Source organism: Leopardus geoffroyi, chromosome A1, assembly GCF_018350155.1.
Source record: "Leopardus geoffroyi isolate Oge1 chromosome A1, O.geoffroyi_Oge1_pat1.0, whole genome shotgun sequence".
NCBI classification, from domain to species: domain Eukaryota; kingdom Metazoa; phylum Chordata; class Mammalia; order Carnivora; family Felidae; genus Leopardus; species Leopardus geoffroyi.
Genome location: NC_059326.1, coordinates 21538379 through 21782171, shown reverse-complemented (window position 1 = coordinate 21782171; position 243793 = coordinate 21538379). Strand labels below are relative to the sequence as shown.

The 243793-nt window shown below is 39.6% G+C and overlaps 2 protein-coding genes, 1 long non-coding RNA gene and 1 pseudogene across 3 annotated transcripts; all 4 read right to left on the bottom strand.

The window, feature by feature from the left end:
* Window positions 1-4128: 4128 nt before the first annotated feature.
* On the bottom strand, window positions 4129-106762 carry KPNA3 (karyopherin subunit alpha 3). Its single transcript, XM_045475428.1, has 17 exons — window positions 106168-106762; window positions 55473-55517; window positions 38515-38604; window positions 38296-38325; window positions 38157-38209; window positions 37929-38024; window positions 34936-35021; window positions 31582-31668; window positions 31049-31218; window positions 29671-29715; window positions 15343-15474; window positions 14256-14384; window positions 11568-11672; window positions 11400-11471; window positions 11086-11248; window positions 9144-9238; window positions 4129-7400 (listed from the first exon to the last, which is right to left on the bottom strand). The coding sequence occupies exons 1-17, from the start codon at window positions 106234-106236 to the stop codon at window positions 7302-7304; spliced, it is 1566 nt and encodes a 521-aa protein (XP_045331384.1). The 5' UTR covers window positions 106237-106762; the 3' UTR covers window positions 4129-7301.
* Window positions 106763-122018: 15256 nt separating this feature from the next.
* On the bottom strand, window positions 122019-126457 carry LOC123597088. Its single transcript, XR_006711954.1, has 3 exons — window positions 124608-126457; window positions 123021-123099; window positions 122019-122328 (listed from the first exon to the last, which is right to left on the bottom strand). It is a non-coding gene; the product is annotated as an uncharacterized LOC123597088 (long non-coding RNA).
* A 65401-nt stretch (window positions 126458-191858) lies between these two features.
* On the bottom strand, window positions 191859-209315 carry SPRYD7 (SPRY domain containing 7). Its single transcript, XM_045475414.1, has 5 exons — window positions 209034-209315; window positions 208329-208445; window positions 206086-206252; window positions 198495-198597; window positions 191859-193737 (listed from the first exon to the last, which is right to left on the bottom strand). Exons 1-5 carry the CDS (start codon window positions 209137-209139, stop codon window positions 193640-193642), a joined length of 591 nt encoding a protein of 196 aa, XP_045331370.1. The 5' UTR covers window positions 209140-209315; the 3' UTR covers window positions 191859-193639.
* Window positions 202603-202713, bottom strand: LOC123582303 (annotated as a pseudogene).
* Window positions 209316-243793: the final 34478 nt, after the last annotated feature.

Here is a 243793-nt window from a genome sequence, read left to right as displayed (position 1 = left end):
TAAATTTTATGTTGTGTGTATTTTACCACAATTTAAAAATATGATTTCTGGCACTGAGCACCTTTCTCCCCTAGTCATTCCTTGTATAATATTTCATATAGCAGCTAACACCAGATAAATTATCTAATTTATTTACACACTTATTGCTAGTCTCTTACCACTCAAGTATAAGCTCCACACGGCCAGGGACTGTGTCTGGCTTGTTGACTGCAGGTATCCCTGGCACCTCTCAAGAGCCTGGGATATAATAGCTGCTCAATTAAGTAAGTGCTGACTGAAGAAGAGAGTATGGTCCATCCTGTCACCTATGCTTTGGATTCTCTCTTGTAACTTAGAAAACTGACGATCACTCTTCTCATGTATATTCAGCAACTTTCTCAATTGGATTTCCCCTACCAATTTCCCCACTCATCCTTCAGTGACCCTGACCTCCCCTTCAGAGCAAAATAAAAACCTGATCAATGTCTCCATACTGTGTCTCCACTCCTCAGTCCTTCCCAGTTTCCACCCTCATTGCCTCAGTGATCCAGCTCTAAGGTGACTGGTGACCTCCCTTATCACTAACCCAAAGGACATTTTCTGTCCTTGCTTTACTTGACTTCTCAACAGCATCAGTGGGCACCAGAATCTTTTCCCTCCGTTTTCTGAGGAAACACACAGCATTTTCTTTTTACCTCCCTATCCATACCTTCTGTTCCTTTTGCAAGCTTATCCTCCACTACATGCCCATTAACTTCACAGCACTGCCCTGAGCCCTGTTTTCCCTCCAAATGCTGGACCCAGACAGTCTCATCCTCACCCCCTGCACGAATAACCACCCAAACAGGCAGAGGGTTCTAATCTCTAGCTTAGCTCTCTCCTCTAAGCTCCAGACCAGTATTTCCAATTGCCCTACTTGACAGTCATTTAGATGTCTCAACATAACCCATAACTCATCACCCTCTGCTTGCTATGTCTGAGTGTTCCCTATCTTGTGTTAATTTCCACTCATCAGCTACTGCAACTCAGAAACCTAGAAATCATCCTTGACACTTCCTGCTCCCCAAACTCCAGACCTAAGGCATCACCAACTCCTGTCTATTTTAGCTGCTGAGTATCTCTTGATCCCATCCACTTCATGGACCAAGTTGTTGAGCCTCTCTTGCCTCAGTGCTTCACACTCACTAATGTGACCTCTACACATCACTAACCCCGAGTACGTTTCCTGTCCTTACATTACTAGGCAATGATTAGTACACACGATTCTTCTGTCATCACTCTGTAATGATAATGTGTAATAATAACAATAATGAGTAGTGATTTCCCATTTCTCTTATAATGACTTACCAGCTGTGGGGACTGGCCCCTACCTATCTCTTTAGCCTCTCCCATGCCCCTAGTAATCCTGCTCCCCATCCTTATTTTTGTTCTAGTTATACCTGCTTTCTTTCGCTCCCTTTAACTCGCCATGGTGCTTCCTATATGCCTGAAGACATTGAAAGGACACATATAAATACAGTCTGATGAGGAAAAACTGGGCTGAAATTGGAAATATGGCACTTACACATTTTTTTAAAGTTTACTTATTTTGAGAGAGAAAGAGCATGAGCAGGTGGGGGTGCATAGGGGGAGAGAGAAACCTAAGCAGGCTCTGTGCTGTCAGTGCAGAGCCCAACGTGGGGCTCGATCTCACGACTGTGAGATCATGACCTGAGTTGAAATCAAGAGTTGGACACTTAACCAAATGAGCCACCCAGGTGCCCCAGCACTTACAAATTCTTATATTTAGGTTTGGAAGTATAAATGCCAACCTACTGAGTCAAAGAGAGCTGATGACAAGGGGGAGCTGAGGCTGTTACTTGATGATGTCTAATTATGATGAAGCTGGCAAAATAGAGAATATCTCCACAATAATAGAATTAAGTATCCAGGGGCACCTGGGTGTCTCTGTCAGTTGAGCGTCGGACTCTTGAGTTCAGCTCAGATCGTGATCTTGCGGTTTGTGAGTTCAAGCCCCGCCTCAGCTCTGTGCTAATGGTGCAGACCCTGCTTGGGATTTTGTCTCTCCTTCTCTCTGCTCTTCTGCTTGTGCTCTCTCTCAAAATAAATAAACTCAAAAAAATTTAGAATAAAGTGTCCAGATAATGGAATGTTCCTATTCCACTGTACCCACAAACTAGTCACATCACACTGTATTATTGGGGTCTTTGGGATGCACCATGTGACAGGAACCAGTTCCCAGAGTGGCTCTGTAAGCTGTTGCTTGAAATGCATGGGGTGTTCAGGTTGAGGAAGGCAACTGTTGAGAGCAGAGCTGCCTCTTCTGCTAACTAGGAATAACAGAAAGTTTATTTATAAAGATGGTCATTTACGAGAGGCGCCTTTGGTTCAGTATTAAGAAAAGAGTTGGTAACAAGTAATGCTACTCGACAGAGTAGAACAGGCTCACTTAGTGTTTCATCGTTGCTTCTCCAACTCTCTGATTCCTGCTCTTGACGGAATGTTTCCATAAAATGGCCTGCCTCAAAAATCTGATTGTATCTTTAAAACGTTATGCAAAATGTGTCCTTTACTCTGTAACGCTTAGGCTTGTATTACCATAAAACTGCTCTACTTATCATCAAGTGAAACTGCTGACCCGTGAAGATATGCCTTGTTTGTCTTGTGCAATCACACATTACCTGGCAGAAGGCCACATTTATTTGGGCACCAGAGTTTGAAAAAAGAGATTTAGTCGAGAAGGTAGATAGCAGTTTTGTTAGGGATGGAAGAGGGATGTTGTAGAAGTTCCCCGCAGGGAATACATCCTTTGTAGCATGACTCAACGATAGTTCCACTGCTTTGATCATTTTTAATAAACTTGTAAGCTTCCTGATGGGGCCAGTCTCTCACAATGCTTCAAAGAAATGCTTTTCAGAATTATGTACGCTGTGATTTTCTGGTCCAACCTCAGCTTTCCTAGAGGACTTAACTATCTCAACTAAAAATGTCTGAAAAACACTGCTACAGAGCAGTGTTGAGAAAACTGTGGGCAATCAACACATTTGCTTATTTCACACACCTTGTTTTTTTAGCCACAGGATAAATTCAAGGTTAGTAGTTCCTCCATCTTCCCATTTCTCTCCTAAGTCCTTTGCAACAGATGGGGCTTAGTATTACCAGGAGTTCCTACAGATGGGTGACAGTGCTGACTCTGATCTCTCCTAAAATGGAGAATGAAGAAAAGGCATGTATTTGTCTCCCCATCTGACACACCTGAGCAAAGTCTAGGACTGTTTATACAACAAAAAGGCATGCTTTAGGCTGTCTCCCTTGAGTGGGGAAGTTTTCTACACAAATTAATTTAGAGCAGTGGTTTGCACCTAGGCAAATTTGGCCCCCAGGGAACATGCGGCCATTCCTGGAGGCACTTTTGCTTGTCATGATTGGGTAGTATAGAGGTACTTAGTGGGTAGAGCCTAAAGATGCTGGTCAACATCCTGTAACGCACAGGACAGCCCCCAATAGAGCATTAGCCAACCTACGATGTCAATACTGCAGGGTTTGAGAAACCCTAATTTAGGTCAAAGTGAGTGAGTGAGGGGTTTCATGGGCAAATAAGGAGGCTAAGGAGGTGAACAGGCTACATTCTCACGTCCCTTTTCCCAGACACTTCCTTTCAGTATAGTACTGAGAGCCATCTATACATCTAGATAGATAAACACATACACCCCTATTGCGATATAGACGTTTTTGAGAATCATTCTACCACTGATTTTTAGCTATGTAACGAAGTACAAAATTTATACAAAGAGTTCCTCTAGACATACGAGTGGTGGGTTACACAGAGCACTCGCTGGGTTATAGACCTTAAGACTTACAGCCTAATGTACAGAAATTATATTTCCTTTCTCTGAATAGATTAAGATCCCCCAGTACAACTAGAGTCAACAAAAATTCATAACCATCACTGTAAGACAACTGACATTCATGAATTTTCACTTGCAATAATTAAATAATGAATCCCCGAAAAAGGACAACTGTTCTGAACGAAATCTTGGCACGGTTACATAGAAGTACTATCACATTTATTTACTTGTACACTGACTTCTTTCAAAAATAATTTGAAGTGGCATTATACTAAAGTAAAAATATTTGTATACTCAAAAGTTCGGTTGCTCTTTTGTTCTTTTAATTAATCCAAGATTTCACTTAGAGCCACCACCTTGATCTCACAGGTTAAAATTTTCCAGTTTACTTCAATTACTATCTTCCACAGTTACTTGTTTTCAAGGATTAGACAGGCCATAAAGTGTGATTTTGTCGTTGTGGTTTCATGAGAGTCACAAGCACACCATTTTCTCACCAGGCCTTTCTAAGTCATGGTATTTGAACCTGAGGTATGCGCAGAGAATGCCACAGGACGATGATGAAAGCAGAGGCTTGAGGGACGCCAAGCACTGCCGGGGACACCAGAAGCCGGGAAGAGACAAAGAGGGGCCTCCCACGAGCCCACAGACACAGCGCGTTGCACCCGGCAGCTTGATTTCCGACTTCCGGCCTCCGAAACCGTGCAACCATAGGTTTCTGTTGTTTTAAGCCACCTGTTCTGCTGTACCGTGTGGAAGCTCTGGAAATTAATAAAGATTTAGGTATTTCTTATTTGTCATAAAATACTCTTAAATCGAGCACTGCTATTGTCCTAGTTTGTTATAGTGGAAGAGAGATATTAAAATACAACGAAAGAGTAATTCATGATTTGCCTCCACTGTGGTTGATGTTTGAAAAATAGTTCCAAATTTAAATTTAACCACACAGAAAACGAAACTAGGAAATTAAGAAACTTTTAGAAATAAGTTCTTCAATGTTTTATCGGATTTGATAGCAGCTTTTTTTTATTGGTTACAAAACCTAAGCCCATATACAAAATTAGGAACACATTTAGATGCCTCTTTTGAAAGAACGTTTTAGTCTTTTTTAACTGAGTTTAAAAAAAATAAAAACAATGCAATTTTCAACACTGTTCTGAAAACTTAAAAGTGCAGCAATATACTTAGTTTCCTTTGTCTAAGAAATGGTGCAATTCCAATTCCAAACTGATAAGGTCACAACAAATTGAATCAAGCAAATGCATACATATGTCTGCACCACTTGATGCTAATGTTCACTTATGTTAGTTTGCACTTAAAACACAAGAGGAAATCGGAATCGGCACAGTAGAGGCCTGATTTAATCTCAATGTGTGCAAAATTTAAAAGGTAACTGTCAGTAAGTAGGATGGAGAGTCCAGAAGAAACTAAACCAGGAGGGGTACAATTCACAATATCAAGAAGATTTGGACTTTAAGGGTTTCACCGAAGTTTGTGACCTTAATCGGCTTTGACTTTGTTATTCCTACTTTTAGTGAACACCACACAGTTTCAAAAATTTAGACTACAGTGTCTGAACAGGATGCAGTTACCATATGAAGCTTTAACTCAAAATTTGGATAAAGAAAAAAAGGCACAATGAACTTCAACTCAATTTTATGTGCACAAGAGTTGAAAAATCTGAGCCACCTTAAAGAGAAATTGATTCTAAAATTTATAAAACCTATAAATAATCAGAGGCCAAACCACTATATTAAAACAGATTCTCTAGCAAGTAAAAATCTTGCAGTTTAAACATACGCTTGTATCCATTTTGGATACAAGACAAAACTCACTCTTTAAAGTGGCTCCACCTTGGCAGATACATGTATTTGTAATGAATGCACACCTGCTATGTGTTGTTTATCAGTGAAAACACCCCAGCTGATTCACAAAGCTCTGATGGCATCGGTCTCATCTTCATCACAGTAAATACACCCCCATCGGATAACTACGTTAGTTTAGATTTTCTATCCCTTCACATCAACGCATTGGGAAATTATACCCAGTAAACAATAGCAACAAAACCATTTCTGTGACAGCACAAATCATTCAGTTTAAACATTTTCAAATCCATATTCTTTCATTAATAACTGGGTCAGATGACAATTTACCAAAAGCAATGACTTTACATAGTAATACCAGATTTTGCTTCAAGATCACTGCAAATCAGGTTTATGTCAAATAACTGCAGATTATTCCTCTACACAGATCCTTGACTGAATCTTTTAATATGTGAATACGCTTTTAGAGTAGGATCTGAATTAACTTTCCCAATACTCAAAGAATGAAGTTGTATAACACTTCTAAATAGTTGCTGGTTTGTTGCCAACCACATTATCAAAAGCACTGGTTACTAAGTAAAAAATATTTTAAGACTAAATTACAGTAAACATGAAGGCTCCACAGTTTAAACCCAATATAAATCAACCATATCCAATTATCAATTTAAAACAAAAAATATTAACTCCTGAAAGCTGAAAGCAAGATTTTTTTTTTTTTTTTTTTTTTAAACATCACCAATCGGTACATTAGACCTTTGCTTTTTGTTGTTGTTTTTTATTTATTTTTTCTTTGTAGTCAGGGACTCTTGCTTTCAACTTAAACAGAAGTTCAAGTCCGTAACAGGTTGCAGCTCAGGTAAAATACCATGCACAGCATTTGATTACTTCAAAACAGCAGGAACACACAGGCTGAAGTGAGTGGTCAAATAGGGCTTGCTGTTCTCAAAAATTAGGTATAATGGCGAAAGCATTACCATCCATAGCTAAAGTTCTTCCTCCAACCCTGGCTTCTGAGGCAGATAATAAACACATCAATTACTGGTAGATGAAGCACAGTTTTTTAAAACTTAACTGTTTAATCAATAACCAAGTTTCTTTTTTTAAGTTCCTTTTTTTGTGTGTCAGTTCCACCAATGAAAATCATTTGGCTTGTACTTTAAAATCTATTCTTCCACATAAAGAATATGAAAATATGTTTGTGGAGGACAATGATGGAGGCTCAGATCAGACTGCACCTCTTTAAAGTCTTCCAATGTGTATATGCATCATACCGAAGTGTCTTGATCCACAGCGCACCATTTTCCAAAGGAGTATCAAGTGGGCAGCTGACATGCCACCACTATGGAATATTCTAAACTGGAACTGCAGTTGTCAGCGTGTGGCACCAGGGAACAGGGAAAAATAGGGTAGTCGAGATTGTTAAGGAGAATTCTAAAACAGTTTAGGAAATCATGCATATGCATTTACAGTCCATGTGATAGTAACTTTTGGCAACTGCAAAGTGACTGAGACATGGCTTGCTTTTAGAAGCATCAAAACGAAGAGGCATGTGTGTTTTGGAGCCTTTTGTTGTTGTTCTTCTTCTTGTCATTTGGTAGCCATCTGGTGGTGCTTCGTATTGAATTGGGGAAGATGCTGCACTCAACTGAACTTAAAAATTAAATTCTTTTGTTTGAAGGTTGGCTGTTGGGTCAAAATTGTAAGTACCTCCTTGTGTTGCTTCAGGAATCAGGCTAGGATCTTCATCAATCTATAAAAAGCAAAACAAAAAAAAGGCCTTTGTTAAGATACTACATGTTATGGTATAAGCAGAACTTATTTCTTACGAGAGAATTCTGTACGGATGTTGTAATCGTTCTATATGATGTTTTAATCGGTAAATTAAAATATTTAAGTAAATAAGTAACATTAAGAAACTTAACAATTTAATTAAACTGAACACACATTTCAAAATTGTTTTAAGTTCTTTTCTTTTTTTTTTTTTTTTAACCCCCTCCCCTGTCCCTGCCCCATTCTTAAGTTTCTGTATCTGTAGATTTATTTTACCTATTTGAACACACGTACTTTCTTTCGTTTTGTGATGTTTATTTTGAGAGAGAGATCACGTGTGTGGATGAGCTGGGGAGGGGCAGAGAGGGAAGAGAAAGAATCCCAAGCAGGCTCTGCACTGTCAGCACAGAGCTTGATGCGGGGCTTGAACTCACGAACCATGAGATCATGACCTGAGCCAAACTCAAGAGTTGGCCGCCCAACTGACTGAGCTACCCAGGTGCCCCTGAACACACATCATTTCTGTAACTGCAGTTGACCCTTGAACAACACGAGCTAGGGGCACCAATCCCCCACCCCCTGCAGAGTCAAAAATCTGAGTACAACTTCTGACTCCCAAAAACTTTACTAATAACTTACCATTGACTGGAAGCCTTACCAATTACATAAACAGTTGATTAGCACATATTTTGTATGTCATACGTATTATATACCGTATTATTACAATGAAGTAGGCTAGAGAAATGAAAATGTTACTAAGAAAATCATAAGGAAGAGAAAATACATTTATAGTACTATACTGTATTGAAAAAAATCTGCATATAAGTGGACCCATGTGGTTCAAACCCTTGTTCAAGAGTCAACTGTACTATTTTTTCCCATTTAACAGATTACAAATATAACAAAAAGTGGGTTTTTGTTTGTTTGTTTGTTTGTTTATTTATTTTTAAGTAATCTCTATGCCCAATGTGGGGCTCAAACTCCTAAGCCCAAGATCAAGAGTCACATGCTTTAACCGACTAAGCCAGCCAGGTGCCCCTCAGAGAACTGTTTATACATTTTTTACCTTATAATGAAGTTTCAAACATAGTATTTAAAAAAACTGATTGAGGGGTGCCTGGGTGGCTCAGTAGGTTAAGCATCCAACTCTCGATTTTGGTTCAGGTCATGGTCCCACAAATTTGCGAGACTAAGGTCCGTTGGGATTCTCTCTCTCTCCCCCTCCCCTGCTCTCTCAAAATAAAAAAACTAAAAAAAAAAAAAGAAAAGAAAAAAATAAAAGAAACTGATTGATGGAAAACAATCATTAATTTTTTAAAATTTAGATTATTAAAAATAAGTGGAAAATGCCACCTCAAAAGTATCTGATAGAAATAGAGGGGTGTCTGGGTGGCTTGGTCAGTTGAGCAACCAACTCTTTATTTCAGCTCAGGTCATGATCTCACGGTTCATCAGTTCAAGCCCCGCACTGGGCTCTGCGCATCGGATGGTGCAGAGCCTGCTTGGGATTCTCTGTGTCCCACTCTCTCTCTGTCTCTCTCTGCCCCTCCTCAGCTTGTGCATGTGCTCACATTCTCTCTCTCTCAAAAATAAACAACAAAAAAAACCAACCAAATACAGTATATACTTGTCATATTAATGATAAAAAAATTCTTAGTGAACTTAACAGTATGTGTAGGTTTTAATGTACATGTAGGCATACCATACTTTAATGGATACTTACATCATCACCAGAGAAATACTGATCTATGATTTCAAATGCTAATTTATATATGTCTTCATTTTCATGTTGCTGTAAAACTTCGATTTTCTCCAAACCTGATAAAAACAAAAAATCAAATAATCAAGTGGACATGAATAAAAACTGTGTTCATTCTAGTCATGGAAAATCCTAAAGAACTCAAAACACCCTCCCACCACACCCCGAAAATGACAGTTTGTCTAAAACACAGATAAAACTCTGAGCTGCTCTGATTGGAGGACCAGCATCCCACTAATTTCTTGCTCTCTAGAAACCCTTGACCCCAAGGGTTATCTGGTATCTGAGGCAGACAGTTTAAAAAACACCTAAATACTCCATCTGACAGATGAGGAAGCTATCGTATAGAGATGTAAAGGGGTTTATTTTAGGTTGAGTGGCAAGTTAGTGACAGAACTTAAACTGAGATCTCCCCAGGCTGCTTTAGTGGAATCATACTATCTCATATAGTAATTTTTATCTTTCCTTTTGTTTTCAAAATGCTATTACTTTTATATAACAACAAAAACATGTTTTCAGAAACTTCATGATTAACTGATATAAATAGAAGACAAAGCTTTAAATTTTGAAATAATTTCTTTGAAGAAAAAAACAAAGAGGGTGCTTATATCCTATAGCCACAATGAAATTGAAAAATAAGTTTTCAGAACTGTAGAATGTCTTAATTTACATTCCCAATATATTTACTCCATGCATCAGATGCACAAGTCTATAAACTTAAATCCTTAACAATATTCTTCCTTAAAATATCTTTTTAGCTAGGTTATTCTGAAATAGTTGCATTTTTTTTTTAACAGCAATATAAAAAACCAGAAAAATGGGAATATAAGTGTCACAGATAATGGATGTAAAGTTCTTTACAAAATTATAAAATACTAAGTAAACGTGTATCCTAATTGTGAGTATACTTCCCAGAGACCGAAGCAACTATATTGATTAAAGCTGAAGAGTAACAATTGTGCAGCTCAAACTTTCTGGGCTAAGTTCTGAATTAGACTACAATGCTAATTTCAAATTATGTCAAAATATCTTAAAACCAGAATGAGCAGTGAATTAAGAGTATGAGGATCTACTTCCATGGCCATAGACAAAACTTAACATCTCTAAGATAATTTCTTCTTATTAAGAAGATACTTCCAGTCTGAATATTTTATGATGTGACTACATTTACTTTCTCTTAAAAAAAAAAAAAATGAAAGGGGTAATATAACTGTACATAATAGTCAATAAAATATACAAAATAAAACATGACAATAGAATAAATTAAGGTTTGGGCAACTTAGTACATATTGAACAGGTATCCTTAAAATATGCTTCATATATCATTATCAGAGAAATATTTAATATTTCAAATAAGTTTTTTCATTAAAATTTCAAAGTAACTTCTGTGGTAATAACTTCAGCAGACAGCTCTAGCAATCACAAGACTGAAATAAAATACCTAGATGACTCCAAAATCATTAACCTTTCCAACAACATGGAATAGTATTTCACAAAGTAAGGTCTATAGAATCACGTATCAGGTATAATGTGAAGAAAGTGTTTCACTGTCAAGGATTCTAAGAAATTCTGGATTAAATAAAGCTTATAACTTTCTCTATCACAGCAGTTCCCAAGCTTTTGCTCTCGCGCACTGTGACTTCGAGAGGAGTGCTCATGTTACCTAAAAAGCAATGTGACCCTCTGGGAAGGTCACAGAATGACCTTCACAACCAGTTTTCCCCAAGTACGGACTGATGCCTGCTGGAAAACCCCCCTGTAATGCTAACTGGTGAATACAGGACAGCAGCATACTTTGATGATGGAGCAGTGTTTCCTGACAGTTTTCTTTCTACTTAGTTGCCTTGAAAGGAACTGATCTTTCAGCATTCCACTGCTCAACTATTTTTCTTCAATGCACTCTTACCTCCACATTCTTCTATTATTTCAGCTATTGTGCTTGCTTCATCACCAGCCATGATCAGAATGTTTTTCAGACCATCTAGAACCACCTGAACAACTTGAGAATCTTTTACAGACAGTAAATTACAGAATGGTGGTATTACATTCTGCTGTACAAGGTACTCAACCTAGGCAACAAGAGAAAAATGTTTATTTATATAATTATCTCTTACCCAAAAAGAACACACTACAGGGCTTATGAACAACCAGCAGCTCCTAAACATAAAAGAGTAGTGTACTTTCCGATATTAACAATCCTAACAGTTTTTCCAAACTTACCTGATCTTTTCTGCCACTTATCGTTAAGTTGCTAATTGCCCAGGCAGCTTCTTTTTGTGTTCCAAAGTCTCCCTGAAGGTTAAAAAAGAAATGATTGTATGAACTCTTTATTAAAACATCTTGGTTATAATATGTTAATGTACACGATAAACTCACAATATGACTGACCTTAGCAAGCTGATGAATAATCATAGGAATTAACCCGGCGTCTATTACAGCTTGAACTTGTTGCTGGTTGCCTGCTGTTATGTTGGAAAGGAACCACACTGCTTCCTATAATTGAACAAAATACAGGGTACCTTTGTTTGAAAGATTAGTTTTAATGCATTTATATTTTTATTTTTATGTAGTTTACATAAACTATAACAAAATCACTTGAGTTGCATTAGGGAAATGCATCTAAAAAGCAATGAGATGACACAGAATGTCTCATTTTAAACACGTTATAAGGAAACTTCCATCCATAACATGTGGGCCCACTAACCTTGCACTGATCCACCCAATAAAATATATGCCTACATCACCCAGGAACTACTTTATTTTATTTATTTTTTAATGTTTATTTATTTATTTTGAGAGACAGTGAGAATCCCAAGCAGGCTCCGTGCTGTCAGCACACAGCCCAACACGGGGCTTGATCATACAAACTGTGAGATCATAACTTGAGCCAAAATCAAGAGTCAGATCCTTAATCAAGCCACCCGGATGTCCCTAGGCACTATTGTAGACAATGGTAATATGGCAGTGAACAAAAGAGACAAAAAAATCTTTACTCATGCAGCTTAAATTTTTTGGTGCTTAAGCTCCCTCTAAAAGATAATGATATAAATAAATAAGAGACTCAATTTCCGGGGCGCCTGGGTGGCGCAGTCGGTTAAGCGTCCGACTTCAGCCAGGTCATGATCTCGCGGTCCGTGAGTTCGAGCCCCGCGTCGGGCTCTGGGCTGATGGCTCAGAGCCTGGAGCCTTGTTTCCGATTCTGTGTCTCCCTCTCTCTCTGCCCCTCCCCTGTTCATGCTCTGTCTCTCTCTGTCCCAAAAATAAATAAACGTTGAAAAAAAAAAAAATTAAAAAAAAATAAAAATAATAAAAAAAAAAAAAAAGAGACTCAATTTCCTAAAAGTTTGTTAAAACTACTTCTAAGAAAGGAGAATTGCTTTCCTGTAAAAATATTTACTTGCAAGATATATTTAGAAATTAGATGTCCAATTAGTCTGGGATGGGTCTATATAACAAACTTTGCTGTAACCTTTAAGGATTTACAAGTCACAAACACGCAGGTCTGCTGTAATTTTAGTGTCAAGTGCTGTCTCTTCTTCCTCTTCTATAGTGAAAAAAGTTAACTGTAAATTTATTTTGCCCAATTGTGGGAAGAGGTTAACAACTGGTAAGTCAGTGTTCACTCTACCATTCTTACAAATTTCTTGTAGGTTTGAAACATTTTAAACTAATATGCTGAGGGAATAAACCCAAGTTTGATTCTACCTTGAGGGTCCCATGATGATCCCAAGTCCAAGTAACACAAATGCTCAAGGTGAAAAACTTCTAAGGAGACTAAATGGCTGCTGAGGCTGAGTAAACATCTATGTGAACCCTTTGTCCCCCATGATACCTTCACTCAGAGCATACTGATCACATGCCAGAACTTCTCTACACCCATTTCTGTCCGGCTTCCTTACTTCTCAGCTCTGTTTCCAATTATGGAATACATTTAGCTATAAAAATCCCAAATTATTGAAATTTCTACAGTAAAAATAACTGGCCCAGAGGCTAAAAGACTCTGGCTTCTTTCCCTTCATTGGAGCAAATGCATTCATAAAATGCACTTTTTCGACAACATACTTTTCTGTAACAATCCAACTGTCAAATTATAGTTGAGCAACTATATAAATACAGCTATGACACAGAAGAAATGATCAGTTCTGCTGGTTTGGGGGATGGTGGCATTTCAGGCAGATAAAACTACATTAAACTAAATGCGAATCAAATCCATGAGACATCATTTCACACCTACTAGAGTGGCTATAATAATTTTAAAAAAGGAACTGGAACCCTCATACAGTGCTTGTGGGAACGTAAAGTGGTACAGCCACAATGGAAAACAATTTGGCAGCTCCTCAAACAGCTAAACACAGAATTACCATATGACTGGGCAGTTCGACTCCTAGATATATGCCCAAAGGAACTGAAAGCTGGGACTCAAATAGACATCTGCATGCTGATGTTCACTGCAACATTATTCACAACAGCCACCAGTAGAAAAACTCCAAGTGTCCACCAACAAATGATTGGATAAACAAAATGTGGTATATATGTACTATGGAATATTTATTCAGCTATAAAAAGAAATGAAGTTCTGACACATGCTCCAACATGGATGAACCTTAAAAATTGTATGCAATGTGAAATAAGGCAGATACAAAGAGACTGAAGTACTTAAGTATATTTAACAATTAATAATAAGTTTGTATCTAAAGTTGAAATTTTAAAAAAGACTTTTTTGATCCTTCAATTTAGGCACTGCATCTTTTGGTCCAATCTAATTTCATAGGGAGATTAAATTATGATCTGTTTATAAAAGATACCAGCCATCCAGCGAGAGATTTTGTATGGATTCTCACTTCATGGCTACTAATTTACCGATCCTTGCTACTGCCCAATTTATTTAAATAAAAACACTGGTTATAACAAAATAACACTTGTAACAAAATAACTGCAGAGGTGATCTGAAATAATTCTCATCATAACTACAGTGCTTGTGAAGAAAATTATGATCAAACAAACAGCAACAGAAAACAAGGGGACAGTTTATACAGACAGAAAGAAATGCACCAATGAGGCTATTATGTGCCTTACCTTATTTATCTTCTCTTTGGGGTGTGATAAGAGATTGGGGAAGTGTGACAGGACATCACAGTTGAGAACAACCTGGGTCTGCTCATCGGTGCCAGTCACTATGTTGCCAACTGCTCTGAGTGCTGCTGTCTGGGGTGGGGATAAAATACTTTCTATACATTTATTTGTTTATGAGGAAACTGACTCTATAGTTTTCATAATCCTGAGAAAACGTAAAAATGCAAAGGGTGAGTGATTAGCACTTACTGTATTCTTAGGCAAAGTACTATGTAGAACTGAGAGGCAATTTTGAATTGTAAACAATAGTCATAAAAAATGGAGCTACACAGAAAAATGTGTGAAAAACTATCGAAAAAATTTTTCAAAAAATTAAAAAAAAAATTAACAGGTAAAGGTTCATTTTAACAGCAGCTATTTCTAATCTATTACTAAATGAGTAGCACAGAAATATTTTAATAAAGGCCTGGAATGGGCACACATTTCCATCTAGAAAGTCACTTTGGTAGAAGTGGAATAAACATCTATCAGCCACCCACACCTAACTAAAGTGAGGAGAAATGAGAGAGGAAAAAAATGCAGTTAGGATGCTGTTCTAATTATTTGGACAGAAAAAAAAATGAGTCTTGAACTAAATCAGTGGCTCTAGATACTTAAGGAGTAGACAGATTCGTAAGCTATATAATAAGAATTAACAGAACTTTGTAAATGGAGGGGAAAAGAAAGGAGGAATCAAGGTCCAATGAAGCTTGGACCATGTGGTCTACTGAAAGGAGATATATAAAGAGGAGCAGGTTTGTGGAAGAAGATGATACACTTTTTGTCTGATTAAAATGGCAATAGAATGCTTTAAAGGAGTTCTCAGAGGAGACGTCTAAGGGCTCAAGGACAACTGGGTACTAGGAGTCTGAAACTGTAAAGAATCTGGGTGAGATAAAGATTTGGAAACCAACAAAATCAGGTTCAGTAAAACAGAGGAGAAATATGGAAGATATGTACATATGGACCGAACTGAACCCTGGTGGTTCAAGTTAACAGGTTATAGCAAACACAATTTTAAACAAGTTAGAAAAAATTTTTAAATACTTACTTGGACTTTCACTTCCTGGTGGCTCAAAAGGGGCACAAGAAATGGCACAACCCCTGAATCAATAACCATCTGTATCTGCTCATTACCTCCATCTGTCAGGTATGACAGAGCCCAAACAGTATCTACGAGAATCTACAGGAAGTAAAAAAGAATTACAATTCAGTTATTTTTTTGAATGCTTAAAATACATAACTCAGAGGTGGTAACGTAAAAAATAATTAAACTATGTTTTAGCTTGGTGGCAAAAGTATCTGCTTACTTGATAAATCTACTAAGCAGCAGAGTACTCTCTCAATGCCTACCTCAGATCAATCACTCTTTACAAAAATGAGACATGGAAGTGTGAGACAACTTCTACCCCAACTTATGCATTTATAATCAGATAAATGAATTTAAAAACAAGCAGAAAAGTTGTTCTCTCTGCCCCGCAAACTAAGTACCTAATAATCACAAGGAAACACTTTATATACAGAACAAGACCATATACCAAGCTGCTTCAAGTCTAGAAGAGCCCAAAAAGATCACCTGTCTATACCAGTGGTTTTCATACATGTTTAGCAATATAATTACTTGTTTAGGCTATTAAAATAAACAGATAAAAGAATTAAGTTGGCATTTTAACCTTAGGAAATTATTTGCAAAGCCCTTGAAAAAGGTCCCCAAATGAAGAGCACAGAACATAAACCATGACCCATAGCCATCTGATTTTGCAAATAACAAAAAAAACAAAAGAAAGACTCAGGTTTATTGACTCTTTCAAAGTCAAAGAGGTTATATGTAAGCATAGATCTTATCTCATGTGAAATCCAGAGATGTTTCTTACTAAGGTATGCAAATTAAAGACATTCTGTTGCTTTTAAAATAATGCCACCAGGGGCACCTGGATGGCTCAGGTGGTTAAGCATCCAGCTCGATTTCTGATCCCCAGGGTTGTGAGATCAAGCCCTGAGTAGGGCTCTGCACTGAGCATGGAGCCTGCTTAAGATTCTCTCTCCCCTCCCCTGTCCTCCCCCACCCCCCACCCTCCACCACTCACACTCATACTCTAAAATAAAAACTAAAAATAAAATAATGCCATCTGAATTAAGTCCATCTACATATCTTTCAAGAAGTACAGAGATCAATAAAAAGAGCAAATAAAACCACATTTAACCCACACCTTCAGCATTACTAGAAGTCAGAGACTACAAATTTCAAATTACCTGTAAGAAGAGAAAAAATTAAAGTCTAGCTTTTGTCTGGACCTCCTGCCCCAGGCCTGTGTAAGATTTCAAAGAAGAGGAGTGGTAAGGAGAGTTAAGTGTTTAAAATGACCTCATATTAGTGGGACAGAGACCATGTGGCCCCAAAAGCCTACAATATATACTATCTGTCCTTTTCAGAAAAAGCTGCTGACACCTTCTTCATTAGATGATGAGCTTCATTCAACTAAGAGATGCTTGAGGAAATAGATCATTACAGATCACAAACAAAAGTGGAAGTAAGAGTAGAAGAAAAACTTATAAATGGTATTTATTCTGAAAAAACAGAAATATTGCAACTTCAAGAATGGGACAGAAGGAAGTTGTGCATGAGAGCTGAGCCCACCTACCATCCCACCCCAGCACTAAGGCCTCCCTACTAAAGGGTATCTGCAGATGTGGTGTGTGTGAACAAAGCCTGTCTACTACCCAGTGTGGCAGTAGCAGGTAACAAGACTTAAATAGAAATTGTAGTCACATAACAGAACACCCAAAATGTGCAGGCTTACAAGTGAAAACAACTTGTCATACCAGGAACATCTCAAACTCAAAAGGGAAAAGACAGTCAACAGATGTCAATGCTGAGATGACAGAGACATTGAAATTCTCTGACAAAGATCTTAAAGTAACTATCATAAAAATACTTCAGCAAACAATTGTGAACATATTTAAAACAACTAAATATAGGAAATCTCAGCAAAGAAACACGACATAAAGAAGAACCAAACAAATTTTTAAAAAAAGTTTTTGTTTATTTTGAGAGAAAAGAGAGAAAGTACGAGCAGGGGAGGACAGAAAAAGAGGAGAGAGTGAGAATCCCAAGCAAGGCTCTGCCTTTCTAGTGCAGAGCCCAACATGAGGTTCGAACTCCCAAGATCATGACTTGAGCCACAGTCAGAGACTTAACCAACTGATCCACCCTCGTGTGCTCCAAACAGAACATTTTAAACTAAAAAATTCAGTAATCCAAATTTAAAACTCACTGGAAATACTCCCTAGTGAAATGGAGAAAGAAAAAAAACAATCAACAAACTCAAAGATCAATACAAATCATCCAAACTGGATAACAGGAAAACAAACATCAAAAAAGATTGCAAAGAGGGGGCTCCTGGGTGGCTCAGTCAGCTAAGGCTAAGTGTCTGAGTCTTTGTTTCAGCTCAGGTCATGATCTCAGGGGTGGTCGGGTGGTCACTGTGGAATCGAGTCCAGCGTCAGCCTCTCTGTCTCTGCCCTTCCCCCACTAGTGCTCTGTCTTTCTCAAAATAAATAAATATTTAAAAAAGATTGCACAAAACCAATTGAGATACCACCTCACACCAGTCACAGTGGCTAAAATTTACAACTCAGGAAACAACAGACGTTGGCGAGGATGTGGAGAAAGGGGAACCCCCTTGCACTGTTGGTGGGAATGCAAACTGGTGCAGCCGCTCTGGAAAACAGTATAGAGGTTCCTCAAAAAATTAAAAATAGAACTACCCTACGACCCAGCAATAGTACTACTAGGAATTTATCCAAAGGATACAGGAGTGCTGATTCACAGGGGCCCATGGACCCCAATGTTTATAGCAGTACTTTCAACAACAAATCATGGAAAGAGCCCATATGTCCATCAACTGATGAATGGATAAAGAAGATGTGGTTTATATAGACAATGGAATACTACTTGGCAATGAGAAAGAATGAAATCTTGCCATTTGCAACAGTGTGAATGGAAATGGAGGGTATTATGCTAAGTGAAATATGTCAGTCAAAGAAAGACAAGTATCGTATGTTTTCACTCATACGTGGAACTTGAGAAACTTAACAGAAGACCATGGGGGAAGGGAGGGAGAAAAAACAGTTTCAAACAGAGAGGGAGGCAAACCATAAGAGACTCTTTAATACAGAAAACAAACCATAAAGGTCGATGGTGGGGGAGAGGGGAAAACGGGTGATGGGCATTGAGGAGGGCACCTGTTGGGATGAGCACTAGGTGTTGTATGTAATCAGTGAATCACGGGAATTGATTCCTGAAACCAAGAGCATAATGTATACACTCTATGTTAGTTAACTTGACAATAATGTAAATTAAAAAAAAAAAAATCACAGGGGCGCCTGGGTGGCTCAGTTGGTTAAGAATCCGACTTCAGCTCAAGTCATGATCTCGCAGTCTGTGAGTTTGAGCCCCGCGTTGGGCTCTGTGCTGACAGCTCAGAGCCTGGAGCCTGTTTCGGATTCTGTGTCTCCCTCTCTCTGACCCTCCCCCATTCATGCTCTGTCTCTCTCTGTCTCAAAAATAAATGTTAAAAAAAATTTTTTTAAATCACAAAGAAATACAGAGAGTTTCAGAGATCTGTAGAACAATAACAGAAGATCTAACATTTCTGTCATCAGAGTCGCAGAAGGAGAGTGAAGCTGAAAAAATATTTTAAGAAATAATGGCAGAAAATATCCTAAATTTGTCAAAAGACATGAGCCTAAAGATTCAAAAATGGGAGGATGAGGCAAGACAAAAGAGAAAACAGAATAAGCTCATCAATTATTGTATAGGTATTAGATACTAGTCAAAAAATACTATCTGCCAAACCAGATAGTAAAAGAAAAGGGCATTATAAAAGGTATAAATAAAAAGGTAATATTAGAACAAAATGAACCTTCCTAAATAACAAAATAAATGGAAAAAAAAAGCACACCAAATAAAAAATAAAACACACACAAAATATCATACAAAATGTGACTAAGCTAAAACCAAACATATCAAAAAATGTGAACAAGCTTAACTCACCTATAAACCAGAAAAAGGTTCTTAAATTGGCTCCCAAAACAGAACCGAACTCTCTGCTGTATACAAGAGACACAACTAAAATTAAGTAATTCAAAAAGGCTAAAAATTAAAAGAATGAACTAAGGTACACCAAGTAAACATTCAGAAAACAGAGACTATAATCCTGTTAGTAGACCAGAACTTAGGCTAAAAAGCATTACAAAGAACAAATAATGCTGCTTTATAAAGCTAAATCCTACAATTTACAGTAAAGACATAACAGTTATAAAATCTACCCACCAAATAACCCTGCAAACACAATTACAAAGCAGAAACTAAAAGGATGCGAGACAAAAATATAAAAATAAACGAGTAATGTATTTTCACACACGACAGATTTTCAGTATGAGAAGTAGATAAAAAATGAGGACACAGATCTTATGAATATATATTGAAATTTATACCTTGCTAATAGATAATATAACATACATATGGAGCATAAAAATCATGTTAGTTCCAAAGAAAACATCAATAAATTACATAAAGCAGAAACACTATAAAACTATTCCAATACAAAAAGTTAGATAGACATTAATAAAATAAAAACCAAAAAGACTTCTGTTATGGAAATTTAAGAGCCATATAACAAACAACTCTTGGATGAAAGAGAAAATACCAAAAAAACTAAATTTTGAAAAAATTACAAGGAAAACACCACATACTAGAAAATAACGGATGTATGTAAAGCAGTGATCAAAGGAAAGTTCATATTCCTACAAATTTACACAACACAACTAAAAGGATGCAAATAAATAAATCCCAAATCAAGAGCTAGAAAAAGAACAGTAAATAGAACATGGAAGTAGAGTTGAAATCTAGATGAAATGAGTAACTTCTTAGGGCAATAGTTAATAAAAACTGATCTCGGAAGACACAGAGAGTTTAAGCAAGTCAATTTCCATAGCAAAGACAGAGAAAATTATCAAGGAACTAACCCCACAAAGTACCAAGACTCAAAAATTTCAAGGGCAAAACTACCAAGTCTTCAAAGATGGGAGAGCCCCAATGCTATATATATTGTTTCAGAGCATAAAAAATAAAGGAAGCACAATGTTAATACCTAAACTTTAAAAAAGCAATAAAAATATAATATTAATACCTAATAAAGATAGCATAAAGTAAAACCACAGACCCAGTATCACTTATGTGAATACTGGTGCAAAAATTCTCAATAAAACATTAGCGAATACGATCCAATACTACACTAAGAAAACAATATATGATAATCAAGTGGAATTATTTAAGAAATACAAAGAAGGTTCAATTTTAGAAATATCATTTAGATATTAGATTAATAGATTTAAGAAAAATAGATTTAAGAAAAATCCTGATTATCTCCACAGTCACTGAAAAATTAAACACCCATTCTTAAATTTTTTTTTTAATGTTTATTTTTGAGAGAGAGAGAAGAGAGACTGCACACGTACATGTGAGTGGGGGAGGGGTAGAGACAGAGCTGGAGACACAGAATCCGAAGCAGGCTCCAGGTTCTGAGCTCAAAGTGGGGCTCGAACTCACAAAGTGTGAGATCATGACCTGAGCCGAAGGCAGTCGCCCAACCGACTGAGCCACGCAGGTGCCCCTAAACACTCATTCTTGATGTCAACACTCAAAATAGGATTTTATGGATATTTCCTTAACATAATAAAAAATTTATTAACTCAGGAAAAGGATTTAGATTCAACAAAAGATTGATAAATCTGATTACATAAAAAATAAGTCTGCATGGCAAAATGTATCAAAGACAAAAGACAAATTAGGAGAATATGTGAAATAATGTATCACAAAGAGCTAATATCCTTAATATATAGAACTTTTAAAACCTAAGAGAAAAAGACCAAAAATCTGATAGAAAAGCAGGCAATAAATACAAACAGGCTACTTACAAAGATATAAAAATGGCCCTTATATATACAACATAATGTCCAACTTCACTAATTAAAAAAAAAGAAAGAAAGAAACAAGTGCAAATTCGGGGCACCTGGGTGGCTCAGCTGGTTAAGCACCCAACTTCAGCTCAGGTCATGATCTCACATTTTGTGAGTTTGGGCCCCACATCAAGCTCTGTGCTGATAGCTCAGAACCTGGAGCCTGCTTCAGATTCCCTGTCTCCCTCTCTCTCTGCACCTCCCCTGCACCCATTCTGTCTGTCTCTCAAAAATAAGCATTAAAATTTTTTTTTTTAAAAAAGAAATGCAAATTAAAACTGACATACATGGGAATGCAAGCTGGTGCAGCCACTCTGGAAAACAGTATGGAGGTTCCTCAAAAAACTAAAAATAGAACTACCCTACGACCCAGCAATTGCTCTACTAGGCATTTATCCAAGGGATACAGGTGTGATGTTTCGAAGGGACACATGCACCCCCATGTTTATAGCAGCACTATCAACAGTAGCCAAACTATGGAAAGAGCCTAAGTGTCCATCAACTGATGAATGGATAAAGAAATTGTGGTTTATATACACAATGGAGTACTACGTGGCAATGAGAAAGAATGAAATATGGCCCTTTGTAGCAACGTGGATGGAACTGGAGAGTGTGATGCTAAGTGAAATAAGCCATACAGAGAAAGACAGATACCATATGGTTTCACTCTTACGTGGATCCTGAGAAACTTAACAGAAACCCATGAGGGAGGGGAAGGGAAAAAAAAAAAAGGGTTAGAGCAGGAGAGAGCCAAAGCATAAGAGACTCTTAAAAACTGAGAACAAACTGAGGGTTGATGGGGGGTGGGAGGGAGAGGAGGGTGGGTGACGGGTATTGAAGAGGGCACCTTTTGGGATGAGCACTGGGTGTTGTATGGAAACCAATTCGACAATAAATTTCATCTATTAAAAGAAAAAAAATAGCCAAAGTATGGAAAGAGCCCAAATGTCCATCGAGGGATGAATGGATAAAAAAGATGTGGTATATATATATATATATATATATGTATATATATATATATATATGTATGTGTGTATATATATATATATATATATATGTGTGTGTGTATGTGTGTACATATATATATATATATACACACATACATATATATATATACACACACACACATACATATACATACACACATACATATACACACACACATGGAGTATTACTCGGCAATCAAAAAGAACGAAATCTTGCCATCTGCAACTACGTGGATGGAACTGGAGGGTATTATGCTAAGTGAAATTAGAGAAAGACAAAAATCATATGACTTCACTCACGAGGACTTTAAGAGACAAAACAGATGAATGTAAGGGAAGGGAAACAAAAATAATATAAAAACAGGGAGGGGGACAAAACATATTTTTCTTAAATATGGAGAACAAACTGAAGGTTACTGGAGGGGTTGTGGAAGGGGGGATGGGCTAAATGGGTAAGGGGCACTAAGATATCTACTCCTGAAATCATTGTTGCACTATATGCTAACTAATCTGGATATAAATTTTAAAAAATAAAAAATAATTAAAAAAAAACCTGACATACAGTTTTTTTACCCATCAGATAGGCAAAATTTTTAAATGTGATAACATATGCTATTGTCAAGGCTATGGAGAAAGTCACTTTCATATGGTGCTGCTGGAAATACAAAATGGCACAGTCTCTAAGACAAGGAGTTTGGGCAGTATATAAGAAAATTACAACGCATTCATTCTTTGGCCTAGCAATCCCGCTTCTAGGGATTTACTCAAGGGTATTCCAATAATATGAAAACACACGAGAATATTTACCGCTACATTATTTATATTTGCAAATTCAGGAAACAGCCTAAATACCTATCCATAATAGTGTGTCTGAATAAACCATGTTCACAAAACAATACTAGTTGAGTTGGTCTGTGTTTTAGGAGGCTGCTAAATAAAATGTAACCTTCCCCCCCTCATGTGGCACCCACTACTAGCAGAAAACCACCTTTTTCTACTATACAGAGGTTTAGAAAAATGAAATATTTAAGGCTTCTAAGCTGAGGTCAGTGAATAATTTTCAGTGGATCTCCATGACAGTATCTTAAAAACTGGTGGGTTCAGCTAAGTTTTAGGCCTCCTAAAACTGCAGGCTCTACTCTCTTTAATTTTGTTTAGTAATATACTGGGTCTTCACTGAAAATTTCATTTGAAAAAAGCTCTAAAAACTTTTAAATTCATAGCACACGATTATCAGGCCACTCTAGCTTCTTCTGTTTTCATCAAAATTTCTTTTCTCATCTCCATTATCAGGCTAACAGCTGCTCTATGTCTCTGATGTTTATAATTTTACCTTTTGTTAACTCTTCCCATTTGAACTGCTTCTGCTCTTTTATACCTTCTCCTTCTGCTATTCTTTTATTCTTTTTTCTTGGATTTCCCCTTTTCTTGATTTCTATGCCAGGCTACCTGGCTCTTACAGCTATTAATAGTCTATGAGTGTACTCTTTTCCTTCTAGCTAATAATCTGATTAATGATGCTCCAACAAAGTCTTCAGCAACCCTGGTCTACTTTAATTATTTTCCACTATTCATTTCTGTTTTTCTCTGCTACAAAGCTTTAAAAGTTTTTTACTTCAGCTAATATTTCAGGTACTTAAAGACTTCCAGGAAAGCTCATCTCTAGACACACAACAGAAAGCACAAATGCACCCATGCAAAAGACTGACAACTCTACATGGTTAGTGTTCTGAAGAAACAATCTTCTTGAAAACCAGTATATGAGTCAAAGGGCAATCTCTTGCAACACAAAGTCTTCCAACAAGAATATGTTCAGCTCAAAGACCTTCAATGGTCTCCACTCCAATAAATGTGCTAACAAATCATGTCCTGCTAGGTACTGTTACTAAAAATGCTATTAACATGTATAGCATTTCCTAGAAGATTAGACGTCTGTGGAATATCTATGAAATGTCAACTTGACACATGCTTCAGAGACAACTAGAGCTGAGTCGAGTTACAAGAGTATACTTACATTTAATCCTTATATGCAATAAAGGGTAACTTAGGAGGCCCGAGGTACTCACATTCTATACATTCCAAAGAAAGGACTGGCCCTTGATCAGTAACTTTTAGATAACCTCTGAGTTCTTGGATTATACTGCCTAATGATGTTGTGTACCTCAGATCTTGGGCAAATAAATAGCTATGTAACAATGTGATTTTATGTGAGTACCTCTTTTAGTTTGCTTGAGGTTGTGGGACACACTTGTATCAGTTTGACCTCCGGAAGAGGGTGAAGCCTGAGGTAAGGGCCATCATGCGGGATGTCCATGCCTTTGGGACTGACTCCCAATAAATACCTGCACACCAAAGTTCAGGAGGTTCCTGGTTAGCAGTATTTCATGTGTTCATATGTGTCACACATGACTGCTGGGAAAATAAAGCACTGTCCTTATAACTCTACTGGGAGAGAATAACTGGAAGCTTGCATCTGGTTTCTCCTAAACTCTGCCCTCTGTGCCTTTTGCCTTTGTTGATTTTAATCTTGTGAAATAATAGGAAATATATATTTATATATACGTATATATATATATATACATATACATACATACACACACACACATATATATACGATATGAGTAGCGTATTTATATATAGGTGTCTGTCTGTGATTCCTGGCACAGAAGTCCTAAAACCCGGTAGTTTTTAAAGTGATAAGAGTACTAGGAGCTTCTCTTGTTCTAGTATTTGCCTTTGACCCTGTCCCTAACACAGACCTCCTAAACTCTTATAAGCTCCTAAGTGGTAAGAGCACTAGAAACATCTTTTGTTCTACTGAGGCGACTCTGGGTGGGTGCTGGTTGCCAGAAAGACCAAGCCCTAATCAGAAGTTTTGGAGTTTTCAACTCAATGCCTCATCCTCCGGAGAGGGGAGAAGGGCTGGAAATAGAGTTAATAATTGATCATGCCTACATGAGGAAACCTCCACAAAAATTCCAATAGGACAGAGTTCAGTGAGCTTCCAGGTAGGTAAACATGTCCCCACCAGAAGGGTGGTGGACCCTACCTCCACGAGGACAGAGCTCCTGCCCTCAGGGCCCTCCTAGACCTTGCCCTATGTATCTCTTTATCTGGCTGTTCGTCTGTATCCTTTATCATCTCCTTTAATAAACTGGCAATTAAAGTGTTACCCTGGCTTCTGTGAGCCACATTGACAAATTAATCTAATTGAACCCAAGGAGGGGACTTGTTGGAACTTCCAATCTATAGCCAGCCGTCATAAGCACAGGTGATAACCTGGGCTTGCAACTGGCATCTGAAGGGTGCGTGTGTTGGCGTAATCTGGAAGAACTGAGTGCTTAACCTGTGGGACCTGACACTCTCTCCAGATAGACCATGTCACAATCAAATTAAATTGTAGGAAACCCATTTGGTGTCAGAGACTTGCCTGTTGTTGTGGGGAAAACTCCCACACATCTGGTGACCAGAAGTGTCAAGAAGTAAAGTGTTCTGTGTGAGTAATGAAGGAGACACACAGAAGATAAACACACAGCCAGGAAGAACTAGGTCGTTCCCTATGTAGGAAGGAAAAAACTGAGTTTTTCCTAAATGGATCTGTATCCTTTTGTGGTAATAAACTATAAGCAAAACAGCTTTTCAGTGATTCTTTCTGGAAATTCACTGAGCCTGAGGGTGGTCTCTGGGATCCCTGACACACTTATCATCAAATGTCACTAACAATCAAGTCTCTACACATAACCCATCTGCTACAACTGATTAATTTTATTTGTACTAGCAGTAAAATAAGCTAGATTTATATCAAATGTTAGGTAACACTAAAAATTGTCTAGGCATGTCAAGCCATGGACAGCTTCAAAAAGGGCAGGAAAACCAAATGCTACAGGATCACTGCAACTGCAAATTAACTTTAAGAAGCATAATAGCCAGAAAGCAATAAACACAGACTAACCTGAATCAGTCCAGATTTCTTCTGCAGTCCTAAGGGTCAATATTTAGTTTTTCTTCTAATGTCCACACCCCAACCCAGCTTCTCCAGCATTCTCACTAATAAATTAAGTCATTCCGGCTGTTTCATTCCTCTGCCTGCTACTATTCTTGTTTTCTGTTGTGCCCTATACCCTAAAACCCAAATTAGAAAGCTGGGTATTATCCCTGACTTCCTCTTTTCTTACCACCCACGTCAAGCCCAGCAAGTTATCATCGAAAAAATTTTCAAGTCTTCTCTTGTCTTCCTAATGTCTGAGCTCTAACACTGGTGCTAATTTTCTCTCATCCATACTACAAAATCACCATTGATTTGTCTTTCCAACCTTACTTTCCCCTTAACTCTACACTCCACTTAATGATATGAATCATCAATCCAGAACACAAATTAGACCATTATTCTCTGGTCTGCCATCAGCTACATAAAAAGGATATATGGGTCTTAAGGTGGTATACGAGATGCCGTGTGATCCAGAAACTGCTAGATTTCTGCCATATTTCCCCCCAATCTTTGCTTTATAGCTTATTCTTCGATCTCTCTAGTTTTAACAACTCCTTTCCTGGCTCTTTTTCTCTTGCTGCCATTGCTTAAATGTAGAGAGTTTCTTAGAATTCAATTTTTAGCCCTTTTTCCATATTTTCATGAATCCCTTAAATACGGACAAATCTCAAATCTGTATTGCCTTTTCCTACTTGTATTGCTATGGATGAACGACATGGTTCAAGTAAACCAGAATCAATGTGTCTGCCCTACGATAAACTCATTACCTTCCTCTACCAGTCTCATCCTTTTGCTTTTTACTCCTTCTGATGGTTATGGCATTATTATCCATGAGGATTGCTAAATTAGAAAACAGTAATTTTTACTTTTCCTTCACTTTGATCCTTTCCTCTCGAAGTCCTACTTATTTTATCTCTTAACGCTCAAATTTCCCCCCTCTTAGCCATTACTGTCTCTAGTTCAGGCCTTCATCAACTTCTTTAGACTTACTATGATAGCAAAATAGGCCTACTTAACATTCATACTTTCCCCAGTCCAAACCTTGCATACCTTTTCTAAGTTATTTGACCATAACAGATACGAGCACATCATTTCTGTTTAAAAATCTTCAAGGACTCAAAAAAAAAAAAAAAAAAAAAAAATTAAGGCACGCCTGGGTGGCTCAGTCGGGTGGGCGTCCAACTTTGGCTTAGGTCATGTTCTCATGGTTTGTGGTTCGAGCCCCACATTGGGCTCTGTGCTGACAGCTCAGAGCCTGGAGCCTGCTTCGGATTCTGTGTCTCCCTCTCTCTGGCCCTCCCCTGCTCACGCTCTGTCTCACTCTCTCTTAAAAAAAACAAAACATTAAAAAAAAAAATCTTCAAGGACTCTGCACTGATTACAAGATAAAGTCAAAACTCCTTAATACAGGATTCAAAACCCTGCAACTTAACTCCCCAGCAAATGTGCTGGGTTATTAATTACCTGTGTTCTCCAAACGTCCTAAGTATTCTCTTGAGTCTTTAATATTTTTCTCCTCATATACCTGAAATAACTTTTCAACTTGACAAAATACTACTCATTTTCCATCTGTATATCATTAGACAGATTAGTTACTCAGATATCTGCCTCTGACCACATTTGTAAGAGAGAGAAGTTTCACTTAATTTTTACGATATTTTGGACTATGTCACAAATGGACAGTTACTTTAGTTGCAAAAGTATTCCATCCTAAGAGCTTAAAGTTCTAAAATGAACTAGAGAAATGTGGTGCAACATTAGCATAGATGTATCTTCTTCACCCCAATGACAAGTTACACACATAATTCTGGCATACACACATTCATATTATGTATGTATGTAAACAAACACAGAATTATAAAAACACAAACACGTAACAAATCAGAAAGAGATCTTAGCTGAAACAAGAGATGTCAAATCGATGCTAGATGAACACTGGAATCAATACCAGATTCACTGAAATTTATTCATTATATTACCCCATGGAAGAGTAACATTTTGCATTACTACATTAAGGAGAGTTTTCAGATTATCTAATAAAAAAAATCTGCCAGAATATATATAGGAAATTCTTAAGTAAATCTCAGTAATGACCAAATCATCTAAAAATACCTTTGCATTTAAAAATATACTTGAGGGGCGCCTGGGTGGCGCAGTCGGTTAAGCGTCCGACTTCAGCCAGGTCACGATCTCGCGGTCCGTGAGTTCGAGCCCCGCGTCAGGCTCTGGGCTGATGGCTCAGAGCCTGGAGCCTGTTTCCGATTCTGTGTCTCCCTCTCTCTCTGCCCCTCCCCTGTTCATACTCTGTCTCTCTCTGTCCCAAAAATAAATAAACGTTGAAAAAAAAAAATTAAAAAAAAAAATATATATACTTGATATTCTTCAATACTATACCTCCAAAGGTTTGGGTCTTCAACACTGTACCTCCAACTGTCTCCTGGGAGACAGTGTGGTTTCACAGAAACCACACAAGATCTGCCATCAGAAGATCTCAGTTGTGTATATCAACTTTGATCCTTAATAGCCCTGCAACTTTGGATAAGTCACTTAATTTTTCCCTGAGGCCCAGTTTTTTACTCAGTAAAATGGTGACAATATCTATTCTATCATAAGATTAAATGAAGGGCTCCTGGGTAGCTCAGTGGGTTAAAGGTCTGACTCTTGATTTCAGCTCAGGGCATGATCTCATGGTCTGTGGGATCGAGCCCCATGTCAAGCTCTGTGCTAACAGTGAGGAGCCTGCTTGGGATTCTCTCTCTTCCTCTCTCTGCCCCTCCCTGGCTCACTCTCTCTAAATAAATAAATAGACAAACAAACATTAACAAAAACAAAACAAAACAAAAAGAACCAAATGAGATTTAAAGAAATATGGAGGTGCTTTCTAAATTTTTTTAAAAGTTTATTTATTTTTGAGAGAGAGCACAAGTGGGAGAGGGACAGAGAGAGAGGGACACACAGAATTTGAAGCAGGCTCCAGGCTCTGAGCTGTCAGCACAGAGCCTGATGCAGGGTTCAAACTCACAAACTGCAAGACCATGACCTGAGCCGAAGTCAGATGCTCAACCGACTAAGCCACCTAAGCACCCCATGAAGGTGCTTTCTAAAGATTTTACCTCTTTATAAATACTGATACTTTAAAATACACTAATAATACAGATACATTACACATGCGAATCTTCTCCAAAGTTAGCATTATTGCTGTCTGGATGATTTAAGATATAAATTTAATATAACCTTAACCCTGTTTCTGAAAAATAGTTATACATTGTGGAAGCTTCACAAGTTAATAAAATATATGCTGACACAAAAGTCTAAAAAAATAAATAACCTTTCCAGTTCCATCAAGAACAAAATCCCAAATCTAAGCTTCTGCTTTACTTACATTTATATCCGTATGGTATATGAGGACACATAATGCTGGCAAAATCTGAGGAAAGAAGATAAACAATAAATAACACAGAGTTGATGAATATGTCTTTGTAAAAATGAATAACTGTGATACAAAAAACAGTAAATACTATTTGCAGAGCAAGAAAAGACAACGTTAAATTTGCTTGAATCTCTATTAGGAAAATGAAAATCTGATAAATTCAATCTGAAAAACCTAAAACATACTTCAGATATCCGATTAAAACTTCCAAATAAATCTGGCAGAGATTAATGTACCTTAAAAGAAAAAACAGTTGTTTTCAGTAACTTTCTTTATGACATATAACGTCAAGTGGAAAGAATGGAGATGAAACTATGCAGTATAGCTCTCTAAAAAAAAAAATCTACTTTTTAAGGATTTATTTTTAAGTAATCTCTACACCCAATGTGGGGCTCAAACTTACAACCCCAAGATGAAGAGTTGCATGCTCCACCGACTCAGCCAGCCAGGCACGCCTAAAGAAAGCTATTCTGAAAACTGTCGTCTCACTTACCTGCCTATCTTTAATAAGCTACTTGAGTCAAATTAAAGTTTCTGGCTCCAGATTTAGTCAAGAAAATCACAACCAGTACAAAGTATACAGTTTGTTGAATTCGGGCCTTACAGATCCTTTTTTTTTTTTTTTTTTTTTTTTAAATCTGGGAGGGAAGAGGTAGAATCACACTAAGTACCCTTTCCATAACAGCAAAACGCAGTAGAAGCTGGTGAAAGATATCAATTATAAAGATTCAGAGTTAACATTTTTTGACACAGTTAAGTGATTAAAGGCTGCATAGAATTTTTAAAAACTTAAAATATTCAGATTCATTTATAGATTAAATGTAAATTAAAAATTTTCTACTTTGTTTTAATTAATAAATTTAATACAAAGCATGTCACACATTTAAGAACACTAATTTTATCAGAAATCTAGGGAAATTTCAATTGGATTTAATGTAAATTCATTCAAGAACATATGAATTTAGGTACACCAGGTTTTATCTGCAGTGATCCTTTAATTTTTTTAGCAGTAAACCAACAATGCAATGTAGTAACAAAATTTCTGAGATTTGATTTTCTCCTTTTGTATTTTTCTTTTTGAAAGTTTGTTTCCTTTTCGTGAAAACAGTCATTAAAAAATAAGAATTAGGGTGGACTAATATTCTTTCAGGTGCCATAAGATACTCAACTTCCATTTCACAGGAGTCAAAAATTAAATATGATATGTTACTTAAAAAATCTCATACCTGCAATGAAATCAGTATATGCATTATTTCATTCCCTGTGCATGAAACTCTAAAGCATAACATAGGGAAAATATACCATCTGGGCTTTGCAATTCTTCATTTACCTCCTGAACTGTCTCCATAGGCGGTGGGGGATCCTTATTCCTGCAGAGATTGACAATGACCCATGTGACGTTCCGAAGGAAGGTGATGGGAATGGAGGGATTGATGAAGGACAGAAGAGGTTTGACAACTCCCAGTGATATGACATAATCTCTACATTGAGGACCATCACCTACAGAAATGAAAATTGTATTTAAAAAAAAATTACATTCAGGATGAGAAAGTCTGAAATGTATGCAATGGCTCATGTCGGGACACTGATGTTCTATGTTTCCTCACCATTAGTCAAGGGCATCAAGTGTTGCTGTTTCTCCAGATTTTGATTTGGAGAACACAAATTTAACCTAAAAATCCTGACAGCAAATTGCATATCTGTTTCAAGAGGTACCATCTTAAGTTTGTACTTATAAGGCAAGAAGATAGTCAACCCACGTTAAAATTAGAGGAAACATAGGATGTAATGGCTATGCCAATGTAGGAAAAAAGTTAATTAAGATTCTTAATTGGAGTCTTTTTAAACCTAAATCCAACTTACCTATAATGTTTCCCAAAGCCCATACTGCTTGTTCACAAACATTCTGATGTGGTGAATGGAGAAGTCTCAAAAAAAGAGGTACGGCATCTATAATAAAGAAAAATAAATACTGGTATTATAAAATGTTGAAGAGTTTATAGATTTCAGACTAAATACATTGACAAAATATACAGAGCTTGGGGGTGCCTGTGTGACTCTGCTCATTAGGCAACCAACTCGATTTTGGCTCAGGTCATGATCTCATGGTTTGCCGAGTTCAATCCTCGCATTGGGCTCTGCACTGGCACAGCAGAGCCTGCTTGGGATTCTCTCTGTCTCTATTTGCCTCTGTCCCGCGCTTTCTCTCTCTCAAAATAAATAAATAAATAAATAAACATATGTATATATATATATATATATATATATATATATATATACACACACACACACACATATATATGTATATATATGTGTGTGTGTATATATATATATATAGAGAGAGAGAGAGAGAGAGAGAGAGGGAGAGGGAGGGAGAGAGAGAGGGAGAGAGGGAGAGAGGGAGAGAGGGAGAGAGGGAGAGAGGGAGGGAGAGGGAGAGGGAGAGAGAGAGAGAGACAGAGGGAGAGAGAGAGCCTGGCACACTATAGTTACCCAATTATAGTTCAATGAATGAATAAATGTGGCATATACCCTTACCCTAAAAAAATTTAGTATTTTCCCCTAATTATATTCAATAACACACCTATTGACAATATTTAAAAGTTGTTATATCATTAACTAAAAAAAAAAAAAAAAAAAAAAAAGAAATTTTTCCTGTAGTGCATTAAAAAAAAACCCCTAAACACATAAACTTAGAATATAATACTTTAGTCAATATGATCCCAATCGCTGATATTAAAGAACTGATTATTCCCATATCTGGCTTACCTTGAATAATAAAAGAGATTTATCGTTATAATCCTTATGCTTACATAATTTACATGTTAGCTTAAGTTCTGAAACAATGGTAACATACCCATTCCAGGTGGGAAGCTAAAATAAGCTGGATCATTTTTTCTTAAATTTCAGACAACTGTGTACTACTTACAGTATTTTTTGCTGTATCTCTCTGCACTACCAACACTTAAATTAAAACCAACTCACACTTTTAACAGCTTTATTAAGATATAATTTACCTGCTTAAGTACACAATTCAACGTTTTTTTAGCATTTACACAGAGTTGTATAGTTACCATCACAATTTAATTTTACATTTCCATTACCCCCTAAAGAATGCCACACCCACATAGCAGTCCTACTGCCCATTCAGCTTTAGGCAGCCATTTGCTTTCTATCTCTATAGATTTTCATACCCTGGATATTTCATACAAATGAAATTGTATAATAAGTGGGATTTTTTTGTGTTTGGCTTTTTTCAATTAGCACAATATTTTTGAGGTTCATCCTTATATAGCACATACCAGTAGTTCATCCTTTTTAAAAAAAATTATTTATTTAAATCCAAGTTAGTTAACACATAGTGTAATAATCTTTTCAAGAATAGAATTTAGTGATTCACCACTTACATATAACACCCAGCACTCATCCCAACAAGTGCCCTCCTTATTAATGTCCATCATTCATTTAGCCCATCCCCCTCACCCCCTCCTCTCTCCCCCAACCCTCAGTTTGTTCTCTGTATTTAAGAGTCTCTTATGGTTTGTCTCCCTCTCTGTTTTTATCTTACTTTTCCTTCCCTTCCCCTATGTTCACCTGTTGTGTTTCTTAAATTCCACATATGAGTGAAATCATATGGTATTTGTCTTTCTCTGACTTATTTAGCTTAGCAATTATGCTAGCTTCATTCTAGTTCCATCCACGTTGTTGCAAATGGTAAAATTTCATTCTTTTTCATCGATCAATAATCCATTACACACACACACACACACACACACACACACACACACACACACACCACATCTTTATCCATTTGTCAGTCGATGGACATTTGGGCTCTTTCCATAACCTGGTGATTGTTGATAGTGAGTAGTTCATTCTTTTTTATTGCTGAATAGTATTCTATTATATAACACATTTTGTTTATCTACTTATATCAGTTAATGGATATTGAGATTATTTCCATGTTTGGGCCATTGTGAGTAAATGTGTAACATCTGTGTACAAGTCTTTGTGTGGACATGTTTTCATATCTCTTGGTTCCACCTAGTAGTAGAACTGCTAGGTCATATGATAACTCTATGATTAACCTTTTGATAAACTATTTTCCAAAGAGGCTACACCATTCTACATTCCCACCAGCAGTGTGTGAGGGTTTCAGCTGACTCACATTTGTAATTTAACTGATTTTATTTATCACTTCTGCAAACAGAAGACCAGTATCACTTACCAGTATCACAAATAGAAAGTAACCAAAAGATTAAAAATGCAAACAAAATACTGTTACTAAATTGTAGGTACAATTAATAGGTAGATTGGTAACTAGTAGGTACCTACTAGTCTCTACTGAAAGCCCTAGTCTAAAATCTGCTACCTTTTTGGTACAACTAACATCTAACTGGGAACTTTCTCCTTTGGTATTACCAAAATACCTGAAAGAGAGTAGTATTCTCACTAATTGACACAATGTAACTTATTGCTATATCGTATACTACTTAAAATCATTTTCAGTGCCACCTAAAGCCAGTTAAGTGTTACACGTATTAAGAGTACTTGGTGACATCTAGTTTTTTTTCAAAGTGCTGTTTTGTCTGTTTGGGTCAACACACTAATAATAGCCCATCCTGAGGGGGGCAAAATTTTAAAAATATAGATGTTCCAAGTTAAAAGGCACAAGCTACTCAATACACTGGAGGTACTAGAAATAGAAATTTTAAAACCTGTCGTTAGCAGATAGTCTCTACCCAAAAAGATAAAACTATTCACTTTTTAGTAACCACAATTAAAATTATTTAATGATAGATTAATGATAGCTATGGGAAAGATATCAACCATCAAAATTAACTCCTAAAATTCACTAAACATATTGGAAGGTAAAATTCAGTCTTTACAATAGACTCCACATCTTTGCCTTTAAAATTTTTTTTTTAATGTTTATTTATTTTGGAGAGAGAGAGAGAGAGAGAGAGAGAGAGAGAGAGAGAGAGAGAGAAATAGAGCGTGAGCAGGGGAGGGGCAGAGAGGGAGACACAGAATCCGAAGCAGGATCCAGGCTCTGAGCTGTCAGCACAGAGCCCAACATGGGGCTCGAACTCACAAACCGTGAGATCATGACCTGAGTAGAAGTCTGACACTTAACCAACTGAGCCACCCAGGTGCCCCACCTTGCCTTTATTTTTTTTTAAAAATCCCAGCAAGTAAGGATGTTAATTTACTTACTAGACTGTACAACAGCTTGAGTCTGTGCAGAAGTTCCTGATGCTATATTAGTTAATGCCCAAGCAGCTTCAAACTGTAATGAAGGACTGTAAAACACAATAAAAAAATCTTTAGACACAAAACTGTCACTTAAATTTATGACCCGCAGATCTATACAGTTATCCTTTACCCTGTCCTTTAATTTCACCTTGTTATATCCACCTTGGATATCTCCACCTGACTATCACTGTCTCCCAAAGTCAGTCAATACAAACCTACTTCTTTTTTTTTTTTTTTTCAATATATGAAGTTTATTGTCAAATTGTAAACCTACTTCTTTAAGTCCAGTGACTGATAGCTGCAACATTTGGCCAGTCATTATTGTCCTTGACTCCTTCCTCTCCCATAAACATCTAATATAAAAGTCATGTCAATTTTACCCTCTAAGTATTTCTTATATTTATAGTACCCCTCTTAAGACCACTGTACTAGTTGAGGCCTTCACCCACTTCACTTGAATCACTGCCACAGCCTCTGTCTTAAAGCTGGGTCCCCATCTGACTCTACTACATCATCTGCTTTACACACTGGAGATATTATTACAAGGCTGCATAATTTTACTGAAAAGATGAGATCATTACAATTTGGAATTGTGACAGAACACCTCACAAAGAAAGTAAAAACTAACCTAGCTTTCCAAAGACAGATAAAGAAAGAAAGGCACTGTCAGCTGGAAATACAAATAAAAGTATCACGGGTGGAATGACCACAATGTGTATGGAGGACAAGGAGCAGATCCAGAGAGTGGAAGCTAAGAAAATGTGTAAAAACATGTAACAGGGGATGAAACTGGAAGGGTAGGTTATCCAAGTGTGTGTCAGTGGACAGAGAGGAGTAGAACTCAAATCCCAAGCTTCAACACTTGGAATTTATTCTATAGACATACTAAGTATAGAGGGCTCCTACAGAGTATAGAAAATAATGCGGTGCGTCCATGGTATATAGAATTAGGATAAAAAAGTTAAAGGGTGGTGGACAGACCTGTTGAAAGTAAATTATGTACATCAAGTTAGGATAGATGGCTGTAAGAATATAAATTCCTTTAAATAGAATACCAAGGTGGGAGGAGGTGAGCAAAAACTGAGGAGAGCCAAAGGTTAGGGACTTAGAAGAAAGCTCTATGAATATCGAAGAAAGAGAGTAAGGTTGTAGTACCAAAGGTTAGAAAAATCCAAGAAGGAAAAAGGTTTTAAGGAGAGTAAATGTCAGAGATAGAACAAGCAGTGAGGTCACAAAGACGGGCCAGATAAGACAATGGAGGAGCAGATAAGAACTATGATGAATTTTGGCAAAAGGCAAGGGATAAAGAGGATATTGGAGGCAGAGAAGAAGCAAATGGACAATAAGATCAAAGATGATGAATTTATGTCATTCTAGGCCAGAAGAAGAAGGGGTTATTATATTAAGCCAGCCCTGGTAGCTTGGCAAAATACTAGAAATGAGGGCCTTAAATGAGAAAACAGTGAGATATAAAAAAATAAAATTACAAAGCAGGGAATGTTCTAAGATCTCATTTAAAAAAAAAGGAAGAGAAGACATAGAAAAAGAATGAGTGCAATAAACAATAAATGAGCATTTATTGTAAGTTTGATACTGTGTAGTGTTTTGTGTATATCATTTCCATTCCTCACAATCACCTGATTTTTGTAGATGAGGTATCTGAGGCTCAAAAGCCACTTGAGTTTGGGTCAGTAGCAAACCCTGGATTTAAATCAATGCCTATTTGGCTCCAAGTCTATGGGTTTTTATATGATAACGCTATTTCCTATGACCAATCCATAGAATCAGATCCAAACTACTGACAATTTTCTGCTTTTGCTTCAGGTAGTAGTTACAGAGGTGTGTATATATTTTAGCATAAGTTTTTGTATATATGCTATTCACAAACACATCCACAAAATGAGGCTATGCCAAAGGCTGGAATATAAAGTTAAAAAAAAAAAAGATGAAGAAAGAGAAGATCGAAGGGAAAAAGGGTGTCCCTAAAAGTAGAGGTAGAACAGATTGTTTTTTAAATAGCTGATATAAAACTTACTTTTACTTAAATAAATCTTGTTACAGAAAATATGTATGTATAAAGTGAGTGTTAAGCATTTTTGGAGGAACGGTTGCAGCATATAATGAAAGGAAAAAGAAGTATTTTTAAATAAAAATCCTTAGTGGCTACATTTATCTAGTCAACTGAAAATTCCTTAAGACAACATTTAGCAAAATACACCAAATTTTAGTCTAAATACTCTCAAGTGCAAAACTAGCATTTGTTTTAAAATACTTTGTGAAGTTAAAACTCACATTCTTCGCACTTAATTCAAACTGATGAGGTGTAAGATACAACACACCAAGATATCTCTGAACACTAACAGAAATGGGGCTGTACCTTAAAAGGTACAAAGTAGTGTTTTTTCCTTTCTATTCTGGAAAAGTATAACCTGATTTTTAATCTACTGCAAATAAAAAGCATGACATTAGACAATTAATCATGGTTGGAGTCCTGTTAAAGACTTCACAGAAGATCAGTGGATTAGCTGGAATATTCCCAGGGTAAGAGCCACTCGGTTCTGGAAACCATTCATGTTGACTCAGTCATGAGGTTAATCTATATATAGACTCATAAGCAAAGAGTGACTCAAACACTATTTGGGTTGTTTTAAAATATTACTAAAAACAAAAACAAAATAAATAAAGACTATAAATAAAATATTTGAGGTAAGTTAGAAGAGGCAATAAACAGAAGCTAATATTTTCCTAGAAAATATACACACACTTCAAATAGTAAAAAAAGAAGCACTCTAGGTCCAGTGAATATGATGACAGAATTAGAAAATTACATAAAAATATATAACAAATGAAAAACTTAATAAATGCAAAACCTAAATGAAGCCATTTGTTAAATAATAATCCTAAATTTTCTGGTAAGTGAAAAAAAGTGAACAGGGACTCAAATCCATACTTACTTATCATCCCTTTCTAGACATTTGACTAGAATTGGTAAAATCCCAGATTTTATTAGGTCATCAATTGGTGGGTTTCTGTCACTGGATAATAGCTTTCTAGAAAAAGAAATATAAGAAATTAATTGCTATAATTTTCAAACTATGAACAGACACAGCAATGTATTACTTCTAGCAATGTATTACTAAGACACCTATAATAATACTTCCTCTAGACAAATTAGTATTTACCTTGCAGCCTGGACAGCACTTAACTGGACCACTGGGTTATCACTTGTGGCATTCTGTAACATCAAATGTAAATTTTAGAAATTTAAAAAATATCAATTTCCAAATACTTCAAAATGCAAATATTAAATTAATAACATACCTGCAATATAGCTTCTAATGTTACATTTTGCTTAAAAGAAAAAAAAGACAGTTCAGGGAAGAGTTTATTAGCAAAATCACATTTATTAAATAATCTATTTACTAAAGTTATGAGTTAATATACATTAATTATCATCATAAAATTGATCTTAAATTCAAAATGAAGTTCTCTGGTTATAAAATTATTGTAAAAACACTTTACAACACCAAAGTAACTTACTGCTTTAAAATCAGCATCAACATCTGAATCTTCTAAGCTTTCTTCTTGGGGAACATTTCTTTTTTTCAGTAAGTGTTCATCTCTTTTGTTCTGGATAAGGATAACATGAATTAAATGTGTATACTACAAACCATTGACGGGCCACATTCTGGACTTGGTAACGAAATTAACTGGTAACAGTACAGCTTTCACACACACACACACACACACACACACACACACACACACACTTATTAAACATGATAGTTTTGACCAATATCATGCCTCCCCATCTTTAGTAAAGATTCACATTTGGGAATGCAATATTACTGTAACAGTCTAGCAAATACATTTCAACTAGCATGCTAGCTTTCATCTACTTACTAAAGCAAGAAGTTGCCTAGATGGGAAAGAGTTTAATGCTCAAATGTTAAGGTCTGTATGCTTGTTGGGAATGTGGGGAAAGGGAATTCATTAGCATAAATGCCACCTACTTGCCAACATCTCATATTTAAATTCTTGCTATCTGGCTTTTACAAACAAAAATTCTCTTCTAGCAAATATATTTCTACATTTTATGGGATTTCAATTGTTTGTAATGGCAGCAACATATGCCATTTCACACATCACTGGATAAATCAATCTTCTTTTAAGTTTTTAGTTTGTTTATATAATTAAGTCTAAATAAATTAAAGTCTGAATGACTTCTAAAATCCTTTTCAATTTATAATTTCAAAGGCTGTACCACCTAGTCTTCAATACAATATTTACAGAAGTGTTTGATTATAACAGAAAGTTACTGAAGAGGTATTAATATTGATGTTAAAATTCAGATCAAATAGAAAGGTAAAACTGGAAATATATGTATACCTGAAGTTTTCTGGATTATCTGTACATCTACTTTTGTCCAATGTAAAAGCAAGCATCTTAAACAAACTGAGGCTTATACATACGCTAATATTAGATTACCTACCAACTTCTATTTATATCACAGCATAGTTTAGCAACTATTCAATCAATTCTACATCATTTTTAAATTAATGCATTTCACAAATATTAAAATCCATGCACTGATATTTTATAGTCTCAAGTGGCTCTCCACAAAATACTTATTTATAGTGGAAAAACTTGGCAGACAGCATCTTAACCAAGTGGCAAGGGTTAGCATGAGTAAAGAACAAATCCACATTGTGTGCCTTCCGGTCTGATGCACTGAGAAAACACCACTTGTATAGTATTCCTGACCAAAATCCCCACCACAACCACCACCACCACTGGAGGAAAATGAGACAAACCTAAACCTGCCATTCTACAAAAACTAGTCTGTACTCTTAAAAAACGTGTCATGAAAGATAAAAACTGAAGAACTGCCGGATTGGATGAGATTGGGGAAAAGTGACAAGTGCAACGTCTAATCCTGGACTGGATCTTAGATTCATAAGGACATTATTAGGAATTAGCAAAATATGAATTAGATCTATGGATCAGTAAATATTTATCTGTGTTAATTTGACAAATGCAATGTGGTTACATAGGAAAGTATATGTTTTTATGAAATATGAACTGACATATTAAGGGTAATGGGGCATTATGCCTGCAACTTAACTGGTTTAAGAAAAAGTGTGTGTATGTGTGTGTAAATCAGAGAGAGAGAGAGAGAATAAGGCAAATATAGAAAAAAGCTAACAAACAAGGAAGCTGGGTGTTGAGTGAAGAGTGCACAGTGTTTTTTGTACTACTGCAAATTTGAATTTCACAATTTAAGTTTGACATTGTTTCAAAACTTAAAAGCATCTATTCATTGTACTTCGTGATTTGTAACATGGTTAATTTTAAAATCTTTTATATGGCAATTTTAACATCTCTTGGAATTTATTTAAAAGTTTCCCTAAGTTCATCCCATTCTATTTTTATTGTTTTCTTCTAATTATTTTCCAGTCTGAATAATGAAGCCTCCAAAGGCCTTTCAGGAATCGTACTCTCTCCATTTCTCCAACTCCAACAGGTATTTCAGGCATAAAAGCAATACAAAGCATAAATATAGCTAAAGCCTCTCTAAACAACAATGCCTAAAGCAGGGATAGCATTTTATCATGACACATGATGTTTGCAGTCTTTTTGGGGGGGGGGGCGGGTAAGGAAGCTCATTTCTATACCTAATTTGCTAAGATTTTTTTTCTTTTACCTTTTCAGCCACAAATAGGTGCTTCATTTTATTAAACTGTGCTTCTTTTGCATCTATTGATATTGACATATGATTTTCCCCTTTCATCTGTAATGGGGTAAATTAATTGACTTTCTAATGTTAAACTTAGAACCTTGCAATGTAAAATTTACAAGTTTGTAAGACCTGGGATAAACTGTTCTTGAAATTTTTTTTAATTAAAAAAATGTTTTTAATGTTTATTTTTGAGAGAGGAGAGAGACAGAGTGCAGGCAGAGGAGGGGCAGAGAGAGACACACACACAGAATCTGAAGCAGGTTCCAGGTTCTGAGCTGTCAGCACAGAGCCAGACGTGGGGCTCGAACTCATGGATGGTGAAATCAAGACCTGAGCTGAAGTCAGATACTTAGCGACTGAGCCACTCAGGAGCCCCTCCTGAAAGTTTAAAGAGTTATTCTTTACTGGATTTAATTTACTAATATTTTATTTTGCATTTTTAAACCTATGTTCATAGGTGAAACTGGCTTATAAGCACCTTTTCTTATGCTGTCTTGGTCACATTCTCAACGTCATGGGTTTGCTAGCTTCACAGAACAAGTTGGGCAGCGTTCCCTCCTTACCTTCTCTAAAATCATTTAATAAGAAATTACCTGTTCTTTGAATGTTTGCTGGAGTTCTGTCTGCAAGATTACCTTTTCTTTTTCAGGAGGTTAGAAGAGGTTAAACATTTTTAGCTACTGAAATAATTTCTTTATTTTTAGAACTATTCAGGTTTTCATTTCTTCTTGAGTTAGCTGGGTAATTTTTTTTTTCCAGTAGGAAGTTGGTCATTTCAGCTAAGTTTTCAAATCTATTGGCAAAAAATTACTCATCATCAAATTGTGGCGCGCTGTCGGCAAAATGGCTGTAATTCCCCCTTCCAATGCCTCTGGATAGTCTGATCCTGCCCCTGCACTGATTCCAGGTATGGCTGTGTGACTTGCTTTGGCAATGAGACATTACTCAAACGTACTTGAAAACTGCTTACACATCTGAGGATGTCCTCTCTTGCTGCTCTTACAATTCTAAAACCACCATGTGAACACTGTGCTAGCCTGCTACAGGATGAGGCTATGTAGAAGGCAACCAAGGTCTCAGCCAATAGCCAGAAAGTTGTGTGAGATCATCTTTAGATCATCTAATCACCAGCTAACCCATCATCAATGAATGAGGGAACCCAGCAAATATCAGCTAAACTGGCCCAGACTAGAAGAACCACTCTGCCAACCCACAAAATTATTAGTTGAATAAAATGGCTATTGTTTTAAGCTACTTGGTTTTGGATTGGTTTATTACACAGCAAAAACTAAGTGATGTACTAATATTTTAAAACCTATGCCACATATACATTAATATGCCTTTTAAATTCCTATTATTATTTGTTCTATATCTCCACTTACTATAAACTTCTCTTGAGAAGTATCTTTTTAACTGTATTCAACAGGCTCTGACGTAATTATTTTTCCTATCGCTCATTTCTAGGTAATCATAATAGCCACTAGGATTTCTGTGATGGTCAAGGTTAGAAGTCCTTCCTTCCTTCCTTTCCTCCTTCCTCCCTCCCTCCCTTCCTTCATTTCTTTCTTTTCACACTATGAGGTTTTTGTAACTATCTTATTCCCAGATTTCTAATTTAACTGTATGGTGATCAGAGAATATAGTCTGCACAACACTCTGAAATTAACTGATATTTGCCTTATACCAGATTTTCTTGAAGTTTCTCAGTCCACAGGGTAGGCCAAATGAAATACCTAAATTTTTTTTTAATGTTTATTTGTTATTTTTGAGATAGAGAGACAGCAGGGGAGGGGATGAGAGAAAGGGAGACAGAGAATCCCAAGCAGGCTCTGTAGCTGTCTGTGCAGAGCCCAACATAGGGCTTAAACTCACAAACCCTGAGATCATGACCTGAGCTGAAACTAAGAGTTCAGCACGTAACACGTAACGGACTGAGCCACCCAGGTGCACCTAAATATCCTTCTCAAATAGTTAGGTGCAAACAACTTAATAGTCATTGGCAGGGGATTGAGGGGTTGTGGGGTTGGAGATTGTGTGGGGGGGTAGGGAAGCATATAAATTGAAAGGAAAAAATTTTATTTCACTCTTAAACAAAATATGTGATTAAACAAATGCAGTGAGATCTAATGTTTAAATCATAAGCTACCTCAATCAATCCCTAATAGTTCTGTGATATCTAAAAGATGTTAAATGTTGTGATGTTTCCCTTAAAATCTCACAATTTCCCAAATGTCCCTCTGGAGCCCCATGTTGCCTCAGTGCACTTTGGAAATTATAGCTTTATACTATCACAGAGCCATTTTTCAAGGGGTTTTATACATGTTTTTTAGAAAACACTTGCAAATTAAGTTATTTAACTTTTCTTTCCCCTATTAATTGGTGTGTTTATTACTGACAAGAAAATCTACCACAATGATTATGTCTTTAAGAAATTCTGCCTTGTAATTTTGTCAATTTTTGCTTTATATGTATTTGGACATACAGCACAACATTGAGTTGTGACTAACTTGTTCTGCGAGTGTTCCACAAGATAAGCAAACATTTCTAATACATTTTAATTTGGTAAATGAGTAGGGCGTGATGCCAAATGTCATGTGGTCACAACTGAGCCAATGGCTCTTCTCACTCTCTCAGTGTGGGATTGTGGGGAGATCATCTCCCATGCTTGGATGCTTGGTCTCAGGCCATGCTGCTTGGCAGAAATCAGTGATTTTTCAGAACGATGCAAGGTGCCCACAACTGGCACTAGTATATTTTTTGTCACTTCAAAGTACCAATGGACAGTCCTTTGCTTTTCCACCCAAGAGTAAGCTTAGGAATTCTTTGCTTCATTCTAGGTCAGACTGCCTGCAGATATAGACCCTTCTCTCTGCTGCTTATTGCCAGTTACATTAAGTACAGTATATGACAAGAGTTTATTAATACTGTAGTCAACATCCGTGAGAACATATATAATAGCCCCCATGCATAAAAAGGTTGAAAAGAAAGGCAGTAAGAAGGAGATGATTACAGTGGAAGTTAAGAATGAAATCATTGAGAAGTACGAAGTATGCAACTGGCCGAAACTGTAAGATTTTATAAGTCTGCATCTGCACCTTGTCTGCAGGGGAGGAGGAGAAAAAGGCGGAGGAAACTCTCACTTCAAATGAGATTAGAGATGTGTAAAATGTGGGAAACAGTGCAAAATTTTGTAGAAAACCACCACCTGAATAAGGCTATATAAAGCAGTGTGAGCAAAGAAGCTGTCTAATAACCATGCGATGTCACATTTCTACAAAATCCTGAAAAGGAAGCAAAAGCAAGTGTCATTGGATAGGTTTCTTGTTATAGTTGCATGAAAAGAAAAATATTCCATTGAGCCAATAGATAGTAGTGATTCTGTTACTTGATAGTGAAAGTCATCTACACAAACCCTCCTGTCTCCCTGACACCAGCCACGAAGGTTTTCAAAGGCAAGTGCAAGTTAATTTGTTTTTAAAGTTATTGTAGTTACTTAGTAAATTGTTTCTTTTATCAAAAATAAAGTAATGAATCCCACATTTGAACTGAAAGCATCCTAAGTAAGCCAAAATATCCTAGGGCATGAAAATCATACATTACTCTTTTTTTTTTTTTTTTTTTCAACGTTTATTTATTTTTGGGACAGAGTGAGACAGAGCATGAATGGGGGAGGGGCAGAGAGAGAGGGAGACACAGAATCGGAAACAGGCTCCAGGCTCTGAGCCATCAGCCCAGAGCCTGACGCGGGGCTCGAACTCACGGACCGCGAGATCGTGACCTGGCTGAAGTCGGACGCTTAACCGACTGCGCCACCCAGGCGCCCCTCATACATTACTCTTAATAAAAACTATGTATAAGCCAAGAACACATAATCCCTGGGCAGGTTTCTGGTGATTTAATTAAGCATTAAAGGGAGCTTCATCAAACCGGTAACTTAAACTGTCCCTTTACTTGACAATCTAGAGATTTTTACCCTCTTAAGACATTGTACTACAATAAATTCAGCATCCATAAAAGGCATCTCTTTCATCAAGTGGGAGGGGAGCTCAAAAGATATGGGAACGACCCTAGTTTCAACACCTACTTTATGTTCAATCTCTCTCTCTCACACACACACAAACACATGATCCATTTTTAAAGTTCCTTTAAAAACCTATTATTAATCTATTACCCAACTATATATTTAACCTATTTAGACTTTCTGTTTTCTGACTATTAGGGTTGAACTACAGGGAATGGCCACTTTGTATGTTAAAAAGGTTACTTACGAGCAATTTCTTAAGACTCACCTAGTATTTTCTGAGTTAACAAATTCTATACATTGATGTCTATATAAAGTTCTTTTTCATTCCCAAATTTCTCTCTTCATCTTGAAAAAGTACATTCTATATCTAAATTCTATACCTAAATCTGTGGAATAAGCAATCACTTTTTTTTTTTAAAGTTTATTTTGAGAGAGAGAGAGAGAGAGAGAGAGAGAGAGAGGGAGAGAATCCCAAGCAAGCTCCACACTGTCAGTACAGAGCCCAATGCAGGATTCAAACTCAAACTAACTGCTGGATCATGACCTGAAGCGAAGTCAGACACTTAACTGACTGAGACATCCCCAGCAATCACTTCTTAAACACGTTATGAAAAAAATATCTATCAGCCCCACTTTGAATGCAAAAGAATTAAATTTGTTTTTATCCAGCAATACATTCATTGTGTTAAACTCTTATCTAGCTTTAGTTCCTGTAAAATTAAAAATAAAATTACTTTTATTTCACAGAGCAGTAAATGAAGATACAGAGAACCTGGATAAATTAAATTATATACCTAGGAAATCTCAGATAAGATTTGAACCCAGGTTGTGGCTGGTTACAGAGCTGTTTCTTAGATATATTTTACTACTTGCTTTATTTATTTATTTATTTATTTATTTTTTATCTAAAGGCTTCTAAAGAAGTAGGAAAAAAGGCTCACAAGATAAGGCCTTCTCTTCAATATTAACATTTATGAAATGATACTACTGCTGTGCAGACATAAGGATAGTCACCCACAAGTTTTATAAGTTATATTTACATTTTGGCCACTCTGCTCAGTGTATTATACTCTGATTAATTTCTTTTAAACCAAAACACTACTGGTTCATCAATCAGGTAAAAATCTGACAATGTAACAGAAATTATTTTTCCTGAAGGATCACTTAGCTAATCTCATCAAACAACTGCTGCTTTCTTTTGGATTCTCATTTATTAATTCAAAGTTTTACATATGATCATTTCAACAGACATTGGAAAAGCATTTGACGAAAGTACAACATCCATTCATGACAAAAAAACCTCAACAAAGTAGGTTTAGAGGGAACATAATAAAGTCCATTTATGAAAAACCTACAGCTAACATTATCCTTAATAGGAAAAAACTGAGAGCTTTTCCTCTAAGGTCAGGAACAAGACAGGGATGTGTCCACTCTACCCACTTTCATTCAACATAGTGCTGCAAGTCCTAGGCACAGCAATCAGACAACAAAAAGAAATACAAGGCATCCAAACTGGTGAGGAAGAAGTAAAACTCACTCTTTGCAGATGAATGATACTCTGTATGGAAAATCTGAAAGATTCTACCAAAAAACTGTGAAAACTGGCAAATGACTCAGTAAAGTGGCAGGATACATAATCAACATACAGAAATCTGTTGCATTTCTATATACGAACAATGAAGCAGCAGAAAGAGAAATTAAGAAAAAACTCTCAGTTATAGCTGCACCCAAAATAACAAGATACCGAGGAATACACCTAACGAAAGAAGTGAAACACTGGTACTCTGAAAACTGTAAAAACACTGAAGAAAGAAACTGAAGGCGGGGCACCTGGGTGGCTCAGTCGGTTGAGTGTCCGACTTCGGCTCAGGTCACGATCTCAGAGTTTGTGAGTTCGAGCCCCGCGTCAGGCTCCGTGCTGACAGTTCAGAGCCTGGAGCCTGCTTCGGATTCTTTTTCTTTCTCTCTCTCTCCCCCCTCACCTGCTAGTGCTCTGTCTCTCTCAAAAATAAATAAACATAAAAAAAACCCAACAAAATACCAATAGCATTTTTCACACAACTAGAACAAACAATTCTAAAATTTGTATGGAACCACAAAAGACCCCAAATAGTCAAAGTAATCTTGAAAAAGAAAAGCAAAGCTGGAGGCATCACAATTCCAGACTTCAAGTTGTATTACAATGCTGTAGTCATCAAGACATTATGGTACTGGCACAAAAATAGACATATAGGTCAGCAGAAGAGAATAGAAAACCCAGTAATAAACCCACAACTATATGGTCAATTAATCTTTGACAAGGCAGGAAAGAATATCCAATGGGAAAAGGACAGTCTCTTCAACAAATGGTGCTGGGAAACTTGGACAGTAACATGCAAAAGAAACTGGATCACTTTCTTCACCAAACACAAAAATAAACTCAAAATGGGTTAAAGACCTAAATATGAGAACTGAAACCATAAGAATCCTAGAAGAGAACACAGGCAATAACCTCTTTGACATCAGCTATAAAAGCTTTTTTCTAGATATGTCTCCTGAGGCAAGGGAAACAAAAGCAAAAATAAACCTATTGGGCCTACATCAAAATAAAAGCTTCTACATAGTGAAGAAAACAATCAAGACTAAAAGGCAACCTACATACAGAATGGGAGAAGATATTTGTAAATGATATATTCAAAATATACAAAGAATTTACAAAACTCAATACCCCCAAGATAAATAATCCAATTAAAAAATGGGCAGGGGTGCCTGGGTGGCTCAGTAGGTTGAGCGTCCAACTTCGGCTCAGGTCATGATCTCACACTCTGTGAGTTCAGGCCCCGTGTCGGGCTCTGTGCTGACAGCTCAGAGCCTGGAGCCTACTTCGAATTCTGGGTCTCCTTCTCTCTGCCCCTCCCCCACTCATGCTCTGTTTCTCTCTCTCTCCTCTCTGTCAAAAATAAATAAACATTGGGGCGCCTGGGTGGCGCAGTCGGTTAAGCGTCCGACTTCAGCCAGGTCACGATCTCGCGGTCCGTGAGTTCGAGCCCCGCGTCGGGCTCTGGGCTGATGGCTCAGAGCCTGGAGCCTGTTTCCGATTCTGTGTCTCCCTCTCTCTCTGCCCCTCCCCCGTTCATGCTCTGTCTCTCTCTGTCCCCCCACCAAAAAAAAAAATAAAATAAATAAATAAATAAATAAACATTAAGAAAAAAAAAATTTTTTTAAATGGGCAGAAGACATAAACAGACATTTCTCCAAAGACATAACTATGGTCAACAGACACACGAAAAGGTGCTTGTCATCATTTATCATCAGGGAAATGCAAATCAAAACTTCAATGAGATATCACCTCACCCTGTTGGAATGGCTAAAATCAAAAACACAAAAAGAACAAGTGTTAGTAAGGAGGTGGAGAAAAAGGAACCCTTGTGCACTGTCAATGGGAATGAGAACTGGTATAGCCACTCTGGAAAACAGTATGGAGTTTCCTCAAGAAACTAAAAATAGATCTACCCTATAATCCAGCAATCACGCTAGTGGGTATTTACCTAAAGAATACAAAAACACTAATTCAAAGGGATATGTGGAACTCAACGTTTATCACAGCGTTCTTTACAATAGCCAAGATATGGAAACAGCCCAAATGTCCATTGATTGATGAATGGATAAAGAAGATACAGTATATGTATATATTATTCAGGCCTAAAAAGAATGAAGTCTTCCCATTTACAATGACATGGATGGAGCCAGAGAGTATTATGCTAAGCGAAATAATTCAGAGAAAGACAAATACCATATGATTTCCCTCATATGGTTTCATTTATAAAACAAATGAGCAAGAAGAAAAAAAGGAGACAGAGAGACAAACCAAGAAACAGACTCTTAATTATAGAGAACAAACTGATGGGTACCAGAGGGGAGGTGGAGAGGTGGAGGGGTTAAATAGGTGATGGGGATTAAGGACTGCGCTTGTGATGAGCATTCAGTTGTATGGAAGTGTTGAACCACTATATTGTACACCTGAAAGTTGTACAGTTTTACAACAGAAAGGTGTACATACACCTGAAAGTTAACTATATGTTAACTAACTGGAATTAAAAGAAAAAAGAAAAAAACTAATTCAGCATTAAAACCAATAACAGCATTTCATTAAGTTTTGATTGAGATAATTGTAAATTTGAATGCAGTTATACGAAACAACGCAGAAATCTCTAGCTCAGGTTCTCTTAATTAACATTTTGCAGAACTATAGTATAATATCACAACCAAGACATTGACACTGATATAATCCCTTGATCTTATTCAGATTTCCTGTCTTACTTGTATTCACTGTATGAAAGTTTTAAGTGTATTAAATCTATACAGTTTTATCACCTACACAGGTTCATATATCCATGATTTTAGTCAAAATACCGAACAGCTCCAAAAACAGAAGATGCCCTCCTGTTGCCTTTTTTTTTTTTTTTTTTCATTTTTTTTTTTTTTTCAACGTTTATTTATTTTTGGGACAGAGAGAGACAGAGCATGAACGGGGGAGGGGCAGAGAGAGAGGGAGACACAGAATCGGAAACAGGCTCCAGGCTCTGAGCCATCAGCCCAGAGCCTGACGCGGGGCTCGAACTCACGGACCGCGAGATCATGACCTGGCTGAAGTCGGACGCTTAACCGACTGCGCCACCCAGGTGCCCCCCTGTTGCCTTTTTATAAGCAAACAACCTCCCTCTCCCTGTATCTAACCCTTGGCAACCACTAATCTGCCCTTCATTCCTAAAATTTTGTCACTTCAAAAATGTTATATAAATGGAATCACACAGTATATAACCTTTTTGTGATGGGCTTTCTTTTGCCCAGCATAATTCCCTAAATATTTGTATAAGTTGTTGCATCTATTAACAGCTTGTTCCTTTTAATTGCAGAATGGCATTTCATGGCAAAGACATGCTAAAGTTTAACCAATTACCCTTTAAAGACATCTGGGTTGGTCCCAGGTTATGGCTATTCCAAAATAAAGCTGTTACAAACATTCATGTACAGGTTTTGTATGAATACCAGTTTTCATATCTCTGGAATAAATGAGTAGGAGTATAACTGGTGGTTATATAGCAGCTACATGTTTTCCAGAGTGATTATACCATTCCACATTCTCATCAGCAACATATGATTTAACCAATTTATCTGCATCTTCACTAGCTTTTCATGTTGTCATTATTGTTTATTTTAGCCATTCTGATAGATGCTTGCTTAGTTGGTTTTAATCCATAGTTCTCTGATGGCTAATCATGTATTAATAATCATCATCATCATAAGTACCATCTGTATATATCCTTCACTGAAATATCTCTTCCATCTTTGCCCATTTTCTAATTAGACTCTTTTTTGTTTTTTGATTTTTTTAATACTAACATTTAAGAGTTCATTATATATGCTAGATACTAGTCCTGTATTGGATGTGTGTTTTCTTCTTGCCTCTAGTTTTTATTTTCATCTTCTTCACATGGGTTTTCACAGAATAAAATTTTTTAATTTGTTAAGCTCCAACTTTCTTTTTATGGATTATGCTTTTGTGGTCAACTATAAAAACTCTTTGCCTGGCTCTGGATCCTGAAAATTTCCCTCCATTTATAGTTTTATGTTTTACATTTAAATCTAGGATCCATTTTGTGTTTTTGCATAGGTGTGACAATTAAGTTGAGGTTATTTATTTATTTATTTATTTATTTATTTTTGCTCATGAATTTCCAACTGTTCTAGTACCATTTGCTAAAAATGATATTCTTCCTCCATTGAATTGGTTTCGTGCCTGCTAAAAGTAACTTGAGTGTCTTTGTGTGGATTTGTTTCTGGGTTTTATCTTCTGTTCCATTGATAAATGTGTCCAAGAGCCTTAGTATTGGGTAGAGCAATTGCTTCTATGTTATTCTTTGTCAGGATTGTTTTAGGTTTGTAGAGTCTGTGCCTTTCCATATACATTTCCGAATAAGCTGGTCTGGTCTACAAAAAGACTTTGGTGGAATTTTGATAAAAACTCCCTTAAACCAATAGATCAGAGAATAGGCATCTTTACTATGATGAATTTTCCAGTTCATGACCACAGTATACATCTCTCCATTTACTTAAGTCTTACTTGATTTCTTCCATCAGCATTTTATAATATTCACCATACATATCCTATACATGTTTTGTTAATGTATAACAAAGTATTTTATTTTCTTCAGAGTGGCTATAAATGGTATTGTGCTTTTAATTTTGGTTTCTGCATGTTCATTGTTAGCATATATAAGTGATAGACTTTTACATGTTAATCTTGTTTCTGTGACTTTGCTGAACTCAGTTATTAATTCTAGGAGCTTTTTTGCAGATTCTATATTAAATAAGAGCAGTAAGAATAGGCATCCTGCCTTGTTCTCAGATCTTAGGGGGAAACCATTCAGTCTTTTCACCATTAAGTATGATGTTAGCTGTAGGTTTTTTTGCAGATGTTCTTTATCAAGTTGATCAAGTTCTAGGGGCACCTGGGTGGCTCAGTCGGTTAAGCATCCAACTTTGGCTCAGGTCATGATCTCACGGTTCATGAATTTGAACTCCGCATTGGGCTCTTTGCTGACAGCCTGAAGCCTGGAGCCTGCTTCAGATTCTGTGTCTCCCTCTCTCTCTGCCCTTCCCCAGCTTGTGCTCTCTTTTAAAAATAAAAAATAAAATTAAAAAAAAGTTGAGCAAGTTCTATCTGCAATGTATCAAGAGTTATATCAAGAATGAGTGTTGGATTTTGTCAAATGCTTTTTCTGTATCAACTGATATGATAATATAAATTTTCTTTATTATCTTGTTAATATAGGGAAATTAGGGTTTTTTTAAAAAAGATATTTTACTAAAAGGTCAAACAAAACAATTGTACTGTATCTGATTAGTGAAAGTGTGGCATTTTGGTGGTGGTTTTCATTATGTTAAGAACTTAATGTGCCCCACCCCCAGATCTAATGACAATAAAATCCTATGGGATATCTAACTGATAAGTCACCAAGAGAAGATTATATAAAGTTTAATATAATTTGCCAAAGTTAAAAATGCCAGTGATAGGCTCTGGATGGATTTTCAACTCATGAGGCATTATTCACTGAACAAACATTTATATTGAGAGGCATTATAGCATAATGGTTAAGAGCTTTCCCATTTATCAGCTGTGTGATTTTAGGCAAGTTATTTAATTCCTATGTGACTCTGTTTACAACATGATCTAAAACAGAAGTACAGACCTCTGTGTAAGTGTTGATGCATAAGTACCTAATTAAATAGGAAAGTAAAATATCAAGGAGGTAAAGGCAAAAAAGTTCAGAGAAAAAAAATTTGAGGCCAGTAAAACACTACATATTAATAACTAGAATTCATCTTTAATCTGACAGAGCAGTATCAATGTTATTCAAAGTATAGTCCTTAGGGGCGCCTGGGTGGCTCAGTCAGTTAAGCATCCGACTTCGGCTCAGGTCATGATCTCACGGTCCGTGGGTTCGAGCCCTGCATCGGGCTCTGTGCTGGCAGCTCAGAGCCTGGAGCCTGTTTCAGATTCTGTGTCTCCCTCTCTCTCTGCCCCTCCCCTGTTCACGCTCTGTCTCTGTCTCAAGAATAAATAAACATTAAAAAAAAAAAAAAAAAAAAAACAAAGTACAGTCCTTGGACTGGCTAAGATTTTCTCAAACTCTATGTTACAGGTCTGCCCCAAAATATGGAGATTTTGCCAGAAATCGATTGTCAAACTATACACATTGTTTATTTACATTATTTATTTATTTAGGCAGAAGGATTTTTTTGGAAAAGGAAGCAGTCAGTCCCTTGTTATTATTTTGACATAAGCTCCCTAACTTGTCACACATTAGGACTTTTGAGTAGCACTGTTCTGTAGCTATAGTATTTTTTCTTGAAAATTCAATAAATTATTTAAATACACAGAAAATTTTAAGATATCATAATCAATTTCATTCTTGAAAATTAGCATTTAATGAGTATGAACTATTGGTCCAGAATTTGACTAGGCATTTAGGGATGGGCTGGGAGAGAGATTTGGGAGTACTAGCAGTGGGGGAATGTGGTTATTACCTTCACTTAAGATGATTACAATCTAATAAAAATAGAGCTCATCTATGAAACTCTGGAAACTAGCTTTCTTGTATTAACAAGAATCTCCATGTCATTAATGACAATGCTGTGATTTTCTCCTTAATGGAGCTATAGAGATAGCAAGGCTAGAAGTAGACAGACACTCTGACCATAAAGAATAAAGGAATCTTCTCTTGAAGGGCTCTCCATACCTCTACAGAATGGTATCAAAATCAATTAAGCTTTGTTTGAAGTTTAGGCTTTGTTTCAGGAACTGTTCACATTCTGGGGCTTACTCAGGGAATTCTGAAATGTGAAGTAAGGAAATTTCTTGAGATTTCCTTAATTAATTTCATTTTTGGTCCTTCTAGAAGAATTTCTAGGAACTAATTCTAGTAACCGGAAAGGAATAATTCTTTTTTAGGAATAAAAAGAATAAGAGGACTCTAAGGCAAACAAAGTGGATATTAAAAAAGATGTACTGTGACAAGCAAGAAATTTTAATTCTATAAATTAAATACAGAAGACAGTACAACTATAGAAGAAGGAACAAACAACCAAATATTAAGACAAGTGAATAGCTTAAATTAATAAGCATATTTGAAGGGCTAAAAAGCTTAAAACAAGAGGAGGATTCTGAATAATACCAGGACCAATATAAAAGTTTTGAGTTGTATTCCAAGCATGAAAATTTAAGGGAAAGTAAAGGCCCACATCTGAGGATAGCTGGTATAATGTTAACAGATGTTTTATTCCTACCATTCCTACTGTCTCTATTAAGAAGAATGATCTTCACATCATGAATGAAAAACCAGACACAAAAGGACACTTACTGTTCTATTTACATAAAGTTCAAACTATGCAAAATAATCTATAATATTAAATATCAGGATAATGGTTACCCTTGGGGGAAAGGAGTAACTTGGAAGGAGCCTTGGAATACAAGTAATGTTCTTTCTTGATCCAGAAGCTTATTATACAGATAACTGTATAACAGTTCACTTTGTGAAAACTCATCAAGCTTAAGATGTGTTGACTTTTTTTTTATTAAAAAAATTTTTTTTTTAATGTTTTATTTATTTTTAAGACAGAGAGAGACAGAGTATGAGTGGGGATGGGGCAGAGAGAGAGGGAGACACAGAATCTAAAGCAGTCTCCAGGCTGTGAGCTGTCAGCACAGAGCCCGATGTGGGGCTCAAACTCACGAACTGTGAGATCATGACCTGAGCCGAAGTCGGACGCTCAACCAACTGAGCCACCCGGGGGGGCCCCTGACTTTTTTCTATGTGTGTTATATGCTAATAAAAAGTTTAAAAGAAAAGGAAAAAAAAAAAAAAAAAAGAAGCTAGGTACAAAGTGTTAAGACTGGCAAGGAGCCTACCTCACTCTTTATTTAGCTAGTTGACTTCTCTGGTCCAAATGAACCAAGGATGTGAAAAAACTTGAAAATATAATTGCCAAATCACTGTTGTTAATTGGTAAGTATCTTTGAAGAGGTTAAGGAGTTGAAATAACACTGGATTTAGCAAGCATTTTTCAATTGTAATAAAGATTGGGGGGACGGGTTGCAGGAGAATGAATTTCAGTAACTATATACTATTTATGAGCATAAACCATTGATGCTGGGTAAAAATTCATGACCCAAAATGGGTATTAAATAAATACATATTAAGTACATAAATGCACAGGTCTATTTAGTTTTAGTGACTGGGAGAGTGTTACTCTCAGAATCAAGACTTTCCTTCTCTTTAAAACAAAAATTTTAAGATGATAATTTTAATTTAGGAATTTCAGGAGTGAAGAAAAGGATCTAACCTAAAACAAACACAGAGATTTGAATATAAGTTCCAAAATATATTTTTTTTAAATGTACACATAATATAGAGAACTAGTTATGTGTATTTTTTTTTAAGTTTTTATTTTATTTATTTATTTTGAGACAGAGCCGGCACAAGTGGGGGAGGGGCAGAGAGACAGAGAGAGAGAGAGAGAGAGAGAGAGAGAGAGACAGAGAATCCCAAGCAGGCTCCTCGTTGTCAGCACAGTGTCCAATGCGGGGCTCATACTCATGAACCTGAGCCAAAACCAAGAGTTGGATGCTTAACCAACTAACCTACCTAGGTGCCCAATTATGTGTATTTTCTTGATTGGCAACTGAAATATTTGCTTCAAATAAAATGTGCTTGCATGAAAACACAGTATCATAAAGGTAACTCTAAAGTCCTCCAAAAAAAATAGATGAAAATACAATAAAGTTTAACAGCAGTTGCATTTAATTGGTAAGATATAAGGTTATTCTACTTTTATTTTTCTAAAGAATCTTGAACAAGTATGTATAACTTTTACACGAAGAAGGTGGAGGAATCCTGTCTGGCACATAGCCTAAAAAAAAGAGGATATTAAGTAAAGACCCACAAGAGTATCTAATTTCATCAGATGTGACAATTTCAGTGCTGGCATTAAAGTACTTCACACAGTACATAGCACCTCAATAAATGAAAGCTTTCAATATATACCATTATAAACTATTTAATGATGTATATGCTGTGTGGTTTAGGGTGATCACTAATTTGCACAGTATTTTCATTATTCAAGTCATACAGAATTTTAAAAATCAGAAAAATCTCCTATTTACTTTCTGTTTCTGTTACTTTACTTTCTTACCTTTCGCAGTTCAACTGTCACTTCATTTCGGTGTCTTCGCATTGTCTAAAAAGAAAAATAAAGAATATTTAAGTACCTAAATATTGACACTGCTAGTAGATACGTTAAGGTCTTAGGCATTTAATATTTAAAAAATTTTTTAGAAGTAATTGCTCTTTAAGGGTTAAGGATTGGTCAGTTTTAGACTTTGAATGAACTATAGGAGGTTAAAAAGCCAAAACTCCTGTCTATTTTACTGGATATCTGTTGGTTAATTTGGGGGGGAACATGAGGTGGGGCTTGGCTGCCTAGAATTCATTCCCCTTTCCTAACTGCACCCAGGTTTCTCTGTGGAATTATATATCCTCTGCTGTAGACCGCCCTGATGGAACTGCCTATTAAAGTGTCTCACTCTGTCCTTGTTTTGAATAGGGCATGAGACCAAAACCATGCCAGCAGAACTCTCTCCCTCATAACTCTGAACCCTGAGCAAAGTGGAAAGGAAAAAAAAAGAGTAGGCTCTATTCCCAGTTCTCAGGTGTTGCTACTCATTCTATGAACTACCCATATGTTTCCAAAAAATTGTTTTTCCTTAAATCAGCCAGAGTTGGTTTTTGTTGTTTACAACCAATGAAATCTATCTCAAATGATTCATGTTTTAAAAAAGTAAAGAACTCATTGTCATGGCCTTAAAACCACATGAAAAGGAAAATAAATTTGGGATAGATATTTTGTATCAAAAGGCAAACAAGTATCCTTTTTTTTTAAATGTTTATTTGTTTTGAGAGAGAGAGCACACAGACAGGAGAAGGGCAGAGAAAAAAGGAGAGAGAATCCCAAGCAGGCTCCATGCTGACATGGGGCTCAATCTCAGAACCATGAGGTCATGACCTGAGACGAAATCAAGAATCGGAACAGATTGAGCCACCCAGGTGCCCCCAAAGAAGTATCCTTCGAAGTTTACTGAGAGGCTCCATCAGCCATGTCTTATCAGGAATGACTGAAATGATTAGATATCCCCTCTCTCCCTTGATATGCTGATACAATGAATTATTTTATTACATATGTAAGTATGTAAAATCCTTACAGTTTTGGAATAAAGGCTACATAAAGGTTACATGGTCATGGTATATTATTATAATATATTGCCAGACTCAGTATGCTACTATTTTATTTGATAATTCTTTTGTATGGTATCGCTGTCAAGTTTTCTTAAATTGCAGTGATAAATTCTCCTTTGGGGAGAAACCCCATGAAAATCAAATTATAAAGCTTGCTAAATATACCGAAATATTAATCTAAACTTATGCTTAAATATAGATACATATTAAATGTAAACAAAACTGCCAAACAAAATTCAAATTAGTAGCATTCATTTAATGTAATGAAATGATGCACTGATAAAATTATTACCACTATTAGGGTTCAACAGTAGAAAGACAGCCTTGAATCTAATTCTATACTATGTTTCTGTGTTTTGACTTTAATAGTATTAATACAGAGACTGCTTAACACACAGACTGCTTCATATATTTATCATAAAGAATGGTAATAAATGTTGAGCAATCTTCAAATACTAACATTAATTTGATAACTCTAAATTGTCTTGATTCACTGAAGATTAGAACTATACTGCTGTTAAAATTTATTTGCCTACATGAATATCTAATTCAACTGTTACTGGAATGGAGAAGAAAAAAATATCTTTTTTTTTTTTTTAATTGGTTTCAGGAGTAGAATTTAGTGATTCATCACTTACATATAACACCTAGTGCTTATCACAAGTGCCCGCCTTAATGCCCATCACCCAATTAGCCTACTTCCCCCTACCTACCTCCTCTCCAGCAACCCTTGGTTTGTTGTCTATAATTAAGAATGTCTATGGTTTGCCTCCCTGTTTTTATCTTACTTTATTAGAAAAAAATATTTTAATTGCAATAACAACTACACTTGTTTATAAACTGTTATGATAGGAATACAACAAAAAAGATCCAGGCAACATATCCCTTAAAAAATATGATCAAGTTAATGCTATATTGTAATTCACATCAAAATACTTCAGGATCCATAGGAGTAGTGAGTCAACTTCTGAAGTTCCCTAAATTAAGAATCCACACTTCACAGTGGGTTAGCTAGCATTTAAAGCACCCATATCAGAAGTTAGCTCCCAGTTAATAAGTGCTTCGAATACCAACATCTGAATTTAGGGAGTGGTTTGTTAATCAGTATAAAAGAGATATTGGAAATCGCTTTTTATTGCCAAAATGGAATTGTTCAAGATATACAGACTGGTTAGGAATGTTGTGCAGGTGCCTTGATTCTTACTTGTCTGCAGTTTAAGAATCTGGAAAGCCCTGCAGTCTGTCTTCAGAGAGGTTTTTGAATCCCTTTGATCCTATATCCCACACCTTCTAGGAGGATTTTGTCACCTAACCCTAATCAGTTCTTTATGGTGTATGCTTACAGATGAAGTTTTACTGCAAGGTGGTAACTGCTTGCTAATACGTGTTTGTGTAAGTGGCAGAATTCTAAAGCTTGTTTTATTATAACGTAACACACTGGTAGTAAAATTTCTAAGGAAAATACATATATTATCTCACCTATCTCTAATAGTTAAAGGCCTCCTACTCATCCAAAAGAACCATATGTATGTAAAATAGCCAAATGGCTTAGATCAGTTAGCCACAGGTACTGACTACTATGTACACGCTGAAAGTACCATTGAGTTAGTCATGACTTGTTCCGTTCTCTGAATTACAGAAGAGGCTCCACTTTGGGTCTCTTTCTTTCATTCTTCTGAAGTTGATGGCATCTACTCTCATGTCTTCAATTTCTGTTTGATGACCACTCTCAAAATATCTATCTTTAGCTCAACCCTCTTGCCTGAGCTCCAATCTGTAAGAGTAATATTCACTCACTCACCAAAAATTTACTGAATTCATCTAAAACGCACCAGGCAATATGCCTGCAACTAGGACAAGTATAGAATTTACAGCCTAGTACAGTGGTCAGCAAACTACAGCCTATGGCCCAAATCTGATTGCTGTCTGTTTTTTTGTAGGGCCCGACAGGAATGGTTTTATACTTTTAAGTGGTTATATCATAAATGATACTAAGTATCCACATAATATCCTTATTTTTTTATCTTTAAATTTTTTGTAATGTTTATTTACTTTTGAGAGAGAGCGAGAGACAGAGTATGAGCAGGGGCAGAGAGAGGGAGACACAGAATCCAAAGCAGACTCCAGGCTCTGAGCTGCCAGCACAGACCCCAGCACGGGGCTCGAGCCCACGGACCCTGAGATCATGACCTGAGCCAAAGTCAGATGCTTGACCAACTGAGCCACCCAGGTGCCCCACAATATCTTTTTTTTTTTGTCTCTTGGCTCCCAAAACCTTCAATATTTACCATCTGTCTGTCCTTTTAAGAAAAAGTTTGTGAACAGTTGGTCTAGTAAAAAACATAGGATTAATAAGCAGTAATACAAATGTGTTAAATGTTAAGATAGGAAAGTAAATAAAGTTCTATATCAGAAGGAAACATATCAGAGAATCAGGAAAAAGCTCCCTGAAGAAATTAAATATGTCTGTATGTGTGTTTGGGGGTAGAGGATAGATTGTTGCAAGGCCTCACATCCAGGATGCTTACAAATATCGTAATAGCTGGTCCCTCTTGTCCCTTTACTCCTCACCTCTCAAAAAAATACCTTCCCCCTAAAAAATTACTCTTCCATGAATATTCCCAATATTAGGAAAAAGTACCATCATCCAAACAGTTGTAAGAACCCCTATCTTGGGAGATCATCCATGTCTACGCAGTCTCTCACTCTTTGTTATCCAACAAGTCACCAAAATAGGATTCAAACCTTCTAGCTCCACTGCCATTATCCTAGACTAAGCCACTATCATCTCACCTGGTTCACCACAATAGCTAGTGTACTTGTGTTGTCCTTCTCTTGAATAAAACTTCTCAATGAAGTTTTTAATCACCTGCCATCTCCTACCTCACACAAAAAAGGGAAAAATGTTACCAGGACAGCCAAACCAAAATCCCAAGGACAAAATCTACAAAATTGGGTGACAGGGTATCCCCTTGAATTCTCAAATACAAGCAGGATCTGGTTAAATCGCCAACTGTAGGACTCACATGGTATCAGCATATATATAGAAGGAAACAGAAGGATAGAAGTAATATAATAGGGTAAATGAAGGACTTGAAGCCAGAAACCCCAAATCACAAATCACTAGAGTCTAGAAAGGCAATTTGAGAATAGCTACAAATGGAAAAGATCTTTTGTATATACCAATACTATAAAGTAGGAAAAGTAAGGCTCTAGATTCAAAAACTAAGGACTGAAATCCCCCTTCTTGGGCGAAGCCCTAAACTGAAAAGAATTTCTGGGAGCAGAATACCAAGTGAGCAACACAGGCACAATGAAGCAAAGAAAAGGAGGGTCCAGATATAAGTGGGTTAATGAAACAGATCTCAGAACACAGGAAGCCAAATACTTCTTATCATTTCATAAAAATCAACAGAGGAAGGGGTATAGATAGGGCGGTAAAGGAGACAAACTATCCTGACCAACCTCTTGCTCCAAAAAGTTCAGGAAAGCCTATTATAAAATGAACAACAGAAAAGGATTGGGGTCAAATCCCATGTCATAAGAAATGGGAAAATAAGGAGCAGAACGTTGACACTAAAAGTTTGCTACCAAAAAGCCATACCTATAAAACATAAAAATTATATCCAAGATAATGTGAAATAACATTTTATATCAGAATTAGAAAAACTCAGAATTAGAAAAACTTAGAAATCAGGAAACAATTTGAAGTAAAAGAAATAAATTATTTCAGAAAGGAAACCTAACCAAGAATAATCATGAGATTCAATACACAATAGATAATGCTTAAGAGACAAAGAATGTGCAAATAAATTTTTAAATCCAAAAGAAATGAAGGTGAGGGGTGTGTGGCTGGCTCAGTTGGTAGAGCATGTGACTCTTGATCTTGAGGTTGAAATTTCGATCCCCACATCGGATGTAGAGATTGCTTAAAAATAAAATCTTAAAAAAAAACAAACAAACCAGAAATGAAGGTGAAAATTATTAGAATGAAAGTGACAATAAAGTTAAGCAAAGATCCTAAATACACATAAGGAGTCTTCAAAGAAGAAAACCAAAGCAATGAAATACAGCAAATATTAAAAACTATAATTAAAGGGACGCCTGGATGGCTCAGTCAGTCAAGCATCCGACTTCAGCTCAGGTCATAATCTCAGGGTCCGTGGAATCGAGCCCCATGTCGGGCTCTGTGCTGACAGCTCAGAGCTTACTTCGAATTCTGCGTCTCCCTCTCTCTCTGCCCCTCTTCTGCTCATGCTCTCTGTCTCAAAAATAAACATTAAAAAAAAAAAAAAAAAAAAACTATAAAGAGAAAAAAGTCCTGCAACTAGAAGTCTTGAAATTAAATATTGAAAGAGTACACCAATGCCTGGGAAATCAACTGAGAAAAACCAATACTAAGATATATTACAAAAACAAATGGATTTCCAAAAAGGAAAAAAAGAAAGAAAGAAAGAAAGAAAGAAAGAAAGAAAGAAAGAAAGAAAGAAAGAAAGAAAGAAAGAAAAAATGCCTCTGGGCATTAGACCAAAAAAATCTAGCAATTTATAAGGTAGATCTAATAAATCAGTTCAATAAGGTCACAGAATACAACATAAAAACACAAAAATCAATTGTATGTCTATATACTAGGAATAAACACATGGGCACCAAAATTAAAAATACACCCAGTATCCTTTATAATCTCTCAAAAAATACTTAAGTATAAACCTAACGATACATGTATAGGACATACATGTGGAAAGCTACACAACACTGATGAAGGAATTCAAAGATCTAAAACAATAGAGAGACATATTATATTCATGGATTAGTAGACTCAATTTGGTAAACACGTCAATTCTCCCCACAATAACATACAGATTTAACCCAATTCCGCTCAAAATCTCAACAACATTCTTTGTACATACAGAAAACAGTGTTCTAAAATTTATATAGAAAGGCAAAGTAATATGAAGAGCTAAAACAATTTTTAAATTTTTTTTAGTGTTTATTTTATTTTAGAGACCAAGAGAGACAGAGCATGAGTGGGGGAGGGGCAGGGAGAGAGAGAGAGAGAGAGAGAGAGAGAGAGAGAGATACAGAATCCAAAGCAGGCTCCAGGCTCTGAGCTGTCAGCACACAGCCTGACACGGGGCTCAAACTTGTCAACCATGAGATCATGACGTGAGCTGAAGTCGGATGCTCATCCAACTGAACCACCCAGGCGCTCCAAACAATTTTTAAAAAGAAGAAAGTGGAAGGGACCAGTCTATCCAATTTCAAGATTACACAGCTCTAGTAAACACTGTGTGATACTGGTGGATCAATGGAACAGGATTAAAAACAAAAACAAAATAGACCTATACAAATATGCTCAAACTGATTTTTGACAAAGGGTAAAAGTAATTCAGTAAAGGAAAGACAGACTTTTCAACAAATGGTGCTGGAACAGGTAGACACTGCCAGACAAAATATATGAATCTCAACTTAAGTCACATATACTACACAAAAATTAATATAAAATGAGATCACATTTAAGTGTAAAACTATAATGCTGTTAGAAAAAAAATCTCTGGGATCTAGAGCAAGGCAAAGAGTTCTTAAACTTGACCTTAAAAGCATGATGCATAAAGAAATAACTGGTAAATTGGACCTCATCAAAATTGAAACATGTTGCTCTGAGAAAGCCCCCATGTGAAGGGGATAAAAAGCTATAGACTGGGGAAAAAAAATTGCAAACAACATATCTAATAAAGGGCTAACATCTAGAATATATAGAGAATTCTCAAAGCTAATTAGACAATCAATTAAATTAGAAAATGGGCAAAAGAAATGAACACACATTTTTATCAAAGAGGATATACAGATGGCCAAGAAGCACAAGAAAAGATGTTCAATGTCATTTGCCATTAGGGGAATGCAAATTAAAACCACAATGAGATATTACTATACATCTATCAGAATAGCTAAAATAAACAACTGTGACAACACCAAATGTTAGTGAGTATGTGGAAAAACTCATACATTGCTAGTGGAATCGTAAAATGGTACACCTATTAGGAAAACAGTTTCTTAAAAAACTAAACATGAAGATACCACAGTACACAGCAACTGCACTTCTAGATATTTCTCCCAGAGAAATGAAAACTTATGTTCACAAAAAATCTGTAAATAAATATTTACAACAGCCTTATTCATAAAAAAACCCAAACCTGGAAACACCCCAGGTATCCTTCATATAGTTTATATGGAGTTTTGGTTATATAGTTTAACCACACTACATATCATGTAGTATTACCAAACAGTAAAAAGAAATGAACTATTGAGACAAACAACTTGAACGAATCTCCAGGGAATTATGCTAAGAGAAAAAAAAAAGCTAATCCCAAAAGGTTACATACCATATGATTCCATTTATATAACATTTTTGAAGTAACAAAATTACAGAAAAGGAGATTAGTGGTTGCCAGGGATTAAAGGTGGGGGGCAGGGATGGGAAGGAGGGAGAATGGCTACTAATTGGCAACAAGAGAGAGCCTTGTGATAGAAATGTTTTATATTTTCACTGTATAAATATCAACATTTTACTATAATGTTACAAGATGTTATCACTGGGGGAAACTGGGTACAGGGTACATAGGTATTTCTCTGTATTATGTTTTACAATTTCATGTGAAGCTATAACTATCTCACAATAATGGCCAATTTTTAAAAACTTTTTTAAAAAGGACATACTTGACATCAGATGCTGAGGAAAAGGGAAAGAGGTCACAACCAATGTCAATGCACATAATAGGGAATCAACAGATAACTGTAACTTAAAAGGGGGGGAGCTAAATGATGCTAACCACTGTAACAAATATACAAACTTTCCAAAATTCCAAAAAGTAAACTAAAAAATTGTAAATAAAACAGATCCCATATAAGTATCTTACACAAAAATAAATGGGAATAGGGAGGAAATAGGGTAAAGAGCTCAAGGAAATGAGGCTACCCTTTGTCTTCACAAGCATATGAAAATGCATCACACACATGTATGAGAAAATTAAACTTAAAGAAAAGCAATTCCTAAAAATAAAAGATTAAAAAAATTAATGAACCTAAATATGTATCCACATGGCGACACAGTTACACTATCCCACATAACTTTTCAAGATAGTAATTTGTATATGCCCAGTCAACCCAAAGACGAGGTAAGCACAAAGAAAACTCTACACTTTTTTCAGCAATTCTACTACTGGTTATCGTCTTGAGATTATTCTTACCCTGTTGTGTACGTATCTGCAATAAAAGAAATGAGTAATAATGTGATATTCTAATTCTATCATCCCAGGTATCAAAGGAACTTCAACCTGGGACAAAGGAGTCAAAGTTATATGATAGATGAGGCTTAGTAAAACTCTACCTACTTGAGTTGGAAATACCAATATATGCAGAATACATTTTTTTAAAAAACATTCCTAGGTGTGTCCACTTAAAATTCCTAAATCTGTCAAAAACACTCAGGAGCCACCTTGAAGGGGCTCCAATGGGTCAAAGATGGCCAATGAAAGTACTAATAAAAATAATAACTATAATGAACAGAAACATACACGATTCAATTCATGAATTCAGAATATTAAAGAAAAACTAATTGGTCATCACTGGAAGGTGCTAATGAACCACCTCATTGTTCTGAAAACTGATAAATGGAAAGAATCAAGAACTCGTTTTGCCTTTACCTAAACAAATTTTATCATGGGGGTAACCTAAGTGAGGGGAAGCTTCTGTTGAAAATATTATTCCAACTAATGAAGAAGAAAGGACAGAATTAGAGTATCACCATTTACAACTCCTAGTAAATAATAAATTTAGGCAATGTTCCTCAGTGGCTGTCAGCATTACAGAGAGAGACATCAGACACTAAGCGCAGTCCTGATGGAAGAGAAAACCATCACATAGGATGTACTCTTGTCCCCTCTGCCTAAAATAACCTGACCCTGATAAAGCCTTCAGATTCAACTATTAATTTATAGGAAATACAGAGGACAGATAAACATGTTAAATGACACCGTAAGAGGCAAAAAAAAAAAAAAAAAAAAAAAAAAAAAAGATAGTGAAATTAAAAAAAGACTTCAAACTTAATCACAGTAAGGTTACAGACCTTTATCTGGATGCTAATCCAAACTGTTAAAAAATATGTAACATTTGAGATAATTGGAAATTTAAACACTGACTGGATACTCTGATACTTTTAAAGGCGTTACTGTTAGGGTCAGGTGTGTGTGAGACAGAGAGAGAGAGAGAGAGAGAGAGAGAGAGAGAGAGAGGGAGGGAGAGAGGGCGAAATGAGAGAAATGTGGTAACTGTATTTATTTTAAATAGCATACATCTTTCTTAGTAACAAAATACGTCAGGGTGCCTGGGTGGCTCAGTTGGTTAAGCGTCCAACTCTTGATTTCGGCTCAGGTCATGATCTCACCGTTTTGTGAGTTTGAGCCCCAGGTTGGGCTCCACACTGACACTGTGGAGCCAGCTTGGAATTCTGTGCCTCCCCCTCTCCCTGCCCCTCCCCCACTCGCACTGTCTGTTTTTCTCACAATAAATAAATAAACTTAAAAAAAAAATATGTCACTTCTGGAACACCCCATGCTTTTGAGAGGTCATCTGTTTCATTAAACCGGACCCCAGCTATAGCAGAAAAAAATACTTTTTTAATGCATTGTTAGACTCACGTAAGTAACTCACGTAGGTAAGGGGATAGAGGAGCCAGTGAAGTTAAACCTATGGGGGAAGTCAAGTCATCAAAGGTAAATGTGTGAAAGGCAAAGTATGAGGCTAATAATCTATTTCACACTAGGAACTGAAACTAAGTGCAGACTCTGATGCAGGGTTAGAAAACTAAACTTATTTAGCCAGAACGCTCAAGATGGCCAAAATGAACTGTTTATCAACAGATGCAAACCTTCTCTGTTGAAAAGCAGTTCCATCAGGTTCTCAGGATTAAGTAAACGCCATCAAATATATAAGGAAATAAATCACTTTAAAGAGAGTCAGAACTAGAGTCAATGACAACAGTTAAAAACAAAGGCCCACCTTCCTTGGAATTGGAATACTAGAATTAATGTATGAAATATAAAATAACTTCAACAAATATTCAAGGAAAGGAAAAATGCAATGAAAATTATCAGCAAGCAAGAAGAAATTATCAGAAATGAGCAGATTTGAAAAAAAATACAGAAGTTTGAGATATGAATAATAATTGTTGAAATACAGTATGATAACCAAAATTAAGATATCAACAAACGGGTTTTAGAGTAGATTTGATACAGTTTTAACACAGATACAGTGAGCTGTAAGGCAAGCCAAAAAAAAATGATCAATTATGAAATGTAAGAAGCACAAATTTTATAATTACAGAAGAAAAGCATAAGCAACATAGAGAATATAGTAAGAAGTTACAAAACAACATTTATTTGGGTTCCACAAAGATAAGAGGCATTGTGCAGAAGCAGTATCTGAAGCGATACTGGTAGAGAACCTTCCAGAATTGATGAAAAACATCGAACCACGCATTTAAGAAGCCAAACAAACTGTAAGCAGAAAAATAAAAAGAAATCACAGGGGCGCCTGGGTGGCGCAGTCGGTTAAGCGTCCGACTTCAGCCAGGTCACGATCTCGCGGTCCGTGAGTTCGAGCCCCGCGTCGGGCTCTGGGCTGATGGCTCAGAGCCTGGAGCCTGTTTCCGATTCTGTGTCTCCCTCTCTCTCTGCCCCTCCCCCGTTCATGCTCTGTCTCTCTCTGTCCCAAAAATAAACGTTGAAAAAAAAAAAAAAATCACAGTAGAACTGCAGGACACAAAAGGAAAAAACAGAAAGTAAAGAAATCCTCAAAACAGAAAAAAAAAAAGAAAGAAAAACAAAGAAATCCTGAAAACAGCCAGAGAAAAACAGACTATCTTTATAACACAAAAGACTGAAAACTGACTTAAAAAATTTTTTTTTTCTATTGATTTTATTTGCTACAGGTGAGCCCTTATAGAAATGGTTACATTTTACAGGTCTGTAATTTTATAATGAAATTATAAAGTACACAGTTTTTAATTTTTATTTTTTAAACAGCATATCCCATATTTTTCCTTCATAAAGCTTCTCAGTCATAGGAACAATTTCAGAATCACTTTAATAAAAAACACTCAATGGTTTTGGTTTTGACTGTATTTGCATAATTGTCACTTTACTAAAAAATTTTGCTTTGTCAAAACACAGGCCCTGTGTTGCATTGTTGACATGCAATTTCAAGTGGTTCTAGGGCCATGAAAAGTCTATGTTGGGGTGCCTGGCTACCTCATTTAGTGGAGCATGTAGCTCTTGATCTTGGGGTTGTGAGTTCGAGTCCCATATTGAGTTGTGGAGATTACTTAAAAATAAAATCTTAAGTAAAAAAAAAAAAAAAAAAAAAAGAACCTAAGTCAACCCCAGGTTAAGAATCTATAATAGTAAATAAACAATTGATGTGAGAAACAAAAGCAAAAGAAAAAAATCAAATTTCCTTGCTACTTACAGCCCAATGACAAGTCTTTGAAATAGGCAAAGTGACATTCCTCTAGGAACTCAACTGCCTCAGTGTTAATACTTTACTAAGGGGCAAAAGGCAATCTTAGCTTAACATTATCCCCAGCTCCAGGATCCTGCAAGTCTGCTTTAACATGTAAAAATTCCTTTGGAAACTTCCTCTACCTCCCGAATATGCATTAGCAATCATCCTCCAAGTACATGGCCCACTAATACATATCTGAAGAGTCTCATTCCTGAGTTTTTACTAAACAGTAATAAATGACCTTTTTCTAACAATAGCTAGCCCCTTCAAGGTCCTGGAAACCTTGCTTCCAAATTCCTTAGAAACTTAACACTATGTCAACCCCCCTCCCAACTTGAAAGTATGTAATCAGTCACCCCTCACAACCCCAGTGCAGCTCTTTCTGCCCATGGGTCTTGTCTCTATGCTTTAATAAAACCACCTTTTTGCACTGAAGATGTCTCAAGAATTCTTCCTTGACCATTTGCTTTGAACCCAAGCACTGCCACATCAATGATTTCAGAAAAGGGCAGGATTTGCAGTGATGGAAGTGTTTTACAACTGGATTGAGGAGATGGTTGCACAACTGTAAAAATTTTTTATCAAACTTTACGCTAACAAGTGAATTGATGATATATAAACAATGCCTCAATAAACCTGTTTTTTTTTTAATCCTCTATAATATGGATATTTATATATTGTTCCCTGGACTACAAACTGTTTTTCTATGCATACCAACTGAAACAAATGTATATTTTACTTGAGGAGAAGGAGGTAGGAGACTGCATAAGGATACAAAATTGCCTTCTCAAGAGGTGATAGAACTAGAAAACTAGAAAACTACAGCTCTGGAACAAAAACAATCAAACAAAAAGCCCAAAAAGCAAAACCAAAACAAAGCCTAAAGGTTATTGTGCTGATACTCCTTTAGACTGCCACCAACTGGGTATCCATGTTTCAAGGAATATAAGACAAAGCTGGCTTCTGAAAAGCAATGGAAACCACAGGCAGTAAAATGATATCTTCATGTGCCGAAAGAACATTAACCTCAACCCCAAATTCTAATAAAGAAGGAATAACAGAATTCAAATACTACCACTTTACAAGAGTTAATACATTAATGGATCCAGGCAATGATTATCAAGCTTGCTAATATCATAACAAGAGGTAACATGACATTATGTATTATCTAATAGAAATATATAATACCCAAGAGACCAAAGAGCCATCTCCTGGGAGAAAGGATTTGTAAAAATCATATTATCTGATAAGGGATTTTTATTGACCCTTTCAATTCAATAAGACAATAAAATTTTAAAAATGGGCAAAGCATCTGAATACAGTTCTCCAAAAATGATAAACAAATGGTTAATAATAAGCACATGAAAAGATGCTCAACATAATTATCCATCAAGGAAATGCAAATCAAAACTACAATGAAGGGGTGCTTGGGTGGCTCAGTTGGTTGAGCATCCCACTGTTGATTTTGGCTCAGGTCCTAATTCCAGGGTCGTAAGATCGAGCCCTGCTTCGGGCTCCGCGCTGAGCATGGAGCCTGCTTAAGATTCTCTCTCTCTCCCTCTTCCCTCACTCCCTTGCTCACATGTTCGCTTGCTCTCTAAAAATGAAAACCTACAATGAAACACTCACTAGGTTGGATAAAATTTTAAAAGGACAAATAAGTACTGGTGAGGATGCACAGAAATTGGAACCCTCACACACTGCTGGAGAGACTGTAAAACGTCATAGCCACTCTGGAAAACAGTTTGGCAGCTCCTCAGAAGGTTAAACATCATACTTCCATTTGGTCCAGCAATTCTACTCCTAGGTGAATACCCAAGAGATATGAAAACATATGTCTGCACAAAAACTTGTGCACGAATGTTCGATGCAACCTATCCACATTAGCCAAAAAGTGTAAACAACCTAAACGTTCAACCGATGAATGGATAAATACAATGTGATATAGCCATACAATGGAATACCATTCAGCAATAAAAAGGAAGGAAATACTGACATGTACTAATAACATTTCAACATAACTTGAAAACATCACGCTAAGTGAAAGAAGCCAGTCACAAAAGACCACGGACATGTATTATATGGTTTGACTTATATGAATGTCTTGAATAGGCACATCTGTGGAGACAGAAAGCAGATTCATTGTTGCTTACATCTGGGGAAGGGGGTTGTTTGGGGAGGATACAGAAATGGGAAGTGACTACTAAAGGGCCTAACATTTATTTTTGTGGTGATGAAAATATTCTTTTTCTACAATGTTTATTTTTGAGAGAAAGAGAGTGGGGGCGGGGCAGACAGAAAAAGAAAAGGAGACAGAGGATCCAAAGTGGGCTCTGTGCTGACAACAGAGAGCCTGATGTAGGGCTCGAACTCCCACACTACGAGATCATGACCTGAGGGGAAGTCAGTCTGATGCATAACCGACTAAGCCACCCAGGGTCCCCGAAAATATTCTAAAATTAAGTGTGGATGGTGTGCCTGGCTGGTTCAGTCAGTGGAGGGTGTGACTCTAGATCTCTGGGTTGTGAGTTCGAGCCCCATGCTGGGTGTAGAGATTACTTAAAAATTAAAAAAAAAAAAAAAAAAAAAAAAACACAACTTTATAAATAAATAGATAAAATTGACTGTGGTTATAGTTGTGCGACTATGAATACGCTAAAAACCACTGAGTACACTTTAAATGAGTGAACTGTACAACACATGAATATGCATGTGAATTGTATCTCAATAAAATGTTTTTTTTAAGTATATGATACTATCTATAAATCAGTCTTAGCAAATGAACAAACAAAAAGCCATATTAAATCTCTATATCTAACAACCAATTTACAGGAAACACAGAGAACAGAAAGACACTACACACTATTGGGATGCAACCAGCCAAATACAGAATAACCCCATTTCTCTAGCAACAGGTAACAAGTCAAAAAAGAGGGAGGAGTGGTTTGGGAAATACAGTAGGAGCCTACAGATTAAAAGATTTAAGAGACATACCAACCAATCACAATAAATGGACCTTATCTGGATGCTAATCCAAATAAACTCTAATGTGTTTTATACACATATACACATGCATATGTTACACATAAAAGTTAACTGGGGAAATTTTAACATTGACTGGATCTTTAATGGTAAATTACTAGTATTAATCATGTTTAGTTGTAATTTCAAAAACAGCAGGGCTCCTGGGTGGCTCATGTCAGTTAAGCATCTGACTCTTGGTTTTGGCTCAGGTCGTAATCTCATGGATCATGGGTTCGAGCCCCACATTGGGCTCTGCCCTCTCTCCCTCTGTCTCCCACACCCCGTGCTCTCTCCCTAAATAAACAAACTTAAAAAAAGAAAGAGCCCCCAGTAAACCCAAATATATACAGGAATTTGATATGATAGAGATGGCACTGCAGGCCACTGGGAAAAACATACTACCCAGTAAATGGTTCTGAGCCAAATAATTATCCCTTTGGGGGGAAAATGACACTAGATACCAAAATCAATTCCAGATTGTTTAAATTCTTATAAAAGCAACACTTCAAATTTTTAAAGAAATCTGAGTGGAGAAAAATTTCTTACGGAGAACACAAGAAATGCTAAAACCAAAAGAACAACTCTGTTAAAAATTGAATTTGTTTTTTTGAAAGAAGCCACATAGAACGTAAAAAGACAAGCCAAACTAGAAGGATATCTGAAACATGAACAGTGAAAAATAATTACCCAGAATATATAAAGTATTCATATTCTGGGTGGCTCATTCAGTCGAGTGTCCAACTCTTGATTTCAACTCAGGTCATGATCTCAGATTGAGCCCCCATCAGTCTCTGCTCTAACGGCATGGACCCTACTTGAGATTCTCTGTCTCCTTCTCTATCTGCCCCTCCTCTGCTCATGTGCTCTGTTTTTCTCAAAAATAAATAAATGTTAAAAAAAAAAAAAAAGAATTATATTAAAAAAAAAGGTTAGTCAACCTTATTAGTCAAAATGCAAACTTAGATCACAATGAGATACCATCCTACCCTTAAGATTGCCAAACATTAGGGGCGCCTGGGTGGCTCAGTCGGTGAAGCGACCGACTTCGGCTCAGGTCATGATCTCACAGTCCATGAGTTCGAGCCCCACGTTGGGCTCTGTGCTGACAGCTCAGAGCCTGGAGTCTGCTTCAGATTCGGTCTCTCTCTCTCTCTCTCTCTCTGACCCTCCCCTGTTCATGCTCTGTCTTTTTCTCAAAAACAAATAAATGTTAAAAAAAAGTTAAAAAAATTTTTAAATATTTATTTATTTTGAGAGAGAGAGACAGAGACAGAGACAGAGACAGAGACGGCATGAGCAGAGGAAGGGCAGAGAGAGAGGGAGACACAGAATCCAAAGCTGTCAGTACAGAGCCTGACAGGCTCAAACTCACAAACCACGAGATCATGACCTGAGCCAAAGTCAGTCACTCAACTGACTGAACCATCCAGGAGCCCCTATTGCTTCAAAATTTGTATGTACATTACCTATTTTTGTATATCGAATATCATATAATTTTTAAATGTTTAAAGGAAAGAAAATAATGCTGCTGATGTGTACCATTTTGAGTGGTCAATAGTAGTGATCCACTGACATTTTGCCTCCCATCTCACTTGCGTCTAGTAGCATCAATATACCAAACTGCAGCCACGCAAAGTATAAACTAATGCTAAATATTCCCCATCAGATTCCAATTCAAAGAACATGATCCGAAAGACACGGACAATCTCAATACCACCTCCAGTGTCTACTTCAAACTCTCATTTATCTAAAATATCTAAATATCTAAAGTATTTACTTTACTCTGGGTTAGGTTAGTAGTTCTCAAACTTTAGCCCGTGTCAGAATTAACCTAGCTTGTTAAAACAGACTGTTGGACTCCATTCCCAGAATTTGAGCAGCAGGTCTGGAGTAAGGGCCAAGAATTTGTTTCAAGTAAGATCCCAGGTTGATGCTACTGGTTCAAGAACTACATTATTAGGAGCCACAAGTTTAGGGTACAACTCTAGGGTAATAAATAAAACATATAGCAAGCAACTCAATTGTCACCAATGAGAAAGCATCAAAGAATTCTACTGAACGATTTTCCTCTAAGCTACTTATAAATAATGTGAATTCATCAATGTACACTGGATACATATATATCAGGCAAATTACATTAGTGCACTGCTGATGGCACAAGTGGTGGTTAGAAACCTCTGCTCAGGAGTCAGCGATCTACATTTGAATCCTGGCTTCCCCACATGCAAACTTTATGATATTTTAGGAATGTTACTGGCCTATCTCAGCTTCTTTATCCATAAAATGAAGATAACAATGCCTTAAAGGGTTACTGAGACAAATAAGTCCAATTCATGCTGACTGTGACAGGGTCAGTGCCTGGCATAGAAAGCCCTTTATCTTCACCATCATTATTAATAATGCTTTCCTATTCCACATGTGTCACGGCCAATGTCTCATCTATCTCTATATCACTTCAAGAATGCTTCCACGCAGTTGTGGAAAAGGCTTATACTATCTAATCACATATCCCCCATGTCCATTCTCATTTCTGTCACCATCTCCTTTATATTCACTTAAGACTCTGGCAGCTGGCTCAATTTTCTTCCCCCAACCGAGTCTTGACGGCATCCCTGGTGCCTTCAACAACCCTTCAAACAACCCAGTTCAAGAGACTGGTCAGGGCAGACTGAGGCTCTTCCTTTTTCCTAAATTTTAATTTCACCATGACTCAAGACTCTGCAGCAATCCTTTCATCAAGAGCCAGCACAGATCTGCCAGTCCAATTAGGATAAATTTTGGATGTTTTACATTTCATTCAAAACCATGAAATGCTCAACATTTTAATATGAAATGAAAATATGAAATTTTAAACAGTATGTACAGTGTTCTCTAATTTGAGGAATCTCTGATTCTAGCAGCAACACTCTCCCTAGATCCAATTAAGACATTAAACAATTTCCCATTAATTAGCCATTCAACAGATTGACCTAGATCCACAAAGATTACCTTAATCCCTTAACTCCTTGAATTTCTCCCAATTTATCAACCCTCTCTGGTTTTTGCTTCCTTCTTACATACTTTATACTTTATTGCCCTGGCAAAAAGCTAACCTGGGTCACTTCAATTTTCACTCTAAAAGCTGGGCTGCTAAGTGCTGTAAGAGAAAAAAACAAAACAAAACAAAAAAAACAAACTCAACCTCCCTGCATTATGGGTATTACCAATTCTAGGTCTAAGATCTCTATGCTTGCTGTCTGGAAATCTTTCCAGGGTGCTCTAGCTAGATTTTGCACCAAAGGTTACTGCTTTCAAACCCCCTTCTCTATATCCTTTAACAGAAGACCAGACCTCCTATTTTAAAAAGGCAGTAATCAACAGATAGTAGTAATTCTCTCAAATCTCCTCTCCAATGCCATCCCCAATAACCTGCATCCTCCAACATTCTCTTCTTTCATCCTAACACAAATGACGCAGCAAGAGGTGTCTGTCTTTGCTCTCATCTTAGGGGTCTTACTTCATCAATTATCTCCTCTCTCCCATGGTGCAACCTCTATTTCCCATCATCATGAGTAACCTCACATCTCTTTCATCTTTTTTTAAGCCTTTCCTCACCCTACATCTTCTTCTACTCCTTAGAGCCAAATTCTTGAAAGAGTGGTCTATACTGTCTTCACTTCCATTCACTTAGCCTGCTCCCAACCAAAGTTCCATCGGCACTGCTATTGCCAAGATGATTCATGGAACACAATCCTTATGTGGCATCTCTGCAGGAAAACACTGTTAGCCATTCATTGTCACCCCTTAACTTGCATGCCATCCTCTACGGTCTTCTTCCTCCATTTATCCATGTTGTTCTTCCCTATGTTCTGTCTACAGCCCTATAGGCCTATTCATGTACTCACTCTACCTAGGATATCACATATATTTCCGTGGCTTCAATTACCAACTACCTATTAATAACTGGATCATCTGGATTTGTTTCTTGATGAATTCTGAAACATGCAATAATGTATAACTTTTCAGTAAGGTTATCAGGTTACATTTAGTTAATCTTTAAATACAGGTAAATATTTATGCCTAGTATTTAAAATAATACTGTATACTGTTTTGTCTACCTGTATATAGTCTACATTGAAATTAGTCAATATAATATATCACAGTGGAACAATTACTCTTTTTTTTTTTTTTGGTATCATAACAGCTTTGAGATATAATTTACACACCATACATTTCACCCATTTAAGTATACAATAGTTTTTAGGACATTCAGGGTTGTGTAAACATTTCCAGAATCAATTGGAGTTATTTTCATTACTACAAAAAGAAACCCTGTATCCTTTAGTAGTCATCCCCCACCCCCACCCCAGCTTCTGCCCACCCTCCCATCCCAATGCTACACAACGATTAATATACGCTGACTCCATAGATTTGCATCTTCTGAATAGTCATATAAATGGAATCCTACAGTATGTGTCTTCTGTGACTAATTTCTCCTATTTATCCATGTTGTTAGCTTTTAACAGTATTGCATTCCTTTTTATTGTTGAATAATATTCCATTTAAAGATATGCCACATATTTATTTATTCATCAGCTGACAGACATTTGGATCGCTTCCATTTTTTGACTACTATGAATAATGCTGCTATGAATAAGTTTTTATGGGGACATACGCTTTTATTTCTTTTGGATACATAACTTGGAATGGAATTAATGGATCATATGGTAACTAAATGTTTAACTTTCTGAGAATGCCAAACTATTTTCCCAAGTGGCTATACCTTCTTATAATCCTACCAACAATGATGAGGTTTCAATTTCACTATATCCTTACTGACACTTCTTATCATCTGTTTTTATTATTTAGCCATCCTAGTAGGTTTTGTGAAATGGCAATTCCTTGTGGTTTTTATTTGTATTTCCCTATGACCAATGACAGTTGGCATTTTCCCACATGCTTATCAGTCAACTGTATATCTTCTTTGGAGAAATGTCTATTCATGTCCATTGTCCACTTTTGAATTGGGTTGTCTTTTTATTATTGAGTTTTAAAGAGTCCTTCAAATATTCTATCCCTATCTGATGTGATTTGCAAATACTTTCCTCCATCCTGTGGGTTTCTTTTTACTGTCTTGATAGTGTCTTCTGAAACACAAAGATGTTTAACTTTAATGAAGTGCAATTTATCCATTTTTATGTGATCGTTTGTGCTTTTTTGATGTTGTTGCTAAGAAACTACTAATGAATCCAAAATCACAAAGACTTGCACCTAGTTTTTTTTTCCTCCATTTTTTTAAAGAATTAACTCTTACATGTAGGTCTTATATACATTTTGAGTTAATCTTATAGTGTAAGGTAGAGGTCCAACTTCATTCCTTTGCATGAGGATATCCAGTTCAGTTGTCCCAATACCATTTGTTGAAAAGACTTTTTTTTTCCTGTTGAATTCCCGTTTTGTTGTTTCCTGTTTGGGCACCCTTGAAAATCAATTTACTATATATGTAAAACTTTATTTCTGGACTCTCGGTTCTATTCCATTGATCTACATGCCTATCCTTATGCCAGTATTATACACTCTTGATTTATGAACCATTGCTTTTGATTGGTAAACTGTTAAAACAGTACTACTAACATCTGAAGACTTCATTCAAGAATAAGCCAAGAAAACAGAAAATTAGTTAAAAATAAAATTCAAGAGATTATCCACACCAGATGATTTAAAAAAAAAAATCTGTGCACAACTAAAAAAAATTTTAAGATGCTACTGTGCACAACTAAAAAAAAAAATGTTTATGGGGCTACTCATAAAAAAACAAAATATGTAATGGGGGGAGGAAGACGGTGTGTAAGGAAGTTTAGTTTCTGAGAAGAAAAGGTAGCCGCACAAATTTCATATGCCAGACTTGAATCATCCACTCAACTGCAGCTCCCTTTAGCCAGCATACTTCAAATAAACTGCTGGATTTGCAAATAAGCAGGTTTGGGCATATTCTGCAAGACCAACACCTTGGGAATGTAAGCAGCTTAAAACTCTCTGGATCACTCTCAAGAAAACCCCACAAGTCCCTTAACATATTCAAAACTGAGCTCATCATGTCTCTCACTGATCTTGCTTCACCTATTGTTTTTACCCTATCTGTAGATAATAGCACTTTTCAAAAGTAGGATATTAAATCACCTCAAAAAGTGGTTCTGAGAATTAAATGAGATAAACGTTAACAAAAGCACAGTTTGAATCACAGAGTAGGTAGTCATCAATGTGTATTTCCCTTTTCTACAGGTTGTGGTCTGTATTTTCAATTTTAAATCCTATTATTTCTGAACACTGAATTTTTATGGTAGAATACCATTAACAGCCCCTTGCCTGTATATTGAGAACACCTTCCAGGAGGACTGAAGACTGAAAAGGGCTACTTAGCTTTGAATAGGAACCATGAATTCTACATACACATTTTATCTCACTAAAAGATACTCCACTTTAAAGCAATGATGGTTGCAATTTGTTTTTTAATCTTTTCTTAGCCTTTAAGTATGGGTTACATTGTGTGTGATCTTTAGAAGCACCAACTAGTTCTGCCTCAGGGTATTAGAGGAATTTCCCAGAAAAAGATGACATTTCCTAAGTGATTTTTTTTTCTCAAAGATTCATAGTTTATGAACCAACATTGCCCTTTCAAAACAAAACAAAACAAAACAAAACCCAGCCCGATGACTTAAAATCTAAATACCAGAATTCCAAGTTACCCTTATTACATATAATTTTCCACCCTGAAAATGTTTTCATTATATAATTTGTGCTAATATTAGGTGTACTTTACCTTTTTTCTTTTAATAACAGTTTTATTCAGATACAATTCACATACCATAAAATTCACTCCTCTAAAGTATAAATTTAGTGGGTTTTAGTACAGAGTTGTGCTACCATCACCATTACCTAATTTTAGAACAATTTCATCACCATAAAAAGAAACCACATACCCTTTATCATTCATTCTCTATACTTCTCCACAACCCCTGGCAATCACTAATCTATTTTCTATATCTATAGACTTGACTATCTTGATATTTCATATAAAAATAGAATCATGTATGTGGCTGGCCTTTTTTTGTCTGGATTCATAGCACAATGTTTTTAGATTCACCTAGGTTGTAGCATGTATTAGTACTTCACTTCTTTTTATTGCTGAATAGTACTCCATTGTATGAATAGTACACATTTTATTTATTCATTCATCAATTGATGGGGACACTGGGTTGTTTCTACATTTGCCTATCACAAATAATGCTACCAAGAACATCTGTGTACATGTTTTCATATCTCCTGAGTATATACCTTACAATCCTAGCAGAAGAGTATGAGTTTTCCAATTGCTACAAACCGTCCTCAACACCTGCTATTATCTGTTTGTTTTAGCCATTCTAAAGGGTATGAAGTGATATCTCATTTTCTTTTGATCTGTATTTCTCAGATGACTAATAATGTTGAGAATCTTTTCATGGGCTTATTGGCCATTTGTATAATTTCTTTAGAGACTTTTCTATTCAAGGCCTTTGCCCATTTAAAATTTGGATTGTCTTTTTACTACTGAGTTCTTTGTAATTCTAGGTAAAAACTCCTTATCAGATATATGATTTTCCCCCATCTGTGGGCTGCCTTTTTACTTTCTTGGTATATTTTGAAGCACAAAAGATTTTAATTTTGATGAAGTCCTATTAGATATTTTCTTTTGTCACTGTGTTTTTAGTGTCATACTAAGAAAACATTGCTTAATCTGAGGTTATGAATATCTACACCTGTGTTTTCTCCTGAGACTTTCACAGTTTTATTTCTTACATTTAGATCTTTGGTCAACCTTGAATTAATTTTGTATATGCTGTGAGGCAGAGGTCCAATTCTTATACCAGTACTGCAGTCTTGGCTACTGCAGGTATACAGTAAGTTTTGATATTGCTAAGTTTGAGTCCTCCAACTCTGTTCTTTTTCAAGATTGTTTTGACTACTTTGGAGTCACTTGTATCCACATAAATTCTAGAATCAACTTGTCAAAATCTGTTAAAAAAGAAAAACTTGAACTCTGAACTCTGAACTTGAACTCTGATAGGAATTGCAGTGAATCTGGAAATCATGTAAGGAATATTTGAGTTTACCATTATTAACTCTTCTAATCCATTCACATACAGTGTCTTTCCATTTATTCAGGTCTTTTTTGATTTCTTTCAATAAAGTAAATAGTTTTCAGGGTAGAAGTCTTTTATTTTTTATTTTTTTAATGTTTATTTTTGAGAGAGAGAGAGAGAGAGAGCGAGCGAGTTGGGGAGGAGCAGAGAGACAGGGAGACACAGAATCCAAAGCAGATTCCAGCCTCTGAGCTGTCAGCACAGAGCCAGACACAGGGCTCCAACTCAGGAAGGATGAGATCACAACTTGCACTGAAGTCAGATACTCAACCAACTGAGCCACCCAGGTGCCCCCAGGCACTTTAACAAGACTTTAACAAAGTCTTAAACTTTTGTTAAATTTATTTCCCAGTATTTATTCTTTGTAATGGAACTGTTTTCTTAATTTCATTTTCAGATTGTTCATTGACAGTGTGCTGAAATAAAACTGCTATGTATGTAGTGACCTTATATCCTGAACCTAGCTGAACTCACACATTAGAGTTGCAATAGTTTTTTTAGTGGATTCCTTAGGATTGTCCATATACAAGATTAGGTCATTTTCAAATAGAGGATAGTTTTACTTACTTCCAATCTGAATGCCTTTCCTTCCTTCCTTCTTCCCTTCCTCCCTTCCTCCTTTCCTTTCTCTTTCTGTTTCTTTCTTCCTTCCTTCCTGTCTGTCTTCCTTCCCTTCCAATCTGAACATCTTTCCTTCCTTCCTTCCCGCCCTTCCTCCTTTTTCTTCCTTCCTTCCTTCCTTCTCTTTCTTTCTTTCCCGTCTGTCTTCCTTCCCTTCCAATCTGAACGTCTTTCCTTCCTTCCTTCTTCCCTTCCTCCTTCCTTCCCACCCTTCCTCCTTTTCTTCCTTCCTTCCTCTTTTCTTCTTTCTTTCTTTTTCTTTCTTTCTTTTCTTTCTTCTTTCTTTCTTTCTTTCTTTCTTTCTTTCTTTCTTTCTTTCTTTCTTTCTTTGTCTTCCTTCCCTTCCCTTTTTTATCCCTAATCATCCTGCTTAGAACCTCTAGTACAATGTTGAATAGGAAGAACAAGAATACATATCTTTGTCTTATTCCTCATTTCAGGGGTAAAGCTTTCTTTCCATCTTTTACCATTAATATGAAGGCAACTGTAGATATTTTGTAGATGCTCTTTATCAGCTTGAGGAGGCTCCCTTCAATTCCTAGTTTGAATATTTTTATCATGAGAGGGTATTACACTTTATCAAATGTTATATCTGCATCTATTATGATGATCATGTGGTTTTGTCCTAATATATACTATGTTGACTGATTTTCATATGTTGAACCAGCTTTGCATTCCAGGAATAAATCTCCTAGGTCATGATGTATAGTCATTTTTTTTTTTTTTTTTAATATTGCTGAATTCAATTTGCTCCCAGTTTGTTGAGGATATGTGTGTCTATAAGAGACTCTGGTTTGTGTTATTCTTTCTTGTGGTACATATGAGTTGGAAAATGTTCCCTCCTCCCCCTAGCCTAGGGCTTTTCTTTGTGGGAAGTTTCAGGATTATGGATTTAATCTTTTTACCTGTTACAAATCTATTCAAGATCTTCTATCTCCTCTTGAGTCAGTTTTGGTAGTTTGTGTCTTTTTAGGGATTTTTCCATTTCATCTAGGTTATGTAATATGTTGGCATATAATTGTTCAAGTATTCCCTTATTATCTGTTTCATTTCTGTAAGATAATTTGAGTCTTTTCTTTCTTCCATCAGTCTAACTAAAGGTTTGTCAATTTTGCTGACATTTTCAAAGAACCAAATTTTAATTTCACCGATTTTCTCTACTGTTTTTCTATTCTCGATTTCACTTTTGTCTTCTCTAATCTTTATTATCTTTTACCTTCTGTTTGCCATAAGTTTAGTTTACACTTTGTTTCTGACGTAGGGATTTACAGCTATACATTTTCCTAGGCATGGCTGAAGCTTTATCCAGTAAGTTTTGACATACTGTGTTTTCTTTTTTTTTTTTTTTTTTTTTTTTTTTTTGAGAGAGAGAGAGACAGAGCATGAGCAGGGGAGGGGCAGAGAGAGAGGGAGACACAGAATCTGAAACAGGCTCCAGGATCTGAGCTGTAAGCACAGGGCCCAATGCAGGGCTCGAACTCATGGACTGTGAGATCATGACCTAAGCTGAAGTCAGACGCTTAACCGACTGAGCCACCCAGGAGCTCCTTGTGTTTTCATTTTTATTCATCTTCAATTTCTTCCAATCTTCTTCTCCAACTTCTTCATCTTTGACCCAATGGTTATTTAGAAGTATGCTATTTAATTTCCACATCATTTGTGAACTTCCCAATTTCTTTCTGTTACTGATTTCTAATTTTATTCCACTGTGGTCAAGGAACATATTTATGTAATTTTAGTATCTTCTAATTTATTGAGACTTCTTTTATGGCCTAACATGTTATCTACTCTATAGAATGTCCCATGTAAATCTGAAAAGAATGTATATGTATATTCTAACATTGTTGGGTAAAGTGTTCTACAGATGTTTGTTATGCAGCCAAAACAATCCCAGAAAGTAGGAACAAATTTGGAAGATTATATAAGCTAACTTCAAGACTTAATTATACCCATATTTTCTGTAAAAAATGTTTTCTTAGAACAATGCGCTTATATCAAACATACTGCCTCTTTAAAAAAGACTTACTATAAAGCTAGAGCAATAGACAGTGAGGTAATGGCATAAAGATAGATACACAAATCAACAAAACTGAACAGAGTTCAGAAAGAGACCCATACACATATGATCAACTGACTTTCAACAAAATGCTACAGTAATTGGAAGTGCTGGAAGAGTATCAACCTTTACCTCACAGTACACACAAATATTAATTAAAAATAAACATAAACCTAAATGTAAAAATGAAACTAACAAATTCCAGAAGGAAACAGGGAAAAAAAAAAATCTTTGCTTATGAAACTTTGAGGTAGATAACTGTTTCACAAAGCATGAACCAACCATAAAAGACAATTGATAAATTGGGCTTTAAGACTTTAAAACTTTTGCTCTTCATAAGACACTGTTAAGAAAATAAAAAGGCAAACAAAAGACTGAGAGAAAAATATTCACAACACACGTATCTGACAAAACACTTGTATCTAGATTAAAAAACTCAATTTAGTAATTAAAAATAAACCAACCCAACTTTTAAAATGAGCAAAAGAGGGGCGCCTGGGTGGCGCAGTCGGTTAAGCGTCCGACTTCAGCCAGGTCACGATCTCGCGGTCCGTGAGTTCGAGCCCCGCGTCGGGCTCTGGGCTGATGGCTCAGAGCCTGGAGCCTGTTTCTGATTCTGTGTCTCCCTCTCTCTCTGCCCCTCCCCCGTTCATGCTCTGTCTCTCTCTGTCCCAAAAATAAATAAACGTTGAAAAAAAAATTATAAATAAATAAATAAATAAATAAATAAATAAAATGAGCAAAAGAGTCAGACACCACACAAAGATATATGATTAGCCTGTAAGTGTGTAAACAAAACAAACAAAAAAAGCTAGACATCATTAGTCATCAGAAAAATGCATTTTAAAGCCATAATGAGATACTCCCATATACTCACTAAAATGCTAAAAATTAAAAAGACTGACAATACAAAATATTGGTTAAGATGTGGAATAACTGGAACTCATACTTATGGTAGGAATATAAAATACTACAACCATTTTGGAAAAGACTTTCAAAGTTTTTTATAAAGCTAAATACACTTATTATAATCCAGCCATTTTACTCCTAGGTATTCATCCAAGAGAAAAAAAAACACACACAGGGGCGCCTGGGTGGCGCAGTCGGTTAAGCATCCGACTTCAGCCAGGTCACGATCTCGCGGTCCGTGAGTTCGAGCCCCGCGTCGGGCTCTGGGCTGATGGCTCAGAGTCTGGAGCCTGTTTCCGATTCTGTGTCTCCCTCTCTCTCTGCCCCTCCCCCGTTCATGCTCTGTCTCTCTCTGTCCCAAAAATAAAAATAAACGTTGAAAAAAAAAAAATTAAAAAAAAAAAAAAAAAACACACACACACAGACTTGTAACAAATATCATAGCAGTTTTACTCATAACTGCCAAAAACTGAAAAGAACCCAAATGTCCAATAACAGATGAATGGATAAGCAAATTGTGATATATTCATACAATGGAATATGCATCAGCAATTAAAAATACTGAACTCCTACGTAAACAAAAAAATATTAATATTGTATTACAAAAACAGACACAAAAGAGTATGTATTATGATTACCTTTACATGAAATTGTGGAAAAAGCACACTCATCTATAATGACAAAAAGCAGTGAGTATTTGCCTGGGGCTGGAGGAAAAGACTATAAAGGGCAAATATTCTATATCCTGAATGTGATGGTGCTTACAAGGAAGTAACCATTTGTTAAAACTCAAGCTAAATACTTAAAATGGATAACTATATCCCAATAAAGTTTATTAAAAGCAGCTGCTACTTGCATAGAGGTGACAAGTGAGGGTGACATGTTTCATTTTCTCCTTCGAATTTATATTACCAATTATGTGTATTACCTCTGTAATTTAAAACAAGCTCATTATCCTACTGAGTAATGCTCAAATTATTTAAAACCCTTCCTAAATTAATTTGCTTCAAAGATTAATTTTTCTATAATATACAATTACCAATAACATTCTATCTTTTTCTCCTATTAAAACTGTATTATGCACTGGATCTGTGTTGCTTATCACCACTTTGGCAGTTGATAAATATTCCCTGTAATTTAAAAAATTTGTAGGCAGTCAGTAACTAACCCTTAACAGTGTTATAATAAAACTACAATGATGTTTACATGACAGTTATTTAATGTTATACTTATTCATTTGATGCAAAAGTTATTTTATTTACAGTACTGTTAAGTAGCCAAACTAACATTATTAAAGTCTATTAGGCAGAAGTGAACAAAAAAGGCAAGAGGATGCCCTATCCTTTCTGAAGACCCCTAAAACACACCCAGACACCAGGTATCTTTTACCTCACATCACACACACACACGCACACGCACACACACACACACACACACACACAGTAACCATATTCTGAAAATTTGCAACACCAAAACTGTCTCTTTCTTAGAGTCATCTTAGTGCCCCCTTCAGTGATCGAAGGAAGGTGGAACTCCAATCTCTCCAATACAACTGGGGGTGTAATACACTAGCCCCAGAATTATAGCTATAGCCTGAATTCAACACTTGGCAACAGTCACAACTAGGGTGCTCCTATATCACCTAGGCCTGCGTGTCCGGCTCCCTGATTTCTTCAGGGTTGTACATTCAGAACTTTAAAACTAAGTTTTTTTTTTCTGCTTCCTTCTCCCTTTTCTATTCCTAAGAGGGTGTGAGCTCTAGATTTCCTTTCAAGGCTGTCCCTACCCTGCACAGATTTGCTCAACCTCCCTTCCTCCCCAGTACCTGTTCTGCTGTGAAGAGTATACATATTTCTCTCAGAAATGGGTCGAGTACTTACTATGTTTACCAAGAGAAAAAACATAAGGAGGGATATTTTGGTCACATTATTTTTAAAGTTTAGTTATGACTCTAAAAGTATCACATCCTCACTTATACAAATAAAATCATGTTCACAAATACAAAATCTTAGAATGAAAGTGAAAAACCTGGCTGGGACCCCTATGAACTGCATGGAGCTAATGTCCAGTTCAGAACTGGAAGACTGAACTGGTAACTAATACAACTTACTCAGATTGTGCTGTTATTACGAAAATTATCTAGATATCTTTGACAAAAGCTAAACAATATATTATATTTAAGAACTTATTACCAGGAGAGAAGTAGTAAGTAATCTAAAATTGTGTTTCCCAGGGCAGATGGGTGGCTCAGCTGGTTAAGCACCAACTTCGGCTCAGGTCATGACCTCACCACGGTTGGCGAGTTCGAGCCCCACATTGGACTCTGTGCTGACAGCTAGGAGCCTGGAGCCTGCTTCAGATTCTGGGTCTCCCCGTGCCCCCTGCCCCTCCCTGCTTGCACTCTGTCTCTCTCTCAAAATAACATTTAAAAAAAAATTTTAATAAAACAGTAAATAAAATTGTGTTTCTCAATCTCCTTCACAACATGGCACACAAAGAAAATGTTTATACAGCACACTGAGCTTAAGGAACAACGCTGCAAGGGCTCCACTACCCAGGTCTTTGGTTGGCTGCACCTAGGACACCACAGCAAATGGGCAACACAGACTCTCACGCTAATGCTGAGACATTTGCATGCACTGCAACAAACCAAAGGGAAATTCATTATACACAGTCATAATAAATTAGCTTAAGAAAAAAAAATTTGGTTTTTCCTGCTATTATAATTCACATATCTTGTTCAAACCATGAAATGTTCAAGGCCCAGTTCATGTCATCTCTGCTTTAAAGCTCTCCCAAACCTACAAGGCTGGAATTCACCTGTCCTTCTGTATGTTCCCAAACTATGTTTACTTCCTAAAAAAAAAAAAAAAAAAATGTTTATTTATTTTTTGAGAGAGAGAGAGAGAGCAAGCTGGGGAGGGGCAGAGAGACAGGGAGAGAGAAATCTCAAGCAGGCTCCATGATGTCAGCCCAGAGCCCAAAGCAGGGCTCAAACTCACCAACTGTGAGATCATGACCTGAGCCAAAATCAAGAGTCAGACACTTAACCAACAGAGCCACCCAGGTGCCCCTATCTTTACTTTCTTTAAAATTTTTTTTAAATGTACATTTATTTCTTTTTGAGAGACAGAATGAGACAGAGCATGAGCGGAGAAGGGGCAGAGAGAGGGAGACACAGAGTCTGAAGCAGGCTCCAGGCTCCAAGCTGTCAGCACAGAGCCCAATGTGAAGCTTGAACTCATGAACTGTGAGATCATGACCTGAGTTGAAGTCAGACACTTAACCAACTGAGCCACCCAGGCGCCCCATTTTCATTAAACAACTGCATTCTGCTTTATAGTTACCTTTAGCTACCTTTACCTTTCGTCTACTATATTAAATGCCCCTTGAAGGCAGGGATCTTGTTTCATTCATTTTTATTTCCCTCTGATCCACAATATCAAAAAAGGGTCGTTTGCACAACCAATGTTAGATCTGAACTTGGGGTGAGTCATATCCAATGACAATGCTGTTTGCACTTTACTGTAATCACAGTATATAGTCTATGTATTTTCTCCCTCTATCTTCCAAATCTAGATTCACTTAGCTCCAACGCTCTCAAATATCCCACTTTCTCAGTTTCAAACGCTCAAAATAGAGAAAAGTATGTTTGCATTAGCCCTATATTCACAAAATTTAGAAAACAAAACCAAACATCCAGCCCTTACAGAACTTTAACATCAAGTATGAATTCCTTTATTTCTAGCAAAAACAACGTTTCCAAAACTCAATGCATAACTGAAAACCACGCTGCTGCCACCAGCCACAGTCCAAACTGTAAACTGTAACTGTAAACTGTCCAAAGGGAGTAAGGAAGCATTTCATTTATTTTTTTAAATATAATTTATTGTCAAATTGGCTAACATACATGAGGAAACATTTTAAACTATTGTCACTCTTACTGAATTTCAGCCTATGAGAATATATTTTCATACGGGAGTAAATTTGCATCTTATCACTAAATAGTGTGATAACACTAATTGGGAGTTACTAATTTATAAACTTTTGCCCTAAAATTTGTGAATATATCTAAATGCTAAAATTTTCTCATTAGAACCGTGATTTATATTTTCATCTTCTCTTGCTCTTTAAAATATATTTAATTTTTAAATAAAAGCAGAATAGAAGTATAATAAGTGAATAATTAACTACTAATATGAATTAGTATACAAATTAATGTTATACAGCACTAATCCCAAAATATTCTATCCACTGCCTATGTTTATGTTTAAAACACCAAATGCTAAAGTCATTAAAATTTTGTTTTTACGAAGTATTTTTTTGTTTTTTGTTTTGTTTTTACAAAGTATTTTTATTTTTTTTTTTTATTTATTTTTTTTTTTTAAATTTTTTTTTTTTTAATGTTTTATTCATTTTTGAGACAGAGAGAGACAGAGCATGAACGGGGGAGGGGCAGAGAGAGAGGGAGACACAGAATCGGAAACAGGCTCCAGGCTCTGAGCCATCAGCCCAGAGCCCGACGCGGGGCTCGAACTCACGGACCGCGAGATCGTGACCTGGCTGAAGTCGGACGCTTAACCGACTGCGCCACCCAGGCGCCCCTACAAAGTATTTTTAAAAAAACCTCAATAAATGTTCCTAATTATACCTTATTCTAAAATCAAGATACATAGGGCACCTGGGTGGCTCAGTTGGTTAAGTGTCCAATTTTGGCTCAGGTCATGATCTCATGGCTCATGAGTTCAAGCCCCGCATAGGGCTCTGTGCTGACAGGTCAGTGCCTGGAGCCTGCTACGGATTCTGTGTCCTCCTCTCTCTCTGCCCCTCCCCTGCTCATGCTGTCTCTCTCTCAAAAACAAATGAATACTAAAAAAAGGTTTTTTTAAACCAAGATACATTTGTATGACAGTCATGGAACTAAATTCAAGTTAGCAAAATTAGGTTCAAATTTACAAAAAAGGTACTAACTGTGTAGTCTGTGGCTCTCTGCTGAGATTAACACTGTATAACACTTAGTTTGTAGGTTGTTTCTCTATCACGTGTTTGCATCTCTACCATCTATAACCCAATACCTAGCTAACGCGATCATCCTTCTCAGGCTACCTAACTCCTTTTCACTTGCACATTTGAATTCTGAGAGGAAGATGCAGATACTATCCAACCTCTAATTATTTAAATGCCTGTCCAGCTACCTTCCTCCATACTCTGTTCAGCTTTCTACTGGTCTCTCTACTGTTACCTTAAATACAGAAAAATGACAACAGTGTCTACCTTAACACCTTCTGTATACATCATAAAGACATCCAGATCAGCTGGATCTTTACCGGCTTTGCTATTCTGAGATAGGGAATGCAAAGACAGAATATAGTGTTTCAACATAGGAAGGTCCATCGCACAAATTCATTGCTGTCCCATTTTATCCCTCTATAATTCTAATGCTTCTACATTTGATAATAAAATTTTCTGTTGTGTAAGTTTTCTTAACAGTCAAGGTATAAAAAACTGGAATACATAAAACTGTTTCAAAGACACATACAGTGTTTTAATACCTTTCTAATAATGTATAGCATTCATTAGTCATTTTCATTTTAAAAAGTAAAAGAGGGGCGCCTGGGTGGCTCAGTAGGTTGGGATCTGACTTTGGTTCTGGTCATGATCTCACGGCTCATGAGCTGGAGCCCCACATTGGGCTCTGCGCCGACAGCTCGGAGCCTGGAGCCTGCTTCAGATTCTGTGTCGCCCTTTCTCTCTGCCCCACCCCAGCTCATGCTCTGTCTCTCTCTCTCTCTCTCTCTTTCAAAAATAAACATTAGAAATAATAATAATAAAATAAAAAGTGAAAAGAAAAATTACTATCAAAATATTGCAAATATGGAGTCACCTTTATTTCCATAAAGTGTAACAATTTCTACACTATTTTTATAAAACTTAACTACACATTATCACCAACCTATTCTGAGTAAGGTAAGATTATTCTCTTATTTCTTTTTAGCTGGAGAGTAGAGAAGGCAAAATTATTTAAAATATTATTTATTAATTTACTATGTCATACCCAACCCCAAACAACTGCTCAAGAAGGTTCTTTGGGGTCTGTAAATGTGTGGAAAAGCAGGTATTTTTACTTTGAAATTTCATATCAAAAGTACATTTTTAGCCTCAGCAATCAGACAACACAGAGGAATAAAAGGCATCCAAATCGGCAAGGAAGAAGTCAAACTTTCACTCTTCACAGATGACATGATACTCTTTACGGAAAACCCAAAAGATGCGACCAAAAAACCTCTAGAGCTGATCCATGAATTCAGCAAAGTCGCAGGATATAAAATCAATGCACAGAAATCGGTTGCATTTCAATACACCAACAATGAGGCAACAGAAAGAGAAATCAAGGAATTGATCCCATTTATAATTGCACCAAAAACCATAAAATACCTAGGAATAAACCTAACTAAAGAGGTGAAAAATCTATACACTGAAAACTATAGAAAGCTTGTGGAAGAAATTGAAGACACACAAAAAATGGAAAAATATTCCATGCTCATGAACTGGAAGAACAAATATTGTTAAAATTTCAATACTACCCAAAGCAATCTACATATTCAATGCAATCTCTATCAAAATAACACCAGCATCCTTCACAGAGCTAGAACAAACAGTCTTAAAATTTGTATGGAACCAGAAAAGACCCTGAATAGCCAAAGTAATCCTGAAAAAGAAAACCAAAGCTGGAGCCATCACAATGCCTGATTTCAAGATATATTACAAAGCTATAATCATCAAGACAATATGGTACTGGCACAAAAACAGACATTTAGATCAACGGAATGGAATAGAGAACCCAGAAATGGACCCACAAAACATATGGCCAACTAATCTTTAACAAAGCAGGAAAGAATATCCAATAGAATAAAGACAGTCTCTTCAGTAAGTGGTGCTGGGAAAACTGGACAGCAACATGCAGAAAAATGAACCTGGACCACTTTCTTACACCATACCCCAAAATAAACTCAAAATGGATGAAAGACCTAAATGTAAGACAGGAAGCCATCAAAATCCTCGAGGAGAAAGCAGGCAAAACCAACTTTGACCTCAGCCGCAGCAACTTCTTACTCAACACGTCTTCAGAGGCAAGAAAAACAAAAGCAAAAATGAACTACTGGGACCACATCAAGATAAAAAGATTCTGCACAGTGAAGGAAAAAATCAGCAAAACTAAAAGGCAACCAATGGAATGGGAGAAGATATATGCAAATGACGTACCAGATAAAGGGTTAGTATTCAAAATCTATAAAGAACTTAACAAACTCAACACCCAAAAAACAAATTATCCAGTGATGAAATAGGCAAAAGACATGAATAGGCACTTTTCCAAAGAAGATATCCAGATGGCTAACAGACACATGAAAAAATGCTGAACATCATTCATCATCACGGAAATACAAATCAAAACCACAATGAGATATCACCTCATACCTGTCAGAATGGCTAAAATTAACAACTCAGGCAACAAAAGATGTTGGCGAGAATGCCAAGAAAGGGGATCTCTTTTGCACTTCTGATGGGAATGTAAACTGGTGCAGCTACTCTGGAAAACAGTAATGAGGTTCCTCAAGAAATTAAAAATAGAGCTATCCTATAACACAGCAATTGCACTACTAGGTATTTATCCAAGGGATCAGGTGTGCTGTTTTGAAAGGGCACATGCACCCCAATATTTACAGCAGCACTATCGACAATAGCCAAAATATGGAAAGAGTCCAAATGTCCAATGACAGACGAATGAAGAAAGAAGATATGGTGTGTGTGTGTGTGTGTGTGTGTGTGTGTGTGTGTATACATACAATGGAGTGTTTTACTCCGCAATCAAAAAGAATGAAATGTTGCCATTCGCAACTACATGGATGGAACTAGAGGGTATTATGCTAAGCAAAATTAGAGAAAGACAAATATCACATGCCTTCACTCATATGTAGAATTTAAAAGACAAAAGATGAATATAAGGGAAGGGAAACAAAAATAATATAAAAACAGGGAGGAGGGCAAAACATAAGAGACTCAAATACAGAGAAGAAACTAAGGGTTGCTGGAAGGGTTATGGATGGGGGGATGGGCTAAATGAGTAAGGGACATTAAGGAAGGCACCTGCTGGGATGAGCACTGGGTGTTATACATAGGGGATGAATCACTGGAATCTACTCCTGAAATCATTATTGCACTATATATGCTAACTAACTTAGATGTAAATTAAAAACAAAACAAAAACAAATTGAGATGTGTGATAAGTATAATCATGGATTTAGAAGACTTAGTATAAAAAAAAGAATGTGAAATATTTCATTAATAATCATTTTATATGTATTAGCTGTTGAATTGATAAAAGTCTGGATACACTGAATTAAATTAAAATAGGCTAATAAAGATTTTAAAAAGTATATTTTTAATGGGTAATGATACAACAAGTATCATTTGGGGGGTTTTAAGTAGTATAATACTACATGTTTTACTATGATATTGTGACTTATAATAAGAAATATATAGTTACTCTTCATCTAGGTGTTCCTGGCACACAGCTCCAAAAACCCTTAGAGTTTACTAAGTGTTGACAAATATAAAGGTGTCTTTTATTATGTTACTGAAGTGACTTTTGTAAAGCCCCCCTAGGTCACCTAAGGACAGGAATTGGTTGCCAGGTGAAACAACTATGTGATTAAAGGGCTGAAACTTTTGGTACCATCCCCACCCCAACCTTCAAAGAGGGGAGAAGGGCTGGAGATTGACATCAGTAACCAATGGCCAATGCTTTAATCAAGCATGCCTCATAAAAACCCAAAATGACCAGTGCAGAGAACTTCCTGGTTGGTGAAAACATGGAGGTAACAGGTAGAGTGGTACTCTCTAAGAGAGAGCATCTCTTCCATCTGGCTGATCCTGAAATATCCTTTTATAATAAACTGGTAATCTAGTAAGTAAAACGTTTCTCTGGGTCTTGTGAGTCACTCCAGCAAATTAAACAGGAGGAAGAGGTTGTAGGAACCACCAATCTATAGCTGGAAGATCAGAAGCAGGGTGGGAGGCAAGAGGTCTTGTAGAAGTAAGCCCTTAACCTATGGAATCTGATGCTACCTCCAGGTATGTAACATCAGAATTGAATTGAATTGTAGGACACCCAGCTCGTGTGGGAGAACTGCTTGGTGTGGGGGAAACAAACACTCACAAGTTAGAATCGGTATCAGAATCGACTTAACTTTTAGCACATATGTTAAAACACTCACAGATAAAAGATGATGTCTGGAATTTGCTTCAAAAAAATCCAGGGAAAGATGGGAATGGGTAGAGATATAAATGAACAAGACTAGCCATAAATTATAACTGGTTTTAAATGGTACATGGTAGTTCAATATATCATTCTCTGTGCTTTTGTGTATGTTTGTAAGTTTTCTAAAATATAGGGTTTGGCATCTTAAATGTGCTGTGTTAAATAACACAAGTACTGGAATAAAAAAAAAAAACAACTGGTTACCAACTGGTAAGTGGTGAGTGGCCAACATTCATTATTTGTCTATGTCCTCAGTTTCCACATCTGTGGAAAAAAGAGTCTGAACTCATTAAATCCTGACATTTCTGCTAGTTCAATTTTTTTTATGATTCAATTGAGTATGACCTCTACACTCTGAATTTTGTTTACCAATTCTAACTATAATCTAAAATGCATTTACAGCTAAATTTGATATATATAATCAACTGAAAATTGTCTACAACTGTGACCAAAATAACATTATAGTCTTACCTCAGCTGGGCCAGTGTTCCTAGGCATTATGTTCCCCAAATATTCTGCATTTCCAGAAACACCTTTTCTTCATGTACTCTCTTAGACCCCTTTATTCTCTACAACTAATGACGCCAAATAAAATAGGGCCCATTAACCATAATCTGTTCCAGTTTCCCTACACTACTTCAGCCCATCTTCACTCCCGTCGCTTCTCCAAAGTCCTTTCCACCCGATGCCCTTCAAAATCTAACCACAACTTCTATCTCTTACTTCACCTCCCTAACAGCTCTCCACTTACTCTTGGCTCAATCATTTATTCCTTTTCTAGGCAGCTCCTTAACTCTTTTGCTCTGGCTCCTTCCATTTAGCCTACAAACAACAGCCAATTCCATTCTTCTAAACAAATAAAAAACAACAAAATGCCTTCTTTTAACCCTACTTCCTCCTCCTGCTAACCTGTGGCCCCTCCTTCCCATGGCTGCCAAATTTTTAAATTGAGTTTCTACTGACCAGTTCTACTACCTGAACTGCAATTCACTTCTCACTCCATCATAAGCTAGCTGCCAGCCTCCTCCACTCTGGGTTTTCCACTTCTGCCTGGCCCCCAATTGCCAAATATAATGAAGGGCTTACTTCAGGTCCTTATACATCTCTTCTCTGCAGCACTGATATTGCAACTACTGCCCCTCCTTCAGGAAACTTTCCCCCCTCCCCTAAGTTTTAATACACTACTTTGTTGTAAGCTTCTTACAGACTCATTCTTCAGTGGCATTTTCACTAGTGCCCTAAAATGATGTACTTCCTTGGGTTCTTCCTTCCCCTAGTCCTTTTTTCTTCTTTTTTAATTTTAGAAAGAGAGAGAGAGAAAGAGACAGCAAGGGAGACGAGGGGGGGGGGGGAGGGGAGGGAGGGAGGGAGAGAGAAAAATCCAAGCAGGCACCACCCCTGAGCATGGAGGGGCTTCATCCTATGGCTCTGAGCCAAAATCAAGAATCAGAAGCTCCACCGACTGAGTCACCTAGGTGACCCCCTTTTTTGTTCTTATACCTAGGAACTCTCATCTATATTATCATCTTAATCACTCTAATCATTGCTTGAACTATTTTCCAAATCTTCACTACTGGCCATATCATCCTAGGATAAGGTTAGGCAAACTACACCCTGTGAGCCAAATCCAGCCTGCCACCTGATTTTATAAATAAAGCTTCATTGGAACAGTGGCACCCATCTGTTTGCCTAGTGTTTATGGCTGCTTTCATGCTCACAGCAGAGATGAACAGTTGTGACATAAATAGTATGGGCCTCAAAGCATGAAATATTTAACCTTTTGAGAATATTATGACCCTTTACAAAAAAGAAAAAAGTTTGCTATCCTCTGTTCTAGAAGGTAACATATGCCAAATAAGCAGTCCTGGTAACTTTTCCTGCCGTTGGACCCCAATGCCAGTGCTGTTAGACCATCCATCTCTGAGTCCCCTGAGTTTTCTAACTGTTCCTTTGAAGCTCCCTTCTCACCCTCATCAATCTATCTCCTATGGTGCAACCAAAGCAACAGTTTTAAATGCACAAAACCCACCTTCCTACTTAAAACTTTCCTCATAGGAGAGGTCTTTCACAATCTGGCCCCTGCCTATCCTATCCAACTTTCCAATCACTCCACCTATAAGAAATACTGATTTACATTATTTCCCAGAACAAGTCATGCTGTCTCTTACCCCTAAGTCCACCTAAGATATAATACCAAAGAAATATCTATACATTTTTCCAGTTTCAGCCTAAGCACAATCTCCATGAAGCCTTCTGATGCTCACCCATGCGGATTCTTTCCCTATGTGTCCACTGTTCTCTCAACATATTTCCACTGTAGTATTTATTTCCTTTAAATCACATCCCTAGTAATCTACACACTCCCTGAGCAGGGACCCTGAGGCAGAGTAGAAAATGGTTATTAAGGGAAGAGAGTTTTAAAGTAGGAAATCTAGGACTGAATTCCAGTTCTGCCTCCTCCTAGTTGCATGTTCTTAAGCAAATTACTTAACTCATTTTCTTCACCTGAATAACAGCAATTGTGAGAATTACTTAATATTATTCTTAGAAGCACAGTGCCTTGCCCATAGTTAAGTGCTCAACAATTATTGGTTATCATTACTTTCATTGTCTTATCTCTCATACTTAGTTCAGAATTCAGATAACTGTTGAGAGAAATAACTGAAGCAAGCTAGTTCTGCACACATTATTTTCAGCTGCATACTGGATATTTCCATCTGAACACCATTTGGTTCCCCAAACTCATTATCTTTAGTCCCAACTGTTTCAATTAGAGTAAAGCGGCCAACTTATGAAGGTCTGCCTAGGATTTTACTGGTTTGAATACTCAAAGTCCTGTGTCCTGAGAACTCCCTCAGTTCTGGGCAAACCAGGATAGTTGATCATCTTAAATTAGTTATGTTGCGGGGCGCCTGGGTGGCGCAGTCGGTTAAGCGTCCGACTTCAGCCAGGTCACGATCTCGCGGTCCGTGAGTTCGAGCCCCCCCCCGTTGGGCTCTGGGCTGATGGCTCGGAGCCTGGAGCCTGTTTCCGATTCTGTGTCTCCCTCTCTCTCTGCACCTCCCCCATTCATGCTCTGTCTCTCTCTGTCCCAAAAAAAAAAATAAATAAACGTTGAAAAAAAAAATTTAAATTAGTTATGTTGCAAACCATAAAAACAGACTTGAGTTAGTCTGAGAAACAAAGGGAGGGGAGGGGTGCAGGTGAATTTACTGGAAGAATAAAGAACAATTCACAGAACCAAAGGAAAAGCTGTGGAATCTGATGAAAAACTCGGGATGAAAGCAACGCCACAGATCTAGGTGGCAGGAATTAATGAAAGATTTCTTCACAGTACTTCTGCCAAAATGAATCATTTAGGTCCCAGTGTCAGCTCATTTAAGATTTAAATGCCAGGGACAGCATTTGAATGGCCTTCTTTTTATTAACCAGAAAGATTAAGGCACTTTAATTAACCAAAGGAGGCACAAGCACTTAGATCAAAAATCTCACCAAAAGACATCCAATGGCAGAAGAGTAGCTTCCAAAGAAAGGTCAATCAGAATGAGGTTTCCAAAAGAAGGGAATGTATGTAAGGTCACCACATCAACTACTGCTTGAACACACCACACCTTTAATACTCTATGACACAGTCACTGTTATTCATGTTATTTTTCTTTTTGTCTTGGCAAACTCCTATTCATTCTTCAAGACCCAGCTCAAGTATGATCTTCTGTGTAACTTAATTCAATTTTCCCAGGTATAGTCACTCGCTTTCTTCATGCTTTCATAGTACTTTGCAAATTATGTACCTATTTCATAGAATGAGCTCTATACTAAGTACAGCTGACCCTTGAATAACATGGGTTTGAACCATGCAGATCTACTCATACACGAATTTTTTACAGTACAGTACTGTAAATGTATTTTCTATTTTTTGTGATTTTATCAATAACATGATCTTTTCTCTAGCTTACTTTATCGTAAGAACACACTATATAATACATATACAAAATGCATGTTAGTTGACTGTTTATGTTATTGGTCAGGCTTCCAGTTAACAGTACAGTATCTGTAGTTAAGTCTTTGGGGAATCAAAGGTTATATGTGGGCACCCCTAACCCCCATGTTGCTTAAGAGTCCACCGTATATACTTAGGTATCAGTCTCTCACACTAAACTAGCAAGGACAAAGTTATTTATATTTACTATTTGGGGTACTAACACTGCCTGTCTGGCCCATAGCAAATGCTTCATAAGTGTTTAATACATCTATTATCCAAGTCACTAGGATATATGAAACATTAAATTAAAAAGGAAGAGTGGAGCTACTACAGGTAAACAAGCTGACAATATCAAAGAGAAAGCTGACAAATTCTGCAAGGGTAGGATAGGCAAAAGAATTATGAAGAGCAAAAATTCCATAAGCACAAAAATTAAGGATAAAATTCTGACAAATCTAAGAACCTGAAGGCATTACTTACATAACAGCAAAAACGGATACCCATATGCATAAATGTGATTCTCAAGAAACAAGAAAATAACTAAATTATATTCTATTTAAGAAGGCAGAAAAATGTATAGGCATTTTCAGAAACAGTGACTTTTTTGGGGGCTCCATGCCCAAAGTGGCACTCGAACTCACAACCCTGAGATCAAGAGTCATGTGCTCCACCCACTGAGTCAGACAAGCACCCCAAACACTGACATTTCAAATAAAAGAAAGTTTGGTATGTAAACAAATAAACTTAAAGCCCAGAAAACCCAACCATTTAGAAAGATTAATTCCAAGTAAATATAGTCATGATTTATTTTACCATACTTTAACTCTTTTTTTTTTTTTTTTTAAGGTTTATTCATTTTTCAGAAACAGAGACAGAGCATAAGGTGGGGGAGAGGGGCAGAGAGAGAGAGGGAGGCACAGAATCTGAAGCAGGCTCCAGGATCCCAGCTGTCAGCACAGAGTCCGACACGGGGCTCAAACTCACAGACCATGAGATCATAACCTGAGCTGAAGTCGGACGCTCAAATGACTGAGCCACCCAGGTGCCCCAACCATACTTTAACTCTAAGTGGTGATATCCCAGGCTGTGACAAATTTTTCTTAATAGCAAAACTGCCACAAAGTACAGCTATATCTTCCCTAGATTTTTACTATTGCTTTATCTTCAAAGTAAAGGAACAGAGGCTTGGAAATGAGAACACAGCAAAACCTTACGCTGAGATATCAAAGTCAAGTTAGGAACAGTGTCAGTCATGGAAAGAGAAAATGCCACTGACTTTGAAGTTAGATTTTCCAAATACATCTTCTAACTCCTTGCTGGATACCAAGAAGTCAGTTTATTCTTTTTCACTTCAAATATTACCCAGTCTATATCACACTTCACCCAAATAAAATTCATTTCACCAAATGCAGTGACTTTGACATTGTAACATTAAACTATTTTTTATCTGAACTATCTTTATCTATTCTTTATCATGTGAACCTTCTGATCAATCTTACCATCACTACTGGGATATATTCTGAAGTACACAGCATCACCAATGGAAGTATTTTTTTTTTATCAAAAATGCTTAAACTGAAGATAATGATGCTTCTAAAACTAACCTCCAGTTTACAGAAAATCCAGACGGTGGCAAGAAATAGGAGGAACAAGTTAAGCAACACCACAAAGAAACAGACAAATCCAGTAATTAGGACATTTTATTAGGCTGAACCATATGTAATTGCTGATACTTGGCTCATACTTTGAACCTCCCAAATGAAAATTTCATGTGGTTCAACTTAATACAAGAAAACTGACCTGATTTCTTCAACAAATTAACAGCATTTATAAAATGGTGGGGGACAACAGCCAAAAAGTAGAAGCCACCATTCATCAATGGGTGAATGGACAAAATATGGTACCTGCATACAACGGAATATTATTCAGCCATAAAAAGAAACAAAATTGTGACACATGCTACAACACAGATGCGCTTCGAAGACATTATGCTGAGAGAAATGAGCCAGTCAAATAAGCCAGACAGATATTGTATGATTCTACTTATACGAGCTTCCTAGAGTAGTCAAATTCATAAAGAAAGACAATATAAGGAAGGTTGCCAGGGGCTGGAGAAAGAGGGAATGCAAAATTATTATTTAATAGGTACAGAGTTTCAGTTACAAAAGATGAAAAGTTCTGGATATAGGGCAGTGATGATTATTACACAACAATGTGAATGTACTTAATGTCACAGAACTATACACTTAAAGTAGTTAAAATAATAAATTTTATGTTATGTTTATTTACTATAAAAAAATGGTGGGAGAAGCCTATTGTAGATTGAAGGAGATTTAAGAAACATAACCAAATATGATCTGATCTTGTTTAATCCTGACCAAATGACCAAATGTTTAAAAAAAAAAAAAAAAAAATCAGGGACAACTAGGGAAATTTAAATGTGGACTAGATTAGATGTTAATATGTCAGGGTGATACAGTGTTTATGTAAGAATACATTATTTTTTAGAGAAGTAGCCTTAAGTCTTTAGGAGTAAAATGTCATGGTGTCTATTATACACATAGAGGAAAAAGATGAAACAAAGACAGCAAACTGTGACTTATTAAATCTAAGTGATGTGCATATGGGATTAATTATACTATTCTCTCCACTTTCCTAACTATTAGAACACTTCTGGGGCACCTGGGTGGCTCAGTTGGTTAAGCGTCCAACTTTGGCTCAGGTCATGATCTCAAGGTTTGTGGGTTCAAGCCCTGCATCGGGCTCTGTGCTGACAGCTCAGAGCCTGGAGCGTGCTTCGGATTCTGTGTCTCCCTCTCTCTCTCTTCCCCTCCCCCACTCGTGCTCTGTCTCTCAAAAATGAACAAACGTTAAAAAAAAATTTTTTTTTAATTATTAAAAAAAGAACATTTCTATAATTAAAGTAAGAAAAATTTAAAAATTATTTAACTAGGCAGGTCTCTCAATCTCCCAACACTTTACCTATCATAATAAAAAGTTTGAACTTGATTTAGAAAGCAACAGGAAAAGGCACAAAAGATTAAAAGTTTCAGTTCAGGGGCGCCTGGGTGGCTCAGTCGGTTGAGCATCTGACTTCGACTCAGGTCATGATCCCGTGGTTCATGAGTTCAAGCCTCACATAGGGCTCTGTGCCGACAGCTCAGAGCCTGGAGCCTGTTTTGGATTCTGTGTGTGTCTCTCTCTCTGCCCCTTGCCTGCTCACGCTTTGTCTCTCTCAGAAATAAACATTAAAAAAAATAATAAGGGGCGCCTGGGTGGCGCCGTCAGTTAAGCGTCCGACTTCAGCCAGGTCACGATCTCGCGGTCCGTGAGTTCGAGCCCCGCGTCGGGCTCTGGGCTGATGGCTCAGAGCCTGGAGCCTGTTTCCGATTCTGTGTCTCCCTCTCTCTCTGCCCCTCCCCCGTTCATGCTCTGTCTCTCTCTGTCCCAAAAATAAATAAACGTTGAAAAAAAAAAATAAAATAAAAATAAAAAAATAAAAAATAAAAAATAAAAGTTTCAGTTCAAAAATGTATTTTAAGAAAATTATTGTGTTCGCAGTACCTAGTATGGATACATTCATTCAAGAAATGTTTTAGTGCTTACTTTGCTCCAGCCACTGCACTAAGATGTAGGCAAAGGAAATATACAGTCTATGTGCTCAAAAAGCTCACGATCTAGTTGGAGAAAGAGATAAAACATAATTGAAATATATTAACCATAACTGCATATGAGAAAGATATATTCAGGAGTGAAGAATGGTACCTAACTCAACCTGGGAAGATGGGGGAGATTCAGAAGATTTCTGATAAGAGCTAAACCCAGAGTTGAGCATTTAAAGAGGGGTAGGAATTAGTCAGGCAACAGGAGGCAGGGAAGGATATTCCAGTCAGCAGGATAGCCCTGAGAATAGAAATAGCATTGGCAAGCAGGGGAGGGCGGGATTCCAGATTATGTATAAGCATATAAGACGCTCAGTGTTGCTAGAGCTTGAAGGGGCAGGGAAGGAGAGAGGAAGGAAAAGCTGAACCTGGAAAAAATAATCAGGTATGAGACTCACTGAAAGATCTCATGAACTGGAGAAAGAACATCAATCACTTTGGGGGCAATTCTTAAATTGCCAGATGATAAGTATTAAGGCTTAAAGTCGGCTGGAGGCAGTGAATACAGAGGCAGGGCCAAAATCCAGAAACAGCACAGAGATTCAAGCTACATGACTGGCATCTGACTGAATGTGGAAGATGAGGAAGGAGTCCAAGAAGCCTCTCAAGTTTCAAGTTCAGGTCACAGTGAGGGTGATGATGCCATAAACAGAGAAAAGAAAAAAAAGGCAGAACATAGCTTTAAACACTTTGAGCTTAAGAAGCTGATGTGATGCTCATGTGATTAATTTCCAGCAGATGCCTAAGACAGATTTAAGTCCCCCACACTGAAGTGATAGTTAAAACTAAGGGAGATGCTTGATGTGGGCAAGAAAAGCAGTCAATAGAGAAGAGAGTCACAGACAAAATCCCAAGACGTGCCTACAGTCAATAGGTAGGAAGAAGAGTTGGCAAAATCAACCAAAAAGGAGTAATCATTGAGGCAGAAGGACAAGGGGAGACTGTACACCCCGTTAGTGAATTCAAGAAAAGAGAAGTATAACCTATCTGCTCTATGATATGTCGAGTCCTGAAAAACTTCATGTTCTGTAAAATTAAGAAAAAAGAGGGAACTACATCAAGAAGGGTAGGGCAATAAGCACCTTAAGACAGAACATCGTTAACCTATGGAGTCTAGAGGCAGAATATGGGGGAAGGGGCAATGTGCATACTCTCCGACTTGCTGTGTTCAACTGTGTCTGTACTTCACGTGTTTACGTTCAATTGCTGTTACTTGGGAGCGTGAAACAGTTAACATGCTGGTGAAAAATCAACTCCGAAATCAAATATGAACCAACATGAATTCTGCATTAACTAACATCATTCTTCTTTAGCATTCAAGTATGAATTAGTTCATGTTGCAGAAATACATTATAACAGAAGAGGCTGGCAAAGGAGGGCTAGGCAACAGTATCAATGCCATGGTGTCAACACCAGAAGGAATATTGGCATCTTAGGATAATATTGTTAGTTTCACTCCCAAATATAGAGGTTTTTCAGATATGCTATCTAGTCTCTCTTCTCAGAATATTCCTTAAATTTTATATACTGGTCACTACGTGACAACTCACAGCCCAAGGTCTTTACCTTCAGTGGGCTTACAGAGCCCACATGCAGAGAACTTGTTGTAGCCACAGCAATTTAACCCAAAGAGGTAAAGGAAAATTCACTTAGGAAAGCATTAGAGAGAAGAAAAACCCTAGGGACTGATAGTACTTACCATGTTGTTGGTGAGTCAGGAAAGGCCCTATGGAGAACTTCTGAAAGGTTTTTTTTGAAGTAGGATGACATGTGCGGCAGAATTACAATCTTGGTGTTCCAGAGATATATAGAAAGGAGTCTGAGTGAGGAAAGAGTTTGCCAGAGTGAGCCCCAGTAAACAGCAAAAGAAGGTATGTACAGAAGAGAATAACCTGTGCAAAGGCATGGAGAAGAAATCACACTGGTCACTCCACCATCTCAAACATGTGATCACAGCTGGCACAAAAGAGACCTAAGGAACTATGTGTGGCATCTTAAGGACTTTTAATTTTATCCTGAAGGCAATGGCAATGATCTTACCAAGAAAGTAACACAAAAGGATTTCAGAAAGACCGACTCACAAGATACAATGGGAAGGGAAGATATTGGTGACAGGGAAACCAGGTGCACGATCATACTTACACAGGTGAGAGTAACAGTGGCCCAAACTAGGGCAGCTGTAGTAAGGTTGGCATCAAAGGCAAAAATAGGAGGGCTCTTCAGATAACTGACTAATAGGAAAAGGGAAAAGAAGGGAGTCCAGGAGATTTTAAGCTTGAGCAATTCGGTAGTAGCACTTACCAACAGAGGCTCCAGAGAGACAGAAGTGAGTTTGGTAATGCTGGTCAAATTGGCAGATGAGAAAATATATATTACCCTCAGTATTAGAAACTTAAACATAAGTTTTAAGTGTTAAGTCCAAGGATATGGGTTATTTTTTGGTGAAACCGACTAACTAGTTCCTCACTAATAAGGAAACTTTGCAAGAGTACAAAGAAAAAAAAAAGCAAATAAATTAAATGATAGATATCAAAAGTTTTTATTAGCAATGTTTTAAAATACCAAATCAGGAATTTCTAGGATATAGCCAAGATTTCTTAAATATTTTCCTCATTAATTAACTTTCAGAGGTTATTTCCTACAATTCAGGTCTGAGGCTCCTTGCAGTGGGAAGACAGTACGGTGAGCAAGAGTTCTGGCTTTCATGTCATCTGCTTCACTGTAAGTCCAGGTCCTGCCACCCCTGATGACTTAGGGCTAGTTACTTACGAATCGTAGTCTCAAGTTTCCTCAGCAGTAAATATGGATAATAATAGTATATACTTCACTGGATCGTTGTGAAAACTAATCCATACAAAATACTTGGTACAGGTAAACTGCAAACAGTAAGTGTTAAGATTTTAAAAATAATTGTTATTAGTTATTGTTACTGATAAAAATATTACATTCTTGAGGTATACAGGAGCAAGAAAAAGCAAAGTTGGCTTGAGTGGCATTTACCAGAGTGTTTGATTTGTAAGTACTCATTAAATGGAACGTTTCCATTTCATGCACTTTTCTGTAAGTATATTTGAAAAGTTTTAAATACTTTTTTAAAAGGGAAAAAAAGCCTAAGAACAATGTCTTCTATAAAAAGGTCTGGTATTAAAATACCCATTCCAGGGGCGCCTGGATGGCTCAGTCGGTTGGGCATCTGATTTTGGCTCGGGTCATAATCTCACGGTTGGTGAGTCCCAGCCCCGCATCAGGCTCTGTGCTGACAGCTCACCTGCTTCAGATTCTGTGTCTCCCTCACTCTCTGCCCCTTCCCTGCTCATGCTCTGTCTCTCTCTCTCTCAAAAGTAAACATTAACAATTTAAAAAAACAGCAACAACAACACCCATTCCGGACCAAATGAAGATAAATTAAGTTTCCTTTTCACAGGAAACTTTTCACAATGTACTCCCTAGTTTTAGCTACGAAATCCATTCCCCCTACCCAAGCTCCAAACTGCTATCTGGAATAATTACTCCTCCCCTATCTGTATCTGTAGACCTCAAGATAACTTTCACTCCCTTTCTCCACTATGAGCTTTCCACAGAAGAGGAAGAGAGGGGCGCCTGGGTGGCGCAGTCGGTTAAGCGTCCGACTTCAGCCAGGTCACGATCTCGCGGTCCGGGAGTTCGAGCCCCGCGTCAGGCTCTGGGCTGATGGCTCAGAGCCTGGAGCCTGTTTCCGATTCTGTGTCTCCCTCTCTCTCTGCCCCTCCCCCGTTCATGCTCTGTCTCTCTCTGTCCCAAAAATAAATAAACGTTGAAAAAAAAAAAAAAAAAAAAGAAGAGGAAGAGAAAGGAACAGGAGGAGGAAGTTCAAATCCTCATTCCATCCCCAATCTTGATTTTTTTTTAATTTATTTTTTTAAATTTTTTTAACCTTTATTTATTTTTGAGACAGAGAGAGACAGAGCATGAACAGGGGAGGGTCAAACAGAGAGGGAGACACAGAATCTGAAACAGGCACCAGACTCTGAGCTGTCAGCACAGAGCCGGGTGAGGGGCTTGAACTCATGGACCGTGAGATCATGACCTGAGCCGAAGTCAGACGCTTAACCAACTGAGCCACGCAGGCGCCCCTGCCAATCTTGATTTTTTTTTGAAAATTCCTCTTGACATACAGGATAAGAGCATTATTCCTCCAGAACTAATTCTAAATATTACTGCCAGTCATCTTATTCCACTGCTCTAATCATGTTGTACCTTCTCACTTTATCCTGGAATAAACTCCTTCAGATCTCTCTATCAGGAACTGTCCAAGTAACTCTTTGCCGCAAATATAGTGTCAGACCACCATGGGCCATCTGGAAGTCTCACCTCTTCGCTCCCTAATCTAATCGCTCTGGGTCTTTATTCACTAATTTCTTTTGCTCCCTGTTCAAGTTCAGCACATACTTCCTATAAAATCCACCAACCTCTTTTCTGTAAAGCCATTCCCGACTGAATGGCTATGAAATTGCTCTCCTCCTCAGCCCTCTCCCCACTCACAACTTCCTGTTAGTGGAACAGGTATAACTTACTCCCTTAGAAAAGATGTATTTTGTACTTGTACCTAGCATCTTATTTGTGTATCAGCTGGTTGTACACTTTACAAAGTTTTATCTTTCATCTATCCTATATGTGAAAAGGTAGGAATATCACATCAGAGTGCATCTCACTGTTTTGAAACAGCCTGATAATCACAACTACTCAGTCACAAAGCTAAGTTGTAGTGTAAGTTTCTGATTTAACACAGTTTCTAATGGATAAAACTAAATTAGAACCAGCATCTAGTCTTGGTTGTACCTAAGTCCACAACAAAGGCACTTCCCAGGTTTGATCCCTGATCAGTTTACCCTTCAGTCACATCCCCAGCAATTCTGCACTCTGTCAGGACTCTTCAACTACTGTTCAACTATTCCTCCCACAAGCCTACAAAGCCCCTTCGTTTTGCCCTCCCTCTTCCTGCATTTTGCCAGGCCAACTTTCCTTCATCTTTCAGGATTAGTTTACTCCAATTCATCCACTATGAATCAACCATAACATCTCCCTTGACTGCTCAGCCTCAAGTTAGAATTTTCTCAAAATATACTTATTGATGTACTGCATTGTAATCATCAGTTTACTTTACCATTATTCCCACTGAACTGTAAACTCCTTGAGGTACAGACTAAATTTTATTCTTTTTTGTATACCCAAGATCTAACATTGTCAGACATCCAACAATTAGTGAAGGAGTGCTCATACCCACTTTGTGACCTTGTACATGCTACGTAAGCACTCTCATATTTCCTCATCTAAAGTACTTTCCTCCTGTAAAGTGGGGATAATGCTATAACTAGTTCATATGTCGTTATAAGGAATTAAGTGTCATGAAGCTGCCAGTATAGTGTCTGCCGCATAGACCTATCATTTGAATGTCTGCTATGTCATGCCTTAGTTACTCTAACGTATCCTGGGAAAGGTAATATTGTGACCAATATTTTCAGGCTGAAGGCTGAGCAACCATGCCTCTTTTTCATGCATCTGGAAATCACTAATTACATTCCGATGATCAGCAAATATTTACTGTGCACCTATTATGTGCAGGAGTCCTTACTAGGTAGCACTGAGTTCCCAGATAATAATATAGGCAAAAAAGAAAACAAAAACCTGCACCAATATCCAAGAGAAGAAACAATGTTGTTAGTTCTTCTGTACAAACAACATGGTCATTTTTCAAACTAGTAAGTTTTGCTTTATAATAGTGGTAAGCTTCAAGAAAGATGGAAAAAGTTCAAAATTAACTCCTATCATCAAGTGGACCAATTAAGGAGGCAGTTCCAAATTTCTTGTTGCTATTCCTAAGTTTCACTTTTGCTTACAAGTATTTCCCACAGAAGAAATTTAACCATGACCAGGGTAGAGATAGATGACCTTTATTTGTCTTATTCAAACGGGAACTCCACAGAATTTCCTTAGGTTTGTTCCAGTTAGTTTTAATTTTGTAGCTCTGAAAAACGGCCTGAGTTTTGTGTTTCTCTACAAAACAGAACGCTGAATGTTTCCCCACCACGTTCTCTAAGACAGGATAAAATGCGCACATCTTCCTCACCTTGGCCCTTTATCAAGAATTACAAAACTGCGAATCATGTCCCCTAGTATTAGAAAAGGAGGCTGTGGACTTAAAACCACGTTCTCCCTAACAAATCCAGAGGTCAGAGTTCCAGGGAAGTTTGTGCAGTATACTACAATGCTTTCAGTAGCTGCAGAGAGACCTCTAGCGCTGCCTCAGTAAGCCGAGTTTGCAAATAGTACCTGCTAATGTCACCTTAATGAGACAATGGCAACATGCTGTGTAGCAACGAACTAAGTGACCACGATGTTTACAGTTTTGCAACCACTTGGAAATTCTACCAGCTTGAAGCAAGAGAGATATACAAGGCCGTATGAACCTATGTATCCGATTTATTTCTGTAAAGCATGTCAAAGAAATTATTATCCTATGCACAATCCCACTACAAGAAAGGCTAAGAAAACAGGTCCTGTGAGCGGAGGTCGAAACAACGTCTCTTCCAAAGCCTCAACACAATAGATGGTAAACTATTGTCCACCTCCAGCTTGCTCCAAATGCCAGCAGTAAGAGGAGTATGAGCTAGAACAGCTCAGCACGACCGGTCCAAAGGACAGCACTGGAATATGAGAAAATGGTCCTGGCGCATCCTACCCTCCCCCATCCACCACCCTCAAACAAGTCAGTTACCCGGCTGGTCCCCACCCCCCTCTGCGGGCCGCCACCGCCCGCCTGGGCCCCGCTCGCACAAGATATGCGCGGGGACCGGCACAGCGCCGGCTCCATGTGCGGCAGCGCGGGAGGCACCGAGGGGGCCGTGCCGGGAGGGAGGCTGCACGGGCAGCCGGCGCGAGTCGCGGCCGCCCCCTCCGCGGTGCGGTCGACGGACCAGGGTGGCAGCATCCCCGGCCCGCGAGGCGCCGGCCCGCGGACCCCGCCTCAGCTCCACATCCCTTCCTCGCCGACAGCAGGCCGCGCCCGCGTGACGGGGCCGAAAACCCCGGCATTTCCCGGTGCCCGCGCCGGCAGCTCCAGAGGGCGGGTGCAGCCCGGCCCGCGGTCCCGTCGCCCGCTCCGCCCAGCCGGGGCCGCGGTGACTAGAGGCGGCGGCCAACTCCGACCCACCGCGAGCCGGCGAGAACCAGCCCGGCGCCGGCCCCCCGCCCCTCCCCGCCGCCGAGGGGCCGGCGCGGCCAGCCGGGTGAGCCGGGAGGGCCCAGACCGCGGAAGCACACTCACTTCCACATCGCGGCCCTTGTTCTTAAAGCTCTTGATGCGGTGGTTCTCCAAGCCCGGGTTCTCGGCCATGGCTGCGCGCGGCTCCGGCGGCGGCTACTCCTGCGGCTGCGGCGGCGGCGGCGAGTCTCGGCGCGGGAGGGGGAGGTGGGGGAGGGCGGGAGGGGATGGGAGGGGGAGGGGGAGAGGAGAGCACGTTCCGTGACGCCTCCGAGCGCGAGGTGGCAGCAGCGCCGGGGGAGGCGCAGGCCGACTGCCGGGCGGGGCGGGGAGGGAATGGCGGTGAGGAGTCGCGCGCGCCCGGCAAGCTGGGGTCACGTGACCGGGGCGGCCACCAGCCTGGACGCTTGCCGGACCGTTCTGGGGATGATCCCCGCCCCTACCCCCAGCAAGGCCTCCCCACAGCCCCTCGAGGATGCAAGTCATGTGCCAGCAATGGAGCCGTTTGAACGGCTTTTACTTCCTCCGACACGCCGGGCTGCGGGCGGAAACTACAGTTCCCAGCATGCCAGGTAGAGCGGGGGTAATTCTTCTGGCCTTGACAGAACGGGATGAATGCCGGGAACCCTATCCGCGCGGCTTTCGGTGCAGCGCGCTCCTTGCGCCTGGGCGTGATGCTCCGCCCCCAAGGCCGCCTCTGGGCGGGCAAGTGGGAGGAGCTCGCCAGGAGATGCCACCTTGCGCCCTATGGGAGGGAGGGGGCGGGGTTTCCTGGGAGGTGCACCTCGCACTCAGCAGCCTAGGAAATTAGAAACCGATCGATGGTTTGTGCTTCGCTTCCTTGATTCTTCTGGGTCTCCTGGAAGAGCAGCCACTCTCATTTGCTGCCCCTTTGCTCTGCTTTGGTTTTATAAATAGCAGTTATTTCCATCCGAAACATACATATGGGATGTATGTGTTTACGTGTGTGCTACCTGGCTTACCGCACTGGAATTAAGCTCAATGAGAGCAGGGACTTTTGTTGGTTTACTGCTGAATTCCTCGCTTCAAAACAGGGCTTGACACGTCGTGAATACTCAATAAATACTTGAACAAATTAGCACTTTAGCGTCGTCTTTCGGTTTCTTCATCATCCTCCCAAGCCCAGTTCTGCAACCTTCACTCTGGCACTTGTGCATTTCCGTGTCCCCAGCACCTCTTGTTCCACCGCCACACACAATCTTCTCAGCTCTCAGGGAGCCGTCAAATTCTGATCTGCAGACTCTCCTTCAAGCTAGCATCTCCCCTTAGCGTCATCGGAGGAATGATTAAAGGAAATTTGTACAATAACTCTAACAGAAAGTTGCTTTCTGGAGCAGTTGGGTTTCTCTGATTGTATGTGAATTAATCCGTTTCAGAATCAATGGCAGATATAAGCAGATATATGATATTATAGTACAATTCAAATGACACTAAGGTCATTCAAAGGTTGGTAGATATATAACCCTAAAGAAATTAAAAGACTTTTTTGAAAGTATAAAGGCCTTAAAGATCCCATGGTCCAGAGGTCATGAATTCAGAAGCCTTACAATGTCCGTGGCATTTGAGCTTTGAGTGGTGGGATGTGGCCCGTTGATAAGCACAGGCCCATTTAAAGGCTTCAGACCACTGTGGGCCAATCTTGCCAAAGCTTCAGTTTTTCAAGGAAAACTAGAAGGCTGTGTTTTTTCCTTCGTTTTTAAATGTCAAATTGTATTTTTTTTAATGTTTATTTATTTTTGAGAGAGAGACAGAGCGTGAAGGGGGGAGGGGCAGAGAGGGAGGGAGACACAGAATCTGAAGCGGGCTCCGGGCTCTGAGCTGTCAGCACAGAGCCCGATGCCGGGCTGGAACTCATGAACTGAGAGAACATGACTTGAGCCGAAGTCAGACGCTTAACCGACTGAGCCACCCAGGCGCCCCTTTAATTTGTATTTTTAAATGTACTTCAGTGAATCAATCACTTGAGAATTCCAGGCCCTCACTTTATAGTATCTGATCCTAATGCAACTACTCATCGAAGGGAAACAACAACAAACACCTAAAATTTAGAATGAAAAAACTACTTCAACTCTAGTTCTTAAGGCAATAGATGTGTGTGCTTGCCAGACTCCCGTACTGGAAGAGAAACATCTAGACTGCCATTCTATTTCTATTATGATTTATCAAGACATTTTCTTTAAAGATAACTTTACCCCCTTCCACCATTTCTCTTCACCCTACTTGCTGTCATTAAGTGTGTAAGTCTTTCATCATTTTATTTTTCCTAAATGTTTATTTATTTTTGAGAGAGAGAGAAGCAGAGTGTGAGCAGGGGAGGGGCAGAGAGAGAGGGAGATACAGAATCTGAAGCAGGCTTCAGGCTCTAAGTTGTCAGCACAGAGCCCGAAACGGGGCTCGAACTCACAAACTATAGGATCGTGACCTGAGCCGAAGTCAGATGCTTAACCAACTGAGCCACCCAGGCGCCCTAATCTTTCATCATTTTAGAATTTTAAACATGGGTCATGAGCACATACTATGTGTCAGTCATTGCACTAACACTAGGATATATTTGTAAACAAGACAGCCTGGTTCCTGCCTCTACACAGCTTCATGTCTATCAGAGGAGATGGACAATAAAACAAGTTTTCACCCAAAAAGTGTGGTGGTTGTCAAGAAAGGGGAAGGAAGCTGAAGGCTCACAGCAGAGAGATCTTTATAACCTGCGGATTCTGAAGACTCCTAACATATGAGGGTAGGATCACAAATGGAGGTCTGTATATCACATATCTAAATAAAATAAAATATATTCTAACACTTGATATTGACATGTGCACTTTCTTTACAACCTAGAAGCCTGAATTTAAAGTTTAAACTTAAATTTCTCGACTTCTTGGACTTCTGCTTCAGAATGTGGTGGTGCAAGGCGGGCTGGAAGCCAGCCCCCCACCCAATTTTTGTTTCCCTTCTTTTCCATGTCCTGGTTCCATCCTACACTGGAGTAGACCTTAAGAACATTTGTGCATACCCCTACCCACAAAGTTCAAGTTCTGCCACTCACCCCCAAAGCTTTATTTACATCCCCCTACCTACCTAGAGAGATGGCCCTTGGCTATTGCTTAGGCCTGGAGTGTGCAAAGTAGTGGCATTGTGTAGCCACATGAAGGCAGACCCAGGATAGAGGCCTGGGGAGGCCCTGGAAGCAGGTTTGGCCATTTGAGCAGGGAATCCCAGGGACCTGTTACCCAGGGCTGGATCTAGAAGCACAGGTTCCAGTGAGCATGACCCCTTGGCCCCATGGACGAGGTAGTGCAGGGAGGGGTGCAGAAGAGAGCCAGAGTGAGGTCCTCTAAAAGACAGAGTCCAGAGCAGGGGCCTCTCTTGCCTGGGTCTAAGTCATTTTTACTCTTTGCCATTACCCGTAGCAACTTAAACATCAATACTCTGGCCCCAGAATCTCTCCATATTCTTAATTCCACCAGGTGTCTACCACTTACAGCTCCCACCAGGCCTTGGAGCACTTAATCTCTGGGAAATTACTAGAGCCAGTGACTCAAATTTGGTGCTTCCCATCGCTAGCACTGTCTCCTCTTTTCCTTCACTCTAGTTTTCTCCTTTGCCCTAAAACTTTTCCTGACAAGTCTTCTTTTATTTTTTTTTTCTATTTTTTTTTCAACGTTTATTTATTTTTTTTGGGACAGAGAGAGAGAGAGAGAGAGAGAGAGAGAGAGAGAATGAACGGGGGAGGGGCGGAGAGAGAGAGGGAGACACAGAATCGGAAACAGGCTCCAGGCTCTGAGCCATCAGCCCAGAGCCTGACGCGGGGCTCGAACTCACGGACCGCGAGATCGTGACCTGGCTGAAGTCGGACGCTTAACCGACTGCGCCACCCAGGCGCCCGACAAGTCTTCTTTTAAATGATTTTCTTTTCCAAAGGTATTTTGAGTGTTTACCACATAGCAGGCATTGTTGTCATCAGACGCAATGGGGGGGGGGGGGAGCAAAGCAGACTCAGGAAGGAAGAGCCCTCTGCCTGGGTGGTCACTCACACTCTCCTTCTTCCTCTGACTCACCACCCACCTTCTCAGTGGACAGTCAGGTGGCGATACACAGACTGCAACACAAGCACAGCTAATCCGAAAGGGAGCTCATGGTTTTCCCTTCTAAGTCAGCTCCTTCTGCAAATACGCCACCACTGATATAGGCATCACCTTCTTCCAGGGACTCCATTCAAAGCTAAGAGGCATCTTTCCTCCCTGCGTCTCTCTCAACTCCCACACCTAGTCATCATGTTAATACACTAGTCAATGCTTCTTGGATCTGGCTCTTCTTGCCTTGCCTCCCATAAGCCTACCTTAACGCCTCCTAATTGGCCCCCTGCCCCCTCCATCCTCTCCACAATAATCTGACTCACCTCTCCAGATCTTCTTAATTCTTTCTGTATTCAGCACACTGCTTCCCCTCCATCACTTCTGTCAAATCATTTCTAAACTCCTCAGTCTGCTGATTCAGATTGTGTCATCCAGCCACAGTGCAGTGCACTTTTTGTTTTTTAAATCTCTGACTCCCCTACAAATAGCTAATGGTTCAGCTAACATATTCTACTCACACTTTCCAAAGTATGTCTCAACCTTTCCCGCCTTCATATCTGTGCTGTTTGATTTAACCTAGAAAGCCCTCGCCTTGTCTCCACCTGTCAAAATTGTTCCGCCTTTAAATACGCAGTCCACAAAGTCACCTTCTCCGTGAAGCTTTCCTAGGATGATACAGTGGAGGGATCTTCAGAATCTGAACAGTCAGACCCTAGGGCTGACTTCGTACCAGAGCAAGCATAGGTAAGTCACTCTATTTTCCCTGAACTGTCTTCTCATCTGCAAATGAGGGTTCTGAATCACAGGGTTTTTGTGAGAATCAAGTTCTAAAATGCATGTGGAAGTGCTTTAAAATTGTTACATTAATGTTAGTTGTTACTATCTTTCCAGCCAGGAGTGATATCTTCCTCTCTGAAAGAAGAATTTACCGGCCATTTTGCATTGCTGTGATTTGTGTAGAGTCTTATCTCTCTCAATCACCTGTAAACCCTTGAAATAGCTTGTACATATCTGTGTCCCCCAGCCTAGAATAACTGAATTTCATGCATGTTTTTAAACGAGTAAATGAATGAGTGAATGATCTCCTTCCTTCCCTCATAATCACGTGACTATTTCACTACTCTGTAAGAGCACCTAAAGCAAAGAGCAAATACAGAAAATTGAAGAAAATGACATTGAAATTCATCAACCCAACCATCTAGCAGTGGTCTTGAAAACTCTGGTGGTAGTGAAATCTAAAATAATAACAAGAGTTTACATTTACTGAACACCTACTGCATGCTAGGCATGTTCATAAATCATCTCTAATCCCCCTGAGAACACTGCATGGTTGAAATGATCATCTCCGTCTCTTTCTGGGGCAGGTGGAGCCTGAGGCTCTGGTTCAAAAGTCAGTAGCAGCAGACACAGCACTGTGGCAGTACATTGAGAAGTCAGAGAGGAAGAACTTGAGAAACTCTCAGAAACAACCGGGGACAACTAGAGGGGGGCTGGTGTCTGGCGAGTGAGCACTCATACGTGAAAATGTAGTGACTTCATTTTATAGTAATGGGCCCATAGGCCTAAGACAGACACACTATACTTCCAATATCATTCTCAAATCATCAGAATAAAATAAACTTAATGTTAACATTGTAGTGAGCATATGGTAATTATAAAAAGCGTAACTCAACGATTCAGAATATACGTAAGTACCTCATCATGTCTCAAGGTCATGATCCTGGCCCTTAGTTATAAGTTTACAGTATCCTACCTATAGAACCAAATGATACCCTAGAGATGAGCACTGTCTCGGAAGTTTAATGACTTGCTGATTCTCTAAATAACAAGCTGTGTGTCCTTGAGCAAGTTATTTGATGTCTCTTAAGTCACAAGTTCTTTACCTGTAAGAGAAGCAGATTGGGGGCACCTGGATGGCTCAACCAGTTAAGCATCTTACTCTTGATTTCGGCTCAGGTGATGACCTCAAGGTTCCTGAGTTTGAGCCCTATGTCTGGCTCTGCACTGATGGTGGGAGGGGATTCTCTCTTCCCCTGTCACACATGCATGCCCTTTCTCTCTCTCCCTCCCTCCCTCTCTCTCTCTCTCTCTGTCTCTCTCTTTCTCTCCTCCTTCCCCACTTGGGCACTCTCTCAAAATAAATAAATAAACTTTTAAAAAATTAAAAAAAGAAACAGGTTGGACTGGATTATCTCTAGGGTCCTCGTACAGGCATAGTTCTGAGTCTGTGAGATCGTCTATCCAGCCTAGCAGCATCATTTCTATTTCTCATTATTTCACAAATGAGAAATCCAGAGATAGTAAATAATCATAATTGGCAGAGGGACTAGGAGCTGAGTGTTCTGACTTTTTCCATGGGTAGCCAGTTCTTCATAGGCTTTCTGATTTTCTGGAGGCTCCCACTCTGCTCAGCACACCAGCTCTGCTCTCTCTCAAATGCTTTAGGCCACCAAATCACCCCCGAGCCACAATTTTCACTTTCTCAGTTATCATCTCAGATAAGAAATAGTTCATTCACGTCAGGGTATGAATGACTTTATTAAACCACTGGAACTCCAGTGGATGGAACTTCTGGCATATCTGGCCTATTATTAACATCCATCAGCCCCTCCCTCCACCAGAAAACAAAGAACAATTGCGCCAATCCCTGCTGGAAGTTGTTTTGATAAAACAATACTTACTGGAAAGTGACTTCTTTGAATGAATACCACATTTGGGATCTGCTTCTATGTTATCTTCTCCAGTAAACACGAGCACCTGGAGGAAATGTGTCTCCCTCAACATTCTGTCCCCATCTCTAAGATGGTACCTGGCACATTATGGGGCTTCAATGAAGGTTGGATGGATGAAAAAACACGTAAACTTGAGTAGAGAAAAAACATGAAACTGACCAACTAGAGGGGAATCCATAAAACCTTTGGTGTAATAAAACTGAAGAGTGTATTTCTTCATGTTATAAAAAAGTCACGTTACCTTAAGGAAGGGGATTATGGTCATTAAAGAATAATGATAACCAATAATTATAACAATCAATAATCATTGAGTGGACACATGTTCCAGGAACCATGCTAAGCCCATACTCAGATTATTTTCATTTAATTCTCACAACACTATTATCAGATAGAAACTATTTTTATCCTGTTTTATAGATGAAGAGTGTGAGGCCAAAAAATGTTAAGTAACTCTTGCTTGGCCAGGAGGAGATCGGGTCCAGGCTATCTGATTCTGGTGCCCACATTTGTAATCTGTTTTTCTGAGGGTAGGCACACAGAGAGATGGGGGCAGGAGTAGTTCCAACCTCAGGTTAGGGCATCTGCAAGGTCTGGTCAGTTTACCCGTCTGCTGCAGGACCCAGCGTTGCTGAGAGCCATGTTCCCGGTTCTGGCCCCCCCTGGATTTCCACAGCAGTAAACAAAGAGATTTCCACAGGACAGTGAAGTTGTAATCAATTGAAAGAGAAAGAAGAAAAGTCTAGGTAGACTGGCGACTAAGAAAGAATTAAACTAGTGCAAGAAAACTGGTCTCTACTGAAAAGAGACTTTACAGTCAAATTAGCCGGTCTGGGAGACAGCCTAGCCTGACGAACCATAAATCCAGAGGTCAGACAAGGAAGGGCTATCATCTAGAGTTCTATTAAGTAGGCATTTATGTTTTGTTTTCATATCACTGTTTGTTGGAGGCATAGGCTGTTTATGAATATTGAACATTAAAGACTCCAGTTTGTAAATATTCAGCTCTAAAGCCATTTATGAAAAACCAGATGACTGGAGGCAGGAGATACCTGAAAGTAGAAATCAAAACAGTTTTGTTAATTAGTTTGATTATAAACATACTCCTGTGTCCCTGCTACTCAGGGAATTTGTGATTCCCTATTTTGGAAAATGCCTAGAGAACTGAATCTTGCAGTAAGAGTACAGTTCCAGGAACAAATTTTTCCCTTTTTCAAATTGCTCTGCCCCTTATAATCAACATTGCCAATATATTAATAATCACCAAGTAAAACGTACAATAGAAATTTTCCAATTTTGGTATATGTGCTGCTGAAGTGAGCACAATAGAAATTTTCCAAAAGAAGTTTTTCCTACCTAAATTTTATGAGTCATTTAACTTTGAGGTCCACATCCCTTTGAATTCTGCAATTTAAGTGACTTTGCTTTGGTCAAATCTACCCAAATAAAAAATTTTTAAATAATAATAATAAATGACTTTGATTTCCATGACATTTTTTTTTTCTCCAACTACATCTTTACATTTGATCTCTTTGATATCTAAATGGACTACACATGAGATCACAGTAGTTCGAGTGTTTATAGACCAGACAATGTGATGCCTGGTGCAGCCACTACATGTGGCTACTAAAGTTTAATTTTAGGCATACCTGGGTAGCTCAGTAGATTAAGCGGTCGGCTCTTGATATCAGCTCAGGTGGTGATCTTGCCGTCATGGGAATGAGCCCTGCATCAGGCTCCATGCTGAGAAGAGCCTGCTTGGGATTCTCTGTCTCCCTCACTCTCTCTGCCCCTCCTCCGCTTGCACACACACTCTCTCAAAACAAATAAATAAACCTTTAAAATAAATAAATAAAGTTTAGTTTTAATTAAAATTAAATAAAATAAAAAATTGATTTCCTCAGTTACACTAGTCTCACTTCAAACGCTCAATAGCCACAATGTGGCTGTCACATTGGACCACAGAGATATAGAACATCATCACAGAAAGTTCTATGGGACAGCAGTGCCTTAGAAAGAACACAGATTTAGGGGCAGATTTAGGTGGCTCAGTTGGTTGAGCATCTGACTCTTAATTTGGCTCAAGTCTTGATCCCAGGGTTGTGGCTCTGTGCTGAGCATGGAGCCTGCTTGGGATTCTCTCTGTTTCTTTCTCTCCATCTCTCTCTCTGCCCTGCTCCACTGCTTACTCTCTCTTCCCACCCACCCCCCCACCCCACCAAAAAGAACATAGATTAACAACAGACAGATTCCCATATTTCACTAGACTTGTAACCACAGGAGAGTTTCTTAAACTTTCAAAGTTTCAGTTAGTTAAATTATAAAGCAGAGATACAAATACCTACACCATTAAAGTAAGCAGTACAATGCCCAGCACATTTTAATTGCTTAATAAAACTATTATAATTGGGGGCGCCTGGGTGGCGCAGTCGGTTAAGCGTCCGACTTCAGCCAGGTCACGATCTCGCGGTCTGTGAGTTCGAGCCCCGCGTCGGGCTCTGGGCTGATGGCTCAGAGTCTGGAGCCTATTTCCGATTCTGTGTCTCCCTCTCTCTCTGCCCCTCCCCCGTTCATGCTCTGTCTCTCTCTGTCCCAAAAATAAATAAACATTGAAAAAAAAATTAAAAAAAAACTATTATAATTAATGAACTATTATAATTATTATAATTAATGAACTATTATAATTATTATAATTAAGTATTACAATTAACTTAGGGATCCAAAATGCAAGCTTTTGAGACTCAAATTAGACATCAATATTTTCTTCATACTCTGAGTACTCAATAAATCTTGCTGGCTACCCAAAAATATTAAATTGAATTAAAATTCAGAGCATCATAGGACACTTAACATTATTTTATTTCTTCATCTAGGACATCAAACTTCTGTAGGCAAAAAACAACTTGAATTTCCCTGGAGAAACCTTAGACCCAGGTAGCTATTTAGATCTATAAAGTATGACCCAGGAGGTTTCTGATTCCCAAGCCATCCCTGAAATTTGATTCAAGAATATGTCCAGCAAATGTTTGTATTTGTACAAGAAATCTATTGGCTAACTAAAGTTGACTTGGAGAACAATCAGGTGAAATTCACATAACCCTCCCCACCACTCTTTAGCCTAGAGATAAAACCCATGGAAGTTACACATCCCAACACTTTTGAGAGTATTCCAAGTTATTGGAATTTTTTTTTTAATTGCCTGGGTGGCTCAGTCCGTTAAGTGTCTGACTCTTGATCTCAGCTCAGGTCATGATCTCGCGGTTCATGGGTTAGAGCTCTGCATCGGATTCTGCACTGATGGTGCAGAGCGTGCTTGGAATTCTCTCTCCCTCTCTCTCTGCCCCTACCCCACTTGTGCTCTCTCTCTCTCTCTCTGTCTCAAAATAAACTTGAATATATATTTAAAGAAGTAGTTCAAGTCATCTAAGTGTCTCCCCAGCCCTATCCACTCTCCCCTCCCCCTTTCAGGTCAATATGAAGCCTTATGTAACAACATCCAAAACAGAGAGAGAAAGCTGTGGATAATGTGCCCACAGAGCTTAATCCCTGCTACTCTCACAGAGGGACACATTGCAGTTAGGAATGCAGGCAGCCAGAGCCAAGATAATTCCAGACTCAAGAACAATTGTTCTATCAACTGCAACTACACAAAACAACCCAAACAAAAATAGCCAGGAGAAGCTGAGTAACCTATGAATTGCTAATATCACACTTACTTTGAAATTTCCATTTTCTAGGCTTCTCAAAAAAAAATCAAGATTATGTAATAAGATGGTTAAAAGAGGACAATATTCTGCCCTTACTATTCAGCGCTGGATTGCAAAATGTATAGTAGTTTTCAAAAACCTTTATTTCGTCCCCTTTTAGGCCTTTAATTGAACTTTACTTAGGTTTGAAAGGTTGCCTTTCATACCAAAGAGGTACAAATAAAGGGGAGGTATCTCTCTTGGAAGGTATCTACAGTCCAGTAATTGATGGGACCATGGCTGGGGCCAGTGTAAATACACAGCAAAATTGTGTCAGGATGTTTTCTGACGCATAATATGAGCAGGTACAGTTCCAGTCACTCACTGCCAAGAGATAAATCTAAACCAGGTCAATACCTGCCATCTAAAATGGTCATAATTCTGAAAAAAAGTCTACATTAGTGGTCATTTGTTTACAGTAGAAATGAGAATAATAATGAACATTTATCAAGCACTTAGCATGCTCTAAACACTCTTATAAGTGATTTGCGTGTGTTATTAACAACAACCCTTTAAGGTATGTAAATAATGCCATTTCCCATTTCACAGATGGGTGAACTGAGACACTGAGTGGTTAAATGACTTGCCCAAGGTTACACAGCTAATCAGTGTGGGAGTCAGGATCCAAACTCAAGCAATCTGAATTCGTTTTACAATCTTGTCTCTGCAGACAGTTGGAACAATGATGAACTTAAACACCAACTCTTCACTACACGTTAACCTATGACCATACACCAAGACCAAGATCATAGCTGTGTTGGTTTGCAGAAAGTGATTAAAAGGAAGAACCTCATATATTTGATTGGAACCTGTTATCCTCAAACCCATTGAAACCTGTGATCATCAAACCCACCTTTCCTTGGCTTTCAAAATCCCCAGTAACAAGTGTCTCGACTGGTGGTAATTTTGAAAAGTCAAGAGGTGAATTCTGGTGATGTTCTTTTAGCTCTAAATTAAACTGCACCTAAAGTTGAAACAGTCCATGAATTTTTCTATCTCTCTTTTTAGTTATATGAATGAATAAATTCCCCTCTTAAAAAACTGTTTGAAGGGCGCCTGGGTGACTCAGTCGGTTAAGCATCTGACTCTTTGATTTCAGCTCAGGTCATGATCCCAGGGTCATGGGATTGAGTCCCACATCTGGCTCTGTGCTGAGTGTGGAGCCTGTTTAAGATTCTCTCTCTCTCCCTTGGCCCCTCTCCCTCACTCATTCTCTGTCTCTAAAAAAAATTTTTTTTAAATTAAAACCTGAGTTTTAACAGAAGGAGCCATAACCAATATACTCTCTTCTCTAGCCCCCACCATTTCCACTCATCCAAAGGGATTTTCTTGGGGGTGGACCTATGGCCCCAGCCAGTCTATTCAATGTGGATCTCAAAACTTTTGTAGCATGATCAGGAAAGAAGATTTTTCTACCGGACTTGAAATAGGGAAGACATAAACCGAGAGGTACTATACCCAAGGTCACTGGAATCCTCTGTGCAGAGTCCAGGGAATCACTCAACTAAGGGAAGGTAGAGCCAAGAGATAGAGAGAAACTGAACCCTGTGACATCATTTTAGTTCTGAATCCTTTTCAGTACCTTAACCCAATAAATTCCACTTTTTGGTTAAGTTCTACCATTAGTGACTGAAAGAGTTCTAAACCACCTCTTTAATACTTCTCAGTTCATCTTCTCCTCTCGTCTGACCTTGCCTTGGTTCAGGTTGACATTCTTTCCTTACAGGATGCCCCAGCTATCTATTATTATCTTACAAAGACCCTAAAATGTAGTAGCTTAAAACAACAATGACTTATGATTTCCCCTGATTCTGTGCATTGGCAATGGGCGATTGCCCAGATTTATTAGTCAGTTTTACCACAGTGACACATGACTCCTTGAGTTGGCTTGTAACAACCAATGTCCTTCACTCTGCCATTACATGTTCACCACCACATCAGTGAAGGCTCTGCTTCTGCTCCCCATGTGTTTTCACATTCTGGGACCAAGGCTGCAGGGGTAGCTCCTATTGGAAACACTCCATTCCTATGGCAGAATGGAAAAGAGCAAGGAAGCAGGCTGAAACGTACACAATGGCCCATCCTGTCACACCTCACTGATCAAAGCAAGACCCTGGTTTTGAGGGCTCCCCATAGCTGTCAGGGTAAATTAGGTTGGCACTCAAGGCACTTTATGAGAGGGTAAGTAAGATAAGGAGATACACATACACACATAAACAGAAAGAGGAGATTTTATGTGTAGATGTGTACGCACACACACAGGATGTATACTACTCTCGAGACTCACACACACACATATACACAGTATGTTTAAAACTCGACTTATACATGGAAGGTGGAGAACCAGTCTCATTCTGGATCTGGGACCTATCCTTTTCTAATCAGGGAAAATTCAGGAAGGCCCACCCAAAGAAGTCAGGCTCCTGTTGAGCCTGTTATGTTTGCAGGCCTTAGTCCTAGTAATTCGTAGTAAGAAACAAAAACATAAAATTACCATCTTAGCCATTTTTAAGCCGATAGCACAATAGTGTTATATGCACATTGCTGTACAACAGATCTCCTGAACGTCTTCATCTTGCATAACTGAAACTCTATGCCCATGGAACAAATTCCCATTTCCCTCTCCCTCCAGCCCCTGGTCCAGCCATTTGCTCCATCTGCAGGATCATCATAGCGCTGCTAGATGCCCCTGGTGCCAACTGCCCGCCTGCCAGGCCTGCAGCCAAGTGATGCTTGGCCCCATGCTGTCTTCCTACAGCCTTCATCACAGAACTTCTTCTCAAAGCCGACTGCTGGGTCTGCCCCCAAGTACAGGCTTACCCATAAGCATCTAATTTCTACCTCCTTGCTGGCTACCAATCAGGAGCTGAGATAATAATACTGGTGATGTAAAATAATAATAGCATTTATCATTTATTGCATGTGTCCTACATTCTAAGCACCATTGTAGATGCCTGACGGATATGATCTCTAACCCTTACATAACGTAGAAGTACTGCTACTCCCAGGTCTGTCTCTGTTTTCATCAGGCATCATTCTTGATGTAGATCTCAACCTTTGTTCAAATCCCCTAGAACGATCCACTAGCCCCAAAAGTATTTGTAAGCACTGTGGAATTTACTGGAGCTTCCCAGAGTGGAGCAGAGGCTTACGCTGCCCATCCAATAAAAGTTAAAATCCTCAACAGAAGTGGCTTTTGTCTAATGTCCTCTTTTGCTGTGCTATCATCAAGCCTCCTCCTCCTCCCACCTCCAAGGTTTAGCCTCCCTGATTTTATGCTGAATATACAATAAGGAAACAGGTAACAGAATATGTAACTAAATATGGCTTAAACAATAGTGTTTATTATCTCTGGAGGTATCATTTTCAGGCTTGGTTAATTCAGAGGCACAACAATGTCATCAAGCACCCAACTCAGGCACTTTCTTTCTGCCTTTCCTCTTTGCCATCCATAGCCTGTAGGTTTTTCATTGTCAGAGTTGTCCCTCATGGTCACATGATGGCTGCCATAGCTCCAGGAATATTATCTGCAGACAATTATAATTAAAGATAAAAAGAGGAGCATTTCTCCTCATTCCCTGCCCACCCAACTGCCTCCCCCCACAACATCAGAAATGAAAACGTTTCCCAGAAATATTTCAGAAGATTTACCTTTAAATTCATCTACCAGGATTGAGTTACAAATTTGTACCTTAATAATAAAAGCTAATATTCTTTATTCTATAGATTTGGAAAGTGGGTTCTGGACACAAGGGTGAAGTATGGGGAGAGAATGGTTGTTGAGAAGTAACCACCAGTCTCAGTCATACAGAGCAGCTTGGTATCTGCTGACCTCTGTGCTCTGCAAAGAAAGCTGCCTGATTGTTAATAGGTCATGCTCTCTGCAAGTCAGGTTCACGGCCATCTAATACTGCTCAGAGAAGCTTCTTAGAGTCCCACCCCTGCCCCTAACCCCAGTGCAATTATCAAAGCACACGTTATCAAAACTCTTCCCTAAGAGGACATCTTGAAATACCTCTGATGTCATTTCCATACACATAGCAAATCTGCATGCTGAGTGTTATTACCCCATTTTACAGATTTGGAAACTGAGCAGAGAATTGAAGTGCCTCAGCCAAATTAAAACAGCTATCAAATTGTAGATCAGAGTTTGAACTCAGGGCTGTCTGGCTCCCATGTACTTGCTGCCAATGAAAGCAGAACAGAGCACCAAAGAAGAAGGAATGGGCTACAATTGACCAGAAGGGTAAATAACCTCTTGCCCCAGTAGTAATTGAAAACCATTGCATGGTTCTAAGGAGGAACGCAATTTCTGTCCTTGGCTATCTCTAAGAGATAAAATAGAGCCGAGCTTTTAGCCCTTGGCTGAGGATACAGAGGCATTTTAAAGTGTCTGAATGAAGGAACACAAGCCTTGCTTCTGAGTTCCTGACACCTAACCCTTTAAGTGGGGCCTGGGGAGATCTTTATTCAACAGCAAACACTTACTCAGGACCTGGCCCCTGCCCTGGGAAAGGAGGTAAACAGATATTTTTGCCTCTGTGTGGTAAGTGCTATTATGGAAGTGTGCACAGAGGCTGTGGGAGTGCTCGGGGGGGTGGGGCGGGGGGATGGATATTAGAAACCCCAGAGATCATCATCCCCCTGACTGAGGTCATCTTGTGTTCCAGGACAGTGCAGTCACTCATGTTCAAAACAAGGACCCTGAGTCATGAGGAAAGACCTAAACTGGATTAGGTACACACCATTACACAAGGTGGGGGTGAGAAATGTTTTGGAAAGATTTCCTTTCAAAATGGTTTACTGGAAAACATTTTAGCAATTCTGAATGTAAATTTCAGGGTTTTGTTTGTTTTGAAGCTTGGTTTATGGAGCGCTTCACATGGCTTATGTATGTTACCTTATGAATGTAGTAAGTAATTTGCATACATTATCTTGTTTAAAGCTTACAATAATCCTGTAAGGTACATAGTCCTATTTTCCCACTTAAAAATTAAAAAAAATTGGGGGGGAGCCTCCTCCACCCCACTCTTTTAGGTGCAGAAACTAAGGATGAGAGAGGTTAAGCAACTTGTCCAAGGTCTCTCAGTTCCTAATCGGCAGAGCCCAATTCAGACCCTCCCTGCCACAGGGCCAAGGTGCCTTCTAGAAACTTCACTCCCAGTTAACACATTTCATAGGAGAGGTAATTATAGGTTAGTACACTGGATCCAAATAGAGAGTAGGTGTCCTGTAGAAAATCAGCAAAAGTAGTGATCAAGGTTGGACCATATGTCAGTAGGAAGGAGAGGAGAATCATTTTTTTAAACGGATACTGTACAATGCTCTATTCTCACATCTTTTCTGTAACAAAGTATTTATTAAGGAATGCAGTTTTAAGGAGAACAATTTTGCCACTTTGATGATCTGTTCAGACTGTATTTTCTATATAACTTGGGCAAATTTACAAATATGTTTTGAAATGGAAATGGTTGAACAACATTGAATCTAGACACTTGCTGCTCAGAGAGTGGCCCATCCCCTTACTGCTTTTCCAAAATGCAGATTCTTGGGCCCTTCCCCAGGATCCCCGCCTCCACCAGGGTCCCCAGTGATTTGTATGCACTTAAAACTTGAGGAGGGTGCTGCTCCCACCTTCGTGGACAATGTTCTATGAGCCTATGAAAATCAAACACATAAGTAGGTCATGCTGTGGGCTCTACAAGGCAAATTTTATATCAAGGCAACGTTTGCTATCTTTTAACTGGACTTGTTTTTACTTTATTTAATCTAACAGCTCCTTCTGAACAGGTTTTTAGAGAGATCTATGGTTGTACAAGAGGAGGGGGAAAATAATGAGGAAAAGGAAGTGATAGGGAAGGAAAACGAGGGTGTTGTGGTTTCCCAAATGGCACAGACTGATCGTGCCAACCCCTTGATGTGTTATTGAATTTCTACCTGGGTCAGGTGCAAGCCCATTACCTGAGGTGCCTGCTGGGTGGTCTGGATTGTGAGCCACGGCCCCTCCCATCCAGAAGCCTTTGCTATTTTGCAAATGTTTCAATGTGTCTGCTGAAAGCGGTGAAACAACAGCTGGTGAGTCATCCCATTCCGTATTAATAGAGCAGTGTTGACCCATCGAGGCCCCTCAGGACTTTATAGAACAGAGCATCCTTTCTTAGGGCAAGGAAGGGAAGTCTTAGCCACTGTGCACTCTAGGACAAGTAGGCGCACCGGAGAATACACACCAATCCACCGGGCACTAAGTGCCCTTTCCTCACAGACAGAGCTCATTGCACTCTTTCAGATGAAAATGAAGTTAGGGTAAGGAGGATGGGAGAGAATACCTGCATTAAACCACCAGACTTAACCTATGCGAAGAAACAGCCACAAAGGAAGACGTTTCTTGCCCCAGCCCTGCGCCTCAGTTTTCTTTATGTGAAGCTCTGTCTGGAAAAGCAAGGTAGAGATGTCAAAGCTAGGTGACAACCTTGAAAGATAAATCTGGGCTATTTTTAATACGAGGGCTAGCTGGTGGCTTAATATTAGTGGAGTCAAACAAAACAGAATGTGACAACGCCACCAGTTAATCAGCGTTCCTGCCTGCACCAGCAGCGTTTTCAACAACTGTAGAGAATGGCAAAGGGATAAAGTATAATCTGCGGTTTCAAGGACTTCATTTGGCTGGAGGGTTTATTCAAGACAAACAACTAGAGGCAAGGATGGAAGATAGAAACCTTAAAGAGACACACCTTAGGCAATCACATACTATCATTGGCATACCCAGGTGGGAAGGCCAAAATATCTTTGCATTAAGCAACATTTCCGGAGATTTTGTCAAAACTTCCTTTTTTCCAGGAGAAAACTAATGCTTTCTTTAACATTATTTAACATTTACTAAAACTGGACTGGGAATTCCTGCCCCAATTTTTTCAGTGTGGAATAGATGGAAGTTGCTAGAAGGGAGTTGTTAGGCAGATTTTCTACATGTCACCAAAATAAGTAAGCTATTCTAGGGCCAGGCACAGAAACTGGGTGATCATGGAAGCTTGACTATAGAGAAGGAAGGAGGATGGTGGAAGTTTCTTAGAATATACTAGAATATAGTTACTAGTCTCTACCTCTTTTGGGGGGGGGGTGGTCAAGACTCCTGTGATGGTTAATTTTATTCATCAAACTGGCTGGGTCATGGTGTCCAGATAGATGCTCAAACATTATTCTGGATGTTTCTGGGAGGGTGCTTTTGAATGAGATTAACATTTAAATAGGTGGACTTTGAGTAAAACAGATTGCCCTCCATAATGTGTGTGAGCCTCATCCAATCAGTTGAAGGCCTGAATAGAACAAAAGACTGACCTCCCCTAAGCAAGAGGGAATTTTCCAGCCAAACAACCTTTGGACTTGAATTTCAGCATTGGCTCTTCCTGGGTCTCCAGACAGCCAGATTCTGGGCCTATGGGAGCCAATTCTGTAATCGTGCTCTCTCTCTCTCTCTCCCTCTGTGTGTGTGTGTGTGTGTGTGTGTGTGTGTGCATAGACATACACATACATCCTATTGGTTCTGTTTCTCTGGAGAACACTAAGTAATGCAGACCTCTTTGTGCGTTTTAATTTTTGTATATATTTTTTAATTTTTTTCCTTTGTGAGTTTTTAGGAAGAATATTCATTAAATGTGCCAAACCATGGACACTTTTCTCAGCAAAGCGTACATTGACACAAATTTTACATATGGTTTTCAGGGAATCACCAATCTGTTGAAGTGTATCATGGACCTCCTTCCTCAAATTAAAAACCTCTGAGCCTCTAGCTAGGGAAAGGAATAGAACCAAATACCTCCCTGTCCAAGTTTTCCTGTTCTGAAAGAGCAGTTACCACTAGCAGGTGGAGTGAGAAGCGTAGCCGCAGAGTTATAAAAGCACCAGAAGGGTGTCCCAGCAGAAATCTCCCTCTCCCTCACCTCTCTGGGGGGCCAGGAACTCCTCCTGTCAGTGTCAGCATCCTGCAGTGGAGGCTGGTTAATTTAACTGGAATAAGGCACGGCCACCGCCCATGGTATAGCTGAGGCTAGCTGGTTATTCTGACACATCAGCACCACCTTCCTTGGCACTCTGTTCCTCAACATGTTCTTGCTGATGGATTGTGAGTCAAAGGGATATGTGTCACCTCCGGTCAGAGGCCATTTGGATGGAGATGCCTTGTCACACTTTCTTCTCTTGCAGTAGACTCAGGGAAGGAGGTGATGGCTGATGATGGAGCCTGAAAGAGGAAGAGGCAGATCCCTTTCTCCCCTACCCTCATACTGGACTATGATGGAGGCAAGAAACAAAACCCATTTTGTTCAACTACTAAGATCTGGGAGCTTTCAGCCTATCTTGACTAGTGCATATGGGAATTTTATAGGTGGGAGAAAGATATCGGTAGAAATACTAGAAAAATGCCAACTTAAAGAGCTCATATGGGGGTGTCTGGGTGGCTCAGTCAGTTAAGTGTCAGACTCAATCTCAGCTTAGGTCTTGGTCTCACGGTCATGAGTTCAAGCCCTACCTTGGTCTCTGTGCTGGGCGTGAAGCCTACATTAAAAAAAAAATCTAATATGATTTACACCATTATTACTCATTGACCTTAGCAGAGACTGAAAGTAGGGTCCTGAGGAAATAGCCCTGGTTAAGGCTAAGGAGTCCCAAACTCTGAGATGACATGAAGTGACTAGGCTGCTGGTAAGGGTTTCCATGCTGCCTAAGTCCAAGGGGTATCATTCACACAGGCTCTGTATTTCCCTAGAGTTGTGCAGTGTACAGCCTGCTCAACTGGACAAAGTAGCTGTGCTCTTTTGTGGCAAAGGAGTATGGAAGAGGCAGGAAGACCTGAGAGAGGCAGTAGGAAGGTGGTACAGAAGCATTCTATACCTCTCTCATGGTTTCATCGTCCAGCCAAGCACTGGCCCTGGTCATTGCTAAGGTAGCTGAAAAAAGCCTGCCTGCAGGACTAATCACATTGGAGCTAAGCCCTTTTGTTCATGAAGAGCAGCATATCTTCCCTGAAATAGTCCATTCGGGTCTACAGTAAGTTACTGATTACAGTATTGGTTACTAAAGAAGAAACAGCAAAGAGTGACTTACCTGTTGGCCCTGTACTTAGAAAATAGTGATTATTATTCCCATTTATCATAGAAAATCTTTCTTAATGACTCCTATGTACGTGAGTATCCCTCCCTCCCCACACTCTGTTTTTAAGCTTTATATTATGGAACATTTCAAGCATACACAAAATGGAGAAAATAATGCAATAGACCATCACCGAACTTCAACAGTCATGAATTAATATTGTCAAATATTCAATCAGTGTTCAACTTTCCTCAATTTTCTCACAGTTTCTTTCTTTCTTTCTTTTCTTTTTTTAGTTAGTATCCCAACATGATCCACTCCTTGTAGCTGGTTACTGTATCTTCTAGGTCTCTTTTAATTTAAGGGCTCCCCTGCCTTTTCTTTTCCCCTTATAATGTATTTGTTGGAGAAACTGGGTCATTTGCCCCACAGAGTTTCCCACATTCTGCGTTTTGCTGATTGCATCTGTGTGGCATCATCCAACGTATTTCCCTAAGACCTGTATTTCCTAAAAAGTATCATTTAGATCTCGATTAATCCAGGTTGCATTGTTTGACAAGGATACTTCACAGATGGCCTGTGAACTTCCTCTCTCATCACATCATGAGTGCATGATGTCTAGTGGTCTCCTCTTTGGGGATGTTGAGATTTGCTTAGTGGATTTAGACAGTGACAGCCTGATCCATTCATTTTAAAAGTTCCCCATAAGCTAAAATTTAAAAAAAAAAATTAAAAATTAAAATGTAAAGAAATAAAAATAAAATTAAACAATAAAAATAATTTAAAGTAGTTTAAAAATAAAAAAATAATAAGATTTTTTTATAACATTTCCCCATGAGCTTTTCCCTTGATAATTTTTAATAGCCATTGACAATCATCACAGATCTATTATTTTATTAAGGATTATAAAATTATGGTACCCTAGTTCTCCCACTCCTCCTTCATCTGTTAGCTGGAATGCTTCTAAAAGAAGAACTTTTCCTCAACAACAATTTAGCTATCCTGAGATACGGTTCATATAGAAAAGACAAGACAAATGCTCGCTTCTTTCCCTTTTTAAATCCGTTTTCAGAGTAAGGAGTTGGTTCCCTAGCAACCTGTAAAGGTGACCTATGAGAGTTTTTTTTTTTCCCTTGGTATAATTATAAACTCAAGGATTTTAACATATTTGATGTATTTCAATCCACTGCAGAGACTCAAAGTATTCCATCCTTGAACTTTGGAAGTCTCTTTACATTGGTTCCTAACCTAATCTTTTGGACATGACCCATAGTCTTTGAAAGCTTCTTTTGCTTTGTAGTATGATGAAATGTCCATTTCTTGCCCCAGCTCTGGGATCAGCGATTATGCAAAGAAGCCCTGCTTCCCTTTAGTGACAGATTGAATTTTCGAGACCAGAATCTGGGTGCTGGGAGTATGTATTGCTACAGTTTGTAAACCTTTTCGGTGACCAGAGTCAGACTGGCTCCCCTTCGGATCCCATTCCTCCTATTGCCATCATTCATTCCATTCCAGGCACACCCTCCTCCTCTGCACCTCTATTAGGATCACAGCAGACGACTCTTGCAGGGCCCGAGGGAGTAGGGTACATCATTGCCCCATGCCTGGCACACACTGGCACACAGTCTGGGCCCCAAACACTGCTGGCACACTCCTTATGTCATCTTCATTCAAATGTCACTTGCTCAATGACACAACCCCTGGACGTCCTATCCAACACTGAACACAGAACCCCCTTCCCTCCCAAATATTCTCTATCCTTCTCCCCTGCCTTAGTTTTCTCGGCAGAACCTTAAAACCTCAAATACTATGTGACTTACTGGATGATATTTTGTTTGCCATCTGGAATGTAAGTTCCAAGAGAGCAGAGGCTTTTGTCTATTTTGTTGCATCTGTGTCCCACACACCTAGAACAGGGTCTGGCACAGAGTAACTCCTCAGTAAACAGCTGTTGAAACAATGAATTGCAAGGGAATAAAACTAATTGCCACTGACCTAAGCCCACAGTCCTTCCATTGTTAGACTCTAGCGACAAATATTTGTAGCGTCCAAAGTGAGAAGTTTGTGGGGGGGACGTAAGCCCCTAACTCCCCATTGCTTCAGCACCAAGTCTAGATCAGGACTAAATTCAGTCACATACCCAGCCGCTAGCCTCATAGGTCACTGTGATGAGCGTTTTTCAGGCTGAGAGAGAGATGGGAAGTGTGGCAGATGAGAGGGAAGGATGGCTCTCCAGGGTCGTGTTGTTTTGCTTTATCTTTTATTATTTTTTGTCAAAGCCACAACTTCTAGAAAGGAGTTGCCATTTAATGAAATGGAAAAGAAAGTGAGAGAAACAGCTTTTGAGGGGCAAATGGTGTTGGTTTGGAGAGGCCAGTGAGATACTGGAGCTGTTAGGTGGGTGAGTAGAAGGGTTTCAAGTTCAGAGAAGAGGTCCTGCCTGGACAGATAAATCTGGGAGTCATCAGTGTGGAGATGGGATTGAGAGCAGTGAAAGAACCGAATGAGAAGACACAGAAAGCAGATGAGGTTCAAGGAGTGATCCTGGGTCCCTTAGATATCTAAAGGTCAGGGAGATGAGCAGGAGCCAGCAAAGGAGGCTGAGAAACAGTAGCATGAAGGCAGCAGGAGACCCTAGGGAGCCTGAGGTCCTGAAAGTGTTCCAAGGAGGAGGGGTGAGCAACTTCCTTAGATACTGCAGATGGGGCAAAGAAGACAGATGACCACTGGATCCAAAACAGTAGCTAACCATCCCTAGGATACAGACCCAAACCAACAAGCATATACAGCTGACTCCCTAGGCTGCTTTATCTTAAAGTGATTCACAGACAGTATGATAAGGTATTTCCTGTGGGTTTTACATGTAACAGCATGGTCCCCTCCAACTTGGCGCAGAGTGAGGAGCATCCAGCCTGGTCTCTCCATTCTTCAGGGTCACGGTCAGGCCATCCTAGGCATTAGAAAACCAGGGCGTTCCCTCAGGAGTCAGAGAAATGGCCTTCAGTCCCGGGAACTGGCAGTCCTGGGGGCAAAGGGGAGGTAGGGCAGCTTCGGGGCGGGAGGACAGGTGAGGTGGAACAGCTGCCTTAGGGTGGGGGTGTGGCCGTACCTGTCTGGGCCCCTTGCTACACCATCTGGAATCGGCCTGCACTTAGTATCTGCTCCACCCCACCTTCCCATCCCCCTTCAGTTTAGCGCTGGCAGCCTTCCTACCTGGGAGTCTTCCTCCTCACATATTCATTTGATCCCATTTTCCCTAACCCTTGACTACCTCTGCCTCTCCACGAGGGAACAAATGGACAACAGTTTAAAGGAAATTAATCAGGGGCGCCTGGGTGGCGCAGTCGGTTAAGCGTCCGACTTCAGCCAGGTCACGATCTCACGGTCCGTGAGTTCGAGCCCCGCGTCAGGCTCTGGGCTGATGGCTCAGAGCCTGGAGCCTGTTTCCGATTCTGTGTGTCCCTCTCTCTCTGCCCCTCCCCCCTTCATGCTCTGTCTCTCTCTGTCCCAAAAATAAATAAACGTTGAAAAAAAAAATTTTTAAAGGAAATTAATCATAAATGAAAACAATTAGTACCTTGATACAGGTAAAAATTGAGACAAATCTCTGCTTCAGTGGAACACATTTAATTCCCCACTTGGGCAGCTTGCCCCATTTCCCTGGGCATAAATGCCTATAGGCTCCAAAACCAAGGAGGTGGGGCCCTGCCCCTTAGCCTAATGAAGGTGCATATAAAATGCTAGAAGAGGGACACCTGGGTGTCTCGGTTGAGCATCCCACTCTTGATTTCAGCTTAGGCCATGATCTCACGGTTGGTGGGACTGAGCCCTGAGTTGGGCTTGACGCTGATCATGGAGCCTGCTTAGGATTGTCTCTCGCCCTCTGCCCCTCTCCCGCTCACACATGTGCATGTGTGCGTGCACGTGCTCTCTCTCTAAAATAATAAAATAAAATAAAATGCTAGGAGAGCGTATTCTTTCACCAGAGCTGTCTTCTTGAGCGTCTCATAATCAAACAATTGTTTGATTAGATGTCTTCAGTTAAGCATTTTTGTCCTAAGTTATTTTTTAAAAATTTTTTTCTTCAACATTTATTTATTATTGAGAGACAGGCACAGAACATGAGCAGGGGAGGGGTAGAGAGAGGGAGACACAGAATCCGAAGCAGGCTCCAGGCTCCGAGCTGTCAGCACAGAGCCCAGCGGGGGGCTCGAACTCACAAACTGCGAGATCACGACCTGAGCTGAAGTTGGTCGCTCAACCAACTGAGCCACCCAGGTGCCCCTGTCCTAAGGTCTCAGGCATAAATCTATCCTAAGACTATATAAGACAGTGGGATATATTATCTGAAGTCATGGTTTGACACAAGGCCCAGACCTCAACCCCAAATAGTCCATCCACAAAATGCAACACTCTCCAGCCACAAAAACCTTTGGAAAGATCCACCTGAACATACATAGACTCATCTCCTAGATACTTAGATGAAAAACAGAGTATTTATTATGTTACCATATGCATAAAAGAAGAAAAAGAGAGCTTGAATATGCATAGGACATTTCTGAATCTGTAGCAGATTCGTATCAAGATAAAAGGGAGACAGGGGAGCCTGGGTGGCTCGGTTTGGTAAGCGTCCAACTTCGGCTCAGGTCATGATCTCACGGTCCGTGAGTTCGAGCCCCGCGTCGGGCTCTGTGCTGACAGCTCAGAGCCTGGAGCCTGTTTCAGATTCTGTGTCTCCCTCTCTCTCTGCCCCTCCCCTGTTCATGCTCTGTCTCTCTCTGTCTCAAAAATAAATAAACGTTAAAAAAAAAATTAAAAAAAAAAAAAGGAAGACATATTTCACTATATACCTTTTAGTCGGTTGCGCTTTTCAGAATGTACCTAAATCATCTATTCAAAAAAATTAACTAAGAAAAACTAAAGAAAGTACCTAGAAAATCAATACTATCTAACTGCTTGATCTTGGCTTTCCAAAGAGGACTTGTAGTTGAGAATTGAAGAAGGGAGTGCTTTTAATTTTTTTTTTTTCAACGTTTATTTATTTTTGGGACAGAGAGAGACAGAGCATGAACGGGGGAGGGGCAGAGAGAGAGGGAGACACAGAATCGGAAACAGGCTCCAGGCTCTGAGCCATCAGCCCCGAGCCTGACGCGGGGCTCGAACTCACGGACCGCGAGATCGTGACCTGGTTGAAGTCGGACGCTTAACCGACTGCGCCACCCAGGCGCCCCAAGAAGGGAGTGCTTTTAGAGGAATACATTTGTCTCCCAGGGAAGGTTTTGAAGCTGGAGGGGGCTGGGGAAGAGGGGAGTGGAAAAGGTGCCAACAGATGCCCAGAGATAATTGTACTTAAAAGAACTTCTGAAGTACTTACGTTTCCTGACACTTAGAAGATTCCACCCTAGCTGTGACACCATTACAAATGTGAGAATGTGCTTGTTTAGAAAGCCCAGGGCAGTTTCCTTCTGGCTGTGGAGGCTGTCCCAGGAGTCTCCTCTGTGGTCTTGAACAGTTGTGTCCTCTCTGTGCACCTGTTCAACGGTGGCTGTAGGTCTTTTCCTGGTAGGGGTGGGGAGAAGACTCAAAAGTTCAGGGCCCAGGCACACGTGAGGAGAGTTTGGGAGGCACTGGATCCTGGGATCCGTGACACCTCATCTCCAGTATCTGCTATCTTGGTGGGGAGTGGGACATAGAGACGGGTTTGGTGTATTCTCCAGGGAACATCCTAGCTGACCTACAGTATCAGGTCAGCCTGAATTTGGGATTTAGTTCTAATACAAATCTCATCTGGGAAGAAATCTCCCCTCTAGTTCTTCCTTTTCTGGTTGTTCATTCTAAAATTGCTTTAACCATATAAAGACCAGGCTTGCCATTGGCTTCCAACAGAGAGATTTGAATGGAAAAAGAGGTAAAGTAAAAAGGAGGGAAAGGTATTCAATGGTTAAAGCCATTGATTGCTTATGACCCGCCTTTGACTTCGTCCCTCCTTAGATTTGCTTCCCCTATCAGCAGCATTTCTGGAGACAGCGTTTCAGTGTGGGAAAGACCCACGTTAGCACCCCAGCTCCCATATTAGTGGAACTGCCTTGGGAATTCATACACTCTGAAGCAGCGTCCTCCTTGGTAAAACAGGAGACGCTAATGGCTACTTCAGTGTTACCGTTAGGATCAGATGAGAGCCTTTGTGCAATTCAATAAGCATTTTTTGAACACCTATCCTGTGACAGGAAAAGGGATAATCCTGTCCTTGTGTCAAAGGACCTCAGTAACGATCTGAGAGGTCAGTGCTGAGCTGTGGGATAGCAAGGGGATGAGAAGAGGGGGTAAATTTGCAGAGAATCAAAAAAGCTTCTCTTGAGCAGTTAAAGCAGATCTTCTCCATTCCCGTACCTCTCCACCACGTGCCCTATTTTATCCCCTTCACAGAGCTTGCTTGTGCTTTCTTTTTACTCTCCCGGCAATCTCCTTCCACGAGAAGGGAATCCCCTAGAGTCAGGGCTCTGTCTCCTTCTCTTCTAGATCTCCAGACTTGCAGTTTCTCTCTTCCTTTTCTCTGTTACCCTTTCTTTTGTTCTTTTTGCTTATTTGTTTTTGTTACACCCATGATTGGATTTTAAGCTTATGATAACCTCACAAAATGTTTAAAGGATTTTTAAGATTTTTTTTTTTTGGTCTTAGTGAGCTAAAATAGTCTACATAACATAGAGATTATCCACTTATTGAAGCAATGCTACTCAAAATGTGATCTGCAGGCATGACAATGTAAATCAACTTTGTCATTACGTATACATTGTTTAGTTCAGCTGACTTTGTTTCTTCTTTTTTTTTTTTTTTTTTTGGCCAGACAAAATGACATTATTTATCAAGACATTGCGACAGTTCTAGAAGAGATCATGAGGGTGGTAGTACCAGGAATGGACATATGGTTGTTCTCTATTAGGATATTTACAATATTTTTTTTTAATTTTTTTTCAATGTTTATTTATTTTTGGGACAGAGAGAGACAGAGTATGAACGGGGGAGGGGCAGAGAGAGAGGGAGACACAGAATCGGAAACAGGCTCCAGGCTCTGAGCCATCAGCCCCGAGCCTGACGCGGGGCTCGAACTCACGGACCGCGAGATCGTGACCTGGCTGAAGTCGGACGCTTAACCGACTGCGCCACCCAGGCGCCCCATACAATATTTTAAAATCGAAAATATTCTGGGGTGCCTGGGTGGCTCAGTCAGTAAAATGTCGGACTCTTGGTTTCCACTCAGGTCATGATCTCCTGGTTCATGAATTCAAGCCCAGAGTCGGGCTCTGTGCTGACAGTGTGGAGCCTGCTTGAAATTCTCTCTCTCCCTCGCTCTCTGCCCCTCCCCCGCTCATGCTTGTTTTTTTCTCTCTCTCAAAATAATGAAATAAACTTACATTGAAGACAGTCAAATTATTCATTAACATGGAACTGATTAAAAAATTATAGTACATCCATCCAATGGAATATAATTCAGTTATTATACGTGATGTAGATCAATTTTGATATGGAAAATTATTCACATTTTTTAAGTGAAAAAAAGCGGACTACAAAATAGCTTGTATAGTATTTAATTTGGGGGATCCTAACTCTGCCTCATATCCACATTTGTACATTTACACAAGAAAATTTTCTGAAAGTATATATCCTAGAGTGCTTGATTCTGGATGTCTAAATTCACAGTGTTAAAAAATATATATCCTTCCCACCAACCTATAACAGTAATACACAACCAACTGCTATATATATCTATCCCATCGGCTTAGGATAAAATAGGACCACAACATATTTAATTCTCAAATATTCATTTGAAAATATGTATCCCAGTACATGAAAAGTTCATGTTCCTCCAAAGATTCTCTTCTCTGGTATTTCCTAGGACCCTCAGGTTGACTTACTAAATCCAAAGGGGTCAGTTCAGGACAGCAGTAATAAAATCAGCTGAGTTTTTTGTTTTGTTTTTTTTTTTTCTTTTTTTTAAGCAAGACTTTCTGAAGGAAGCAATATGTTGATTTATGTTCTAGGGTAAGCTCCTTATCTCTTGGCAGACTGGTAATCAACAGCCCCCTAACTGGCTACTGCAAGTAGCATTAAAGGGGAGATAGAACATAGTCACAGAGCCACCTGAGCCTGCTGTTTTTTCAAAGGTTGTATTTAAATTACTCTTCTAATCTCTTCTGTGGGTATTGATCTGTTTAGATTTTCTTCCTTTTCTTGGATCAGTTTTGGCAAATTAGAGTTTATTAGGAAGGCTTCAATTTCGTCTGTATTTTTAAATGTATTGCTAGAGTGCTGCATATACTTTCCTACAGTTCTCCAGACCTGTTCATATCCATTTTCTTTTGCATTTCTTTATTTACTTTGAGAGAGATGAGGGGAGGAGCAGAGAGAGACAGAATCCCAAGCAGGCTCCGCACCGTCAGCACCGAGCCCAAGGTAGGGCTTAAACTCATAAACCAAACCGTGAGATCATTACCCAAGCTGAAACAAAGAGTCCACCGCTGAACTGACTGAGCCATCCAGGCGCCTCCCTGTTCACATCTGTTTTGGTTCATAACGAGCAGATGGAGGCAGAGGGGGTAAAAGCGATTGAGAAAAAGGGGTCATAAAGATTAGACTTGAACCAGGAGAGGTGAGTATGATGCCAGGTACCTCAGATGCAAGGATATGCAAGCTTCTGGGGCTTTCAGATTTTCTCTTGTAATTATTCTGAACTAATGTCATTACTTGTCACTATTTGAAGAAATAAATATAAATATTCTCCTTATGGAGTAGTCTAGGTAGAGGCTGATCAAAGGGTTTTTCACATGTTCTTATTTGTCTTATTAAAAGAATTTTTTTTTAATTCAGAAAAACATTTAAGAAATGACACGAATAAGGAAATTCCTTTTGCGTTCAGAGGCTGACCTTAAGATATATAGTGTACCACCAGCACTTATACATTACCATCTAATATCCATAATTTTCAGTTTCATTTTGGACTTAGAGAACAATTCATCACTTAATCAAGACATTACAATTATAGTTGACCCTTGAACAATGTGGGGGTTAGGGGCACTGACCCCCCAGCTCAGTCGAAAATCCGCATGTAAGTTTTGACTCCCCAAACACTTAACTACTAGTAGCCTACTGTTGACTTGAAGTCTTACCGATAACATAGTCAATTAACACATATTTTGTATGTTATACATATTATAGACTGTATTCTTACAATAAACTAAGCTAGAGAAAAGAATATGTTTTTAAGAAAATCATAAGGAAGGGGCACCTGGGTGGCTCAGTCGGTTAAGTGTCCAACTTCGGCTCAGGTCATGATCTCACTGTTTGTGAGTTCGAGCCCCATGTCGGGCTCTGTGCTGACAGCTCGGAGCCTGGAGCCTGCTTCGGATTCTGTGTCTCCCTCCCTTCTGCCCCTCCCCCACTTGTGGTCTGTCTCTCTCTGTCTCTCAAAAATGAATAAATGTAAAAAAAAAAAAAAAAGAAAGAAAGAAAATCATAAGGAAGAGAAAATACATTTCTAGTACTGTACAGTAATCCATATATAAATGGACCTGCACAGTTGAAACCTCTGTTGTTCACGGGTCAACTCTACTCATTAGATAAAGTTGGTCCAATTTGTACTTGTAAACATCCTCTCAATCTTTAAGAGACATTTCACGTCCCACTGTTACCATAAAGCATTTATTAGCAGCTATAGTCTGAAATCATTTCTCTCCCTCCACTGAACTTCCAGAACAATTATCTTCTCTACACTTCGTCAATTAATTGTATACCGCACTGGGGTATCTCTTCTATTATTCTTGCTTGTTTTGTTTTTCTTCTCAATTAAGTTTTCTTTTTTCTTTTTCTTTTTTCAGAAAGAGAGAGAAAAAAAAAAAGAAACACGAGCAGGGCAGAGGGAGAGGATGAGAATCTCAAGCAGCCTCCATGTCCAGTGTGGAGCCCCGTGCAGGGCTCGACCTCACAAACTGTGAGATCATGACCTGAGTTGCAATTAAGAGTCAGATGCTTAACTGACTGAGCCACCCAGGTGCCCCTCTTCTTAATAAACTTAAAAAAAAATAAGCCTTTATTTTTAGGCAAATATAGATTTAAAGAAAAATTGCAAAGATAGTACAGGGTTTGCATATATTCCCCACCTACTTTGCCCTAGAGCTAACGTCTTGCATTAGTATTGTACATTTGTTACATTTAATGAATCAAAATTGATACATTATTAACTAAAGTCTATACCTTATTCAAATTTCCTTAGTTTTTTGCCTAATATCCTTTTTCTATTCAAGGATCCTGTCTAGAATACCACATTACACTTAGTAATCATGTCTTCTCAAGTTCCTCTTGGCTGTGATAGTTTCTTAGACTTTCCTTGATTTTGATGACCTTGACACTTTTGCTCATTAGTATTGGTCAGGTATTTTGTAGAATGGCCTTCTATTGGAATTGGGTATTTTTCTCATAATTAGAGTGGGGTAGTGGGTTTTGGGGAGTAAGATCACAGATACAAAATGTTATTTTCATCACATCATATCAAATGTACATACTGTCAACATCAGTTAAAAAATATTTTATTTTTAAGTAATTTCTATTCCCAACATGGGGCTTGAATCCCCAACCCCAAGATCAAGTGTTGTATGCTCTACTTACTGAGCCAGCCAAGCACCCCTACCAACATCATTTTTGACTACTGACGTTGACCTTGGTCATCTGGCTGAGGTGGTATTTGTCAGGGGTCTCCACAGTAAAGTTATTCCCTCCCACCCATACTTTCTCTATGGACTCTGGAAAAAAGTCACTATGCACAGCCCACACTTAATTATGTTCCACATTCTTGAGTGGATACCTACATAAATCAGTTGGAATTCTACATAGGAGATTTGTCTATTCTCCCCCATTTATTTACTCAACGACATGTCCTTTTAGTCCTTACCAAATGACATGAAAATAATATCCAAATATTAGCCAAACACTTCTAGCTTTCTGTGGGAAGGTGGGTATCCTCAGTGGTGTCATGGTCCTAATCCCCCAGCATCAGTCCTGGGGTTGGGGACCAAGGACAAAAAGGCTTTACTTGCAGCAAGTTGACTCTAAGACAAATTTCAGCAAAGGGTAGCCCTTGGAAAGGACACTTCAAAGAAAAGCAAGTTTCCGTACTGGAAATTGGAATTCTGAACTGGAAACTAATGATGAGAAAAATTAGGATGGGGATCTGAATCCACATAACCCAATAAGGTAAGCATCCTCCTCCTCCTCCTCCTCCTCTTCATCATCATCCTTATTTTTAAGTTCATAATCAGAAGAATAAGTCCTTTACCCCAAATTCCCTGAAGCCTCTGCCTCCGAATCCTGTGTTTCTTTGCAATCTGTCCAGACTCAATCCACTACTCGTTGAAGATTTTTTTCTCCTTGGTAGTAGTCAGTAGGACTGAGATATTCACTGCTTCTGCTTTTGGTCTCTTACTGCCTCCTCACATCACTTCTTGCTTCCTTCTGTACTGTAGGGAGTTTCCTCATGCCTGGGAATTCTATCTATGAATTCCTTCTCTTTCTTCTTCCTGGGTGTCTACAGCACCTAGAAAAGTTGTATTGCAATAGAAAATGTTGCTGTTGTCACTAGGAAAAAAAAAAATCAAAGAGTAACATTAGATTTCAGGCCCCCAGATTATCTTGTCTTTACCTTTTTACTAGTTGATGGTACCTCCTACTTCTTCCTCAAACTGTTCCTTACTATTCTGGAGCTCTCCATGTCTCATAAGCCAACCTCCATGGGACCATTATCATATGACCTCATCACCAAGATGTAAACTGGAACTCTTAACAATTTGTTCACTCACTAATTATTCCATAGGGCTTTCCATGTACAAACAGTTGTGTTAGATAACTTTTAGAAAATGTCAATGTATTATCCTTCCCTGTAGGATTTGCCTAAATAGGAGTCAAAACATTTTAGAAAAAAAAAAATACTTTGAAGGTAGAATAGTAGGCAGCAAACAATAGATAACAAAAGACTCTAGAAGGTATTAACAACCTTCCCTGTTTCCCTGAAATTATACTGATTTCCTACCCTGAGCCACAAAGGAGGGCCCTACATACCGTAGCTTGAAGCATCTATTGTAACCTCCTGTGAGACTGTGCCCAAGGTCAAGAGTTTCTCATTAAGATAAAATCAATTCTGTGTTTAGTTTATGAACATTAATATTTAGTATTATGTTCTTGAGTTCACTCAAGTGTAAGAAGTATACTTCTTAAGTGTAAAAAGTAAGAACTTTAGATTCTCATCCTATCTGCCACTGACTGAGTAATTCTGGGTCAGTTACTCAGGCTCTCTGATCCATTAGACTTCTCCGGCCATTCAGTCTCAGTCTCTTTTGCTTCCTAATCTCCTGCCTGTTCCTTTGTGTCAGTCCAGATCAGTCTGTCCTGTATCCCTTCTTTGCCCTGTCCCTGCTCTCTGCCCTGCTGCAGTGAACTGATCCCTGCGGGCTGCATTTCCTAGGCTCCCATATCGGCTGGCTTTGGGCTGGGTTCCACCAACCAGAGAGTGGAGGTCAGCACCTCCAGTAGCAGAGGCGTCTCCTCTATGGTTACAGCTCCTGCTGGACAGGTCCACTGTGATTCTTCCATCTTCCAGGCCTTACTGGCATCGCCTCTGTCCTTAGTCCCTCCTGCCTGAGGTCATGGCTTCTGACTGGTCTCTCTGCCCCCTGTCGGCTTCTCAGCTTCTTCTATCACACATATAACCATTCCTCTGAATACAGTCCCTCTGTTTAAAATACTAAGTGCTTTCAGGGCACCTGGGTGGCTCAGTTGGTTAAGGGTCCAACTTTGGCTCAGGTCATGATCTCACAGTTTGTGAGTTTGAGCCCTGCATCGGGCTCTGTGCTGATGGCTCAGAGCCTGGAGCCTGCTGCAGACTCTGTGTGTCTCTCTCTCTCTGTTCCTCCCTTCTCACATTCTGTCTCTTTCTCAAAAATAAATAAAGTTTAAAAAATTGTTTTTAATAAAATAAAGTAAAATAAAATAAAATAAAATAAAATAAAATAAAATAAAATACTCACTACTTTCTGCTTCCCTGGTTGGACTTTGAAACAGAACTTACTGAGGGCACCTGGGTGGCTCAGTCGGTTAAGCATCAGACTTCAGCTCAGGTCATGATCTTAATGGTTTGTGAGTTCCAGCCCTGCATCAGGCTCTGTGCTGACAACATAGAACCTGAAGCCTGCTTCAGATGCTGTGTCTCCCTCTCTCTCTGCCCCTCCTGCCTCATGCCCTCTTTCTCTCTGTGTGTCTTTTTCTCTCTCTCAAAAATAAATAAACATAAAAAAAAAAGAAACAACTTATTGGTATTTATTTAGGAAATTACCCCAAGGAATGGGACTAGTGTCTGGGTAAAGGCAAGAAGGAAGGAGAACGAATCCAAAGCTGTACTATTTGTTTCCATATATTTTTTAATTTCCTCTCTAATTGCCTGGTTGACCCACTCATTCTTTAGTAGGGGGTTCTTTAACCTCCATGCTTTTGGAGGTTTTCCAGACTTTTTCCTGTGGTTGATTTCAAGCTTCATAGCATTGTGGTCTGAAAGTATGCATGGTATAATTTCAATTCTGGTAAACTTATGAAGGGCTGTTTTGTGACCCAGTATATGATCTATCTTGGAGAATGTTCCGTGTGCACTTGAGAAGAAAGTATATTCTGTTGCTTTGGGATGCAGAGTTCTAAATATATCTGTCAAGTCCATCTGATCCAATGTCTCATTCAGGGCCCTTGTTTCTTTATTGACCGTGTGTCTAGATGATCTATCCATTTCTGTAAGTGGGGTGTTAAAGTCCCCTGCAATTACCACATTCTTATCAATAAGGTTGCTTATGTTTATGAGTAATTGTTTTATATATTTGGGGGCTCTGGTATTCGGTGCATAGACATTTATAATTGTTAGCTCTTCCTGATGGATAGCCCCTGTAATTATTATATAATGCCCTTCTTCATCTCTTGTTACAGCCTTTAATTTAAAGTCTAGTTTGTCTGATATAAGTATGGCTACTCCAGCTTTCTTTTGGCTTCTAGTAGCATGATAAATAGTTCTCCATCCCCTCACTCTCAATCTAAAGGTGTCCTCAGGTCTAAAATGAGTCTCTTGTAGATAGCAAATAGATGGGTCTTGTTTTTTTATCCATTCTGATACCCTGTGTCTTTTGGTTGGCGCATTTAATCCATTTACATTCAGTGTTATTATAGAAAGATACGGGTTTAGAGTCATTGTGATGTCTGTATGTTTTATGCTTGTAGTGATGTCTCTGGTACTTTGTCTCACAGGGTCCCCCTTAGGATCTCTTGTAGGGCTGGTTTAGTGGTGACAAATTCCTTCAGTTTTTGTTTGTTTGGGAAGACCTTTATCTCTCCTTCTATTCTAAATGACAGACTTGCTGGATAAAGGATTCTCGGCTGCATATTTTTTCTGTTTAGCACACTGAAGATATCGTGCCAATTCTTTCTGGCCTGCCAAGTTTCAAAAGAGAGATCAGTCACGAGTCTTATAGGTCTCCCTTTATATGTGAGGGCACGTTTATACCTTGCTGCTTTCAGAATTTTCTCTTTATCCTTGTATTTTGCCAGTTTCACTATGATATGTCGTGCAGAAGATCGATTCAAGTTACGTCTGAAGGGAGTTCTCTGTGCCTCTTGGATTTCAATGCCTTTTTCCTTCCCCAGTTCAGGGAAGTTCTCAGCTATAATTTCTTCAAGTACCCCTTCAGCACCTTTCCCTCTCTCTTCCTCCTCTGGGATACCAATTATACGTATATTATTTCTTTTTAGTGTATCACTTAGTTCTCTAATTTTCCCCTCATACTCCTGGATCTTTTTAATCTCTTTCTCTCAGCTTCCTCTTTTTCCATAACTTTATCTTCTAGTTCACCTATTCTCTCCTCTGCCTCTTCAATCCGAGCTGTCGTCATTTCCATTTTGGTTTGCATTTCGTTTAAAGCACTTTTCAGCTCCTCGTGACTGTGCCTTAGTCCCTTGATCTCTGTAGCAAGAGATTCTCTGCTGTCCTCTATACTGTTTTCAAGCCCAGCGATTAATTTTATGACTATTATTCTAAATTCACTTTCTGTTATATTATTTAAATCCTTTTTGATCAGTTCATTAGCTGTTGTTATTTCCTGGAGATTCTTCTGAGGGGAATTCTTCCGCTTGGTCATTTTGGATAGTCCCTGGCGTGGTGAGGACCTGCAGGGCACTTCCCCTGTGCTGTGGTGTATAACTGGAGTTGGTGGGCGGGGCCGCACTCCGACCTGATGTCTGCCCCCGGCCCACCGCTGGGGCCACAGTCAGACTGGTGTGTGCCTTCTCTTCCCCTCTCCTAGGGGCGGGATTCACTGTGGGGTGGCGTGGCCCGTCTGGGCTACTTGCACACTGCCAGGCTTGTGATGCTGGGGATCTGGCGTATTAGCTGGGGTGGGTAGGCAAGGTGCACGGGGGCAGGAGGGGCAGGTTTACCTCGCTTTTCCTTAGGTGATCCACTTCAGGAGGGGCCCTGTGGCAGCGGGAGGGAGTCAGATCCGCTGCCGGAGGTTTGGCTCCGCAGAAGCACAGAGTTGGGTGTTTGCGCGGAGCGAGCAAGTTCCCTGGCAGGAACTGGTTCCCTTTGGGATTTTGGCTGGGGGATGGGCGGGGGAGATGGCGCTGGCGAGCGCCTTTGTTCCCCGCCAAGCTGAGCTCTGTCGTCCGGGGGCTCAGCAGCTCTCCCTCCCTTTGTCCTCCAGCCTTCCCGCTTTCCGAGCAGAGCTGTTAACTTATGACCTCCCAGACGCTAAGTCGCACTTGCTGTCGGAACACAGTCCGTCAGGCCCCTCCGCTTTTGCCAGCCAGACTCGGGGGCTCTGCTTGGCCCGCGAGCCGCCCCTCCGCCCCGGCTCCCTCCCGCCAGTCCGTGGAGCACGCACCGCCTCGCCGCCCTTCCTACCCTCTTCCGTGGGCCTCTCGTCTGCGCTTGGCTCCGGAGACTCCGTTCTGCTAATCCTCTGGCGGTTTTCTGGGTTATTTAGGCAGGTGTAGGCAGAATCTAAGTGATCAGCAGGACGCGCGGTGAGCCCAGCATCCTCCTACGCCGCCATCTTCCCTCTCTCCCAAGGCTGTACTATTAAGCCAGCTGCTGCTCTGGGCACTGGGGAATTTTGATTTGCTTGGGAGAATGGACCTTAGAATTGTCCAGCTGTCCCAATTCTTTGAAGGCTGCCCAAACATAGGCAACTCACGAGGACTTCCAGGTTTTCACACATGTCTGAATAGCTCAATAGGTCCCCATAGCCATGCCATATTTTAGGCCACACATTAAGTCTCAATAGATTGTAAAAAATAGATATCATACAAAGTATCTCCTCTGACTACAATGGGATGAAGTTAGAAGTCAATAACAGAAGGAAAATTGGAAAATTCACAAATTTACAGAAATTAAACAACACATTTTTAAATGACCAATAAATCAAAGAAGAGAGCATAAGAAGAATCAGGAAATACTTAGAAATGGATGAAAACTAGGGGCGCCTGGGTGGCTCAGTCGGTTAAGCGTCCGACTTCAGCTCAGGTCACCATCTCGCGGTCCGTGAGTTCCAGCCCCACGTCGGGCTCTGTGCTGATGGCTCAGAGCCTGGAGCCTGCTTCAGATTCTGTGTCTCCCTCTCTCTCTGCCCCTCCCCCGTTCATGCTCTGTCTCTCTCTGTCTCAAAAATAAATAAACGTTAAAAAAAAATAAAAAAAAAAATGGATGAAAACTAAAACACAACATGCCAAAATGTATGGCATACAATGAAAGCCGTGATAAGAGGGAAATTTATAGCTATAAATGCTTACTTAGGAAACAAGAAGGATCTAAATCAACAACCTAATTTACAACTTAAGGAAATAGAAAAGCAACAAACTAAACCCAAAACCAGCAGAAAGGGAGAGATAATAAAGACCAGAGCAGAGATAAATGAAATAGAAAAAGGAAAATCAATTAAACCAAAAGTTGGTTCTTTGCAAAGATCAACAAAGTTGATATACCTTTAGCTAAGTGGGCGAATAAAAAAAGACTTGAATTACCAAAATCAGAAATGAAAGTGGGAACATTATTAATCATTCTACAGAAATAAAAAGGGTTATATGAGAATACTATGAATAATTGTACACCAACAAATTGGATAACTTAGATAAGATGGATAACTTCTTAGGAAAACAAAACCTACTAAGGCTAAATCATGAAGAAAGAGAAAATCTGAATAGACCTCTAAATGGTAAGAAGATTAAATCAGTAATGAAAAAAATCTGATAAAGAAAGCCCGGGGCTTGATGGCTTTGCTGATGAATTTTACCAAACATTTAAAGAAGAACTAACTCAATCCTTCTCAAACTTTTCCAAAAAATTGAAAGGAGGGAAGGAACACTTCCTAGCTCATTCTCTGAAGCCAGCCTTACCCTGATACTAAAGTCAGACAAAGACACAACAAGAAAGAAACTACAGACTAATATCTCTTATGAATATTGATGCAAAAATCCTCAACAAAATATTTGCAAACCAAGTTCAGCAGCTTATTCATGGCCAGAGTGGGATTTATTCCTAGAATGCAAGGATGGTTCAACATAAAAAAATTGGCCAACATAATATATCACATTAAAAGCATTCGGGGGGGGGGGGTGGCGCCTGCATGGCTCAGTCAGTTAAGCATCCAACTTTGGCTCAGGTCATGATCTCACGGTTAGTGAGTTTGAGCCCCATGTCAGGCTCTGTGCTGACAGCTCAGAACCTGGAGCCTGCTTCAGATTCTGTGTCTCCCTCTCTCTCTGCCCCTTCCCCATTCATGTTCTGTCTTTGTCTCTCTCAAAAATAAATAAACATTAAAAAAAAAAGAAGGGCAGGAAACCCACATGATTATCTCCAATGATGAAGAAGAAGCATTTGACAAAATTCAACAACCTTTCATGACAAAACTAGGAATTATTTCATCATAATAAATACTCCAAAACCCAGGAATTATCTCAACATAATAAAATCCATACATGAAAACTCCACAGAAAACATACAGAATGGTGAAAGACTGAAAGCTTTTCCTCTAAGATCGGGAAGAAGGCAAGGATGCGTGCTTTCACAACCTCTATTCAATTAAAGTACTGAAAGTTCTAGCCAGAGCAATTAGGGAAGAAAAACTTCTAAGCTGGAAGGGAAGACATAAAATTATCTCTGTTCACAGATTATATGATCTTATATGTAGAAAACCCTAAAGACTTCACCAAAAAGCTTTAGAACTAATAAATGAATTCAGAAAAGTAGCAGGATGCAAACTCAACATGAAAAAATCATTTGTATTTGCAGAAAGTTGCATTTCTTTAAAAAAATTTTTTTTCAACGTTTATTTATTTTTGGGACAGAGAGAGACAGAGCATGAATGGGGGAGGGGCAGAGAGAGAGGGAGACACAGAATCGGAAACAGGCTCCAGGCTCTGAGCCATCAGCCCAGAGCCTGACGCGGGGCTCGAACTCACGGACCGCGAGATCGCGACCTGGCTGAAGTCGGACGCTTAACCGACTGAGCCACCCAGGCGCCCCGAAAGTTGCATTTCTATACACTAACAATGAACAATATCAAATTGAAAGTAAGAAAAAAATTTTATTTACAAGGCATCACAAAGAACAAAAGGCTTAGGAATGAACCAAGAAGGTGAAAGACTTGTACAGTAAGAACTACAAAACATTGCCAAAAGAAGTGAAAGAAGACATGAATAATGGAGATAGATCCCATGTTCATAGACTGTTAGACTTAATATGGTTAGGATGTCAAACTACCTAAAATGATCTGCAGATTCAATGCACTCCCTATCAAAATTTCAACGATGCTTTTTTGCAGATATAGAAACACCCGCCCTAAAGTTCATATGAAATCTTGGGACCCTGCCTGAACAGCCAAAACAACCATGAAAAAGAACAAATGTGGATGCCTCACACTTCCTGATTTCAAAGCTTGCCACAAAGCTTTGAAAACAATGTGGTACTGGCATAAAGACAGATATATAGACAAATGGAATAGAATAGATAGCCCAGAAAGAAATCCTCCCATATATAATAAAATTATTTTTGACAAGGGTTCAAGAGCATTCAACAGGGAAAGGGCAGTCTTCAACAAACAGTGCTGGGAAAACTGGATATCCACATGCAAAAAATAAAATTGGTCCCTTACCTAACACCACATACAAACATAACTCAAAATGGATTAAAGACCTAAGTGTAAGACTTCGAACTGTAAAACTTTTAGGAGAAAACATAGGGCAAAAGCTTCATGATAGGATTTGGGGATAATTTCTTGGATATGACACCAAAGGCAAAGGGCAACACAAGCAAAATAGACAAATGGGATTTCATGAAAAAAAAGTTTAAGTTTATTTATTTATTTTGAGAGGCAGGGGGAGGGACAGAGAGAGAGGGAGAGAGAATCCCTAGTAAGCTCTGTGCTGACAGGCTCAACGTGGGGCTCAATCCCATGAACCGTGAGATCATGACCAGAGCCAAAATCAAGAGTTGGACACTTAACTGACTCAGCCACCCAGGTGCTCTGATTTCATGAAAAATTTTAAATGTCATGCATCAAAAGATAATACCAACAGAGTAAAATGAGTAAAAAAAACAAACAAACAAACAAAAAAAACTCGCAAAATAGTAGAAAATATTTGCCAATCATATATCTGATAAGGGATTGATATACAATATAGAGAACTCCTAAAACTCAACAACAACAAAAAAATCTGATCAAAAAATGGTCAAAAGACCTCAATAGATATTTCTCCAGAGAAGATGTACAAATGGCCTAGAAGTACATGAAAAGATGTTCAACATCCCTAATCATTAGGGAAACAGAAAGCAAAACTACCATATTACCCCTCATACCCCCTAGGTTGGCTATAAACTAGAAAAACATTAAAATAAGTATTGGTGAGGATGTGGAACACTGTTCACCGTTGGTAAGAACGTAAAATGGCACAGCCACTGTGGAAAATAGTGGGAGGTTCCTCAAAACCTTAAAAAGTAGAATTACCTAGGATCCAGCAATTCCACTTCTGGGTATACATCCAACAGTACTTAAAACAGGGTCTTGGTACACCCATGTTCATAGCAGTGTTATTCACAATAGCTGAAACATGGAAGCAACCCAAGTGTCCATCGATGAATGAATGGATAAACAAAATGTGGGCTAGACATACAACGAATGGAAGATTATTCAGCCTTAAAAAGGAAAGAAATTCTGCAATACGGTACAACATGGATGAACCCTGAGGACATTATGCTACGGGAAATAAACAGAAAAAGACAAATACAGGAGTGCCTGGGTGGCTCAGTCTGTTGAGCATCAGACTCTTGATTTCCGCTCAGGTTACGATCTCGCGGTTTGTGGGTTCAAGCCAGGTCAGGCTCTGCACGGAGAGCATAGAGCCTGCTTCAGATCCTCTGTCTCCCTCTTTCTCTGCCCGTTCCCGGCTCGTACGCCCATGCACACTTTCTCTCTTTCTCTCTCAAAAATAAATGTTAAAAAAAAAAGGAAAAAGATAAATACAGTATGATTCCACTTATATGAGCTATTTAGAGTCATCAGAACCATAAAGGCGGAAAGTAGCATGGTGGTTGCCGGGGGCTGGGGAAGTAGGGAAATTGGTAGTTATTGTTTAATGGGTACAGAGTTTACAAGATGCAAATGGTCCTGGAGATGAATGGTGGTGACGCTTGAGCAACACTGAATGTACTTAATTAACACCACTGAACGGTACACCTAAAAATTGGTAAGATGGTAAATTTTACGTTATTTGTAATTTTACCACAATTTTAAACATTGGAAAAAAAATGAAAGGAGAGAACAATGGGGGGGGGTGGATTCAACAATATTATTAACCCTACTGAATCAAAGTATTTGAGAAGGACTGTTTTTAGCCTTTTAAAGATTCCAAATCCAGCCCTGTCCCCAATTCTGAATTTTGACACCGAGTAACCACCTCCCCTGGAGACTGAGGAGAGGACAAGGCGGCATCTCACAGAGACGTGTGAGTGGTTCAAGCAGAGGGCGCCAGCTGTCAGCAGGGCCCCAGTGGAGCAGAAACAGTGTTTGTTTTTAATTCCAGTTAATGGCCTACATTTAAGTCAGGAGTTTCACAAACAAAACCAAATTTCTGTCTTCTTGGAAAAGCTGGTGGCTCTTTTAACTCTGGTCCTGCAATCTCACGTGACAATGGCCGAAGCTGGTCAGTGATGGCCTGAGCCTTAAACAGGTATATGCTCTTCTCTGAGGCAGACCTTACCTCGTGGACATCTCAACATTCAAGTTCCACTGGCTGTGGCAGGCACTGGTGTTCAAGAGATTAGAGTGTGTCCAAACATCAGGGCGGTCCCAAGAGCAGATCAAAGGACCCAGTTACTCAACACACAGACACACACACACACCCTTGCATTCAAAACCCTAGCTAAGTTCCTATGGTTCCTCTCACTGTGTCTCCTCTTGGCCTTTGCTCAGGCTGTTTTCTTGCCTGAAAGGCTCTACTTCACCCTCTCCCATCCGCTTGGCCAGTTCCTATGCATCCTTCACGATGTCACCCCCTTTAGGGAGTCTCCTGGGCCTCCAGTCACTGGGTCCAATGGCTGGGTTAATGAAGACACACAGGTTCAAATGAATGTAAGAGAGAACTGAAATAACAATAACTTTTTAAAAGGAAGATGTTGGGGAGCCTGGGTGGCCCAGTCAGTTAAGCATCCAACTTCGGCTCAGGTTATGATCTTGTGGTTCATGAGTTTGAGACTTGCGTCGGGCTCTATGCGGACAGCTCAGAGGCTGGAGACTGCTTCGGGTTCTGAGTCTCCCTCTCTCTGCCTCTCCCCAACTTGCTCACACACACACACTCTCTCTCTCTCTCTCAAAAAAAAATAAATAAACGTTAAAAAAATTATATATTTATTTTATTTTTATTTATTTTTTACTAAAAAAAATTTTTTTTTAAGGTTTATTTATTATTGAGAGACACAGAGCATGAGCAGGGGAGGGGCTGAGCGGGGCTCAAACTCACAAACCACAAGATCATGACCTGAGCCGAAGTCAGATGCTTAACCGACTGACCACCCAGGCACCCCTAAAAAATTTTTTTTAAAAAGGCAGATGTTTACTCTTTCATGGGGGTCCTATCTGGTGTTCCCTAGAACCCTGGTTCTTCTCTTTCATTGTCCCACCATCCAGGGCTGACTTACCCAGTAGGGGCAGCAGGCACAGTGCTTAGGGCCTGTTATAATTTTAGGACCCATGAAAATGTTTTAATTACATTAAGAACCAGAGAAAATAAATATCATAATAATGAATATATAAAAATGAATCCAGCCTGGATTATATTTGCCATTATATTAATGTAGTTGTAAAATAGACGTTTTAATGCCTTTTTTAAATGCAAGAAGGGGCCCATAAAGCCAAAGATATCTAGGGCTCCCCAAAGTCATAATGTGGCCCTGTCACCTCCCTGGGTGTCTACTGTCTTTATATGGTCCACTCTGCCTCAGCAGGGTGTTGAAAGGAGAAGAAAAGGAAGGAGGGGATATGACTCTTCTCTTTAAGGGCATAACCTGGAAGTTGCACATATTATTTTTACAACCCACTGTCTAAATCTTAATCCACGGCCACACCCAGCAATAAAGGAGGCTGAAAACGCAGTGTTTATTTTGGGCTTCTTGGTGCCCAGACACAAAGTCTATTGCAATGTGAGAATTGTAATGTGAGGGAAGAGCCCCTATTGGGAGAACCAGCTCCTTTTGCCGCAGTGACCTTTCTAGATGCCTCTCTGGATCCTCATCTATCTCTTACTCACTAGAACACACGCTGTCCTCTTTGCCAATTTCCCTACCTTGTGGTCATCTCACTCATGTATTGACCTGACCAGGCTCTTTAGGCATGTGAGGGTCCCACCCCTAAGGGTGGGAGACTACAGTTGTCCAAAGGCAGATAAGAAGGTTTGATGAGCTGGGGTGGGGGGAACCTGTTTGTCTTGTTCTATCTCCTGTATTTGGCATAGGGTTCAACACATAGAGGATTAAAAAGGATTTCAACTTCTTTCCCAGCATTTAATTTTGCATCTTGGCTCTCAAGCTCATTTTCCTTCAGTCTCCCAGCACTCATCCAGTCTCTGATGGCTTGGGAACCAATACTCAACATCTCTTGCCCTTTCTCTGCACCATATTCTCTTAGCCTGATTTCTTTTGTTTTCAATGCTTATTTATTTATTTTAGGAGAGAGAGAGAGAGAATGTCCAAGAGCACAATCGGGGGAGGGGCAGAGAGTGAGGGACAGAGAGAATCCCAAGCAGGGTCCATGCTCAGAGTGGAGCCACAACAGTGAGATCATGCCCTGAGCCAAAATCAAGAGTGGGACGCTCAACTGAATGAGCCACCCCGGTGCCCCTGGCCTGATTCCTTTGGTCTTGATTCCATTTTTTTTTAGGGGACCATTCATGAAGTCTTCCAATATTCAACATTAAAGGTTTAGTTATACCATACTACAAAGGCAATTTTCCACTTGAAACCAGGTGGCAATATTACAATCCTGACTCTTTTCCCCAAACTGTATTCGGGAAAATTTCAACCATATCCCAAAACTTAAAAAGTAAGAAGGGAGAGAGAGAGAATAATGAATCCCCCAACATGTGGGCCGTCTATCGCCAACAACGATTAACTTGCAGCTGATCGTATTTCATCTACACCTTCACCATCTTCCTACCCTCAGGTTATTTTTAAGCAAGCGCAAGACGACGTGTAATTTCATCCATAAATATTCCAGTATCTATCTCTGTACCAGTTATCTACCTGCAAGCCGCCCCAAAACATAGTGGCTTACAACAACAAACCGTTTATCTGCTCACGCTTCTGCAGTGAGGCTGGGCTTACCTGGGTGATTCTGCCGACGGTCTCCCCTGTGGTGATTCATACAACTGCGGGCGTCTCGTAGCTTGAGTGGGGTGGGCCGGTCTAGGATCGTCTCACTCACGTGTCTGCGGTCTTGGTGCTGGCTGTCGACTGCGGCTCTCTCTCTGTGTCATATCTCGTCATTCAATAGTCTAATTCTGCTTCTTACGTGGCACTGGCAGCGTATGAAAGAGGGCGGAAGCAGAAACTACGAGACCCTTTATGTCCGGGCTTCGGAACCCACACAGCCTCACTTCTGCTTCATTCTACCGGCCTAAACAAATCACGAGGTCTGCCCAGGTGAAAGGGGTAGGAAGGGGGCTCCTTCCCTGATAAGAGGAACCACAAGTCCTGTGGCTGGGCGTTTTAATCTACCACAGTCTCTATAAGAGGAGGACTCTCTTTTGAAACAGAACGATTCCATTGTCAAACCTTAAAAAAAAAAAAAAAAAAAAAAAAAAAAAAAAAAAAAAAAAGGAATGGTATTATATAATGATTTGTTATTAATTTGTAATTTCAGAATTATAGAATAAGAATAGTGTTAATACAAAACAGTATTGTTTGGGGATAGTGTGTGTGTGTGTGTGTGTGTGTGTGTGTGTTGTGTTTTGATAAATATTAATGGGGATTTGAACTTGAATAGAAACAGTAATTGCCAGGATTTAAATTCTAATGTGTCTAACTGGCTCCTTTAAAAAATTTTTTTCTAACTTAAAAAAATTTAAAAGTTTCATGATTAAAGGAGTAAGGAGCATCTTCTGAGAAATTACTGCAATTTGCTTTCTAATTTGCTGAATAATAATGCAAATGGACCATTAAAATGTTTCTCACGTTGACATTTCTGAGAGTTTAGAGATGGAGAGAAACTAACCAGGGCCGAGTTCCTGAGCGCCTCAACTATGATCCTACACGTGCCTTTGCGATAAGCCACAGCAGCTGCAGACCTCAACGGCCGCCAGGCTATAAGTGGCCCACAAATCCTGAACATGAGGAAGTTGCCAGGTGCAGCCTCTCTCCAGCTAACAGGGCTCCCTCCAAAGTCATTTTTAATTGTAGAGTCACTTTATTAACAACTGAGGTCATGAGTACATAATTAGTCTTATCAACAGCAAAAAGACTTTAAAAAAAATTTTTTTTTTCAACGTTTATTTATTTTTTGGGGGACAGAGAGAGACAGAGCATGAATGGGGGAGGGGCAGAGAGAGAGGGAGACACAGAATCGGAAACAGGCTCCAGGCTCTGAGCCATCAGCCCAGAGCCCGACGCGGGGCTCGAACTCACGGACCGCGAGATCGTGACCTGGCTGAAGTCGGACGCTTAACCGACTGCGCCACCCAGGCGCCCCAAAAAGCCTTTAGAAAAGGGATTCCAAACCAATTTACCAAAAAGGCCCCAAACAAACAGAGTTTACACATAAAAAATAAAGTCTAAGGAGACGATGGGCTCTTTGGAGGGCAGAAATCCTTCAGGAACCTAGGAGGCAGCACTGACTTGCAGGAGTCATAAGGGTTAAGAACCCTGGTTTTAGAGCAGGCAGCTTGGCCTTCTGTTGCTGTGTGACCTTAGACAAGTTACTTAACCTCTCTGAACTTTAGCTTCCTCATAAATGTTGCTTTGAGAGTTACAAGAGATGGTTTGTATACTCAGCTGCAAGCCTGGCACACTTAAGCGTAAGAGACACAATAGCTATTATTGGGAAGCATGTATCAGTCATCCTTACATTCCCAGATTCTGCCAAAATGCTCAGTAGATGGTCAATTAACATTAACGAATTGACTGCAGTGATGCTAAAGGTGTGCATTATCTCCTGACCAGCCACATTCCTTTCTTGTCAAACCTGCCCCTGTTCTCCCCTTAACCCATGTGGTCTCCCTGCTGCCTGTTCGGACAAAACCGATTTGCCAAGAGTGGATACTGGCCTCAGCCTGAGCTCATCAGATGCTGTTGGGCTCTGGAGCTGTAAGGTCTCGGAGACCAGGGGTTGGCAAACCACAGCCCTTGGGCCGAATGTAGCCCTCTGTCGGATTTTGTGAATACAATATTTATTAGAACAGGGCTCCACCCCTTCTCTCAGGCGTTGCTCAAGGCTGCTCCTGCACCACAAAGGCAGAGTTGGGTTGACTAGTTGCAACGGAAAGCGAGAGCCTGCAAAGCCTCGTGTAGTTACTACCTGGCCCTTTATAGAAAAGGTTGGCCAACTTCCTGTGGAGACCAACAACTGGCAACCAGTTTTTACCATTTGCATATTAAAAAGTAAGCCGAAAAGGCCATCTGCAGAAAGAAGTGGGAGAATGGCATAGACAGCAGAGCATTTGGCCACAGAAAGCAAGGGACCAGAGAAAGGCACGGCAGAGAAGAGAGAGGCTTGACGAGGGCTGGAGGGTCCACGTGGAAAAGGGCTTACCCTCCGCTTGGCAAGCAGTGCTGGTTCTGGGCGGGAGGCCTCAGTGCCTCCCCTCTTGGACCCCAGTGATGGCCGTTGGTTTCCCCTCGAACAAGTGGCCCAAAAGGGAGCAACATACAAGCTCCCTTCTATGGGAGCTTCCCACAGAAGCGTCCCTTCTACGTCTTTTATGACCTAGCTTCGGAAGCCACGCACCATTGTTTCTGCAATCCTGTTAGTTACACGCAGGTCAGGCTTATTCGGTGTAGCAGGCCCCACACCAGGCCAGGAATATGCCCAGGGGAGAACCCCGGAGGCCATCAGGTGACATTCCAAAGTCTCTGAGGTCCCTCTGAGCCTCCCCCAGGCAATTCATCGAGATTCTGCTTGCCCTTATGGGAACCGTCTTCCTTCTTCTTACTTGAGAGAACCGGAGTATTTCGGTATCCTTGCAACACCTGAACTCTGACTAAGAAAGCGATGAAGACGGAAAAAGAGAGTGTTGTTTGAGCCATCGCCTCTTGTAGAATGTGGAGGTCTCTGAGGTCCTGCCCTTCTGAGCGCCTCCTTCGTAGCCTCCTGTCTCTCCCTAGCATGTGGCATTCCACACCAGTCCCTCCTCATCTAGGCAGCAGGAGCCACTGTCAGGCCCTGGGGACTCGGCCGTAGACAAAATAGGAAAAGACCCTGTTCCCTGGAGCTGACGTTCCAGTGTGGGGAGACAGACACCAAGGAAATAGACACACCAGATGGTGGAAGGTGTCATAAAGATAATTAAAGATAAAGTGTGTGTTATTCTACAAAGGGTGGTCAGAGAGGGCCTCTCTCCTGAAGCAGCATCTGAGCAAAGACCTAAATGAAGAGACAGAGTGAGCCATGAGCGTATCAGAGGAAAGGGGGCCCAGGAGTTTGCAGGGAAGCCAAGAAGTGGGCAGTCTGCGCAGGATGTGGGATCAGGGGAGAGACTTTCGACACGGGGACTAGGATTAGGATATGTCCTGTAACCAAGGAACAGTTCATGATTCAGGGATGCAGGAGAGAGAGGGATGAAATCCAGAGGCTAAAGAAAGGCATCTGCCTCCGACAGACTGGACCCTTCTCCCATCCTAACAGGAGGGAAGACAGGATGCGACACAGATGGAAGCAGGTTGAAGACGTGAAGATGACGAGGGAGTTTCTGGCAATCCAGAAAGCAAGCCACTTAGGACAACGCTTCAAAACCTTTAATGCGGAAATGAATCACCCAGTGACTTTGTTAAGACGCAGATCCTGATTCAGTAAGTCTGAGTGGGGTCTGAGCTGCTGCATTTGTTTTTTTAACATTTTGATTTATTTTTGAGAGCCAGAGAGAGACAGAGCGCGAGCAGGGGAGGGGCAGAGAAAGAGGGAGACACGGAATCCGAAGCAGGCTCCAGGCTCCGGAGCGGTCAGCACAGAGCCCGACGCGGGGCTCGAACCCATGAACCGTGAGATCGTGACCTGAGCTGAAGTCAGCCATTTGACTGAGCCACCCAGGTGCCCCTGAGCTGCTGCATTTGTGACAAACTCCCTGGTGAGGCCTGCATTGTTGGTCTAGGACCACCTTTTAAGTACAAAGGGATGTAGGATATATGGAAGATTTGTGGGCAGTGTGTAGGGACTTTTGAGGTCTGTAGCCATCCATTGAAGTGAGCACAGTCACCGCAGCTGGTATTCTTCTCTCACCACTGGGGTACAGGGATGGCGTAAGGCGATAGTTGGGTTTCATCAAGAATGAAGACAGAGCCAATGAGCTAGTGGTATTTATGAGGAAACAAAATTTTTTGCTTATTTATTTTTGAGACAGAGACAGAGTATGAGCAGGGGACAGGCAGAAAGAGAGGGAGACAGAGAATCCCAAGCAGGCTCCATGCTGTCAGCGCAGAGCCTGATGCAGGGTTTGAACCCACAAGTCCTGAGATCATGACCTGAGCCGAAGCTATGAGTCAGAGGCTTGATCAACTGAGGCATCCAGGCACTCCATGAGGAAGCATTTTTTTAATGACGTACCACTTAATGCAGTCTGGGCTAAGTAGGAAGTGAAAAACAGATATGATCAGATGATGAAAAAAATGATAGGGCCAAGGAATCATGGGCCTGAATGAGGTCAAAGAATCGCTGGGAGGGGAGCATTAGAAGCAATCAGCTAGGGGCACCTGAGTGGCTTAGTTGGTCAAGCGTCTGTCTTTGGCTCAGGTCCTGATCACATGGTTCATGGGTTCGAGCCCCACATCGGGCTCTGTGCTGCCAGCTCGGAGCCTGGAGCCTGCTTCGGATTCTATGTCTCCCGCTCTCTGGCCCTCCCCTGCTTACAGTCTATCTCTCTGTCTCTCTTTCTCTCTCAACAATAAAGAAACATTAAAAAATTTTTTTAATTTAAAATTTAAGAAGCAATCAGCTAAATAGAGAGGAGGAGGTCAGGAAGTGAGGGGCTAGAAGTAGAGGTTTAGAGGGGATGACAAGGTCAAGCATCTGACCTCCAGAGTGGAAAACTGAAGACATTTGAGGTGTGGAGGTCAAGAAACCGAGAACCCAACATGTAAGATGGATCATTCCCCCCACATAGTGACAGAAGTGGTTGGTGAAAACGAAGATAGTGAGTTCAATACTCAAGGCATTAAGGAACAAGGAGCAATAAAGAAGCTGGAAGATAAGAGCAGGTTTTTAGTCTGATGACATGAACTTTGAAGGAGCTTTGTGCCAGACTCTGCCAGATGCTGGGAATACGAGACAGGCACAGTCCCTCTCCTCAGTGCAAAGGGAAGCCAGGAAGGGTTTTAGACCAGTGCTACCCTCCCCCCAGTATATATGTTAAATTCTAACAACCCCATATGATGGTATTTGGAGGTAGGATAGGTGCCCAGGAAAGGTAACTCTCTTTACAAAACATATTTAGCACATGTCACGTGCCCGTGTCTCACACCCATCATTTCATGTGCCCAGTAGGAATCCTGTGCACTGGATATTACTATCCTCATTGGGCAGACAAGGACACTGGGCTTGGGGACCAGTGACGGTTAGAGCCAGCCCTTTGCTTCTTGTCCTGCCTCCCTCTGACCACTGTACTCTCCTGCTCGCAGCTTTGATGGGCAGGGTGAGGACACTGGACATGATGGCTAGGGACAGGTGCTCAGCCAGGAATGGGGAGAAGGAAAGGGTGCCAAGACCTGTAGGTTGGATTCCATCAGCTTGACCCAAGGCATAGGAATTGCTCTATAGACTTTCTGCTCTTCTTTTTTTAATGTTTATTTATTTTGAGAGAGAGAGGAAGTGAGAAGTGGGGAGGAGCAGACAAAGAAGGAGAGAGAGAATCCCAAGCAGGCTCTACATTGTCAGCACAGACCCTGACATGGGGCGTGATCTTATGAACTGTAAGATCATGACCTGAGCTGAAATCCAGAGTCCTATGCTTAACCACCACCCAGGCGCCCTGACTTTCTGCTCTTCTATTATGACTTTCTTTCCCAAGCGTCTTCACTCTCCATGACACCCAATAATATTTACTGAGATATTTGTGATGAGATGTTTGAACAAAGATTTTAGAAGAGCAAAGGGCCCAGGGAGGGTTTCAGAGACAGACAGCCTCCCTGTGTCTACTAACCCAGAGAACAAATGTGCAAGGTGTGGGGGCAGGGAGGTCGTCTCAGCCCTGACATCTCCCTTCCAGGGGCCTCAATACAGTTCCTCTTGCACAAAGACAGCATTATGGCTGGTAAACTTTGGTGTGGGCAGGCGAGATATTAGAGGATTTGCAAGGCTGCTGCAGTTGATGACATCAGCTTATGACATGAGAGACCGGCAGAGCTAGAAAGGGAGCCCACGTTCCTTATTTTACAAACACACAAGCCAGTGGCCTTGTCCACGGGCTCAGCATTGGTTAGCAAAACAGAGAGGATATGAATCCCAGGCTCCTCGCTGGTTCTCTAATCACTCTAATCCTCTTAAAAAGAATGGCCATAAACCAACAAAAACTCCAGAAAGAACTAGCATCTTTTGGATGAGCATGGCCTTCACTGGAGAGAGTTTTCTCAATATGCTTTTGGTGCCATTTTTCCTATGAATCAATCACAAATGTCCTGTGGGCAGAGTCCTGGCCAGGTACACCTGTCCACAGCTTTGCATTGTGGACTCTGAACTGTTGGCAGCATGGATGGATGGATGGATGGATGGATGCATGGATGGATGGATGCATGGATGAGTGGATGAGTGGGTGGGTGGGTGGATGGATGGATGGATGAGTGGGTGAGTGAGTGGGTGGGTGGATGGGTGGATGGGTATGTGACTGTATGGATGACTGCAGGAAGGAGTTGGAGAATATTACCTGGACAGCCTCAGAGTACAAATTCTAGGACATAAAACGTCAAATTAGCATTTGTTAGTGTTTCTGGCACGGAAGACTGTCTCTTGGTGGAAAAACTCTGCTTTTGCCTCCCAGTGTAGACATCAGCAGTCAGTTAATTACATGTAGTTATAGTTACCACTGTTTTTATAATGTGTCTGACTCCCTCAATGAAGAGGTAGTAAACAATTAAAACACTTGCTCCTATACTGTCCTAAATACTCCTTTGGAGCTGCTGTGAAATCCACCATCCCGAGAGAGAGACAAGGGGAGAAAAGAAAGTGCCTTCCCTTTCAGAATACATCAAACAGTAAAAAGTCACCAGTGGATGACAAGAGTGGTAGGGACATCTAAGGCTGAGGTAGCAGCAGCAGGTTCCGGGGAGGTGGGGGGGGGGGGGGGGGGAAGGAAAGTCTTAATAAAGGCTCTGTTGGCTCTCTTGCCCCTGGGGTCTTCTGCTGGGCCCCTGACTAGGTCTGCAAGTCACTAGTCCCTCCTGTGGGGGGCTGGTCACAAAGGTGTTTTGCTGCTTTTGGAAGTAGGCAGACCTGGGTTCTATCCCCCTAGCTTTGTGACACTAGTTACTTAACCTCCCTGATCCTAAGTTTACTCATTTGTGATTAAGGACAGGATTGTCCAGAGTGAGTGATGTAGGACACTGGGTGTCAGGACGCGCTCAGCCAAGCGCTCACAGCGTGGATCTTCCCTCTCCCCGCGCTGCTGCAGGAAGCGGCCACAGGGAGGAGAGGCCGCAGGAGACGAGCCCTCCACTCGGATTCCAAACGGCTCTCTGCGGTGCCTCTGCCGGCGAGGTCCAGGCGCGCGTTCCGGAGACAGCGCGCCCCCTAGAGGCCGGCCTCCCGAACAAGGGTTGCGTCCAAGGTAGGACTGATTAAAAAGCTTTGGGGGGCCCTAGGCCAATGCACAAGGTGGAAAGGAGCTAATGAACGAGAGCACAGCTGTTGATTTCGTTTTCTGGAGGCCTAGAGGGGATCCTGTCGGTCCTAGCTTGCATCCCCAGGCCGCCGAACTGACCACAGTTGGCTAAGCTGAAAAAGCTTCTTTATTCGAATGGGAAAGACTCAGTTTCAACTACCATCTGCTGAGCACTCACGAGGTTTCAGTCTCTGTGCTGGGTGCTTTCACTTACTTTATCCCACTTAAATTCAGCAACCCTTTGAGAGAGGGTTTGTTTTTCTGATATGGTAACTGAAGCACTCTAAAAGAAAGTATGTACCCATGGTGGAAACGTGGCTACCGCGGGATTCGTTTAGTGTGCTAGGGCTGCGGCAGCCAACTACCAAAACCACAATAGAAATGTATTGTCTCATAGTTCTGGAGGCTAGGAGTCTGAAACAAGGTGTTGGTCACCTCCTCAGGTCAGGATCTTCTTCAGACCTTTCTCTTTGGACTGTAGATGTCTCGTGTTTGTGTGGTATTCAGTCTGTATGCGTATCTGCTCCAAATGTCCCCTTTTTAGAAGGACACTAGTCATACCGGATTAGGATCCTAAGGGACTCTTGTTTTAACTTGATTACTTTTGTAAAGATTCTATCTCCAAGTAAGTCACTTTCTGAGACGCTAGGGGTTAACACTTCAACATAAGAATTAGGAGGACTCCGTTCAACCATAATGGGATTTAACCCACAACTGCTGATTCTAAGGCTGGTATTTGCCTATATAGCAGGGTTCTTATACTTGGGTGTACATTAGATTTACCTAGAAGGTCACCTGGGTGGCTCGGTCGGTTAAGCGTCGGACTTCGGCTCAGGTCATGATCTCACAGTTTGTGAGTTCGAGCCCTGCATTGGACTCTGTGCTGACAGCTCAGGGCCTGGAGCCTACTTCAGATTCTGCGTCCCGCACCCCCCACCCCCACCCCCACCCCTTCCCTGCTCACACTCTGTGTCTCTCTGTCTCTCAATAATAAATAAATGTTAAAAAAATTTTAAAAAAAGATTTACCTAGATAATTTTTTTTTAATTTGTAAGAGGTGTGTGTGTGTGTGTGTGTGTGTGTGTGTGTGTGTGTGTTTTAGAGAGAGAAAGCGAATGGGGGAGAGGGGCAGATGGAGAGAATATTTTTTATTTATTTATTTTGAGAGAGAGGGCGCAAGCATGGGTGTGCAGGTGGGGGAGGGGTAGAGAGAGGGAGAGAGAGAATCCCAAGCAGGGCTCCATCTCACAAACTGTGAGATCATGACCTGAGCTGAAATCAAGAGTCAGACACTTAACTGACTGAGCCACTCAGGTGCCCTGAGAGAGAGAGAGAGAGAGAGAGAATCTTTTTTAAAAATTTTTTATTTATTTTGAGAGAGAGAGAGGGAGTATGCACAAATGTAGGAGGAGCTGAGAGACAGAGAAGGAGAGAGAGAATCCCAAGCAGGCTCTGTGCTGTCAGCACAGAGGTCACCTCGGGGCTCAATCTCACAAGCCGTGAGATCATGACCTGAGCTGAAATCAAGAATTGGAGACTCAACCAACTGAGCCACCCAGGTGCCCTGTAGATTTAGGTTATTTTTAAGATCTCAATTTTTCCTTTACATGGTGAATTAATGGGTGCTTTTCTATATACACATCTACATTTATATCTCTATTAATATGATCATATCTAATGAAGAGGCTACTCCAGGACCATTAAGGAAAGTATATCATAAACAGGATTATGATTTATCCTAATTCATTGCTGTGTACCTGAGGCTACTCAATCCTCCAAATCGTTGGGCTTGTTCAGATTGGTTCATGATTCTATGAATCTCACTTAGCTTATTCTAATAGCTTAGTTAGATTTTCACAAGGGTCTGGAGTTAGGACCATTTTGTCCAAGCTACTTCTTTGATCACTGCTGTGTTTTCACCAATCTAGATCAAACAATACAGGTCACGATTTAGTGTGCCAATTCAGTTAGAAAGCTCAACTGATTAAGGTAGAGGAATCCAGAGACTGAAACCTCACTGAGTTAAGTGGAATCAGTTCAGTGGATAGGAAAAAGAAAGAGAAAAACAATTAGTTCCTATAAAACAGAAGAATATGAATTGCTGAGACTCTCTTAAACATGTAGAGATAGCAAGTGCCTTGGCAGGAAGTGGTAACCAAAACATTAAACCACACCTTGAGAAAATGAGCATTAATTTGGGATTACAGCAGGGATAAACAACAAAATACTGGTGGAAGAGAATAAGAAAATCTAATCTTCAGTGCCCAGGGATCAGAATGCAACGTTTTGACTTTGTTCTTCTGGTTTTGAAATGATGGAGCTGCGTTTCCATTTTAGAAACAATGTATTTTAAGTACCTCAAATACCCCATATTCTGTAGGCAAAAGTAAAGACAGTTAACAGAGCATAAATCTGTTTCATTTGACTACATGAGGGAGCTTCAAATTCTTCTTTAACGCCCTGGCTAGTGCATTATTCAGAAACAGTGGTGACACGGGGATCTGGGAGGCTTCGGAGGTACCCAAACTCAGAGAGTGGTTTGCCAAACAAGGAGCACGGAGTTGTCATGGTGTGAATTTGCAAAACTTGATACCTTTAGTGATATGGTATTCGCCTTGAATTCTAGTGCACAGTACATTTTGTTTTCATTGTAAGGAAAAGGATATGAGCAAAGATAAGGTAGTATGTTTTTCATATTTCTTCCCTTTTCTACCCTGTAAATAAAAGGGCAAAAGATATTACCGAGCAAATGTTTAGAAAAATTTGGCTTATTTTCATGCTTAGAAGTTTTGCTATAGGGATAGTCACTGCTACTGTTTACATGAGACATTCCTACTGGGGAAACTAAACTCTGAAGTATTTACTATGCTTAGATAAAACACATATTTTTCCTTGTGAGTACAGCATGTTCAGGTTTATACATACCATGTGTAATTCCCCAAGCACTTTTTCCAGCTCAAAAGCATGACATCAGATGCATTTGTGGAAGCTGATGTGAAAATTCTTTGCTCTTTAAAATACTTGCTAACTGAGCCTTATTAAAAGTATGCCTTGTTACTGAATTGGCTTTTATTGGTATTGACTCCAAAAATACTGATAAAATAGGAGGGAAAAATTATCTTTTCCCCATAGAATTTGAATGGAGAAATCCAAGACTAAGGGTGAGAAGTTTGTCATAATAATAGCAGAATCCTAGAAAGAAGAGTCAAAAATGAATGCAGCTGAAGAACCCAGAGACTTCTCTGGTTTGTGCCATCCTGAGGCTCTGATTCATGTAGTACCCTAACGCCATTCTGTACTTTTCCATCATTCAGAAAATATCTAAACAGTCCGTAGTATTAGGGAAAAAATTAGCCAATTGTGAACAGAGCCCAGAAGATGGCACAAAACATTTCTTTACCGTACTCATCACATCATTATTCAGTCTTGCCACCCGACTATGCTGCATGACAAGACCAGAAAACATCTTTCTCACTAAAGCAACTGAGAAATGCGTTAACGGGTGGAGCCCCTGCAAACTCTCTCAAAGGACAGCTCTGTGGTTGCTCTGCTTGGGAGGCCAGGTGTGAGATATCACCATTGACACAGCCTCCCCAATCCCAATGGTGATGATGGGATCTTACAGTGGTAGAGATAGTGGCAGCCCTTAATCACCAGAGGCAGAGTGGGTGCATCTATGGTGCAGGGTAATCAGGATGCCTTTGCCTGAACTTTGATGGTAGTGAATTTGCCATGCTCCTGGAGTGAAATAGATGAGCCACCTTCTGGAGTATGGCTTGGTCTATATAAGAGGAAAACACTCTAAGTCTAGTAGCCAAACACCTGCTTTTAGCCACCACTGTGGACAGTCATGGCCTCTTACCAGTTTCCAGACTTAGGTCAATTTACAGACCCAAAGCTCCTTGATTCAAGAAGAGGCAGGTTGCCCTGGAGGAAGGATCCTGCTTGCTCCCACATAAGCAAAACACATGGGGCCAGAATCAAGGGTTAGAAATGGGAGTGGCTCTTTTTATTATTTTACCTAATGAACTCACTTCCAGTTAATTTTTGCTTTTCATCCTGATAACCTTGGGTTCTGCTGGTTTGGAGGTCTTAGTCCTGGAAGAGGAAATCTTTCCACTGGGGAAAATAACTACAGTTCCATTAAATTGGAAAGTGAGATGTTCACCTCGTCTTTTTGGGCTGTTTCATGCCATTGAACCAACAGGCAGAAAAGAAGTTCCTCTAATGGCCACAGTGATTGATCTGAACCACCACGGAGAAACTAAATTGCTGCTACACAGTAGGGACAAGGAGAACTTTGTCTGAAACCCAGGGGATTTTCTGGGGTGTCTTTAGTATTTCTATGCCCAGTGTTATGATGGAAACCATAGAAACAAACAAACAACAAATGCAAGACAGTTGACTACTCAGTCCTTTTTCGAATTTGGGCTATTCTACCACTTAAAGAATTCCCACCAGCTGAGGTTCTGACTGAGGGTGAGAGAAATACAAAATGAGTTATAAAGGAAAGAAGTCATAGATATCAATTATGGCCTCATGGCCAATTAAAGAAACGAGGAGTGTATTGCTTTGCACATTTTCTCTTTTCTTGGTATATGTAGGTTTTTATTTGCATATATCAACCATTTTCTTCATCTTTCTTCTTCTCATTTTTATTTTTAAATATAAGTTGTTGGAGAATAACTTTATAGCTTAGTCTTTAGGGTAACAGAATAGCAAATTGAATTGTGACAAGATTTGGGGGTTAATTAACATAATCAGTGATGGACATAGTGACTGTTTGGACCTTGCCTTTCTTCATTTTGAGGAAAGGGTGAGAACTTCTTCACTTGGAAGGACACCTGTATCTTATTAGTTAGAAATATAAAGTCGCTTTGCTATTTTATAGAAGTTGCAATGTTTAGAGAAAGGTGTATATGGAAGCTGTATAGCCAAAGGGGTAGGCTGTGTCAATTATTAACTTATTGCTTCTCAGCTCCAAATCCATACTTCATTGCCTGCTCTGTGATAATGGAGGTGGACCCTATAAATATTTCTCCCTTGCCTACTGAGATGATGCTAAGTGTTGTTGGTAAAAGGTACTGGAGGAACACTGGAGGAAACGGGGTTTTGCTTCCTGGTTCTAATGTGCTTCTCATAAAACTAGGCTTCTGCCGTGAGGGTAGCTTGTCAGGCTGGGTTCCTACAGTAAGCAGGGGCCAGCAGCCCCTGGTGGTCAGTTGGCACATGGCACATCCCTGTGGGCAGCTTCCCCTGGCCCACCTTGGGCAGCTTCACAGCAGAATGGTGCCAGCATGGCACTTCCCTGTGAACAGCTTTCCTTAGCACCCCAGACAGCAAATTTAGGCAAGTTGAAAGCCATGACACCTTTCTGTGCATGGCTTCCTCTGGCACCCCAAATAGCCCATATTCAGCAAGTCCCCCTATCACAGCACCCTAGCATCCATAAGCCAAGGAATGCCAAGGATTGTCAGGAACCACCACCAGCTGGAAGAGACAAGGAAGGAGTCTTCCATAGAGCCTTTGAAAAGAGAATGGCCTTGCTGACACCTTGATCTTGAACTTCCAGCCTCTAGAACCGAGAGACTTCCCGAATCCCAATCTCTTCCCAGGTGTTCTCTTCCCTAGTCGGCACATTACCTGGAATCAGGGGTAGTGACAGAATGCATTACAGTGCATCACCTCTAGAAGGGGATAATGAGACACAGTGCATTATAGTACATAACCTCTAGTAAGGGGTAGCATGACAAAGATTTTTAAATGTTTGCTTAATGTGCTCAAAGAGAAAAATTAAAGCATAGTAGCTATTAATAATAAATGATAAAAAATTATTAAATCCTTAGTTTTTAGTATGTGACATTACCGCATCTGTTAGTTGGCAGGAAAGCACCCTCAGGTTCCAATGTGTCCATTCCCTGACTGCCAACAGACTGCTGATATGTGCGAAGGGCTCCAAGTATCCATTGGGTTACCCATATAAGGCATTTATAAAGTATTCTTGTCACATTAGAACTTGACTGGATCCAACCTACTTTTCCTCTGTTGTCACTAATACTCCTCTTATCTCGTTTGTCCTGTGCCTGTGTTAAAAAAAGGACATACATTGCTACTAATAACCAAGATGCTAAATGGTGATTACAACTAATAATGCAAAGATTTTTTGAAAATATATAAGATTGTCTTTTTATGTACAGGAATGTGTGGAATTGATATGAGAACTGGAATCTTATATCAATTTGGAATTGGAATGAGGATTGATGAGAAATTCATCTGTACCCACTTAAATGATATTGCACAACAAATACAGATACCCACAGATCCCATTTTCATTTCCCCATGATTTTTATCTAAGATAATATCCTATGTAGATTAGTTATTTCCATACTTTGTTTTGTTGTAATCTACTTAGTAGGTCCTGTGAAATGTTATTTTGCCTAAGTGACTTGAGACCGGAGTTGATCTTTTGGCCAGAAGCCCTTGGCACTAAGGGGTTAGTGCTAATTTTCCTTGGGGGTGTTCTACTGGGCATTACTTGATGTTGTCACATAACTTTTAAGATATGTTCTGGAAATTTTGTTGATTAGTCTATATTCTATTGCATAGTGTGGAACACGTATAAAGCTTAGTTAACCTCTATATACTATGATAGCTTATTGCTGACTAGTTATAGTGTATTTAGGATTGCCTATAATAATTTAAGCTGCTTATTGATGTAATGGTAGCAACATGTAATATTGTACATTACATTTACTGAGATGTTGCCTTTTTTATTTTAAAAGACTTATACAGGGGCGCCTGGGTGGCGCAGTCGGTTAAGCGTCCGACTTCAGCCAGGTCACGATCTCGCGGTCTGTGAGTTCGAGCCCCGCGTCAGGCTCTGGGCTGATGGCTCAGAGTCTGGAGCCTGTTTCCGATTCTGTGTCTCCCTCTCTCTCTGCCCCTCCCCCGTTCATGCTCTGTCTCTCTCTGTCCCAGAATAAATAAAAACGTTGAAAAAAAAATTTTTTAAAGACTTATACAAATAGAATTCAAGTGTGCCTTTTACTTCAGTGAGGGTTAATTTGCAAAAATTTTTAATGACATCCCACTGATTTCAGATTTCACTTGAAACTGACTTCAGGAAATTGTCCTGTATATTCCAAAAGAGAGAAAGAAAATTATGGGAGAAAAGCAGGCAGAAATTGAACGAGAATAAATGAGTATCAAAAATAGTGAATGAGAGATGCTTAACTGACTGAGCCACCCAGGCGCCCCTCTCACTTAATTCTTTTAAATTTTTTTTTTTTCAACGTTTATTTATTTTTGGGACAGAGAGAGACAGAGCATGAACGGGGGAGGGGCAGAGAGAGAGGGAGACACAGAATCGGAAACAGGCTCCAGGCTCTGAGCCATCAGCCCAGAGCCTGACGCGGGGCTCAAACTCACAGACCGAGAGATCGTGACCTGGCTGAAGTCGGACGCTTAACAGACTGCGCCACCCAGGCGCCCCGATCTCTCACTTAATTCTTATACAGCTTCTTTGAGTCAGGCATTATCATCCTCCATTTTACGGATGAGAAAACCAAGGCTCCTCCAAACATTCCCTTTCTTTTTAATGGAACCTGGCAACTTCTGAGGACCTTAAAGCCCTGTTGGGTGGAGGCTGAATTCCTTCTCACACTGAAATTCCTCAGGGTCAGGAAGTGAGGACGGTGCCCCGCTCTCTCTCCATTTTAGCTTCCAGAACATTACCCTTCATCCCTATGCCCAAGATCCTAAAAACAGTTTATCTGGAGTCAGTTTTTGAATGAAAGTCCATCAGATGCTAAAGCACACGCTCTTTCCACACACTCCACCTGGGAAGATGAGCCAGCAGTGGGGCCATCTGTGCTCTTACCTCCCAGGCAAACCAGTGGGGCAAGTCCTAGAGTTAGCTCTCCAGGTTTCAGTTTCCCCACCTGTAAAATCAAAGTACACCAGCTGTGTGTGTGTAAACGGGGAAATGAATGTGAGTGGATCAGTTGTTAAGGAAGGTCAGTGTATGTACTGGTTAAGGACCTGGGCTCAACAACTGGAAAGGTCAGAGTTCAAAGCCTGGCTATGACAATTCTTAGAAGTGTGAACTTGGAAAAGTTGCTCAACCTCCCCATACTTGACTTTCCTGAACTTCCTCTTTCTTTTGACCCAACATTTTACTATGAAAATCTTCAAACATGTAGGCAAGTTGAAATAATTATACAGTGAGTACCCATATACCTACCATCTAGATTCTACAACCAACATTTTACTGTTATCTGCTTTACCCTAATCTATCCATTCCTTTATCAATGTGTTACAAACTGAATGTTTGTGTCTCCCCCAAGATTCACACATTGACCTAACTCCCAGTGTAGCTGTATTTGGAGATGGGGCCTCTAAGGAAGTAATTAAGATAAACTGAGGCCATAAGGGTGGGGCCGTAATCCTGATAGGATTCCAGTGTCTTTCCGTAAGAGGTCATGTGAGTACATGGTGAGATCGCAGCTGCCTACAGGCCAAGAAAAGAGGCCTCAGAAAGATGCCTACCTTGTCAGCACCTTGATCTTGGACTTCCAGCCTCTAGAACTGTGAGAAATAAATTTTCTGTTGTTTAAGCCTCCCAGTCTGTGGTCTCTTGTACACAAGGGTCTTGGTAGCCCTAGCAGACTAATATACTGAATATTGATCCAACTTACCATTTTGTGCATTTCAAGATAGGTTTGCAGATAGTAGTACATTTCACCCGTAAACATGTCAGCATGCATATCATTAACTGGAGTTCAATATTTATTTACATATTTCTTTAATCTTATTAAAAATAAATATATGACTATTAAAAACATATATGTTGTATGGACATATATGTGCTGGGTACCCCTTTTTGACAATCTTAAATTAAGAATTTACAGAGTGAAGAGCTTGTATACAATAGTTTTTTGTTTTTTTTTTAAACTTCAGTTTGGGGCTCCTGGGTGACTCAGTTGGTTGAAACTCTGACTCAGATCATGATCTCATTGTTCATGGGATTGAACCCCGTGTCAGGCCTTTGCTGGCAGTGTAGAGCCTGGTTGGGATTCTTTCTCTCTCTGCTCCTGCCCTGCTCATGCTCTCTCTCTCTCTCTCTCTCTCTCTCTCTCAAAATAAATAAATACACATTAAAAAAACAAACAAGCAAAAAACTTCAATTTGAAGGAAAAGCTCTTGTTAGAACTACACTTGTTGGTTTCAACACTTTTTGGACATCATCAATTGCTGAAGTATGATTCTATGGAAAGGGAATTGAAATGGGGTTCAGAGACTGGATTATCATGCTGGCTTGGTCCGATCTTTGCAAGTCCATCAACTAGAAAATTCTTATACTGAGGATGTCCTCCACCTTTTCAGCTTATTCAACTCATTTATTCTTTCATTCAGTTATTTAATTCATTGAATAAGTGGTATTAAAGTCCGTGGGCCCCTCATTTGCATAGGCCCTTCTAAATCCTGGCAAAGACTCTGTCACATATTCACGTGGTCGTGTGTTTTCATAAGATTTACAAAAATAAGAACTTTCACTTTAACTGGTTAATGGCTATGTTTTTGCCACTCCAGCTCCCCCTCTGTCACCCTGTGCTGGGTGGTGTTGGAGTGGCCATAAGCACTTGGGGGGCTAAGGAGAAGTTGAGTTGGGGGATCCATTTCGGGAGTGTTTCTTGGCAGGTATCAATGTGGTTCACAGTCATTTCACATACAGTGAAGTTACTGTCAACTGTCCAGATGCAGGCGTGGCTCCAGGCTTTCTCCAGCCATATACTGTGCCAACTTATCTGACACTGTGACATGAAGAGGCAAGAGGTCATATTGCTTCATGAGCGTGTTCACAGTGCCCACCATCAGCAGTATAGGGGTACTAAAGGAGAAGCAAGGCTTGCTTTCAAGATGAAAACTGGGGGTGGAAAATTTGGTTCTGTTGGCTTGAAAGATCTCTCCTGGGAGGAACATCCCCGATCATGTCCTGAAATCTTACAGTGCGCATATGAAAACACTTGATAGAGTTTCTCCCAAATTACATAGCAATCCTAAACATTTGTGAGGCATTAGAAATCATGAGCTGGGAAGCTGAAGGAAACTTTTCTAATTTATTGATAATAAAAAACAAATTTCAATCAGTTATGCTAGAGAAAAGACTGCAATCTTTCTCTTTCCTCTATAAAAATGACAATTCAAACATTGTCATCCTATAAACAGGTGATTATGTAGCCAAAAAAATGTAAAGAAAAAATTTTATACAGGTTATTTAATCATTAACTAATAAAAAATTGTTATTTTTCCAAAATTTATAATGTAGAGGTGATTTATTTAGCCATTGACTAATAAAAATATCATGTTATTTTTCTCAATTTTGAAATATTTGCAGTATTTGGAAGCTTTCTAAAAATTTTGGTAATTTTTTCTCATTCCTAATATTCACTTTCACAGCTCAAGTTGTAGTTATTTGTAGTTCTGTATTATTTTTCTTAATGAGAGTGCCCCGGATTGAATAAGCTTTAGGCTTCAGAAAGCTGAATCTTTCTGTGTGTCACCCTAAGAGTGACAGTGACCTGATTGGGCCACAGTTGTCAAAGAAAATGCAGAAAGAATTGTGAAATTTGATAGTCCCACTGACATCAATATTACTCATGGGTATTTCACTTTTGTTCCAAGATGCCTCCTTAAAACCAGGCGGTGAAAGTATTCGAGTGCTAGCTTCTGTTTGCTGAGCGGCTGGCCTGGCCCCTTCTGACTCTAACATGTCTTTGTTACTGTTGCTGCTGTTCTGATGCAGCCATCACTGTGTTCCAGACTCTGTTAAGCACATTACACACAAAACCTCAATCATTCTTCACAGCAACCCAGGTAAGCATTGATTAAATTTCACAAATTAATTCATTCAAAAGCATTTACTGAGCGCCCATAAAAGCAAGGCGTAGTGCTAGCCACTGGGAATAGAGTGTTGGACAAACAGACAGGGTCCCAGCTTTCCCGGAGCTGAAACGTTAGCCAGGGAGACAGACATTAAGAACTAGGTGATGATATGTGGAGGGGACAAAGACATTCATCTTGGTCTGAGGAGTTAGAGAAGGCACCCCTGAGAGGGTGAAAAGCAGAGACCCTGTCCACGTAGAAGTCAGCTAGGCAAAGAGGGACAACAACCATCGAGGCAGGGTGACCAGCATGTGTGGAGGCCCAGATTTTACAGGTAAGGATGCACAGGGTCATTTAGTCATTCATTTGTTCAACCAATATTTATTGAGCACCTGTGATGTGCCAGGCATGGATCTCAGTCCTGGGAAACTGGTGAATCAAGGTAAATATAAGGCCTTCATGGCACTTATATTTATTTCAAAGGAAAAATAAAAACAATACACAAATTAAGTCTGTGAATAAGTATCTCATAGTTGTAAGTGCTACGGAGGAATAAAATAAGATAGATAATGTGTTTTGGGGTCTGCTTTTGATTAGTGTTCAGAGAGGGCAGCTTAAAGGAATGGCATTTACTAGTGAGCTGTAACCTGAATGACAAAAAGGAGCTTTCGTACCAATACCTGAGGGAAAAGCAACCCAGGCAGAGGAAATAGCAAGTGCAAAGGCCCTGAGGTGGGACCAACTGCGCAAGTTGGACGATTAGGAAGAAGGCTGGTATGACTGGAATAGAGTCGGAGAGGGAAGCAGGGGCCAGCTCCTGAAGAACAGAGTTTCCTACCCGGGGCTTCTGGTGTGGTGGACTTACTGTTCCACCCAATCCTGGGGGCAACCAGATATAAGCACAGCCTTATCTATTCCCTCAGGGTTAGGAGTTAAGAAGTGGTTCTGGGTACTGCAGGAGGCCTTTGGAATGCTATATGCTGGGAGTAAAGGGTTCTGACTTTCGAAGGCCAGTCCGGCTGCTCTGTAGAGAATAGATGGTACGGCAAATGGTGGTGGCCCAGCGACCATTCAGGAACCTGCTGCTGAAGAAGAAGCTGGAGAGGCTGATAGAAGTGGAGATACAGAGACATGAACAATTTGGGACATTTTGGAGGTAAAGTGCACAAGTGATCTGTCCAAGCCCGCAGGGTTTGTGACAGTTGAGTTGCATGCAGATGGAGTCTCTGAGATGATTACTTAGGTGGAGCAGAGACAGTGTTCATCACAGTTAAGGGCCAAGGCATGAACCTGACTCTGATGCTGGCCAGGTATGACCTGAAAGAGATGCTTCGCTGTACCGTGCCTCTGTTTCTTCATCTGTAAATTGGCACGATAATCACAGCTACCTCAGAGGGTTATAGTGAGAACACACAGCACCCAGAACAGTTCCTGGCATACAGTCAATCAATGTTAGTTATTTTTTAGATAAATAATGTACAGGGGCGCCTGGGTGGCTCAGTCAGTTAAGCGTCCGACTCTTGGTTGCGGCTCAGGTCGTGATCTCACGGTTTGTGAGTTCGAGCCCCATATCGGGCTCTGCACTTGCAGTGTTGAGGCTGCTTGGGATTCTCTCTCTCTCTCCCTCTCTCTCTGCCCCTCCCCTGCTTGTGCTTGTTCTCTCTCTCAAAAAAGATAAACTTAAATAATTAAAATAAATAATGTAAATAACATAAAATTTCCCATTTTAAGTACATAGTTCGGTGGCATTAATATCTTCACACTATGTACAAACATCACACTATCCACTTGCAGGACTATTTCATCTTTCCAAACCAACATTCTGTACCCATTAAATGACGATTCCTCATTGCTTCCTCCTTGTCCCCAGTGTTCTGTTTCCTGCTCTCTGTCCCTATGAATTTGCCTATTCTGGGCACCTCAGAGAAGCAGAATCATACACTATTTATCCTTTTGAGTCTGGTTTATTTCACTTACCACAATGCCTTCAAGGTTCATTCATGTGTCAGAATTTCATTACATTTGAAGGCTGACTGATATTCCACGGTATGTACATTTTGTTTAGCCATTCATCTGGTGATGGGCACTTAGATCATGTCTACCGTTTGGCTCTTGTGAGTAATGCTGCTATGAACAGTGAATATGTAAGTATATGACTTCCTGCTTTTAACTCTTCTGAGGATACACCTAGAAGTAAAATTTCTGGGTTGTATTGTATTTCCATGCAATTTAACTTTTGGAGGAACTGCCGAACTGTTTTCCAAGTGGCTGTACCATTTTACGTTCCTACAAACAGTGCACAGGGGTTCCTATTTCTCCACATCCTGGCCAACACGGACTATTTTCCAATTTTTTGGTGATAGCCATCCTAATGAATGTGAACTAGAAAAATCATTTTTTTAAGGAAAAAACTGAAATTTTCCCAACAGATGCTTGCAACCCGGCTGTTGGCAGATGCCTTTTGTCCTCCATTGGCTACTTCTACAGGTAAGAGCCAACATTTTAAAGTTAGGAGATTTCTCTCTCTCCCTCTCTGTCTCTCTGTGTCTCTCTGTCTCTGTCTCTGTCTCTCTCTCTCTCTCTCTCTCACACACACACACACACACACACACACACACGGCTTCTCCCCAGACATCCCACAGATCCAGGCCAGGACATACGTGGGCATAGTTGTTACATTTCTGCATACATGTTCTATGAACCTTTTTACTGGAATAACCCACTTTGCCTTGCTTGAGGCATACCTTTTATTTCCCTGCTGGCTTTTTTTCTTCCATGGTGGCCATCCCTTCTTCTGCCTGGTCACATCCTCCTGTTCATCAAGGCCCCTGTTCTCTCCTCTCTCGACGTCTCTCCTTTCTCTTCAGCTCAGTCTGGATCAAGAAAAGAGGAAGTTGGCAGTGCTGTTTGTTAGGGGGAGCACCAATGTCCTGAGGGGTCCCTGAGGGTAGCTGCAATGTGGTAGAGCTGAGCAATTAGAGATTCTGAGTCAGTCTCTGATGATTACCCCAAAAGGCTAGGCAGTAGCATTGTGAAAAGTCTCTAAGCCCCCACTCTAGGACCACGCTGATTGAGATCATTCACGAATCTCTCCAGGTATTCTTCCCCTTTTATTTTCTATTCATTCATCCTTTCATCTAGTACACATTTCCTGAGCACCTGCCATGTGCCAGGCATAGGCTGTGGGGATACAAACGTGGTTCCTTCTCTTCCCCAGGACTGATGGGGGAGCTTCTGAGACACTGAGAATAGTTGGGTCACTATTTTCCATTACAGAAACCACCAAGAAAAGAGGGAAACCGACAGCTAGTATTGCTTGGATTTATTGTAGGGCAGTGACAGTGGACACTCAAACTTGAGTGTGCTCAGAATCACCTGGAGGGCTTGTTGGGACACAGGTGGCTGGAACCCATCCTAGAGTTTCTAATTCAGTAGGTTTGGTGTGCGATCTGAGAATGTGAATTTTCAACAAGTCGTTAGGGGATGCTGATGCTGCTGGTTCCGGACACACCTTGAGAAACTGTTCTTTTTTTTTTTTTTTTTTTAATGTTTATTATTTAGAGAGAGACAGAGAGAGACAGCACCAATGGGGGAAGGGCGGGGAGGGAGGGAGACACAGAATCCAAAGTAGGTTCCAGGCTCTGAGCTGTCAGCACAGAACCCAACACAGGGCTCAAACTCAGGGACCATGAGATCATGACCTGAGACGAAGTCAGATGCTTAACCGACTGAGCCACCCAGGCGCCCCGAGAAACACTGTTCTATGAAAACTATGCCAGAGTTGTTGTAAGAAAACTCCCTCCCCTTCGGCTGTATCTCCTTAGCTAAACATCCCAATTCATACAACAGCCATTGCTGTTAAATGTTACTGGAAGATTGCTGAAATGCCTGGCTGTCTTGATAGCAATCCCAAATTATTACTGGGGCTAGAAATGAGCTATCCCTTTGGCTGGGCCCACATGTGGGGAAAGGAATTTTACCTCAGAATAACGGACCAGTAACTTTCTCAGTTGTTAGCTCTGCATGCCATGGGTCCTTGGAAAAGCCCTTTTAAGTCTAGTTGGAATCAGCTTTGAGTCTTTCCCTGAAGGTGAAGCTACTGAGGCTGCTGTTGCCAAGACCACTCACTGGAAATGGCGGCTCCCCCAAGACAACCACTCATCTCTGCAGAGACACATCTGGAGCTCTAATCACTGGCGTTATCAGGAGGTCACTGTCTTGTCTTCTCTTTTTCCGGGCATCTAGGCAGCTCTTAGTTTGTCGGTTCAAGAACTGAATTCTACCATGTCCGCTTATTTAAAATTTGTCCTAATCAAGAAACAAGTATTATTTTATGTATCCTCACCATCTACAGTAAAAAAGGGAGTGGAGTAGGAGAAACTCCTAACTGCCCTTTGATGGTGTAGATTAGTATTTACAGGTGCATATGACTCCACCTGTGGTTCTTTTTCCTTTCACTTTGGATCTGTCCTGATTTGAGGGAAATCAATGCTTTCTTTCCTGGTGGTAAAATTCTAAACGATGTTTTACCTAAAGCAGTGGTTCTCAGCCTTGGTTACACATTGAAATCATCTATGTAACTTTATAAAGTACTGATCCCAATGGCCAAAGCTAGAACAATTTGGGCAACAAAATCAAATAGTATTGGATTATAACTCAAAATATAAATAAATATCCGTGGGCCTGTACTGACATACATAAAGACCTGAATAAAGAAATAGGGGCGCCTGGGTGGCTCAGTCGGTTGAGCGTCTGACTCTTGATTTCGGCTCAGGTCATGATCTCACAATTTGTGAGAATGAGCTCCCATCAGGCTCTGTGCTGACAGTGCAGAGCCTGCTTGGAATTCTCTCTCTCTCTCTCTCTGTCTCTCCCCCACTCACACACACCTTCTCTCTCTCAAAATAAAAAATAAACATTAAAAAAAAGAAATTGGGAAAATAGACAAATCTCCTGTGCAGAAGAACTCTAAACAAATTATGTAGAGACTCTGTCCTCTAGGAGGCAGAGCATAACTCTTTAAATTGCATCTGTCCCCTCCTACAACCAAAAAAGAAGCACAACACCTGGGGGGCCTTTTTGGAGTTTGGAAACAACATATTTTTCATTTGAGTGTGCTATTCCAGCCCATTCACCAAGTGACCTAAAAAGCTGCTAGTTTGGAGTGGGGCCCAGAACAACAGAAGGCTCTGCAACAAGTCTAGACTGAGCCCCACTAGCAGTTCGGCTGCTCGGCCCGTATGATCCAGGAGATCCCATGGCGCTTAAGTTGTCAATGGCAGATAAGGATGCTTTTGGAGCCTTTGGCAGGTCCCAACAGGTGAAGCGCAGCCCAAGTCCTTAGGATTTTGGATCAAAACTCTGCCATTTTCTGCAAATAACTACTGTCCTTTTGGGAAACAGCTCTCAGCCTGCAACTGGGCTTTAGTAGAGACTTAATGCTTAACTATGGGCCACCAAGTTTACATGAGACCTGAGCTTCCCATTATGAAGTGGGTGTTATATGACCCACCAAGCCATAAAACTGGGCATGCACAGCACCACTCCATCATCAAATGGAAGTGGTATACTTGTAATTGTGCACAAGTAAGTTACATGAAAAAGAGGACCAAAGGTACTTGGTCTTCACCCCTGCTGGACTATCTTCTCTCCCCCAGCCTGCACCTCCCCAGCCTTGCCTACAATCAGTAACAGAGTAAAAGAAGATTTGGGCCTGGTTTACAAGTGGTTCTGCAGAGATATAAAGGCACCACACCCCCTGAAAGTGGACAGCTGTAGAACTAAGGCCCCTTCCTGGGACATCCTTGGAGGCAGTGGTGAAGGGAACCCCTCCCAGTGGGCGGAACTTCAGGCAGTGCACCTGGTTGTCAGTTTGTTTGGAAGAAGAATGGCCAGATGTGTGATTATATACTGCTTCATGGACTATGGCCAATGGTTTGGCTAGATGGTCGGGGACTTGGAAGAAACATGATTGGAAACTTGGTGACAAGGAAACTTGGGGAAGTGTATGTAGAAAGCCCTCACTGAATAGGAAAAAAATGTGAATATATTTGTGTCCCATATGAATATTAACCAGAGGGTGAGCATAGCAGAGGCGAATTTTGATAATCAAGTGGAAAAGATGACTCATTCTGTCTTTCCCCAAAGAGAGGCTCTGTCATATCACCTAGAGGGCTCATGAACAAAGTGGCTATGGTGGTAGGGATGGAAGTTATGCATGGGCTCAGCAACATGGGCTTCCACTCACCAAGGCTGACCTGGCTTTGGTCACCACTGACGGCCCAATCTGTCAGCAGCAGAAACCAATACTGAGCCTCCAACAGGAAATGACTTTCCAGAGTGATTAGCCAGTTACCTGGTGGTAGCCTGATTATATTGGACTGCTTCCATCATGGAAGGAGCAGTGTTTTGTTTTTACTGGACTAGGTTCTTACTCTGGATATGAGTTTGCTTTCTTTGCCTGCAATGTTTCTGCTGAAATTAATATCCATGGACTTACAGAAAGCCTCATCCACCATCATGGTATTCCACACAGCATTGCTTCTCATCATGGAACTCAACAGCAAATTAAGTAAAGCAGCGGGTCCCTGCTCAGGGATTCACTGGTCTTACCATGTTCCCCTTCTCACCGCACCCCACCCTCACCCCCCATGAAGTAGCTGGCTTGATAGAATGGTGGAATGGCCTTTTGAAGACTCGGTTACAGCACCAGCTAGTTGGACATACCTTGCAGGGCTGGGGCAAGGCTCCCCAGAAAGCTGTACATGCTGCGAATCAGCATCCAATATGTGATGCTGTTTGTCCCCTAGCCAGCGTTCATGAATCCAGGAATCAAGGGGTGGGAATGCAAGTGGCACCACTTATATTACCCCTAGTGACCCACTAACAAAGCTTTTTGCTTCCTATTCCCACAAACTATGCTTTGCTGGTCTAGAGGCTTTAGTTCTAAAGGGAAGAATGCTTCCACCAAAAGACACAACAATGAGTCCACTGAACTGAAAGTTGAGACGGCTGCTCAGCCACTTGGGCTCCTCATGCCTTTGAATCAACAAGCAAAGAAGGGAGCTATGGTGCTGGCTGGGGTGACAGATCTTCACTACCAAGGGGAACCTTGACTGCTACTCCATATGGAGTGTAAGAAAGAGTATGTCTGGAGTATAGGAGATCCCTTTCGGTGTCTCTTAGTACTACCATGCCCAATGGTTAAGGTAAAGGGAAATCTACAACCCAATCCAGGCTGGACAATTAATGGCCCAGATCCTTCAAGAATGAAGGTTTGGGTCGCTCCATCAGGTAAAGAACCATGGCCAACTGAGGGGCTTGCTGAGGGTAAAGGGAATACAGAATGGGTAGTAGAAGAAAGTAGTTATAAATACCAGCTACAACCATATGACCAGCTAGAGAAACAAGGAGTATAGTTTTCATGAATATTTAAGCTATAGGATACCAAGGAGAAGAGTAAACATTACTCAAGGACTTTATCTCTTCTTCTGGATAAGGAGTTGGTGTGTTTTCAGCTGTATGCAAGATAGTTGTATTGTGTTTGGTGGAATTATGACTTTGCTATTGTCTTTATTTGGAGATTAAGTATGGTTTAAGGAGATGCATATGGGTGCCATGCCTACAAAGTGTGGACTTGTGATGATTAATTTTATGTGTCAATTTGCTAGAATATGGGGTACCCAGATATTTGGTTAAAATTTATTCTGGATGTTTCTATGAAGGTATTTTTGGGTAAGATTAACATTTAAATTGGTAGACGGAGTAAAGCAGATTATCCTCCTTAAGGTAGGAGGGATTCATCCAATCAGTAGAATGTCGACCTTCCTCCAAGTAAGAGAGAACTCTTCATATATGACAACCTTTGAACAAGGAAAAAGGCTTTTTTCTTGCCTTCAGACTGAAACTGAAACATTGTTTCAGGCCTTCAGACTCAGATCAGAACTATTTACTATCAGGCCTCCTCTGTCTCCCGGTGGCCAAACTCACCTTGTAGATCCTGGGACTTGCCAAACTCCATAATTGCCAATTTCTCATAATCTCTCCCTCTCTCTCTGTATGTGTATATCTTTATATTCTATTTATCATCTATCTATCTATCTATCTATCTAATCATCTCCTATTGGTTCTGTTTCTCTGAAGAACCCTCACTAGTACAGGGAGAATGGACACATCTCCCAAATCTATTCTCTGCAAATCTATTCTGCCCACAAGTAGGTGGAACATAACTCCCCACTCTAAGTGTGGGCTGTACAGAATGACTTCCTTCCAAAGAGTACAGTATGGAAAGGGGGGAAAAGAGTAACTTTACAGTAGAGAAACCTGACAAAACACTACCTTAGTCAGGTGACCAAGGTCAACATCAACAGTGACAAGTGATGTTGATAGTATGTAACCTTGATACGGTGTGATGAAAATGGCACTTTACCTCTGTGGTCTTACTCCCCCAGACCTGTAACTCCATGGATCCAGCCTCAAGAGCAGGAGCATGGAGAAGTGGTGACTTGGGCTCTAATGCTCTCTTTTGGCACTGGGAAGGACTGTCCCTTTGCATGTATCAGCCCCAGGTTTTTTGGTGAGAAGTATGGTCTCCAAAGGGATGGAGTGATCATCTGGAGAAGGAAAGATAGACTTTTTCATACTATGAATTGGTGGAAAAGGTTATACTAGTTTTACTTATATTTTCTCTTTCCATAATTAGTATGTAACATTTTTGCCCTTTTTTTGGGTAACAACTTTATTGAGATCTAATTCATATGCCATATATCTTGTTCATTTAAAGTATACAATTCAATCGTTTTTAGTTTATTTACAGAGTTGTGCAACCATCAGTACAATTAATTTTAGAATATTTGCATCCCACCAGAAAGAAACATTCCCTTTATCATTCCCTGCCTCATTTCCTCCCTAGGCCCAGGCAACCACTAATCTACCTGTTTCTGCAGATTTGCCTACTCTGGACATTTCACATAAATGGAGTCATACAACACGTAGTCTTTGGTGACTGATCGGCCTCTTTCACTTAGTGTTAATGTTTTCAAGGTTCATCCATGTTATAGCACGTGTCAGTACTTCCTTTCCTTTGTTGCCCAGTGATATTCCCTCATATGGATATACCACATTTACTTATTCATTCATCAGCTTATGGACAACCAAGGACTGAATGCTTGTGTTCCCGCCAAATTCATATGTGGAAGACTAATCTACAATGTAATGGTGTTTGGAGGTGGGGTCTTTGGGAGATAATTAGGTCATGAGGGTGGAGCTCTTGATAGGATTAGTGCCCTTATAAAAAGAGGCATACAAGAGCTTACTCCCTCTCTCTCAACCCCCAGGAGGATATAATGAGAAGATGACCATTTGCAAACCAAGTAGAGGATTCTCATCAGAATCCAACCACGATCTTAGATTTGCAAGCCTCCAGAACTGTGAGAAATAAGTTTCTGTTGTTTAAACCACTCAATCTATGATAATTTGTTGTAGCAGCCCAAACTGACTAAGATATAGACCTTTGGGTTATTTCCACTTTTTGGACGATTATGAATAATGTGGTGATGGACATTCATGTATAAGTTTTTGTGTGCACATATTTTTCAATTTCTCTTGGGCATATACCTAGGAGTGGATTTGCTGGGTCATTGTTAATTCTATGTTAACCTTTTAAGGAAGAGCCATACTTTTCCAAAGCAGCGCACCATTTTACATTCCCACCAGCAGTGTATGAGGGTTCTGCTTTCTCCATACCTTTGCCAACACTTATTATCTTTGCGTTTGATTATAACCATCCTTGTGGGTGTGAAGTAGTATCTCATTGTTGTTTTGATTTGCATCTTTCTGGTGGCTGATCATATGAATTAATTGAGAGTGTTCTTGAAAACGATGGAGAGGGGCGCCTGGGTGGCGCAGTCGGTTGAGCGTCCGACTTCAGCCAGGTCACGATCTCGCTGTCCGTGAGTTCGAGCCCCGCGTCAGGCTCTGGGCTGATGGCTCAGAGCCTGGAGCCTGCTTCCGATTCTGTATCTCCCTCTCTCTCTGACCCTCCCCCGTTCATGCTCTGTCTTTCTCTGTCTCAAAAATAAATAAAAACGTTAAAAAAAAATAAAAAAAAAAAAAGAAAACGATGGAGAATAAATCTTTCTTTCAGTGAATTAATGAAGCACGTTGCAGGCCCTGTTACCATTCCCATCATTTCCCAGAATTAAGGCGCTGACTTAGACCATCAATATCTCCAGATGGACCTTGGCCACAGCCTCCCATTGGCCTCCCTGCCCTCTACTCTTACCCTACTCCAAATCATCATTCACACTGCTGCTAGAATTACTCAATTTCCCTTGTGTAAAATCCTCCTTTGGCTCCTCAGCCACGGGATAAAGGATAATCTCCCTAGCTTCGAATATAAGACCCTTCACTGCTGGATTCAGCTGCCCTTCTGGCATTCCCCTGTTGCTGCTTGCGTTCCCAGACCAGGCTTGGTGCCTGTGCACATTGTCTCCTCTGCTTAGAATGTTTATCTCTCAAAGCCTAGTTCTATTCCTTTTCCCACTGCAAGAAAGAAAAAGGTAACTGCCTCCTACTGTGTCCCCATTACACTTTTCTTGCACCATCACACCATGATGACCTCTTTTCAAATCTCTAGTCCCAATGACTCTGTAAGCAACTCAGAGGCAGAGAGCATTACTTCTTATTAAGCTACATACCCAGGGCCAGCCTAGCACCTGACACATCCCTTGGAGAGACTCAGCAAAAGCTTGTGGGCAGACTAGCTGAAACAAACTTGTGGAGATGTTTCTTTCTGGCAATAACCAGAATATATTCACTTTTTTTTTTTAAAGTTTATTTATTTTGAGAGAGAGAGAGCACACACACACAAGCAGGCTTTGTGCTGACAGTGCAGAGTCCGATCAGGGTGGGGGGTAGGCTCAAACTCACAAACTGTGAGATCATGATATGAGCTGAAATCAAGAGTTGGACACTTGACCAACTGAGCCACCCAGGTGCCCCTCATGTTCGTTTTTCTTAATCAGATTGAGCCAAGTATCTATTATAGTTGATAGATTGAAGGTTTAAGAGACCCATCAGATATTCATTTGTTTGCTCACTGGGCAGGAGTGGGTATGATGTCCAGTCAGGAGGCAGCTGAAGTGGTCTGGGGGGAAAGATGACGGTGGTTTATTTTCAGAACTTTGAAATAGCAGATGTGTAAAGATGCTGAAGCATCCATACTTCTTCCTTGTAGATGAGACGAAGTAAATGACTCGCCCCCTCATTTCCACACTCAGTTCCTGCACTCTCTACACTGATGGTAAAATGATTATCTGGTTTCCATCCATTAAGTCTATGACTCAATGAGGAAAATGGACAATTGTATCAATCGAGGGAACACTTTCTTGGGATTTTCTGTTTCCCTATGCAAAGGCTGGTTGAAAACCTTCCTTTCATGCATTCTCTGGGGCTGGGTCTTTAAGCAGAGGCTTAAAAAATTATTTAGGTGCTCTCTGTTGGCATCCACCCCACCCCTCCACACCACAAATGTCAGCTTTTAAAGGGCAAGAATCACACGTCTCTTTTTATATCTCCTTGCAATGCTTAGCTCACTCATAAACACTGGGCACTCAGTAAATGTCAACTAATGATTACATTCTTACAGATAGATGGACATGGAAGAAGCCAGAAATACTGCTGTTACTATCCTTTATTTAGTTTATTGGATTTAATTGTCAAATGAGAGAAGTGTTCTATTAGAGAAAAACAAGAGATTCTATCAGATGTGAATTAACAGAAATCTCTAGAACTATCCTAAAGCAAAATGAAACCTTACTTAGGAGTATATATAAAGTTTAAAACCTCACCTATTTAAATATAATGATAATGTTCTGGTAACACAGTAGTGATGAGCCACTTTCTGAACTATGAACAACAATCAACTTCCGGCTATGTGTACAAATGAACTGCTATCTTGTTCTGCTGCTTTGCCAACACCACTTTCCCTCCTGCCTTCCTAAAAGCATCCCTTGTGCTTTATGTACATTTGGATGAAAATTAGGTGGCAGTCATGATCCTTTCAAGGGTGGAGAAAGAGGAACACAAGTATTATTTTATTTTAAAAAGCCAGTTGCGCCATCTCTGTCGATGGGACTTCAAGGGAAGAGACGAAACATCTGTTGAAATTCTACCATGTGGGCCAGGTAGAAGATGGGGAGGTAGAGTTGTTTAGGTCACAGCTCTTGTCTGGTTTGGTGAGGGAAGGAAGTGGAAGAGGAAACCTCCAAGGGGAGGTGCAGAGCCAAGAAATAAGTGGGGGCAGCATTCCAACAATGGAAGAGCCTGTAGGGTAGGGGGCAGGTCAGTAATGCTGTGAAATCGGGGTGAAACAGGAAGGAGACGCAGGGAAAATGAGATCTGCTCTAGACGATTGGTAGAGGTAAAAGGAAGGTACTGAGGGGTCCTGCCTTGCTGGAGAATTTCTGGGGATAGAAGCAGCAGCATAAATATCAGCATCAAATAGTAGAATAAGACTTCAAATGTCTGTCAAGGATTAGAGAAGGGGACATACAGTTAGGGGTAAAGCATGGGATGAAGAGAGGGCCAAAGGTGAGGTAAACATTATAGGACTGAGATGAGTTTTGGAAGATGGGTTTTGTTTATCTCTAAATAAGTCTGCGTTACTTAAAATGCACTTGAAGAAAACTATAAAACTGCCTCAGAAGACCCGAGATTGAAAGATTGAATGGAAATCATATTAATGGACAAAAAGACTGAATATCATAAAATGTCAATTTTCCTCCTATTAATTTAGAGTTTTAACACAATCAAAGCTACAACAAAATTTTTGTTTTATTTTTGGAACATGATAAATTATTCTGCAGGTTATCTAGAAAAATAAACAAGTGATAATACCTATGAGAAGCTAGGAAAGGAAGAGTACACATTGGGTATAAGCCCTACAAGGACAAGAGAACATTCAAAAAAGCACTCTGTTAACACTGAACACTGAACTCTGTTAACACTGGTGCAAGGCTAGACAGCTTTGGGAAGGCTAGACCTATAACCAGTCCTAGAAATGCCATATAGTGGAGTAGTTAAGTATAGTGGGTTTGAACCCTCATTCTGCCACTTCTTGGCCATATGAATGTGGACAGTTTTAAAATGACGGTGACTGTAGCTACTTCATAAGGTTGTTCTGAATGTTAAACAAGGGAATGTATGTAAAGTTGTCAGAACAGTGCCTCGCCCACCATGCTCAATCAATTTCACCTTCTTCTGTGGTCCCTCTGAAATGCAGAAATAAGTTATAATATCTTTACCTACACAATCAACTTTCAACTATCTTCCCAAACAACCTGAATTCACTAAATGAGTATTTGCCAAAGTATTGCACAACACCCTGTTCCTAAGAAAAGGAGTTCTTTGATTAAATGTTTAGGTAATGTTATACATCCTATCTCCTTCTCTTGGTCACAAGCTGGTTTTCTCAAGTTCCATAGGAAATAGATATATTTCCTAAAGTAGTTAGACCTTGAACCATTTTTGCACAATGTCTATTAACATCCTCTAGAACTGGCGTTCTCTGAAACACACTTTGAGAAACACTGTGTTGAGTAGTAGATCAGTAGAAAAGCTTAACCACACATTATCTCCAAATACCAAGTGGCCAATTTTTATTGGCCAATAAAACAGAATAAAATATATCTTTAGTAACATATTAGATCCATATTTTACTCCAAGGCATATCTATCACACATGAATCAGTAGTCATCTTTCAATAATCAATATATAATGAAGATTGAAGCAGTTACTCAGATAATTAAAGCAAAGGTAGAGTTTTTACAATAATTACTCAAGAAATTGTGCTTGTATAGAGCTGCCTTCTGTGGGCTTTAAATCTTCATTTTTCCCATTTTTTATGGCAAAAAGACTTCTGAATCACTGCTTCTCAAAAACTTTATTTTGTGCAAGGAACAAGAGAGTTCTTCAAATTAAATATGTTGGTTAATGACACCACAGAAATACAAAGGATTGTAAGAGTATTATGAAAAATTATATGCCAACAATTGAACAACCTAGACGAAATGGATAAATTCCTAGAAACATAACCTACCAAAACTGAAGCAGGAAGAAATAGAAAATCTGAACAGACTGATTACCAGCAATGAAATTAAATCAGTAATCAAAAAACTTCCAACAAACAAAAGCCCAGTATCAGGTGGCTTCACAGGTGAATTCTACTAAACATCTAAAGAAGAGTTAACACCTATTCTTCTCAAACTTTACCAAAAAATAGAAAAGGAAGGAAAACTTCCAAATTCATTCTAAGAAGCCAGCATTACACTGATTCCAAAAGCAATTAAGACATCACAAAAAAAGAGACACACAGGCCAGTATCTTTGATGAACAGAGATGCAAAAAATCCTCAACAAAATACTAGCAAACAGAATCCAACAATACACTAAAAAAAAACATTTACCACAGTCAAGTGGGATTTATTCCTGGGTTGCAAGGGTGGTTCACTATTTGCAAATCAATCAATGTGGTACCTCACATCAGAAAGGATAAGAACCATATGATCATTTTATAGACACAGAAAAAGCATATGACAAAGTACAACATCCATTCATGATAAAAACCCTGAACAAAGTAGGGTTAGGGAGAACACACCTCAACATAACAAAGGTCACATATGAAAAACCCACAGCTAATATCATAGTCAATGAGGAAAAACTGAGAGCTTTCCCTCTAGGATCAGGAACAAGATAAGGATGTCCACTCTGACCACTTTTATTCAACATAGTACTGGACGTCCTAGCCTCAGAAATAAGCAACAAAAAGAAATAAAAGGCATACAAACTGGTAAGGAAGAAGTAAAATTTTCACTCTTTGCAGATGACATGAAACTATATATAGAAAATCCTAAAGACTCCACCAAAAAACTACTAGAGCTGATAAATGAATTCAGTAAGGTCAAAGGATACAAAATCAATGTCCAGAAATCCATTGCATTTCTATACACCAATAATGAAGTAGCAGAAAGAGAAATTAAGAAAACAATCCCATTTATAATTGCAGTAAAAAAATAATAAAATACCTGGGGTAAACATAACCAAAGAGGTGAAAGACCTATACTCTGAAAACTATAATACATTGATGGCAGGGGCACCTGGCTGGCTCAATTGGAAGAGCATGAAACTCTTGATTTTAGGGTCATGAGTTGCAGCCCCACGCTGGTGTAGAGATTATTAAGAATAAATAAATAAAATTAAAAAAAAAAACACTGATGAAAGAAATGGAAAGTGACACAAACAAATGGAAAGATATTTCATGCTCCTGGATTGAAAGAATATTGCTAAAATGTTCATACTACTCAAAGCAATCTGCACACTTAATGCAATCCCTATCAAAATACCAACAGCATTTTTTTTATAGAACTAGAACAAAGAATTCTAAAACTTGTATGGAACCACAAAAGACCCCAAATAGCCAATAGCAATCTTGTTAAAGAAAAAAATCCAAAAAACCAAAGGTATCACAATTCCAGACTTCAAGTTATATTGCAAGGCTGTAGTAATCAAAATAGTATGGTACTGGCACAAAAATAGACACAGATCAATACAACAAAATAGAAAGGCCAGAAATGAACCCACAATTATACAGTCAATGAATCTTTGACAAAGCAGGGAAGAATACCTATTGGGAAAAGACAGACTCTTCAACAAAGAGTGTTGGGAAAATTGGACAGCTACAAACAAAAGAATGAAATTGGACTGCTTTCTTACAACATACACAAAAATAAACTCAAAATGTATTAAGGACCTTAATGTGAGACCTGAACCATAAAAATCCTAGAAGAGAACACAGGTAGTAATTTTTCTGGCATCATCCATAACAATATCTTTCTAGATATGTCTCCTGAGGCAAGAAAAACAAAAGCAAAAATAAACATTGGGATTACAACGAAATAAAATGCTTCTATACAGTGAAGGAAACAATCAACAAAATTAAAAGACAACCTAATAAATGGGAGAAGATATTTATAAATAACACATCTGGTAAAGGGTTAGTATCCAAAATCTATAAAGAACTTCCATAGCTCAATATCCCCAAACCAAATACTCCAATTAAAAAATGAGCAGACGGGGGCGCCTGGGTGGCGCAGTCGGTTGAGTGTCCGACTTCAGCCAGGTCACGATCTCGCAGTCCGTGAGTTCGAGCCCCGCGTCGGGCTCTGGGGCTGATGGCTCAGAGCCTGGAGCCTGTTTCCGATTCTGTGTCTCCCTCTCTCTCTGCCCCTCCCCCGTTCATGCTCTGTCTCTCTCTGTCCCAAAAATAAATAAACGTTGAAAAAAAAAAATTTAATAAAAAAAAAAAAAAATGAGCAGACGACATGAACAGACATTTCTCCAAGGAAAACATACCAGATGGCCAACAGACACATGAAAAGATGTGCAACATCACTCATTATCAGGAAAAAGCAAATCAAAACCACACTGAGAAAACATCTCACACCTGTCAGAATAGCTAACATAAAAAATTCAAGAAACAAGTGTTGGTGAGGATGTGGAACAAAAGGAACCCTTGTGCACTGTTGGTGGGAATGCAAACTTGTGCAGTGGAAGACAGTATGGAGGTTCCTCAAAAAATTAAAAATAGAACTACCCTATGATGCAATAATTGCACTACTAAGTATTTACCCAAAGAAGACAAAAACAATATATTCAAAGGGATATACCCCCTGTGATTATTGCAGCATTATGTATAATAGTTAAATTATGGAAACAGCCTAAGTGTCCAGCAATAGATGAACGGATAAAGAAGATGTGGTATATATGTGTGTACACACACACACACAAACACACCACACACACAGAGGAATATTATTCAGCCATGAAAAAGAATGAAATCTTGCAATCTGCAACAATGCGGATGAATCCAGAGACTATAATGCTAAGCGAAATAAGAAAGTCAGAGAAAGACAAATACCATGTGACTTCACTCATATGTGCAATTTAAGAAAAAAACCAGGGGCGCCTGGGTGGCTCGGTCGGTTAAGTGTCCGACTTCGGCTCAGGTCATGATCTCACGGTCCGTGGGTTCGAGCCCCGCATCGGGCCCTGTGCTGAGAGCTCAGAGCCTGGAGCCTGTTTCAGATTCTGTGTCTCCCTCTCTCTCTGACCCTCCCCTGTTCATGCTCTGTCTCTCTCTGTCTCAAAAATAAATAAACGTTAAAAAAAAAAAAGAAATTTAAAAAAAGAAAAAAACCAACTGTACAAAGAAAAAAAGAGAGAGGCAAATAAAAAAGTAAACTCTTAACTATAGAGAGCAAACAGAGGGTTACAAGAGGGGAGGTGAGTGTGGGGGATGGGCGAAATAGGTAAAGGAGGCCAAAAGCACACTTATCTTGATGGGCATATATATGTTGGTTAACAACCCAAATTTCCCAAATAAAGGTGCGTAAAATAAATCCCAAAGATTCTAGTCTATTGTTACCATGAAATTAGTTTCACTGTATTGCTGGAAAAGACACACCTATGTCAATTTCCTTCTGTTATTATTCCTGGTCGAGTAAAACTGCTGCAGAGCCATGAGCATAGTCATGCATGTCTTTGAAGGTGAAGACGGTCTTACTCGTCTTCACATCTCCTGGCCCTGCGGTTGGCACACTGTAGATGCTGAAAAATACTTGTCAAATGAATAAGGTCAGTCCTACAAAAATAATCAAAAAGAAAACTTACTGTATAATGAGATTTCAAGAGCTTACTCAGTTTCCACCATCATTTCTGAGAAGAGCTGTGGAATACTTAAGTTATACTATCTTGTTTTTCAAGATCCCTATCCAATAGGTAGGAACAGTTTTATGATAGCATGACAATTGCTTATACGAAGATACATACTTCCAAAATGTTGGAAAACTGTTTTTGTGATGAGTTTAAACCTTTTCCCTATAATTTAATTTATATTATCATATTTGCTTTAAAGTGTTCTTCAAAAGTGAAAATAAAAAAGGAGCTTTGGGGTTGAATCTTCATAAAATCTGAATCTGTAAAATCCAGCAAAAAATGAGGCTTTTCTAAAGATACTTCTAATGGGAGGAACAGGGTTTAGGAAAAAATTCCGAAATGACAACTAAAGAACATATATCATAGCAAACTTCATTAAAGTACTATGGATTTTCCAAGCTTCAGTGTACATAGTCCCATCTAATTACAAGGATATAACACAGGAGAAAAATAAAATGTCTTATCAGTCTTTGAGGCCACGCCTCCATGTCTGCACATAACCCAGGGATGACAGTGGGTGAATCATTAACTGCTGTTTATTTGTGCTGATAGAGAGCTGTCACATAGATATCAAAAAGGTAGATATTTATTTCTTCATTTCTGGCAGCTTTACAAGTACCAAGCATTAAATAAGGGTGATCAGATATGAATACTACCTAATGGTCTATCCTGTCTTTGTCTCAGACAGTTGTATGAAGATATGTTTTATAAGACTGCTAACCTGTCTTTCATGCTGTGTTAAAAATGATATTTTACTAAATTTCTAGCTTCTATCAAAAACTCTTTAGAAACCTCTAGAGATTGCTAATGGATTTATCTTATCACATGGCAGGGTAGAGTGAACTTTGTACAATGCCTGACAGAGTGCTTATGTTTATTAATGAAAGTTGGATTATCTGGATTTTGCTAACTATGTCACCTAGGCCAAGACACCTAATCTCTCTTGGGCCACTTTGCCCATGTGTGAAGTGAGAATTAACACAAATAGCTTCCAGTATTTCTTGTTGCTTAACAACTCCATTTCAAGGGGCGCCTGGGTGGCTCAATCGGTTAAGCCTCTGACTCTTGATTTCTGCTCAGGTCATGATCTCATGATTCATGAGTTAAAACCCCTGCATCCAGCTCTGTGCTGCTTGGGATTCTCTCTCTCCCTCTCTCTGCCTCTCCCCTGTTTGTGCTCTCTCTCTGTCTTTCAAAATAAATAAGTAAACTTAAAAACACCTAAAACTCAGTTTCGAAACTATGTCTCCCTATACCACCTCTGGGTAGAATAATCCCTGTTTCTTACACAGCATAAACATAAACCTTTTTGCCTCTAAGTATTTCTTTCTTAAGTTTTAAGGGTTGCTGCCTTAATTATTAGCACTCAGGAATTTGGTCAGTAAATCCAAGTTTAACCTACCCTAACCATCCATACTCACCCTGACTTTATGGATTTGGATAATATTCATTCTCAGCCTTGACTTCCAGACTGACAGGCCTACACGTCTAAGTGGCTGGCCTTCTCTTGGTCACTTGTGCTATTTTTCTTTGGGTTTTCTTCAACTCACCCTTTCACCTGAAATGCGATAAGTAAACCATACATAGGTTAAGGAGAGACAAATTTTGTGTTTTGTTTCTTATAATGGTTGGTAAAATCCTCTGCTTAATTTTCAACCCCCTTCCTAATGGTTGCATTTTAGAGATACTTTTGTGGCCACACCCTGGAATGGTAGCTATAGAGATCTCTTTCTGAGCTTAAATAATACATAGGAGACCATGGTACTCATAGTTTTGTCTATTTATCCCTAAACCTCAGTTTTTTTGTTCATCACTTGTAAGTCACTGTTGTCTACTCACAAAACTGTGTGAGAACTCTGGCTTACCCTGTTGAGCTGGCACTATGTTCCTAAATGAACTTTAACATCATCTCCCCTTTCCAGAATTAACACAAAGTTAATATGACAAGTCCCAGTATAGATCCCTGGAACTCTTACATCTCCCATTTCTTTGTTTTCAGTTTAACTTACTTGGAGACTTGGCAACAGTCTGAATGAATTCAAATCACAGTTTTAGAAAACATCTACTTCAGCCTCTAACCAAGCAGGAACCATATTTATGATTTACGTAAACCAGCCTGTGTACTCATTACATGCTCTTATTTCCTGTATTCTTGATGCTTTGGCATCTGGGGGGCCTTACTGACAGGGGAGGCACAGCCCCACCCCCAGGAAGCTGATTCCTAGAGACAGCCAGGATCCTGCCTTTCATTTACAAACCAACCAATCTAGAGCCCCACCTCCTCTATCTGGCTCATACACTGCCCTGTCAATACTCCCCTGTCCTAATCACCACAGGGCAAGGTACCAGACAATTTGAGACAGCCTCTATACCCCAGAGCCTGCTGAACCTATTTAAAGTAGCAAATCCTAAGTGTGTTTACCCTGTCTTGACCACGGAAACCACAATAAAGGCTCACGCCTTGCTTTCCCCTTGTTCCGCCTCCTGACCTAACCTGACACTTACCTGTGTGTGCCTGTGTGGCATGGTGTGTCCTTTCCTCTTGGGAACTGTAACAAATTAGCTTTTTCAAGGGCAGTCATCCCCTGATCTGTTGGCCCACCAGACCTCAGTAAAAAACCCTACATTTTAAAACAACTGTTAGAGCAATTCCAGGGACCAGAAGTCCATTTCTTTGCAAGGCAGCAATTTCAGTGGTGAATAGAGTTCTTTCCCATTTTAAACTGCAATCTGCTTCCTTGTACCTTCCAAATAATTCAGCCTCCAGGGCAACAGAGAATAAATCTACCCATTTTTTTCAGGTGATGAATGATGAGGTATCAGAAACACATCTATGATTGCCTTTCCTGAAATACATTTGTGAGAATCACACAGATGAATCTACAGAATTTTTTGGCTTTATTTCTAGCCTCCTTCTTATGATGATCAGCATCTGACAAGTCACTGTGGCTTCAACAGCCCAGTGAATTGAATATTTTCTTCTAACATTCCCATAATCATCCATTCATTCATGGATTAAGCAGAACCTCAGTAGCCTGGTAGCCTTCACTAGTTTATCACTGTCCTTTTAAAAACGTTTTTAAAAGTAGACTAGTAGAACTGGTCTACTGCACATGCAGTTTCATTACCACTATTAACTTTCCTGGGTCTGGGCATCAGGCTTCTGCTGGTGCCTGTCACAGTATCAACTAACAATTTACCAGATAAATTTATCAATAAAAGAGACAGTTTCCTCTAATCCTATTTCCAAGATATAATATTTTGGTGTATACTACTTCATACTTTTTCCTAGACCCCAGGTTTTTATTGGCTCGTATTATACACAGAAATATTTAACAACTTTTTTTTTTTTTCCATTTACCAATATATCTTTGGTATTCTAGAGTGCCAAACTTACAAATTGCAATTAGTAGAGCTCCCTGAGGGCAGGACTACCTTGTTTAAGTATTTATGAAACACACATAAATGATACAATTGTTGAATGACTATGTTGTAATGATTCCTATATAACCACAGATTACACATTTCAGCCAATACTGGGACAACTTTTCCTTAAAATTTCTAGAGAACTCTTGGATAGATAGTGTGTGATTTCATTTATTTTGCTAATTATATTTAACATTATTTTGTGTTTATACCCACTATTTCAATAATTTTGTCACAGTTATTTTAAAAGAGCAAGTTGAAAGGGGATCTCATGTCTTATTCAGTAAATGGAAGAACAATAGTTAATTGATTCTACTATTATGTTTCTACTCATTCACATGAACAGCCCAATTAGCTCCCAACAGTATTTCCCTGCCAGGTTGCATAATTAGTGCAAATTAATATAAGTGGTAGCTGATTATATTCCATTTATGAGTTCTATGTTTGGTTATATCTGTGTACAGGGAAATTCTAGAGTTTTGATTGCAGATTTCTCCTCACAATCGTATCTAGTGTTTTTACATTTTCTAAAAGAAGTTATTGATTTAATGTATTTTATCAACTCGTCCAAGATCTCACTTGCATTTCTAGCTATGCTTTTGCTGGTCCATATCTAGACTTACATTAGAAAATAAATAGTTAACAATATCTGAGCAACAATATCATGCATATGTCTGTTTTTGTTAATGATTTAGAAAAGCCCTAAGTCAAATTGTTTTCTACCATTCTCAAATTAATTTATAATAGTCTGTAATCCAAGTTAAAAATATGTTCAAATTATCTTAACTAATGAGCCAAAGGCAATTAAAAACCAAACTTTTTCTGGTTTATAGTATGTAAACTGATGAAAAGATTCTGTTTCAGCTAAGCGAAATTAGTCAGACAAGTATCATATGACTTCACTCATATGAGGACTTAAGATACAAAACAGATGAACACAAGGGAAAGGAAACAAAAAATAAAATAAAAACAGGGAGGGGGACAAAACATAAGAGACTCTTAAATATAGAGAACAAACAGAGGGTTGCTAGAGGGGTTGTGGGAAGGGAATGGGCTAAATGGGTAAGGAGCATTGAGGAATCTACTCCTGAAATCGTTGTTGCACCATGTGCTAATTTGGATTAAATTATTTAAAAAAATACATTATGGAAAATAAAAAAATAAAATTGAAGGGAAAAAGATAATTGATATCTAAAAAAAACTATTTTGTTTCACATATCTAACATTACAAATCCTTGTTAATACTGAAATTACTGAAGTAACATGGATAATAAATCATTGATTTTCAACCTATGGAAAACTACACTAGTACAAATGGATTTCTGCAGTAAATCCTGCAGAATGTCTGCAGAAAGACACTGGGCATGGTCTCTTTAGCCAGGAACAAATGCAGGTATTTGTGTTTTATGTTCCATCTATGTCTATATTTAGCTATCATTAAATATTTAAGCTATGGGTTTATACTGTACTAATATTCTTCATGATGGCTTCATGAAAGGCTTTATTTTTGAGTTTCTCTTAGCTCAATGTAATTTTTTAAGACTTTATTTTTTATTTTAGTTTAGATTTACAGGAAAATTGATAAGGTAGTAGTTTCCATATATCCCGTCTCTCCCGTTATAAACATCTTACAGGATAAATTTATTCATTTACAGTTAATAAATGAATATTGATACTTTATATTATTAAAATCCATGGATTATTCATATTTCCTTAGAGTTTTTACCTAATGTCTTTTTTCTGTCCCTGGATCCCACATTACATTTACTTGTTATATCCCCTTGGACTCGGCTCCTCTTGGGTATGACAGTTTCTCCAACTTTGTTTTTTTTTTTTTTTTTTTAATTTTTTTTTTTCAACGTTTATTTATTTTTGGGACAGAGAGAGACAGAGCATGAACGGGGGAGGGGCAGAGAGAGAGGGAGACACAGAATCGGAAACAGGCTCCAGGCTCCGAGCCATCAGCCCAGAGCCCGATGCGGGGCTCGAACTCACGGACCGCGAGATCGTGACCTGGCTGAAGTCGGGCGCCTAACCGACTGCGCCACCCAGGCGCCCCTCCAACTTTGTTTTTGATGACCTTGACAGTTTGGAGAAGTACTGCTTAAGTATTTTATAGGATGTCCCTCTACTGGAATTTGACGTTTTTCTCAAGGTTAGACTGAGGTTATAGGTTTAGGGAGGTAATTGTCCTAAGAGGACTTAGATACCTGCAGATTAAAAACACACATCTATACTTCATCAAACTGTTGCCGAGGACGTAACCCATGCATCATTTTTAGTATTGTGCCTATTTTGTATGACTAGAGGCAGAAAAGATAGCCTTGAGAAAAAAATATGATTAAAAAAAGGTTGGCTTTTTAAAAAAAATAACTAAGAGGTAGATAACATTAATAAAGACAGCAAACAGTAGTCATTTTAATTTGCTTTCCAAAGTAACCATGTTCTTTACAAATTAAGACAGAACATCAGACAAAAATGCATAAATAATATAGTTAGTTCAATTCTGTATCTTCAGAGGTAAATTTAGGTTGTATATAAATTTACTTAAGTATATTTATGTTTTCAAAGCATACTGTCACATTTTTATCTACCAAACAATAAACACTGTGTAGGATTCTCTTGCCTATGGGTCAAAAATAGCCTTAAATCTTTAGAAATTTTATAGTAGGCAATCATTCTCTCCTGAGCAGTGGTTCTCAAACTTTAGCGTGTATTAGAATCACCTGAAAGGCTTATTCAAACACAGATTCCTGGGTGCTGTTCCTGGCAGTTTCTGATTCAGTAGGTCTGGGGCAGGGCCTGAGAATGTGCATTTCTATAAAGTTCCCAGGCGGTGCTGATGTCTGAGAACACTATGAAAACCACTTCTTAAGAGTCAACAAGGAAGCTACATTTATTAAGTGCCTATGATGATTCAGTTGTTTTTCAGATATTAGCTTAATTAGTTACAGAATCTTATCAAGCAAGTATGAGTATCCCTTTTATAAATGGGGAACCTGAGCTCAGGGAAGCTAAGGAACTCAGCTGAGGAGGTAATGGGATTAGATGGCAAAATTACAGTTCAGATCTCTGATTCTAATGCCCATGTTTTTCTAGCACAACACACTTTGTACTTGTTGCCAAAGGAGGGAAATGTACACATCCTCGGCATGCTCTCTAGAAAAGGAAACTGTACCAATCACTGAGTACAGTGATTAATTCAGGTTAGTAGAGCATTAAAGGAATCTTAACTGAAGACTTGGCAAAGGCTCAAGGTCACAGAGAGGATTCGCTGATCTCTGAACTTCTGAAATAATCAAGGATGAAGTGAATTTAATGTATACTTAACAAAACAGGAAGAACATGTATTTAGTATAGTACTAAATATTCCTTAATTACTATAATTTTATTATTCCTTACAGAAAAACACATATTTAAATAAAAGTCCTTAAAAGAATAATCTCGTTATATTTAAGTTTAAAGCAGCATACTATTCTAAATGTCTGCCAGTGTATACTACATCACCAATCAACCACTACTTACTCTGGTATTGAAGTAACACAGCATGATGGTCTTCAACAAAATGCTCTGACAGTTACCGAAACATTTATCTCCTTTCACAAAGCAAATCAAAAGCAATGACATACAAACAAAATAAACAATTTAAAGTTTAAGAAAAGTGGTACGTTTTACAGTAAATAAATCACCAAAAAAGAAGTTCCCAATGATATATTTTCTGTCACTTTGTTATCCTCTGTATAAAAAGGAACACTGAGACACAAAATTATTAGGCTGCAGACTTAAAATAATGAGGTCTAAATTTCAGAATGAGAAAAACCCACCCAACTCTACATCTCTATTATAAAAACAAATACTTTACGTAAGAAAGATTCCCTTTTAAATATCTATATACATATTTCTACTTAATACTGTTAATCAAACCCACAGTTATATTTATTTAAATAACAATTAAATAAACTCTCCAAAATGCAGATTTCATCTCACAAAACAGAAGTTTTTTAAATCACAACTTCCAGATGGTTATCTTGAATACACTGGTTCCTTAAACAACATTAACAAGCATATTTTTAAGAATATATTTTCATCTACAGGTCAGGTAAAGCTTTATTAAATGGTAAACACTTTTAAAAGTGCAGAAACACACTTTTCAAAAACAAATACACTCAGAAGATCTGCTGTTCAAATAATATTTTTTCAAAACCAGGTGGAGGTGTGTGATAAAATTCACTGAACTGGCAATCCAAAATTGCACTGTCATCAACTAGAGACAGAAAAAGAAAGAAAGAAATTAGAGCCTTAATTAGAAAGAATACACAATTATAAAATAAACTGTCTTTATAATATCATAGTGTTAACAGGCAAAAAGAATAAATACATCTGCTGTCCAGGTTACAAAACATAATCCTACTTGATAAAAATAACCACAATGTAAAACCAAATCTATCAAAAACAATGAAAGGATATATATCAAAATATTACTAATAATTAGATAGTGTGAATAAGAGTACTTAACTTTTTCCTTATTTGCCTACCTGTATTTTCTTAATTTTATACATTAAAATGTATTACTTTTTAAAAATTGTTTTATTTTGAAATAATTATAGATACAAAAAAGTTGCAAAAATAGTAAGAGTTCTATGTACCCTTCATCCAGCTTCCTCTAATGGTAATAGGCTACATAACTACAGTATGATCTCAAGACCAGAAAACTGACATCAATACAGTACTGTTAACTAGACTGTAGTCCTTATTCAGCTTCTACATTTTTTTTTTAATGTTTATTTATTTTGAGAGAGAAAAAGAGTGTAAGTCAGGGAGGGGCAGGGAGAGAGGGAGAGAGAGAGAATCCCAAGTAGGCTCCATGCTGTCCGTGCATAGCCCGACATGAGGCTTGATCTCATGAACCATGAGATCATGACCTGAGAAGAAATCGAGAGTTGGACACTTAACTGCCTGAGCCACCCAGGCGCCCTTCTACATGTTTTTACCAGCATTTACCAAAGAGAAATAAACGTATATATCCACACAAAGACTTGTACATGAATGTTGATCATAGCAGCTTTATTTGTAATGGCCCCAAACTGGAAAAAACCTAAATATCCATTAACAGGGGAGGAGAAAAACAAATTGTGATATAAGCACACAATGAACCATATATACTACTTGGCAACTAAAATGAATGAATTATTGATACATGCTACCACGTAGATCAATCTCAAAATAATTATGCTGAGATAAGCCAGAGAAAAAAAGAATAATACTAACTTATGATTCAGATAATCGGTGGTGACAGAAAGTAGATCAGGGCATTGCTTGGTTGGGGCTGGGGTGGGAGAGGCGAGCAGGAGGGATTATAAAGGAACAGAAGGAAACTTTTAGGAGGGATGAATATATTCATGATGTTGACTGTGGTAATAATATGAATGTTCACTTCATAGCTACTTGTTAAACTACAGAAATATGATTAATGCACATTACTAAACTATGTGTATTTCAAAATGAATGCAGGAAAAAGTTAAGTACTGAATTTGACATTCATGAAGCCACTAGAGATTTTAACAAGGGTGGTTTCAGTGAAGTGGTGCTAAAGGCAGTCAGACAGGGCTGAAGAACTACTGAATGATACAGCATATGGCGTAGAAATGAAGCCATATAAAGCAGGGTAAATAGAGGGCTAATGAGGGATATGAATTTAGGAAGGGTTTTGGGGGATAAGGATGACTCAGAATTTTCATTTTTTTTTTTTTCAACATTTATTTATTTTTGGGACAGAGAGAGACAGAACATGAACGGGGGAGGGGCAGAGAGAGAGGGAGACACAGAATCAGAAACAGGCTCCAGGCTCTGAGCCATCAGCCCAGAGCCTGACGCGGGGCTCGAACTCACGGACCACGAGATCGTGACCTGGCTGAAGTCGGACGCTTAACCGACTGCGCCACCCAGGCGCCCCTCAGAATTTTCATAGGCATTGAAGAGAGAGGTTCCTGACAGGAGATATAAGTGAAATAACTGACAAAGTGAAGTCCCAGAGTTGGGGAGTTTGAAATCCAGACTATACACTGTTTATTTTAACATGAAGCATACCACTTCATCTAAGATGGGACAGAAAGAAGGCAAGATTGGATCTGATCCAGAAAAGCTTTAGGAGGGTAAGGCTGGGAAGGTGGAGTGCACCATTAATAGCCTCATTCTTTATAAAGTTGAAGATAAGGTCATCTGTGGAGAATGAGGAGGGAATTCAAGAAGCATAGTCAATGTGTAGAATGTAAAAGAATTGTCATAAAACGTTGACAGCTTAGGCTGGAAGTCATAACTTTGTAATGACACTCTTTTTGAGTGTGACATGTTTTTTTCCTCTCCATAAGTTCTGTGTTAAGAGCTGACAAAATGAATGACTGGATGGATCTAGGATTAGAGATGGGAAGGAGGGATAAAGGGTAAAGGAATTTAAGTTAGTTAGTTAGTTATTTTTGAGAGCCAGAGAGAGACAGAGCGTGAGCAGGGGAGGGGCAGAGAGAAAGGGAGACACAGTATCAGAAACAGGCTCCAGGCTCTGAGCCCGATGCGGGGCTCGAACCCACAAACTGTAAGATCATGACTGCGGGGCTCGAACCCGCGAACTGTAAGATCATGACCTGAGCTGAAGTTGGACACTTAACCGACTGAGCTACCCAGATGCCCCATATTTATTTATTTTTGAGTAATATCTATAACCAACATGGGACTCAAACTCACGACTGTGAGATCAAGAGTTCGATACTCTACCAACTGAGCCAGCCAGGTGCCCCTTAAGTTTTATTTTTATCTGTGATAGTAACAAACTATTAAAATATTTGGCTTAATTTGACTAATTTACTAATGTCAATTTATCAAATATATATTATTTGCTATCTATAACTTTACTACATTAAAAATTATGCTGAATCAAAGAAATAATTTGGAATAAAAATTTTATTTGCTAAACTCATTTGTGTAATTCATTCTACTGATATTTATTTCAGACTCAGTTTTTTAGAATATTAAGCTACATTTCCAATTATTTAAGTAAATAAAGGAACTGCTTTTAGGCTTACCCAATATGGCAAGGAAACTAACTGAAATCAAATTTAAAAATACACTTTTACATGCAAAGACAGAGAAGGTAAAATCACTGGAAAGTAATTTTTAGGAGAAAAGAAGACTAATGAAAACCTTAACTAAAAAGTAAAGCATATGGGGTGCCTGGGTGGCTCAGTCGGTTGAGCGTCCGACTTCGGCTCAGGTCATGGTCTCACGGTCGGTCCGTGGGTTCGAGCCCCGTGTCAGGCTCTGTGCTGACAGCTCAGAGCCTGGAGCCTGCTTCAGATTCTGTGTCTCCCTCTCTCTCTGCCCCTCCCCTGTTCACACCCTGTCTCTCTCTCTCTCAAAAATAAATAAACATTAAAGAAAAAAAAGTTAAAAAAAAGTAAAGCATAGGCTTTGGTTATTATTATCCTATTATTAAATATTTACATTTGTTATTTGAATACTTTTCTGATGTCCCAGTCTGTCATCACTAACACTGCTACCTTTCTAATTACTATAAAAATTAGTAATTAGTTTTTATTATAGCTCAAATCTAAAAATTTAAAGTAATTAAATGAGAAAATACTTTTAGATCTACTAAAACCACAGGCAGAAAAATCAGATACTTGTTGCTTTAAAGTTGGGAACATAAAAAATAAAGCAGAATAGTGACAAAGGCACTGTGCTTATGTTTGTTATTTTTTATAAAGAGAGACACCTTACTTTTTAGAGATACATACTAAATATTTATGAATAAAATGATATATAACATCTGACATTTACTTCAAAATAATCCAAGGAGGGAAGGTGAAAAACAGGAGGAGTATCAGTATTAGGGGGTAGATGAAGCGTTACTGGCTCCAAGTTGGTAATTGTTTGAAGCTGGGTGATGGGTACATGAGCGTTCATTATACTATTTTACTTCTACACATGTTTGAAATTTTCTGTAATAAAAATTAAAGTAATTAAATGGTATAGAGTCATCTCTTAAGTAACCCAATTCTTGAAGGGATATATTTGTACAGAAATAATACATACGTATCAATACTATTCAAAGTCACAATTTTCTCTCTCAAAAGAGTTTTAACTTTTAGGTAATTTTATAAAGGTGACTAATGGTCAATCTACATAAAATTCCCATCTATGGTTCCACAATATTCTTTACAATTACATTTCTTGGTAACCTAAATCGCCCTAATAACTGGCAGAAAGAGCTTTGTAAATTCAGTAAAGCTTTTTGGAATGTTCTAGAATATATGAATACATGATTCAAAAAGGGAATATGGTTATTATATATTTAATTATATCCAATGTTTTGGGCAGTTTTTTAATACATGGGGAATAAAAAGCTTCCTTCCTTAGTACTGCAAAGTGGGATTATAGTATCCTACTCAGTACATTTCATAAAAAAAGGTCCTTATTAACTTGTCCAGATTTTTTTTTAAGTTTATTTATTTATTTTGAGAGAGAGAGAGCCAGAGAGGGGCAGAGAAAGGGGCAGAGAGAGAGAGAATCACAAGTAGGCTCTGCACTGTCAGCACGGAGCCCAACGTGAGATTCGAACTCATGAACAGTGAGAGCATGACCTGAGCTTAAATCAAGAGTTGGACACTCAACCAAATGAGCCACGCAGGCACCCCAACTTGTCCAGATTTTTGAATTTTTTTTTTTTTTTTTTTTCAACGTTTATTTATTTTTGGGACAGAGAGAGACAGAGCATGAACGGGGGAGGGGCAGAGAGAGGGAGACACAGAATCGGAAACAGGCTCCAGGCTCTGAGCCATCAGCCCAGAGCCTGACGCGGGGCTCGAACTCCCAGACCGCGAGATCGTGACCTGGCTGAAGTCGGACGCTTAACCGACTGCGCCACCCAGGCGCCCCTTGTCCAGATTTTTGAATGACAGTTATTAAGTTAAGGAAAATGTCAAGTGAAAGTTAACATATATAATAATATTTAGAAATATTTTAGCTTACCATAAACAACCGGATACACTGTCCCTCGTATACCTGATGCTGGACAATGCATATTTTTTCCATTCAAATATACATTTAATTCTACATGGTCATATGTAATACCCTAGGAAGGAAAAAAAATGTTAAAAAGTAAAAATATAAATGTTCCAATAAAAAAGCCTAAATAGTCAAAAAGCACTACTGGGAAGCATGGAAAAAATTAAAGTAAGGTGTCACAGTAGCTTTCATTAAGGGTTTACAATTTGGTAGAGTTCTACTTGAACTGAGCTAAAAAAAATTAGTGGTGATTATGTGGGGGCAAAGTCATGTAAAGTACCAAGAGTTCACATCAGAGGTAAAACAAATGAGGAACAATTTGGAGTCTTAGTTATTATATTCAGATAATCTGAATTTTATATTTCCGAATATTAAGATGATATAAGTACTGCCTACTATGCACAGAGAGGCCTTTAAAACTCATAGAGAAAACACTGCTCTCTCTCTATAGAATTTGATCTTAAGGGGGTAAAACAATGAGGTTTTTAGCATTACGGCTTACTACCTGTCACTGTTCTCAAGTTGTGAAGAAGTGTCTTCAACTTATTTCTGAAAAGAAATACATTTCCATATCTGTTTACCTTGCTCTCATATATGTCAAAATGTATTACCAAAGTGAAGCTAGTGTTTACAATGGACTATAACTGGTAGTTAGTACCAAGCTAAAAACAGAAAAACAACAGTTCAAAAGACTAAGAAAAAAAAGTAGAATAAAAATATATCACTCTATATCTATACATTATTGATGGTACAAAAGTCACGATGAATACTAACAATTATTATTAATACATACATTAAAATGCTGGAAAACACTTAAAAAGCCTGTATTATCTACCAAGCACTATTCTAAGTACTTCATGTTTAATCATTTGATCCTCACAACAAGATGGGTATTATTATCATCCCCATTTTATGGGGCGCCTGGGTGGCGCAGTCGGTTGAGCGTCCGACTTCAGCCGGGTCACGATCTCGCGGTCCGTGAGTCCGAGCCCCGCGTCAGGCTCTGGGCTGATGGCTCAGAGCCTGGAGCCTGTTTCCGATTCTGTGTCTCCCTCTCTCTCTGCCCCTCCCCCGTTCATGCTCTGTCTCTCTCTGTCCCCAAAATAAAATAAAATGTTATTATCATCCCCATTTTATAGATGAAATAGCTAAGGCACAAAAAGGTTAAATAATTTACATAAGGTTAGAGAGTTGGGAGGTGGCAGAGCTGGGATTAAAACCCACGCAGTATGGCCTCAGAATACCCTACTTGCCATGCCATACTACCTCTCTTTAAAACTTAATGTCAGGGGCGCCTGGGTGGCGCAGTCGGTTAAGCGTCCGACTTCAGCCAGGTCACGATCTCGCGGATCTCGCGGTCCGTGAGTTCGAGCCCCGCGTCGGGCTCTGGGCTGATGGCTCAGAGCCTGGAGCCTGTTTCTGATTCTGTGTCTCCCTCTCTCTCTGCCCCTCCCCCGTTCATGCTCTGTCTCTCTCTCTGTCCCAAAAATAAATAAACGTTGAAAAAAAAAATTAAAAAAAAAAATAAATAAAAAATGAAACTTAATGTCATAGTTACTACCTGATGACAGAAAGACAGCTTTTCTTTGAAGAATTAAGTAGACAGTTCTTTCAGTAGAAAAATCATCAGCAGACCAACAAGCAACTGCTCAAAGGAATTCTGACTGTGGATATATTTTATTTTATTATTATTTTTTTTATTTTTTAATTTTTTTTCTTTTATTCATTATTGAAAGATAGAGACAGACAGAGCATGAGCAGGGGAGGGGCAGAGAGAGAGACACACACAGAATCCAAAGCAGGCTCCAGGCTCTGAGCTGTCAGCAGAGTCAGATGTGGGGTTTGAACTCACAAACCGTGAGATCATGACCTGAGCTGAAGTCGGATGCCCAACCGACTGAGCCACCCAGGCACCCCCTGACTGTGGATATATTTTAGAAGTAGAAAAAGATCTGACACATGATCTAGTCTTAACTTCCCTCACTTTCCAGTTAAAACAACAAAGGTCCAGATGAGTCAGTGTGTTAAGTGCTATAAAATATTCTCCTCAAACCTTAGCAAAGCCACGGTTAAATAATAATTTATTAAGTTACAAAATAATGGGAGACAGTTTTTGCAGTTTTTGTTTCATTTCAGTTTATGTATTTAAATATAATTATAAAGTTAAATGATAGCTGGGATTAGTTTCTGTAATGAAGAGGCCCTTTTTCATTCAAAAAACAAAAACAAAATTACATAAAAACAATGTGTCCTCTCTTTAGAGGACTACCTTACGGGACATCAGGCCTGTAATCTAGGCACCCTTCACCACCTGGTGGCAGCATATACTGCCAGCAAGCAAATTTTAAAGCCCAAACCTGCAGCATAAAGGTAAGATCTCAATACCAAAGAAAGAAGTGAGAAAGGATATGAGAACCCCCAACTCCTACTAGCAGGGTTTAGTTCCAACTATTTCTAATTTAATCTGTCCTTTTTATGATCTAGAAACTAGGTCTGATTCCACCATAATGATACCAAAAAATCTGACATGTTTTATGCATTTATCAATAATTGTTTGCATGTTCAGTGAACGGACTCTGAAATTAAGCTGCCTGTATAATAATCCTGGGATCCCTCCATACAAGAAGTTACTTAAATTCCCCTAATCTGTAAAATGGTGATAATAACACTATGTTATAGAGTCATTATGAGGATTAAACAATTTAAACCCTGCCAGGCATTTAGAACAGTGCCAGGCCTGTAATAAATTCTAGAGAAAAGCATTTGCTATTATTAGTAATGTTATTATTATTACCTAGAATGGTTATAAAACTTCTCTGAAACTGGGACCTCATCAAAATAAAAAGCTTCTGCACACCGAAGGAAACAATCAGCAAAACTAAAAGGCAACCGACAGAATGGGAGAAGATATTTGCAAACAACATATCAGATAAAGGGTCAGTATCCAAAATCTATAAAGAACTTTTCAAACTCAACACCCAAAAAACAAATAGTCCAGTGAAGAAATGGGCAAAAGACATGAACAGACACTTCTGCAAAGAAGACATCCAGATGGCTGACACATGAAAAAATGCTCAACATCACTCATCATCAGGGAAATACAAATCAAAACCACGAGATACCACCTCACACCTGTCAGAATGGCTAACATTAACAACTCAGGCAACAAAAGATGTTGGCAAAGATGCAGAGAGAGAGGGTGCAGCTACTCTGGAAAACACTATGGAGGTTCCTCAAAAAACTAAAAACAGAACTACCCTACGACCCAGAAATTGCACTACTAGGCATGTATCCAAGGGATACAGATGTGCTGTTTCAAAGGGGCACATGCACCCCCATGTTTATAGCAGCACTATCAACAATAGCCAAAGTATGGAAAGAGCCCAAATGTCCATCAATGGATGAATGGAGAAAGAAGATGTGGTATATATATACAACGGAGTATTACTCGGCAATCAAAAAGAATGAAATCTTGCCATTTGCAACTATGTGGATGGAACTAGAGAGTATTATGCTAAGCGAAATTAGTCAGAGAAAGACAAATATCATATGACTTCACTCATATGAGGACTTTAAGACACAGAACAGATGAACATAAAGGAAGGGAAAATATAAAAACAGGGAGGGGGACAAAATATGAGAGACTTTTAAATATGGAGAACAAACAGAGGGTTACTGGAGGGGCTGCGGGAGGGGGGATGGGCTAAATGGGTAAGGGCATTAAAGAATCTACTCCTGAAATCACTGTTGCACTATATGCTAATTTGGATGTAAATTAAAAAAATAAACACACACACACACACACACACACACACACACACACACAATAAATAAATAAAAGGCTCAAATTCCCCCCCCCCCCAAAAAAAACTTCTGTGAAATTAAACTGAAATAATGCAATTTTAGAATATAATTTGCACTTTTCAAAACTACATATAGAAGGAAAAAAGTAAGCTTAAGCCAGGTATGTTTCCTAGTGCTGTGGAGGCCCTATGGGTATTATATGATTATTGTACGAATATAATCATTTGGTCAGATGTTGAAAGCTTATCTTTCTTGATTTCTCCTCAGAGAATGGTATATGACTGAAATTCTACACACATGAAAATATTTTTCCTGTCTTATACTAAACTGATAAGAACAAATACTACACTTGATCTTGGCCAAAAGGCTAAGAAGCAATTGTTTTTCCTGTCTTATAATCATTTCTACTTTTCCTATGCCACTGTCAGCAATTTGGTGAAATTTTTTCTCAAATGTTTGAACTAGGAAGATAAAGGTAATATGGTAGGGTGATGTTTTGCTTTTCTTGATTCTTCATATATTTCACCTTTTTAAAGTTCTCCTTTTATCAGGATGGGTACAAAAACTCAAAGTCTAATTTAATAATGCTGACAGACTAAAAATGACATTCTTAAATCTGTCAGTTTGTGGTATCAGTCATTTCAATGAATGAGATAGGAAGGCAAGAATAGCACACAGTAGTTCAATACATCAACAAAGAAAAACATTTGTTACTGATTATCCTTGCTTATGTTTGAATTTCATCTTAGTGTAAACAGCTTGATAGCCTCAACCTGACTTCAAGATTCTCTTTCAAGAAATATCCATTTGAGTAAGAGTGTTTCGTATTATGGACATCTGGCAATGATCTACAAATACAAAACCAGCTATTCAAAAAGATGAACAGGGAAAAACAGATTTCAAAAATGGTTTATGCCTTTTGACTCCTACAACACTTTCAATAATTTACCCATTTAAAAACTAAGTGTTCTTTATACTTTTTAAATTGCAGAAGAGATGGAAGATCAGACCCCGGTTAAAAATCTTATTTTCCATATTTGTCTTCATTCTCACCAGATACTGTATAGCTCTTTAATTCAATAACCTGGATTTACCCTGTGTCATCTTATTATTAGAAACTTTCCTTCATTATGTATAGATTCCTTTCAATTTGGTACTAGAGCCACAAACCCAAGGTTCTATGTAGAAAAGCACCTTTGCTGACGGAGATCCTAGGACTCTGTCCCTCATCAATAGCTAAAAGCCTGAAATCTGTGTAGAAAGTTCTTCAATAATAGCATATAAAAAGAAATAACTGGGAAAGACAGAAAGGGATCTTTGGATTACATTTTCAAGAGGGTGGCTTTGGTAATGACTTAAATATATCTAGTTGGGAATAAAAATAGAGAAGTCTTAACAATATGTAACTCTTTCCATCCCCTGCTTTCCAAAAAAACTTTTCTACAATCAAACCTTAGGATTTTGAGTCCAGTTCTTTGAAGAGTTCTGAAAGTGAAGAAGTTTAATAAGATTAAGTTTAATGAGGATCAACACTCCTAATAAAATGCTCTTAATTAAGAGAAGTTCATAACAAATTAAATATAGGCATACCTTATTTTATTGCACTTTGCAGATATTGCATTTTTTACAGATTAAAGGTTTCTATCAACCAAGCGTCGGGCAACTCTATCGGTGCCATTTTTCCAATAGTATTTTCTCACTTCAAGTCTGGGTCACGTTTTGGTAATTCTTGTAATATTTCAATCTTTTTCATTATTATATGTAACAGTGATCTTCATTCAGTGATCTTTGATGTTATCATTACAATGATTTTGGGGTGCCACAAACCACGCCCATATGAGACCAAAAGCTTGAACAATAAACGTGTGGGTTTTAACTGCTCCACTGACCGGCTGTTGCCAGTCTCTCTCCTTCTTCTCTGGGATCCTTATTTCCTGAGACACGATATTGAAATTGGGTCAATTAATAACCCCACAGTGGCCCCTAAGTGTTCAAGGGAAAGGAAGTTACATGTCTCTCACTTTAAATCAAAAGTCAGAAATGATTAAGCTCATGTAGAGAGCCAAGATAGGCCAAAAGCTAGGTCTTCCGCACCAATTTTGCCATGTTGTGATGCGAAGGAAAGTTCCTGAAGAAAATTAAAAGTGCTACTCCAGTGACTATATAAGTGATAAGAAAGTGAAACACCTTCTTGCTGATATGGAGAAATTCGTGGTGCCTGCTTAGAAGATCAAATCAGCCATAATACTCCCTTAACCCAAACCCTAATACAGAGCAAGACCCCAACTCTCTTCAATTCTATGAAGGCTGAGAGAGGTGGGGAAATGACAGAAGAAAAGTGTGAAACTAGCAGAAGTTGGTTCATGAGGTTTAAGGAAAGAGGCCATTTCTATTACATAAAAGTGCAAGGTGAAGCAGCAAGTGCTCATGCAAAAGCTGCAGCAAGTTGTCCAGAAGACCTAGCTAAAATTAGTGAAGGTGGCTACACCAAACAACAGATTTCAGTGTAGATGAAACAGCCTTCTACTGCAAGAAGATGCCATTTAGGACTTTCATAGCTAGAAAGGAGAAGTCAATATCTGACTTCAAAGCTTCAAAGGACAGGCTGACTCTCCCGTTGGGGGCTAATGCAGCTGGTGACTTTCAGTTGAAGCCAATGCTCATTGACCATTCCAAAAATCCTAGGGCCCTTGAGAGTTATGCTAAATCTACTCTGTGTGCTCTATAGCTGGGACAACAACGCCTGGATAACAGCACTTCTATTTACAACATGGTTTACTGAATATTTTAAGCCCACAGTTGAGACCTACTGCTCAGAACAAAAGGCTCCTTTCAAAATATCACTGCTCATTGACAATGTATGTGAGATTAATGCTGTTTTCATGCCTGCTAACACAGCATCCATTCTGTAGCCCATGGATGAAGGAGTAATTTCAAGTCTTATTACTTAAGAAATACATTTCGTAAGGCTACAGCTGCCATAGATAGTGATTCCTCTGAAGGACTTGGGCAAAGTAAATTGAAAACCTTCTGAAAAGGATTCACCATTCTATTTAAAAAAAATTTTTTTTTAACATTTATTCATTTTTGAGAGAGTGTGAGTGGGGGAGGGGCAGTGAGAGACACAGAATCGGAATCGGGCTCCAGGCTCTGAGCTGTCAGCACAGAGCCCGATGTAGGGCTCAGACTCACAGACCGCAAGATCATGACCTGAGCTGAAGTCAGACGCTTAGCTGACTGAGCCACCCAGGTGCCCCGAGGATTCACCACTCAAAATGGCCTAAACACATTCATGATTCATGGGAAGAAGCCAAAAGATCAACATTAACAAGAGTCTGGAAGAAATTGATGGCAACAAAGAGTTGGATGCTAAACCTACTGAGCGACCCAGGTGTCCCCCCCTGATATTTTCTAATATGAAGGTTAGCAAACTTTTAAAATTGTGGGTGAAGATTTCTCTGATGTGAGAGAAGCAGGAAATGTTGATCAAGAGCCAAGCTGTCATTAATTCTCCTGAATGGGAATACGGGCTTACACTAATTTTCCTGGCCAGTGGCAGCTCTAGAAAGGAGAGCAGTTAGGTTAGCCATCAGCATCTTTATCGAGTGCTTTCTCTGGAACATGTACCTCATTAGATCTAATCCCAGTGCTTGGGAATTCAAACTACAAACTCCCAAGCAAAACTATATACACTAAAAGCGGTTCAAGTTGAATAATTTACAGTGGAAAGCAACTCCACAAGAAAACTCACCACCACGTCTCCCTCCTGTGGGAGGCTGTTTGCTGGCAGCCTATTTTTCTCCTCGTTGTTGTGGTATAGGGCTCCATCATTCCTCATCACCAGACTGTGGGCATCTCGGCCAAGAGGAATCTGATTCAAGTTAACTTTCTGAGTTGCGACGCCAATACCCCATATTCCTAAAAAATAATAGTTTAAATGCCCCCAAAATCTGAAGAATATGAAACAAGGGGTTGTTTTTAAGAGAGTGTAAATTGTTTTTAAAAGAAATGGCATGCTATCACTAAACTATCTTTTATTAATTTTTTAAAAAAACAAATCTTTTAAAAGTAGTTTGCAAACTACCCTATATTCTCGACAGATGGAGTACAGCCTAGGAGATAAGAGAGGGCCCTGAAGCTGTAAGGACTAGGTTAAACCTTGGCTTAGCTATGTCCTCTGGGGCAAGTTATTTAACCTCTCTCTGCTTCCTCACCTATGAACTTGGGATTCTAACAGTACGGACTTCAAAAAGTTATTAAAAGATATAGCAAGGTAATCAAGTAAAGCACTTGTAACAGTGTAAGTATTCCCCCTACAATCGGTTATGTGAAGCAGAGTATTTTTAGATGTTAGCTATTATCATCATCACTACTCTCTGAAAGATGTTTTTAAAAAGCTACACGTTGAATTTAAAAGGCCTAGGGTTCCAGTCAAGCACTACTTTGGAGGAGTGGGAAATTAGTCTTTAGTTTTTACATCTATATAATATGTGACAAATAATATAGGACCTGGTCAAAATTAGGGAGAGGAGAAAATTAAGGATGAAGTGTAAAATCATTTTCTTACCCGTGCCTTAAGTCAGTGGGCTTAAAATCTTTTGGTCTAAGCTGATTTTAAAGCAAGCAGCTCTCCTCTTAAGCAGCCAAACAGAATACCTAGAGCTCTGGATTTTGTCTCAAACTGTTTCCTTCTCAGTTTTTATCAAAATCAGTTAGGAGAAAATCTATAAATGGAAGAAGGTTTCAAGGTCATGTTGCCAATCGATTAATTTTTCTGAATTGAGCAAGACTATCAAAAAGTTGCATGTCTCGATATCACTGTCTGGGCTTCCTAAATAATCTATGTAATTTATTCTCCAGAGTGGGACAATTTTAAGAGTAACAGAAGGTAATAATATTGATTTCATGGGACAACAGTTCTAGACAGGATTACTCTCCTTACCCCTAAAGAACTGTGCATGCTGTGATACATTTTGGCATAACTGCCTCAGGCTTTCATTGAGAGATCAATTTACAGACTCCAACAATGTATTTATTCTAGGAATGTCACTGAAGATGTCATCCTTTACAGAAAATCCACATAAAAATTTGTACTGGAATCAAGGATCTAGAAAACATTTGCTATTCTTGAGAAAAGGTATGTTTTACTTAAGATTTTAGTAGCCAGAGATATTTTATAAAAGAATGGAGGACAGATTCATATTTATTTCATATACTTAGCGAAATCAGTATTTTGAACTAATTTAGAAAACAAGCTCCAGAAGGATGCTTTATACCATTCAAGTTTGTCGAGTAAAAGTATGATTTACTCCCCTCTACTTTTCCTATTCTACACTTATACTTACATTATTCATACTATATTTCACTAGTAATTTTTTTATAATAAAGCTTTAAAAATATATTTCTCCATATTCAATATGGCTACAAATTATCTAATCATTATTATAATACTCAAGCAGAAGTGTTGTATGATTCAAGAAACTGTAAGTTTTTAATGAGAAGTATAAACATTAGCCTTCTATCAGAATTCTAAATTTGCTGATTGCTTCAGAAGACAATGAACTTGGGCATCTTAACAAGAATTAAGAGGAAAAAAAAACCGGATCATAAGATTGATTTTATGCTAAGATAAAACATCAAGAGTCTACACCTTATATGCTTGACCAAAGAAAACATTTAGTACCCAAAGGCGCATTTAGTACCCATTAATAACGCTAGTGCCTAACACTGATCCTGTGTGCCCTGTCTTTAAAACACTTTCATTGGTATAACTCATGTGAAGCAGGATTACGGTTCCTGTAATCCCATTTTACAAATAAGAAAACTGAACCTAAAGTATAATTTAACTGGAACCACCCGAGGGTTGGGAAAAAGGATCTTCCAAATAAGTTCCGTGCTTTTTTATTGCCTCATTAATCTCTTCCATATATCGAGAACTGCTCTTAATAGTTACAACAATTAGGATTTTTAATAGTAAAGGACCATTATACCGACCTGTGGACTGGATTTTGAATTCAAAGTAGCTTTTGTTTTGATGTAAAGGGGCACTGGCTAAACAACCTCCTGTTCCACATATTCTTCTTCCATTTTTTACAATGACAACATCTGTTCCTAAATAAAAAATACACAGTGTGAAGTTTTTTATTTTCTTATCCAACAATCAAGGTTACTTTCTTTCACTTTTAATTCTAAATCAAAAAAATAGCGATGCTATATTTACTTTGAAATTTAGAAATGCTGATAAATTCAGAACAATTTTTACTTCTCCCTCCGCCCCTTTTTTCCCCCGAGAATGTTTATATTAATATTCATTTGCGGCTACAAATCCTGTTTGGGCAATTTAGTAGTAACTCAGTAGGAGGAGCACCAGAGGCGCTCCCCTCACCTGGGAACAGCTGACGAGTCTCGGGAGGCGGCAGCTCCGAGATTCCCGTGAAAATGGGTGGGTGCGCACAAGCACCTCCCGATGACAGGGGCAGACAGGGCTGCGTAGCCTTGAACACAGAACAGGGCCGAGGTGGAGTCCGCCGCGAGACGAAATGGGGTCGAGGGCAGCAACTGAGAGCAGGGAGCGGAGGGCGGCGCCCGGAGAAGCAGGGCCGCGCGTGGGCGTGTGGTCCCTCGGACCCCTCACTGCCCCCGACCCGCCGCGCCCCACCCGGCGTGGGCCGTTGGGTCTGGAGAAGGGAGGGCCCTTACCCATGTGCTGCGTGTCCAGCTGCACCGCCGGCATCTCCTTCAGAGGGATGTGTCCCGTCCCGCCGTCCCTGCAGCACCGCAGGCAGCAGAACACCGAGGCAGCCATCACGCCAGGACCACCGACTCGGCCGCCTCCGCTAGCCGCCGGCCGCCCCAAGCCCGCGGTGACGCCGCCCCTACGCCTTCGCTCCGCCTCCCGCCCCTGCCCGAGCGCCGGAGGTATCTGTGTCGAGCGCGCAGACCGATACAGCGACGCCCCACGCCGGGAGGGCGCAGTGCAGGCAGAGGTGAAGCCGGCCTGTACGGAAGATGCGGAGGATCTGCGCGTGGGGAGGGGCGGGGTCGAGAAGGGGGCGGGGCTGGAGGCGGAGCAGGGGCAGAGGGCTGGACGGGCGGGGCGGGCGGGCAGGCGGAGGACCGCGTGCGCCTGCGCGCGGGGTCGTTTTTTCCTCGGCGGGGCTTCAAGTTTGATCTCTTATGTTGAGCAATGCTCAAGGCGTCGGCTTCTCCGCCTGGTCTGCAGCCGTCCGACGCTGCGGTTTTTTGTTTTGTTTTTTTTTTTAATTTTTTTTAATGCTTATTTATTTTTGAGACAGAGAGAGAGAGCATGGACAGAGGAGGGTCAGAGAAAGAGGGAGACACAGAATCTGAAACAGGCTCCAGGCTCTGAGCTGTCAGCACAGAGCCCGATGTGGGGCTTGAACTCACGGACCGTGAGATCATGACCTGAGCCGAAGTCAGACGCTTAACCGACTGAGCCACCCAGGCGCCCCCGACGCTGCGTTTTAAAAACTGTTCCCCCCAACTTTGACATTACCTTTAGGGATGAATTGACAGAATCAAGTCAGGCTGGGGGAGTGGAAGCCCCGAGGTTTCCCACACACTCCCATCCCCCCACGGCAAGCTCAGGGCTGAGAGAACTTTACCTCGACCGAGCCTCCTCCTCCTACCGTAGCAGATTTCTGAAGAATTTCTTCAAATTCTAAATATACACACAGGCCTCAGAAGTAATGGTTGTTAGTGACTTCACCGTGGATGTGCACCCAGGGCTCTAAGTGGGCCCTGATGCATGTTGGGTGCAGAGATGCGCATCCCGTGGCTCCTGACGCCACGCGGTTGGGGCTCCCAGGAGGCCGTCCAGGGAGGATACCTCTGGGAGGTACCGCTTGACGGGCCTCTGCCAAGCTCATCCTCTTCGTGGATTGGGGGTTTCTAGGAGTGTGAAGAGAACTCCCGAGGGAGCGAGGATGTCTGGTCCCCCAAGGGAAGACCACGGTTCCCACCATCTGCCCCTTTCTGCTTCCAAGTAGGAGGCCCACAGGGTGGTCATCTGTCATCTCCTTGCCTGCTTAAGTCATCTGTGCCTGGTCGATTTCATATCTTTAAATACAGGGGTGCCTGGGTGGCTCAGTGGGTTTAACATCCTACTCTTGATTTTGGCTCAGGTCATGATCTCATGATTTGTGGGTTCAAACCTGGTATGGGGCTCCACGGTGACAGTGCAAAGCTTGCTTTGGATTCTTTCTCCCCCTGTCTCGTTGCCCCTCTCCTTCTCGTGCACGTGCACACGCTCTCTCTCTCTCTCTCAAAACAAATAATAAAATAAACTGTATTTTAAAAAATTGTTAAATACAGCTTGGTGCCTGGAGATGGTCTTCAATGACCTCTAGCATTAACTGGGCTCAAACCTTTATTCCCAAAATGGTTTCCAACCTGGAGGCTTCACCCAAGTTCAGGCTCTGGGAAACAGATGCAAGATGCCCATTTCATATGTAATGGTTTCCTATACATAACTTTTTATTGACCTGAGTGCAAATATCCTTAATGGAGGTTTTTTTTTGTTTTTGTTTGTTTCCTCCCAAGGAATAAGAGAATTTTTTCTGGGTCCTGGGTCTCTTTGCAGTCTATACAAATGATCTTTTCATTACAATAGGGAAAACCTCCAAATTCTATACTTTGAGATTTAGTTAGCCATAGAATTAATATCTAAAGGTGATTATTAAAGTGATTGAGGATAGACTCTCACTGCCTATAGAGTACTTTCTTGGTAATCATTTTACACATGAAATTTTTCTTTTACTGAAAACCTTGCTCATTATTCTGAGGGTTTAATTAGGGTTCGGTTCTCTTCCCGTTGGGGGGAGGGGGGAGTCGAATGTCATTCCCTGAGGTAGGCACTCTTTCATGTATGTATCTAGTTGAATTCTTGAAAGTTTTCTGGGTAGATATTGTCCCCACTGTATATGAAGAAATAGGATTAGAGGGATTAAAAAACTGGTGTAGTCTCAGATAATTAGGAAATAAACAAAATAGGATTCAAAGCCCATCAGTCTGACTCCTAAGCCTATATTTGCTCCACCAGGTCATGCTGCCTCTCAAATTATGAAGATCTAACTCTTGTAATAAGTGCTGAAATTCTTAAAAAAATAATAAATGCTGAAATTCTTTTAAATGTGCTTTCAATTCAAAATGCAGATTTGCACTTTATTTTTGTATGTTTCATTAAACTCTATATTGGCTACAAGCTGCCATAATTCACGTATAGACCATAACAAAATAGCTGTTGTTATTAGGTAAAATATTTATTCATAAATCTTATTAATATTTATCAATTATGTTTTAATAATATCATTAACATGATTAATTTTTTGATATTTATTTTTTGAGACACACACGCACAGACACACACACACACACACACACACACACACACACACACACACAGCATGAGCGGGGGAGGGGCACAGAGAGATGAAGACACAGAATCTGAAGCAGGCTCCAGGTTCTGTGCTGACAGCTCAGAGGGGCTCGAGCTCCAGGAGATCATGACCTGAGCCCAAGTGGGACGCTTAACCGACTGAGCCACCCAGGTGCCCCTCATTAATATTATTAAAAGTAGTACTTGTATTAAGTATTTAACGAATATTTAGACCATTCAAGTTACTCACATCTTCAGTGAAAAGCCAGACTATTAGATGGCATGAATTGGCCGTGACTGTAGAAGCAGAGTTGCCATAGTCTTTCCTGGCTGGAAGAGTAAAATGCTGGGCCACTGCCCAGTGCACTTTGCCCCCAATGTAGCAACTCAAGTAGACTCAGCAGTATGAAGCAAGCAAAACCAGTTAGCTCCTAAAACAGACTTCCCTGTCTTGGCAGATGAATGCCATCCATGAGCTCACAGACCTTATCCTTCTTATATCTGGGATTTGATTATCCTTTCATTATTATTTTCAAAGGAATTATCCTTTCTTTTTGAAAAGCACAATGCTAAAGATATTTTGACAGTCTTTCACAGCTATCACTTTAAATAACAATCACAAATAAAGCCTACAAAAAGTTTCCCAATAGTTAGTTAGAAGGTCGTTTATCTAAGTCAAAAGCAATAAGAGAGAATGACTACTTGAAAAAAAAAAAAAGTCTGCTTCAGCGACATATGCCAGGAACTTGAGAACTGATAGGACAATAATGTAAAGCATGTGTTTCCGAGTTGAGTTTAACATCATGCTCAGGATTTTCTTTAATGGTTTTTATGCCAACCAGACATCTCCTGTTAGTGAACTTTACACTCTGTACTGGGTCACACAAAATGGTTTCTTTTTTAAAAACTCATTAATCAGTTATTAAGCCAAACTTTTTTCTTGGGGTACTCCAGACCACATTTGTGATCTTTCAAAAATCAGAAACCTTACAAAAAACTCATACTTCTGAAAACTAAAAATATTTCTGGGGCCTTGATCTATTCATTACTGTAATTTTGAGTCATCGTAACTAATATTTATGTTGTGCTTACTATTACCGGGCAATAATAAATGCTTTTTATAAACGAATTTAATCCTTGTAACAACCCCATGAGGTAAAAGCATCCTCCACTTTACACATGAGGAAGCCGAGGCACAGAAAAGATAAGAAAGGTGCCCAAAGTCACACAGTCAGTAAGGGATAAAGCTGCACTCAAACCCAGGCAGTCTGGCTCTAGGGTCTTAGTTCTTAACCACTAGGCAAACTGCCTCCCTAGGGTGCTACATTTAAGAATAAATTCCTAATTTTTGTTTACATCTCTTCCCTTACCTCAAGCTGACATTTAAATTCAGCTGACATTAATTGCACTCATTTAATCTGGATTTGCCGAAGTATAAAGTATCTTACCTATATTCAACAACCAAAAATTAACAAGAAACATTGAGGACCTTCTCCTGCAACAGTTCCACTTTATTAGCAACACATTGGAACATTTAGGAAGGGTGTCTTTCATAGGGTGTCTCTAAATGATCCACAGAAAAGGATAGTTAGTACTTTGAATCACTAAAACAGTTAAAACATGTTGGATACTTGGAAAATACAGAGTTCTGGCATTAGAAGGAAAGAGAGGATGGGGTAAAATAAAAGAATTGGATAGAGGTATAGAAAAAGGAGAATAATAGAAGATAAATCAGAATAGTTTTTAGTATTGAAAAGGAAGAAAAGAAGCCAAGTGCTCTGTAAATAAGACCTCAGGGAATAAAAAATGCGATTTGCCAGGGCACCTAGGTGGCTTAGTCGATTAAGCATCCAACTCTTGATTTCAGCTCAGGTCATGATTGTATGGTTCATGGGATCCAGCTCTGTGTTGGGCTCTGTGCTGACAGTGCAGAGCCTGCTTGGAATTCTTTCTCTCCTTCTCTCTCTGTCCCTCCCCCATTCTCTCTCTCTCTCTCAAAATAAATAAATAAACATTCATTTTAAAAACCCATGATTTGCCAGGAACTTTCAACCTGGAAGAACTGTGCCTTTATCTGCTTCCCTTCTGGAGAAGAGAGAGAAGGCTGTCATAAACTGAGGGGGGTTTTGTGATTTCTCCCCAACCTTAGCTTCTTTTACTAAAAGTGCAGGTGTCCTTGTGTACTTACACAAAACTTTTCCTACCAATTTAGATTCTAGGTACAATTTCTGCAATAATTAGGAGAAAGAGATATTAGGATAAAGAAAAGAAAAAAAAAGGAAGCAAAGCAAAGGTACTATTGGGGTAGGTTTTGCATTCCCAGAAGAAATTAAGGAAGGATAAGACACTCCTTGTTTAGCAGTACAGAAGGTACCTAAACCTTCACTTGTCGTCAAGGAGCTGATGATAAGTGTTTTGTGCAAAGTTTCTATGGCCAAAGATAAGGCTACATAGCCTGATATTATGGAAAGGAGGTTGTAAAAACACTTAGTTGGCTGGATCAAATAGTTCAAATAAGTGTTTCTCAAAGCATCTCAAACATCGAAGTGATTCTGTGTCTTGGGACTGAAGTAGGGCTGGGGAACAAGAAGTCACCATCTCGAAATTATGAAACCAAAAGGCACTGGACATTTGCAGGAGGATCAGACAGAGGAAAAAAATACTTCTTATATGTAATATCTGCAAAAGAACAAAATCATAAGTATCTCATTGAAATTGTGAGAAAGATCCCAAAATGTTTCTTATAACAATGAAGGGAAATGAATTATTGGTTAAAATGTACCTAACATTAGTTTAAGATATGTACAATGTCACACAGTGTCTATGGTTTTATTTTTGTGAGTGTAGAAACATTTGTAGTGTTTTTTATAAGGTTTTACCTATAGTTGCAATCCCTCCAAACCTATTTTCTCAATAGTGGTCCTGCACATGAATATTCCAAATGCAGGTGTTGTCAGAACCCTGATTTTTATATTGAGAAGGACGTGTTTTACTTCCATCCATTAAGACATGTGTGTCTATGAACGTGGATGTGGTCCTGGGTCGGCCTAGTTTCAGTTTGGGGCATAACTCCTAGGCCTCTAACCTTTGCAGATCCTGTAAGCTGAGTCACAGGGAATGTGAGACTACTTAAAATTGTTGGTAAAGTTTACAGAACTCTGGAATATTTGAAAACTACTTTTAAAAAACTCACTGTGAAAGAAAAGACTTTGAAATACCAGCAGTGTGAGCTAGCTCCAAGGTTATGTTTGCCAAGAGGACTTCAGTGTAGGAAAATGGAACTAAGAATTGAGCATAATTAAAATACTTTTTTTCCCCTCTCACTCTGGCTATTCCAAACATTTAACCAAATGCTTTAAAAATTATTATATATGGCTTCTTTCAAACTTCCTGTTTGTATCATGTCTACCATCTAATGTAGATCTCAATTTATGCCAAATACTTAAAATACTCTCTAAAAAGAGATGCAAGGCTTTGGAAAGGAGGCAAAGGAAAAAGTTAAGAAGATACTTGAATTTTCCTAAAATTTCACAAAAAAAGGTAAAATCCCATTTTATATGTTCTTAATTCATCGGCACCCTGTAAATGTTCCTAAGAACAGCAAATGAATAAAGCCCCTAAAATAAATACAGATATTATAATCACACTTCATCTAAAACCCAGAAAGCAGTATGCAAATTGAATTCTTAGAAATAGATTTCTACATTAAATGCACTAAGGTTGCTGTAAAAAAGAAATCTATATACAGAATTTATTTATTAAAAAAAATTTTTTTTAACATTTATTTATTTTTGAGACAGAGAGAGACAGAGCATGAACGGGGGAGGGGCAGAGAGAGAGGGAGACACAGAATCTGAAACAGGCTCCAGGCTCTGAGCTGTCAGCACAGAGCCCGACGCGGGGCTCGAACTCACGGACCGCGAGATCATGACCTGAGCCGAAGTCAGCCGCTTAACCGACTGAGCCACCCAGGCGCCCCTATACAGAATTTAAAAATAATAAAAGCTTTATTGAGATTTATCACATATGATAAATTTCAACCTTTTAAAGTGTATAAGTCAAAGTTTTTTAGTTTATCTACAGAATTGTGTGACCATTGCCATCACCTCAAAAAGAAACCACATACCCCTTAGCAGTCACTCCCCATTCTGCTGCCACCTGGCCCTTGGCCATCATTAATCTACTTTCTGACTCCAGGAATTTGCCTATTTGGGACATTTCATATAAATGGAATCATACAATTGTGGCCTTTTTGTGTGGATTTTTTCACTTAGCATGATGTTTTCAAAGTTCACCCACGTTGTAGCCTGTGTCAGTCCTTCATTCCTTTTTTGTGGTCAAATAGTACGTATTCCACTGTAGTAAATGTGCCATATTTTGTTTATCCATGCATCAGTCAATGAACATTTGGGTTGTTTCCATCTTTTGACTATTATGAATAATACTGTTAGGAACATTTGTGTACAGGTTTTTTAGTGAACGTGTGTTTAAATGTTCTTGGTCATATACCTAGGAAAGGAATTACTGGATCATATGGTGACTCTACATTTGAAGGTTGAATAACTGCTGAACTGTTTTTGCAAAGTGGCTACATCAATTTACAATCCCAGCAATGTACAACTTCTCCACATCTTCACCAGTACTCGTTATTGTCTGTCCTTTTTATTTTAGCTATCCTGTTAGGTCTGAAATAATATCTCACTATAGTGTTGTTGTTGTTGTTGTTGTTGTTGTTTTCAATGTTTAATTATTTTTGAGAGACAGAGACAGAACATGAGCGGAAGGGGGAAGAGAGAGAGGGAGACACAGAATCTGAAGCAGGCTGTCAGCACAGAGCCTGACGTGGCGCTCAAACTTATGAACCATGAGATCATGAGCTGAGCTCAAGTCAGCCACTTAACCTACTGAGCCACCCAGGCGCCCCTCACTGTAGTTTTGATTTGCATTTCCTTAATGATCAGTGATGTTGAGCTTCTTTTCACATGTTTATTGGTGATTTGCATATCTTCCTCGGAGTAATTCTATTCAGATCCTTTGCCCATTTTTAAATTGGGTTTATTTATCTTTTTGTTCTTGAGTTGTATAAGTTCTTATATAACCTGGGTACAAGTCTCTTACCAGATTATATAACTTGCAAAAAATTTCTCCCACTCTGTAGGTTGTCTTTTCACATTCTTCATGGTGTCCTTTAAAGCACAGAAATTAATTTTATGAATCCCAATTTATCCAGTTTTTCTTTTGTCACTGTGCTTTGGTGTTATATCTAAGAAACCATTACCTAATCCAAGGTCAGAAAGATTTACTCCTATGTTTTTTCTAAAGAGTTGTATTATTTCAACTCCTACTTTAGGTCTTTGAGACATTCTAAGTTAATTTTTCCGTATGATGTAAAGTAGGTATTCATTTTTTTTTTTTTTCACAGACATCCAGATGTCCCTGCACTACATGTTAAAAAGGCCATTCTTGGGGCATCTGGGTGGCTTGGTCCGTTGAGTATCCAACTTCAGCTCAGGTCACGATCTCCCAGTGTGTGGGTTCAAACCCCACATCAGGCTCTCTGCTGTCAGCACTGAGCCCGCTTTGGATCCTTTATTTCCCTCTCTCTCTCTCTGCCCCTTCCCTGCTTGTGCTCTCTCTCCCTCTCTCAAAAATAAATAAACATTTCAAAAAAAAAAATTTTAAAGGGCCATTCTTTCCCCCATGGAATTGTCTTGGCATCCTTATTGAAAATTACATAAGACTTCGTAACTCAGATAACAAAGGTTTTGTTTGACTAAGAATAGTCATGGTTGGTTTAATCTGAATATGAGCAGTCAGAAAGCAGATACCAAGATCTCTTAAATACCTGTGTACATATTTTAAACACGGTCATAACGATTACTGGGGGTTTTTGTGTCAACTAGACTAGTAGCAAAACCACATTCCCTCTTGGATCCTTCAGGGGGCCCTCCATTTTGTTGGTCTTTATCTTTCCTACCCTCTCTCTCCTCATCAGTTCCCAGGATGCGGCATCCTGGCTTTGATCTTTACCTCACCAGGAACTCTTTCTTTAACCATTGGTTCTCATCCTCATCAGACTCCACGCTTCCTTTTTACACAGCTAATACTTTGTCCTCTTTACTCTCCTGAAATGTAACTCATTGATAACGTATCTATATAATCTCAGAAAATCGATATAATGCCCTTACTATTAAATAAGGAGGCATACATTCAGTTGTTTGTGATTAACAATATCTTGGAGATCAGAACCTTTGATAGTATCAGAGAATAGTGTCTGGATGGAGAACAGAAACTAGTATAAAAGGCTAAAAAGAAGTTGTATGGTACTTCCCTCAGGACAGTGTTAGATTAGGAGTGAAAAACAGTCCAGGAATAACCCCCAAATAAATAAATAATTTCAATAAGTAATGTTCTTATCATGACACTAAAAATCAAATATATATTAAATTAAATAAATATAAATATGATGGCAGTAGTAGAAGACATTTTTCAAACAATCTTGTTAATGAAATTTTTTTTTTTAATTTTTTTTTTTTTTCAACGTTTATTTATTTTTGGGACAGAGAGAGACAGAGCATGAACAGGGGAGGGGCAGAGAGAGAGGGAGACACAGAATCGGAAACAGGCTCCAGGCTCTGAGCCATCAGCCCAGAGCCCGACGCGGGGCTCGAACTCACGGACCGCGAGATCGTGACCTGGCTGAAGTCGGACGCTTAACCGACTGCGCCACCCAGGCGCCCCTTGTTAATGAAATTTAACAAAATCTGTGCACTTAGTATTTCAACTAATTGTATAGTATTAGCTTTGAGTCTATTAATGTGATTCTATAATCTTGTCTGTTATGTTTGCAGTTGGTTTTGTTGCTTTTGCAGTAACTATACTACTGCACTGAGTCCCATTTCAACTAACTAATTAAGTAATTAAGTAATGCAATGAGTAAGAAGCTCTTTCCAAGAAACTAGGTATGAACATTTTAGGTGGATTTCAAAGCTTGTGTGATTAGACTGATTAAATTGCTCTTTGGCCTCAAAATCTTCATGTTTTCTCTCTGTCTCTTTTTTCAAAGTGGGTTTCACGCTAGGTGTTCAGGACTTGAACTCATAACCCTGAACTGAGGTGAAGAGTTGGATGCTTAACCAACTGAGCCACCAGGGAGCCCTTTCTGTTTTCTTTTGTTAGTTTTTTTAAATTATGTTTTAATAATTTCTGCTAAGTTGGCTAACATGGTCCTCATTCATTTCAAATGTATAAAGTATCCAATTTATTATTTTAAATTAAAAAAAATCTTTAAATCTATTTATGATGACTTTTAAAATCATAGTCAAGTGAGTGCAATAAATTTCCAATTCAGCATCATTAAGCATATTTCTATCTATTAATTGCAAGGATGGAAATTGAAAAATCTTGAACAAAAGGTTTTTGTAAATAGTGTAAGTTTGTTAATAAATTCCATGATACTATCTTTGACTTTAGTGAAGTTGTTCTTATTTTCTTCCAGCTTGAAAAAGAATTCTCATTTGGGGCACCTGGGTGGCTCAGTCGGTTAAGCATCTGACTCCTGATTTCAGCTCAAGTCATGATCTCAAAGTTTCTGAGATTGAGCCCTGTGTCGGGCTCTGCTCTGACAGCACAGAGACTGCTTGGGATTCTCTCTCTCCCTCCCTCTCTGCCCCTCCCCTGCTTGTATGTGCTATCTCTCTCAAAATAAATAAATAAACTTAACAATTATTTCAAAAAAAAGGACTTTGCAAATGTGATGAAGGATTTTGAGATGGGGTGGTTATTCTGTATTATCCAGGTAGGCCAACTAGTCAGAAGGCTTCTTATAGGTGGGAAGCAGGAGGGTCTGACAGGGAAGGAGGTGGAAACAGAGGTTGGAGTGATGTGGGCCTCCAGAAGCTGGAAAAAGCCTTGGGATGGATTCTCCCCTAGAACATCCTGAAGGAATGCAACCCTGCAGACCCAGTTTAGACTAATCTCTACAATTGTAACAGTAAATTTGTGTTGTTTTCAGCCACTAAATTTGTGATTTCTTGTATGGCAACAATAGGAAACTAATTCATGCAGTAAAATACATAAAGTACATAGCTTGATGAGTTTTTATAAACCTATAGACCTGTATAACCATCCCCCACATTAACATCCAGCACATTTCCTGCATCTCAAAGTTTCCCTTTGCCCCTTCCCCTGAAACTCCTCACACACCAAAGATACCTACTATTCTGACTTCTTTTACCATTAGTCAGTTTTCCATGTTGTGGAAGTTTTTATAAACAGAATCTTACCATATGTGTTCTTTTGTATTTGGACTTCTTACTCAACTTAATGTCTGTGAGAATTATCGGCTCTATTGTTGTATCAGAAATTTGGCTTTTTTTTTAATGCTATGTATTTTTTAGTATTACATATATCTATTTATCCATTTCCCATAGACTTTTATTCTTTAGAAGATAAAAAAAAACACATTCCAGGGGCGCCTGGGTGGCGCAGTCGGTTAAGCGTCCGACTTCAGCCAGGTCACGATCTCGCGGTCCGTGAGTTCGAGCCCCGCGTCGGGCTCTGGGCTGATGGCTCAGAGCCTGGAGCCTGTTTCCGATTCTGTGTCTCCCTCTCTCTCTGCCCCTCCCCCGTTCATGCTCTGTCTCTCTCTGTCCCAAAAATAAATAAACGTTGAAAAAAAAAAAAAAAAAAAAAAAACACATTCCAATCATAGTATGATGATTTTCTAACATTTCCCTTAAATATCAGAAATATATATTTTTGCCAACTTTATCAGAATTTCTCTGTAAAATGTACACTTAATCTTGATGATTTCATTGCCTTACTAGAAAAGCAAATTGGCAGAATGGATACTTTATTTGTGAACAAAGTTATGAAACACAACTTCAAATAAACACTTGAATATCACCACTGCCTTTTTATGTCAGACATTTTGAAATAAGAGCTAAATAAAAACATTCATACATGTACACTATATATATATATACACATATATATTTACACATATATGTATATGTACATATATACATAAATATATGTATATATATTTACACTATATATATATTTACACTATATATACATATATATGTGTGTGTGTGTGTGTATATATATATATATATATATATATATATATATATATTTACCATGAAAGTGAGAGTACAAATGTAGGCCGATAGTGGTATAGTAGTCTCCTCTTATCCATGGTTTCAGTTTGAAGACCTCAAAGTGTAGGACACCCTGAAACAAGGGGCCTGGGGAAGAGGCCGCCTAGGTTAAAGGGCTGAACTGATTTTAGGGCAACCCATTGTTTGATGATAGAAAGTTCCCCTTCGCCAAAGGCATACAGTGGATAAATGTAGGATGAATGATACCATTTAAATGTCACCCTTTAAAATCCACTAATGAAATAAGAGATCCAGGCAATGATCATCAATGCATGCTCAAACTATTAGCTGAAATGTTGATGGGGAATTTTCTAATGTACTGAAACCACCTAAATCCGCTGAATAAGTTTAGCTTCACTAAAAGTAGAAAAAAAAAACCTGACACTCTCCTAATGTGGGGCAATAGGAAGAACACAGCACAAATGCAGAGTATTTCTGCCTTGAAAGCTGGAGCTGAATCTGATGAAATTTTCAGATTTGGCTTCTAGTTTATAAGAAATATGGACATGGAGAACAAGTTAAATGACTCTGTCATAACACCATCAGCCAAATCCAAGCATAGAATTGTCAAGAACTGTGCAAAGCTTGGGATTTTACCCTGCTTATAAGCTAACACGTTAGCCTGTTCCCGTTTTGTGGATGCTGGCAGAAGACACAAAATTCCTGAGTCAGAGACAAAGGACTTTATTGCTCACCGCAAAAGTAGTGTATTCAGAGCTTCATGTTCCTTTGTGTTGTTCCCCGTGCCTCACGAGTCCCACAGAAGTGACACAAAGGGCCCGTGATGGATGCCTGGGCATGCAGTGAATTGCATTAGAGGAAACACTGAGTGTAGGAGATTCATTGTTTGTCTAGTAAGTGAACGTCAGAGGAGACATTACCCCAGCTCAAGACACAACCTGCAGAAATGGGCCCTGTAAAGAATGGTCAAGGCTTTGCATTCATGGCATGCCCAGCAAGAACATGCAGGGACACTCAGGGCCCATGGCAGACTGCCTCTCTCAACAATCCACCCCTCAGCCCACAATAACACATTCTTGGCCAAGTTGAATTTTTACATGAGTATGCCACCCCATCAGCTACTCTGATTAATCTGACCACAAAGGCTGAGAGCAAATTCATTTAATTTGTCTCATTCAGCATTTAATCAAAGCTTCTATCAACAGGACTCCAAGCAGCAGGCTGAGGCCACCTTGCAGTCTTCACCTTAATCATACCCCTCTCTGCCAAGGGCACAAATTCAGCCAACTATGAATATGTCCCAAAGGGGATCAGCAAGTCTTATTTCAGACAGCCAGGATGAGGTCCAAGGCAAAGCTATAATCCATTATGATCCACACAAGGGAGTTTAAACTGACCTGCTGATCTACAGTGTCTTTGCCAATAATTACAGAGTGCAATAGCTAGGCCAAAAAGCAACTCCATTTCCAACAGTGGGTTATTCTGTAGCCTACACTTTCCCACATACAAAAATATAACCTGACGAGCACAGGTCGCTCCACTTTGGGATTTGTTGTTCAACTTGGTTTGGGTCACCATTACTTTGGTTAAGCCACATGGGCATTGTCACCCAGTAGTTATAGTCTAGATCACCATATATGGCATAACTAAGGCCACTTAGGCATCAGGAGAAGCATATGAATTTTTTTGTTTGTTTGTTAGCCAGCAGTTTTTTTTGTTTGTTTGTTTGTTTTGTAAATATAACTTATTGTCAAATTGGCTAACATACAGTGTGTACAGCGTGCTCTTGGTTTGGGGGTAGATTCCCATGGCTTTAGCTAGCAGTTTAATCAATGCATTTCTCAACTACAATTGAGTGAAAATAGTTACCGAAGGACCATTTGATCTACACCTTTACTGATTTGGTGTCATTTGTCTTCTGGTTATTTTTTTAAATTTATTTATTTGTTTTGAGAGAGAGACAGAGAGAGAGCATGAGATGGGAAGGGGCAGAGAGGGAGGGAGAGAGAGAACCCCAAGCAGGATCCATGCTGTCAGTGCAGAGCCCAGTGGGGGGCTCAAACTCAAGAGCCTTGAGATCATGACCTGAGCTGAAATCAACAGTTGGATGCTCAACTGACTGAGCCACCTAGCACCCCTGTCTTCTGGTTATTTTAATGATCCCTTCTTATGAGAAAATGGAGAAACTCCCTGAAGAAAAAAAAAAAAAGTGGAGTCATCTTGCTCCATTTTATTCATCACTTTGTTTTAGTGCATAAAATAATGCACTCCAATTGTATTTGAAAATGGAGGTTCCTGATGCCTAATTAATGTAGTTCTGGAATTCAGAAAGAAAAACTCTCTTATTCCAGACAGGTTATTTCGTGGATATCAACAAACTGATGGAGAGGTAAAAGGCCCAGAACGGCCAACTCAGTACTGAAGAGGAACAAAGTCAGACGATTGACACTACCCAACTTCAAGACTTGTTACCTTTTTTTAAGTTCATTTATTTATTTATTTTAAGAGAGAGAGAGAGAGCAACCACATGAACTGGGGAGGTGCAGAGAGAGAGAATTCCAAGCAGGCTCAGAGCTGTCAGTGCAGCTAAGACAGGGCTCAATGCGGGGCAGGATCTCATGAACTGTGAGATCATGACTTGCGCTGAAACCAGGAGTCAGACGCCCAACTGACTGAGCCACCTAGGCGCCCCACTTCAAGACTTAGTATAAAGGTACAGTAAGAGAGAGAGTATCTTACTGGTGAAAATATAGGCAAATAGATCAATGGAACAGAATAAAATTACCAGGAATAGACCCTTATAAATGCAATCAACTGACCTTTGACGAAGGAATAAAAGCAATACAATGGGGCAAATACAAGTGTTTTCAATAAATGATGCTGGAACAGCTAGACACCCACATACAAAATAATATCTCCAGACACAGACCCTACACCTTTCACAACAATTAACTGAAAATGTATCATAGACATAAATGTAAAAGGCAAAAGTATAAAACTCCTAAAAGATAACATAAAAGAAAACCTAGATGACTTTAAATATGGTTATGACTTTTTAGACACAACACCAAAATCACAATGCATGAAAGAATGAATTGATAAGCTGGACTTCATTAAGATGAAAAACTTCTGCTCTGTGAAAGACAGTGCCAAGAGAATGAAAAGATAAGCCACAGACGGAGAAAAAATATTTGTGAAAGACACAGCTGATAAAGAACTGTTATCTAAAATGTATAAATTCGTGGGGCGCCTGGGTGGCTCAGTTGGTTAAGTCTCTGACCCTTGGTTTCGGCTCAGGTCATGATCTCATGGTTTCATGAATTTGAGCCCCACATTGGGTTCTGTGCTGAAAGTGCAGAGCCTGCTTGGGATCTCTCTCTTCTCTCTCTCTCTTTCTCTCTGCCCATTCCCTACTCGTGCTGCCTCACTCTCTCTCAAAATAAATAAACTTAAAAAAAATTTTTTTTTTAATGCACAAAGAACTCTTAAAACTCAACAGTTAGAGGGATGCGCCGGTGGCTCAGTTGGTTAAGCATCTGATTTCAGCTCAGGTCATGACCTCTCTCTCTCAAAAATAAATAAACATTTTTTAAAAACCTAAAAAACAAAACAAAACAAAACTCAACCATTAGAAAACAAACAACTTGATTTAAAAATGAGCCAATGACCTTAACAGACATCTCTCCAAAGAAGATATACAGATGGCAAATAAACATATGGAAGGGTGTTTCCCATCCTATGTTATCAGGGAAATGCAAATTAAAGCAATAATGAGATACCACTACATGCCTATCAGAATGGCCAAAATCTGAGAATGACAACATCAAATTCTAGTGAGGATGTGGAACAACAGGAGCTCTCAATCATTTGCTGGTGGGAAAGCAAATGGTAAAATCACTTTGGAGCAGAGTTTGGAAGTTTCTTACAAAACTAAACAGATTGTGAGGGGCGCTTGGGTGGCTCAGTCGTCTGAGGCTCTGGCTCTTGGTTTTGTCTCAGGTCATGATCTCATAGTTCAAGACTTCAAGCTCCACATCAGGCTCTGGGCTGGCAGCGTGGAGCCTGCTTGGGATTCTCGCTCTTCCTCTCTGCCCCCACTCTGTTCACACTTGTTCTCTCTCTCAAAAATAAATAAATAAGCATTAAAAAAACAACAACCCCACACATATTCTTAGTATATGATCTAGCAATTGTGCTTCTTGGTGTTTACCAAATGAACTGAAAACCTATTTCCACACAACAAAACTGCCTACAGATGTTTATAGCAGTAATGAAAACCTGAAATTTGAAATTTAAAACACATTTAAAATAGCACCTCCTATAATAAACAGCTTATTTATAAATCTGTGATATATGGGCAGGATCTGTTTGCTGAAAACTATAAAACACTGATGAAATAGGGGGAGAATATCTGGAGAAATGAAGAGCATGCTGTATTTATGGGCTGGAAGACTCAGATTGTTAAAATGCCAATTCTCTCCGGTTTGATCTCCACATTGAGCACAATCCCAAGGAAAATCTCAGCAGACATATTTTAGATATTGACAAGGGAATTCGGCTTTTATATGGAAAAGGTTATGAAATGAGAAGAGCCAATTTTTTAAAGAATAACAACACAAAATTAAAAAGTTGGAGGATTTACACTATCCAATTTTAAGGCTTATTACAAGGCTATAGTAATCAAGACAGTGTGGTAGTGTTAAAAAGATAGATGTATACATGTCAATTGATCAATTGATCAAAATAGAGAGGCCAAAAATAAACCTACAAAAACGTAGGTGCAAAAAACTTTTGACAAAGTTACAAAGGCAATTCAATAAAGAAAAGATAGCGTCTTCAATAAATGATGCTGGAATAATTATTCACCCATGTGCAAATGAAAATCTAGACATGTAACTCACAAAAATTAGCTCAACAGACCTAAATATTAATGTAAAACTATAAGACTTCTAGAAAAAACCAAGCCATTGGAGATCTTGGATTTGGCGATCTGTTTTTAGAAATGACACCATAAGCACAACCCATAAAACAAAAAGTTGAAAAACTGACTTTTATCAAAATTAAAAACTTTTGCTCTGCAAAATAGTCTGTTAAGAGAATGAAATAACAAGCAATAAGTGGGGAGAAAGTATTTGCAGATCACATCCCTAATGAGGAACTTGTATTCAGAATATATAAACAACTTTTTTTTGCTATAATTTAAGTAGGCTCTACACCCAAAGTGGGGCTTGAACTTATAACCCTGAGATCAAGAGTTGTATGCTTTTATGTTTTCACTCATATATGGATCTTGAGAAACTTAACAGAAGACCATGGGGGACAGGAAGGGGAAAAAATAGTTACAAAGAGGGAGCAAGGCAAACCATAAGAGACTCTTAAATACAGAGAATAAGGTGAGGGTAGATGGGGGGTACGGGAGAGGGGAAAGTGGGTGATGGGCATTGAGGAGGGCACTTGTTGGGATGAACACTGGGTGTTGTATAGAAGCCAATTTGACAATAAATTATATTTTAAAAATTAAAAAAAATAAAAAAGAGTTGCATGCTTTATTCACTGAGCCATGTACCCCTGATGCAATTTATTTTTTTTCATATCAATTCCAGTATAGTTAACATATAGCGTTATATCTGCTTCAGGTGTACAATATGGTGATTCAACAATTCTCTACATTACTCAGCGCTCATCACGTTACGTGTCCTCTTAATTCCCTTCACCTATTTCACCCATCCTCCCACCCACCTCCCCTCTGGCAATCAGTTTGCTCTCTCTAGTTAAGAGTCAGTTTTTTGGTTTGTCTCTTTATTGCTTGTTTGTTTTGTTTTTTAAATTTCACATAAGAGTGAAATCATGTGGTATTTGTCTCACTGATTTATTTCATTTAGCATTATACTCTCTAGCTCCATCCATGTCATTGCCAATGGCAAGATTTTATTATTTTCTATGGCTGAATAATTGTATACATATGCCACATCTTCTTTATCCAGTCATCTATTGATGGACAGTTGGGCTCCTTCCATAGTTTGGCAATTGTAAATAATGCTGCTATAAACATAGGGGTGCATGTATCTTTGCAAATTAGTGTTTTTGTATTCTTTGGGTACCCAGTAGTGGAATGACTGGGTCATATGGTAGTTCTATGTAGAATGTATAAAGAACTCTTTAACCTCAACAGTAATAAAACAACCCAATTAAAAAATGGGCAAAATATCTGAAAAGAAACTTCCCTAAGAAGATATATGGATGGCAGATGAATATATGGAAGGGCGTTCAACATCGTTAGTCCATTAGGGTTACATAACTTAAAACTACAATGCATCACTACTACACTTCTATTAGAATGGCTAAAATAAGGAGATGAATACAAAATGTTGGCCATGACGAGGAGCAACAGGAACTCTCATTCATTGCTGCCGGAAATGCAAAATAGTACAGCCACTTAAGAAAAACATTTTGCCATTGCTTACAAAGTTAAATATACTTTTATCACATGGTCCAGCAGCAATCCTATTCCTAAGTATTTACCCAATTAAAACGAAAACTTATGTTCACACAAAAATGGGTAGTAAGTATTTATTCACAGCTGCCTCTGAACAAGTAATCAAGGTGTAAAGGAATAAACAAACCGTGGTAATCCATACAGGGGAACAACATGCCCTGTATTGATTCATGCCACAACATGGGCAAATCTTGAATGCATGTTAGTAAGAACATAGTTGTTGGGGCTGGGTGGTAAGTCCATGGAGATTCGTTATTATATTCTCTACTTTTGTGTATAATTGAGTATTTCCATAATAAAAGTTTTTAAAGGGTGTTTTATTTTGATGACATCATAATGCCCATGTATGACACAAATGTGACTCAGCTTCCATATTCTGAGGCCAGAAGCCACATCTGAAATGTTGCACAGCAAAATACCAGTTAAATGAAGATCAAATCTGGTAATGTGAATGATTGTGTTTTATTACCTTAAGATTTATACTAAGAAAGCTTTTGAGTGGTTCTCAGCACCCAATTCTGAGAGGAAATAAGACTTATTGGCTATTGGCTTTAGGAATTTAATTTGTCTGGGTACTATAAACAGTGCAGAAAGCCACGCAGAAGAGTCTGGACTCTGGCAGTGAGTCAGGCCAACTGAGTTCCAGACCTGTCAGGGGTACAAGTGGGATTCACGTGAGCGCCTTTCCTTCTGTGTATATGTCAGTGTAGAGTATGTTACAGAAGAAAGAAGTTTGCTACAACCTGGCTGTACTTGTATTTTCTTTAACTTGAGACTGGAGTTCGACAACAGCTAGTAATCAATCATTCTTATGGATCCCTTGAGATCATTTTTAAAAGCTTATTTATTTTGAGAAAGAGAGAGAGAAAGAAAGAGAGAGAGGGAGAGAGAGAGCTCTCTGTGTGTGCACAAGCAGGGGAGGGGCAGAGAGAGAGGAAGAGAGAATCCTAAGCAGGCTCCTCGCTGCCAATGCAGAGCATCCCACCAGCTGTGAGATCATGACCTGAGACAAAATCAAGAATCAGTTGTCTAACCAAGTGAGCCACCCACGTGCCCTGAGATCATTTCTGAAGATGATGCTCATGGGGTTCTACTTACTCCCCAACATAGGACTACCTGAAAGTTCTTCCCTGCTGTTTTAAGCTGCAATCAGACCACACTGAAGTTTCAACACTTCTACCCTCACTCTACCAAGAAAATCATCACTCGTAAAAAATTATGACTAATTTCTGCGGTGATAGTAGTGTTCTGTATCTTAGTAGGGATTTGGGATACACAGGTGTAGGCATTTGTTAAAACTTGGGGACTTACAAGTAAGATTTTGCATCTAATTGCATATAAATTTCACTTCGAATTAAAAAAAAACCATCAACAAATCTTTAACTCTAGTTAATGATATGTGTGTTGAATTATTTAGGGGGACATATAGTGATGTCGGCAATTTACCTGGGAATGCATAAAAAATAAGATGAATAGATAACTGGATAGAGAAATAAATAGATGTGTGATTAAGTAAAATAAAATATTAGGGGTAGAATCCAGATGGTAAATGTACAGTATTCATTATAAAATTGTCTCAATTTTGCTATATGTTTACACATTTGCATAATAAAATGTTGGAAAAAATATCAAGAAACTTAATGCCACCTGAATTCAGCAGGAAATGCAGAGGCCACGACTATGATTAGATCTGTATTCTGATTACCAGGTGCTGTAGTCTTTTAGACTTCATCTAATTTCCTGGATTCTGATCTCTTGCGGTTTTTACTACTTAAAACTACTTACCTTATCATTCCTCTACTTTGGCTTTCTGGTTTACCTGTTCATTTGTTCATTCATTTTCAAATACTTATTTTTGCCTACTATGAACCAGGTATTGGGGAATACAGTTTTGGCTCTGTTCTTATGGGGCATTCCATCCATGGCTTAGTCCCAGTAACCAGTACCTGTACTCCCTCAATTCTGTCAGGAATGCTGGTTCCTGCATATCTGGCTGAGGCTACAATTGTCGGGACCATTATCATGGGATACTACAGACTCCATACCAAGGTCCTAGGAGGCTTTAGGGGGCCTATGAAAAATGTTTTATATTTAAAAAAAATTCTCCAATTTACAAAAAATAAACTGCAAAATCCTCTATATTCCCTAGCCTGTAGAAACTGAACTTCTCCCTTTCTCACAGTTTTGGATCCCGTAGGACAGCCAACTAGCATTTCTATTCCCAGTGGCCATTCTGGTCCTAATGTAGATGCTTTGGGGAGTAAGGTGCCCCAAGAGTCAGATGGGTGCCTAAGCTATCAAAGCCTTATGTCACTGTGACTTTATTTTTTGGACTCCCTTTGGCTGACTCCTCGTTCACCGGGCTATCTTCTGATTCCTCTGTTGATCTGCAGAGAGAATGCACTGTTTGAGTATTTCTGATCCCTGTGACAGTGGTTACTCAAGCAAACCAGTAAAGTAGCTTATAATTAAGAGTTGTTACATCATATGTCTAGAATTCAAGGAGAAAAAAACACCACTCATGCCAACATCATCATCATCATCATCTCATATGACTATTAATTTCTTAGTGTAAATTAAGTCGGTAATATAATGACTGAGAAAGGAGGATGGGGAATATTTTGGCCTTAGTTTTGAATGGTTCTAGTTGACTCATGGCTCCTAAAGACTTTTTCTTAGCTTCTGAGTCTTAACCACCACTGTTCTCCCATTGTTGACTTTACTTGCCCTCTGATGTCATGCAAGGCCCATTTTACAGGCTGAGACTTTAGCTTCTGTTTCTCCACTTTTAGCTGTGTTATTTCAGGATCCCTCCGGTAAGACCCAGTCAACCCAGGGTCCCTGGGTCTAGTGATGCTCCTGTGGCCTGTGCTCACTGCATACTCAGAGCTGGGACCTAGACAACTTTTATGCACATAAACTTCCATGATTATAAAGATTTCCACCCTGTACATATATTGACAGATAAGGGGTATTGGTTGTAAAGACTTTGTTTGAACAAAAGCGAACAGCAGAACAATGCCCTAGAAACCAGAATTTAATAAAGACTGAGAGCATTATGGAATATCTTATTTTTGTTGGTTGGTAATTATGCCTGGATGATTCACAAAATTACTGTAACATTCCTGCTTTTGTTCCCCCAGGAAATCCTTCTCTATTTTAAATAAAGTGCATTTTATTTATTGAGTGCATTTGGTGCCTCTACCCTGCTATATAATTCTACACTGTAAATAAACATAAAGAGCTGCGTGGTTTGCCTATTTTAACAGAGGATTAGCTCCCTAGAGAGAACAGGGATTTGTATCTTTTTTCCTTTGGAACCAAAAGGAGACAGAAGACAGCAGTTTGCAAGGACTATATGCTGAGATGATAGAATCTTGAGTTATCTTCACATCTCTATTCTGTTGTGTTTGTTTGGATAACTAAACAGATAGAAATCCACTCATCTGATAGGGACTCCAAAGAACTCACTGCCTTGAACCTACCCCAGCTTGACTTTATCTTTTATGCATTTCTCTTCTGTTAGTGCTCAAAAAAGCTACAGAGAAAAAAAAAAAGTGTGTGTGTGTGTGTGTGTAACTTGTTTTTGTTAACATCAGTTTTGGTATTCAGTATTATTCAATTATATTCATCTAATATTATGGCTGCTGTAATTGGCACACATTCTTTATAAACATATATACACAGCCTAGCAGCATACAGTTCAATACAATTTGGCACCTCTGATGGAAAGGCATTGAGCAATCTTAAATCTCTCGTGGAACAAAGTAGGGTATAAACCAGCCAACCAACCAACTCTACAAAGGCACAACATGGGAGATACAAAGAGCACTGTACTAGTCCTAACCTTCCTAGAACCTAGGGGATATTGTGGTTAAAGGCCAAATTGATACTTTAATTAAAGAATTATGATATAAAGGATTATTAATAAAATGATTAGAACGTTTTTTATAATTATATGAAGGACAGTCTGTATTTACTCATAAATATTATTCATTATGTGTTACATAAATAGTATTTATTATTTGTATAACAGGTAAAGTACTATATGCTAACCATTCTTTAGGAGTTTTTATTTTGTGTTAAAGCTATATGAGAAAATACTATCTAAACCTTTCTACAAGATGCATGAAAATTCTAACATAACTGTGGAAGTTCAACACGTTTGAATTTATCACCAGGCACAACACATTAGTGTACCGTCCCCTCTACCCCATCCTTATCCTCACTACCTCCTACCATCCTACCTCCCCTGAATTAGGGCAGATAAAAGAAGAATAAATATGATATAACCAGGTGAACCTTCTGGTCAGCTTTTACCACTACCTACCAGCTACCTTGGTCATTACAGTGACATTTGTGTATTTGTTTTACACACTTTCACTCAGTTTACTTCACAAAGCTTAATGTGCTATGTTTAAAATTTCTACATTCTTTTTTAAAACATTTTATTATTTTTTGAAGTTTACTTATTTTGAGAAAGAGAGAGAGAGCAGGGCAGGGGCAGAGAGGGAGGGACGGAGAGAGAATCCCAAGCAGGCTCCGTGCTGTCAAAGCAGAGCCTGAAGCCGATTTCACGAGATCATTGACCTGAGCTGAAATCAAGAGCCGGATGCGTAGCTGACTGAGCCACCCAGGCGCCCCCTTACAGGTACATTCTTAACATTTCAGACATGCATAAAAATTTAGGTTTTGATTTTGTTGATTGCATAAAATTGGGGTGGGGGTTGTTGTTGTTTGGTAATAGGGCTCACATTTGCTGAGAATTAGGTGAGGATTTTGAGGGGCAGGAAGCCTGTCTAAGTATTTTCTGTTAAGCCATTGGCTGAAAACACTTGGGTTAACCACAAGTATCCTGGGCTGGGCTTCAGCAGGTCAGAGTGTGGCCACTTGCCTTAGGTGCTCACTGCCTCCCACCTGCACCTCCCCCTGCACCCCTCCCACTTCCATTAGAGGCACCTGTTTGAGAGGGTGGGCGTGGGGGGAAGGGGCTTTCACTTTCCACTCTATGGACTTCTGTGTTGCCTGCATTTGTCACGTATTTGCCTGCGTGTGTGTGTGTGTGTGTGTGTGTGTGTGTGAGAGAGAGAGAGAGAGAGAGAGAGAGAGAGAACATTTAAGCTCTACTCTCATTAGTCTGCTTTTTTCAATGACATGTATTTCTTACATTTTAATTGTAAATGTAAGATGTTCATCATGGTGCAGCCCCTGCCCTGTGGCTACTCATACTTCATATTCCTCTCTGTTTCCCCAACCTTCTCCTGTCTCCCTTCTCCCTTTTGCCTTTTTCTCGACTCTCATGAGGTTCCAATTTTGTCTTTTCTTTCTCTCTTCTGCATAGATTTTTGTGAACTACACCTTTGTGAGAACTGTTTTAGAGATTTCATCCAAGGTCTTCATTTGTAATTACGTCCACTATTTGTTGCTATGATGGCTGTTCCTTTAGATCTTCGTTTCAAGAGATTTGTCCAGAGTGACTACTGTATTGAGTGACATATTTATCCTCTTTATTTCTCTTTTATTTTGTCCCCTCATGTATTTTAAGAAGAAATTAAGGAAAACGTGTTCTTCCTCTTCCTCCAAGTTCTTCCCCTCACTTGGCTTGTATAGCATATTTGTTAACAGCAGGACTTTCTTTTAAAGTGAAAGGAAAGGAAATCATTGCTAGAGGAGACAAAGTTAACTAAAAGGCACACAGGGTTGCTGGGTATGTCCAGAGTCTGATTTACATTTGAGAAGAGGAGCAGAGGTAATTTTTGTATTTTAGAAAGTCAGGAAGTCTCCTGGCCTAGTTTCAAAAACATGACCATAGAAATTCTATCAAAAAAACAAAATCCAACAAAATCTAGTTGGGAGGATAAGCTAGAATCTCCTTACTAAAAGTCAAAGATCTTGGCCCCTATTTTTTTTGTTAATTTTTTTAATGTTTTATTTATTTTTGAGACAGAGAGAGACAGAGCATGAACGGGGGAGGGGCAGAGAGAGAGGGAGACACAGAATTGGAAGCAGGCTCCAGGCTCTGAGCCATCAGCCCAGAGCCCGACGCGGGGCTCGAACTCACGGACCGCGAGATCGTGACCTGAGCTGAAGTCGGCCGCTTAACCGACTGAGCCACCCAGGCGCCCCGGTTTTTTTTTAATGTTTGTTTATTTTTGAGAGAGAGTACCAGCAGGGAAGGAGCAGAGAGAGAGGAAGATACAGAAGCTGAAGCAGGCTCCACGCTTTGAGCTGTCAGCACAGAGCTCCATGCAGGGGCTTGAACTCACCAACTGTGAGATCATGACCTGACTCAAAGTCGTGTGCTTAACCGACTGAGCCACTTAGGTATCTCCTGGCCCCTATTCTTAACTTCCTCTCTCTCTCTCTCTCTCTCTCTCTCAAATCCTGACCTTTCTCTGCATCCCCTCCCCCACCCATCTTGGAGGGGGGATGGTCAGGACAACTCCCAAGTAGCCTGGGTCTCTAAGGGAACATAGGTTAGCCAGATTGTTCCTATGCAGGTCGTCTGTTTCTGTGCACAGAGAAAATGCTAGAATGAGTCATAGTCCTCCCTCCCTAACAAAAGGGCATTGTACTGTGGTGTTTGATTTGGGCTCTTGTATGCCACTTGTGGTTGCAAACTTATGGTACAGGAGGCACGGTTCTAGTAACACAACTCTCAAGTTGAATTATAATGATCTGATTTGGGTGTGCCCCGATAGACTGTGAGATCCTTTAAGGCTGCGACAGTTTTATTTATCTTTGATCTCCAGCCCTAAGCACACTTGTGCCTAGCTCAGGATATGTGCTAAACAAATGTTGCTTCGTAGGAATGCTACAGGAGGAGGGGAAAGGCTAAAGCTGGGCTGTACCCAGGAGGGGAAGAGGTCCCTTCATGAGGCCGCATAACCTCCATAAGGCCAGCAGAGGGCGGACTTGCATCAGTAGCTAGAACGCCGTTCCTTTGCCCGGGCTTGTTTACTGGAGCGTTACCTTTTGGGTGAACCCAAGGCCTGAGCTGAGACTACAGAAATTTAAACTTAAGCCTGGCACATACACATTAAGACGTTACCAATTGTACAGAACAAGCCTGGGTTATGTTCAGTCCAAGGGCACAAGAACAGGCCGGAATTAGCTTAAGGAATACTAACCCATGACCTCTCTGGTAGAATCAAACTTAAAAAGGAAAAATTACCTGGATATTTTTTCAGGAAATTTTAATAATTTTAAAGTTGAAGGGTTCATTACACTCATTCGACAAACGAGTTCCTTTAATCCAGCTAGCACATTTCTCAGATGAGGAAGCTGAAGTTTGTGAAACAGTCCTCTAGACTCCTCAAGAGGATATGTCTATAGAAAAAGTATACTTCTTTCAAAACTGGGTTTTAGGCATGTTTTGAAAACACGTGGAAAGGTGGCCATTTGGAAAAACTGCATCTAGAATCCTTCTATCTCTCTTTCACACTCTCTCTCATATAGATTTATGTATGTATATAATATACATATAAAAATATGTAATATGTAAATGTAAAAATATGTCATATATGTATTGTATAGTAAATAAACTATATTTTATATTTACATATAAATAAAATTGAAATTAAATTTAAAATATAAATATAAATAAACACACACACATACCCAGGCCTTTAAAGAGGCAGCAGAGTCTAGTGATTCAGCATATGACTGTGACCCACCCAGACTTTCTGGATATGAATTCTGGTTCTGTCCTTATTAACTGTGTGACCATAAGCAAGTTACTTAACCTCTTTGTGACTTAATTTCCTCATCTATAAACATAGTTAATAACAGTACATATTTTATTAGATTATTTTAAGGATCCAATGAGCTAATTTTTGTAAACCTCCTAGGACAGTGCTTGGTACATAAAAAGTCCTGTAATAACTGTCTGCTGAATAAAAATTTGGAAAGACACTATTTTAATAATGAGGATAACATTCCAAGGGCACTTTTTTAAAAGATTGGAAGTTGGCTTTTAATATACCTTTTGGGATGGGAATTGGTTGCATAATAAATGATAAAGGTGTGGGAAAGAATGTGTGGTTAAATAACCTGACCACTAGATTGAGAGCCAAGAAGCCTTACGTTAGTATTTTAGGAGAGCCTCTAGTTTCCAACGTCCAGAAAAGGTTTCTGATAATTTTTTTTTTCTCATTTGGAAAGCTTAAAAACAACCCTAAACTCAAATCCTCAAATCTTCAAAGAATCAAGTGCTTGGAGCATTTTAAATGTACCTGCTCCTCCTGCTGGCTAGTTTCCAAGGAGTCCTGACTCTTTTTCCGAAGCTGGTTGAAGCTGGTTGTCGGTCCACATCCCCCTCCTTCCCTGGGTGTCTCCACTTGAAGGTAGCCTTTACTTGTGTTCTGCTTCTCTGTTGAGGCTGTAAGGACTAGCTGGCAGAGAAAAGGAACAGTATGTCCATGCAGTGGGGGAAGGCTGGGAGGTCTCAACTTCAGAGTAAGCCTTGGCAAGTCCCCTGCTCTGCGTGAGACCTCTCACATCCATCCAAAGACCAGGGCGGGGGGCAGTGTGGCCCAGCTTTAAGGGACTGTCACTGGACAGGTTAAGGCAGCTCTAAGAGGTGCAGAAGAGGGGACCCTCGGATTGGTATCACAGGCTTTACTTTGGGAGAAGCACAGCAGAAAAATCTGCCTTCCAGGGAATGCCCCAGGAGCGGAGCCTTGAGTGGGGGAACAGGGCTGTAGAAGGGAAAGGGGTCCATAAAAACAAACAAACAAACAAACAAACAAACAAACAAACAAACAAAGACTGTGAGGGCGAAGGGCAGAGTAGGTATCGGAAGTCCTGGGCTCCGGATTCAGTGAAAAGTGAAAACGAGGTGCCTGGCTGGTTCAGTTGATAGAGCATGCAACCCTGAATCCCACATTGGATATAGAGATCAAGAAAGAAAGAAAGGAAGAAAGGAATGAAGGGAGGGAGAAAAGGAAGGAAGGAAGGAAGGAAGGAAGGAAGGAAGGGAGGGAGGGAGGAAGGAAGGGAGGAAGGAAGGAAAGTGAGTACAATGTAGTAGGCTGGGGCTTAAAGTCCCTTAAACAGAACACAAGAATTCTCCGTAGCAAGCAGGAAGGGAGGGGCCAGAGCACTTCTCTGGCTTCTCAAACTTGAAGATGTGTGGGAATTACCTGGGTGTCGTGTTAAAACTCAGATTCTGATTCAACAGGCCCAGAATGCCACCTCTGATTCTGTATTTCTAACAAGTTTCCTGGTGAGCCTGCTGGTCCATCTAAGACCCTACTTTCAGAAGCAAGAGTCTTTTCCAGCTGAGTCTGGAGGTCATGGAGCAGAAACCCAGCCACTGGGCAAATTCTTTCAGCTCCAGTTCAAAATTAAGGTTGTTTTTTCAGGTTCCCAGGTAGTGTAAGCATTTAAGGAGAAGTTCAGTTATGGGGCAGGGAGGGAAAGGCGCCTCAGATTTTGGGACTCCTCACCAATCTCCCAGGGTGCCTGGCGGCTAAGAAGAAGAAGGGCTGGTCTACCAATGAGTGGGGGGAATGATAATCACGGAGATAATAATCAGGGAGATCTGGTGGGACAGAGATGCTAGCAGGAAAGTCCCTGAAGGTCCCAGAGCAGCCCCTAAATTCCCCACAGGCAGCTTTTCACGGGCAACCTGGAGGCTGCCTTTCAGAGGTTTTGAAAGAAGATACAGGGCTAGCCCACAGAAGCACTTGTGAAACCAGCTGACCCATTGAGAGAAGCTGCTAATTGTAAGACAGGCAGAATGTTATCTGTACTAGGTTTAAAACAGTTTTCCAGGGGGAAATGAGGACAGGCCAAGGCAGCCAAAAAGGGCTGGGTGTTGCCTTTGCAGAAAGCTGAGTTACACTGACAAAGAGTGTTGCCAGGTATTGAACCAGACAGTGTGGTATTTTAGCATCTAGTGTATTAAAATGCAGCAAATACCTGAAAAATCATTATTATTTCAGATGTACTTTTCTTACATTTGGATTGATTTTTAATCGGCAGAGGTTTGTAATTTCAGCGTTTAGTTACTCTTCCTGCTAAGTATCGAATGGACAAACACTACTTAAAGGTGATTTAGGATTCTTTTGAAATGTGAGGAATCCTTTTATGTATCTGTGTGCAAGTAAACTGTTCCAACACTAATGTTAAGTATTCTGTTAAATAAAGTAAAAGCCTATCCCTCGGGAGGGGAGGGTGCACTCGACAAAAAGTGTTTTGTTTCCTCAGTCTCTGTGGGGTGGATATTTCTGTAATCCTATTTACCCAGGAAGCAGGGAAACACAGTCATCTTTGGGGCCGTAATAAGCGCCAACGTTTACTGAGCGTTTACTACGTGCCCAACGCTGCGTGACACTGGATGTCTTCTATCCCTTTCTGCAACAGTTCCACAAGGGGGACATTCTAATTGTCCCCATTTTACAGTTAGGGAAACAATCTCAGAAAGCACCAAGGCCCCAAACCAAATTCCTCTTTTCTCTCAGACCCCCTCATCCAATTTATAACAAGTTCTCTCTGTGATAATTCCAAAATATATCCAAAACTCTGACCTTTTTTTCATATATTTTTTAATGTGTATTTATTTTTGAGAGAGAGGAAGAGAGAGGGAGAGAGAGAGAGCAGGAGCAGGGAAGGGGCAGAGAGAGAGAGGGGGGCAGAGGATCTGAAGCAGGCTCTGCACTGACCGCAGAGAGCACGACGCGGGGCTCAAACTCATGAACTGTGGGATTATGACCTGAGCCGAAGTCAGACGCTTAGCCAACCGAGCCACCCAGGAGCCCCTAACCTTTTTCCACCTTAGCTCAGGGCCTCATTATCTATCTTGCTTGGATTTTGCCTTACCCTTCAACTGCCACCCCGCCCCCAGCCCAGTACAGTCTTCCCTACACAGCGCAGCCAGAGTGGCCTTTTTCTTTTTCTTTTTTAAAAATGTGTTTATTTGAGTATAGTTGACACAGTGTTACATTGGTTTTAGGTGTACAAGATAGTTGATTTGACTTCTCAAAACTTGATGTTGTGCTCACTACGGTGTAACCATCATCTGTCACCATGCAGCACTATTAAAATGTCGCTGACTATATTCCCTCTGCCGTAACTTTCATCCCCATGCTGAATTCATTCTGTAACTGGATGCCTGTATCTCCCCAGAGTGGTCTTTTAATTTTTTAATTTTTTTAAGGTTTTCGAAGTTTATTTTGAGAGAGAGATAGAGAGCAAGTCGGGGAGAGGTAGACAGAGGGAGAGACAGGATCCCGAGCAGGCTCCACAATGTCAGGGCACAGAGCCTAATGTGGGGCTTGAACTCATGAACTGTGAGATACGACCTGAGCCAAAATCAAGAGTCGGACGCTCATCCAACTGAGCCACCAAGGCACAACTCCGACCCCCCCCCCCCCGCAAGAGTGGTCTTTTTAAACTTTAACTCATAGAGCTTATATTCTAGTGGGAGGAAACAGTAATTAAAAAAATATGTAGGCTATCAGATAGTAGTAAGTTCTATGGAGAAAAATGAAGTAGAAAAGGAGAATAGGAGGGAGCCTGGGTGATCCATTTGGTAGAGCATGTGACTCTTGACCTTGGGGTCATGAGTTTGTGCCCCACAATGTAGGGATTAATAAAAAAAAAACAACTTAAGAAAAAAAAAAGAAAGAAAAGGAGACTAGGGAGTGCTGAGTGGCAGTGAGGAGCCACCAGGATGGCTGAGGGGATGGCCAGGAAGGTCTTCCCAAGAAAGTGACACTAGAGCAGAAACATGAAGGTGACACAGGAGTGAGCCAAGTGGATTCTGGAGGAAGAACATTCTAGACGGAACAGCAAGTGCAAAGGCCCTGTGGAAGAGCGTGCTTGGCGTGTTTGTGGAACAGCAATGAGGCAGACGTGTCTAGAGCACAGACAGTAAGGTATGGCAGTAAGCAGAGGTCAGAGAGGTCCTGGGGGTGGTTTGGGGAGAGGGCAGGCCATGTAGGAACTTGGAGTTCCCTGCCCCACCCGGGACTTGGTGACCGAGTGGGTGGGCAGCAGGGGAGGAATATGAGCAGGTCAGAGATGTGCCTGTGAAGATGGGCAGGAATGGTTGCAGGGAGCCTTGCTTGGAGTCAGAAACAGGCACAATAATGGAGGCCAGGGCAGTGCAGGAAGAGGGCTCCCATGCTGCCACAGGTCTGGGAAATGAGGATAAAGCATTGGGTCTGCCAACGTGGAAGGCTTAGCAAACGAGGAGTTTCAGTGGGACAGTGGGACACAGCAGGCTGGCAAGGGTTCAGAGGGGATGCAGAAAAAGAAGGTGAAGGTGGTGAGCAAAAGTGGTTGTGCTGTAGAGACAGTCAGAAACATGAGGTGGTGGCTGCAGGGGCAGGTGGGTCATCAGGAGGTGGCCTTGTGACAGTGGAGGAAAGTCCTGCTGATGGCACCACAAAGGAGAAAGAAGGACACTCACCAGAGAAGGCTGGAGGGATGGAGTGTGTGCACCTGCAGGAGGGCCTTCCTCCCTGGCACCCACAGGACAGAAGGCAGGGATGGGGGACAAGTGCAGGTGGGAGCTTGTGGAGCCCTCTCTGGCTTGCTTCTATTTTCTCGGCGAAACAGGAAGTCTGTCAGCGAAGACGAGGATTGGGGGAGGAAGTGTTACAAGTCTGAGGAAAGAAAGATGATGGGCAGCTGAGGAGTTGAGTGTTTATGCAAGGGAGAAGTTACTATACTGGACTTTGGAACTAAGCTGGTTAAGGAGGGAAGTGAGGATATGAGAGAGGGGAGGAGCAATAAAAAGGTAGGAAAACAGTAGGCTGTCGGACCCACAGAGCTGGAGTTGGGGTACTACAGGGATACGCAGAAGTTTGGGGGTTGGGGTACAACAGGGGTAAGAAGACGGGGGTGGTGGTGGAAAGCAGAATGCTTCATGCACCACCATTCTCTCTCCTACACTGTTTCAGCTCACTTGCCTTCCTGCTGTTCCTCCAACGCCTGAAGTTGGTTTCTGCCTCAGGGCTTTTGCACTTGCCATTCCCTTCACAACTTTTCATGGCTTGTTCTCTGACTTTACTTAGCTCTCTGCTCTAACGTCATGTCCTCAGGGAAGTTTTCTCTGATCACCTACACTGAAAAAGGTGGTATCTGTCCCCTGACTCTGTTTCATTTTCCTTCATGGCATTTATTGCATCCTAGAATTATGCTCTATTCATTCATAAGCTTATATTCTGTGTTTCCCACTAGAATACAAGCTCTGTAAGGGTCAGAATATTGTCTTGTGCACCATTATATCCCTAACACTTAATGGGCGCTCAATAAATATTTACTGAACAAACAGTGAATGAATGAACCTGCCCAAGGTCACTCAGGTAGTAAGTGATGGAGCCACGATTCACGCCCAGAAGTCTGACTCTGGAGCTTTTGCTCTTAAGCACTCAACAGGGTGAAGGACAGACTAGACAGAGAGAAGGGGGCCGCCACAACTCCCTGGGAGATTTCAACCTCTGAGATTTTAGTTGCTTCCTCATGACGGAGTTTGAGGGGAGGAAGGGAAAAGCAGTTATATTGGAAGCTTTATTGCAAAAGGCAGAAAGTAGAAGAAAATAATTTCCTGAGTAGAAAAATATCTAGAAGGACAAAAAACCAAATCAGTAACAGTGTACAGTTCTGAGACTGGAGTAATTGATCAAAGGTCACTTAAGCCTATGTGTGATGTGTGTGTGTGTGTGTGTGTGTGTGTGTGTGTGTGTGTCAAAGAGAATGCATTAAGGGAGTGCTTTTGGAATAAAAAATTAAAATGCAAAAAAATACCCATTTGTCTTATAAAGGGGGGGGAAATGGAAACTGCAGACAATCTGGTGATGAAAGTAAAGTTTAAAATTTTAAAAAGATTTTTTTAATGTTTATTTATCTTTAAGACACAGAAACAGGTGACAAGCTAGGGAGGGACAGAGAGAGAAGGAGACACAGAATCCTAAGTAGGCTCCAGGCTCTGAGCTGTCAGCACAGAGCCCAACGTGGGGCTTGAACTCACAAAGCACGAGATCATGACCGGAGTCGAAGCCGGAAGCCTAACCAACTGAACCACCCAGGTGCCCCTGTGAAAGCTAAAATTTAAAGTCACCTCCAACGGGAGAACAATAGGTTTAGAAGATTAAATCATGCAAATACAAAGCAAGGATTTTAATCCATTCGCTGGGTTACATTTAAGTCCTTGGTGCCATTAGGAACAACTCAAAGCAGCAATGCATGTGATGCAAAACTGATTCCTCAGTGTTATTTTCCATTTGCGAATGGGTTGGATCCATTCGAGTCAAACTGTGCTTCTGCAGACTCGGTTGCTTCTCTTGGGAGTGTTCTTTCAAATCAGGTTACAGAAACAAGCAAGCGACAACAGCTGCAGAAGCAGATTTCTACTCTCAAATGTGAGATGAAAATGTGAATATTGAGAGTTTTCCTTTAGTGTAGAAAGTGACCGGCTTTCTTGGTAAAGTTGTTTCTTCACAGGGTCAGAGACTGGGGCAGGGGGCGGGGCGGGGGGGTGGGCGGTGTCCACATGCCCTGAAGAGTCAGCCAGGCCCCTTTCAGGGCAGAAGTTGGGGTCACGCAGATGGATGTTTGAATCCAGTTCTGCTCCTCATAGTTGGATGGCTCTGGTCAAGGCGCTTGACCCTGGTACTTCCCTCATTTGCAAAATCCTTGTCCCTCCCGGGGTTGCTGTGAGGGTTAATTGAAGTGATGTGTGTGGTGTCACAGAGTCATTTGCTTGATAAATGGAAGTCATTATGTAAATTGCTGGCAGACTACTACTTGCTTTTGTGCACTCCTGTTTTTGTTCTAGCTCGTCGTTCATAGACAGCGTGACTATATAATTTATCATCCAAGCTGGGACCCTTCTGAGAATGAAAGAGTACAGCGAACCAGACAGGACTCTGGGCCCTTGGGAGTGGTAGGTCAGGACTAACCCTGGGCAAGCCTGGATGTCTGGTCACCCTCCCTAAGACTCACTCGTGGTAAGACTGAGGATCGGGTGGCAGAGAGTGGGCTGCCATCAGGCTGCCACCATTCCTCCTGCTGGAGCGATGACAGGAAAGAAGGGGACAGGGCGGATGAAGTCAGGCCTTGCCTGTTTTGGTAAGCTGGTTAGGAACTAATGACCCAGTCTTTGGGAAGTGTTAAGAATGGAAGAAGCCCTCTTTCCCTCCTTCCTTGCCACCTTGGGATTTGGCCAAGGGTTTCCCTCTGTTGGGCCCAGATCGGAGTTTAAAGAAGCCGGCATGTGCCAATGTAGCATCAAACCCATGAGATGAGGGTGAGGACCTCAACATGGTTGTAAGCATACTTTGTCTTGGGAGCCAGACCACACGGATGTATGTTACTATGTTTATTGCTCTGTTACTTGCCAGTGCAGTGATACCCAAACTTGCAGGAATTTAAGGATAAACTGGAATTCTTTAAGACACCCATTGCCAGGCCGCCACTATAGACCATCTGAATCCAAATCTCCTGACATTCCGGGCAGTTTCTATGACCAGCCAAGGTTAGGAAACATTACCCTTTCATTTAAACTTTCTAGCTTTGATTTGGTTTTGCCATGGGATGTTAGGAAATGCCTTTTATGTGTAACATTGTGTCAACCATACTTCAATTTTAAAAAATGCCTTTTGTTACCTTGTGCTGGCGTCTCAGATAGGAAAGGAAGAAAGATCTGAGCAGGCTTTGCTGGAGCAAAGATAATGAGGCCAAGATTCCCAGAAGAGAGATGAATCTCCGGGACAGGGTTTAGGGTTTGGCGGTCTCTGCTTCTGGCCTGGCAGTCACGTGAGGGCTCTTTTTCAGTGTCAACCTTGGAGGAACTGAGCTTTGTTTTTATTATAAAAGCAGTGATTCCATGTCCTTACACCTGGCTTTCTCTTCTTTCCCCATCATGATTCCAGAAAGAATTATTCATACTTCCTGTCTCTACTGTCTTCATTCTCATTCACTCCAGACTGCAATAAAATGAAGACTGATCTGGGCAACCCTGGGCCGGTTAGCGAATGACTCCAAGCCTCGGTTTCTTCGCTGTAACTTCCACATGAGGTCATGCAAGAAAAGCATCTACCATAGTCCCTGGCACTCGGCAAATATGTGATCTTAATTCCTTCGCTGTCTTTGCCTACTTCTGCCCCCAGGACAGAGATTAACTTTCTCTTCCTAAAATCATTAGTGACCTAATTGGAAGATTCAATGGTTCACTTTGCTTCTCTTATTAATATTCAAGACTATACTCAGTTCTTGAAATTCTTATTCTTTCCCCAGTGTTTGCCCCTGGTTCTTTTTCCTTTACAGTCACCTTATTTTAAGTGTATTAATGGAATTATGTAGTTATCAAAAAGTATCATTTTGAAGACTGTGGAAAGACACAAAAATGATTACTTTAACTTCCTAAGCAAAAATAGTGCCATATATAAATGCTACATGTTAAAAATAGGTAAGGAGCTTTTGGTCTTAA

Coding starts and splice junctions, on each gene's coding strand:
- SPRYD7 (XM_045475414.1), bottom strand. CDS start 209,139: ATGGCTGCCTCGGTGTTCTGCTGCCTGCGGTGCTGCAGGGACGGCGGG. Junction 206,253..208,328: donor ATTCAAAATCCAGTCCACAG/GTCGGTATAATG, acceptor ATTATTTTTTAG/GAATATGGGGTATTGGCGTC. Junction 193,738..198,494: donor AGTGTATCCGGTTGTTTATG/GTAAGCTAAAAT, acceptor TTCTGTCTCTAG/TTGATGACAGTGCAATTTTG.
- KPNA3 (XM_045475428.1), bottom strand. CDS start 106,236: ATGGCCGAGAACCCGGGCTTGGAGAACCACCGCATCAAGAGCTTTAAG. Junction 11,673..14,255: donor CCAAAGAGAAGATAAATAAG/GTAAGGCACATA, acceptor GTTCAATTATAG/GAAGCAGTGTGGTTCCTTTC. Junction 11,472..11,567: donor TTATTCATCAGCTTGCTAAG/GTCAGTCATATT, acceptor TTTAACCTTCAG/GGAGACTTTGGAACACAAAA.